This window comes from Oncorhynchus tshawytscha, linkage group LG22 (genome assembly GCF_018296145.1).
Source record: "Oncorhynchus tshawytscha isolate Ot180627B linkage group LG22, Otsh_v2.0, whole genome shotgun sequence".
Taxonomy (NCBI): Eukaryota; Metazoa; Chordata; class Actinopteri; order Salmoniformes; family Salmonidae; genus Oncorhynchus; species Oncorhynchus tshawytscha.
In genome coordinates this window covers 13,776,079-14,032,820 of record NC_056450.1, presented here as the reverse complement: position 1 = coordinate 14,032,820, position 256,742 = coordinate 13,776,079, and the positions used below count along the sequence as shown (strand labels likewise).

The following is a 256,742-nucleotide window of genomic DNA, read 5'->3' as shown; positions in this document are numbered from 1 at the left end:
ACATTGTGTTGTTTAAGTGTTCCCTTTATTTTTTTGAGCAGTGTGTATATATACACACAGTCATTCATAATGTCACATGTACCATATAGTTAATGTGCAGGAGAGGCAGTCGAAGAGGATGTGGTGACCTAAAACTTGTAATGGAGAGGCAAATGTTTTATTTATTTATTTAACCTTTATTTAACTAGTCAAGTCAGTTAAGAACAAATTCTTATTTACAATGACCGCCTACCCCGGCCAAACCCAGACTACGCTGGGCCAATTGTGTGCAGCCCTATGAGACTCCCAATCACGACCGGATGTGATGCAGCCTCCATGCAGGCAGATGTTATGTATATAGTATCTCAGTGTCAGTCTGGGGCCTAGTCCGAAAATTATGAACATACTTTAGTCTCGGTGATGGGCTCAAATCACACAATCCAGGCAGGCTGTTACTATCTCCTTTCCACGCCTGGAGTTCGAATTTCCTCATGTAGGGGAGTGGGGTAAATTGAGACATTTTTTACATTCAGCATCACTCCGTCCTGGGAAATATAGTATTCTTTCAAACAAAGATATCTACATATATTTCAGGATGTTGTGTATCCCTGGAAATAATCATCCCCGGGCGGCGATGACGTGGACGTCGATTAAGGCAGCCCCCTGCACATCTCTGATTCAGAGGGGTTGGGTTAAATACAGAAGACATTTTGGTTGAATGCATTCACTTGTGCAATTGACTAGGTATGCCCTTTTCCTTTCATTCTAGGTTCAGAACCTCGCATCGAAGCTTATAGAGACCCCAACTGATGTATAGAACAATCTTAAAATTATCTACTTTGGTTTAGATACAAGCATCATGAAACCTCTTAACACAATACGTTCATTTGACTTGGTGAAAATCATTTTTTGGGACGTAACTTGGTTACCACTTTTTCCATGTGGTTTCTTAATTTCATGAAGTCTGTGAAGGATGACCTCTTCCTAAATATTTGGTAAAATGATTCATTTTGTGTATGGCTTCCTAGAAACAAGGGGTGGCTCAACTAACCCTTTGGCTCAATTTACCCCACTCTTCCCTACAGTTTAGCTTCCTGCCACATCCTGCACTGCACACTCATATTGTGCTGGTTGCCTGTGAATAGCATCCATAACTCCATGACCCCTCTGGAGTACTCAAAACTATTCATCTGTAAATGAGCTGCGTGTAGTGGGACACACAAACAAATCAGTTGCTTATTCAATCGGCATTGAGCCATCAAAACAACACATAATTAGCCTGACAAGCTGAAGACCTGGTCTCTAGCCTAGGCGGCAAATTGTAGCTCCATTATTTACAGACTGACTAGCCTAATTATGAAATGAACTCTCAAACAGATAACCAATGGGAACTAATGCAATGGTAGGGGTAGCATATGGGCTACCTAAAACCCTGACACGTGACACATTCCTGTCTAAATATCAAGGCCATTACTCTGAAGGAAGCCAGACCCAGTCTCACTGAGGAGACCCATGCTGCCTGCATGTGATGACCGCACCAGGCTTTATTCCAGTTAGGCCTTACTGTGTTCTGATTCTTCCTCTGTAGTTAAATGTGCCAAGAGAAAAAAAGAGACCAGTTACTTGTCTGACAGAACAACAGGGTATTGTCTCCAGTGACATAGGCTATACTTGGTATATGGTAACATCAGTGGAATCCCTGTTTGTAATATCACCTTTGGTCTGGGAGGGTTGAGGGAAGAATGCAAAAGTGCCTCCTGACTTTTTGTCTTACGACATCTGTTAAATGAATATTAACACAGCAGAGATCACAACCAGGAAAAGGTACAGAAATAACTTTGCTTCCAAGAATCCTTGTCGTCATTCATATGGCATGAATAAACGCTTTTGTGAGAGGACACAAGCATGCTTTCTAGAACTCCTGCATTCGTCACCAATGTCCTTATCAGGTTCCACTATCTGTTACTCAAATGAAAAAAAAGAATCACAAGTAAATACATGAAGCGTTTTAAATTTAGACAACTGAAATGATTTTACAACCTATGATCCTTCACAGCTGAGCACTAGCCGCCCCCCTGTTGAACTCAATTCCCTCGTTACCGTCTGCAGACCCCGTGCCCCCGCCATGTATGCATGAACCCGGGTGAGCCCTTGAGACAAACCTGGACATTTACCAAGATTTCATCACAACTCCACCGCTTAATTCTAAGGCCATCACACTACGTACCAGGAGGAGACTTGCCCATAAAAGAACAACAGCAGTAGGCCTAGACATTTAACCATCAAATCTTTTGAGCACAAGCCAATTTTCACTCATTTGTAATGCGACCAATGTCATGCACCAAATGTAATAATAATTTCATTCACACTTCAATGGGTCCACTGGACAATATCTCTATAATGATGCCCACACACACTAAAGCACTTTGCATCTAGCTGTGGATAATATGTAGGCTATCTTTGTCTACAGATGAATCAATGACACAAAGGCTTAATTTAATGCATATGATTTGACATGACCTTATGACTTGATCATTCTAATTTCGCTAGCTAGTTGAGTTGTGTGATTTGTATTAACTAGTTGGCTATTTGGGAATGGGCTGTTGAAATGACTAAATTAAAAGTGCAATAACATATAAGCCTTGTTAGATCTTCATCTGTAGCCTTTCATGTCCAAGCTCAGTAGATGCCAACTCAACCCCATTAGAAACGAATGGGCTGTAGAAGTCATCTGCCCCTCCAGTTCAGCAGAGAACAGTAGTATCACTTCAAGGCTTTCCCGTTATGCTGAGGCTAGTACCAAAGATGTTTATAGCTAAACCAAGATAGACCACTGCATGTCGTTTGCAATGGGAACTAATGAGTCATTGTGGGCTAAACAAGCAAGGAGGTGGGCAGAGTCAAGCACCAGCTATAGAGATCTTATAGGCGTGTTCTAGCATGCGTCTGCATATTTCCACTAGGGCGCGCCTCCTCTGTGAAGAGCGCAATAACTCAATTCGCCTTTGCACTCCAAAACAACGCGATTTATTTATTTTTTGCTAAGGGTAAGGTCTACAAAACTTTGTCCACTATGTTCATAACATATTCTAGTTCTGGGAACAGGAAACGGTATTGAGATTAAATGTTCCATCGAATGTCGCACGTTCCACCTTCCAAATGGGCTTCCTACCACTACCATATTTGGTAGTGAGTGGAAACGCCAAGCGGGTACCTCACATTTATACATCCGGTGAAATATATGTCTCATTGTTCCATCTGTGCTAGCACCACAGCAGTACTGGTATATACTATACATGCTCCATCTGGTGGTGCAATATGGGACTGATAATGATGACTATAATATGGGAGCGATATGGGTTGATATGTGCAGCCCTACATTACATTTTGGTACACCAGAAGTACATTAATTTCCAAAGGAACGCTGTGTTTGCCGTACAGCATTGCGTTACAGAGCGTTCAGTGTGGTGCATACGTTGGATTTATCGAGCGTATGCATCAAACTATGTGTACACGGCTGGACAGAAATGGCATCAGAAGGCGAATGTTTAACTTTTGTTGCACACATATCCATATGATGCTCGGTACCAGTTTGCACAAAATCCTTGTCGGTGTGATCGAGGCGTGCGTGTACAAAACCTTCCTACTATTGAGCTGCACCCCCTTTTGACATCAGAACAGCCTGCATTCGTCGGGACATGGACTCTACAAGGTGTCGAAAGCGTTCCACAGGGATGCTGGCCCATGTTGACTACAAAATGCTTCCAACAGTTGTGCCATGTTGGCTGGACACACGGGTAACTGTTGATCGTGGAAAACCCAGCAGCGTTGCAGTTCTTGACATACTCAAACCGGTGCACCTGGCACCTACTACCATTATCTGTTCAAAGGCACTTAAATCTTTTGTCTTGCCTAGTCACCCTTTGAATGGCACACATACAAAAATCTAAATTATTTCTTTAACCTGTCTCCTCCCCTTCATCTACACTGAATAATGTGAATTTAACAGGTGACAACAATAAGGGAGCATATTGCTTTCACCTGGATTCACCTGGTTAGTCTATGTCATGGAAAGAGAATATTTTGTACACACAGTGTAGTTCTCAATTACCATCTGGAAGTAAAGTGATATTATTGGAAGCCTACAATACTATATTTATTATACTGTTATATGCATGTAGGCTAGGAGATTAAAAAATATATATATAATTTTCAACTTATTTTAGAAGAAATAGGGAATTATTTAAGAAAAATGTGCCAATATATTTGGCCCGAACTGAAATATACACTGTACAAAAATATAAACACAGCATGTAAAGTGTTGATCCCATGTTTGATGAGCTGAAATAAAAGATCCCAGAAATGTTCCATATGCATAAAAAGCTTATTTCTCTCAAATGTTGCAAACAAATTTGTTTACATCCCTGTTAGTGAGCATTTCTCCTTTGCCAAGATAATCCATCCACCTGACAGGTGTGGCATTTCAAGAAGCTGATTCAACAGCATGATCATTATACAGGTGCACCTTGTGCTGGAGACAGTAAAAGGCCACTCTAAAACGGGCAGTTTTGTCACACAACACAATGCCACAGATGTCTCAAGTTTGAGGGAGATTGCAATTGGCATGCTGACTGCAGGAATGTCCACCAGAGCTGTTGCCAGAGAATGTAATGTTAATTTCTCTACCTACCATAAGCCGCCTCCAACGTCATTTTAGAGAATTTGGTGTAACAGTATAACTTTAGACCGTCCCCTCGCCCATACCCGGGCGCTAACCAGGGACCCTCTGCACACATCAATAACTGACACCCACGAAGCATTGTTACCCATCGCTCCACAAAAGCAGCGGCCTTTGCAGAGCAAGGGGAACCACTACTTCAAGGTCTCAGAGCAAGTGACGTCACCCATTGAAACGCTATTTAGTGCGCACCACCGCTAACTAGCTAGCCGTTTCACATCCGTTACATTGGCAGTATGTCCAACCGGCCTCATCAATGATGTCTGAAGCTTTATTTTATCACTTGCTTTTTCAAACTTCCTTTACAAAAAAGGATTGGAGTCAGTGTGCACTATATCTGCAGTACAAGTGTAGTTGGAGTGCAGTATAACTGCAGTATGTTGCAAATACTGCGTCCAATATAACTCGTTTTTTTACTGCAGTAAGTTTGCAGTGTAACTTCAGTTAGAGTGCCACTGATTTCGCATTGGTTCTGGTGCTTTCTTCGATTCCAAGCTACTTTCAAACAGAGACCTCTACTGGACACCATATTTACAAGCATAATTAGGATTTTGTACATAAAGTTTCACTTGACTGGTAGCTTAGCAGCTAGAGTAGTGAACTATGGCACATTCAGGACAGTGAATGTGTGAGGTCGACTCCTTTGAAGGCACACAATTTTGAAAATGGTTTTATGTGAAACCACACTTTCTGCACTGTTGTTCAAATCATTTGTTTTATTTAGTATTAGTATAAGCGTCTGTGTTAAGCGTCCTAAGTAATGCCACATATTCAGTTTTTTGAGAAATAGTCAACTTCAACGCAAACCTTGAATGCCAACTAATTATAGGCTACTAAAGCCAACGATTTACTGCTGAGCCACAGTTTTGATAAAGATAGACGTGTTCTCTCCACTATCTGATCATTACAAGCTGCTATTTATTTCTGACCAGCAGATGCCACTAATGTGCACTGGGAACAGACAATGAAGCTCTGAGTAATTAAACGTTTTTTGGCACAATTTGGTGAACGCGCTGAAACCTTCATAAAGCCTCTGTTTCCCATCACTACTTACACTTATTTTGTGTCCAAAACTAACAGTGAAATCCGACTCATCATCTATGGCTTAAAAACCTAAGTCGAAACTCTCGTCTGTAAAACTGGCTGCTACTGCGACCCGTAGAACGAGAAAGTAGCCAGGAACCACTAGAAAGAGTAGCATCAAGGAGCCAATTGAAAGACGGGGTTGGTTTTCCCCGGCAGTTTTTCCCTGCATGGCGCCATACCCCAGTGCCTGGCGCAGTCGGCCCATATTGTACAAAACAGCAGTTGAGTTAGATTGTGGCAGATTGTCCACATGGGGGCACAGTGAGCTCACTGCTTTGGCTGATCCACAATTCTGGGACATATTTTCAGGTTGACCATTCGACACAGCATTTTTGAGGCTTTCAGGAACTCAGCTGAACTCATCTACACCAGGCAAATGGTCAGACATGGCATGGCAAATAAAGAAGTAACAAATCGGTCATTTTGTTGGTATAGCCTATTTTCCAACAGTCGACGTGAGTTTATCACGGATGTAGGCTTAGAGTGTAGTTTATACAGGCTCAATCCTGTTGTTGTGTAGCCTATGCATAAGAATTGATCAAATTCTCTACTAATAATGTCCTAAAATGAAGTTAATTTGAACTGAATACTGTATCGGATTCATCATGGACATTTCTCTACATCATATTGAATAATGTGATCTCTCATGTAGTCTCTCTTCTGATTTGGCTTTTGTTGCACTTGGGTACAAAACATATTTTCTGTCATTGTATATTTAATAGGTTGTATGAGAATGACTCTATTGAGCTCCCCCCCCACTCCCAACATTCTTCCCCATCCACTACCCACACACCCACCGTGGGTCACACAACTTGGCTTATGGAGAAATGAGACTCACTGAGTGTTCCAATAGTGGTTTCCAGATCTATTGACGTCATTATTTTGATAGCTGGTTATTGGATAGAATACCAAATTCCAAAACTCAGCAAAATAACTTAGGACAATTCAATTTGTTCTCATGTTAGGATCTGCTTGAATTGGTGAAAGAAAATCAAAATCCCTATGTGTAACAGTATAACTTTAGACCGTCCCCTCGCCCGAACCAGGGACCCTCTGCACACATCAACAACAGTCACTCTCCGAAGCATCGTTACCCATCGCTCCACAAAAGCCGCGGCTCTAGCTGAGCAAGGGGAACTACTACTTCAAGGTCTCAGAGCAAGTGACGTCACTGATTGAAACGCTATTTAGCGCGCACCGCTAACTAAGCTAGCCGTTTCACATCCGTTACATATGCATAAATGTAACATTTTCACCATTCAGACGCATTAATCCATAAACTCAGCATACTGCATACGAAGAAATTGCCCATCACAGAGTCAACTCTGCGGGGGCAATAACCACAGGTAGCACAATCTAGAAAAGTGTAATGTGTATTACACTTATATACCATATCTCTCCACTCCAGCCACTGGCTTTGTGGTGTTCACTCATTACTGATAAGGCAGTCATGGCTACCTGCTGCTGCCTGCTATGTCTCAGTAGAGATGTGGGCCCAGGGTAGTGAGTATACATGGGCCATTTTCCGAGGGTCCCACGAAAGAGAGAGAAAGTATTACAAGAGGCCCAAACACAAGTCAGGCCGAGCCAGGAAAGGAAAGGTGAGGCAATGGAACCTCCAGCACCCCCTCAGCTCTCTGTCAGACCCTAGCTGCAGTGTGGTGTGGAGTGCCGGTGGGTCAGAGGCATGCTTTTGTTTTGATTTCTCTTCAAGGCTTGGGATAAAACCCATCACTCTGGATATTGGCTATCTTTCTTTCGCTAGCCCTTTTTTTCTTAGGTGAATTTCTTTTTGTAGCCGGTCCAGATAGAGCTCATAGATGAAATAGTGCTGTTATTGTCTCAACGTTTCCTGGACCTGCTCAAGGTCATTGCGCCATGAATATTTTAACCTGCCTGCCTCTTTGAGAGTGAATAGGGACTTTACAGAGTGTTCTTAATTTAATATTTTCTCCTAGGCCATTATCGATTTGAGCAACAGTGACGCAGGTAAAAACCCCCTAACACAAAGCTGTATTTGTTCTGATTTTTTCACGAATCTTTAAAAATAAAGTGGGATTAAAGTGAGTTTGGCCTGTGCCATCCCTACTCAGCCATGCAGGTTCTAACGTTTCATGCAAACAAGGTTGCACAACCCTGTTGGGAATCTCTATTCAAAACATATTTCATTCCAACTCACAACATGTGAGCACAGTACTGTTACCATAGCCGTGGGAAGTAGGGGTGCTGCAGCATCCCTTAAAAAATAATTTAAACATGTATTAATTTAAAAAAAAAAAACATTATATATTTTTTCTCACAAAAGTATTGCTCTGGGCCTTTACTAGTCCTGTTAAAGCGGACTGACATAGGTGGCTTCCCATGGCTATGACTGTTACCATCTGTTTTGGTGTTATGTCCATGATCCATCTTGAAAACTATTGCCTCATACACTGTAGAGGGAAATATATGGAGACCAGAAGAAGGAAAAACACTGCCTTGGCTAGTTCCTACACTGAGTGTACAAAACATTATGAACACCTGCCCTTTCCATGACATAGACCCTGGTCCTCAAGTACCCCCAACAGATACACCTCATTCGACTCATTGAAGGCTTGATGATTAGTTGACAAGTTGAATCAGGTGTGCTTGTCCAAGGTTACAATACAAATGTGTACTGTTGGGTGAACTTGAGAGCTAAGGTTGGGAAAAACCAGTGGTCGAAAAAGTACCCAATTGTCATACTTGAGTAAAAGTAAAGATAACTTAATAGAAAATGACATAAATAAAAGTAAAAATCACCCAGTAAAATCCTAATCTAAATGTATTTGGTTTTAAATAGATTTGAGTATCAAAAGTAAATGTAATTGCTAAATATATACTTAAGTATCAAAAGTATTAAGCAAACCAGGCGGCACCATTTTCTAGTTTTAAAAAAATGTACCGATAGCCAGGGTTACACTCAGACATCATTTACAGACAAAGTTTGTGTTTAGTGAGTCCGCTAGATCAGAGGCAGTAGAGATGACCAGGGATGTGTGTGAATTAGTGTGTGAATTAGACCATTTCTCTGTCCTGCTAAGCTTTCAAAAGTATTTTTGGGTGTCAGGGAAAATGTATGAAAAAAGTACAAAATTGTCTTTAAGAATGTAGTGAAGTAAAAGTTGTCAAAAGTATAAAGACCCCCAAAAACTACTTAATTAGTACTTTCAAGTATTTTTACTTAAAACTTTACAGGGTATTTCAAAACCACTGCTTCAGTGAGAGTGATATGTGATGTACTACATCCCTGGCATTTAACCACAGAGACACAACGTGAAAGTGTTGTATTTAATTATGTGGGCATGAATATGTCACGCTCAGAGATCACCACCATTTGAAACTCAAACGGAAAAAAAAGTACACCGTACAGAAATCACACGCCAGCCACCCTCACTTCCCCTATTCCACTGTGACAACTTTTACAAACAATGCACAAATGCAAATGCTGTCACTAATGTCATCTGGTTGCTTTGTTTTGAGTCTTCCACTTTCACTGTCGTCACAGATCCCCTTGGGATCGGTGATTCTCTTGAAATATCACATCACAGTTGACTTAGTGAGTGATATCCTCATTCTGGCATTATGTTATGGCCTCTCTCTCTCTGGTGGAGGGTGTGTGGGACAGTGAGTGTAGCTCTTGAGAGCTTATAGCCTATTAGTGAAGCACAATGCAACAGCAAGTGTTGTACCAGTGTTGACTTGGAGTCTCTCCATTTGACATTTTTGAGGAGATGACATGTAATCTGTGACGAGAACAGCTGCAGTGTCCTAGCACCGATGATCTGCACGGAACACATTATTTAAACATTGTATTTTGATGGCTCCTTAGGCCAATGAATCAGTTTAAAAATCAACAATCTGTCTACGTATGAGATTTCTGTATATGCATCGTCACTCGTTATTAAAATGCTGTTGCGAATCAAGTTGTACTTTCAGAACTGGTTTACTGTCAATCTTAGATAAAGATTGGCATCATTACCGGAAATTAATGGAACAATGTGTTGTCTGTTTCACATTTAAAACAATGTACACATACAGCCATGCCTGGCCTGTGGACAAAGAGCTGCGTATTGTGCTTGGGACTCTGTGTACACAATTCTTCGGAATTACAAACACAATAAACATCTGGGAACACAGTACAGTATCTTTGAGTTCCATCCTCTCCCTCCTTTCCGGGAGCTGGCTCTTGGAAAACCCTGGTGAGTCAACATCCTCTCCCTTCATGGACAAACACTGGACTGACACATTCAGGGCTGTTCTGACACACAGCGAAGTGCAGTGGTGGCTGTTTTCACAGTCTGTACATCCATTTCCGAGTCTCTGCTTGTTTGGTTGATTTACATTTTTTTTTACCTTTATTTTACTAGGCAAGTCAGTTAAGAGCAAATTCTTATTTTCAATGACGGGCTAGGAACAGTGGGTTAACTGCCTGTTCAGGGGCAGAACAACAGATTTGTACCTTGTCAGCTCGGGGATTTGAACTTGCAACCTTTCGGTTACTAGTCCAATGCTCTAACCACTAGGCTACCCTGCTTGAAATGGTAGAAGATTAGACTTCTAACACTGGAATGTACAGTACCAGTAAAAAGTTTGGACAGACCTACTTATTCAAGGGTTTTTCTTTACTTTACTATTTTCTACATTGTAGAAAAATAGTGAAGACATCAACACTATGAAATAACACATATAGAATAATGTAGTAACCAAAAAAGTGTGAAACAATTCCAAATATATTTTAGATTTTAGATTCTTCACAGTAGCCACCTTTTGCCTTGATGGCAGCTTTGCACGCTCTTGGCATTCTCTCAACCAGCTTCACCTGGAATGCTTTTCCAACAGTCTTGAATGAGTTCCCACATATGCTGAGCACTTGCTGGCTGCTTTTCCTTCACTCTGTGGTCCAACTCATCCCAAACCATCTCAATTGGGTTGAGGTCGGGTGATTGTGGAGGCCAGGTCATCTGATGCAGCACTCCATCACTCTCCTTTTTGGTCAAATAGCCCTTATACAGCCTGGAGGTGTCCTGTTGAAAAACAAATGATAGTCCCACTAAGCGCAAACCAGATGGGATGGCATATTGCTGCAGAATGCTGTGGTAGCCATGCTGGTTAAGTGTGCCTTGAATTCTAAATAAATCACTCACAGTGTCACCAGCAAAGCACCCCCACACCATCACACCTTTTCCTCCGTGCTTCACGGGGGGAACTACATATGCAGAGATCATCTGTTCACCTACCCTGCATCTCACAAAGACACAGAGGTTGGAACCAAAAATCTCAAATTTGGACTCATCAGACCAAAGGACAGATTTCCACCGGTCTAATGTCCATTGCTTGTGTTTCTTGGCCCAAGTAAGTCTCTTCTTCTCATTGGTGTCCTTTTAGTAGTGGTTTCTTAGCAGCAATTCCACCATGAAGGCCTGATTCATGCAGTCTCCTCTGAACAGTTGATGTTGAGATGTGTCTGTTACTTGAACTCTGAAGCATTTATTTGGGTTGCAATTTCTGAGGCTGGTAACTCTAAGGAATTTATCCACTGCAGGTAACTCTGGGTCTTCCTTTCCTGTGGCGGTCCTCATGAGAGCCAGTTTATCATAGTGCTTGATGCTTTTTGAAACTGCACTTGAAGAAGCTTTCAAAGTTCTTGACATTTTCCGGATTGGTTGACCTTCGTGTCTTTAGGTAATGATGGACTGTGGTTTCTCTTTGCTTATTTGAGCTGTTCTTGACATAATATTGACTTGGTCTTTTACCAAATAAGGCTATCTTCTGTATACCACCCCTACCTTGTCACAACACAACTGATTGGCTCAAACGCATTAAGAAGGAAATAAATTCTACAAATGAACTTTTAACAAGGCACACCCACCTGTTAATTAAAATGCATTCCAGGTTACTACTTCATGAAGCTGGTTGAGAGAATGCCAAGAGTGTGCAAAGCTGTCAAGGCAAAGGGTGGCTACTTTGAAGAATCTCACATGTAAAATATATTTTGAATTGTTTAACACTTTTTTGGTTACTACATGATTCTATGTGTTATTTAATCGTTTTGATGTCTTCACTATTATTCTACAATGTAGAAAATAGTCAAAATAAAGAAAAACCCTTGAATGAGTAGGTGGGTTCAAACCTTTGACTGGTACACTGTGTGCTGTACTGTACAGTATGAATGTGACTGTTTTTCTTCAACATCCCAGAACGCTCTGGGTTCCAGAACAGTCTGAACCCGACTACTTCCCCTCTCTCTAGAGACAGGAAACGGTTACTGTCGCCGCTTCCCTTCTTGTGCTTCTAACCCAGCAAAGACGTCCTCTTTAAGAAGTGCTGAAGTACAGCCATGAAGGCGTCCCTCAGATCTCTGTAGGTGTCAGACCCCCCTTTGTCACTGGGTTGAGACATGCTAGGACAAACATAGTGGCGCAATAACTGCAATAACAATATGTCTTTATATTGTTGAATGTCCATTGTCTTTGGATTCCTATATTGGACTAATATCCAGTAATAAATATTACCAACAATATTGGTTATCTTGGATCTTTAAATTACATGGACATTTTGGACATTTCCAAACTTGTAGAGTGAGTCCAGCTCTGACGAAGATCATTCGCCTTGAGTCACTTCCTGCTATTGTGTGTGAGGAGGGCATTCTCAGAATGGGAGGGAGAGAAATGAATTTGAAATGTGTCCATTTTACATCAGACACTCTGTCCTCACAACTGTTGAAAAAGCATTATGTAATACATCTCCCTGGTTACTTATGGCCTAGGGGTTAGCTAAATATGTTCCTAAAACATTTTGACTGGTGCAAACTCAGAGGAGTACAGATTAAAACGAATAATGTTGTCAGTTGTCCATGTTTTCTACACTTTCAAAAAGTGGTTCTGAAATGAAACACTTCACACTAAACAGATTTTTTTTTAATAGAGTAGTCAGAAGCAGTCATTGCAAATTCCCATTTGTATTCTGTATAGAATTATATTTTTGGCATGGTGATTCACACCCCTTTAATGAGAGTTAGAGCAGAGAGCGATTAGAGAAAGAGCGAACATTGGCAGAATCCATAACGGTTTCTGTGAGCAAACATTGTAAACCTATTAGAAAGAGGAACCCGCATTAACAAACCGATAACTAGATCTGAAACCCATCACTCACCAGCTGCACCTCCACTACAACATCTAAAACAGATTACACTTCCGGTTGTAAGGAATCTTAGATGTACTGGTAAATCAAAGTAAAACATTTACTCTGACCCCATCATATGAGGTTAAAGCTTGCCACATAGAACAGATGCATTCTCTCCCTCCATAAAGAGTGGACTCCGAGGGGTGAGCTTGCAGCTGTTGTAGTTTCTCTAGAAGTTAATCTGAGAGACCAGCAGAACACTGCATTGCATCCTGTTAAACCGTTCAGCAGTAGTATAGGGAGTTAAAGGCATATTTATAATGAGACACATTCACACGTCGCTCACTTGTGTGGGAAAATGGCGTGTCTATTTGTGTATCTGTGTGAACTCTGTGAACTACGATTGTCGCAGTTCCACTTTTATTAGAAGGACATTTTGTCGTCAAGAATTTTCACCGGTGCTTTTCTTCTCTTTTTTGTGGAATTTGCAGGCAATTTACAGAAGTAGATAAGGATAGGCTTTCAGATTACTTGCTGTTTATCACTGCACACAAAAAGTGTTAATATCCACCATTAGTGTTCTTTTTCCAATGAAGGTCAATATTTTGGTGCGTCTTTGGTACAACGAGAATGCCACCTCTCCACACAAGGTGAACTTTGTTTCAGGGAGCAGTCTAATAAACTGTGAGCGTTGATGCCATCCTGTCAGTGTGTAAACTAGGAAAAGCAGGTCCTACAGGGGTCTGTAGGAGCAGGCACGTCGAGCCTCTGCAGGGTGACACAATAGGCTATGCAGTATCAGTTCCTCTGGAAAACAAGATGTTGTCAAAACACTATTTACCACATATTAGACCTCAGCATGACATGGCACTATATCGGGCTGTACGACTGAGTGGGAAGATATTCATATAGCGGAGAATACAGATCAACATTGCCACACACGAGAAGAATACTGGGTGGGTCTACACTACAGGTACTGGCCTCGTTTGATGTTGTGTGACTTGTCCCAAACACTCAAACAATAGTATAATGGATGGCAGTATAGACAATGGACAACATAAAGGCAATTCTCAAGACAACAACTGAAGCTACCCATTGGGCACAAACTGGTTTAATCAACGTTGTTTCAGCGTAATGTGTCAACGTATTGTGATGTGGATAATACACTGGATTTGAAAAAAGTATTCTAAGTAAACTGATGGTGAAATTTCAACCATAGGATTGTCATCATGGTAATCAAATGTCAACATAGACAAACATTATAAAATATGTTGAATTTGTATCTTTAAAGCAATGTCAGATCTTCAAAGTTATATCCACTATCATTACTGGAGAATTGCTCTATATACAGCTACCCTTTGGTGTCCTATCTTGGGTTTTAACCAAGCCACGCTTAGCTATGTTATTTATCACGGACTATTATCAATGTGCTATCATGAGAATGATTGTTGAGAGATCTCCACTTAAAAATGAAATAGATTCACTGTTGCTATCGAAGTCATTCCAAAGGGTAGGTTGAACAGAGCAAATTAAATGAGACCATACTTGATCACTCGTATATCATCAATGACACCATCTAGGCCTATATAGCCTCAGCAATGTCATCAACAGCTATTGTTTCTATTCAAACCAGAATTAAATAGAGTACAGACAATAAAATAGGCCTAGGATTTCAAGCTCTGGTTGATTTCAAATGTAATGATATTTAGTGACGTTGAATTGTGTTTGGTTTTCAACTCAACCAAATATCAACATTTATTTCCCCCCCTTGGATTTTCTCTATTTTTTAAAACTGAATGTTATCAGAGCTTCAATCAAAACCTAATATTAGATACAGGCAAACTGAGGGAACAAATAACACAATATTTTAATACTTATTTAATAAACAAAATTATGCAACACTCAATTCCCCTGTGTAAAAAAGTAATTGCCCCCTTACACTCAATAACTGGTTGTGCCACCTGTAGCTGCAATGACTGCAACCAAACGCTTTCTTTAGTCATTGAAATAAAAATGTGTATGTACATGAATGTATAGTTAAAGTGACTTTGCATATATGATAAACAGAGAGTAGCAGCAGCGTAAAAGAGGGGTGGGGACACACACAATGCAAATAGTCTGGGTAGCCATTTGATTACCTGTTCAGGAGTCTTATGGCTTGGGGGTAAAAACTGTTGAGGAGCCTTTTTGTCCTAGACTTGGCACTCCGGTACCGCTTTCCATGCGATAGTAGAGAGAACAGTCTATGACTTGGGTGGGTGGGGTCTTTGACCATTTTTAGGGCCTTCCTCTGACACCGCCTGGTGTAGAGTTCCTGGATGGCAGGCAGCTTAGCCCAAGTGATGTACTGGGCCGTACGCACTAGCCTTGCGGTCGGAGGCCGAGCAATTGCCGTACCAGGCAGTGATGCAACCAGTCAGGATGCTCTCGATGTTGCAGCTGTAGAACCTTTTGAGGATCTCCGGACCCATACCAAATCTTTTTTGCTTCCTGAGGGACAATAGGCTTCCTTGTGCCCTCTTCACGACTGTCTTGATGGGTTTGGACCATTCTAGTTTGTTGATGATGTGGACACCAAGGACCTTGAAGCTCTCAACCTGCTCCACTAGAGCCACGTCGATGAGAATGGGGGTGTATCCGGTCCTCCTTTTCCTGTAGTCCATAATCATCTCCTTAGTCTTGGATAGGTTGAGGGATAGGTTGTTATTCTGGCACCACGCGGCCAGGTCTCTGACCTCCTCCTTATAGGCTGTCTCGTCGTTGTCGGTGATCAGGCCTAGCACTGTTGTGTTGTATGCAAAGTTAATGATGGTGTTGGAGTCGTGCCTGGCCATGCAGTCGTGGGTGAACAGGGAGTACAGGAGGGGACTGATCCCGCACCCCTGGGGGGCTCCAGTGTTGAGGATCAGCGTGGCAGTTGTGTTGCTACCTACCCTCACCAGCTGGGGGCGGCCCGCCAGGAAGTCCAGGATCCAGTTGCAGAGGGAGGTGTTTAGTCCCAGTATCCTTTTCTTAGTGATGAGCTTTGAGGGTACTAGGGTGTTGAACGCTGAGTTGTAATCAATGAATAGCATTCTCACATAGGTGTTCCTTTTGTCCAGGTGGGAAAGGGCAGTGTGGAGTGTAATAGAGATTGCATCATCTGTGGATCTGTTTGGGCGGTATGCAAATTGGAGTGGGTCTAGTGTTTCTGGGACAATGGTGTTGATGTGAGCCATTTACCAGCCTTTCACTTCATGGCTACTGAGGTGAGTGCTACAGGTCTGTAGTCATTTAGGCAGGTTGCCTTTGTGTTCTTTGTCACAGGGACGATGGTGGTCTGCTTGAAACATGTTGGTATTACAGACTCAATCAGGGACATGTTGAAAAGATCAATTGCACCATGTACTTTTAATCTAATCTCAACTGCAATCCAGGTCACTTGGTTCTGCTATTAGATGAAGCACAGTGATAACACAATCTGTTGTATAAATAAACAAAATATCTTACATTGTATTCCCATTTGAATTTTGCTGTACTTTAAAATGGTTGAAAGCATAGTGATGGACATTTGGGTGACAACTAAACCAAAAATCAGACATTGTTTTTCCATGGGAATTTGGTAGTGCTTGTAGATGGTTAAAAGCATAGTGATAACACGTTGAAAATTCAACTAACTTTGGCTGTCTTTTTGACTGGGTGAATATACAGTAGGTTATCTCATTAATCTACATCTCAACCAAATATGACCCAATTATTCTCATTGAAATGAGATGGTGTGCCCAGTGGTCTGGCCATTTGAGTTAAGTAGGGAAATCAACAGTTCTAGTTCCTCCCCCGATTCCTCTCTTTGTATACCCCACTTGTCGAGTTGTTAGGGAGAAGCACAAGTGTCCCATCAAGCCATGCACTTGTCGTCTGTTTTGTATTCCTATCCTACCCCCTGTTCCACCCACCCCTGACACACACACACCAACCAAAAAACGAGGGGAATCCAGTAAGTCCACCAGTATGGAGAGAGATATGAGCAAAACTCTTTTTCACAATCGTCACCCACATCCTGCATGCGTAGACTGCCTACCCAACAGATCTCTTAACGCTTCCTCCAGAGACAACCAACACCATAGAGCTCCAACATGCCAGACACCTACACTAACCACAGTGTCGTTACTGTGTCATAGACCAGCTCTCACTTCCTCGTCTGAGCATTCTATTTTTATCAGGGAAAAGGTTCACGGCGACGACCCCCAGCCACCATAACCCCACCTCTGTCTGCATTGATGGGTCCCAAAAGCGGAAATATTCAGGCATGTTTCAAGACTCAACAACAGTAACAATTGGCACAGCATGACCCCAGCACACCATGTGGGCTTTGATGCTTCTAACCTTTGCTCTCTCTAGTCAAGGCTTGTTCAGTATGGATGCAGTACAGACACTAAACAGCTTCACAGTAATAATCCACATTTGACTGGATAAGAATTTATACACCAGGTGACAAAATGACCTCTGTTGTTCCAAGACACCCTAGTACGATTATGGAATGGAAACTTGAATCGTCAGACGTCAGCGAAAAAGTGAGTCAGCTGTTTTTGGAGAGGTATATATGGGTGGAAAGAGATCTCCGCTCCTGGTGAACTGGTCTAAAGACTTCATATGAAAAAACAGAGGGTTACTTCAAATAAAAAGATGATTGATTACACTCTCTCATAGGCTTACTCTTTCAGCAAACTCATCCATGGAAGATTGTTTTGTGGGTATATATTTTTTGAAGACCTGTTATTGTGACACTGCGACAATGGTATTGGTACACATATGGTACACATATGACACCCATCCCTCAAACTGGTGGGGTCATAGCTAGCCTGAAAGGTATTTTAACTCACAGCTCCGAATCAGCAGACATGTCCACTTCTCATGGTTCATGTCCTAACAGTACACCCTGGACATCCATCCCCTTTTACACACACAACAAATACAGCACTCTGGCTTAAATAAACAGCAGTGTATTAACAGTGGGGGGGCAGAGCAGCCCCGCAGTCTCACCGCCCACTGTGTTAATTGCCCAGCACCAACTGCATGCTCTTTGTTTTGGCACCTTTTTGTTAATGCCCCATTCACACATTCATTCTGTTTGGGTCGTCATCGCCCTGTCTAATTCCCTGCTCGTTATGCAGTCAGACTGTAGTGAAAGAAAGGGCCCATTCGTTCTCTAACATTTTTAGGGCCACAAGCCACAAGCTTGCATAATAATCCCTCTCACATCAGCTTTCCATTCATTCACCCCTTCCTCCTCCTCCGCTTAAAACAACAAAAGGGCCAGGGACTTAAGTGGTCCTGGCTCTGAATGTCTGAAACATGTCTAAATGCCATCAGTGTTCACAGCCCCTCTTCATGCAATTGTAAATGACTGAGCAGAGGACAAAGGGATTAGGGTGCAAAAGGAGAGCGGGACCATCGTAACCTCTTAGGTCAACTGTGACCCCCCTTTAACCCCCTCGGCCTGACCATCTGAGCATTCAACAAACCATGGGAATGTAGTGAGCATGGAACCAAGAGCGCTCACCATTTGTCTGCAAGAATTGAAAAGGAGGGCAGCCGGGTTTTGGAATGTTGGGCCATTCTTTTCTCAGCACATTCCCGCAGCGTTCTCCCGACAACTAAATGACTGTCAGACCAAATACAAAACGGCCTCCTTTCTGGATTATGCCTCTCCGACAATCACAGCTTGAGAATCGGAAGAATGTTCAACCACCAAAACCCTCCTCCGCCCATCCCTCATCCCCACCCTTGAGGCCATAACATTTTTTTAAAGGGCCAAAAGGGTTATGAAAGCACATGAAGGGGATAGATATTACAAGTATCTCAGAATAATATATCTTTTCACTGTTATTATGTGACTGCTTCACAGTCTAGAGTGAAACATCTGGTGTTTTTGCTTATAAATGGTGTATTATGTTAACGTGCTGGGTCAGCTACAACTTCTTAGACCAGCTGTGGAATAGACAGTCAATGTACTCCAGGAAACAAAGTCTTCATACATACTAGATTAAAAAAAAATAAAAAAACAAGCCAGGCTAATCAAAATGACACATTTATTTTTAGATATTTTTGGCAAAGAACACAGGATCAATCTGGTACAAAGGCAGTAAACAAATGTGCCTCTTATAAAAAGTCTCATGTAATGAGGCATTTGTTTTCAACTGTCATGATGACAAAACAAATCTAATAAAAATAATTTTAAAAAGCACAAAAAAAAAAAAAAAAAATTCTGTACATAGGTCTTACAAGTCAAAAATAAATAAATAACTTATGAAATATAAAACCAGTAAGCAAGGTACAGTATGTACAGATGTCAAATCCTCTCCTGAAAATTGAGTGTGCTTCAAAACTCGAAGAAACATTGGTTCTACTGGACCAAATGTAACATTAACAAGTACAAAAGTATGACTGGATAGATTTGGCACTATTTGAAATCTTTGGTTGTTGGTTGTTAGTTTTAGAGAGTCAGAGGCAATGTTAAGTCTTTGGGTCAGAAAGAGTCTCCAGTTCTTTGGGTGTTTAGTCTGTTTAGTCCTCAGAGCTTGCTCTCCTCCTCCTCCATGGCTCTGTTCAGTCCAGGGATGAACTTGAGGAGGCGTCGGCGGAAGCTCTTCTGTTTGGGTTTCCTCTGTAGCGAGCTGAACCCTCCCGATTGCACTTTTTCCCCTGGTGCTGACGAAGAGTTGTTGGAGCCCCTCAGGTAGCTGCGTGTACTGGCGCTGCGGGTCAGGTGGGCCTTGGCCGAGGTGAAGAGCTCGCTGGCGGGACGGATCATTCTCTGCTTACCCTGGGGTGGCTTCTCCTGTTCCTGTTGGTCTTTCTCTGTGCTGCTGGTGGTTCTGGTGAGGTCACCGTTGGCGTCGTTGAGGTGGTCGCCCTGCCCCTGGTAAAGACAGGTCTGGTAGAGTGGGTCCTCCTCTGTGGTGACACTCAGGTGGCTGGCGCTGCTGCTGGTGCTGCCGGTGCAGCGGAGGGCACGCAGGGCGGCCGGGCTCGGTGCGCCCAGACTACCGTACACCCCCGCAGACTCTAGGGACTCATAGATAGCAGCATCACTCATCACTATGCCTAGAGGACACAGGGAAAGAGTGTTACACATCTTGAATTGACTTCAAATTAAATTTACCTGAGATCATATAGATCAACATAAACGAATAACTTACCATGAACAAGCCTCTGCTCTTGCATCATCAAAGATCTGTATTCATCCCATTTCTCATGTAGGGTTTGCTGATAAAAGAAAATACAGCAATATTAGAAAGCAGTCAAAAAGGTAACATTTTGTGTGATTTCCAACTGTGAGCCTGATGGATGAGCTTGAGGACAGCAGCCGTCATCTTGAGAAAAGCCACTTGTTTTCAGATACTAAAAAGGTCCTTTCTACCAGCCAAGTGTAACGTAAGCTTGTAAAACTACATGTCTACTTTCATTCAATGTGCTCTCACAGCCTTCTGTAAGCATGCTGGAGAGCATTGCTGCCGCTAGTCATGAGACAGGTGGGAGCAGAGGGAAAAACAGGTGGGAAAGGGGTTGGTCTAAATCTAGCGTGCTGCATGGTGAGAGAGCTGCTTTTTCGGGCTACTGGCTATAGGCTTTTCACTACACTGTCAGACTGATCCCAGTCACACACGTCGGTCCCAGATCTGTTTGTGCTCTATAGTCAACTCCTATTGTCATTGTCACACACCACACTGGATACTCAATTTCTGTTGAAATGTAGAAGCAAGCAGAACCAGAGGTTTGCTAACAAGGGGAAGAGGAGGGGGGGGGAGATTCACCTTTAGATACTGAAGCCTTGCCTCAAGTTCTGCTTTTCGAATGGAGTCGCTGTACACTGTTTCCAGCCTATAGTAAAGACAGTAATGTTAATGTTAATTCAGACACAGGAAGGCCAGAGAGCCACAAAGAAAAGTAAGGATTCAAAGCATACTCTGGGCCCAATTAAGAATAGAGAGGAACTTCAGAAGTAGCCATGTAAAGGCCCTTATATAGGAGACCCTAACATGCTAGAGTCTCGGCTCAACAGTTTACAAGTAGGGGGGGAGCTTCAGGATGGTATCACGTTTCAAGACACCCACTAGACTGCAGCAACAGGTGCACATCTGAGGGAGTTTGTTGTTTTTACTGGGCTGATACAAGCTCTCTGTTAATGGTTCAGTAGGCCTATATGTTTACTAGAGGCGAGAATAATTTGATGAAGTCTATAGTTAGACCAGAGGCATGAGCTGGGCCTCTCATGTGGTTAACTCCACTGCTTAATCAGTTGCCTTCTGAGTTTATAAAAATGGGTCTCGATTCTAATAGGCCTTTTATCTTTTACAAGCAGACAAAGAGAGTGAGAGTGTGGTTCCAATGTAACACGGAGCAAGTTCATTCTGCATATTAACAACCGTATATGGCTTGCTTCTAGGCAACTTTGGTGTGCAAACATGAACAGAACGGTTTAGAGTACATCCATGTCACATTCATTGTATGGTAATCACTTGAAAGATATTACCTTTCTCCAGAATATCTTTCAGGGGCCACTAGACTAGATTTACAGAGTCAGCCATGAATGAATATTCCCATTCTCAGTCAACAGCCAGACTACATTACCGATTCTGTGTGATTTTTGTACTGCTACACTGCGCAAGAAAAAAAAGACTCAAGATCTATCCATATGAAAACGACAGCGTCGACAAACTCTTTATAAAGAACCGATTTGACTAGGGCCTATACAAAGTGGAGCATTGAAGTTTTGTTACCATCCACAACCAGCCCCCAATCCCCGTGCCAGTTCCCTTTACCAATGAGATCTGATCTGCTTACTTAATGGAGTTCCCAGAGGCCCTGATTAGCTGAACAATCTCCTTGTGCTGAAATCCGTCCACAGTGGTCTCGTTCACGCTAGTGATGGTGTCCCCTGTGCACAAAACAACACGCATGTTAACAAAACGGCAACGGACCCAGTTCATTCCAGTGTGGCTTTATCACGGCTGTGGTTCTGCTGAGACTAGTTTGATCCCACTAGCATCTGTGGTTTGTAGAGCAATAAGAAGCACTTGGTTGGCTGGTGCTCCTGCAGCCATGTGTGATACAGGCACTCTAGTCTAAACCCTGGCTGTGTGGTCATGGCAGGCGACTTGGCACATGTGCCGTGGTTACCCACTTTTCCTGATAAGACAGCCTGAAAAATATTGATCAAGGATTTGTGTTACTCCATCTGTTACTGTCAAACTATGGCAAGTCTATTCAATTTAAAAAAAAAAATTGATTTCAGATGGTTCTGACCCGACCTGGTTGGAGTTGCAGGCTGAAACACAATGCCTTTTCCCCTCTGGTGAACCACACCCTTTTCTCCCCAGTGAGATCTTTTTTCAAATGTAAATCTTTATTTATCCAGGCAAGTCAGTTAAGAACAAATTCTTATTTACAATGATGGCCTACCAAAAGGCAAAAGGCCTCCTGCAGGGACGGGGATTAAAAATAAATGCAATATAAATATAGGACAAAACACACCATCACAACAAGAGAGACAACACAACACTACATAAAGAGACCGAAGACAACAACATAGCAAGGCAGCAACACATGACAGCAGAGCAGGGTAGCAACAAATCAAATCAAAAACATGGTAGCAATATGGTAGCAATACAACATGGTAGCAATACAACATGATAGCAGCACAAAACATGGCACAAACATTATTGGGCACCGATAACAGCACGTCACACAAAGCAGCCACAACTGATAAAGTCCTAATGGTTCAGTTTAGAGAAAAACAGAGGGAGGGAACAATAAACAAGTCATGTATGGAATGTAGGAAGTGAAACTGACACTTGCATGTCTGATGTGATGTGTAGTGTGAAGGGGAGGATGTAGCCCTTCCTCTAGAGCGCCTTCTCTCTGAGATTAACAGACACGTGTACTGTAGTATAAGGTTTAGAGAAATGAAATGTGAGAATATACAATTTCTTCGTTCACTTCCCCTATTGTTTCTGATCAACTGGATGGTAATGATGATTCAGACTAGAAAGAAAATAGAGCATGTCTATTCAAGAATGCTATTTTTGAAATACACACAAAAAAACATGATTGAAATAGACATGGCCGAGTTACTGTATGTGTTTGACAGAGGTATTGTATCTGGCAAGGCGGCAACGGAGACGAGGGAGTTGACTCATATGGTGTTTGTTAAATTAATCTCTCCCTTTAGTGTTTGTTGACTGGAAAATGAGTCGGCACACTAATATTTGTACTTCCCTAACGCATTTGTGCTTAAGTTTACTTAGAGACTACTAGCTTCCTGGCTGGCAAACAAGAAAGGGGCGGGCTCCTATCAAAAACACCTGTCCTCCCTTCTTCGCCTGAGGTCTATATTCAGTAAAGGCAGGTCATGTACTGTATGTGTCGAATGCTGTTCAACACTAATTAAAAAAAAAAAAATCCCTATTGAACAGGGTTTTTCAGTTTCACTTACCGACTTTGAGTCCGGCTTGTTGAGCGGGGCTGTCGTCATGAACCTTGCACACAAATGTGCACATCTCCACAGAGTTCTGGTCCTGGTGGTGCAGCCCATATGTCTGGAAGAAGGTGGAATAATGACTTAGAATTAGAATTTTTGGTTGACAGCTTTTCATTCAAATAAATGTATTCTTAGGAACAATTAGATGCAGGGCATGGATATGTTCTTTCGTCATGTTCAAAGTCATTGGTAATTTCCCTTCACAAATGCCAAAAGGTCTATACCTAAAGCTCTAGGCTTTGCTGTGTAACAGACAGAAAGGCATTTGAAACTTTGAAGACAGTTCATGGTACAGGGGAGCCTAGCACCTCTCCAACAGTATTGTTGAATATTTGTGATATTAAACTATGTGCTTCTGAGATTGTAGTCTGCATCTGAAGGCCTGACTCTGGCGAAGACCGTCAGACAAACCCTGTGCTACACAGCAGATTAGATAACATTGGCTGACGAAACTGCAAGACAGACAACTTCGAAACAGATAGGCAGAAGGAAGACAGATATCAATTTTGATGCAAAAAAATAAGCTTACATTTCCCTTGTGTGGTTAGTCGAAACTAATACAGCTCTCTATCAACATCTGTCATAAAAAAGGATATGAAAAGCAGTCTCTTCATGAGCCAGGACCTTTATCAACACATTTGGTTAGAACAATCAGACATATTTCCTTATGATTTACCAGTGACATTAAAAAAACATTCTATTCTGTGTCATCATACTGCAGAAAAATAAAAGGTAAACCAACAGTGTACTTGACACGCAAACATTTTCCACACATCTTGTTGACGACCTTCCTTCCTTGATTCACACATGACAGTTTCTATCTCGAAGGCAAATGTGACAACCACAGCCAGACTTCCCCTAAGTTGTCTTGTCAAAAGAATCGCGTAATTCAACTGCCGTCCGACAGCGTTATCCTGAGGTGACGTTTGAACTCAGGTTTTCCCTTGACATGCTTGTCTGTTGAGACACTAAGTGACAGACAAAATAATGGGCAATTCCATAGTCAGTAAATCATGTCAAATGCCACCTACTCAGGTGTAAAACCAGCTATCCACTGTGCATTCGGGAAGTATTCAGACCCCTTGACTTTTTCCCACATTTTGTTACGTTACAGCCTTATTCTAAAATGGATTTAATAAAGACATTCTCATCAAATCTACACACAATACCCCATAATGACAAAGCAAAAACAGTTTTTTAGATAAAAAAAAAAAACAGAAATCTTATTTACACAATATTCAGACCCTTTGCTTTGAGACTCAAAATTGAGCTCAGGTGCATCCTGTTTCCATTGATCATCCTTGATGTTTAAACAACTTGATTAGAGTTCACCTGTGGTACATTCAATTGATTGGACATTATTTGGAAAGGCACACAGCTGTCTATATAAGGTCCCACAGTTGAGAGTGCATGTCAGAGCAAAAACCAAGCCATGATGTCGAAGGAATTGTCCATAGAGTTCAGAGACATGATTGTGTCGAGGCACAGATCTGGGGAAGGGTACTTCCTGCAGCATTGAAGGTCCCCAAGAACACAGTGGCCTCCATAATTATTAAATAGAAGAAGTTTGGAACCAGCAAGACTCTTCCTAGAGCTGGCCACCTGGGCAATCAAAGGAGATGAACAAGAACCCGATGGTCACTGACAGAGCTCTAGAGTTCTTCTGTGGAGATGGGAGAACCTTCCAGTAGGACATCAATCTCTGCAGCACTCGGGCCTTTTTTGGTAGAGTGGCCAGGCGGAAGCCACTCCTCAGTAAAAAGGCACATGACAGCCCGCTTGGAGTTTGCCAAAAGGCACCTAAAGGACTCTCAGACCATGAGAAACAAGATTCTCTGGTCTGATGAAACCAAGATGGAACACTGAATGCCAAGTGTCACGTCTGGAGGAAATCTGGAACCAATCCCTATGGTGAAGCATGGCGGTGCCAGAATCAAGCTGTGGGGATGTTTTTCAGCAGCAGGGACTGGGAGATTAATTGAGCGAAGTAGAGAGAGATCCTTGATGAAAACATGCTCCAGAGTGCTCAGGACCTCAGACTGAGGCGAAGGTTCACCTTTCAACAGGAAAACAACCCTAAGCACACAGCCAAGACAACTCAGGAGTAGCTTTGCGACAAGTCTCTGAATGTCCTTGTGTCTCCCAGCCAGAGCCCGGACTTGAACCTGATTGAACATCTCTGGAGAGACCTAAAAATAACTGTGCAGCGACGCTCCCCATCCAACCTGACAGAGCTTGAGAAGAAACAGAGAAGAATGGGAGAAACTCCTCAAATACAGGTGTGCCAAGCTTGTAGCGTCATACCTAAGACTCAAATCTCTAATCGCTGCAAAACAAAGTACTGAGTAAAGGTTCTGAATAGTTATGGAAATGTGATATCCGTTTTTTTTTTGTGCTAACATTTCTAAAAAAATGTTTTTTTGCTTCGTCATTATGGGGTATTGAGCGTAGATTGATGGGGGGGGTTACTTTATCCATTTTAGAATAAAGCTATAACGTAACAAAATTTGGAAAAGGTCAAGCTTTCTGAATTCTTCCCGAAGGCATTGTACAAACAGAAAGGAAAACTAGACAAACTCAAGTGTCATGCTCATCTACGTGAAATAATCTGTGAGCATTCTCCCTTGTTTTGACATGTCTGTGCAGTTGACTTCTCCATATCTCTCAACGCAGGCTTCCTTCCTTCCCAGACCCAGAGGCCTTCCACAGAAACAGAACATGCAAATTCCAAACCAACTATGCATTTACAGTACATAGTTTGATACTGACATTATCCTCTTATCACACTTAGAACTGGTAAAGTCCAGCGACATGATGGAAAAAGCACAGGATCCTAATGCCATCCATCTCTACCGTCTCTGGGCTTTGACCTCACTTCCTAAAGAACAGGGCTTGGCAGGAAAGGAGGGACCTTCATCTGAACCCTAAATTTAACCATCTATCTGGAATAACTATAAGCAAAACAAGGCAGTGTTGTGAACCTAGAGCAGTACTTTGGTAATGATGATTTTCACGGCCCTTACATTAGCCGGATTTTCACGGCCCTTAAATTGGCCGGCATCTCCTCTTAGAGGTGAGGCTGACAACAAGTGGTGCATTGAAATGAATCGCTGCAGGGACAGAGAGGAGGGAGCTCTGAAAGATAAAGGGGGCCTATGTGCAGAAGTCGGAGTGTTTACAGTGCTCGAGGGATTGGAATATAGTAGGTCTGACACGACACGCAGGAGTGTGAGAGAAGATTTTTACAAAACCATGCCGCTTTGAAAATAGACCCGAGAGAAAACAACTACAAAACCGCCTCCTTGTCTCCAGTCATGGGATGGGATACATCAGACCCTTATATTGAGAAAGAATGAGGTTCAGGGATACATTTCTTAAAAGTACAATACATACACATTAAAGTATGTGGACACCCCTTGAAATTAATTGATTTCGGCTATTTCAGCCACACCCATTGCTGACAGGTGTATAAAATCAAGCACACAGCCATGCAATCTCCATAGACAAACATCAGAAGTAGAATGGCCCGTACTGAAGAGCTCAGTGACGTTCAAAATGGCACCATCATAAGATTGCAACCTTTCCAATAAGTCAGTTCGTCAAATTTCTGCCCTGGTCAACTATAAGTGATGCTATTGGGAAGTGAAAATGTCTAGAAGCAACAACGGCTCAGTCACGGAGTGGTAGGCCACACAAGCGCATAGAATGGGACCGCCAAATGCTGAAGCGGGTAAAAATCGTCTACCTTCGGCTGCAACACTCACTAGCAAGTTCCAAACTGCCCCTGGAAGCAACGTCAGCACATGGAATGGGTTTCCATGGCCGAGCAGGCGCACACGAGCCTAAGATCACCATGCGCAATGCCAAGCGTCGGCTGGAGTGGTGTAAAGCTCACCGCCATTTGACCCTGGAGCAGTAGAAATGCGTTCTCTGGAGTGATGAATCACACTTCACCATCTGGCAGTCCAACTGACACATCTGGGTTTGGCGGATGCCAGGAGAACAATACCTGCCGAATGTATAGTGCCAACTGTAAAGTTTGGTGGAGAATAATGGTATGGGGCTGTTTTTCATGGTTTGGGCTAGGGCCCTTAGTTCCAGTTAAGGGAAATCTTAACACTACAGCATACAATGACATTCTAGACGATTCTGTTCTTCTGACTTGGTGGCAAAAGTTTGGGGAAGGCCCTTTCCTGTTTCAGCATGACAATGCCCCCGTGCACAAAGCGAAGTCTATACAGAAATGGTTTGTCGAGATCGGTGAGGAATAACTTGACTGGCCTGCACAATGCCCTGATCTCAACCCCACCCAACACCTTTGGGATGAATTGGAACACCGACTGCGAGCCAGGCCTAATCAGCCCACATCAGTGCCCGACCTCTCTAATGCCCTTGTGGCTGAGTGGAAGCACTTCCCGTTGAACGTGGAACGAGCTCGGTTGTTGGTTGTTGTGGGAAAGTTTGTTGTTTTGAAAGTGTATTGGAAAGTTTCTTAGTAGCTAGTTAACTTTTTAGTTTGGATGCAGTTGGCATCAGTTGCTGTCTAGCTAGCTGCTAGCTAGCTGCCTATCAAGCTAACAGGGTTTCTTGAGGGCTTGAACGCATCCTGCGACATGGTTAGCCATTGTGGCTGGGACTGCAGATTGTCGCGGGTTTGTGGCTGTCTAGATCCCTGCTGTTTATGGTTTCAAATCTTCCCTGTGACCTGCCGTCTGGATCTGCTAGGAGTAACAGCGTAACCTATGTTGCTAGCTACCATAACAAAGACCAAAGCCAGCGGGAGTACAGTTGAGGACAGTGGTGTCTATCACAGGTGAAGGATCTTTGAAACAAACAAAAAGAGTTCTACAAGCAGTTGTTACAACAACAAGAAAATAACTTCAAGTGTGTTGTCCAAATACTGATTGATTCAATTAATAAAAGAATGGATGACCTGACCAGAGAGGTTCAGGACATGAACAGCTTGCAGTTATCCCAGGGTCAGCTCAATGAGTTGAAACAGGAGAATGGAAAGATGACAGCAATCTGTAAGTCATTGAGAGAGGACATTAGTTCTGTGTGTGAATCCATGATAACAATGACGGATAAATCTGATTATCTTGAGGGACGATCAAGGCGGAATAACATGGTTGTGGATGGAATTGCAGAATCTCCACACGAGACCTGGACGGAGTCTGAGGACAAAGTCAAGGAAATGATCTCTGAGAAATTGGAGATGGACCACAGGAAGATTGAGGTGGAGTGCGCCCACAGGACTGGAAAACCCACCACCGGCCCAATGACAGGCCCAGGTGCTAACAGGCCCAGGTGCCACCTATTGAAGAGAGAAATTATTATGGGGGAGGTGTTGCTGTATATATATATATGTATATATATATAACCCATATATATTCAGAGCCATATCCATGTAATGCTTCGAGAATATCTTATGTCAAATGTTAATGAAGTGTTGTGGTTGCAAGTTAACTTTGTCCAAGTGCTAACAGTCAGTATATAAATAATGTGTGTGAAATGCTAGATCGTGTATGTGATGTAAACAGAAAGGACTACTTTCTTGGGGACCTGAATATTGACTGGTTTTCATCATGCTGCTTGCTCAAGAGGAAGCTTCTCACTGTAACCAGTGCCTGTAATCTGGTTCAGATTATTAACAAACACTACAGGAACAAGATCATCCACATGTATTGATCACATTTTTACTAATACTGTAGAACTTTGTTCTAAAGCTGTATCCATACCCATTGGATGCTATATCCAGGAAAGCCAAAGTTCCAAAAACTGGGCCTAAAATAGTATAGGAGATCATACAAAATATGTTGTGACTTGTAAAATGTAAAAACAAAAATGTTGGTCTGATTGGATAAGGAGCATCCAGACGCTGCACTTGAATAATATATGAATTTGCTTCTTCAAATTATTGCTAAAAACATGCACCTGTTAAGAAACTGACTATTAGAACTGTTAAGGCTCCATGGATTGATGAGGAATTGAAAAACTGTATGGTTGAAATAGTTCGGGCAAAAGGAGCAGCTAATAAGTCTGGCTGAACATCTGACTAGCTGGCTTACTGCAAATTGAGAAATTATGTGACTAAACTCAACAAGAAGAAACTGCATTATGAAACCAAGCTCAATGATATGAAGAATGATGGAAAAACACGGAGTACTTTAAATTAAATTATGGGCAGAAAGAAATTCAACTCCATCTTTAATCGAATCAGATGGCTTATTCATCACAAAACCATTTGATGTTGCCAATTATTTTATTGATTACATCATTGGCAAAGTGGGCAAACTTGATAATGCCAACAATGAACAGCGAGCCATCGTATTCATGCATTAAAAAAAACAAATAATGAAAGAAAAGCATTGCAAGTTCGAATTTTGTAAAAGATGTGGATTTTTTATTGTTATTGATCAATAATGACAAACCTCCGGGCATTGGCAACTTAGATGCAAAGCTACTGAGGATGGTAGCTGAATCTATAGCCACTCCTATCTGTCATATTTTGGATGGAAGAAATTGACAATAAGAAGATTGTGGGAGCTGTACTGTTAGATTTCAGTGCAACCTTTGATATTATTTTGACCATAACCATAAAATGTATGTTTTATGGCTTTTCAACCTTGCCATATTGTGAATTCAGAGCTATCTATCTAATAGAACTCAACATGTTTTCTTTAATGGAAGCTTCTCTAATGGCAAACATGTAAAGTGTGGTGTACCGCAGGCTAGCTCTCTAGGCCCTCTACTCTTTTCTATTTTTACCGATGACCTGACACGGGCATTAAACAAAGCATGTGTGTCCATGTATGCTGATGATTCAACCATATACGCGTCAGCAATCACAGCTAATGAAGTCCCTGAAATCCTTAAAGAGTTGCAGTCTGTTTTGGAATGGGTGGCCAGCAATAAACTGGTCCTAAACATCTATAAAACTAAGAGCATTGTATTTGGTACAAATCATTCCCTGAGTTCTAGACATCAGCTGAATCTGGTAATGGTATGGCTATTGAACAAGTTGAGAAGACTAAATTACATGGCGTTACCTTAGATTGTAAACTTCCATGGTCAAAACATATAATTTAGATTCAATGGTTGGTAAGATGGGGAGAGGTCTGTCTGTAATAAAGAGATGCGCTGCTTTTTTGACACCGCACTCCAAAAAGCAGATCTAGTTTTGTCTTATCTTGATTACTGTCCAGTCGTGTGGTCGAGAGCTGCATGGAAAGACCTAGTTAAGCTGCAGCTGGCACAGAACAGAGCGGCACTTCTTTCTCTTCATTATAGTTAGAGGGCTGATATAAATACTATGCATGCCAGTCTCTCTTGGTTAAGAGTTGAGAAGAGACACGGCATCACTTCTTTTAATAAGAAACTGTTGAAAATCCCAAATTGTTTGCATAGTCAACTTACACACACACACACACCCCACCAGACATCTTTTCACAGTCCCCAAATCCAGAACAAATTCAAGAAAGTGTACAGTATTATATAGAGACATTATTGCATGGAACTCTGTTTCAAAAAACAGATAAAGCAACACCTCATGGCACAACAACTCTCCCTTGTTTGACCTACATAGTTTGTGTGTATGTATTGATATGTAGGCTACGTGTGCCTTCTGTAAAATAAATAAATAAAAACATTATTTATGTAGTTCTGTCCTTGAGCTGTTGTCGATTAATGTTCTGTATTATGTCATATGTTTCATGTTCTGTGTGGACCCAGGAAGAGTAGCTGCAATGTACCAACATCTAGTGGTAAGCCTTCCCAGAAAAGTGGAGGCTGTTGTAGCAGGGGGGGCAACTCCATATTAATGCCCATGATTTTGGAATGAGATGTTTGATGAGCAGGCGTCCACATACTTTTGGTCATGTAGTGTATCTGATCGATATGCTGCTGACCGTTCAACACATTTAGATTGGAGTGTTTATCTCATGGGATTTATCGGAAAATCAACCACATGGTTGGAGGAATCAATCATCTCATCTGAGTTAATGTGAACGTGAGGGAGAAGGACACTCATAAATCAACAAATAACACCCACCCCCCACGATTCCACGTCTATAATCTGCTTACCTGGATCTCAAAGCCAAAGGTCTCCTCCTCCTTCTTCACCAGGACAACAACTTTCCTAAAATGAAAAATGTGGATATGATTAGTTGATATACAGTATTGAATATATGGGGATATGATTACTTGATATACAGTATTGAATATATAGGGATTGATTACTTGATATACAGTATTGAATATATAGGGATTGATTACTTGATATCCAGTATTGAATATTTTTGGGATATGACTGCTTGATACACAGTATTGAGCCATGACCCAATTGTGACTGGTGAGTGATATCACCACCTGGTGCATAAAACACATGGGTTCCTCATCCTCACTGAAAATGCTTAATAATGAAATAGCCAGAGTGCAATGGAGTGCTTTCCAACGATCTCTCCATAGATATTCACTCCAGATAATATCTTATCTGCTGTAATGGGACATTTAAAAGGAATAAAATGAACTATCAGTTCAATGATTAACACAATGTATTATAGTGTTCCTTTCTGTAATACACATGATTTTATTTGTGCAAGGTTGATGGTCACTAGACTTGAATGTTATGGACTGCTGATAGTGTTTGCGCCAGTCTAAAGGCGCCAGTTCCAAGGACACTGGTTATTATTATGTTCTGGGAGGCTGTCTGATTCACTACCCTGTGTAATGCGTTTACAGAACACATGTAGTTAGGATACAAGGGCCTGCTCAGAGAAGGCTTGGGAGACATGCGCTCTGCTTATGCGTTGGAGGTGTTTCCCTGTTGCAACTTGTATTAAAACAGAGATTTTTTATTGACTTTATCAACCACGCTCTCCTTTTTGTTTCACGTGGAATTCCCTTGACATACGCTCTTGGATTTTTTTCTCTGCATAAAATACATGGACATCATGATAGCTAGCTGTGTAATACACTCATGGTTAAACAGAACTCTAAAATGGCAAAAAAAACGAATTAAATAGTGAAAAGGTTGTTTCTTTTAGGAAGTGATGATAAAAAAAATATTTTAAAAAATATATATATATATGTATATATACACACACACACACACACACACGACATGCCTCAGGAGGACTTGATGGACTAGACGACAAGTCTGTTGAAGAGTTAATCAAATGGCTATTTGCATTGAACCTTGCACACTCACTGGACTCCCACTACCCACACACACTCACACATACTACACTGACACTCCAACACACACTGACGCCACACACACTTTCACATATTCTGCTACTACTCTGTTTATTATATATATCTTGATTTCCTTGGCATTTTTACCCCTACCTACATGCACATATTGCCTCAATTACCCGAACTACCTCGTACCTCTGCACATTGACTCAGTACTGGTACTCCTTGTATACAGCCTAGTCATTGTTTTTATAGTGTTACTATTTCCTTTTTTACATACTTACTTGTCAATTCTGCATTGTTGGGAAAGGGCTCGTAAGTAAACATTTCACGGTAAAGTTTACACCGGTTGTTTTCAACGCACGTGACAAAGAAAACTTGATCTTACAGAATTAACAATTTAAAAATTGCATTATAAATCATCCACAAAGTACACTACTAAGATAATAACTACAGTACAGCTACAGTAAAATATCAAATAAAACTCTTACATGTTCTTATCTAAATTGCATGACAAGATATTGCTGTTGCCAAAACATGACAAGCACTCTTTTGTTTCCAAAGGGCTCTTTGCGTCATACCAAAAGTAAAAATGTCCAAAGGTCTAGCTGGGCAGTGTGTACTGCAATGTCCACTTAACATCATAACAGCATCCATAGATTAGATAGAAATGAATAATACATTAGAATGTTAAATAGTAATAAGCAAAAACACAAAAAGGTTACTGTACTACTGCCTTTCTGTAACTCACCACATTCAAATTTCCCAATAATCAAACCCAGAGGCCTCTGAAATACTCTAAATACTCTGAAAGCAGCCTACTGAAGTTTAGTTAACACATCATTTGGGCCTGTTGTGAATGAAAGGGTTTAGAGTAAGGCGGATTGGGGCTGTTCTGACAGTCTGTGTATGACGCGCTTCTTTCACAGTAAGAGTGAAAAAGTGACAGATACACCAATGTGTCCTGAAACTGACGGAAGGGTGTGAGATGACTGTTGGGCTTACCTCTGTGGCTCTGGTGTTTGAGTGAGAGGCTTCCACTTCTGCAGCCCGCCACTCTGTGAATTGAAAACATAACAGACATGAAATATGACAACCAAAAACTGTTTTTTTTGGGGGGGGTTTAGAACAGAAACCACACATGGGGATTTCCCAACTAAGTACGTAGGCCAGGTTCAGTACACACCTCAATCTTCTCACCCATCAGGTCCTCCTGAGGCATGTTGTGTGTAGTGTGTGTGTTTTTAAGCTACTGAGCCAAAACACGGGTAAGAAACAATTACAGATAGAACCAGAAATGCGTGTCTGTCTGATCCCGGTTTAGTCTATATTTAGCTCTACTCTACGCTGTCCACTGTCTTGTGATGCCCAGACTGCTGATACGCCAAACTGTGTGTGTTTGTTTTTGTTTTTTCAATAACGATCTAAAATATCTCCCTATTTGTACAGGTTATACTCAGACTGTAGACAAACCAGATGTGTGTGTGTGTGGACTTGAGTCTTTGGTCCTCTTGCCACAATCACTGCATTGAGGGAAAACCCAAGCCAAATTGGGACCCAACCTCCACTTTACTTAGTGTAAACTACAAGTCTCTCATACTACATAACGTACTGTATTTAGCCTACAATCAATTCACCTCTGTTCTACCTCAATGATCCTAAGTGTTGACCCAATGAAAGGGTATTTTTATGTCTCTACCTCTTTGGGCATAAAAAAAAATGTTGCTTCCTTTATTTTCCAACACTCCCAGAATTGTCCCGGGCCCCTCTCAATGACTTCATTTATTCCCAGAGAGAGAGGGAGAGAGAGAGCGAGAGACTCCTGGGGGTGGTGGGTGCAGAGCAGGGTGCCCTGCACATTCCCCTGTTGTGGCCCCAGGCTCCAGATGATGGTGAGAGACATAGGAAGGAGGCCTGTGTATAACTCTGGCTGGCCTCCTAATACAGTACATCTATAGAACAAGGACAGCCAATGCTGTTGTGTCAAACAAAACTGCTTCAGCTTTCCCCCAAAAAATCTATTTTGCCAATCTACATCACAGTAAATTCCCAGATTATGATGCTGGGCCATGTGGAAAGCGTTGGTACGTGACAAGTGAACACCATTTATGTTGTTGCTTGAGCGTGCCAACTCTTGTACAAAGCTTATATCAAAACAGGAAACAATGCTTGGTGCGTAAAACAGCAACAGACCACCCATATTGGGCTCAGACAGTAAAGGGTCTTACAAATATTCACACTGCTGTTTCTAAATCAAATCAAATTTTATTTGTCACATACACATGGTTAGCAGATGTTAATGCGAGTGTAGCAAAGTGCTTCTAGTTCCGACCATGCAGTAATACCTAACAAGTAATCTAACCTAACAATTTCACAACAACTACCTTATACACACAAGTGTAAAGGAATGAATAAGAATATGTACATAAAAATATATGAATGAGTGATGGCCTAACGGCATAAGCAAGATGCAGTAGATGGTATAGAGGACAGTATATACATATGAGATGAGTAATGTAGGGTATGTAAACATTATATAAAGTGGCTAGTGATACATTTATTACATCAATTTTCCCATTATTAAAGTGGCTGGAGTTGAGTCAGTATATTAGCAGCAGCCACCACTTGAGATAGAAGCTGTTTTTCAGTCTCTCTAACACAATGAATGCCGTCAGACTCATAATTAACGCCAGACATCATTTTATATTCGCAATATATGTGCTAGTGAGAAGCCATGAGAAATGAACAAACTTTACATCAAACTTCAAATATTGAGCATATCCAAGATGGGCTCTGTTACTGAAAGTGACACTGCCATGTGCTTTCATTCAGGGCATCATTCCAGGTGGCTGGGTGGTGAATTTAGCTTCTTTTTAAAAACAACACATGAAACAGCTTTTTCCTGCAATCTAGAGCCATAATCATTATGCTTACTTAATTATATGTAAAACAAAATATGGTTTACTGACTGGTGGTTCTTCTTTTTTTTAAAGAAACTAAATATGCTTCTCTTCATCTCTGCAAAATTCTGTGTAAAGATTGAAAGGAATGAGAGTCTTACTCAGTACATTTAGTAATTGCTTGCTTTTCTAAAGTCTGCCAGCCTTGCCAGCTAAGACAGTTAGACAAGCTAGCGACTAACTGGATTGATAGCCTGACATGGCTTCTTAGTTCACTCTTACAAAAATGGGTTCCATAAGGGTTCTTCGGCTGTCCCCATAAGAGAACCCTTTTGGGTTCCATTAAGAACCTTCTGTGAAAAGGGTTCTACATGGAAACAAAAACATATTCAAGTTCTAAATAGCACTGTTTTCTCCCTAAGAGTGTACCTAGTTGAGGTTGGGAAGCTTTCTGGGCTAGCAAAAGCCAACTTCATGAAAATTGCTAGCTGCCAGGCTAGTAGTATTACAGAGAAACAACAAAGAATATTTTTTAAAACAGGACAAGTCAAAGTGGGCACGTGCCACCTATAGGCATGACGCTTCTGCTTTCATTGATATCTTTAGTCGAATACTTCTGCCACCTTCCTGCGCAAATCGGAACTAGTACATTTTTTAACTAACTAGTTGTAGATAATCACGTGCCACGTTCAACGCATTATCAAGTCAGAAATGACCGAGTTTCCTAGTTCTGAATATTAAAGGAGCAAGTGCAAGTTACAATGTATCCATCACTGTAACACAGGATACATACCTTTCTGTAGTTCCTTGGCAACGTTCCACCAGAGTAAGCCAAAGTCTTGTAATTATACACCTCCGATGAATTAGTTGGTAAATCCATAGTTTTACAACTGTCTGACTTTGAGGACGGAAAGTAAATTTCGTCCTGGCTCGAAAGTCCACTAGCTGGATCACAGGAGTTTACTTTTTTAAGCCTTCGAAGTGTCATATTCTTCATATTATGTGCGCTGTGATCAACAACAAAAAGCAAAGAAACAATAAAATGTCCACAATATCAATATCCCTCCCACTCCTCTATCGCAGCCAACACACTGATGCTTCTGTCCAGGCAGCATACACATTGTACAACTTCAAATTGGGAAGGCTGCGAGTACACAGAAGGCGGTCCCTACTGTGACGACACAATTGGATGGTTGTGTTTTCTTTTGTTTGGCGATCTTTGTGCACGTTTGCAAAAACCAATGGGTCAAGAAATTAGCAATTTGTGCAGTGTGCAAAAGTCTCACATGCCTGAAAAAATACATTGCCTATATAGCCGGCATTCTCTTAAATCTAAACAAGAAGGCCTGCGTTTCTAAAAATGAAAACAGTATCGGTTTAAGATGGGCTACAGCTGTTTAAATTATAAAGTTATCAGATTAGTTGGGAACAAACTTGGTCAAAGGCTGGGCTGTAATTACCTAGGCTTACATAAGTAGTAATTACTATTGTGTTCTAATGCAAGACGGATAGCATTACAGTTTTTGACAATTGCTTACACATCATTTCTGAAACTGTGGCTCCTTTTCACTAGACTACACACAAAACCCCCAAACACACACTTGCAAAACATCACGCATCTCTTGCAAAACCAAAAACTTAATTCAAAACTATTTTAACTCTTCTCAAAATTGTGTTTTTGCATCAAAACTCTACACACACACACACACACACACACACCATCAAATGATTAGCTCTTATACACGCCAACTACACAAGGATGTGACAAATGTAAAACACTACTATCTTGTGTCTTTTGCATGTTCAGTGGAGTCCACGGCAGTTTGTCATAGCACTCACACGTACATGTATATGCACAAATATATACAGTATGTATGCATACTCAGTATATATTTACACTACAAACAGAAATGCAAGGGGGGGGAAATGTATTGAGAAATAAAGACATTTTATTTACATCCAGATTTCGGGATGAACAGTAACAGACAAAACAAATACAGTAGAATATAAAAACAAATAGGCTTGTCACTATAAAGAAATAAACAATTAGGGTGCACCCTGTCTCCTATTTGGGCCTGGCCACAGCCCCTCATCAACATCACAAGCAATGTTCTCTCTGGCTAAACAGCGGGGGAAGTAGCGTCTGGAGTGGCGTATCCAGCCCTGGCATGCCTCCTCCTTGTCCTTGTCCCCCTCTTACGTGCACTCCTCTAACTCTCTCTCCAAAATTGGCCTCCATTGTTGTCCAAACCAAGAACGCCAACCTGAAGTCTATTTACAGTGCTCAAGCTCCGGTTTCTAAGTGAAGAAATTAGCTCTAAGTGTTTTCACACGTAAGCACTGGGAGTAGATAAAGGGTTGTGGCATTTTGGATAGCAGTGTTTTCCAAACAAAACACCTGTTAGTCTTGAATGATGTGTCTAATGTAGAGAACTGTGTTTAGTGTTTTGCAATTGTAAACTGACTGTAAAGCTGATAATGCACTTGCAGTTTTGCAGACTTGGTCTTAAGATTAGGTATATGAGTTAATGGTTTCACTGAGTATGCCTCAAGTACCACTTTTAGTGTGTAAACGATTGTAAAAAAACTGCAAACAATAATACATGAGGTCATGTGCTACACATTTGTTTTATCATGGCTGTGATGTGGCATAGCCATGAGGCAAAGCAGATTGGTTAACCACCACAGCCATGGCACAAACACATGTACTCGAGTGTATTGTTGCTTTTGTACAAAGGGTCACCAGCATTATAACGCAAGATTATTTCCCAAACCATACATTTTTCAACAAAACGTGATGCTAAAAAACTGTCTGTCAAGAGCAATTTTAGGCGTTCTCTGATCGTTAGTTCTATTCGTAGTGACATGTACAGCAAAACTACCTCACACCTGTTTGATAGCTCCATAACTTCACAGGTTTCATTGGCAAACAAGTGGCTGCTATGGAGGCCCTTCTCCCTTGCTAGCTATCCAACTATACAGCTAACACAATTAATTGATTTGATTTGATTTGAACACAATTAATTCAGGCTGCAGCTGGAAAGTCCGCAAACTAGCTGCATTTCGTTTCGTTTGGCTTGCTTTCGTGGTTTCGACTGTCTCGTCCCGACTCGTTCATTATTATGGGCCACAGTGGAGAACGAATTGTAATATTGCTACAATGTTGCAAATATCGGAGATAACGTCTAGATACTTTTTACAGTGGAGGTCAAGTTTATAAATGGCATGACTGTGCAGATGAGACAGACAGTGGATCTGTAAAAGTTGTAGTAGTGCGTTGCTAGGTAACCACTTAACCGATGGCACCTTTTATGAGTGTACTGGCCATGTGTATGCTGTCTAGTATATCATGGGCAGATAGAGTCGAACAATGGGAAATCCAAACGACCCATTGTATAAATTGCTTTAATAATCCATCTGTGAATGTAGCCTATCAACGTAGGTATAAAGTCATAGGACCCAAGCCAATGAGGCCCACACAGAACCGACCGCTGAAACGGAGCAGGTGGCGCCCCCCTGTGATCATGCATATGTTTGGTAACCTAAACAGAGTTCGTGAGACCACAATACAATACCTTGATATTTATTAGGTCTAACTAATAAAGAAACGAATAATCAAATGGTTACCTATTCATTCAATAATAACCACACCAAATCATGTCTTGATGGTTTATTGAAATATATACAGCATCATTTGAAATATTTTTTAACATTCTCAGGATTTATGATGTGGCTAACCTCCAATTAGATATATTCAATAAGATAAACGGATGCCTTGCATTGAGAGAGAAGTAAACAATTCGTTTTCAATCCAAACGGTCACTCAATATATTACAACTAAAAGCTTATTTAAAAGGACATTTAAGGTCTGCTTTTAAAACAATTCAATGTGGTTTGGTCTTAGGACATTGGGGCAAAGGGTTTCCTGCTTACATACAGAAGCACTAATGAGTGCATAATCATTTCAAATACAATCTGCATTAATTATGACTTGTGGGTGTATTACCACAAGCTTTATGCATTGCAATTCAAAATATTTCATAGCTTAATAACATCCTAGAAAAATCTAGACTTTCAATGACCATATTTACACACACACACACACACTTAGCAAGAAAAGAAAAGTCCTTTCACTGTCAACTGCATTTATTTTCAGCAAACTTAACATGTGTAAATATTTGTATGAACATAAGATTCAACAACTGAGCCAAACGGAACAAGTCCCACAGACATGTGACTAACAGAAATGGAATAATGTGTCCCTGAACAAAGGGGGGGGGGGTCAAAATCAAAAGTAACAGTCAGTATCTTGTGTGGCCACCAGCTGCATTAAGTACTGCAGTGCATCTCCTCCTCATGGACTGAACCAGATTTGCCAGTTCTTGCTGTGAGATGTTACCCCACTCTTCCACCAAGGCACCTGCAAGTTCCCGGACATTTCTGGAGGGAATGGTCCTAGCCCTCACCCTCCGATCCAACAGGTCCTAGACGTGCTCGATGGGATTGAGATTTGGGCTCTTCGGTGGCCATGGCAGAACACAGCAGGACATCACACACAGAACGAACAGTATGGCTGGTGGCATTGTCATGCTGGAGGGTCATGTGAGGATGAGCCTGCAGGAAGGGTACCACATGAGGGAGGAGGACATCTTCACTGTAACGCACAGCGTTGAGATTGCCTGCAATGACAACAAGCTCAGTCCGATGATACTGTGACACACCGCCACAGACCATGACGGACGCTCCACCTCCAAATCGATCTCGCTCCATAGTACAGGCCTCGCTCATTCCTTCGACAATAAACGCGAATCTGACCATCACCCCTGGTGAGACAAAACCGCGACTCGTCAGTCAAGAGTACTTTTTGCCAGTCCTGTCTGGTCCAGCGACGGTGGGTTTGTGCCCATAGGCAATGTTGTTGATGTCTGGTGAGGACCTGCCTTGCAACAGGCCTACAAGCTCTCAGTCCAGCCTCTCTCAGCCTATTGTGGACAGTCTGAGCACTGATGGAGGGATTGTGCGTTCCTGGTGTAACTCGGGCAGTTGTTGTTGCCATCCTGTACCTGTCCTGCAGGTGTGATGTTCAGATGTACCGATCCTGTGCAGGTGTTGTTACATGTTGTCTGCCACTGCGAGGATCAGCTGTCCGTCCTATCTCCCTGTAGCACTGTCAAAGGCGTCTCACAGTACGGACATGGCAATTTATTGCCCTGGCCACATCTGCAGTCCGTATGCCTCCTTGCCTCATGCAAGTACACGCAGATGAGCAGGGATCATGGGCATTTTCTTTTGGTGTTTTTCAGAGTCAGTAGAAAGGCCTCTTTAGTGTCCTAAGTTTTCATAACTGTGACTTTAATTGCCTACCGTCTGTAAGCTGTTAGTGTCTTAACAACCGTTCCACAGGTGCATGTCCATTAATTGATTATGGGTCATTGAAAAATGCATGGGAAACAGTTTAAACCCTTTCCAATGAAGATCTGTGAAGTTATTTGGAGTTTATGAATTATCTTTGAAAGACAGGGTCCTGAAAAAGGGACGTTTCTTTTTTTGCTCAGTTCTCACACACACACACACACATGTCAAAAGTTTGGACACACCTACTCATTCAAGGGTTTCTTTATTTTTACTATTTTCTACATTGTCAAATAATAGTGAAGAATAATAGTGAAAACAATTAAATACTACATAACACATGTGGAATTAACCAAAAAGTGTTAAACAAATCAAAATATATTTTAGATTCTTCAAAGTAGCCACCCTTTGCCTTGACAGTTTTGCACATGCTTGGCATTCTCTCTACAAGCCCTTAACCAACAATGCAGTTAAGAGCAGCAGTAAAATAACAGTAAAAATATGTGTTATTTCATTGTTTTGATGTCTTCATTATTATTATTGTACAATGTAGAAAATAGTAAAAATAAAAGAAAAACCCTTGAATGAGACACACGCAAACTGTCCAAACTTTTGACTGGTACTGTACATACACACATTTAAAATGATCCTACTAAAATAGAATAACAAATTAGAAAATGCAGTTACAATAAAAACCTTGCTAAATAAACATTTCACTCAAAGTTTTCAAGCAGAATCATAGCACAGTTTTTCACTCCTTGATAAACGCATTAGATGAATTTGGCTAAATTATGACAAAAGGCACACTAAGTTCTTAGCTTAAATATATAACTGTGGACATCAAGTTAATCTACAGCTGTAGTTTGTAAGGCTTTCATAATATAGACTTGCATTGTGGCAGAACAAAAACATACCTACTGAACTTTCTGAAAATGTTGGTCAACATCTCTCTAAAACATGCACATACCAACTGTTTGACAAACCATGTTGCTTCAGTCATTTAAAAAGGTCCAATGTAACCGTTTTTACCTCAATATCAAATCATTTCTACGTAGCAATTAAATACCTTACGGTGGCTGTTTTCATTTAAAATGGTCAAAAATAAATTCTAAGCAAAGGGCAATTCCTCAAGCAAGAATTTTGCTAGGACTGTCTGGGAGTGGTCTGAGTGGGGAGGGGAAAACTGACAATGAGCTGTTATAGATGCGATAAAGAGGTCAACGGAATGCAGACCACGGGGGATAGGAGGATGCCGGATTGGTGGACAACCAACAAATCTGATCTAACAAAGTAGATATTCGTCAAATCCGTCACGATTGATGCATTTTAACAGGCCCACAATTTGGGCTGGGTGATATATCGAATTATTATGTTTTATTATGTTGGAACATTGCTGTGGGTACTTGCTTCCATTCAGCCACAAGAGCATTAGAGAGGTTGGGTGATTAAGCCTGGCTCGCAGTCGACATTCCAATTCATTCCAAAGGTGTTCGTTGGGGTTGAGGTAAGGCCTCTCTGTGCAGGCCAGTGAAGTTCTTCCACACCGATCTCAACAAACCATTTGTGTATGGACCTCGCTTTGTGCACGGAGGCATTGTCATGCTGAAACAGGAAAAGGCTTTTCCCAAACTGTTGCCACAAAGTTTGAAGCACAGAGTCGTCTAGAATGTTGTATGCTGTAGTATTAAGATTTCCCTTCACTGGAACTAAGGGGCCTAGCACGAACTATGAAAAACAGCCCCAGACCATTATTCCTCGTCCACCAAACTTTACAGTTAGCACTATGCATTCGGCAGCTAGAGTTCTCCTGGCATCTGCCAAACCCAGATTAGTCCGTCGGACTGCCAGATGGTGAAGTGTGATTCATCACTTCAGAGAATGCATTTCCACTGCTCCAATGGTGGCGAGCTTTACACCACTCCGGCCGACGCTTGGCTTTGCGCATTTTGATCTTAGGCTGCTCGCCCATGGAAACCCATTTCATGAACCTCCCAATGAAACAGTTCTTCTGCTGACGTTGCTTCCAGAGGAAGCATGGAACTCGCCCAGCCCGACCCACAACTGAAGTTACTGAAGTCTGATTTGGATATGTTTGGCTGTTTTAGCTGCATAACATCAATAAGTTGTCCCTTTTCAGGTTTAGAAGAAGTGACTGCTAAATGCTAACTCCGGTTGGTATAAGCTGGAAGCACACAGAAATCAGTGGTGGTAATCAAAGCTGTTTTCAACTATATTGAAGTTGATTGAGGACTTGATTGGTGAAGATGATTTGATTTCACATGTATTGGGGTTGACATCCATACAAGCATTATACTCCTATTTCTACCTCAACATAGTGTGAAATACACAAACAATAGCATAAATGCAAATGTAGGCAAATTTTTCAGGATCTCCACCCCACTCCACCCCATTTCCATGGCATTTTCCTTGTTTTGGTCAACTTCCATTGACCTCTTTACCACATCTGTTGACACTGACAGAGAGGTTTGGAACTATTTCTTATCAGTCTATTCGCTAACTTACTACCATGGCCAAAACTCCTTCACAGCAAAACAGGCAGAAATGTTAGGCAGTCTCTTCAAACAGCTCTTGCACTAAAAGGACATTATAATAATTTGCACAATATTACTCTAACCTCAGAGAGGAAATATATATAAAACACAGGAAAATCACATTTGACTGTACTGGGCCTTTAACAAAATGTACAATAATAAGCAAGTGTATACAGGCCAGCCATGTTACAGCTTGAAGCCAGGAGAGCAGGCTACTACTTTGAGCTGAAGAAGCTGGACCGGCCCTGGGGAGCCATCAGCATACTGGCCTGGTTCTTGTGTGTGATGTGAATCTAAAGAAGGAATATGAGCAAAAAGGTTGCTTTACTCAAATTACCATGTTTAACACCACGTTACCATGTTATATTAACAACGTATTATTAGCATCAAGTCCCATGGTCTCTAGCAACTGAACCTGCTTTCAACTCTGCTTGCCAAGCTGGCTTCCTAGCACTCACCGTACAGGGTGGCTGCATCCAGGGCTCTCCGTCTATCTGCATCGGTAAAGGTTTCTTCGTCCTGAGAGATGGACAGAGATAAGCAAGATAAGTAGTGGGGATAGAATGTTTTTGTATATCTCAGCCAGTCTGTACACATCTCACAAACACTCACCTGATTGTGATCTGGGAGGTTTTTGCTAGTCGTATAGCGCTCTTAAGTCCTGTATATATCTGTCCCATCTCCATGGCCCCTTCGAGGCCAACCACCTCCAAACGCCGGTCACTGACGTCTGGTACGGAAGATGGAAACACTGAACATGCAATTCACACAGAGGCAGTCTTTTTCAGCCTGAGACCAGCTGTTAAGATTCAAACATACTTCAACCCATTCAGGGTCAAGGGCTTCTTCCAATGAAAATAACATTTATCTTTTAACAGCTGTGGCATGAGAACTAACATCTCACATGATATCCTAACAATATCATTTACCAGACCCATCCTTTAACATTTGGAAATCTTGAGCCCTTGGTTAAAGGCAAAGGATATCGCCGTACCTTGTCCACTGACTTTCAAGACTTCAGGGTCAACAATAACCACAGGCATTTCCTGAGGATTCATCAAGCACTTGCATTCACTCTTCTTGGCTTCTCCCCACAGGTTGGATCCACCGTGCATGCTGGGAATGTTGAGGACAGCGATCCCCTCCATAGAACGGCCACTCAGGTCTAATGGGGTGCCGCAGCACTGAGGGACGTACAACATCAGACAGAGCAACTTAATGAGATGCCATGATGAGATAAACATAAGGCATATATCGCAGAACTATCAGGTCGCCTGTGTTAACCACAACCTTTATGTAATTCTGCATGCTGAAAATACGTGCTTGTTTGCAGACTGTTGAGGTACAGTGGGGAGAACAAGTATTTGATACACTGCCGATTTAGCAGGTTTTCCTACTTACAAAGCATGTAGAGGTACACTTCAACTGTGAGAGACGGAATTTAAAACAAAAATCTAGAAAATCACATTGTATGATTTTTAAGTAATTAATTCGCATTTTATTGCATGACATAATTATTTGATACATCAGAAAAGCAGAACTTAATATTTGGTACAGAAACCTTTGATTGCAATTACAGAGATAATACGTTTCCTGTAGTTCTTGACCAGGTTTGCACACACTGCAGCAGGGATTTTGGCCCACTCCTCCATACAGACCTTCTCCAGATCCTTCAGGTTTCGGGGCTGTCGCTGGGCAATACAGAATTTCAGCTTCCTCCAAGGATTATCTATTGGGTTCAGGTCTGGAGACTGGCTAGGCCACTCCAGGACCTTGAGATGCTTCTTACGGAGCCACTCCTTAGTTGCCCTGGCTGTGTGTTTCGGGTCGTTGTCATGCTGGAAGACCCAGGCACGACCCATCTTCAATGCTCTTACTGAGGGAAGGAGGTTGTTGGCCAAGATCTCGCGATACATGGCCCCATCCATCCTCCCCTCAATACGGTGCAGTCGTCCGTCCCCTTTGCAGAAAAGCATCCTCAAAGAATGATGTTTCCACCTCCATGCTTCACGGTTGGGATGGTGTTCTTGGGGTTGTACTCATCCTTCTTCTTCCTCCAAACACAGCGAGTGGAGTTTAGACCAAAAAGCTCTATTTTTGTCTCATCAGACCACATGACCTTCTCCCATTCCTCTTCTGGATCATCCAGATGGTCATTGGCAAACTTCAGACGGGCCTGGGCATGCTCTGGCTTGAGCAGGGGGACCTTGCGTGCGCTGCAGGATTTTAATCCATGACGGCGTAGTGTTACTAATGGTTTTCTTTGAGACTGTGGTTCCAGCTCTCTTCAGGTCATTGACCAGGTCCTGCCGTGTAGTTCTGGGCTGATCCCTCACCTTACTCATGAACATTGATGCCCAACGAGGTGAGATCATGCATGGAGCCCCAGACCGAGGGTGATTGACCGTCATCTTGAACTTCTTACATTTTCTAATAATTGCGCCAACAGTTGTTGCCTTCTCACCAAGCTGCTTGCCTATTGTCCTGTAGCCCATCCCAGCCTTGTGCAGGTCTACAATTTTATCCCCGATGTCCTTACACAGCTCTCTGGTCTTGGCCATTGTGGAGAGGTTGGAGTCTGTTTGATTGAGTGTGTGGACAGGTGTTGTTTATACAGGTAACGAGTGGAGAACAGGAGGGCTTCTTAAAGAAAAACTAACAGGTCTGTGAGAGCCGGAATTCTTACTGGTCAAATACTTATGTCATGCAATAAAATGCAAATGAATTACTTAAAAATCATACAATGTGATTTTCTGGATTTTTGTTTTAGACTCCGTCTCTCACAGTTGAAGTGTACCTATTATATAAATTACAGACCTCTACGTGCTTTGTAAGTAGGAAAACCTGCAAAATCGGCAGTGTATCAAATACTTGTTCTCCCCACTGTATGTGTTAAGGTACAGCAACTCGCCCAAGCCTTCCCCATTTCTCCTTCTCCCAAATCCAGTCAGCTGATGTTCTGAAAGAGCTGCAAAATCTGGACCCCTACAAATCAGCCGGGCTAGACAATCTGGACCCTTTCTTTCTAAAATGATCTGCCGAAATTGTTGTCACCCCTATTACTAGCCTGTTCAACCTCTCTTTCGTGTCGTCTGAGATTCCCAAAGATTGGAAAGCAGCTGCGGTCATCCCCCTCTTCAAAGGGCAGGACAATCTTGACCCAAACTGCTACAGACCTATATCTATCCTACCCTGCCTTTCTAAGGTCTTCGAACGCCAAGTCAACAAACAGATTACCGACCATTTCGAATCTCACCATACCTTCTCTGCTATGCAATCTGGTTTCAGAGCTGGTCATGGGTGCATCGCAGCCACGCTCAAGGTCCTTAACGATATCTTAACCGCCATCGATAAGAAACATTACTGTGCAGCCGTATTCATTGATTTGGCCAAGGCTTTCGACTCTGTCAATCACCACATCCTCATCGGCATTGGTTTCTCAAATGATTGCCTCGCCTGGTTCACCAACTACTTCTCTGATAGAGTTCAGTGTGTCAAATCGGAGGGTCTGCTGTCCGGACCTCTGGCAGTCTCTATGGGGGTGCCACAGGGTTCAATTCTTGGACCGACTCTCTTCTCTGTATACATCAATGATGTCGCTCTTGCTGCTGGTGAGTCTCTGATCCACCTCTACGCAGACGACACCATTCTGTATACTTCTGGCCCTTCCTTGGACACTGTGTTAACAACCCTCCAGGCAAGCTTCAATGCCATACAACTCTCCTTCCGTGGCCTCCAATTGCTCTTAAATACAAGTAAAACTAAATGCATGCTCTTCAACCGATCGCTGCCTGCACCTGCCCGCCTGTCCAACATCACTACTCTGGACGGCTATGACTTAGAATACGTGGACAACTACAAATACCTAGGTGTCTGGTTAGACTGTAAACTCTCCTTCCAGACCCACATCAAACATCTCCAATCCAAAGTTAAATCTAGAATTGGCTTCCTATTTCGCAACAAAGCATCCTTCACTCATGCTGCCAAACATACCCTTGTAAAACTGACCATCCTACCAATCCTCGACTTCGGCGATGTCATTTACAAAATAGCCTCCAATACCCTACTCAACAAATTGGATGCAGTCTATCACAGTGCAATCCGTTTTGTCACCAAAGCCCCATATACTACCCACCATTGCGACCTGTACGCTCTCGTTGGCTGGCCCTCGCTTCATACTCGTCGCCAAACCCACTGGCTCCATGTCATCTACAAGACCCTGCTAGGTAAAGTCCCCCTTATCTCAGCTCGCTGGTCACCATAGCATCTCCCACCTGTAGCACACGCTCCAGCAGGTATATCTCTCTAGTCACCCCCAAAACCAATTCTTTCTTTGGCCGCCTCTCCTTCCAGTTCTCTGCTTCCAATGACTGGAACGAACTACAAAAATCTCTGAAACTGGAAACACTTATCTCCCTCACTAGCTTTAAGCACCAACTGTCAGAGCAGCTCACAGATTACTGCACCTGTACATAGTCCACCTATAATTTAGCCCAAACAACTACCTCTTTCCCTACTGTATTTATTTTATTTATTTTGCTCCTTTGCACCCCATTATTTGTATTTCTACTTTGCATATTCTTCCACTGCAAATCTACCATTCCAGTGTTTTACTTGCTATATTGTATTTACTTTGCCACCATGGCCTTTTTTGCCTTTACCTCCCTTATCTCACCTCATTTGCTCACATCGTATATAGACTTGTCTATACTGTATTATTGACTGTATGTTTGTTTTACTCCATGTGTAACTCTGTGTTGTTGTATGTGTCGAACTGCTTTGCTTTATCTTGGCCAGGTCGCAACTGTAAATGAGAACTTGTTCTCAACTTGCCTACCTGTTTAAATAAAGGTGAAATAAAATAAAGATTTATGAGCTGATGCAAAGCTGTGCGTTTGCCATCCTCACCTCAATTGTAAGACATTCATTCAGTTTCTTGCACGAAGCAGAGATGGTCTCTGAGGTGGCAAACTCAAAGTACCACAACTTGTTCTTCATTCTGAAATATTGAACAACATTCTTGGATTCACGTAGAGTCATTTACACCATGCACAAGGTGACTACCCCTAAAAGGTTAGTCCCCACATGTACTATAGGACTCTGTGCTGGTTATTCAAATGTGTTTACCTGCTGTTGAATTTCTGGGGGTGTTTCTCTCTCATCGTATGAAAACGGTGGGCAATAGAGGCGTCCTGTCAACATACAACAAGTTCTGAAAAGTTCTGGTGTGTGCCGTAAGTACGTAGCCTGGTCACACATTTGTTGCCGTCTTCAACGTGAAAATGGCCATAGGAGTTGTCAAGACAGCACAAACAGATCTGGGACCAGGCTACAAGTTCATTCCCCTTGTTCCTAACTCACCACGCCGATGGAGAAGTAGTTGTTGATGATCTCATAAGGCACAGGGTCTCCTGTCTCCTGGGGGTCCTCTAGGATCACCTCTACATTCCAGCGGTCCATCAGCACCGGGGTGCTGACCTCAATCTCCTTCAGGATACGACACAGATCTGTCCCATCATAACCTACACAGACCACAGAGGTACACTATAAGGGATCATTCTGTGCTACCAACGGTACCACACACAAGTACAAAAACATACAAGAAACTAAGATGAAACACCCAGAGACAGTGATTCTTTCATCACATACAGTAGAACTATGGACAGCAAATACTGGATATATGATCCGTGAACACACAACGGGTATAATGAAAAAAGGTCAACCCTGTGCCCACCTCCTCCCCATCTAAGACAACGTGCGAGGTCATTTCCTGTGCCCAGGGGTAACACAGCCACTGGTGGCCGCACTTGAAGATTGGCTTTGTCTGATTGAACCAGAAGGGGAGAAAGACAGATCAATATCACCATTTCTGTGACATGTTTGAGTCTTTGGTTAGGAAATTCATAGTTTGTACACATACACTGAAGTTAGGAAATTCATAGTTTGTACACACAGACAAATCAACTTCAGTGTATCGGCATGTGTACCACATGGTTTAACAAAATAGTGTACTTGACCCCACCTATGGCATCAAGTATCCAGCCCACAGTGCCGTCCCCTCCGCAAACCAAGATCCTGTAATCCTTCAGAGATCTGAAGAAGCACAGCCTGAAACACAGACGTAATATTATGTTGTGGGTGCAGGACAGGACCTAAATGTTGATGGCATCTCAGACAGATATAAGCCATTCAAGTCAACAAAGAGAGGAATTGTATTTTTTATTTTTGGGGTGATTTCTAAACATCTCTACTAAAACAAAAGATAGGTAAATAAATCTGACAGAAAATGCTTAACGAAGTCATCAAAACAATTGAGATAACCCATGACTAACATCACGGTTATATGTGCAAAACACCAAGTTTATATTAGACACCAAGATCACAGAAGATGAAAAAATTTGAGGTAGAATAACTCAATGAACAAAAACATCTATCATAGCACCATTTTGGGAAGATCAGTGATCTTTGTAGTTTTGTTCAATTTGGGACCTGGATATCTTTCTCAGTTTATTATTGAGATTAGTGCCTAGACCATATGCCTTCAACAGCACATCACATTTTAAGACATCAAAATAGTGCTGTTTAAACTTTAGTTTCCAGTGAATTTACTGTACAGAGAATGACCTCCGTTTTCCCAGTTTACTCTAATTGTTGAAGTCCGCAACAAAGACAGATGTGCCTTATTTTTCAGGAGACTGCAGTGGTTTCATTTATGTTGAGAGGTAGGAGGGAGACCAGCATTTCTCATCTCTACAGCTGTTGCCATTCTCTCCAGGACACTCATCCTATTCTGATTGTGTTCAACCTACCGCTGCATCATGTCATTAACGGTCAAGGCCATGTCACTGACTGTACTGAGCAGGCTGGAGCTGCTGGCCAGCCCTTGGCACATTGGCTGTGGTGTTGTCAGCTTCCCAGAAGGAGGGAGTGGATCATGATACTTTGTGTTTTCATTGTGTACGGTTGCATTCTGATAGAGGCAATTATTCTTCAAGTTGAGGGGAAACATTGTACTAATGCTGGGGCCCAAAGGTGGTCTGACTGAAGCACCATACAGAGGTAGTGTCAATAGGACTGGAGTTAAAGGAGCAACCAAATAACCTCCAAGAGATGGAAGAGGCCCCTCTGAAAGTGAAGATGAATCATCAAGTTAACTAAATGCAAAATCCCATATCTAATGTAATTAAGCTAAAGTAATGTTAACACAACTCACTCTCCGATTTCACAACTGCGACTGATGTTTCTTACGAAGGTGCATTCCTCTTCCTCGGTCTTCAGTGATTGACTGTTGCTGCTCAACCTCAATCTGTGATCGTATCTGACCCTTCAAAACGTCTATAACTGCAGGCCTTACGGCAGTACAGCATTATTCAATAATCCTTTATTCTTTCTAGCTCTGAGCCTGTCATCTCGCTCCCTATGCTTCACGTCGCTTACTGTTCGCCTCACGCCCCACACTGCATTGATTTCCCATGTAATACTGTCCCAAATTCGATTCCATTCACCACTCCATTTCCCACGAGTAAGATATTTCCGTGGCGCATTACCTGCCTGCTCAACACTTGTATCTCTCTTTCACTGAAATTATTTTTTTGTCTGTTTGTCTGCTTTCTTTTGAACACGCAGAGCTGCCTTGCATAGTTTATAGCCTGTGACTGAGCCTAATTTGATCCAAATCCATCGAATTGGTTGAGGAATGTATTTATTTGCACAATGTTGAACTTTGAATGAGATAGCAAGTTGCTAGCTAGGCCAATCCTCTGTAGCGCCCCAAAGTTTCAAAATAAAAGTATTCACCTAAAAACTTAAAAAAAAAACATTTAATTGTATAACATTTGATAGAATATTCTAATGGCCAACACAGTAATAAGTTGACATTTATATAAACTTATTTATATAAACTTATATAAACAGTTTACTATACTTTTCGTGGTTTGAATACTTAAAGGACATCTACTGTCAAAGGTATTGAAGAACGTGTGAAAGAATCCACTAGACTACCATACTTTAAAAAGTTATCAGAGTTCTATCATTCTGATGCATGCTTTCACTTTTAGAACTTCTCAAAACCGTTGCACTCAAACAATAAGATAACGTTCATGTTTCTGGTAATGAAATTATATTAAGGCTCACACACAATCACACTCCCAAAAAAGTAAACATTTTAAATGTTTTTTGATTCAAAGTAGCTAAATATACCTTAGTTGTCCAATTAATGATTAGTGATTAGTCGTTTTTCATTTAATTCTCATACTGGTCTCTACCATATGCCGTTATCCATATGGGAAACCTTACCCCGGTCCAGGTCCACCATTGGAGAGGTTGTACACCTGCCGTGGATTCAGCAAATACTGAAATTTGCGCAGAACTCTGAAATAAAATATAACTTGTCATTGTAAAATACGAAGATTGACATGGTTTTGTAGTGAACTATAAAATGCCCATTTGTGTAGGAGTGCTCACGAGTAGCCTCACCTTTCTCCCTGCTTGCCTCCACTTTTAGGGTTCACAAACACTAGAAGAGGATGAGTGTCTGGTACCGGATTAATCTGTTCAGGGATAAATAGTTACAGGTCACAGCAGTTTCACAAATGGAGACACAATGTCTACATTGTCAGTGTATTCAGATGGAATATGGCTGTGAGGAACTTCCCAGCGACAAACTCTAAACAAGGTAAAAAATAGTTAGACACTGCTGTTCATGTGCTCATGTAACAGTATAGCTTCCGTCCCTCTCCTCGCCCCAACCTGGGCTCGAACCAGGGACCCTCTGCACACATCAACCACAGTCACTCACGAAGCATCGCTACCCAGCGCGCCACAAAAGCCTCAGCCCTTGCAGAGCAAGGGGAACAACTACTTCTAGGCCTCAGAGCGAGTGACGTCACCGACTGAAACACTATTAGCGCGCACCACCGCTAACTAGCTAGCTATTTCATATCGGCCACACTCACACCAAGTACTATCCAGCGGTCTTGTGACAGGGTACTAGTATGTACCTGAAGCACCTGTCCATCAGGAGTGGTGTTGTGGTCACTGTCGTCGGCTGAGCTTGAGGAGCCGTTCTTTATGCTGTTTGACCTCTCCTAATGGGGCAAATGGAGAAATGGACAGGCAATTAATGTCATCTTTAATTATTTGTTACTTTTATTTCAAACTTTTTTAAATTTGTAGGTATTTTCTTAAAACTGCATTGTTGGTTAAAGGCTTGTAAAGTAAGCATTTCACTGTAAGGTGAAACACCTGTTGTATTCGGTGCATGTGACAAATAACACTTCATTTGAATTGCGCAAAGACCAAGAGCGGTGATTCATCACGAAAGTAGAACAAAAAACAACAACATTTAATACATATAAGGGTACTTTGGAGGAAGGATTGTTGACATACACTGAGTGTACAAAACATAAGGAGCACCTTCCTAATATTGAGTTGGACCCCTTTTTGCCTTCAGAACAGCCTGAATTCATCAGGGTAAGGTGTCAAAAGTGTTCCACAGGAATGCTGGCCCATGTAGACTCCAATGCTTCCCAGAGCTGTATCAAGTTGACTGGATGGCCTTTGGGTGGTGGACCATTCTTGATACACACACGACACTGTTGAGCATGAAAAAAATCCAGCTGCGTTGCCGTTCTTGACACACTCAAACCAGTGCGGCTGACACCTACTGCCATACACCGTTCAAAGGCACCTACTGCCATACCCCGTTCAAAGGCACCTACTGCCATACCCCGTTCAAAGGCACCTACTGCCATACCCCGTTCAAAGGCACCTACTGCCATACCCCGTTCAAAGGCACCTACTGCCATACCCCGTTCAAAGGCACCTACTGCCATACACCGTTCAAAGGCACCTACTGCCATACCCCGTTCAAAGGCACCTACTGCCATACCCCGTTCAAAGGCACCTACTGCCATACCCCGTTCAAAGGCACCTACTGCCATACCCCGTTCAAAGGCATGCACGGTGGATCCAACCTGTGGGGAGTCTTGGCCATTAACTCTCTGAATGGCACACATTCACAATCCATGTCTCAATTGTCTCAAGGCTTGCTCTGTAATATATGAGTAGTAGTATTAATATAATTTTATTTTGTTTGTATTTTTACCCCACTTTTCCTCCCCAATTTCGTGATATTCAATTACGATCTTGTCTCATCGCTGCAGCTCCCCAAATGGCTCGGGAGAGGCGAAGGTCGAGTCATGCGTCCTCCGAAACATGACCCGCTTCTTAACACCTGCCCGCTTAACCAAGAAGCCAGCTGCACCAATGTGCAGAAGGAAACACCGAAATCAGCCTGCAGGAGCCCGGCCCGCCACAAGGGGTCGCTAGAGCACGATGAGCCAAGTAAAGCCCCCCTGGCCAAACCCTCCCCTAACCCAGACGACGTTGGGCCAATTGTCACGGCTGGTAGTGACACAGCCTGAGAACGAACACGGGTCTGTAATGACGCCTCAAGCACTGCGATGCAATGCCTTAGACCACTGTGCCACTCGGGAGGCCTATGAGTAGTATTTTGTTTTCAATAATAATTTTCTTATATTAATTTATGAATATTGAAAATATCTCATTTTTGATTTGGCAAAATGTTCAATATCTTGTTAAACATGATGATACTCCACGTCTACAGGACAGGAGGTTGGTGGCACCTTAATTGGTCGGACGGGCTTGTCGTAATGGCTGGAGCGTAATCAGTGGAATGGTATAAAATATATCAAACACATGGTTTCCACGTGTTTGATACCATTCCATTGACTCCATTCCAGCCGTTATTATGAGCCGTCCTCCCCTCAGCAGCCCCCACTGATCTACGGGCATATCACAGTTCCAGAATTGTATCTATGCTACTTTTAGAGTTATGATCCAATTTGTATGCATTACCAACAGAGTGAATGTGAAAATCGATTCAAAATGGTTGACCTCTGCTGGTAATTTGCAGAATGTGCAACAATACAAGTAAAAGGAGGAGTGTGATTGGTTACCATGCCAATTTATCTGTTTAAAGCTGCACTATACAGAAATCCCTCCGCCATTTCAGTTTGTGACAAAACAAGCATATTTCACAAAAAACTGTTGTGAAATATTTTCCATAACAAAAAATATTGTATTTTCATATGTTTGAAGCTGGTGTACAAAACCAAAAGTAAAAGACCCAAAAATAAAATGTACGAACTGGAAGCCTAGAAATAGCACACATAGAACATATATACCACTTCTTAGACTTGCTTTCAATGAGATTGACAGATCTATAACTCACATTTCTATGTGCATTTGGTCAGGTCGCCCAAAAAGTTACATATTGTAGCTTTAAAATGGGTCATAACTTTGATATTCCTGTAGAATATTATGTTCAATGATATATTGAAACATTTGCCTAATCTAAAATGGCATATTTTCAATATGTATGTTTATTTATTTCAATATTCATAAATTAATGTAAGAAAATTGTCATTGACATCAAAATACTATTCATATTACAAACACCAATTTTTGCTTTGTAGCACTTACAGATTAAACATTATGGAGTCAAAGGAGGCCTGGGTATTGCAAAAATGTCACAAATGTTCCAATTTGAATGAATTACTTCTCAACTATGCTTTAAAGGGGAAATCAGTAGTTGCTACATCTACATCATGAGCTTAGTTCAACTGCTGTTACTCATCAGAACTCCAAATATGAGATTTCTTTCTCCAATGTTTGTAAACAAAAAATGTAAACAAACACGACAAAACTATACTTTTGATATCATGGACGGTCAATCCTTACATTCATAGCTATGTCTATGAATTTGAGATTGATTCAATTTCTCCACCCCCATCCCTCAGCTTTTTACTGAACCATGGGTGCGAGGCCACTTTGTTATTGTTCCTACTGCTGATTGCCACTTTAAGATACAAATGTCAAATATATTTCAACAATCCTTTCTTCCAAATGACCCTTCGATTAATTAAATATAGTGAAAATCCCAAATCAGGGTATTTTTTGTTCAGGATCACCCAGAGGCACAAAATAAAACAAGAAGCAATGACAATATGATAACCAAATGTATCGTTTCTCAAGCTGGACATTTTAGATATCCTACTATTACCATTGCATGTGAGTGAATGTTGTTTTTAAGATAAGAAAAAAGTTATTTCGCATAGTTAAGGTTCCTAGACATATATATTTGTGAGCTTTATACAGTATATTCCATTTTATAGTGTTGGACAACTGTAACGGGGCAGTAGATGATCCAGTACCTTTATAACAGGGTAGATAGCCCAGGGGGGGAGGATATGGTCTCTGAGAGGTCCACAGTTACAGTCGGAGGGCTCCTGGGAGGCACAGTCATCATGGCGCTGGAACACAGTAGCAGCCAGAGATATAGCAAGCTCTTATCAAATTCTTAATGAATAAAGCCAATAACATTTTATTTCTAAAACCCTTTCTACATCAACAGTAGTCACAAAGTGCTTATATTATATGTATACACATATATATATATTTTTTTTTTGCAGTTGAGTATTTTATTTTTATTTAAAAAAATTAAAAACACCACCCCAGTGCTTTATTGTTAAAATATGTAGTTCCAGACGTAGCTCTTGCAAAACCACTCCATTAACAGATTTCACAACAGATTGTGATGTAAATCCTCTGTGTGGAAGAAAACATCTGGCCTAATAATTCCAAGGGCCTGACTCTCACGACCACAGATCTACTCAGGAGCCCTCCCTCCTCACCATGGAGTGACACCAGACACAGTGTTTTCCCGTCAGCCCGTGATAACTCTTGATCTTCTTCTGACACTTGTCACACTTCCCAGAGTCACAGTTCCCACTGACCCAGTCATGGGTTGGAACCTGAGGCAAGAGACACAGGCCCAGTAAGATGCAAGACAGACACTGTACATAAACAGGGACAAAGAGAATGGCTCAGACATTCAAATTACAACATACACTAAGAATGAAGAGGCATTGGAAATATTAACATTTTACAATGAAATTTGCAGTTGTTTGGAGAAAAAAAACACTCATACCCCTGTGTCTTTCTTAGATTTGACATAGGTCCTGGTACAGGGAGCTGGGTTTATGTTGGCACACCGTCCATGGACCGTGTATTTACAGCCTTGAAAACAAGGACAAGTAAACAATGCATTACGTGTCTCCATTGTTGAACTATTATTGTCATTATCTCTCATTTATTGATTTAATTAATCATGTTAGTCAAGACTAGAAAGAAACGAGGTTGACGATTAAGTAGTCAATAAACATTGCCACTACATTGTTTTTCTATGAAAATTATTTGGAAATATACTGCAATGCATTGGGTGTCATAAGTCATTATGACATATCTTAGCATACATTTTAGCATAATCCGATTATGAGTATGAGATTTCATTAACTTGCTTTCAATTACATGATCAGGATAGATGTCTTTCTGCTCAAAAATGAGCATTGGGTGGATTGAGAATGTTAAGTTGTATTGCCCTCTAGTGGTGAGACTAGATAGTGTCACTCACAGGTGCAGCAAAGCCCCTGTTTCCTTAGTCCTAGCAGCATGCTCTGACAAACGTTGCAGTAGACAGGCTTGTTGAAATGCTTCATCCTCCATAGGTGCTGCCCATCCTTCTGAGTCATCTGGGGGTGGAGGGGGAGAAAATACATATTATGTTACCATCAATGAAATATATAAAGTATGTGCTTTGAATCTTTTTTTTATGTAGTTTGCTGACAATTTTTGCACACTTCTAGAACAAACTCTGAATCTCAGGGTAAATGTCTATACTCCGCATAATCTAATCTCATATTTGGAAAGCACTATGTAAACAATGCAAGCTTTGATACACATCTCATTCTAATATTGGCTCATGGTTGGAAATGGGGGTGTCATCTGCCATTAGTGATTCTATTCGCAGCAAAAATCATCAACACCAATCCTAACCCAGCTAGCACATTTCCCATTGGGCACAGATGTCAATTCCACGTCTCTTCCACATTGGTTCAACGTAATTTCGTTGAAATTACATTAAAACAACATTGATTCAACCAGTGTGTGCCCAGTTCCTTGGAAGTTGTGGGAATGTGTGTAGGGAGTTTTTAGTTTTCAGATTGTTGCGGGAACTACCTTTTCTGACAGTTAGAATGTTTAAAAAATGTTCAGTTTAAGAACAAAAGTTAACATTCCAGACAGTTCTGGAAACATTTGTTTTTAGGTTGTATGGAGGTTCTGAGAACCTTTACTCGAGTTCCTTGTATGTTTTCCTGGGAGGTTTTAGTAACGCTCGGAGAACGGAAATTACAGGTTATTTGAAGCTAATTAAATAACATTCTGAGAGCATTCTCTAAATGTTCTGAATGCTTTCTCATGGTTATTAATTAAAGTTTTCTTACACTAAGAACAAAATGTAAAGGTTATTCAGATGTTTTTAAAATAACTTCCTTAAAACCTTTAGTGAATGTTTCAATAAGACGTTTAATGACACTGCAAGTACAGATAGAAATTAATTTGCGTGGAACACATTTTATTTTCTATTGTGACGCAGCATCAGTGAAATTCAAACCTATGATCTTCTATTCTCTATCTGTATCTGGGGTATAAGACCATTTCTAGAGTGTTCAAAGTGTCCTAGAGCACAGAGGTCTCCATTGGGAAACTACTACCCAGAGTCTGCCTAGAGCTGGCCATCTGACATAACTGAGCAAGAAGCGCACCTGGAGTTTGCAAAAAGGCAGGTGAAAGACAGAGCATAAGGCAAAATATTCTGTGGTCTGATGAGACAAAGATGTAACTCTTTGGCCTGAATGGAAAGCGCTATGTCTGAAAAAAAAACAGGCACAGCTCATCACCTGTCTAACATCATCCCTACTGTGAAGCATGGTGGTGGCAGCATCATGCTATGGGGATGCTTTTCAGTGGCAGGGACTCCAAGACTGGTAAGGATAGAGGGAACAATGAATGGAGCCAAATACAGGCAAATCTTTGATGAGAACCTGCTTCAGAGTGCAAACAACCTTAGAATGCGGCGAAGATTTACGTTCCAACAGGACAATGACCCCAAGCATACAGCCAAATCAAGATTTACAACGATGATGAATGGCTTCAGAATACGTTCTGTATTTAATTTTCAATAAATGAAAGTTGTGTATGTTTTTAAATAACATTCTTAGGTTTTCTGAACATTACTAAAGTTATTGTGGTTTTTAATGGAAAGTTATCATTTTCTGAGAACGGAGTGAATGTTTTTAAATAACACAGTAACAAGGTCACAGATTGTATACGCCCTTATCTAGATTAGACAGAAATCGACAGTAACAAATGCTTTTACAAACATTGGTTAAAATGACTCATGGTGCCTCAGCTCAAAGCCAGACTTCCAGTCAGTGTATGTGTATGAAGCATAGCCCCTGAACTCAGCAAAGTGAGAGAGCTCCGACTCTCATTGGTGGCCTGAAATAGCCGGAGGGGAAGTCCCTGGCATTGTTGTAGGGGCGCGAGAGAGACCAGTTTACAGTTCAGACCTTCAGTCAGTTAGCCAGACAGTCCACTTTGCCGGGCAGTCAACTAACAGACCCAGAAGCAAACAGCATTATCAATAAGTAGGCCTACCCACTATACCAAGATATTTTCTCAGATGCTAGTATTTCCAAAACCACAGTCTATCAGCACTTAGGAGATCAGAGTGCTGTGGCACCCCAATTAGTGACAATCAATATCTATGTCCTTCCTTTCCGTTGTAGTTACTACTAATTGATGAAGATGGTGATGTTAGATGGAAAAGTAACAGCTAAAGTGGAAAAAGCTTAACTCACTCTGCTGGTGGTGCATAGATGCTGTATATATGAAAGATGTGACATTAGCAGGCCCGCAGCACTGAGTCAGCAGAAGGGTGTTGCAGAAGGCGAGAGAGAGAGAGTGTGTGCGCTCTCTCACTCTCTCACTCAGAGAGAGAGAGAGAGAGAGAGAGAGAGAGAGAGAGAGAGAGATAACACACCTCCCCTTTTAACCCTTTGTTAAACCTGTCGGTCAAATAATGTTGAGTTAGAAGAGTTAGTCTGGAGAGAGAGAGAGAGAGAGAGAGAGAGATGAAAAATAAACTCCAGAGACTGGTGGAGGCTGTGACATACTGCTAAAGCTGGTAGAAAAGCAGTACATTAGCAGCGTAAACATGCACCAGGAAATAAGATCAAGAGGACGCATCATGTGTACTCCTCCCAGCCCAGGCTCCACAAAAAACCCACTGACGCAATAAAGAGGAATGAGTGATGGATGGTCCAACTCCTACCTTCAGCCCTAGTAACACCAGGGTTCTATTCATTAACACACACCGTAGCAAAATGTTTTGCAATGGAAAAAAACAAGCCTTTCTTATTATTGGACAAGTTCAGGTAGTTCCTCCCTGTTTCAGTTAGTTTTCTTCCATTTTGTCCCTAATGAACACGAACCAGCAGGTGAACATGGTTCACCCACCTTCAGACCCAGTAACACCAGCAGGGGGACGTTGTTCATTCCTCCCTCCACCCACTCATCCAGAGAGACCGTGCCACTGCTGTCTGCGTCGATGGCCGTCATCATGTCCTTTAGCACCTGAACAAAGGAAAGAGCCTTATAACTTAGTGTCTAAATAAGCATTCTTGAGTGATTGTTTGGGCAGCAGATATTTGCACAAGACTTGAGGTATTTTCCCCTCTATTGAAATGATAGTCAGTTATTGTTAGAAATCCCAAATTTGACCACACTTACTGGTCTCAGCTCAGACACATCCCAACCAAGGTAATCTGCAGCGTGCATCATCTGAGCAATGATCCGGTCCACCTCCTGGGTTCATACAGGCAGGAGAGCATAAGTTATTGTGAGTTGAAGAACTGATATATACCTTGTGGAAATTAAAGGGTATAAGGGGACATCTCCTTCAACAGCCAGTCATTACATGTTATTACATTGTTATTACACTGAAATGAAATGGGTAATCTGGTACAATACCCATTACCCATTTCTATGTAGATCATGAAAAAAATATGACTAATTGCCTTACGGAGCTGTCAAGGACGCCATTGCCATCTCTGTCGTACAGTTTGAAAGCAACTGAAAGAGGGAGAAATTGGCATATAAAAATCTTGGACAAAGCCATCAAATTAAATAACTATAAAAAAAGAGACTGCAGTATGGAGCTGCGACATGGTGGAGAAAACAGGATCAAGACTCACACTCCAGCTTGTCTCTGGGCTGGCCATCCTCCAACAGGGAGAAGTAACATGAAACGTCCTTCAAAAATACCTCTTCTATGAGAGAGAGAGGTTTAAAGGAGGAGGGGGAAGTTAACACATAGAGCACACCTAATCACGTGCAGCCTGTGGACTTTGACAAATGAACTAGCGCCGAGAATCGTGAAACTGCTGACTATAGTCAGACAATAATATGAGTCTACGCCGAGGGACAAATAAACATACTAGCATTGTCCTGCCCGTCAGGTTCAGTTCCGCTCTGGAAGGATCGAAAGAGGCGCTGGCAGAGATCCTTAGGGAAGTCCTCCACCTCCAGATAGGTCTTCAGGAAGAGACGGAAGCCCTCCTCATTGATACACTGCAGCAGAGGATGGGATATCAATCAATCAATCAATAATTCAAATTATCAATCAATCAAATGGGAAGATGACAGAGATCTCATGATTCTTATCAAAACATTCTGATTTAGGACAGAGTGATTTGGGTGCAAATAATCATAATTCCTAGACGTTACAATGAGGGGATTTGTTCAAGACATTTTTTATTTATTAAAAAAAACAAAAAACATTTTAGTCATCTAGCAGACCCTCTTATCCAGAGCGACTTACAGGGGGCAATTGGGGTTAAGAGTACACAGTACATAACCATAATGATCAATGCTTTTAGTCAGATTTTCCACTTAATGACTCTCCCTCGAGAGTCGCTGCTTCTTTCTCATCATCCTCACTGAGAAATACCTGTCTTTCTGTTCTGTAACCCATCGTTTCCCCATAAAGTCCGTAAGTCCTAGTTGCTACATGTTGTTTTTATCCATCTTATGAGAGAAGATTGGATTTAGCCTAATTATTTGGCAAATCCAACTGCTGATATCGGCAATATTGGAAAACCTGTCCCGTTAAATCACCTAATGGCTTACTCTGCATGATGCCAGCACAACGTCAGTCAGAGAACTTGCAGAATTGGCACGATTTGAAGAGGTAATTTCCATTAGTAACTTCAGCGGTTTGCAAAAATCCATCAACCCCTGAAGACAATTCTCTCCTAATTGATTTGATTTATATACAGCACTCTTAGGTAGTCATGTCATATTCATCAACATGATTCATGTTTAAATTTTAATAGATTTTCTAAAAAGAAAACCAATGGGTATCACATGAGCATAACAATCACTCTCAAATGTCACAGCAAACTGTGTATTAATGTAGTAATGTACCACAGACATTTATCAAGAGGGACTGAGAGCAGACATGAGTTGTGGTTGGGTCGATATCAACCTGGCCATGGTTTCCTCTCACCTCTCCATGTCTGTGCTGGGCCAGCCTGCCATCTGCATCAAATTCCCTCAGCACATCTTTAACCTTCAGCGTGCAGTCTGGGAGGAGAAGAGACACACAGGACACACAGGACACACACACTCTTATTTTAGAGTACTACAATCATGAATGTCTAAGTAATGATTGTTACAGAGAATGAGTATAGAATCAGAAACTATAAGTGTTACTATAAGATAGCATGCATACCCCTTGATTTATTACACATTTTGTTGTGTTACAGCCTGAATTAAATATGTATTCATTTTTTCCCCCTCTCCCATCTACACACAATATCCCATAATGACCAAGTGAAAACTTGTTTATAGAATGTGTGCAAATGTATTGAAAATGAAAGTACTCACACCCCTTTGCTATGACAGTCCAAATTGAGCTCAGGTGCATCCAATTTCTTTTGATCATCCTTGAGATGTCACTACAACTTGATTGGAGTCCACCTGTGGCCAATTCAATTGTTTGGACTTGAAGTCCAAGGAACCATCCGCCGAGATAGAATTATGATGTCTATATCTGACATAACTACAGAGTTCCTTGGCTGAGATGGGAGAATATGCCAGAAGGAAAACAGTCTCTACAGTACTTCACCAATCTGGGCTTTATGGGAGAGTGGCCAGATGGAAGCCACTCCTGAGAAAAAGTCACGACAGCACGCCTGGAGTTTGCAAAAAGGCAGGTGAAATACAGAGCATAAGGCAAAAGATTGTCGTCTGATGAGACAAAAATGTTACTATTTGCCATGAATGCAAAGCGCTGTGTCTGGAAAAAAAAACAGGCACAGCTCATCACCTGTCTAACATCATCCCTACCGTGAAGCATGGTGGTGGCAGCATCATGCTATGTGGATGCTTTTCAGCGGCAGGGACTCCGAGACTGGTAAGGATAGAGGGAACAATAAATGGACCCAAATACAGGCAAATCCTTGATGAGAACCTTCTTCAGAGTGCAAACAACAAAATGGGGAAAAGATTTACGTTCCAACAGGACAATGACCCCAAGCATACAGCCAAAGCAACGATGGAATGGCTTCAGAACAAGAATGTGAAAGTCCTTGCGTGGCCCAGCCAAAGCCCAGACTTGAATCCCTTTGAAATCTGGAGAGGCTTGAAGATTGCTGTTCACCGCCGCTCCCCATCTAATTTAATAAAAGCTTGAGAAAATCTACAAGGAAGAATGGGAGAAAATCCCCAAATCTAGATGTGCAAAGCTGATACAGACACACCCAAGACAACGCAAAGCTATAATCGCCACCAAAGGTGCTTCTACACAGTATTGACTCAGGGATATATTAATTAGATATTTAATTTTCAATAAAATATGCAAACATTTCTAAAAACATGTTTTCACTTTTGTCATTTTTTTTGTCACGGGGTATTATTGTGTGTTGATGGGTGAGGATGAAAAAAATCTACTTTGAATTCAGGCTGTAATAATAAAATGTGGATTAAGTCAAGGGGTATGAACACTTTCTGTCGGCAGAAACTACAAATATATCATATTCTACATAGCAACATGAAATGTGTATCACATGACAGATGTATTACGGCATTCAAATGGATAACAGACACTAGGATAAGAAATCCAGTTTTCTATTCCTTCATTTTCCTTCAAATTGAGGTTCACAAAATGTCTGAATCCAGAGGTCTACCAAGAAAAATTGTGGGCCCAATGCGGCAACGTTTTGCAGATACTTAGTAAGAGACAGTCATCACCACTTCCACATATGAGAGCGTGTGGGTGTAAGGGGAAGGCGATGCAGGGCTGAGGAGGCTTCCTGCCTGCATGTACTCACAGTCAATGTACTGCTGTAGCTGGATGAAGTCGACTGGGTTCAGCTCCTTCACCTCTGGGTCTGTGGGGGCGGACATGCTGCCTGCGTCTGCACATACCGCCGGTGCAGAAAAGGGGCGAGAGGAGAGGAGAACGAGTTACATCAGTCTTCTGCTGCGTGAATGTGAAATGGAGGCGGCTCAGACATCAAACCAGAATTGTAAGCTGAACATAACAGTGCTAGGTAGTAACTCACAAGGCAAGGGCTTTGTTTAGAAAAGGCGCTTCAGATCATCACACCATGCAAACAGGTCAGCAACGGCCTGTTAAAACCCACAAAATTTACATCTGCAAATTGGCATGAACCACATGAACCACATCGGTGTGCTTTAGTCATCTCCAGTCATGATGTTAATAGTGTTCAGAGCAAATGTTTCAAAAACACCTGTCTTTCCACTCCCATGTTTCAAATGACATTGTTGATGTAACAACGAGCAAACGAATGCACAGTAGCCCAGTCCTAAGCTGACAAGCATAAGCAGCTTCAAGGAGCATTTTGTACTTCAGAATGCCCCGTGGGCCCAGTACAAGCTCTGCATAAGCAGTATCAGGCCACAGATACACCAGAGACATTATACGTCTCAAGAGTTTTAGTCTCCCCAAAGCTTTTTTCAGAGTCTTGTCTGACCCAGTTTTCTATTCATTCATCAATTTGCATGCGTTGCTCTGTAAAATCTAACACCTATTCCTGAAATAGTCTGGCAAGTGTCAACCTTTTCATCTTTGTAGCTCTCCATCCACAATTTCTCTCTTCATATCATCCAAAAAACAGCCATTTTTGGATCAAATCATAAAAGAATGTAATAAATCATCTCCATTTTAAAATGGGTTATTGTCCCAGTACCTAACAGCACTACGGGAGTATAGGTCAGACAGTCAGTGTTATATCTACAGCAATCAAAAGTCTGTCAGTCATGGAGTAATGCTGAGAAAAGCAAAATAATAAACTCCTAAATGCCCACGTTCAATGTGACGTGGAACCACAATCTCTCTGTGCTAACAAAGGGTCACGTTGTCCCTTCTTAATTCCCCTCAAAAAGGTTAGCAGCGTTGCCTAGCAGTTTTGTTTAGGCAGCCAATCAGTTGAGAGGAGAGAATTGACAGGAAAGTGCCATTTGTTGTTATGGCAGGCTTTTAAAAAGAACTACAAGGACTTATTTTATACTGCACATCATGCAACGTTTTGGATACCAGTTAGGGCCTTACTATACAGTTCAAATAATCTATCAAATAAAATTTGAATTGCTAATTTCTGCTAATTTGAAAGCAGACAATCAAAACATCTCAAAGAGCATACTAAAGTAGTGCTTCTAAACAACACATGGAAAATCCAGTTTTAGGCTACTTCCCTTGCCTTGCCTGTGGAAACAAGGCAGATGGCAGTTCTGCATGCCCTTCAAAGCAATACGCTGACATATGCATGTCTCTATTCCCTCATGTCGGACAGACGATGTACCACCCTTGTCTGACATAATTTAGGCCAGGGCAACCTGGGTCAAATCTGATTCACTACTTCCTAATCAGATATTATATTTGCATGCAGGATTTTTACATGCAGACTGGAAATCACTAACAAACAGAACAACATGTGATATATATATATATATATATATGCAAAAGCACTAAGTCGAAATTGGCCCCCATCATGAGCCACCCCATCCTAACCTTACCTCACCCCTACAGGTCAGGATTGTGCTGATTGTGATGAACATGGGAGTAGATTGGTAGAGCTGAAAGGGGGAGATCCAGGCAACCATCTATCAAGGCACAACAGAAACCTCCGCAGGTTCTTATCTGCCCGTGGAGTCATTCCACCTCAAAAAGCACAAAAAAGAGGATTTCGACACCTACCATCTCAGATTGTGCTGAAATGGTTTCTGTAGTTGGAAACAGATAAGATGGGCATGCCTGAAACATTATTTTGCTGAACATTTTTTAACTCTGAGAAATTAAGCTAATTGTACACAAAATTGGCAATTTCAATTTATAGGATTCATATAATATTCAATAAATATGGTACCCAACATCTGATTTGTACAAAACCTCTTCTTAACAATGTCATGAGGAATCTAAATAAATGGTCAAAATCCATCCATGGAACCCCCCAAACTTCACATGGAGCCCACTCCAATGGCCAGTACACAGTATCAGTTCTCTATGTTGGTCAAGTAGTATCTAAGCTGTAGCTTGGAGTATTGTTTAATCATACAATTCTCATTCTCAGGTCAAAAAAATGAAAGAATTGCATAAAAATTTGCCATTGAAGTAGCTGGCATTTTCCCCATAAATTAGTGTGAACGTACCCGGTTTTTCCCACCAGATGCCACTGTTCCTGCTACCCTACTATCCATTTTGCTGTTCTCGTGTTTATTAAATCGATTACATTTTTACTTGTGATTAAAATAAATTAGGTCATAACAAGTCAAGCCAGTCCTCCATGAAAGAAATACAGTTTGTCCTTCTCTTACCAACTAATACTCCATCATTGAATAGTTCAAAGAAATAGGGATAGACCTCTCAAAGAGCTTCTATGTTGCAATTCTCACATGAAGACTCTTCCAACTAAGCCCAAACGTGTTATGGAGAAAATGCCTAGTGACTGTTGTGACAACCCTAATAATATAATACAATTATAAACCATTGCATGGCAGTCTTATGTTTTTAAATACAATTATTAGAAAACATTTTTAGATGTTGTGTGTTTAGTGACAATTACCATTAAATCTAACCCAATACCATTACCACTGCAAAACACCACATAGTGTGTGTTTGTGAATTTTACCATTGAAGACCCTTAGTTGCAGACCATAAGCACTGCTGTAGCCTAATGGTTTGCTTGTTCTAATCCAGACTTTTTTAAAGGCAATAAACAACACCTACAGGGTTGTTTCCTGGACACAGATTAAGTATAAGAGAAGTACCAACTGAATTGTTTCAAGGAGGTTTTGCTCAAATTGTGAGCACAACATTTTGTATTTTACCTTTATTTAACTAGGCAAGTCAGTTAAGAACAAATTCTTATTTTCAATGACAGCCTAGGAACAGGGGGTTAACTGCCTTGTTCAGGGGCAGAATGGCAGATTTTTACCTTGTCAGCACGGGGATTCGATCTTAAGACCTTTCGGTTACTAGTCCAACGCTCTAACCACTAGGCTACTTGCCACCCCATTTATTTTTATTTTTTTACTTCAAGTTTCAATAAAAAGGTTGTTATCATTTAGTAGATACAAGAGACCAGCAAAAATGTATAAAAGGGTGTGGCAGAAGCAGGAAAAACAGTATCTATTGGGCAAAACCTGGTACTTTCACATTAATTTATGGGGAAAAATACAAGCTACTTCAATGGCTAATTTCTCTGAATAGGGGGGAGAAAACTTCACAATATTCACTGAGAATACATTATAGTATGAATAAACTATACTCCAAACCGCAGCTTCATACTACTTTTCAAACAGAGAACAGATACTGTATTCTGGACATTGGGTGGGGCTTTGTGGGGTTTGGGGGTGTCTGTGGGTGGCTTTGAACAATTCTTATTGGACTCCTCACATCTTAATCATTGTTAAGAAGAGGTTTGGTCCAAATCGAATGTTGGGTACTATATTTGTTGAATATTATATGAATCCTATCAATTGAAATGGCCAATTTGGGTGCAATCAATTAGTTCAAATTGTCTTTCAACAAAATAATGTTGCAGGAATGCTTATCTGTTTTTAACGACAGAAACCATTTCAGAATGATCTGAGCTGGTGGGTGTCATGGCTTGCTGAAATAAAATGGAATGACCCTGTGTTCTTTATACTCCTGTGTATACAAGCAGCCACCTGTCCCTTCCTGGGCTAGGCAATTATTTGGTACAATTTCCAGCAATCATTTCAACATTACTGATTATTCATCTGTACTTGGAAATATACATTGAATTTTGTGATGCAAGCAGATGAAGTCATAAGGGTGTTCAGGAGAGGATCTGTGTACATTTAGTTTTTCTCTGCGCAGGTATAGATTATAAAACTACATATATTTTGTTTACCATATTGCAGTGCAGTAGGTATCCTAATCATCCTTCATATATTCAGTGTATATAACCTATAGTTTACATATAGGCAGTCCATCCTTACAAGGTTAGTTTCAAGGTATAGCTGTGGGGATGAACTTTTTCCATGCATGCAAGCTGTCGAGACGCCCACACCCTTTGTCAAGGAAATCTACTGTTTTGTAACAGTTAGGCTAGAGAGCAACAACCAATCTTAAACTTTTGTTCAAATTTTGTGGTTGAAAAACAGTGGTTTGCTTTGCACCGTGTCAGCATGCCTCATACTTGTCATAGCTAGTTGTTTTTCAATAGAAACATAAATATTTTCGGCACCAACCTAGATGATCTATAGAGATTACATCAGGTAGGTTAACAGAGGGAAGGAAGGGCATGCTTGGTTGCTATGGAAAGTGTTTCCCTAAGTCAGCTGCGGTCCGTCAGCGCATTTTCACGGGTGACTGACAGGAGGGGACCAGGGAGGGCGGGGGGAGCCCTCAGCCCAGCCAGCCAGCCGCTATGAGTGTTCCCCTGCGCCCACACCTCTCCTCCCACGCTACTCAGCTCTACCCCTCTAAACTAAAAGGCCACACAGACTAGATTGCATTCCACATGCAGATGCTTGTACTGTGACTCATGCTGTGAGCGGGGAATACTCCCTCACTCTAAAAATGGACCCTTTACTCATGAGGTCACTTCTCAGGTTTCATACAAAATAAAAAATATATATTTGTTGAGTGTTGACAACAGAGCTGGAGTGAAAATTCTTGATAAGAAGTTTGCGTTCCTGGAACTTCAACCTTTACTTGTTTAGTCTTCCTATTGCACCGACAGTATCTTTCTTGTACATTATCTGAATTGAGCGCAATTTCTAATGTCAGATCAGATTACTAATCAAGTTATTACATTTACAGAAATGTAATTATATTCGAGACAACAAATGTCAGATGTCAGGCAGGGTTTGTCTGAGTGGAAAAACATACTATGAATCACACATTTCTGTCAAATGTGGGCGAGACACAGCTTGTTGCCTTTTAATTTTTTATTTCTACCAAACAATGAGTGTATGGCCCATCACTCTTTTGACATCCATAAAAAAACGTACGCACCAGGCTGTGGGTGGAGGCAGTCCCGTGGAACACTGTGGTGCTTTGAATACAGACGAAACACAAACCCGGCCTGGACTTGTGAGCGTGCCCTCTTCCCTTCTGTAACCACGCCACTTTCACTCTCTGAGCGTTGCTACGTGTTTGGAGGACATTTTCTCCTCTGTTACTGTACGCCTGCCTTCATAAAACCATTTAACTGTACAATCTGTGCACAGGGAGCAAATTACATGTATTTTTATTGTTTCCTAATCACGCTGTCAATTGGAAAAACACAAACACAGGGATAACTAATATTTATCAATCGACATTTCATTCATTTGACTATCCCGCCATTTAATATTATAGTTAAACAATGTGCAATCAAGTATTGTTTTTAAAATGTAGCTGACTAAGATCAAGTAATGTTCATGAGAAGCGAATAACAATGCAAGTATCGAATATAATTGTAGGATGAAGGAGTTCCATAATACAAGGCGAAACCATGAGTTACAAGGCATTACTGGCAAAAGCATAATTCTAAGCATGTAGATCTTAAAAGATGCAAGACAAAGCATGAACTAAACACACCTGCTCAGGCCAAACAGTCTATAAGAAGAGTATTTTCAATCTTTTCTGGAGGGAAGGGGTGTCAAACTCATTCCATGGAGGGCCTAGTGTCTGCTGGTTTTTGGTTTTGTCCTTTCAATTAAGACCTAGACAACAAGGTGAGGGGAGTTCCTTACTAATCAGTTACCTTCATTTATCAATCAAATCCAAGGGAGGAGAGGAAACACGCACACTCGGCCCACCGTGGAATGAGTTTGACACGTGCAATAGGGTGATAGTAGGGCAAGAGAGAACAAAAGCCCTTCATTCCATTTATACTAGATCAGACTTGTTTATATTCAAAATCAATTGTTGACCAACCATAGACCAAACCAAAAGTAAAACAACTAAGATATCCAATCAGATAGAACCAGCCAACATCCTCTTGAAAGGGGATGACAACTATGTGTGATAACCTAAGGAGGTGGGCTGAGTACAACAGAGATGTTTACTCTGAGCAGAGTGAAAATTACCACAAAGATACAGTACCAGTCAAAGGTTTGGACACACCTACTCATTCAAGGGTTTTTCTTTATTTTTTTTACTATTTTCTACATTGTAGAATAATAGTGAAGACATCAAAACTATGAAATAACACGTACAGAATCATGTAGTAACCAAGTGTTAATTAAACAAATCAAAATATGTTTTATGAGATTTTTCAAAGTAGCCACACTTTGCTTTGATGACAGCTTTGCACACTCTTGGCATTCTCTCAACCAGCTTCACGAGGTAGTCACCAATCAGTTTTGTTGTCAAAGGTAGGGATGGTATACAAAAGATAGTCCTATTTGGTAAAAGACCAAGCCCATATTATGACAAGAACAGCTCAAAAAAGCAGAGAAAGACAGTCCATCATTACTTTAAGACACGAAGGTCAGTCAATGCGGAGAATTTCAAGAACTTTGAACGTTTCTTCAAGTGCAGTCGCAAAAACCATCAAGCGCTATGATGAAACTGACTCTCATGAGGACCACCACAGGAAGGGAAGACCCAGAGTTACCTCTGTTGGAGAGGATAAGTTCCTTAGAGTTACCAGCCTCAGAAATTGCAGCCCAAATAAATGCTTCACAAAGTTCAAGTAACAGACACATCTCAACATCAACTCTTCAGAGGAGACTACGTGAATCAGGCTTTCATGGTCAAATTGCTGCAAAGAAACTACTACTAAAAGGACACCAATGAGTCCAAATGAGCTATTTTTGGTTCCAACTGCCATGTCTTTGTGAGACACAGAGAAGGTGAATGGATGATTTCCGCATGTGTGGTTCCCACCATGAAGCATGGAGGAGGAGGCGTGATGGTGCGGGGGTGCTTTGCTGGTGACACTGTCTGTGATTTATTTAGAATTCAAGGCACACTTAACCAGCATGGCTACCACAGCATTCTGCTGCGATATGCCATCCCATCTCGTTTGCGCTTAGTGGAACTATCATTTGTTTTTCAACAGGACAATGACCCAACACATCTCCAGGTTGTGTAAGGGCTATTTGACCAAGAAAGAGAGTGATGGAGTGCTGTATCAGATGACCTGTCCTCCACAATCATCTGACCTCAACCCAACTGAGATTGTTTGGGATGAGTTGGACCGCAGATTGAAGAAAAAGCAGTCAACAAGTGCTCAGCATATGTGGGAACTCCTTCAAGACTGTTGGAAATGCCTTCCAGGTGAAACTGGTAGAAAGAATCCCAAGAGTGTGCAAAGCTGTCAAAGGCAAAAGGTGGCGACTTTGAAGAATATAAAGTATATTTTGATTTGTTTAAAACTTTTTTGGTTACTACATGATTCCATATGTGTTATTTCATAGGTGATGTCTTCACTATTATTCTACAATGTAGAAAATAGTTTAAAAAAATAAGTACAACCCTTGAATGAGTAGGTGTCCAAACTTTTGACTAGTACTGTATATTAAACATCATTACATTCATTTAGATGGCACCAAAGTTATCTTTAGATATCAACTTTCAGATAGAATAACACTATAGCATCCATGTTTGGTATCTAACACCTATTTCAAGTCAGTCCTTTGTGTAACCGATGTGAAAAGGCTAGCTAGTTAGCGGGGTGCGCGCTAATAGCGTTTCAATTGATGACTTCACTCGCTCTGAGACCTTGAAGTGGTTGTTCCCCTTGCTCTGCAAGGGCCGCGGCTATTGTGGCGCGATGGGTAATGATGCTTCGAGGGTGGCTGTCGTCGATGTGTGCAGAGGGTCCCTGGGGCGAGGAGAGGGACGGAAGCTAAACTGTTACATTTGGATACTGTAGACTACTTGTCAATTAATTCCATGGAGGGCTGAGTGTCTAAGGGTTTCACTCCTCCCTTGTACTTGATTGATGATTTAAGGTCACTAATTTGTAAAGAACTCCCCTCACCTGGTTGTCTAGGTCTTTACTGAAACCAAAAACCTGCAGGCTCTAGGCCCTCCATGGATTGATTTTGACACCCCTGGTGTAAAAAGAGCAACATTTTGGCCCCTCCATGGGGAGGGCTGACTGGCCCTTGAGTTGTGTTCTTGTGTTCATGGGCCATTTGCCATACAGCCCCAGGTGACAGATAGACAATAAGTTGGGGGCAGGGCCTACACACACACACACTCTATCTCTAGCTCTATTGAACCCGGTTAGATTAATTTCATTTCTCTGCAACAACAGACAGAGAAGATCTTTTCCCAGTGTGACCCACTTCCTGATGCGTCTGTAATCTGTAGAAATTGTCTTTTTGCTTATCAACCAATAGATTGACCTGACCAGGAATGCCTCTCTCGATGTTTTCCTGTGATTATTTACATGTGCAGCATGATCTGATAAGTATGACTTGAATAGGAGTCTAGCCAGTATTTCCAGAATGTTTTTTTGTCTTCCTCCCCTTCAGTGTAGAGGGAAACCAGGAAATGGTCATTTTAACAAGAACTGATGACCTCACTTAGCTTGAATGAAAATGCTGACACTACACTGAAATACAAAGTACAGTAAAGTCTTTCTTTTTAATCAACCTCATTGTTATTTTAGCTAAATTCCATATTCATACATGTAAATGTATCAGTCAAAAAACTCTGTTTATAATTTTTGAGAATTAAATTGAACAATAAACACAATATCTTCTCACAACAGAAAAGCTATTAAAACGTTGAATGTTTGTAATTTGCATTAGGTTTTTATAGAATGTATTTATTCCCCAGACTGGTTTGTATAGTCTGTTTGTTTTTCTATATTATATTTTGAATTGCTTTACAATAAATAAATAAAAACTATTAAAACATTTGAATAAAAACTACAATAAAAAATGTTTTTTCCATTGAGATGGCAATAGGATTATGTCTAGACAAAAATACATACACAAATTACAAAATTGAAAGTTAACTGTTTGTGGTTTCATTACCCATAAAGATGTTCATCAGGTTTCCTATACCATATTACATATATCAGAAGGTACAAGCAGCAGTAGTCATAATTCTAAATGATGCAAGTGTGATTATGTTGTGTGCTGAGCAATGTGTTGGTTTGTCAGTTGTTTTAGGTGACAACTAGGCTTGTTCTTCTCATAACAAGAACATAAATTGAAGAGACAAATTGTATTTTTTCCACCAATTATCCTGCATTGATAAATATTTGCAAGGATGTCAACATATTCCACCCATACAAGGCTCCTTGCATCAGGAATCACATAGAGGGATAACATTATCTACAGACAGGTGGAAAAAGTAAGCGGTCTGGTCTACAATATTGAGCCATAATATAGAGATGACAGTTTAACACCGCTATATCATCGTAGTAGGTTAGCCTATCCTAGGCTATACCACATTGCCTGTGCAACCTCCAGGCTAGCAAGCATGTCTAAAGGTTAAGTTATAGGTTAAGGGGAGAAACTTACCACTGGGACCATCAAGCTGTAGATGTAACCTAGTATCAGAGTAGGCTGCCACTCAAAAAGTAGCCTAGGTTTTGCCCACCGAGGGAACCAACTGAGATCATTTGGGCGAGGCGAGGGATAGTGTAATCTCTCTCTTGAAATATGTATCTTACCCACATTTATAAGCGGCGCAACGAATCATTCACAGGCAATATGTACGCAAAGTTGTAAACGGACATACACGATGAATTGAACTTCAGCCAGGGTGACTGAATGAGGGATGTTTTGAGCGTCAATTACCTATATTTCGCGATGATGAGCGTTGTCCGGCCGTCGTTCTTCTTCGAGCGGGTTGGAGTGCTCCTCGGCGAGGGGGCACAATTCAAAGTTTTAGACGCAGCAAGATGCCCGAGACAGTCTGTGATGGACGCTGCAATAAAGTGGTCTAGTTGTCAGCTTTCATTTATCCAGATAGAATAGGAAAGATTGCCTGACTCCCACGCCCGACTCAGTAATGTCCCCCTCCCGAGCAATAAAGCATAGCCTGAAAGCACCGCCTCGAACTGTCATCTGCGCGCACTTTGACCGACGCGGTGATGATGTACATTGGGCTTGCCCTGTTTACTCCAGTCTAGTGAATGGGTGTGGGTTCTTCTTTTATCATTTATGTGGGCTCGGCAATAGAGCAGCGATGGACAAATTCAGTTGCAGTCGATGACTTCCCTTTAGCCAATATTTTATTTTCAAAGCGCTGTGCGCACTACATCTTCGGCCAAGCGGTCTGGAACAGTTTGGCACAGGTGGATGAGCTCTGTAACAACAGCATGGTTGTTGGTAGGCTTACCGAGCTCCCAACTGCCTTGTTACAGTAGCCTATAATGCAACATAATTTATATGTCAGTGTGGCAGAAATCAGTCCCATAACAGGGTGTTGTTGAGGCAATGATGGATTGACAGTAGCCTAAATATTGATTATGCCTAACTATTGTCCTTTTGATGGCTTGCATTTATGAGGTTAAAGCACTGAACAAACAGATGTCCATTGTGACATCTGGTCCAACAATACAATTGTACTGGCATACAGGTAGAAGCTGTCTCAATCCATTAGATCAGTGGTAGGGGGGGAGGGGGTTCTAACTTACTTTCAACTTACTCTTGAAAGTTGTAATAGTTGAAATTGGGTAGTGCATAATCCGTTTTCCTCTTGTCTAGTCAGTCATTACATACCTTAGAGAGCTTTTTATAACCTGTCAGAAATGTCCAGATCAACTAGCCCATGTCAGTAAGGTTTTGTAGCCCATAGATTTTGTTGTAATGCTTGAGCCACTTAAATAGCACATGAACACACATTAGACATGGCAAAATGTATAGAATTGAAAGAAAATTAGCTTTAAAATGGCAAAATGTTCTCTACCCCATGACAAAATGTGTGGAATTGCAGGAAATAAGCTTTAAACCTGTGGAAGATGTTCCCCAATGCTGGAAGAGGGGCCTGAGATAAACAATTTGGGAACCCCTGCATTAGATACATTTTATTTTATTTTGATTTAACCTTTATTTAACTAGGCAAGTCAGTTAAGAATAAATTCTTATTTACAACGACGGCCTACCCCGCCAAACCCGGACGACGCTTGGCCAATTGTGTGCCGCCCTATGGGACTCCCAATCACAGCCGGATGTGATTCAGCCTGGATCATTGAACACCAAATAATGAATCAGAGGATTTTCAGGCACAATAACAAAAACATGCCATTTGGCAAAGCACATGGCATTCCATCCATTCACAACAAAGGGAAGGATTTAAAAGGAAAGTCCTCAAAAGAGAGTATGGGCTGCTGGCCAGAGCTCAGCGGACACTGCTGCTGTAGACATACTGTACACAATGACTGTACTGACCATGTGGGTGTTTGTGTGGGTAGACAGACAGACTGCTGCTTAGACCCCTAATGATCAGAAACCATGACGTATGGAGGAGGCCCTGCTTGTAAATAGGGGTGACTTGATACTGTAAGAAAATAGCCATACAACAGTACCATGAGTATCATCACAATTGCAATTTTATTTATTTTTGTCTCTACACCCAACCGCACAAAAGAGAAAATGACACAAAACAGAAAAAAATGACAGAATGACAGGAACAAAAGAAAGAATACAGAACAAAAGATTCACAATCCAAATTGATCTTCATTTAATTGACGTGTTTGTACATTATGGTTACACAAAGTAACATTAAACAGTTAATTTCCAAATGTTTGTCAGTGGTGTAAAGTAACGAAGTAAAATACTTGGAAGTACTACTCAAGTTATTTTTTGGTGTGTATGTACTTAACTATTTATATTTTGGACAACTTTTACTCCACTACATTTCTGAAGAAAATATGTACTTTATACTCTCATACATTTTCCCTGACACCCAAAAGTACACTCTACATTTCAAATGCTGAGGCAGGACATAAATATGGTGTAATTAATACACCTATCAATATAACGCGCTGTCATTCCTACTACTTCTGATCTGGCGGACTCACCAAACACAAATACTGCGTATGTAAATTATGTATGAGTGTTGGTGTGCACCTGGCTGTCTGAATAATAATTTTAAAAAAGGAAATTGTGCCATCTGGTTTGCATAATACAAGGAATTTGATGTATAGCATTTACATTTACTCAAGTATGAAAATTGAGTACTTTTCCCACCATTGATGTTTTTTTTCTACTCCATGTCTTTAGATCAAGTCCCTTTTTGTTTGTTACTTTAGTTTCATTCAGTTATTAAAAGCCTTTAGAGAAAAGTTTGGTAAAATATTTTTTTTGTAAACACAAAAAAAAAAAACACAAAAAAGCTTCAATCTTGATTGAAATAAAACAGATTAGGCTACACAATGTTACACCCCAAATGTTTAATGTCAGTTGGACCCAACTTAATGTTGACTATGTACAACAGAAGCAAAAGGACAATTATAAGCTTAATTGTATTTACATAACACGAAAACATCTTCAAGCATATTCTTCCAAATAAATAAATAAAATGCATGGCACAAAAAAATGCTAAACATCATGACATATTCACAAAAAAACAATGCTGGAGTGGGCAAAACATGTCCAAAGGTAGCATCCTGAAACACATGGCCAATGTTTACACAGATAGCCCAATTCGGATCTTTTTTCACAAATTTGACCAATCAGATCAGCTCTGAAAATGATCTGATGTGAAAAGATCTGATTGGCCAAAAGACCAATTAGTGGGAAAATAAATCAGAATTGTGCTTCCTGTGTGAACGCAGATGGAAACCAACAGACAAAAATTACATTGTCTAATTATTGTATAAGAAGAATAGCTAGAGTGTATATTTTTTCAATATAATATTTGTATTTACATAATTTTTTATACTCATTTATTTACACAACAGAAGGCGTAGGATGGGGGAATCTAGAGAAACTTAGATCAGACAAAGCTTTTAATAGCACATTATGTGACTCTTGTAAACATTCCATCTTAGAATATCCTGGTTATTATCAGTTGTTCTTTTAAGAGGTGTATTTTTGGAAATGTCCTTTTAAGGCAAAGATATTAAGCTCATATGTAAGTAATACTCTTTTCTGGTCATTTTAGGATCCTTTCAGATCTTCCATTCTGCTTAACCTCCACCCCTTTCATGTTCATCTTTCAAGAGACAAACAATTACATAACCACTGTGAAATTGAAGAAGGAAAAAAAAAAGATGTCTGCCACTCTGGTATGCTCCCATGATGATTTAGTCAGACGCAAAAAAAGACAACGTTTCGATCTGAGTTGGATCTTCGTGTATCAAAACATTGTCTTTCTTTAGGGTCTGATTACATCACCATGAGAGCATACCATTTCTTTTTTCTTTGATACGTTCGTCTGTCCTGCACCTGATAAATATGTATTTTTATATTTTTTCCATCGAGAAATAGACCCATAATTTGTATGTTTTTAGAGAGGAGTATTTTTAATATTTTTTTAAGAGGAATAAATCCCTGACATAAATGTCTGCACTCCTCTCTGCCAAACTATACGAGACATTCTCCTAATGTTGGCTAGTTTCTTATAAAATCTCCTCCACCCCATGGGCAAAGATCATGACCAGGCCAGGCTCTAGGATCATGTCCTCTCCCATGTGTTGATTCTCACAGGCCATCAACACCACCGCCTGTTTCCCAGGGATCCGCTTGGCAACGTAGTTCTCGTAGTAACGCCGGTTCATCTGCCGCGTCTCCAGCGTGGCCAGGCCCTGCGGCCAGTTGCGCTCGTGGGCATTCTCAATCAGGTCATTAACGATGGACAGAGGACAGCCGCTGTCGATAAGTGAACGCTTGATGACCGCCTGGAGAACTGCATCTGGCGTGGAGATCATCCCACCCCAGCGTGTCACCCGCGCAGGTTGGAGGGAATTTACCCATCTGTTGGGCAGGAAAGGAACAAGTGAGATGGGGAAATAGGGAATTGTTTTTATAGCTCGAAAGAACTTTGTGACAATACTGCTGATGTAAAAAAGGGATTTATTCAATTTGATGAAGTTCAGGGTGATTTAAGTGGTTGTACACATTGATAATTTAAACAAACAATATCCAAAACCCAGTAAATAGATGACGCTTGCTGAAATAAAATGCTGAAACTATGTAAAAATATCCTAAAAGGACAGGGCCAGGGTAACAGGAGAGTAAACTCACTCCAGGATCTCGTTGTACTCAATGCTCTCCTCCAGGTTCTGCATGTTGGGGTTGGCGCTGCGTATTGCTCTCATGTAGGCTTTTAGCAGCTGGATGTCCCGTTTCTAACAGAGAAAGACACAGACACATTATATTCCTGACCTTTGAGGAACAGAGCACTAATGGATTTTTATGAATTACGCATTTGCATATGTTTGTACGCTGTGTGTGTGTGTGTGTGTGTCTGTTTACTTGTTCCCCCAGCTGATGCTTGTGCTCTACAGCATTCTTCTCCAGTTCAGAGATCTTGGTCTGCTGCTGCTGTACCACGCCACGTAAGTGCTTGATGCAGTTGTGGTTGCACATCTCATCTTTTGGCATCTCTAACCTGTAGAGAAATTGTGACATTATGAAATTAAAGCCACTAGATCACTCAATTTGTATTTTATTTAACCTTTATTTAACTAGGCAAGTTAGTTAAGAACAAATTCTTATTTACAATGATGGCCTACCCCGAACAAACCCTAACCTGGATGACGCTTGGCCAATTGTGAGCTGCCCTATGGGACTCCCAATCACGGCCGGTTGTGATACAGCCTGGAATCGAACCAGGGTCTGTAGTGACGCCTCTAGCACTGAGATGCAGTGCCTAAGACCGCTGTGCCACTCGGGAGCCCCCACTCTAGAGACCACTACAAGACTAGATACGGTCACATTCTGCAGTGGTGGTGCGGCATGCCCAGGAACTCAAAAGTCATAGCCATGTTTTTCATTCTGGCCGGTCTGTTCTACTCTGCTGTGTAATGTGCTCTAAGATGACTCACCCACAGCCCTCCTCACAGTTGATGGGCCTTTTGGGGTTGTGCTCACAGTCCTTCAGGTGAGACTGAAGTTGATCTAGCCGCAGTGTGGCTGTGCAGCCGAATCCAGCATTGTCACAAGCAATCTGGAGTTTGGAGAGCATGTTGCGCATGATGCGGGGCACGGGCCGAAGGTGAGCCAGTGTCACCACCGTACGGTCCACAGGACAGATCTGCTGTTGATTGAACCACTGGGTGATGCAGGCGTTGCAGAAGGCATGCTCACAGTGTGGGGCCTACATGTGAGAGAAAATAATGAGAGGAGATGGAGAAGGGTAAAGAGGTAGGGGGAAATAAGTATGTTTTGTAATAAAAATAAGAATTAAATCAGTAGGTCTTTATCCCAGAAATAGGTGACTAGCTGAGAGGAAAGTTCAATTTTTTTGTAATAAAAATAATAATTCAATTGATAAAAGGAATGAACAATTCCTTGCACGGCCTGGCTGAGAAGGGAAGAGGGAAATGTAGGGCACTAACCTGCACTGGCTCCTCCAGTACCATGCTGCAGATGGGACACAGCAAGTCTTCATCCACCTCCCCTTGGAACCTGGTGACGTCATACCCCATGGCACATCACTGAGACACACACGTTTCTGCAGAATACAAGCCGGGTAGGTGAGTCACTGCCTGGAGAAAATCCATTTCACAATGTAAACCTGTCTAGAGGACTGTTTATGGCATATCTGCAAAAGCAATGCAGCAAAACGAACATACCCCATCCTGTGCAATGAACATAACTTCAAGCCTTGTTTTGTTGTTACCGTATTTTTAGCATCGTAAACAACCTCAGCTATATCCTCATGCTAAACAATGTCGAGTGGCTCAAACCAGTAGCTTAAGAGAACTAGTGAGAAAACAGAAAAGCAGTGCCATCACTCACAAATGGCCCTCATTTCTCCCATTCAGCAGGACTGTCAAAGGTCACATGGAGTGGCTTTGATGAGACATTGTATTGGGAGACATACACAATCAGACACATAAGCCTAACTTTCTAGGCATTTAAATAGAAATGATATCATGGTAATGACACAGAACTTAAACCAAAGACAGTACAGTATGGTTTGAAACTCCGCAATTACTATCCTTGGGGCTGCAGCCAGGGTGGGAAATTAATTTTATGGTCCACCAGCCACTGTGGCAGGTAGATATATTTTTTTTTAAAACAGCCACTCAGATTTTATTTTACCTGTCAAAACATTGTTTTCACTATAATTACACCAAAAATCACCACAGAAAAAAATGGATGAGCATGCTTTCTATCGTTTCTAAAACAAGAAATGTATTACTAATAAGAAATAATGGGATACATTTCTTAAATTTCATTACATTTGTGACCTGTGTTTTAACCGATGTACGTTAAAATAAACAATTTAGTATTACAATCTAAATGTACCTTTAATCCATCTGTCTGCATGTCTGCATATGAGTGTGCAGTGAGACATGGGTTGAATGATACTTTTGTCAATTATCTTGAAAAAACATGCACTTAAAAAAATGGAAATCAACCAGTCCTCCATCTTTAATACAATGGAAATGTCAAATGCTTATTATCTAAATGTTGAAAGTGCGTGGGTAATAGAGAGAAAAAACAAAATGGTGCGGTTTGAGGCCATATGGCGGAGAATGATGCAGGCGCTGGATATGAGGGTGTGAGCATGGGGATCTGGGCAGGAGTTATGTTGTGGATGTTTGTGTGCGTCTGTCTGTGGAGATATTTTTTTTATTTTTTAAATCTCTAACAGTTCTTCAAATGAACATCAAGAATCAACAAAGTGCCTGCTCTGCCACAACCAGCTGAGTGATACAACTTATTCATTATGATTGTTCAGGGCTCTATGCTGACTTTTTTTTTTTAACAAGTACATGATGTGCTCCTATGTAAACATATAGAAGAAGCACACAAATAAATCAAAGTATTTGAGCGTTTTAATGACTAAACGTCCATGTATAACAGTTTTTTGGGAGTTATCCATGCTCAATCATTAGGTGAGATTTGCTCCAGGGTGGCGCAGTGGTCTAATAAGGCCCTGCATCTCAATGCAAGAGGAGCCACTACAGTCCCTGGTTCGACTCCAGGCTGTATCACATCCAGCCCGTGATTGGGAGTTCCATAGGGCTGCGCACAATTGGCCAAGCGTCATCCAGGTTAGGGTTTGTTCGGGGTAGGCCATCATTGTAAATGAGAATTTGTTCTTAACTAACTTGCCTAGTTAAATAAAGTTAAATAAAGGTTAAATAAAATACAAAATTGAGCGTTGCCCGGATTTTGCCGTCATTGTCAATAAGAATTTCTTCTCAACTGACTTGCCTAGTTAAATAAAAGGTTTTAAAAGACAAAACATTTTAGCTAACGGACCGTTACCGTGGTAACTTCAGCACTCTCTTGTCTGTGACGGAAAAAAAATCACCAACTGCGACGTCTTCCTGGCAGCAAACTCAAAGTAACATTGAAAAACAACCTAACGTGAACAAAACGATGTAACTGGCCAAGAAACACGAGGAGTGTCACACTTTAGTACTATTTCTTGTCAAAACGACCCATTTCTCCATGTGGGTTTTGGATTAAAAACACTTCCCAAATGCTCAGTGTGACGTGGCCGGTGAAATAGACATTCTTACCCCGCGATTGACTAAATCTGGCCCCATTTGGCGGGTGTTAACTTCCAACCTTGGTTGCAGCTGCTGCTTTGGCATACAGAGGATGAAGAGACGGGGCATTAAATGGTTTGATCTGACTAGGGCCTGTTTTCTGGGTGGTGACTAAGAGCCTGCTGATTAACACAATAGTGTAATCACAACTAGCTACCATAGATGATAGACTGTAGCCTAAACAATCAAATGGAGAACATCTCTGCTTTAAACCCTTGCTGCCTAGCCTCCCATATTTGTTGTCCCACTCACAGCTGACTTGTGACACATTTTCAATATGGCAGGCAGCAACACTACACAGAAGACTGGGAGGGATGGTTAAATAAGATATCTTATATCTAGCTGAAATTATAGGACATTTTACAGACTGTGGCTTTAATGAAATGCGATAGCTAGCTAGCGGTCCAACAGACCTGCAGCTTATAAATGTGCGTTATACTAACGTTCGTTAGCAAGCTGCCATCAAAGAGAGTCAACGTTAGTTTAGAAAATAAGTAAAGCCAACTAGCTAGATAGGTTGATCTAGTGATGGCTAGCCTAGCTAGCACTACAGCTGACTAGCTTGCTAGGCCAACTGTTGGCTATATCAACACGCTCTTGTTGACTTGCTAATGTTATCTTACTGTAACCCGTTTTCAAATAAAATATTCTGCTATCGGCATAAACACTTACGTCCTTGAAGAGCAAGCAAAATGATTGCGACAATTTCCGTAATTTCAGACCTCTGCTGACAGCTAGCTAGCCTCCAGCCGCATCAGCTAGCCTAAGTAGGTTGTTGCTGGTTTGGCAAGCAAGCCACTCCGCCTCTTCAACCCAACAGGGGGGCGTCGGAGATGATTGAAATCAAATTATATTTAAAAAAATGTAAGAAAAATAATTGTATACAAAAAAATTCTGTAGGTATTATTGAAAATAAAAACAAGGCAACAGTGAACATGTCGTCCCCCACGAATGATGCAGCGCCCCCCCTTGAGCCAAGTGAAATATCGCGTGTGACTAACACATTTCAGTTAATTACTATATAGCTCCGGACTTGGGCCAATCATTTTAATTTTGTATATTGGGGATTGCAATGGCAAGACGCATCACTCATCCATGTGTCTTCCGAATCAGGCCAGTGCTGTCTTAAATATCGCGTGTGACCAACACACAAACGAATGGGGGTGGAGAAAGATCCACAGTCTCCGATTTCATCGTGGGGACCATTATCACTAAATCTGGTTTGTAATTCACCGTGGGTCATTGGATGTGGGTGGAAGTGGCTGACTCCTAAGGTCCCTTGCAAGACTACCTATTTGGGGCACTGTCGTCTGTGTTCTCTTTTTTTTGTGGGAAGGTGACTGTGCCTCTTGTCAGGCCCGGGTCTAGACTACCATCATATTTTGGCTCCCATGGGCCGTAGCAAAGACGGTGTGCTGGCTCTGGGGTTCAAGACAGAATTCTTTGGACTTTTCTGACTATCATCGTCCGACTCATAATCTATTATCCCATTAGGCCTACTCATTCCTGTCTTTCATGAAGAGATTTTACTATTTACCTGTAATGTATTCTTCAATATTTTAAGTGATAACGACTTGCATACAGTAGGCCTATCACCAGAAAGGTTGAGAGAATTACACTATTCTTTTTGTGAAAATTCAATCAACTCAACACTTGTCAAATCAAATCCCATTTTACTTGTCACATGCGTGGTAAACAACAGACATGGACTAACAGTGAAATGCTTACTTACAGGCCCATCCCAAACAATGCAGAGAGAAATAAAAAAGAGAAATAATAGAAAAGTAAAACACATAAAAGTAATGATAAATACACAATGAGTAACGATGACTTGGCTATATACAAGGGGTACCAGTACTGAGTCTATGTGCAAGGGTACAAGTTAATTGAAGTAGATATGTACATATAACTAGGAATAAAGTGACAGATATTTAAATAGTGACATACGCTGCTGCTACTGTTTACTAACTATTTAGCAGTTGTATGGCTTGGGGGTAAAAGTTGTCCAGGGTCCTGTTGGTTCCAGACTTGGTGCATCGGTACCGCTTGCCCTGCGGTAGCAGAGAGAACAGTATATGAAAGGAGGACCAAGGCACTCTTCATATAATTAATTAAAATGCCTTTATTAGTATGGCATGTTCAATAGAAACAGTTTTTTTCTTTTACCGACGCGTTTCGGCTGCATGGCCTTCGTCAGGAAGTTAAAGAAATAATCATTTAAAAAAGGAATACAAAGAGGACATTGTATTCCTTTTTTTTGTACTCCCTGACGAAGGCCATGCAGCCGAAACGCGTTGGTTTAAAAAAAACTTTGTTTCTATTGAACATGCCATACTAATAAAGGCATTTTAATTAATTATATGAAGAGTGCCTTGGTCCTCCTTTCTTTTTGATGACCAATTTACCCCTTTTACCAAAGAGCACCTTCTATCTACCAAAATGTACTATTGTGTACCTTAGTAGCGCTTCCCTTCCTCCTCTTTCTACTAGAACAGTATATGACTTGGGTGGCTGGAGTCTTTGTCAATTTTTAGAGTCTTCATCCGATACTGCCTGGTATAGATGTCCTGGATGGCCTGGAGCTCAGCCCCAGTGATGTACTAGGCCGTCTGCACTACCCTCTGTAGTGCCTTGCAGTCGGATGCCAAGGAGTTGCCATACCAAGCGGTGATGCAGCCAGTCAAGATGCTCTCAATGGTGCAACTGTAGAACTTTTTGAGGATTTAAGGGTCCATGTTAAATATTTTCAGCCTCCTAAGGGGGTAGCGGTGTTGTCTAGCCCTCTTCACAACTTTGTTGGTGTGTTTGGGCCATGATAGATCCTTAGTGATGTGGACACTGAGGAACTTAAAGCTCTCAACCGATATGAATGGGGGCGTGCTCGGGCCCTCCGTTTCCTGTAGTCCACGATCAGCTCCTTTGTTTTGCTGACGTTGAGGAAGAGGTTGTTGTCTTGGCACCACACTGCCAGGTCTCTGACCTCCTCCCTATAGGCTGTCTCATCGTCGTTGGTGATCAGGCCTACCACCGTCTGGCCCTCTGGGACATGTCCAACCTCTTGAAGCACTTCATGACGACAGCCCCATCACACTTACACCGTTCATCATGAAGGTCTTTGAGATTCTGGTCATGACCCACATAAAGGCCAGCATAAGAGCACACTGGACCCACTCAAATTTGCCTACCACTCCAATAGATCCACGTAAGATGCCATTTCCATCGCTATTCACATGGCCGTAACACTTCTGGACAAGAGGAACACCTATGTGATAATGGTGTTCATTGACTACAGTTCAGCATTCAACACTATTGTTCCCTACAAGCTCAGAGCCCTGCGTCTGTATACCTCCCTCTGCAACTGGATCCAACAACACCACCTCCATACCGACTCTTAACACAGGGGCCCCCCAGGGGTGTGTCCTCAGTCCTCTGATGTACTCCCTGTTCACCCATGACTGCGTGGCGTTGCACAACACCATCATCAAGTTAGCTGACAATACCATGGTTGTAGGCCTGATATTCAACAATGACAAGTCAACCTATAGGGAGGAGGTAAAGGTAAGTGAACTGGCTGAACAACCAAGAGTATAACTTGTTTCTGTTTTTTGTTTTATTTTCTACCTCTGGATCATTGGTCTTAATTCTAAGGTAATGGTTAGGCATAAGGTTAGCAGTGTGGTTAAGGTCTGAGGTTAACATGCACAGGAGATCTTATACGTTTTGTTCTCAGATAATCAGTCAATTAACATGACCTTTATGAATTATGAAGCCTTTATGTTCCTGTTTTGAGTACATAAATACTTCAACATTGACAAAAAGTGACGGCTGATGAAGATTATCTCATAGAACAAAACGTATATGAGCTCCTAAACCTGCGTTGAACAGACCGTCGGCGTTTATAAAACATCCATATGCTTTGGACAACGAGACATGGCAGTTAGCCTCCGTTAGTGGCTATAAAAAGACGCCGTTCTCTTTAACGCCACTCCGTTCTAGCCAGGACATGGATATACTGAGGTTATGAACATTTCTCACGAGCCTTGGGCAATTCATCCTGCTTCATTGGAGAAGGTAGGTCAATTGCTGTTATCAATGCTTTGCGGCCTTATCTGTTTCATGACTCGGCTGTAAATGAACGAGTCGTTATAATATTAACTCCAAAAAAAAAATAAGACTCACCCCCCCCACAACCAGACTCTTCAATCCTCTAAGCAGCAGGACAAGAGAATATGTATTTCGAGACTGGTGAAAGCAACAACGAACAACCCACGTGAGTTGCCTGTAAGGCCCCCCAAGAAATTTCAGGTTTTGTAGGTTCGCTGACCTGTAAAATGTTTTGGCATTCAGGCAACTGTACCAGTTTCTATTTTGCGGACTAAATGAGGAACAAACTGACAACGTTCATTAAGGAGTTATTGAGACATTTCGCGGTACCTGATTGTAATGAACTTGCCTCTTCATATTCCTTTTTGCAGTTAATCTATAGGATGTCACCTCTACTGACGCTCGCCGTGGGACTATTTTTCTGTCTGCCTCTGCTGGAGTTTGGGGCAGGGGTGCGACTTTCTCTCAGTGACACAATGAAAACACCATGGAATATGACAGACAGGATATCAAATGGTAGCCGACAAGAGGGATCGACATCTGAACATTTAGATGAGGCTTTTGAAGAGCAGGTGAGACTATTGTGGAAGACAGGCTATACCAGTTTGTATTGTCTCCAGGCCTCTGAAATATCTGAATTTGGCCTCAATAGATCAGTACTACGTAATTTAGAGTTGATATGGTCACAAGTTAACCTTTGAGACACTGCTGTCAACAACACTAAATCTATTTTGTGCGTTGTTAAAAATGGCCTACTCTAATAGTTTAACAATGCCAGTATTTTACCACGGATGATTATTGCTCTTTCTGATCCGTTCAGCTGTCCATTTACTCTTGTAAAATACCTGTCTTTTTTTCCAGGTCTTCTACTTGCAGCGTCTGTTCCATCAGTATGGAGACAATGGGACCCTGACCTATAAGGGCCTGCAGAAGTTACTGGGCAGCCTGGGATTAGGGCAGGTCAGTGTGTTGGAGATCAGCCACCGAGGGTCGAGGCACAACCATAACACTCTGACACAACCTCACCCTCCTCAAACACAATCTCATGACCATGACGATCAGGAAACCGACACCCCCAGTCCCAGTAGGCCTATTCAACCACCCCCCTCTGCAAACGCAGCCAGGTGAGAAACTGATATTACAACTGATTTGATCCCATGATTGTTTAGAGATATCGAGCCACTTTTGAAGTACGGAAGTTTAGCATTTGTGCTCATCCAGTAATGAGTAGTTAGTTACGCAATGACACCTGAATAAACTGTGCTGCTTCTTCTCAACCCCCTCTGAAAGAACCCCACAGCCTGGGATATCGGGGTCTGCTGGATCTAGGTATAAAGAGGGCACCACATTATCCTCTGATCATGGGATTAAGGAAAAGGTCCTTCCGTGGTCATCCCCTATTGCACACTCTATTCCTGTCCAAGGAATGTTTAACTCCCTCGTGTCAAATCACCCCACTCAGAGGCATCTTCATGGGAACGTGAGTAGTCAATAAAAGACAATTGATCTGGTTAATGTTTTGTGCCAAACGCACAAAGTTCACAACTAAATTCTGCTTACTGTTCTTGGCTAAATGTTATCCTCCTCAGGTTTTTATTTGACATGGTTATTTAAAGGGAGTTAATGAGAAAATCTGCTATCAAAACAATCCCCTTACATAAACAGTTTCTGTGGACATTGAATACTTTTAACCCTTTCCTTTTCAGTGTCTGAACGTTACTCAGCTCTTGTGGAATTTCGGTCTGGGAAAGGCACCCCACATCACTCCTGCCCACTTCACCCTCCTGTGCCCAGCCCTGCTGTACCAGATTGAAAGTGGTGTTTGTCTACGCCACCCAGAGACTGATGGGGCGGAGTCAGAAAGGAGTGTGACTTTCCTCAAAGGTGCATTTATGAAACTAGATACCAACTATGAGAGACTGATTTATTGATATAGGATGTTTTAAAAAGTAATGTAGCCTTTTACAACTTGGAGCATAACTTAAAAGTTAGGATACACTAAGACTTAACATAACCCTGGAAACTACAATACCCTATTGTTTAATTAAGCAGAATGAATACAACATCAAAATGAATATAATATTTATTTTTTTCTTCGCAGCTTTGGGATGGAGCTCCTTAGCTCTGGCTGTGATCAGCCTGCCGTCTCTGCTGTCTTTGAGCCTGGTTCCCCTTCTGCCCCCTGCCCGCTTACGCTCCTTCCTCTGTCCAATGACAGCCTTGGCTGTGGGGACGCTGTGTGGCGATGCCCTGCTGCATCTCCTGCCTCACGTAAACACCCTACCAAACTGTCAAACACTACATTACATACCAGTGCTACTGTCTCTGTTTAGTCATGGAGGGTTAAGTTGTCAAATCTAGTAGTAAATATAAGTTTAAAATGAAATGCGTTGAATGAAAACCATGTCTTGTTTTATCTGTGTCCTGCAGACTAAGACTGGGCCACTCTCAAGCCACTCTGAAGAACAGGACTCCATACTGAAGGGCCTTTGTGTGCTGGGAGGGTGCTACCTCCTCTTCATCTTCGAGAGCCTTCTAGGACTGAGAACCCATTATAAGGTTAGCTGGATTTAGAGAATAACGGGAAGAGATTGAAGTTGTGCCACTGTTTTATGATACACTGTGCATAGTAGTCATTGGGAGATTCTCAATTGCGTCCTCCTTGCCTCCTCACAATCCATTGGATGAGAAAGCCAGAGGTCCCGCCCCTCTGACCATCTCCTCCAATGGATTTTGAGGCTGCGAGGAGAGAGGAAGCGAGGTGTATGCAATTGAGATTTCACATGGAATGTTTAAATTGTTTGTTTTGTCATCAGAAAGTTAAGAGGAAGCGGAAGCAGCAGAACACCACTCTAAATCCTGACCCAGAGAGGGAGCTTACTGCTCTGCAGAGTGAGTTGGAATGTAATACTTATGTAACTTGAGAGCATTTATGTCCGTATTGGCAGAGTTGAACCGTTGCATTGTAAAACATCATCTTTCTCATCCCTCCCGTTCTTCAGGCCCCACTGTTCTTGAGCAGACACATTCCACTGAGCAGCATAGTCATGGTCATTCACACAGCCCGCCTGGCCAGGAGCAGGTTGGGATGGGAAGCTTGGTGTGGATGGTGGTTATGGGAGATGGGGTACACAACCTTACTGATGGACTGGCCATTGGTGCTGCATTCTCTCAGGGTCTGGCTGGAGGTCTCAGCACCACCATAGCTGTGTTCTGCCATGAGCTTCCTCACGAGCTAGGTAGGTAAACACGAACATCTCACCTTTTTGTGAGGTGCATGTAAAAACAGAGATGGGTGCAACACATACAAGCATTGCACATCGACATGCCCTTCAAAAGTTTAAGCCTGGTACTATAACGTTTCAGGTAGACCTTTGTAATGAGTATGAGACTATCAAATTGATACATTGTGTTTATCTTTGCAGGTGACCTGGCAGTGCTGATGGGAGCAGGGTGGCCTGTTCGTAGACTGGTTATCTTCAGTGCTGTATCAGCCCTACTGGGTTTTGTAGGCTTGCTAATTGGCTCTGTCCTGGGCCACCAGTCAGCCCACATTTCCCCCTGGATCCTCACCCTCACCGCTGGGGTCTTCCTCTATGTGGCCCTCGCTGACATGGTGAGTCACTACGGTGGAAGGAGTTCCACACCTGTTCCACATTATCGGGGCAACATGAACCGCACTGTGCTGGGTCGGATATTTCCTTTTCACATCGTCCTTTCCAGCATGGTTCCAGCAACTATAGTGGCTGCGTAACCAGGCCAGCACAGCTCGGCTTAGTGTGAAAAGGCATTTTACAGACAACTGTGTGTATTAATGTGGTCAGTTTAATAATGCTGCATTTGTCATATTTTATCCTCTTGCTCAATAGTTGCCTGAGATGCTTCATGGTGATCCTGGCCCGATGGGTCCCTGGACTCGCTTCCTGCTACAGAACTTAGGCTTGTTGGCAGGGGGCGCAATCATGTTGTGTATCGCTCTGTTTGAGGACCATATTGCCTTCAACCTGGGTGACGTCTAATTCAATAAAGGATATGAGTGGATCAGATTCTAAACCACTGGATTGGTTACTCTTTCAACTGAAGTGCAATTGGCCAATACCAAATTACTTCTTATCAGAGTAGACTTTGGTCCAGGAGGTAATTAGCATTACTAAAGGCCTGAAAAACATGATTTTAAGATGACATCAAGTACCAGCTTCGCTTTAAAGCACTCTGGATGCGTTTACACCGGCAGCCCAATTCTGATCTTTTGCCCAATTATTGGGGAAAACGCATTTTACATTTAGCAGACGCTCTTATCTAGAGTGACTTACAGTATTGAGTGGATACATTTCTTGTCCCAAGTGAGAATCGAACTCACAACCCTGGCATTGCAAGCGCCATACTCTATCAACTGAACCACACAGGATGACACAGTTTGATGGTTAGTGTGAACACGTGGAAATCAGCCTTGCCGGACCAGATGACCAAGAGAATGACCCTACACTGATTTTGCTTGCTTAAATGTTTTATGAACCTGAGGATTTTTTTTCCTTCCTAAAATGTACTGTGCAACTTGTTTTCTACATGAACATTGATTCATTTCAATGCGAGTCTTAATCCTATTTCAGAATGATTTGCAGTGGTTGAACCACACAGGCCGGAATAGAAGAATGTGAAGTTTCAATATCCAATTAAATCTTTTTAATCTTGAATACTGTATAACCATGTCAGCAATTCAATAAAAAGGTGGCCCTTTTATATTTGGCATTCAATCCAGAGCACTTCTCTTTCCACATCTAGGATTCAAATCAGAAACACACATTGCATTGAATATTCAGCAATAGCACTTTATTTAAAACACACAACCAACCCTAAGCCACAATACTGAATGACAAGACCAACTCGCTGCAGCAAACATTGTATAAAATAGATTTAGGTTCAAATGTTTAATAAATCCTTTAAAATCATTTTAGCGTCAAAGACAGATTCTTCCAAAATTGTGAATTCTTTTACATTTCTATAACAAATTACCATTTACATATTGTCCACACAATGGAATAACAAGGCAAAGTGCTTTCAGGATCGATTGCATTGTCAAATAAAGAAATGGCTTGAGGTTTTTGGAGGGGTAGTGGGGTGAATGGGAATGTGGGGGCAGGGCAAGGGTCTGTCTGGTCAGATACCGGACCTCTCCCTGGTCCCCTGTTCACATGGAATTAAAGCAGCTATACAGAGATTATGGTGGGGAGGCAAACACCTACCAACAGTTTGGTTTGGAGTGGATTAGTGTTTTTGAAGGCATACGGCTTGAGGGGAACAAAACTCACCCACGTACAGAATATAATAATGTGCATATAACCTGACTCCCCCATGACAACCTGTGAAAAATATATATTATGATAGTACCAAACCAGCTGTACGCAATAACTAACCCAACAAAACATTCACATTCCAGGAAGCTGTAAACTCTAACAGATGTAGAGCACATGAAAACATTTGTACATCGATTCAAGACAAAGACGAACAGAAAATGCCAATGTACTCATTCATGTAATTCATCCCAAAAACAAGGGGTTTTGCTATGCAAAGAGCACATCAGTCAAAATGTATGTCTAGCGTGGGTAGAAGACATGAGTCATAACACAGTCTGGCTTCACATCCCAGTGCTATTTTCTAATATGTTTTTCATAAATAATTTCATGTTGAACACACAATTATACATACAATCAAGCACACTTCATGTTGAATTATAATTGTTCATGGTAAACTAAGGTTCTCATAGGCTACTGTGTATTTGTTTGTCAAAACAGGTGGAGATGAACTCAAAGCTGCAATTTAGAGGTAGGAAAAATGCTTCTACTGAAAAATGCAAACAAGTTTATTTCCATGAATACCATTATATGTACCAACCTTATAGAATTTGTAGTAAGTGAGAGGCGTGTTTATATTCCTTGACTGGCTATGTTTGAATTCATTAATTTGGAAATGGAGCTACATCATTGGTCCTGGTGTCATTGCCATCACAGGTCTATAGCACATGCTGGTGATGGCATTTTCTTCTTACAGTAGAATAGTATTTGAAGGTTTGTAAATGAGGTAATCAAGAGTTAAAATAGGGAATGGTTCCTTCCGCTGGGGGGAAAAAAATACAGAAACCTGTAGGTCGGTCATTCACCAGCAGAGAAGTTTAAAACTTCCCAACAGCAAAGCTTGCAGAAACTATTGGAAAGTTTGGCAGACAAACCAAATCTCTTTTTAAAAAGGTGCATTGAGAAACCATTCGATTACAACTAATCATGTGCCCTAATTCAGACTCCTCCCCCTCTCCTGACATGGGGTTCACTCCATAGTATTTACAACAGATAAGCCACTGAGTAAAAACAGGCAACTAACCCTTAGGTCGGTCTTTATCAATTCACATTCAGTTAGGGTGCTGCAGAACAAATAAAGAAACAGCAGAAGGACCAACAAATATCACAGGATATACCCAATGAATACATCCTTTCCCCATGTATTGCTCAGGGAGCACATAGGCCATAGAGTACCTCCAACTGATAGTGTCCTAAATCACTGTGCTCTCGGAGAATCCCCATTATGGAGATATACTCCAGAGGTAATCTGGCCACAGACTTCATCGTGGGTGAAGTATAACCTGCTTGTACAGCAAATTACTCTGCTGTAATGGCTAAAGTGGTTTTCGAATATTTCCTACCTCTGCTGATTTAAAAAGGGGAATTTCAAGGGGAACAAGCAATATCGTACGGGCTCCCAGCATAGTACATGTCAAAAGGGTGTGTCAAAGGGTCTCCAACATGTCAAAAAGGTGTATACAGTAGGTATACACGTCCTACCCTAGGCACTGAGCTGATCTTACGATACTGGTACACTTTATTCGCTACCTTTTCATTTCCATTGTCGTCGATATGTCCGATTTAGACAGGCCTGCCTACTTACATTAAGGGAGACCTGCCATTCACCACCTCAACATTATACTTGTGCAGTTCAGGAAATTGTCTCAACTTTCTTAAGCTGTTCTGATCTTCACTGTACAAGTTCATCACACACACTGAGCAAGTAGTAAGATTGTGAAAGACGCACACCCCCATTTAGTGAGGGTGAGATGAATTAGGGGGGAGTCTCTCAATGTTTTTCTGAAAACAAGATATTTCAGGATTTCTTTAAACCACTTAAATTTACTCCCCCCCCCAAAAAACATTTAATTTGATACGGAGTACGACGCATACGTACACACCTACACACGCAAGCAAAACATTTCAGATTCAAGGAGATTCCCTCCATAAAACACCATCCAACTGCAAGAACAAAAAACACACACGGTTGATCAACAGGTCAAATCATCTTGTACATGGTCTCCCTTACGAGCAAGCAGCTTTGATACTTGAATATCAAAATCACACAGTCCTAAGAATGCAATTCCATATTCTAGACTCTAACAAGTGCCACTTCTCTGGACGCAAAGCAGCGGGGGAAAGGTTCCAATCCTACTGCCAGCCACAGAATGTCTATTCTGTTTTTGGCCTTGAAAACGCAGGACATGTTCTTTAACTTGAGGAAGGAAATGATAAATAAGGTTTATTGCACTCGTCTTTTTCAACAACAAAAAAAACAAAAAAAAGAGGCAAGCTTAAAGAGGACGATCTACCTCGCCCTCATGCTAATATCTGACAACGCATGTTATATATTACAGCACAGTCACACTATCAACGCTACTAAGAAACCCCTACTTTCAATCAATCAGTCTAATACAAAAACACTCCAAACAGTTACAACCAACACATTATCATTACTACTGTACCCCAATAGGATTTTCACAACTTGATCTATTCTCTACAGCTAGCGAGTTTAATTAAATACATACAACTGAAACAATCTGAATTGATATGCTCAGACTTCAGGAGAAACTACATTTACAGTACTAGTACCGACCATCCAATCTCATGCTTTCCTCGTCTCCATGACCACCTTTCTTGGCTCTAACCGCCACAGCATTGAGAGCCATCCTTGAGATGACATTAAAGAATAGAAATGGTTCCATCTTTGGATTTGTGCTTTCAAAAAGTTACTTCAATATTGGTGCATTCAACATCAGGTAGGATATTGTTCAGATAGTTCACTCCATATGACTCAAGTTCGGAGACCCATAGCATGCACACAGAATCGGCCAAGAAAGTAAAACACGAGTTGCTTATTATAGCTCACATCACATACTGTAGGTTGAGAATGTTCTTTTCAGAGAGATGCGCTCTTCTATGCTTTTACATGTCATTCATAAGGCTTCCGGGAGGTAGAAATGGAAGACCATGCGGTAGAGAGAGCATTCATTTAAAAACACATTAAAAAAAAAGGCACCAACCACCTCTGAGCTGGTTATCACACAGGTTCAAATGATGGAAGAATTGTGATGAGACCACAAGCAGGGGGAAAGCTAGCATGAGTGATACTCTACAAAACCTCCCACATTAACTTGAGGGGGTAAATAATTACGGCATAGCAGTCCCCCCACTATAGAATGTGTTTTCACACTACTTTTTCTCATGACCTCCATTGAATTACAGATTCTTCTGCCCTTCACATACTAGAACTCTCTAAATTTGGTCCTTAGAAATCACACTGACAACAAGGTAGATGTCTGTTCTTCCTTTTTCTCCTCTCCAACCGGTATGGAGGTACTTAATTAACAGCGTTATTTGGTTTTGGAGGTGACAGTCGAGCTGCCAAGACCGGTAATAAGTGAAATCCCAATTTTTCACTTACAAATATGGCAAAATCCCCCAAACAATCACAAGGCAACCTTGAGCAGTGTGCCACCAACATGGATGCATGTGCTTCTACACCAAAAGGATCTCTGTGTGCGACCGAAATGACACCCCATTCCCTTTAGAGTGCACTACTTTTGACCAGAGCCCCCCCCCCATAGGGCTTTGGTCAAAAGTAGTGCACCATGTAGGGCATAGGGTGCCATTCAGGACACATCCCATAATAGCAAAACCAGCAGAGATTTTAGCAGTCCCACTGGGAAACATAACTAACAAGATGTTAGGTGTTATAACTTAGTAGGTACTGCAAGAAATGTGTTCCTTTGCCTTTAAAAGGCTCTGCTGTGAATTAAAGTTTTACATTTGTATTCGATGAAAGATACTTCAAGTAAGAATAGGGACATCCATCGAGGACGAGGTAAATCTATTCCCTGTTAACCATACATCTGCAAACATCAAAAACGGCCCTATAATAATTACAAACCACAGGCAAAGAAAACACCATTCATTATTATTATCCATTTTTGCCAACACAAAGTCTGTCCAATTATAAATATTTGAAATCTTCCATCCATTCTTTTCTCCAGACTACCACCAACTCTATTATATGATTGCTTTCCACTTCCTACGATCAGTACTAAGTGGTTCAAACCATTAGTCACCACTGACATCATGACCTGTATCTGTGCCAGCAATGCTTCAAATCAGATCTTAATAATCATTCAACAAAAAAAATATATATATAATAATAAATGTTCATTCTAACCATGGCTACCACAGTAAATGAGTCCAAACAAACACATTTTCTACTGACCAAGTACAGTATGACTATTATGCTTAAAGGCAAATAAAGGTTTCTATGGCACTAAATGGATGTAGCTAGCTAGGTGCATTTTCCTTTTCAAAAACTGGCTACCAATTAATGTAAAAAAAATGAAAGCATCTACAGCGTAGTTAAATGTCCTGTTGGTGTTCGAGATGAATGTTCACCCCCTCCAACCTCCTGTCTCCAGTGTCAATACGTGGTTATGACATACACATAGGGGCCTCGGTATAGCTGAAACACATTTAAGAAAGACCCATAACAGGAAGACTAATATGACAATTATTTCTTTCTGCTACTTTATCATTTCATGAATGCCAGAGGAATGCAGTGTAATAGTTCAAAAGTCAGGAGATGGCAAATAGTCTTGTTCCAATTTGACCTTAGAGTCACATGTCAGTCAATTCATGGCTCAGATTTATATTCAGTATGTACATTGCTCGAATGCATGCATATTTCTCAAACCCATTGCTATTCTTTTTCAAATATATATTTTTTATTATCCAATGTACTTTGGCAAATAAGGCCCTAACTGTGACCTAAGATTCCCATGTGACGACTACTCCGCAAATCTTCAATTGGCATCTATGAAATGCTTTGTTGGATTGGCCTAAACACAATCGAAGAGCAATAGATGTGCTGCGCACGTCTTTCACAGTCATTAATGCTACAAATAATCCTTTCATTGCTTCCTAATATTAAACCCTAGGGAAATATATTTGACTTGTTTCTTTAAAGTCAGAATTATGATCTCAAGCTCCTTTACAATGAGTTCTCAGTCTATCAATGGAACACAGATATGGGGTAGTCCCAGATGGGATATATACTGAAGAACTGGCGCCATCAGCTGGACAAGGGGATTGAAAAATAAAATCTATATACATATATACACACACACACACACACACACACATATATATATATATATATATATCTGGCTCGTGTTCCTCTGCTCAGACGTCGCTGGCACATGCCAGATATGTAAAATACCTATCAGGTAAGCACATCACTATGTTATTGCAATCAGGTGCCTGACGGCACGCAGTCGATGACGTGGCACGCAACCGTCGGCTGATGCATGCAGTGTCTGAACTGGGGAACGTGAACCTGACCTGCTAGCCAGACACACCTGCGGTTGGATGATTGAGGTAATCAGTGTCTCTATTGTACAACACGCATCCCTCAGTGTGGAGTTAGGCGAGGAGCCTGAGGAGGATACAAGCACGGCGAAAGCAAGCCTACCTAAAATCACTGGACTAGCCACAAGGACTAGTTCGTGGACCCTGGGATGGCATCAAATCAAACCGCACCGTGATGACTGGATTTTGGACCATGAGATCTTTTTAGCTTTAGAGTTTTGAAGTTAAATCTCCGTCAATGAAGCAGCGTATACAATCCTTGCAATCTGCTCCTGTTTTTTGCACTTTAGCTACAACCCATATGTAAATATACATATGCATGTATTCAGACTGCACACAGATATGCTAAATGTGTTAAAGTGCTTAACTATCTCAAGTGCCTTGGATCAGGGCTAAAAATGGAACTGTATTGTAGTGCGCATACAACTAAAATAATGCCAATATGATTTTCCTGTTGTTCGTCAATCAATCCATGTCATATGGTTCCTGGTTCCACACAGTCCGAGACTATTCTCTCCCCCGGACAACACTGACTATAGGGCACAAGATGATATGCTACTCTGGCATCATAGTAGGTCCTCATGTTTCTCATCCAGAACTAATGCATGTCATTTAGCATTCATCAAGAGAGTAGGTTGTGGCGAAGCAATGAAATGAAAAATGAGTCCCAGTGAGTCACTGAAATCTATTGATCCTCTGATGATGTCATGGAAAAGATGGTGTAAAAATATTTCAATTAAGTCAGGCAAAGAGCTCCAGTGGTCCGACACCACAAATCTACAACGTATGTAGAGCCACAAGACAGGATACATACCAAAAAAGGAATTTCACACTTATCGGCTTTACTAAAAACACAAGTATTACTACCGGCCATATGAGAGTGTAACAGTCTCCTCTCAGTTCCTTGCTACAGTAAGTAACCCTACATACCTACTAGGCTTTCAAGTCTCTCTAGTCAGTCATGAATTCTGTCCGGAGACATGAACAAATCAAGCTCAACCAAGGAATCATATCCTCAACAGATTTAACAAGTCTGAATAGGATCCAACGCTTCTCTGCTACCCAGTGGGTGAGACCCCAGGGTTCATCATATCATGCTATCCTGCATCCGTACTGCCATGGAGGCAATCAATTGCATTTTTTTGGGGGGTTCTAGGCACAGAGAGAAAAATGCCTTGGACACAGACTTTAGCCATTAGTCTAGAATAGATCATTTCCATGTTGCTAGTATCGGTACTCAAACAAATAAGGTGAACATCAAACAAGATTTCCAAGGAAACAAAAGCCCTTGAGACTATGATTGTCTTTTTGATAATGTTCAAAATGCCAGAAATTAAATATTGCTTAAATTATACAACAAAAACAAAGAAAAGGGAAGAACACAGCGTTTCAATCTCACACCAGAACTGACCATCATACATACAAGATACAAGCTTTTTGATAGAGTAACAGTGGTATTTCTACAGCTCCAAAACGGCTGAAGTAACATTTCAGATTGACCAAAGACAACATTTTGGGAAATAATACAAATAGGATTCCTCTCCGAAGGTGATTCGAATTCAATGTACCAAAATGTTTTGGGAATGATTAAAGAAAATAAAAAATGGGAAATCAATTGAAATGGCTTGTAAGATTATCACTGAGCAGTAATCTTAGAATTCAAGATAATGTGCTCAGAAAACAAGAGGCTTTGCTGAAGGTCAATGGGGCGAGTCTGCTCCTAAAGACTTCAAATAAATAACCAAGGATTCATTGCTACTACTTTCCCTGTCTAGCCGTTCAGCAGCTGCAAAATGACTTAAAGAGGTCTCTCAACATCGATCTTTCTCTGTAAATATTTCTCAAATAAATATTTTGTCAGTCATAGCAGTGATATTCACCTTTGGTCATAATGTATATGCTTTAAACCAAATTCTCACTTAGTAAACACAAAATTGTGTTCTAGACAATACTTCAGCATTGAGAGCAAATGTATGCTGAAATGCCAACCTGAGCATTGTTCTCCTTTGTAAGGAGACATGCTTACATATTCATCTTTCAAACTTTAGCAGCCCTATGAAATTCTCCTCTATGAAAATTCCCCACAAAAAAAAAAAAAACAAGGGCAAAAGTTGAAATATTAGGTTACCACAGAAGGTACATATTATAATAGTTTTTTTGTTAAAGTCAGAATCTTTATATTTAAGCATTGCACTTTTGGGTAAGACTTTGTATGGTTCATTCATAAAGTCCTTCACTATAACCCGTTGGATCATTCTCCTTTTAGGAAGGCTGTGCATTTCTCTACGAGGCCAGCACGTCATAGGATGTTAAATACTGAATGATATGAAGAGAAAAAAAGGGACTCAACAAAAGACTAAAAAGAAGGGGAAAAAAGAAAAAAACAGTGCTTTTAGCTGTCAGTCATATTTCTGTGCTGACGAGTACCTATTTGCGGGACATTATTTAAAGGGATTTTGTGGGTGGTTATTAGTAACCATTTTTGGACAAAGCAGTATTCCAGTGACCTTATAGAAAGAGAGATCGGTCTCAGTGTTAAGCACTAACTTATACAGAGCTGGGATAGATAGATGCTGTGGGCTCCATTTGCATATAGGTTTGACTGCACTTCAGGAGAAAATCACTCACACACACACACACATACATATACACAGGCTACCCTGTGGTGGTGGTAGTGCTGTCAGACAGTAGATGTAGGATGACCTCACTCAGAAAGGCATCCATCCAGGCTGACAGCGGCATGGCGGTCTTTGACATAGCCGTTGTGATGGTGGAGGCCTCCGTTGGGCAGCGGCGTGCAGGCAGCAGTGATGCCGCAATGCTTCAGTAGGTTGAGACTGGGGGAGACGGAGGAAGAGGAGCAGGGGCAGGAGGAAGGGTCCAGAGGAGGGAAAGGTTTCATGGTGGAGAGGATCAGAGCCAGGCAGTCAGCTACGTCCTTGTTGGGGGCGCAGGCCAGGGCTGGAGTGTGTCCTTGTCGACAACAAAGCACAATCAGACCGCATACACTCGAAAGCTGTGGTCTATGGCCTATGCTCAAGAAAAACTGAAATACCTAAAACAAGTACCGTAAAACGTCAATTATATAATGAGTCTCAAATAGCCGCCCGCCTCTTGATAGCCAGGCAACGGCACACATTTCAGAAAATAAATGGCTGTTTCAAATACAAGTAGGGGCTAAATTAAATGTTTACGAGGTTTAATGTTTGATTGGTTACATTAAATAATTAAGTAATGACTCGAATAAATGATCGCGATCACGCGTTTTTAAATCGGCAGGAAGAAACTGTTAGCAATCGGCTGGTAACATCTGAGAACCGCTAGCTAACTGACAGAAACTGTCAACTTCGGGAGTACAGACCTCTAGAAAAAAAAAAATATATATATATATATATATATATTTTTTTTTAAACATCCGTGGCCCTCTAGTGACAAAGGTATGAACTACAAAAAATGCAGAGTCCAAGGAGAATCATTATTCTGTCAAGGAAAATATATTTTTCTATTTTAATAAAGGCATTCTAAGACAAATTAAACAGGACAGTGTGTAAATTATAGCACAGAAAATGAAGAATTTGATTAAAATCCTGGAAGGGAATGCTGGAAGTAAACAATTAACTACGCAAATGGGAAAAAAGGAAAGATGCCTGGCTCAAATAGAAGCTCAATGAAAGTTTTACGGTAAGTCACAAAAAATCTCAAAAGTCAATTAGAAATCATTTCGAGCCCAAGCCCATAACATAAGACTACATGGCATAGGACTTTCTGATGTTTAAAATGAAGATGTTTGGGCAAAGGATAAAGTGGAATAGTGTCTCTTACCCTCCTCATCCACTGCCAGCACTGTGGCTCCTCGACTCAGCAGTGCCTGGACCACTGTGGCCAGACCGTTGCGTGCTGCTAGATGCAGCGGCATTTGCAGTGCAGCGTTGGTTGCATTGATGAGGGTAGGGTTATGGATCTCCCCCAGAATCAGCAGGGCACACATCTCATGAGCCTGTGAGACAAATAGACAAAAAACATGCTTACGTCAACCATGATCATCAATACATGTTCCATCATCTCAGGTCATGAGAGAGGTGCTGCATAGTCAAGGATTTCTGAGCTCGGATGATATTTTAGGTGGTGCTTACTTTGCTGCAGGCCAGATGCAGGGCAGTGTTTCCATTGTCGTCCAGCAGTGTCAGGTCAGCCTTGGCTCGGTGCAAGAGGATGGCTGGAAATTACACAGGATTCACCCCAACAGATAACGCATTCACTCTCATCAAGCGTTACCTCACAGGACTCGCTGAACTCTATCCTTTCGCAAAACATCAACGGAAGAGGTGCTCTGTAGACTTACCCACGGTGCCACTCTGTCCGTTGTCGGCGGCGACCATGAGAGCAGAGCGTCCGGTGTGGTCCACGGCATTGATCTCAGCTCCGTGGCGTAGGACCAGCTGCAGCCCCGCCACATCCTCAGCACATGCTGCGGCATGAAGAGGGGTCCTACAGGCACAGAGAGAAAGAGAGACAGCCCAACATTGGTGAGCTCAGTATCGCATGAAACTGGAGTTAAAACTGGATGAAACTGGAGTCCACATTAAGTACAGAGGTACGTACATCTTTAAAAAGGTATACAAATGACAGGAGACACCCAAATAAACATCTAGTAAGATAACGGCACCTTGTTCTCAATAGGCCTTACCTTTCTTTAGTATCCCTGGTGTTAACCATCTGTACGCCAGCAGATTCCAACAGCATCTCTGCAGCTCCACTATGGCCATTCATTCTGCAATATCGCATAAATCAAAGATGACCAAACATGACTAAATTAGTGCTAAAACATCAAACCCATTATCCTTTCCCAAACATTGTTTTACAGACATTGTCCTAATAATGTACAGGTAACTGCCAAAATAAAGGAAACACCAACTCAACGTCTTAATAGGGCGTTGGGCCACCATGAGTTAGAAAAGCTTCAATGCAGCTTGGCATAGATTCTACAATCGGTCTTCCACCAGAAATTCCATCATTTAGTATTTTGTTGATGGTGTTGGAAAACGCTGTCTTAGGCGCCGTTCCAGAATCTGCCATTAGTGTGTAATTGGGTTGAGATCTGGTGACTGAGACGGCCATGGCATATGGTTTATGTCATTTTCATGCTCATCAATCCATTCAGTGACCACTCGTGCCCTGTGGATGGGGGTCAGTGTCACCCGGGTGACGCATAGCCATGGTAGACAAAATAATGAGTCATGGGTAACTGCATATGTAAAGTCTGTCTGACAGTGGGCGTTGCGAGACAAGTGGGAGGATCAACACAAGTGGGTGTATGGAAACCTAACAGCTAATTGGGAAGATTGGTTGCCACTCATACAGTTTTGTGCGGCTACTTTCTGCTTCCTTGTAGCACTTTAGCTAAGCCTAACCCTTTCCCTCCAAACCTGCCACGTCAGTGATCCTAACCTGCTGAGCTAAAATGCTACAAGGAAGCAGCCACGCAAAACAATCGTGAGGGGCAACCAATCTACCCAATTAGCTGTTAGGTTGACACACCCACTGCTGTTTATCTTCCCACTTGTTATTTTGCAATGGCCACTTCTAGACACTCCACGTATGTAGTTACCCATACTTGAAAATAATATGCCTGCTAAGCATTGTTATACAGGGCACTAAGCATGATGGGATGTAACTTGCTTCATCAACTCAGGAACTACACCTGTGTGTGGAAGCACATGTTTTCAATATACTTTTATCCCTCATTTACTCAGGTTTTTCCATTTTGGCAGTTACCTGTATAATCATGTTTAAAACATTGACTAGAGAATACTCACAGAGCACAGTGCAATGGGGTAAAGGAGTTTCCGTCCTGGATACTACAAGTTTTGTGTTCAAGTAAAACCTCCAAACAGTCTTCTTGCCCTGAGAAAGAAGACGAAAAGTGTGTTTCAAATTTGCATACAGCTAGCGATTTCATTTGAATAACGAACGGTCACGCTACAAAAACGGATATAGGTTCTCCCCTCACATTCGATTTATACATACATTTCATATACAGTACCTTCAGAAAGCATTAACACCCTTTTGACTTCTCCCACATTTTGTTTTGTTACAGTCTGAATTTAAAATGTGATTGTGTGTCACACACACACACACACACACACACCCATAATGTCAAAGTGTAATTATGTTTTTAGAAATGTTTACAAATGAATTAAAAACAGAAAACAGAAATGTCTTGAGTCAATAAGTATTCAACCCCTTTGTTATGGCAAGCCTAAATAAGTTCAGGAGTAAACATTCGCTTGACAAGGCACATACTAAGTTGCATGGAGAGGAAGGAAACCGCTCAGAGATTTCACCATGAGGCCAATGGCGACTTTAAAAACAGTTACAGAGTTGAATGACTGATCAGAGAAAGCTGAGGATGGATCAACAACATTGCAGTTACTCCACAATAGTAACCTAAATTCCAGAGTGAAAAGAAGGAAGCCTGTATAGAATAAAAATATTCCAAAACATGCTTCCTGTTTGCAATAAGAGACTAAAGAACAACTGCTAAAAAAGTGGCAAAGAAATGAACTTTTTGTCCTGAATACAAATCACTACGTTTGAGGCAAATCTAACAACACATCATTGAGAACCACTCCTCATATTTTCAAGCATGGTGCTGGTTATGGTTATGGGTATGCTTGTCATTGGCAAAGACTAGGGGGTTTCGGAGGATAAAAATAAGTGGAATAGAGCTAACAGACAAAATCCTAGAGGAAAACCTGGTTCAGTCTGCTTTCCACCAGACACTGGGAAATGAATTCACCTTTCAGCAGGACAATAACCTAAAACACAAGGCCAAATCTACACTGGAGTTGCTTACCAAGAAGACATTGAATGTTCCTGAGTGGCCAAATTACAGTTTTGACTTGAAAATGGCTGTCCAGCAATGATCAACTACCAACTTGACATAGCTTGAAGAATTTTTAAAAAGAATAACACGCAAAAAAAGTATTACAATCCAGGTGTGCAAAGCTCTTAGAGACTTACCCAGAAAGACTCACAGCTGTAATCGCTGCCAAAGGTGATTCTAACATGAATTGACTCAGGGATGTAAATACGTATGTAAATGAGATATTTCTGTATTTCATTCAATAAATTTGCTAAAATTCCAAAAGTATGTTTTCACTGTCATTATGGGTTATTTTGTGCAGATGGGTGAGAAAAATACCAATTGAATCCATTTTGAATTCAAACTGTTTCACAAAATGTGGAATAAGTCAAGGGGTAGGAATACTTTCTGAAGGCCCTGTATACACTTATTGAACGCTGACCTTGGTAAGCAGCCCAGTGTGATGGCGTGTACTCTTCATGGTCCAATAGGGAGTCAAGAGGGTCGGAGCGTGTGGCCACACGCAGCAGACTGGCGAGGATGTCAGTGTGGCCGCGGGAGGCAGCGTAGTGCAGTGGGGTACGACCCTGGCCATCCCGACACAGTGCAGAGGCCTTGTGGTCCAGCATGGCTGTGACACATTCGTCACGGCCCAACGCAGCCTACGGGACAGGGACACACAGGGAGCGGCGAGGGACGGAGATGGAGTTATTTCCTCTCTGCTCCAACCTAAGAGTTACACAGCTAGATTTCCTCAAATTCTACTGTGCTTTAATAATTATTTCAAACTAAAGCTGTTCCTTTAATAAACTCATGTTAGTGTTCCTCTCTATCACATAACTGAACCAGCCAGGCTGTACAACATTAACTTTTTCACAGGACTCAGTTACAGTAAGTGTAGTGGATGTGTAACCAGCCCAGTAAGTAAGCTCATTAGTGTGACTCACCCCTCTGTGCAGGGCAGTGCTGCCCCTCTTGTCTTTGGTGTCAGGCCAGGCCCCCTTCTCCAACAGCAGGTGGACACAGTCTGTATGGCCACCCAGGACGGCCAGCATCAGAGGAGTCCTGAGGATGAGGGGGACCACACAGTCATTTACATTACAACACAACAATAAAGCCTCCTAGCAGGCGGAATGTGCGATTCTGCAAATCTTCAGTAAACAGCTTAAACGGTATTCCTGACTCTGGATCTATACTAAAAATAAACAGAATAATTGACGTCCCAACCAAAGACAACGTCAGCAAAGCTTCCTGGCAGGCAGTGAGAAACGGAGAGAGCACTCACTGTTCCTGCGTGTCTGTGATGTTGGTAAGGTCTGCCTCCTCCCCACTGTCCACCAGCATGTGCAGACATTCAGTGTGGCCGTTGGCAGCTGATATGAAATGACAAATATCATTTCATTACACACTCAACCCTGACTGCTAGTTTCTAAGCTATTACATACTACCTAAGACAGACAATATGGAACAATACGCAGGGACACCCACTTGCAAGTAAGATAGTCAATGTATTCATTACACCTGGCACAAACTAACTTGATTAGCATCATTTGCAAAAATACATTCCACATCCAATTCTAGGAAGGGCGGGGGGGGGAATTGAGAAGCATGGCGTGATCCGTACCTGCGACATGTAGAGGGGTCCACATATGTCTGTTCTCGTTGAGGAGGCAGGAGGCCCCCTGGGCTAGCAGGACCTCGACACAGCGGGCGTAACCTCTCTGGGAGGCCAGGTAGAGCACAGAGCGGCCCGAGGCATCCTGCACGTCCACGTACGCAGCAGTCTCCGTCAGCACACGCAGCGCCTGCCAGTGGCCATTATCAGCCTGAAGGGGGAGAGGAGATGGTGCACGACAGGAAACAGTCATGTTTTTGGCTGCTCTATATGAACATGGCATCTTCTCCACACAGTCTCAAGCGGGGATGTATCAGAGAGGGCTTTAGGAATGAAAGGCACACTTACAGCTAAATGCAATGGACTCACTGGAATACTGCTCTCAATGTCTCCCAATGCGTTAAACGACATTTCCAGGAGCTGAAGGAACATGGTTATGCTGCATTACCGCCCACACAGCAAGGTCACGGTGAAAAACAATTCACCGGTTTAGCTTCGGAAGGTATTGAACATAAACAGAAGGACTTACCAGCTCCAGGTTCTGCTTGTTGCCATGGGAAGCAGCATAATGAACAGCACTGTAACCTTTAGAGTTGACCAGGGACGGGTCGGCACCGTTGTCCAACAGATGCTCCAAACAACTACTTACAAAGACAGACAAAATTAACAGTCAAGTGGATGTCACGAAATAAACTAAATCGCGAGTCCTTTAAGCAGATCTTTAATTAGTGTTACATACTCTGGACTGTGACCGCTATACAAAACAATGGTTGCAGACAGTAAACTCACAAATAGGACTCCTTTGCTCCATCCTCCTCCCTCTGAAGAGTCCCGGGGAAATGTCGGTCCATTCTGGAAGTGCAGAATTAAACACATTTAAGGACAAATTCCACACACAGCCATGTTTCCTGAAAGCGCGTTGTCATGCGTCAGTGTGCAAGTCCCTACCTGCAGAAGGCCTGGGAGGCAGCGGAGTAGTGCAGGGGAGTACAGCCTGTACGGTCAGGCTCGTTGACCTCAGCGCCAGCGCTCACTAGGGTCACGGTGCACTGGTACCTCCCATTAGCAGCTGCATAATGCAAAGGAGTCCTGAGCGAGAGAAGGCCCACAGAATCACGATCAGTCCATTCATCAAATGCATTCACAAAGCACTTCTTACAGCAGACAGTAACCCGACAATACCCACACCAGCATACGAGTACAAACAGAAAAGCAAACAATCAACGAACAAAAAAAAACCTCACCTTCCCGACTTGTCCCTTTGATTCAAGTCGGTACCACTGCTTAACAGCATGTTCAGACATTCAACGTTTCTGTCAGAAGAGAAGTGAGGAACACAATGACGACAACGGCTGATTCGTTAGACGGCATTAACCAATACAGTGGCTCAGAGTCGGTCCCGTTTTGGAGTGCGGTTCTGACCCTTACCCTCCAGAGGCAGCAGCGTGTAGACACGTCCTCCCAAAGTTGTCTGGGATGTTGATGTCAAACCCGGCTGATAGAACGTGCTCCTTACTCATAGAAGAAACAATACTGTACAGCTGACCTGAGGGGACAGGAAGAGGCAACTAGAAATAACATCCAACACGTGACACTACAGTCAGACACAGCCCCTCCAGTGTATAGAATCCAACAGATGTATGTGAATGAATGATATATATATATATATATATATATATATATATATATGTATGTGAATGAATGATATATATATAGATATAGATATAGATATAGATATAGATATAGATATAGATATATATATATAAGGTACCAACCTGAGGAGAGTAGCTTGCGACAACAGTCTGAAAACCCATAGAGCACAGCCAGGTGCAGAGGGAACATCCCATGAATCCCTTGTCTGGCTGTATCTGCACCGTTGGTCATCAGAGTGCTGATCAGCAGCTCATGGCCGTACTTAGCAGCAACATGGAGGGGGGTATTGCCATATTTATCCACACTGTCAATCTCTCCACCTGGGGGGGAAAACAAAGCAACAGGAAGAGACGAATGAGTAGAGAACCAGTGGGACAAGAGTCATTTAAAGCAGCCTCACAGGTCAGTCAGAGGGGTTGTCATGGTTACCGTTTTGGATGAGGATCTGAGAGCGGGTGAAGCGTCCGTGTATAGCTGCCATGTGCAGGGGGCTCTTCCCTTCTTTACTCTGGAGATGGAAAAAAACACATGTTTTACTTGTCTTGCAGATAAATCATTGTTTAATCTCCACATAAAACAAAATGTCAGGGTGAAAATGGTGGTAGGGAGATCTGAGGGGATCTGAGATCAGCCATCGTACTCTGAGACCATTTTTTAATACATTGGGGCCTCAAACCTGCTGGTTGACGTCAGCCCCATTGTTGACCAGCAGCTCCAGGCAGAGGGCCCCGTTGGTGGATACAGCAGCCAGGTGCAGTGGGGTGTAGCCACTCCTGTTGGGCTGGTTGACGTTAGCTCCGTGGTTCACCAGTTCATTGGCCACAGCCTCCTGGCCTGTGTAGCAGGCCACATGCAGTGCAGTGTTCCCAAAGGCATTGGGCTCATCCAGCTAAAAGAGCACCAACACACAAGACATGAGCAATTAGCTAAGTAACAAAAGGTTTAAAAAAATAAAAAATAAAAGATTAAACAATTGAATTGTAATCAGAGATAATCCTCTGCCTCTTCTGAACATAGCCATAGTAAATAATACTTATTACCAACTGTGGTCTGGCCATCTTGAGAGTCCGTTTACACATTTGAACTCCACACTCACCTCTGCCCCAAGCCTCAGAAGGTACTTGACGATGTCAATGTGTCCGCTGGCAGCTGCAGCGTGGAGAGGGGTGTAACCCTGCTTGTCCTGGCAGCCTTTGTCTGCACTCCGAGACACTAGCAGCTTCACCACCTCCAGATGCCCTATAAGACACAGGGGAGAGGCCGGGGGGGCCCGGGGTGTGAGGATGTGAGGAGAGGCGAGGCGAGAGGCCGGGGTGTGAGGAGAGGCCGGGGTGTGAGGGGCGGGAAGAGGCAGTGTGTCCTGTTTTTAATGGCACCCTCTTGTGAAGAGTACATCCACTGTTCATCAGAGCAGGGTGAACTGTAGTTTTAACTATGCTTTCTGGAAAGTAACTAGCTTTCCAGGGGAACAAATAGTTACTTTGGAGGTGACTGCAACTATTTGAATACAGATCCTCGAAAATGACAATTTTTCTTAAACTATTGGATTGGCTGCCTTCAATTGATGGCAGGGCTGCATGTGGAACTGCATGTTGAAGATAGAATGAAATGAAGAGAGCACACATAATATCCTATACTATTCCAATCTGTCTGACGGTCATATCTAATCTACAAAATACATCAAGGTTATTAAAGCAAACTAAAACTAATCATGAAAAAATGAGTAAACTGAAATAAAATTAACAAACATGTTTGAAAAACTAAAACTATTATCTTTGACTCCTATACCAAATAAAATGAAAACCCCATTTGATTGTAAGCTTTTTATTTTATTGGGTTCACACTGAAATGGACTTTATCATTTAAAAAGGTAGACTCAGCGAGATGACTGCAGATATTGGCCGTGTCTCACTGTTTAGGTTAAAGCAACTGACTGTAGACGAAAGTCGAGGAGTGAAGTTGGGGGAGGTGCATCGGCGACAGCAAAAGTCGGACACTAATGTGGTTTTCCAACAAAAAGGCTCAGTACAACATGGCAGTGCTGCCATTGTTTCAGACCTGGGTTCAAATACCATTTTAAAATATCTCAATTACTTTTAAAAAAAATGTTCTTGTTTAAAACCACACAAGGGATAGTTCACTCAGAATACAAACTAACATGATTGTCCACCTACCAGGCTGTAGTTGATTCAAGGCAGTTCTGGGATATAAAATGTCCTTTCTAAACATAATAGCCATATTTGTTTACTCTTATCATTCTCAGTGCCTGTGTAATAAAACTGGGATTACTTTTGGAGCAACGTTTTATTAGCACATTTGCATTTTAAATGCATAGCCATGACCCAAGAGTTTTTGTAACCACTGTACACAAGAGGAATAGTGACTGTTCTTTATTCCACTTATGCATTTGTAAAGCAATTTCCAAAGTCCTATGTAACAACAATGTTGCTATGGTAATATTCAATTACTACACAGGTATAAGAACTTGATGTCAAGTGTTACTGTATCACTTGGTCTCACTCATTCTGAAAATATATTTGTTAGTAATTTTGAAGTTGTGAAAGTGGTTTACTGTATTGTTGAGGTGATTCCATGTCCCTCGTGTATTTCATTCTAGGCTATAGGCAAATAAATAATATTTGAATATATGCCAGTTGTTTTTCTGAGACCTGATTTGAATATCAAAAGAAAATAGTTGCTTTTAGTTGAAATTCTATATAAACTATATTTGACTACTTTGAGTATCTGAAAAGTTTGTATTTTCAAATAAACAATGTTCTGCCCAGGTCTGCTGTTCATTCGACTTAAAACAGGACTTTAGGAGAAACAACAGCCATTTTTCATCACCTGACATTCTTGCCAAGTTGAGGAAATTCATGATTTTTCACCCATTTTTTGTTGTTGAAGCAATCAGCAGTTAAAACAATAAAGTGCTCTTCGAGCCACTGTTTCGGTCAAAGGCTGATGGATGGGGCTGGATAAATGTAACCTTTCAAACTTATAGAGTGCATTGGATGCAAGGAATGACCATCCATTTTATAAAAATTATAGTTTTAACCCTGTTTTGAGGCTATACAGTGTTGTTTAAATCTACTTGATTACAAACGGAGTAAAACTAGTTCATATTTTGGGTTCTGATGGGGTACGACAGTTGAACGAAGCTCATGAGGCATTTATAAGTTACATTCTTCAAGAATCAATGGGTACATATCATTCATTTATCAGTCCAATGGTGGATGTAGCAACTGCAGATTGTCCTTTTAAGAGTTTCCCAATGCAGATAACAGCTCACCCAAGTACGCTGCCCAGTGGATAGGCTGTCTCTCTCTCTTATCATTGGCACTCAAGTTGGCTCCTTTATTCAGCAGCAACTTCACCATCTAAGGACAGACAAAGTTAATATAAATATATTATATACATAGAATTTTCATCATTCATACACCTGCTAACCTGGGTCCGTATTCGCAAAATCATCTCAGAGTAGGCATGCTGATGCATAATCAGTTGTTCTTTATTGTAACTCATAACGAATAAAATGAGTGACCTGATCCTAGATCAACACCCCTACTCTGAAATGGTTTGTGAAAATGGCGCTGTTCTAAGTATAAACAATATTTAGAGCCCTCCCCTCTCACCTCCATGTATCCGCTCTGAGCAGCATGGTGCAAAGCGGTTCTGCCAGTGCGGTCTGCCATGTTCAGGTTGCTCAGCTGGGGGAGCAGGGCCTCTGCACAGCGTGTGGCTCTATTGGCAGCTGCAACATGCAGTGGTGTCTGCCAGAACTTGTCCCGTGCATTGGCCTCAGCTCCCTGCCGCAGAAGTAGTCCCACTGCCCTCTGGAGAGAGAAGGAATAAAACAGGGCTTGAGAAAACACTTCTTGACCAAACCCAAACATTGTCCATGTTTGAAACAATTTGGTACTAAGTGCTATATAAATCTTAACATGAGAGAGATGATCAACATTCCTTACTTCATTCCGGGAGGCAGCTGCCCTGTGCAATGGAGTTAACCACACATGGTCCTTAGCATTTACATTTGCACCTATGAGAGTGTACAAGACAAGGAGCATTATTAGAGGGCCATGACAAGTACAGTAGAGTCATACTAATGAACAGACACTACACAGTGCTACTACAACTGCAAGTAGACCAAAACCACATTTTTCATTGCACACACATCAGAAGGTCAGGCGGGGGCATTCTGTTTAGCGAATAGAAGTACCAGTGATTGGTCCATTTTGGTCACAATTACCTGCATTGATGAGGAAGTCCATGATATGAACATCTCCCAAACAGGCAGCAGCATGTAGCGGCGTGCGGCGCTCTTGGTCCTGTGGGGAAAAGACACAAAAAAAGTATTTGTTTTGAGATGCAAAATCTATCTCCCTCTTACCCCATCAGCCACCAATAAGCACATTTGTGAAATATTGCTGAAATATTTACATTTAGGTCTTCTGTTGACTTTGTACTGTTATTGCATATACACACTACCGTTCAAAAGTTTGAGGTCGCTTAGAATTGTCCTTTTTGAAAGAAAAGCACAAACAAATCTGTCCATTAAAAATAAAAATTGGTTGAGAAATACAGTGTAGACATAGTTAATGTTGTAAATGACTATTGTAGCTGGAAACGGCTGATTTTTTTAATGGAATATGTACTTGTCCGATTGCTCAGTTGTGCACCGGGGCCTCCCACTTCTCTTTCTGGTTAGAGACAGTTTGTGCTGTTCTGTGAACGGAGTAAGTGGTACACAGCGTTGTACGAGCTCTTTAGTTTCTTGGCAATTTCTCACATGGAATAGCCTTCATTTCTCAGAACAAGAATAGACTAACAAGTTTCAGAAGAAAGTGCTTTGTTTCTGGACATTTTGAGCCTGTAATCGAAGTCACAAATGCTGATGCTCCAGATACCCAACTAGTCTAAAGGCCAGTTTTATTGCTTCTTTAAATCAGGACAACAGTTTTCAGCTGTGCTAACATAATTGAAAAAGGGTTTTATAATGATCAATTAGCCTTTTAAAATTATATACTTGGATTAGCTAACACAACGTGCCATTGGAACACAGGAGTGATGGTTGCTGATAATGGGCCTCATGCACACGCACCGAAACTAAAAACGTAGGTCTATAAATATAAAATAACTAGAGATTTCACACTAGTGACCTCAGTAAATGTTTTCCTGCCTATTAAGATTTAAATAACTTGAACCTATATTTTTTTGGTAATATTTTTCCCAATATTGTTTTCCTTTTTCCACCTTTTTAAAAATCTCCCCACGTACCTTCTGGGGACTGCCTTCTTAACCAGATGGGTAGACGTACCCCTTTTTTTGGAAACACTGCTCTTGGACAAAGTTACTTTTATCAACATATCTGCCTGTATTCACACTCCAGTGTAGTAGCCCACCCGGCACAGCCAGAAGAGGACTGGACACCCCTCAGAGCCTGGTTCCTCTCTAGATTTCTTCCAAGGTTTTGTCCTTTCTAGGGAGCTTATCCCTAGCCACCGTGCTTCTACATCTGCATTGCTTGCTGTTTTAGGCTGGGTTTCTGTATAGCACTTTGCGACATCTTCAGATTTATTGTACACCTATGTAGATATTCCTTTTTTAAAGCAGATTCTTGCTACAATAGTCATTTACCAAATTAACAATCTACACTATTTCAGATCAACTTGATGATATTTTAATGGACAAAAAAATGCATTTATTTCAAAAACAATGACATTTCTAATTGACCCAACTTTTGAACGGTAGTGTATATAGTAACGAGGTTTCTGGGAAATACAAAATAAATAATCTCATCACATGAACTGGGTAAAGGACCCACACGGCACCCATCTACTTGCAATAACTGGAGATATGTTGAGATACAGTCCAATATCAATGCCATAAAACCGAGCCAGTGCTGCAGCACTGTGCCACCACAAGCATACCAGTGCATTGACATCCTCTTTCTTGTTGTGCAATAGTTGTTGAATTTCATCGGCATTCCGATTGAAAACCGCTTGGACCAGTGGAGGCTGGGGAGAAGAACAGGATAATGTCACGCTGTGCTTAGCAAGGAATTGTAGCTAGTTAAGTGAACAGTTTACATACATCAATCAGCGATACTTGGGCCGCGCCGAGGTTTAGCTAACGTTAGCCATCTAACTAGCAATCCTACGACATTTCTTTCAGACAGATCCTTGCGTCAAACGTTATTGAACTATTCGACTTTTAGGAAAATGCTATCATAACACGGGATTAGCTAGCAAACCGACAGTCTATCAGCTAGACAGCCAAATAGCCAGACTGGCTTTTCAACTAGCATGCTAGCTACTTGCTAGCTCACCTGGTCTGTAATGTTGAGTACTCCCATCTCCCAAAATCAGCCAGGACGGAGCTCCTTCATTAGGGTGGAACTGCAGTGTATATTAAACGACTGTTTTGATTTTCATTTTTGAAAGTTAACTCGTGTAGCTAGCGATCTGCATAGATAGCGCTTGATCTGTGTTGCTGTCCGTCTCTGCTTGATGTTTGTTTGTTGCTTCGGCTTTCTGCTATCCTGCACATGCGCAGTTTCACGCTCGTTCTTATTTAACCTCAGTGGTCTTGCTCTCCCAGACAATGCGAGGGCCTCTGTTTTCAAGGGGAACGACAAGTATATACTACTAAATGCAATTCAAAATATTCTCGTACTTTTGAAAATTGCACTAGATTAACATATAAGGAATCATGGTTTACTCCCAAAAATGGTATTCGAAAGCAGGACCGCTGATATTGTAGGCTACCTCCGACACAGTTGGTGGCAGCAACGCATTGGTGGGTCCGCTGTTCTGTTTAATATTAGTTTGTCCAAAAACAGCACTGGTGTAAAGTATTTAAGTAAAACATACTTTAAAGTACTACGTAAGTTGTTTAGGGGGTATCTGTACTTTACTATTTTTTTTGACAACTTTTACATCACTACATTCCTAAAGAAAATGCAGTTTTTATGCCATACATATTCAATGACACCCAAAAGTACTCGTTACATTTTGAATGCTTAGTAGGACAGAAAAGGTCCAATTCACGCACTTATCAAGAGAACATCCCTGATCATCTCTACTACCTCTGATCTGGCAACTCACTAAACACAAATGCTTTGTGTTTCTGAGTGTTGGAGTGTGCCCCTGGCTATCCGCAAATTAAAAAACAATTATTCCACCTGGTGTGCTTAATATAAGACATTTTAAATAATTTATACTTTTACTTTTGATACTTAAGTATATTTAAAACCAAATTATTTTATACTTTAACTCAAATAGTATTATACTGGGTGAGTCACTGTTACTTGAATCATTTCATAACGAGGTCTTTACTTTTACTCAAGTATGACAATTGGGTACTTTTTCCACCACTGAAAAACAGTACGGTCAAATATCATCTATTGACAAGATAGTCGAGTGACCGCTCTTAACAATGGAAATAAATGTCATCAAAGATGGAAGGAGGCGAGATTAGTTTGGACCATTCTATCCAACGAAAAGGCAGATAAGCATGTGAACAAGCATATTTTTTATTTTTATTTAACTAAGCATGTCAGTTAAGAACAAATTCTAATTTACAACGACGGCCTTCCCGTCATATATCCAATATAAAGTATTTGGGGGGGCAAAATGCCACGTGTGTTCACATATCAGTGCATTCGTAACAATTGAACCATTATGAAACGTATATTCGATCAAATAAGTCTTGACTTCCCTACAAAAATTATTCACTTCGTGGTCTTATTTTCGTGGACAGATTTTGGGCAGAGTAAACCATCTCGTTTCGTCTCGTCCTCTCTGGTAAGGTTTGTCCCTGGCCTGACCGACACCGGTTTTTGTTTACTTTACTGAGCACAGTAAACGACGATATTTTAAGGGGCTGTCGTCGTATGGGAAAACCCGAAAGCGCAATTTATGCACCCTCAGCGACCCAGGACATCGAGTTTAGAATAAATTGATTACTTTATGAACATTTTTATAATATAGACTAAACGCGGCCTTTTTTGTTGCGTCTAGGCCTATTTGGATAAGTGAATTGCTTCGAATAGCCAATCCGAAGTGGGCGAAGATCAGTGTTTTCAGCAGTAACCTACAGATTCAATGATCCGTTCTCCAACTTGAGGTTGTAGTAAAATAACCCACATAAAATATAATGGCAGCCTCAACAACTGCCCGGAGAATGCCGATGGGTGTGCGGACATTCAGTGAATTTCTGGAGATTGCTGTTGGCTCAGGTCGCTCACCTTGTCACACCGCGGGGTCAAGAGAACATATGAGACAAACCATCAGGTGAGATTAATAAATGTATCATTTCGAGTGACAGCGTCAACCAATCAGTGCTGTACGTGCGCATTTAGCATCTATTTCAATCCCCCATGGGGCAGGTTCTTGTTACAACCAAGCACTGGTTGAAATAATGAAGGTCCACTCTGAAGAACATTACGTGCTTTCTGTATAATTAGCATTTAGGACTAAAACGTTCCCTTTTCAATCACATGTCATAGGCTATGCATATTGTGTTATACTTCATATTTGTTTCACTATGTAAGTAGTTGCTTTATTCCTTGTAATTCTTATATTTCTGACGAATTCTATTTCCATGACTGTCACAGTTATTTGTAGTGAGCACCTGGGATGTATTCATTACTCCGATTCTGTTGCAAACGTTTCTTCTGTTGCAAAATGTTTTTAAACCGAAACTGTTTACTCCAAACAGAAGACGTTTTGGAACGAAAATTTGAGTTTCTATTGGACAACTTCAGGTAGGTCTCTCCCCGTTTAGTTCCGTTTGCTCTGTTTGCGTCCATTTGGTTCTTAAACAGTAAACTGTTTCCTTTACAATACTTAATGAATACACCCCAGGGGTGTATGACCAGGACTCCCAGAGTGCTTTGCCAACAGCAGGATTGGGACATGATGACATCAGTTCCCTACAGCAGAACTTTCATGGGGTTCACCCCTGGGGGGTGTTCATTAGCTGAGTTCCGTTGGAAAACATTTGGTCTGTTGCAATTTTTTTTGCAATGGAAACCGTTTACTCTGGGAACCAAACGGAAGCAAACGGGTTGGGACCTACCTTCATTTGTCCAATATAAACTCAAACTTGGCTAATGAATAGGCTGAGTGGGTCGCATTACATATAGTTCCATTCATGTGTTTACTCAGAATATAGCCTGATAGCTTGTCCGAAAGATTGAAGGATAGGATACTACTGAGAATTCTTCCCCCTTTTGGCAATATATTATTTCTGCCCTGACTCTAATGGCAGGAAGCCTGCCTGGAAAAGGGTGTTTGTTAGAGATGTTGTGGTATTTTGAACATTTCCTCTCTTCGTCTCCCTTCCCCATCAGACACTTGTCGTCATGTGGTATTGTAATGACCAGGACTCCCAGAGTGCTTTGCCACCAGCAGGACTGGGACATGATGACATCAGTTCACCACAGCAGAACCTTCATGGGGTTCACCAATAAGAGAAAGGAGTACTCGGAGCGGAGGATACTGGGGTAAGATGGTACCACCCATGAAAGAAAATATATTGTAAGACTATATTTCCATATGTACATGGTAAACCAGAGCTTGAATGCATAAATAGAAAGAAGTCATGGCTAGATTTCATGTTAAAGTTTTTAAAAATAGGGCCTTTTCTATTTGAAACACAACGTGGAAGTGGAAGGTGTTTATTAAGTTATGTAATGTTGTTGTTTTCAAACTCCTCTTACTATGCTGCTTCAGGTACTCTATGCTGGAGATGTATGATGTGGTAGCCAACGTGGATGACTACAAACTCTTTGTCCCCTGGTGTAAGAAGTCCCAGACCATCATGAAGAGGGCAGGCCACTCCAAAGCTCAGCTGGAGGTGGGGTTCCCACCCATTGTAGAGCGATACACATCCATGATCAGTGTGGTGCGACCCCACATGGTCAAAGTAAGTTCATTCCACTTAATTTGGGATAAAAAATTCCAGTATATAACTTTCCTAAAATTCCCAGGTTTTCCAGAGATCTTGGTTGGAGTATTGTAGAGTTCCTGCTTATTCCCTCCTGATTTCAGGAATCTTCCAACCAGGATTTCTGGAACACAGTTTTGCAACCCTACTTATCCCTCTTAATTTTGGTTTCATGAATTATGATGATAATTGTTTGTTTTGTGATAGGCGGTGTGCACAGACGGAACACTTTTCAACCACCTGGAGACGATATGGCGCTTCAGTCCTGGCATCCCTGGTTATCCCCGCACCTGCACTGTGGACGTTTCGGTGAATATGACAGCCCCAGCTTGTGGCCCTTGTCTTTATCTTATGCTGCCCACCTCTCTTCTAATCTTGCTCTCTATTTGTGCATACACCCTTTGCATGTGAGCAGTCTGACAAAATTACACTACAGTGCATTCGGAAAGTATTCAGACCCCTTGACTTTTTTCACAATTTGTTACGTTACAGCCTTGTTCTTTTTCCTCCTCAATCTACACAATACCCAATAATGACAAAGTGAAAACAGTTTTTTTTTTAATTTTTGCAAATGTATAATTTTTTTTTTTTAAAGATACCTTATTTACATAAGTATTCACACCCTTTGCTATGAGACTCTAAATTGTGCTCAGGTGCATCCTGTTTCAATTGATCATCCTTGAGATGTTTCTACAACTTGATTGGAGTCAACCTGTGTTAAATTGATTGGACATGATTTGGAAAGGCACACACCTGTCTACGGTGTATATAACGTTCCACAATTGACAGTGCATGTCAGAGCAAAAACCAAGTCATGAGTTCGACGGAATTGTCCGTAGAGCTCCGAGACAGGATCGTGCTGAGGAAGCATTGAAGGTCCCCAAGAGCACAGTGGCCTCCATCAAATGGAAAATGTTTGGAACCACCAAGACTCTTCCTAGAGCCGGCCGGCCGAACTGAGCATTCGTGGGAGAAGGGCCTTGGTCAGGGAGCTAACCAAGAACCCGATGGTCACTCTGACAGAGCTCCAGAGTTCCTCTATGGAGATGGGAGAGCCTTTCAGAAGGACAACCAACTCTGCAGCACTCAGCCACACTCAGCCAATCAGGCCTTTATGGTAGAGTAGCCAGACGGAAGCCACTCCTCAGTATAAGGCACATGACTGCCCACTTGGAGTTTACCAGATGGAACCTAAAGGACTCTCTGACCATGACAAACAAGATTCTCTGGTCTGATGAAACCAAGATTGAACTATTTGGCCTGAATGCCATGCGTCACATCTCGAGGAAACCTGGCACCATCCCTACGGTGAAGCATAGTGGTGGCAGCATCATTCTGTGGGGATGTTTTTCAGCAGCAGGGACTGGGAGACCAGTCAGGATTGAGTGAAATAAGAACGGAGTAAAGTACAGAGATCCTTGATGAAAACTCAAGACCTCAGACTGGCAGGACAATGACCCTAAGCACACAGCCAATACAATGCAGTATTGGCTTTGGGACAAGTCTTTGAATGTCCTTGAGTGGCCCAGCCAGAGACCAGACTTTAACTTGATCGAACATCTCTGGAGAGACTTGAAAATAACTGTGCAGCGACGCTCCTTATACAACCTGACAGAGCTTGAGAGGATCTGCAGAGAAGAATGGGAGAAACTCTCCAAATACAGGTGTGCCAAGCTTGTAGTGTCATAGCCAAGAAGACTCGAGGCTGTAATCGCTGCCAAAGGTGCTTCAACAAAGTACTGAGTAAAGGGTCTGAATACTTAGCTTTGAAGTCGGACGTTTACATACACCTTAGCTAAATACATTTAAACCCAGTTTTTCACAATTCCTGACATTTAATCCCAGTAAATGTTCCCTGTTATAGGTCAGTAGGTTAGGTTAGGATCACCACTTTTATTTTAAGAATGTGAAATGTAAGAATAATAGTAGAGTGATTTATTTCAGCTTTTATTTCTTTTATCACATTCCCAGTGGGTCAGAAGTTAACATACACTCAATTAGTATTTAGTAGCATTGCCTTTAAATTGTTTAACTTGGGTGAAATGTTTTGGGTAGCCTTCCACAAGCTTCCCACAATAAGTTGGGAGAATTTTGGCCCATTCCTTCTGACAGAGCTGGTGTAACTGAGTCAGGTTTGTAGGCCTCCTTGCTCGCACACACTTTTTCAGTTCTGCCCACAAATATTCTATAGGACTTTGTGATGGCCACTCCAACACCTTGACTTTGTTGTCTGTAAGCCCTTTTCCACAACTTTGGAAGTATGCTTGGGGTCTTTGTCCATTTGGAAGACCCGTTTGCGAACAAGCTTTAACTTCCTGACTGACGTCTTGATGTTGCTTCAATATATCCACATAATTTTCCTCCCTCGTGATGCCATCTATTTTGTGAAGTGCACCAGTCCCTCCTGCAGCAAAGCACCCCCACAACATGATGCTGCCACCAACGTGCTTCTCGGTAGGGATGGTGTTCTTCGGCTTGCAAGCCTCCCCCTTTTTCCTGCAAACATAACGATGGTCATTATGGCCAAACAGTTATATTTTTGTTTCATCGGACCAGAGGACATTTCTCAAAAGTACAATCTTTGTCCCCATGTGCAGTTGCAAACCGTAGTCTGGCTTTTTTATGGCGGTTTTGGAGCAGTGGCTTCTTCCTTGCTGTGCGGCTTTTCAGGTTATGTCGATATAGGACTCGTTTTACTGTGGATATAGATACTTTTTGTACCCGTTTCCTCCAGCATCTTCACACGGTCCTTTGCTGTTGTTCTGGGATTGATTTGCACTTTTCGCACCAAAGTACGTTCATCTCTGAGACAGAATGCATCTCCTTCCTGAGCGGTATGACGGCTGCGTGGTCCCATGGTGTTTATACTTGTGTACTATTGTTTGTACAGATGAACGTGGTACCTTCAGGCATTTGGAAATTGCTCCCAAGAATGAACCAGACTTGTAGAGGTCTACAATTATTTTTCTGAGGTCTTGGCTGATTCCTTTTGATTTTCCCATGATGTCAAGCAAAGAGGCACTGAGTTTGAAGGTAGGCCTTGAAATACATCCACAGGTATACCTCCAATTTACTCAAATGTCAATTAGCCTATCAGAAGCTTCTAAAGCCATGACATTTTCTGGAATTTTCCAAGCTGTTTAAAGACATTCAACTCCGTGTATGTGAACTTCTGACCCACTAGAATTGTGATACAGTGACATAATCTGTCTGTAAACAATTGCTGGAAAAATGACTTGTCATGCACAAAGTATATGTCCTTACCGACTTGCCAAAACTATATTTTGTTAACAAGAAAGTGGTTGAAAACGAGTTTTAATGACTCCAACCTAAGTGTGGTATTTAAGTTTTTAATTTTGTATATATTTGCAAAATTTTTGAAAAACCTGTTTTTACTTCGCCATTATGGGGTACTGTGTGTATATTGACGTGGAAAAACGAGGCTTTAACGTAACAAAATATGGAAAAGGTCAAGGTGTCTGAATCCTTTCCCGAATGCACTATATATATATATATATGCACACAAAAGAATGTGGACAGCCCTTCAAATTAGTGGATTTGGCTATTTCATCTATACCTGTTGCTGACAGGTGTATAAAATCTAGCACACAGCCATGCAATCTCCATAGACAAACATTGGCAGTAGAATGGCCTTACTGAAGAGCTCCGTAACTTTTGAACTGGAAACCTCTAGGCGCAACCGGCTCAGCCGTAACATGGTAGGCCACACAAGCTCACAGAACGGGAACGCAGAGTGCTGAAGCGCCTAGCTCGTAAAAATCGCCTGTCTTTAGTTGCAACACTCACTACCAAGTTCTAAACTTCCTTTGGAAGTAACGTCAGCCCAAGAACTATTCGTCGGAAGCTTCATGAAATGGGTTTTCATGAGCAGCTGCACATAAGCCTAAGATCACCATGCGCAATGCCTAGCATCGGCTGGAGTGGTTTAACGATCACTGCCATTTGACTTTGGAGCAGTGGAAACGCGTTCTCTGGAGTGATGACTCACGCTTAACATCTGGCAGTCTGACGAATGAATCTGGGTTTGGCGGATGCCAGGAGAACACTACCTGCCCCAATGCATAGTGCCAACTGTAAAGTTTGGTGGAGGAGGAATAATGTTCTGTGGCTGTTTTTCATGGTTCGGGCTAGTTCCTTAGTTCGAATTAAGGGCGATCTTAACAGTACAGCATACAATTACATTCTAGACTAATCTAATCTTCCAACTTTGTAGCAACAGTTTGGGGAAGGCCTTTTCCTGTTTCAGCATGACAATGCCCCCGTGCACAAACCGAGATCCATATGGTTTGTTGAGATTGGTGTGGAAGAACTTGACTGGCCTGCACAGATCCCTGACCTCAACCCCATCAAACAACTTTGGGATGAATTGGAATTCTGACTGCGAGTCAGGACTAATTGCCCAACATCAGTGCCCGACCTCACTAATGTTCTTGTGGCTGAATGGAAGCAAGTCCCCACAGCCATGTTCCAACATCTAGTGGAAAGCCTTCCCAGAAGAGTGGATAGTTATAGCAGCAAAGGGTGGACCAACTCAATATTAATGCCCATGAGATGTTCCTATGATCAAGTGGCCACATACATTTGGTTATGTAGTGTATTTTCTCTTTCTACTCTGTTTTTCCTTTTTCTCTTTTGTTTGTCTTCTCTGATTTGATATTCTACCCTCTCCCTCCTTCCTGCCATACAGATCTCGTTTGAGTTCCGTTCCTTGCTCCACTCCCAGTTAGCAACTGTGTTTTTTGACGAGGTGGTAAAAAAGAATGTGTCTGCCTTCGAGCGCCGGGCCGGCACGCTCTACGGCCCACAGACTTGCGTCCCACGGGAATTAATGTTCCATGAGGTACACCAAACGTGAGGTCCATCTGGTATTGTGTGACCTTGCCCCAAACCAGCCTGCACCTTCACCCTGGCAGTCCCCTGTATCACCTAGCTGGAGCAGCAGGACACTACACGACCCAGCCCCCATCAACCGCCTTCAGTCTCCATTACCACCAAGGCCCAGATACCAATAGCCTGGTCCCAGGTCTGTTTGTGCTGTCTTGCCAACTCCTATGGTCACATTGGCATGACAAATCAGCTCTTCTGAGATCTTGGACCATCTGTGACAGCAGATCTGTGACCAGGCTAAGCTGCCACTAGTGCATCCTCCTCACATTATAGAGTAAGGACCAAGCAATCAGTGTGGGCATCAGCCTGGCTTATCACCCTACACAACTATAGTTGACTTGGAAGTCCCATATCCTAGCCTGGATCATTTTCGTGTAAAAAGCTGCCATCTACCTCCTCACAAGGGTACACTCTTCAGCACAGACCCCTTGTTGCATTGACGTGTGTGTGCAATTTTAAAATAATAATCCTTCTAAGTCTAATTGTAAAACAAAAGACCACTACGCGAATCAGAATAGATGGAATTTATTGCTGTGTAATCATGAGTGAGCAGGACACTATTGAGTGAACGAATGACATGGACCATTTTGAGTATGTCATAGTATATGACTGCTTTAGACACTGTAGATTGCTGAAGAGTGGGTGCAGGTGCACTCCACTGACCTGCTAGGTTCTAGTCATCCAATCCTGTAAAATGAATATATCTTAAAGGGGCAATCCATAGTTGAAACAATAACAATTTAAGCATGCTCCCCAACCACTGTTTCGGTAAAAAGATGAGGGATTGGGTTGGATAAATGTAACTACTCTCAAATTCATAGACAGATCTATGGATACCTGGACTGACTATCCATGATATCAAAATTATAGTTTTAACCATGACGATGTTAAAATATATGTTGAGGCTATACAGTTGTTTGTATTTTTTACATTTGCTTTGTTTGCTTGTTTACAAACATTGGTAATAAAACAAGTTTATATTTTGGTTTCTGATGGGGTAAGCTCGTGAGGCATTTAAGTTATTTGTCAAGAATCAGATGAATTCTATGTCCAAAAATGGATTCAGCAACTGCAGATTGCCCCCTTTTTATATATATATATATATATATTTTTTTTTTTTTAAATGTATTGTTTATACCAAGAAGTGCTTTTAAAAATTATTTATTATATATATTTTTTTAAATAGCAAGCCAACTGCTTCCTTTGTGTGTAGCGAGAATGTTGTTAGTGCTTCATTTTTCATAGATTAAAACAATCATTGGTAATTTGCACCGTACACACATTAAGCACATTAAATTGTCTTCAATGTTTAGCTTTATGTAAATATGGAGAACAGGAGCTGTGAAAATTCTATACAGTGTCAACACAAGCTGCCTAGCGAGTTCATAAATGAAACAAGACAAAGTATTGCAATTATTTATGCATGCACGATATGGCTACTTGTGTAGGATATTTTCTTTGGAATTGCATTTCTGTTTGTTTTGCCTTTGTTTTAATGGGAATACATTTGCATTTCATTTTAGTTCATGTGTAATAACAAAGGGCTCAGTCAAACTGATTTGTTTAATATACCGGTATGTATTTGCCCTCTGCTATGATGGTGACATTTACTCTCAGGTGTCATGAAAGGTGAACATAGGAAGCAAGTGTACGTCTTTTAAGATTTAAGACTATTCGTTTGTTATTCAAGCAAGAATCCCGGACTCATAAGAAACGTCTCTACTTCAAAGCAACTTCCTGTCTTTATCCAGTCTCCGGCATCAAACACAGGTAGTAGTACTGCTTTTGAATCTAATTGCACTTGACAAGTAGAAGCAATGTAGTACAAGCCACAAAGCTATGTGTTGATGCCATATTGCATTCATTTACCCAGTCCTTATCAGTGCGCTATAAGAGACTGGATATGGAAAAAGAAACTATTAAGTGTGTGTGAATGTAAGGCAATTGCATTTGTGTATGTTGTGTGTATTGTAAATGGAGGAGGTGGAATGAATCATCCTACTGTATTCATAATTAGGCCTACCTTTATTTATTATTTCAATTAGTTCTAAGTGAGCAATAATGCACAGATGGGTGTTGAGACCCAGAGTGTATGAGCATAGTATGTTTGAGTTTTGCATGCTGATCAAAGTTGTTTTGCCTGTTAATCATACTTTAGTGTGTATGCATTTCCACCTGTAGCCATGGTATCAGTTGTACAGCAAACACTATAGTGTACTGTGCTCTCCTTTTCTTTTCCATTAGAAATTCTGGTTTTGACCATGAGCAACTGGACACTGCTCAATACAAAATGAGTTATCAATGGAATATTGGGAATATGTGTGCATGCAATGTAGTTATAGAGCCAAAGATATTTCCACCATTCATAAATGAGTTGTTTAAAAAAAAAAAAATGGGATTGTTCCCGACGATATACTTTTTGAGAATCATGGGAGTGTAATGTAATCTAGCCATAAATCACTGCTTTCAGAAGTTGTGGCATGTAGCAAGCTGTTCAGGTCACCTTTGGGAGTTTCTCAAGTTAGAAAACTTTGGCAGGTGGTGTAGAGCTGTGGGGACTCTTGTTAAGAATGCCTTGGTTTGTCGCTATGTAGCAAGGGACGTGCAGGGGTGGGTGTGATGCGGCCTTTTCAAAAGGAAACCAAAGCGCAAGCAACGAGAGCAGGGTGTTGGTATCTGGGCCAGTTATTAATAACGACACAGAGAGGAGATAGTTAAAATACCTATTTTCCTATTATTACTAGGTTTACAAATCTCCCGTAAACCACCATATCCATGACACTCAAATCACAAAATAAGAAAAACAATTACTTGCATATTGCATGATACTTCACCTAACCAGAACGATATCAATTGTGGAGGACATGAAATGAAGTTCACTAAAAGCCCCACTTCCTTGTTAATAATTCAGCTATCTAGCCTTGTAAACAGAGCCTCATGACTACAGTTGGGCCTTATGCAACAGCGGTTGACACTAATTGGTTGTTTCAGTGTGTGTAACATTATCCTCTGGCTGCTCTCATGACTGCAGTTCTTCACAGAGGCAGATTTGACACTGTCCTTATGGTAAACCGGCTGGTTGTGTGTGCTTCTACATGCACAGTATATTCCTTAATTTCAACACCTAGAAATCCCAGACTATCAAAATCCTGTCATCCAGGAATGGATTACCAGTGACTTTGGAATTTTCCATCTGTTATTGAATAAAGCTAGTCAGTTTCCAACCTCTTTACACACTAGTAAAAACATGACACCAAGTGTTATTAAAATCATTTATTGGTTTTCCATTTTTGTTGTCCTCGGCTCCTTTCTCCCATTTGACATATCCAGCCCCATCCCGCTATAGTTTCCCAAATGCATCCAACTTCAATGGCTCTTCCCTGGTTTCAGTCTCCTACACCTGCTTTGATCAGAAACAACCAGATGTTCCACAAGACAAACTAAGAAAATAAAAAAACTGAAATGTGAAACCCAAGAGACAAAAGGCATATAAAATTGAAGTAAAAGTCAAACATGGATTATTTTGTTTTTCAAGTGAGCAGGGTCCCACTGATGCGACACAAGATGGAGTGTTGATAATCCTATATTGAAGCAGGCAAGGAAAGCTGCTATGGACCGACTGCTGCTATGGGCCTGAGAGCCAGCTTGAATCAGTCAAAGCAAACATCCACTTAGCAGCAGAAGAAGCCCATACAAATGGGCAAGAGATTTATTTACAAGACAGCCAGAGTACGTACATCTACTTCATTGTAAGAGTAACTTTCAAAACATGTAAAACTGAAATATGGTGATGAGTGAGGTTGGTTGGAAGTCACACAGCTGTATGACTGAGCAATATGGTTGCGTAGGAGCTCATACATTCAAGCTATACATATTTATAACTATATACACAAAGTATAAATAAAACTACAAATGATGTACCCACTATAGGATTATCCTCTCTATACATTACATGGTTATTCAGTCAACACCCAAAACCTCTAAAAAAGGACTAAATCAAAATAGGGGTTTTCCTATAGCACTCTTCTGGGGCATAATTAACATACATTATACTCCAAAATTAGACAGGACCACAACAGATAAAAAGCTCTTCTTGGCTGCATACTTATGTTCAAGCACATACTAAAAGCAGAACGCCATGTCCTTCTCTCAATCCTTCCAATATATAAGTCTATGCCATTACTATCAGGCTTTTGGGTACTCCAGGCTACAACCAAAGGTCTTCGATCATATGCTCCTACCTACACATATCAATCCTACATTTCAAAAGATCCCCAGACAGAAAATGAAAGGAAAGAATGTAAAACAAGTTGAATGACAACTAAAAAAAGGTTATTTTGATCAGAGGTGTGTTCAAGGTTAAATCCATTGAAGTCAGGGAATCTGGTGAGACAAAAAGATTTAAAGGGGCAGTACTTTTTTTAATATATTTTTTTTTTACTGATTTGCATTCTTCCTTGGATATATTGAACATCTTCAAAAGAAGTTAGATACTTTTACAAGGTTGAACCTTTTTCCTTTACTGGAGTGTAGCTACTGCTAGAGTATAGTCAGGGAGAAATTGCATAGAGAAACGTGGTGAGGGTTTCAGGCAACAACAAAAATATATTTCCCTGTTGGTTCAGATTAGGCAAGACTTTCCAGACAATATTGACGCTTCAGCAAACATCAGCAGAAAAATGTGACTCAAATTAAAAGTTACTTGCATCCTTACTAAGTTAGCAAAAATGTTTGATGTCAAACTACCACTCAAGTTAAATATAGATGTAAGACATACTCAAGTGAAATCTCAATTGATGACAATTTGATTTCTCTAATTCCCCACATAAAATTACATTTTTTATGTAGCCTGGAAATCAAACTGCTCAGAGTGAAACAATGGTAAAACAGAGCCATCAGGTTGGATTGCATAAGACTTAAGCCCCTTGACATCTTCAATCAGTTGGTGCAGCCCAGTCCTCACAGGCACATGGGGATGAGATGCCAGCAGACTGCATTGGCCTACTGTACTGTAAGTGGCTTGAGTCTGAGGAACAGAGGTAGGTGGAAACTAATACCGAGGTGGGGCAGTCCAGGCCACATTACCAGAAGCATGGGGTTAGAGAACACTGGAAATAAATTATATTTGTAGGTGAAGTGTATACATGATTACCTACCTAACACAGTCTCGCACAGATCTTTCAGGGGGCAAGTGCCCCCCCACCAAAAAAACAACTCATAATTCACATTTTAAAATTCTGAACATGCCAACTGCCTCTGTAGTGAACATTTTACCAAATCTGAGCATAGACATTAATTTTTGCAAAACACTCATCACATATTGTAAGGAAGCTAGTTACAGTGCCTCCTGATTGACATGGGGGAAAGAGGGTGAGCTGTCAGCAGATCATTGATTGACCTGCTAGTTAGCTAGCTCCATTGTTTTTTAATGATTGTGATTTATCTTCAATGCTCTTAAATAATAACAATATTAATTATCTTCTAACTCAAGATATATGGCTGGCTAGTGGCTTTTGTGGATATTTTTGTATATGGTGTGATCACTAGCGTCTAGACTGCCTGTGTTGCTGCCGACTGAGGAAGGGATGGAGTTGGGTCGGAGCGAGGGTCGTTGATGCAACCGCTCCTCTCCGTCTTTTTGCCTCTCTCCGCTGCACGTATCAGCCAACCAGACCGAATATTGATGATGTTAATCAAAATGTTATGCTGCTGCGGTAGTACTGTTGACATTTACACACACTCGACCGGTGGCCACATCTCAAGCCATACATGTTTGGAGACCAGCATACACAATCTCAGTACAGGGCAGTCTGGGATAAAGGTGCAACCTGGCATGCGCAAGCTCTATACAGGGCAGACTATCAGGGGCAACCAACGGACGGGGTGGGTGAACTTGACAACGTCACACCAACTTGCGGGCAATGGGTTCAGAACAAAACTTTATACAAAAAAATAAAATTATACCACAACCCAAAAGGGCACTTGGCGAGTGGGAGGGCTAAGTGACAGGAGCTGGGCATAGGTTGACTTCTATCTGTGCACGTGCCTGCGCTAAATCATGTAAATATTAAAAAGCCCTTTTTGGATTAATTTAAAAATTAAAATTGTACTCTCTCTTTGAATCTCTTCCATGGGGATGGGGGCAAGGTCAGCTTTAATTTGAAATACGCCATGCAAGTGACGCGACAAGTAGCCTTGTAGTTTAAAAAAAACTTTTCTAGGCTTTTTGAATGGTCTTCAAATGAGCAAAAATGTAGCGCAATGGTCGTTTTAATGAATTTGATGATATGATCTTGAAGCCCATTCAAAAGACCAGGGACATGAACACGGAAGTATGATGTAGGAACGCGTCACTTGCACACGGTATTTCCTCCCCCTCATCTTCTTCAGCCGGACTTATTGGCCCCCACCAGGGTCATGAGTCCGTCTGTGCTCATGGACTTGGGGCGCTCCAGAGGGAAGCCCAGGGCTCGGCTCCAGATAAGTTGGGCCAGCACACCCAGAGCTCGGGACACACCAAACAGCACAGTGTAGTAGTTCATCTCTGTCATCCCATAGTACTGTAGCGGAGAAGGAGATAGATCAGGGAGAGGTCAAATGTTTGTTGCAGAGGTCAGTGATGATTGAAAGGCTGAACTCACAGGTGCTAATATGTGCTGTGATGCTTTTGATTAAAACACATCTGACTAACACTGACCAGTCAAACAGCCCACTTACAAATTCAAGGTGGTCCAAAAAAACATCTGTATTACATGACAATATATGCAATACAATAGGACATTGTTAAGGAGAACACCTAATCTCTCTCACCTGCAGCAGCACTCCACTGTGGGCGTCGACATTGGGCCAGGGGTTCTTGGCCTTGCCCTGCTCCAGCAGTACTGGGGGCACAATCTTGTAGAGCTGGTGCACCAGTTTGAACATGGGGTCGTTGGGCAGGTGCTTGAAGGCAAACTCCTGCTGGCATTGGTACCTGGGGTCAGTCTTCCTCAGGACAGCATGCCCATAGCCTGGCACCACCTATGGGGGTGTGAAGGGTGATTAGCAAGGTTTACCCTTCTCTCTGGGTTAACTGGTTCTTAACGCAAGGGATGTTTGAAACCGAGAAGCACAACATGGGATTACTTCTTGCAAATACTTTATGGAACTGAAAACTACGCTAGTGATGCCATATGGCCTCATAAGGCTGTTATGGTCACTGGTGGGTAAGGCAATATGTGTCATAGTAGTGAAGCCAAATGTTTTGAGCCATCTCTTACCCTGCCAGACTTGAGTGTGTTCCAGATGTAATCCCTCATCTTCTCATCAGACACCTCCCCTCCCATCTCCTTCTGCAGGGCCGTCAGCCACACCAGCACCTCCTACAGGGCACACAGAGAAACACATGAGAAACACTAATAACCTCAGCAAGGCTAAAACAGAAATACTATTATAATGCCCCTCAATGACTGCTTATGATGTTTATAAGGATCATGTCTATCCATCTATCCACTCATGACTCCAAGAGAGAGCAGGTCAGTGAGTCAAGAGTATGTAAATTCTAGAGGAGCAGAGGACAGGATTGACAGACCTGGTTGGCCAGCCCATGCAGAGGTCCAGCCAGCCCGTTCAGAGCAGCACTGAAGGAGAGGTAAGGGTCAGAGAGAGCACTGCCCACCAGGTGACTGGTGTGGGCACTGACGTTACCTCCCTCGTGGTCACTAAAACAGGAACCCCAGAGACAGTTGGTTACTATGTTATTCATCACAAAATTGGAATTGACAGTAAATTATTACTAACGTTTTTACAGACCTATATTCAAATACAGATTTATCCAAGACCATTTTTAATTGTGTCCAACAAAGAATTGTTGTCCTGTCAAGTGCAATATATGAACACTAGAGGGCAGAGAACATACATTTGAGGGTTTCACAATTCTCTATCCTTCAATGTCATAATTTAATAGACAAAATGGCTGCCCCCCCAAAAGTCAAATAAATCAATGACATAATGGTTCATTCTAATATGAATACATGGGTTTTGTATAGCGCGTTTCAATGACCAGGGCCTGAAACTAACTTTTTCTTTCACCAACCACTGTGGCAGGTTTTTGTTGACAAAAATGAGCATGCTTAGTAATGTTTCTAAAATAATCAAATGTATTACTAGTAAGAAGTGACCAGAGCCTTTTAACCAAAATATATAAATACATTTAAAAATTAAAAGCTCTGACTTCTCCCCCCTACTAGCACTGACCTTGCTGAAAGATACTTTATTGTGGAAAAATTTACTTACTATGACTCAGATATGTGGTTGTCCCACCTAGCTTTCTTAAGATGATTGCACTAACTGTACATCGCTCTGGATAAGAGTGTCTGCTAAAATGACTAAAATATACATTTAATAAGACATAAATGTTCAGCTGCCCCTTTAAGGGCGGGGGTTACCGTGGCATTTGGAGCCACTTGAAGCTCCATCATAGTCCCAACACATGTATGCCTATGCACAGCAATGTTCTCGAATATTGGACCGTTGGCATTCATACCTTTCAAAATTCTCAGCACAGCTCAAGTCATTTCTCCAACCGTCACATTCAAATTCATTTTTTATTGTTATGTTTGTTGTGTAGTAAATATATCCGTTTTGATTTTCATTCTTGAATTATATTTGTTTTTCCTGTGAAGCACATTGTCTAGCATTCCTTGTCTGAAATGTGCTGTATGAATAAAGCTTGATTTGATTTGAATTGAATAGAGGACGCGTACCGGAGACGCGCTGGTTGGGAATTGTGGGGAGGTAAGCATTCGGGGCTGTGTCCCCCCACTGATGGTGGTCTCAGAGCCACGTATCTACAGCACGTCACAATGGGGTGCTGGATTATCGCATCCTAGTGTCTGTGGAGTAAGATTTAAACTCTAGTCGTCAGTCACAGCGTGCCTGTGAGATCATCGGACTAGTAGCCGATGCGTCTTCGCTAGCAGTTGAAGCAAACTCAAATATTGAAAAACAACCTCGCTATTGAACAAAACAATGTAAATAGCCGAGAAACACTCCCTTTAGTAGACTTTAGTAAATTAGACCAACTTTCATGAGAAGCTCTTCTAAAAATTAATCTTCAGTGCGCACAGCTTCCCAACCAGGCAGTGTTGCTGCGTGAAGTGGGATATACATTATAGGATTCGTAGTTTTTTGTGTGATTAGCTGCCAGCCATGAAACAAAAGGCCAAACGCTTTGAAAACAGCTAAATGAGCTCATATTTAACTTCTAACTCTATTTTACGTGAAACGCTTCACTGTGGAACCCTGAGCACACCACCCTCCAACATGGCTGGTGAAATAGACATCTTTACCCGCCAATGCCAAAATCTACCCGCATTTGGCGTGCGTTCATTTTTGGCTCCGTCAATGGCCCAAATACACCTAGATGGTAATAATGGTTGAAATGTACATCCTTAAGACTGGTTTCCCAGACAATTTCAACCTAGTCCTGAAAAAAATAACCTACTTAAAATGGAAATTCTTCAGCTTAATCTGAAACTGGCCCATAGTACCATACCTGTGGATGGTAAGGTAGAGCCTCATTAGTTCAGTGAACTCAGCAGAGTCGCTGTAGCCCAGCATGTTGGCGAAGTTAGCGGACCAGTCCAGGTTGGAGTCGATGGCGCCAATGCTGCTGCCCTCACGGTACAGGTTACGGTAGATCTTAGCAGCAACACACGGCAACTTGGCAATCAAGTCCATGGAGTCCTCATAGATGAACTGGAAACGAGTAGGGTAGGTAGTTTAATCAACAGTCAGTAGACTATCTCCCACAGGATCTAACTGAACGACATGATAAATCACACAATTACTTCTGCAAGTGTAGTTATTTTCTGTTGACGTTTCGGTCTGTGAGCTTTTTCTAGACTGTCTGTCGAATTCTGGGGATGTAATTCCTTGCACCCCGCAAGAAACGGTGTTGATTTATTTTAGCCTCTTATTCTAACCAGGAAGTTGAGGAAAATATATGCTCTTTTTCAAGGGAGACCTGGTGTGCATGTTAACATTTGCCATTAAAGAATGAACAGACACTTGAAAAGCACTTTAGTGAGGATGACTCATCCATCCAGCATCACCCTCTGCTTTAATGCATTTACCCACAACTGACTGTACTGCATTGTAGTGTAATGTAATGAATGCAAACCTGGGTTTTAAAATGGTATTTTACATTTTTGAAGTACTTTGATCGTCAGCTTTAGCCCGCCTAGAGGGCCAGATGTGCGAAGTTTACACCTTCGGGACCATTGTTATTCATTTTGCCAGGCAAGCTCAATCAAGACACAGCCAAAGTATTTGAAAGATTTCAAATACTAGGTCTGTGAAGATTCTGTGTGTGTGACTCACCTCCCAGTACTTGGCCTTGTTGACGCCCTCAGAGTAGGCCCGGGCAAAGCTGCTCTCGCTGTTCAGAGCTGTGATGGCAGCACTGAACTGGGACATGGGGTGCAAGTTGGTGGGGAAGTTATCTAGCATGGTGACCACGTGGGAGGGGAGTGCTGCCCGCTTAGCCCATTCTTTGGACAACCAGCTCACCTGAAAAGATGGGATGCAAATAGGATTGGCGGGTTCAAATAGGGACAATAAAAATGCCACAAGTCAGAACGGAAATGTTCTTTAATCCCAAACACTATAAATCCCCGCCACATGGCTACGGTTGTAGAACTTCAATGTGAATCATCAGGAACAAAAAGTAAAACTCGATTGTTGCCAAGCCTTCCTCCTAAACCATAAAATAACTTGCTTGTAGTATGTAATAACATAGGAAATTCCTCTAGCTGAGACATATGAAGGTCAAATTAGACCTCTTAAGGTGGCTTCAAGACAGTGCTGCAGCAAACACTACTTCTGGTAGTTTTTCTGAATAATTCTCTGTTTCACTACAAGGAAGCACATTTTAAAAAGTTGATTGGTCATCTTTGTGTATATATATATATATATATATATATATATATATATATATATATATATATATATATATATATATATATATATATATATATATATAATAATACATTTTTTAATTTGAGCAAACAATCCTCCCATTCTAACCCATCCAGTGTTAGCCCCTTCACACCTGTTCCTCTGTGGGGACCTGTCCTGTGACCAGCAGCCAAAAGAGGCCCTCAGGCAGTGGCTCCTGACCTCCTGGAGCCTTGGGCAACAGCTGCTGACACTCCGGAATGCTGTAGCCCCGGAAACGGATTCCCTAATGAAAGGAACAGGACGTACAAGGAGTCATGCTTAATATAGTCATCATATATGGCAAATGAGCGTAGTCTAAAATGATGGCACAACAAACCACAACAAAGGGGCAGTAGTTACTGCAAATGCAGCTTTATCAACATAATTATTTGGAATATCTTAACATTCTAGGACTCTTAACTGCCACCAGCTGAGGTTACTGGAGGACCAGTGAGATAACACTTCCATTGACACCAATTTATTTTACAATTCAATGCATGTAATCAGAAGCAATTTAGATAAGTGCCTATATGGCTTACACACAAAGGTTAATGGTGCTCAGCGTCAACACTTCAATTATTCTGTGGGTGTTACTGTTTAATGGAGTGTGTGTGTTGTGAGGACAGGAAACACACCTCATCAGGATCCAGCACTGAGGTCTCGTACACCAGACCCTTCATGCCCCTCATCCCACCATAGACCTGTAAAACAACACACAAACACAAATTACATTCGGTACAGAAAGCTCAATTAAGGCTAGACTGATTTGCTCTTTGACCAGTCCAGAAATAGCATGGAATCAGATGAACCATGACCCTAATCCTTCTGCATTCTTCAAAGGCATAATAAGGGTGAAGAGGTCATGTGAATGATAAACATGCGTGGATGACACAGGCAAAGCGGAGGTGTGTGTGACCCTGGAGTGAGCCTGCAGTGATAAATGGTGTGTGAGGCAAGAGCTGTGACTCAGCTATGACTGTGCTCAGCTGGCAGGGAACTGGCTTAGACATGTGACATCACATGACCTCTAGTATGCTAAAAGGGAGATGGCTGAGGGGCAACATCAGACCCAATCTGGTGGAATTTAGAAAACGGTTATACCATGGTTTCTCTGATCTGTATGTGGTTTATTTCTACATCAAAAGCCTTTCTGATTCTCTTGTATGGTTTTACCAACAACAGGTTCTGAGTTACTGAATATGGGTCAGTTACTTACCATATCAACAGTGATCGATCCAATGTTGGTTTTTCCATACTGCTGTTTGAAGCTTTTGATCCTACTTTGTTCTTTTGGAATAAGGTCTGTTAGAACATCCTTTAGATTCTGCAAAAACACAGACATGTCTCACTAAAAGCTCAGTCAAAAATTACATCAATTCAAAAACAGCCTATATAAAAAGACAACTACAGAGAGCCTAGTGAACTTTTGTGTTAGTCAAACAAACATTAGATCCAAAACATTCACTTGAAAGACACTGGCTTATAAAGTTCTCCGCATGGTACATAATGACAGAGAGAACAGAGAGGGAAACCATCTCTTTTAGTCAACCCCTATTAAAACAGATTAACATCATGCTTTATTAACAATGATGATAATAAAGGGCAAATTGATGAGTTCTCTTGAAGAGGTAGTCTGATAGTGCTTACTGTTGAGGAGCTGGCATGTCTGGACGCCACAAGGATGCAGGTGACATTCTGCAGAGGAAAACGCAAGTATCAGGAAACATCAGCCTGAGTATATATGGTCAAAAACCAGAGTTGTCTGCTTTCCCATTTCCAAACTGTAATACCTGCATCTACTAAAACTAGGCCTAATTGAATCATTGAGCTGACAGTATCATGAAATCCTGATTGCTTGCTGCTCCTCAGTTAGCCTATATCCCGAGTGGCGCAGCGGTCTAAGGCACTGCATTGCAGTGCTACAGGCGTCACTACAAACAACCTGGTTCGAATCCAGGCTGTATCACAACCGGCCGTGATTGGGAGTCCCATAGTGTGGCGCACAATTGGCCCAGTGTTGTCCGGATTTGGCCGTCATTGTAAAATAATTTGTTCTTAACGGACTTGCCTCGTTATATACAAAATAAGGGTTCTCCTGTTGTCCCACGGGCAGAATTTGGGCCACAAGTGATTTTATTCCCCCCCCAAGTTCATATTTTTATTGTTGGACATTAAGACTGTAAAAACACCTGCAAAACATCCCCAAGCAATTTTAATTAGGGAAATCTGTTACAAAGTATTCCCACGCATAATAGAGAGATATGTAATTATGTTCCGGCCCCCTGACCATCCGCTCGAGAACAAAAAATAATAAATTGGCCCGCCACTGAATGTAGTTGATGAGCCCTGGCCTAGATATCTAACTCCAGAGCAGTGCCATTCCTGGATTATAGATAGGGCAATCAACATCCTTACTGATTTAACATCACCTGTGGCTTTACGCAAAAACCTCAGCTACAATCCAACATCAACCATAGAAAAATCTAAAAGAGGCCTGTGTGGAGTATCTGAGAAGGACTGCTCTGTATGCAAGCCATCTGACCCACTGTCTGTGCTGAAGGAAACAAGCAGGACCTGCCTTTTTAAATAGTAGCACAATCATGGATGACAGTCAGGAGGACAAGGAATCCTTGGCAGAGAACGCACAAAAAAGAGATTGGAGAAGGGATAAGAGGACCATCTGGCAGAACTGAAATAGACAAGGTATTGAACAGGCTAGCCAACAAACCTTTACAAGACAACGCTGACAAAGGAACTAGGAAGAAATGCAACCAAGTTTCTGAATGGGCAAGCACCGTCTTAAATCACTATGCATATGTCTACTTACAACATGTAACATTTGAAGTGGTCTGCTTTAATGGATAATATATTCCCTTGGATAGGCCTACTGGGAGTCATACTGAAATATCCTACAAATTCCCTCAAATGACAGTCCCTGAACATCAAATTCTAGCTGATATAATGACATAGGTTCTGGTAAATCAAAGACATTTCAAAGATTCCTAACTGCAATGCTCAGATAATTGACAAGGAATTTCCACTCTGTACGAAGTTCAGAGAAACAAAATCCTGAGGCAACATCTCTGTCGGAGGAGTTGAAGGTGCACAGTCCAAAGAAGGTGGCACAAAGAAGGGGATTATTGTGATGTGTCAGCTGTCTTGGAAATAGAAATATCTGGGCAGGAGGCTAATTGATTAAGCAGTACTGTAGGTTACAATCTGACGCCTAACCAGGAAGGTAGCAGTGGCACCCAGGAATCAATACGGACCTCTATGAAACAAACACAAGACAGAATTCTAATCAATGTGTGTTTTTAAGCGTGACACAGGCATAGACTTATTAGATAGCTAAATTAAAGGGACACTTAGGGATTTTGGCCATGAGGCCCTTTATCTACTTCCCCTGAGTCGGATGAACTCGTGGAAACCATTTTTTACCATTCTTGCTACATTGCTAGCAAGATGGAGAGACGTAGCAATAATACAACACCTGGAAATGAACAAACCTAGAAAGTTGCTGTTGTGTTGGCTAATAGCTATGAATGGACATGTTAGGGCTGAAGGTCAAATGAAGGGAATAAGAAGATGTGGATGAGCATGTTGACTAGCCAGCCAATTAACTGTTAACTGTTGGCAGTAATAGTAGCTAGCTATAAGAAATAGTAAAGATGTTGGATTATTCAAGCGTGCAGTTCAACTTAATTCCATGTGAGAGGATAGACACAGCCTGAGGAGGGTCATGTTTGACAGTTATCTAATCGTAGCTAACTAGCATGTGCCATCTCCTGTGTCAACTGACTAGCTCGCAGATAACCTTAACAAACTGACGAAACGCGCCAGTGCCAACACAAAAATCGTTTACAAGAAATAGGACCATCGTTGCCAAGCACCAAAACTGTGTGGCAATGTGTAGCCACTACTAGCGTACATGAATGTGCTTGAAAATAACAACCAACATATTCCCTGGCGAAAATATAACTGTTAGCTAGCTAACGTTAGTTGAAATGCAAGCAAACTACTATAGTTACAGCTAACACTGACGCGTCCACCCTACTTGGGATATGTTCTTTGCCTCGACTTACCTTTGAATTAAGGAGTCTTGGCGCTAACCTGCTGATACCTGTAGTCAGAAAGGACATGGTGTCTGTGGAGAAAATATAATTTATTGTATTTCGAAAGTCAATGGTTGAAGGTGGCCCGACAGAAAAAGCACTACTGAAGGTTGAAGATGGATTGGGGCCCGCATGTAGGCGTATCGTTGATTGGATGGTGGTTGTAACGAAATGTAACCTGATTGGTCAGTTGAGACTCGTGTGTGTCTCTATCAATCGAAACGATTGGCTAAGGCAGACGGAAAACTGGGGTATGTATGAGAACACGTTTCCGTTTCAGTCTGTCACACAATTTAAATGAATTGAGTCAGAGTAAAACCAAAGATGGTAGAGAAACTCCGTGGTAAAACTGTTATTCAAGTATGGTCAGGGGATGTTTCTGGACAGGACCATATAAACTCCAGGTGTAGATCTGAATGAATTGGATACATATAAGCAATATGGGGAAAATGCACAGCCATATTCTTGCCAAATCTATGGGTTACAGCTGTTGGGGTTTAGGGAGGGTAGGGTAAAAGCACCTGGCACCAACGAGACAGTTGCAAGAAATTCTGCGTGACACAACAGACAGTTCACTATTTCAAACCTGGTACTTTGGCTGAGGCTCCACTTGTCCTCTCCAAAGCCGTCAGTGGATGGGGAGCTTTTCCAGGAAACTCACGAAACAATATTGCAAACAATGACTTGATTCTTTATTGTAAGGGTTTAGTCAAACAAACAAAAAGGAAACATTTCAAGTCGGGCATTCAATTGCAAACAGACTACATGCAGTGCACCATGGATGTTCCATGGCTTTGATTGGGAGGTGTTGCAGTACACAATACAATGAACAACAAAGTATACATGACTATCAAATTAAATAAAGAAAAACATAACTAACTTCTGAAATAGATGTCCAAGAAATGTGCTTTTATATTTTGTTGGGTTTGCTCATTCTGATTGTATCCATCCAAAGTTACCAAATACAACTGTTGAAAAGAATCGTGCAAAAAGCATGGGAAATACAAAGTCTATAACATCTGCAAGATTGGATACATCTCAGAGTTTGCATGGTGAATGAATAGGCTTGTAAACATATAATGTATTTGGCACATTTTGAGTGACAGTAGGCCCCTTCTGTATATGCATTACATAACAGCAACACAGGCTGATTTGAACCAAATTAGGATCTGCAGGATAACAAAACATAAATGAATAGTAAACCACTTTACTTCATGCAGCCATTACGACATGCATGTTTAGACTATTTTGTAAACATTATGAAGAATCAACATTAAGACCTGGCCACGGTCACTTCTTTGATAATGGATCAACACAATGTAAACAATCAGCGCAGACTCAATTCAAACAGCACAGACAAAATAAATGCTATATTCCCAAAGTTACTCATAAGTGGTACAGTAGGCTCAGCTGTGATCTGATATTCTTGTTCCATCTCCACTCCGGTGTTCTTGCTGTGTGAAGAGACTAGTGTCTAGTAGTAGTCTGACCTGGGGTAATGCATAGGAGAGTAGTCCTCACTTCTCAGTATGTCTCTTCAGTACCAGAGTACTTAGTAGTCCTCCTCATCCTCATCTGGCTCCTCTATGGAGGCCAGGAGGGTGTTATGTCTCAGGCAGGTCTGGAGGTAGTGCACCAGGGTCTGTTGAAAATGCTGGATGCTACGCTGCTCTCTCAGGGTGTGGCCCTCGTCTGGGTACAGCTGCAAGGAGTAGTTGGCCTCTACCTTCACCAGACGGCTCAGGAGCTCCGCACTGTGCTGGAAGTGAACCCGTGCTGCATGCCCAAAGCCAAACAAACACACGAGACACAATAACACAAATGGTCAAGTAAGCAGGTCAGGTATTCATCAGTAGAATTTAATATTTCTGAAAAAACATGGACAAATGTAGATGTTAAAAGCAAAGCAAAGTCTCACCGTCTGCAGTCCCATGTAGTAAGAGGAAGTTCTCATCTTTAAGCTTGTGAACATCTTCCAATACAGAGGCCGTCTGAGGGGTCACAACAGAGACAGGAAGGACATTATAACATTACTCTGGACCCTGATCTCTCTTTTGACAAACATATCAAGACTGTTTCAAGGATAGCTTTTATCCTTCTACGTAAACATTGCAAAAATCTGAAACTTTATGTCCAAAAATGATGCAGAAAAATGTATCCATGATTTTGTCACTTCTAGATTAGACTATTGCAATGCTCTACTTTCCGGCTACCCGGATAAAACACTAAATAAACTTCAGTTAGTACTAAACACGGCTGCTAGAATCTGTGACTAGAACCAAAGAATGTGATCATATTACTCCAGTGCTAGCCTCTCTACACTGGCTTCCTGTTAAGGCTAGGGCTGATTTCAAGGTTTTACTGCTAACCTACAAAGCATTACATGGGCTTGCTCCTACCCATCTCTCCGATTTGGTCCTGCCATACATACCTACATGTACGCTACGGTCCCAAGATGCAGGCATCCTTATTGTCCCTAGAATTTCTAAGCAAACAGTTGGAGGCAGGGCTTTCTCCTATAGAGCTTCATTTTTATGGAATCGTCTGCCTATCCATGTGAGAGACGCATACTCGGTCTCAACCTTTAAGTCTTTATTGAAGACTCATCTCTTCAGTAGGTCCTATGATTGAGTGTAGTCTGGCCTAGGGGTGTGAAGGTGAACGGAAAGGCACTGGAGCGACAAACCGCCCTTGCTGTCTCTGCTGTCTTATCCGGTTTCCTGTGTGAATTTAAGTATGCTCCCTCTAACTCTCTCTCTCTTTTCTCTCGAAGGACCTGAGCCCTAGGACCATGCCTCAGGACTACCTGGCCTGATGACTCCTTGCTGTCCCCAGTCCACCTGCTGTCCCGGGTCCACCTGCTGCTGCTCCAGTTTCAACTGTTCTGCCTGTGGCTATGGAACCCTGACCTGTTCACCGGGCGTGCTACCTTGTCCCGGACCTGCTGTTTTCAGCTCTCTCTCTCTACCGCACCTGCTGTCTCAACTCTGAATGATCGGCTATGAAAAGCCAACTGACATTTACTCCTGAGGTGCTGACCTGTTGCACCCTCGACAACCACTGTGATTATTATTATTTGACCCTGCTGGTCATCTGTGAACGTTTGAACATCTTGGCCATGTACAGTTATAATCTTTACCCTTGCACAGCCAGAAGAGGACTGGCCACCCCTCCGGGCCTGGTTCCTCTCTAGGTTTCTTCCTTTCTTCCAAAATTGGCCTAGCGCTGTCCAGGTTTGGCCGGGGTAGGCCGTCATTGTAAATAAGAATTTGTTCTGTACTGACTTGCCGAGTTAAATACAGGTAAAATGTTATTTAATAAAAAGTAAGCATATTGGTGTTTGTGGGTAAAGATGATCCTCACCAAGTATGTGTGCTCCTCCTTAGCTGGGGGACCTAGATACCTCTCTGAAAAGGCAGCATCTATAAATGGTAGAACAAGTGTGCGAAGAATTAATGGCTGTTCTGTGCTAGTAGGTTTGACACTATTGTAATGATGATATGGTCTTCACGCACTGTAGAGTTTGAAGTCTGTTATGGGAGCAACAGCGACTGCACATTTAAACAGCTGGTCAGATGCAGCTAGCATCTTGAGGGATAAATAACCACCAAATGCCTGTAGAGAATAACATGAGCAACATAAAACAAAAATACTTATGATTTATGCTTTTGCAACATTATGTACATTATATGGAACCGATGTGTGCACTTGGTCAGATGACCAGATAACATTGTTTCAATGTTTTCTTAGTAAACAAAGTAACCTTGCCATACAGGGCAATCCGCCGATCATCAATGTAAGGCAATTGCATCAACCACCTGTGGGGGGCCAAACAAACAACATCATAGTTAATATGTACATTATGTAACCATTTTTAGTATATATAATCAAGGCCCATAACATTGTAGGTTGGTAACTAACTCCACGACTCCTAGTTGATCTTTGACTCTGAGGGAGCTGAGCTTGCGGGGATCCACACTGCTGATCTTCTGCCCCCAGCCGACGCCACTCCTTCCATCCACCCAGGCTAAGGCCACGTCATGAGTACTAGCAAGCACCTCAGGCCATCCCATAGCAAACTCCTCCGTCACCGACTGACTGCCTGGAACTCCATCCCTGCGTGACAACAAGAGGAACAGGGTGAGCTAGTTTGGACAAAAATGTCAATTTGGAAGGACTGAGCAAAGGGCAAGGGTTAGAGATTGTAAATGGGATGTGGAAGCCAAACAAGTCAATTGGTGGTTTAGCCTGTTGGTCAACAATGGGGAAATCAATGTCTGTTCAAATTTACGTAATAGGCCGCAAAACTGTACAAGTGAATCCTTGATATTGGCTCATGTTATGAGGCTTAATACAATTCCATTAGCATGTTATAACACCATTGATGAGCTTAATTTATAATGCATACTAACTTACACAATGATGAGGAGAGGGAGCAGCTTGGCCTCATACCTCTGGGGCATAGACAGCTTCAGGTGCAGATCTAAATGAAAACAAACAAAGGTGGGCCCACACTCAGTCTCAGCTGAGATATACAATATATACATACGCTACCGTTCAACAGCTTGGGGTCACTTAGAAATGTCCTTGTTTTTGAAAGAAAATCACATTTTTCCCCCATTAAAATAACATCAAGTTGATCAGAAATACAGTGTAGACAATGTTCATGTTGTAAATGACTATTGTAGCTGGAAACTATCTACCAAGGCAATCAGAGGCCATTATCAGAAACCATCACTCCTGTGTTCTAATGGCATGTTGTGTTAGCCAATCCAAGTTTATCATTTTAAAAGGCTAATTGATCATCAGAAAACCCTTTTGCAATTATGTTAGCACAGCTGAAAACTGTTGTCCTGATTTAAAGAAGCAATAAACCTGGCCTGCTTTAGACTAGTTGAGTATCTGTATCATCAGCATTTGTGGGTTCAATTACAGGCTCAAAATGGCCAGAAACAAAGCACTTTCTTCTGAAACTCGTCAGTCTATTCTTGTTCTGAGAAATGAAGGCTATTCCATGCGAGAAATTGCCAAGAAACTGAAGATGTCGTACAATGCTATGTACTACTCCCTTCACAGAACAGCGCAAACTGGCGCTGTAAATATTGTAGAACAGAAAGAGGAGTGGGAGGCCCCGATGCACAACTGAGCATGAGGACAAGTGTCTAATTTGAGAAACAGAAACCTCACAAGTCCTCAACTGGCAGCTTCCTGAAATAGTACCCTGAATAGTCTGGGTAGCCAGTTTGACTAGATGTTCAGGAGTCTTATGGCTTGGGGGTAGAAGGTGTTTAGAAGCCTCTTGGACCTAGACTTGGCGCTCCAGTTCCACTTGCCGTGTGGTAGCAGAGACGACAGTCTATGACTAGGGTGGCTGGAGTCTTTGACAATTTTCAGGGCCTTCCTCTGACACCGCCTGGTATAGAGGTCCTGGATAGCAGGAAGCTTGGCCCCAGTGATGTACTGGGCTGTTCGCACTGCCCTCTGTAGTGCCTTGCGGTTGGAGGCCGAGCAGTTGCCATACCAGGCAGTGATGCAACCAGTCAGGATGCTCTCGATGGTGCAGCTGTAGAACCTTATGTGGATCTGAGGACCCATGCCAAATATTTTCAGTCTCATGAGGGGGAATAGGTTTTGTCGTGCCCGCTTCACGACTGTCATGGTGTGCTTGGACCATGTTAGTTTGTTGGTGATGTGGACACCAAGGAACTTGAAGCTCTCAACCTGCTCCACTGCAGCCCCATCGATGAGAATGGGGGCATGCTTGGTCCTCTTTTTTCTGTAGTCCACACTCATCTCCTTTGTCTTGATCACGTTGAGGGGTAGGTTGTTATCCTGGCACCACACGGCCAGGTCTCTGACCTCCTCCCTATAGGCTGTCTCATGTTGTCGGTGATCAGGCCAACAACTGTTGTGTCATCGGCAAATTCAGGAAGTCCAGAATCCAGTTGCAGAGGGAGGTGTTAAGCCCCAGGGTCCTTAGCTTATTGATGAGCTTTGAGGCCACTATGGTGTTGAATGCTGAGCTGTAGTCAATGAATAGCATTCTCACTGTCACGGGCGTCGTCGTGGAAATGACCGGACCAAGATGCAGCGGGGTGAGCATACATTTTCCTTTATTTATGTAAATGTCGCCCACAAAACAAGAAACAAAGAAACGACCGTGAAGCTTACTAGGGCTATAGTGCCACTAACAAAGATAACTACCCACAAAATACTACGGGAAAAAGGCTGCCTAAGTATGATTCCCAATCAGAGACATCGATAGACAGCTGCCCCTGATTGAGAACCATACCCGACCAAAACATAGAAACAGAAAAAATAGAAATAAAGAAACTAGAATGCCCACCCTAGTCACACCCAGGCCTACCCAAAATAGAGAATAAAAGCCTCTCTATGGCCAGGGCGTGAGGCCGCAAAACCTGACTTTAAAGGTGGAGTGTCCTGGTGGGCATCTCCATTCCCGCGGTGGCTCTGGTGCAGGACGTAGACCCCTTCCGCCTCTGGCTCCCACCACTTTGGTGGCACCTCTGGTGCGAGGACCCTAGTTGCTGACCCCGGACTGGGGACCCTCATTGCGTTGTAATTGTAATCCATGGTTTCTGTTTGGGGTATGTACTGTATGTACGGTCACTGTGGGGACGACGTCATCGATGCATTTATTGATGAAGTCAATGACAGATGTGGTGTACTCCTCAATGCCATTGGAGGAATCCCGGAACATATTCCAGTCTGTGCTAGCAAAACAGTCCTGTAGCTTAGCATCTGCTTCATCTGACCACTTCTTTATTGATCCCGTCACCGGTGCTTCCTGCTTTAATTTTTGCTTGTAAACCGGAATTAGGAGAATAGATTTATGGTCAGATTTGCCAAATGGAGGACGAGGGAGAGCTTTGTATGCGTCTCTGTGTGTGGAGTATAGGTTGTCCAGAGTTCTTTTCCCTCTGGTTGGACATTTAACATGTGGTGGTATGGAAACAGCTACAAAGAATATAGATGAAAACTCTCTCGGTAGGTAATGTCGTCTGCAGCTTATCCTGAGAAACTCTACCTCAGGCGAGCAATGGCTCAAGACTTCCTTAGATATCGTGCACCAGCTGTTGTTTACAAAAATACATAGACTGGTCTTACCAGACGACGCTGTTCTATCCTGCCTGTACATCATATAATCAGCCAGCTGTATGAGTCACGCTTCCCCATCTGGCAGTCCGACGAACTAATCTGGGTTTGGCGAGTGCCAGGAGAACGCTATCTGCCCCAATACTTAGTGCCAAATGTAAAACTGGGTGGAGGAGGAATAACGGTCTGTGGTTGTTTTTCATGGTTCGGGCTAGGCCCCTTAGTTTCAGTGAAGGGAAATCTTAATGCTACAGCATTCAATGAGATTCTAGACAAATCTGTGTTTCCAACTTTGTGGCAACAGTTTGGGGAAGCCCTTTCCTGTTTCAGCATGACAATGTCCCTGTGCACAAAGAGCGGTCCATACAGAAATGGTTTGTCGAGATCAGTGTGGAAAAACTTGACTGGCATGCACAAAGCCCTGACTTCAGCCTCATTGAACATCTTTGGGATGAAACGGAATGCCGACTGCGAGCCAGGCCTAATCGCCCAACATCCGTACCCAAACTCACTAATGCTCTTGGTGGCTGAATGGAAGCAAGTCCCCGCAGCAATGTTCCAACATCTAGTAAAAGCCTTCCCAGATGAGTGGAGGCTGTTATAGCAGCAAAGGGGGGATCAACTCAATATTAATGCCCATGATTTTGGAATGAGATGTTTGACGAATAGGTCAAGGTGTTTGACTTTTGGTCAAGTAGTGTATAGAGAAATATATGTTCAAACTTCATCTAATAGCCAGGGTGTTTATTTGCTTCAATCACTGAACACAACTGGTGCTTTTTAGAGACAGGCTTCTATTTGAGCCAGGCGTCTGTTTCCTTAATGCACAAATCCTTTGCTCAGTAAAAGGTTGAAAAGACTACCGCACTGTTTACTGTGACCAGTGTGACCAGTATAAACATCAGAACAAACCCATAGCAGTCGCTATTCACCCCCGATTTCATGTTTCCGCACCACACTTTCACTTGTTGCACCTTGTCGTGCCTTGTACCTCGTGTAGTTGCAGCAAGATCACAGCAGATAGACTTCAGAATTCAATGCTTGTCCTGGTCCCCAGGATGTCAGGAGATGCCTTCAATACCATCCACTAGGGGCACGTGAGTACGTATTACTTTATTTTTAACCATCAAATAATTTTCTGTTTTGACAACATTAACCCTTACCTACTTTCACTTCACCCATAGACATTTATTCCCACACTGCTGTTTCATCCATGGCAATGATGTTCCTCTCCTTTATCTTCTTTTGTAAAAATGTTTATGGTGCTCGTCAACAATTCATTTAGACGCAGCGTTTATTTGCTGAAATGCGTGCTGATGCCCGACAATCAAAAGGGACAGGCTGCTATTCAAGACTCAAGAGTTTAATTGAAGTTTTACGGTACACTGTAGCAGAGCTCATCAGTATTCTCCCCCTGAAATCTGTGTGCGCTACACTAAAGCACTAGTAAATGAACTCCCCCGAGTCATGTGCGTCATTGTAACAATGAGTTAGTTCATTGAGTATGTGTACAGTGCACACACAAACACACACACAAAAAGCACACACACACACGCAACCGCACACACACACACACACACACACACACACACACACACACACACACACACACACACACACACACACAGTCCTCCCCAGAGAGCATGAATCAGGCACTCGCTCCCATGGAGCCCTAATCAGCTAATTAAAGAACGTATTTTCTTGATGGGCATGCTTCTATATTTGGCTTGTTATTTAGAGGCCTGATATAACTGGAACTAGTCTGTTCTGTGACCATTTGAACCCAAAACAGTCTCTGTTTTGTTATGTCAGTTAATATGAATGATCATTTTAGACTCTGTGACTATGGGCCCAGAGTGATATCACACGCTTACCGTGGTTGTCTGATGTGAGGGTCTTGAAGACAGTCTCTGGGAGTCTCTTCCCATATAGGGCCTCAGAGAGAGGTGTGTTGTCCTCCAGAATTATGTATGCTAAAGGAGATCATACAAACATATATTGACATTTATACAGCCTATTCACAGCTACTCCCCCTACCCAGTTTCTGAAACTGCTTTAAATTGTTCACTACCGGTTATGTTTGTTTGTACATACTGCTCTCTACTGGCCACTGTCAAAAGTGTCTGATGGTAGAAAAAGTGGAGCAGGCTAGTCAGAGAAACCAGACTGTATAACTCACTGGAGGGGTCCTTAGTGCTGTGAACTGTCACCTTGGGGACTCCGGGGCCTGGAGAAACAATGATCAAAGACAATGAAAAGGAAAACGTACATATTTGATTATCCTTGATTCAAGCAGGAGGATGTGGTTGTGTGTGTGGGGCACCTACCAAGACAATAAAGTGTGAAATATGTCTGATTGGGGCTGAACTCTGCTTTGAAAAAGCTGCAACCATCTAGAAGGTAGCAGGTCAGACACTGGCGTTGAAAGATCCCTTCGAGGTCCACACTGAGAGAGAGGATGACAACAGAGTGACCAAATACCTTAAAGAACTAATGGATCTGAAACGATTCAGCTGTCCCAATCAATATCTTACTAAGGTTGTAAATTACACCTTAATTAAACAATAATACATTGATAGAAATGCTAAAATGAATTACTGAGTCGACTTCTCAAGCGAGAATACGACTGACTTCTCAAACAAGAATACGACTGACTTCTCAAACAAGAATTACAACTCTTCCAAGGTTGAAAATAAGGGTACAAGGGTACAAAAAAAGAATGCATACACCTTCCCCAGAAAACCCACTTTAAACCACACCTTTCTCTCCCTCTGCTCTATCCTCTAGCGAGGCCCAAAGCAGAGTAATAAAAAAACTATATATAACATATAAGGTGAATGAACCTGGGGAGCTGAGCACATTAATCACAGGTTGTGGATCAGTCTTTATGCCTGCGTCCCAAATGGCACCCTATTCCCGATACAGCGCACTACTTTTGACCAAGGCCCATTAGGACTCTGGTCCAAAGTAGTGCACTATATTGGTGATAAGGAGCCATTTGGGACGCATTCTCTACCACAGCACTGAGTTGGCTTGGTCCCCTCTCTGATAAATGTGTTAGGTGGGCAGTCTGCCTAAAGCGCACTGGAGAGGAATGGCTTCAGCTGCTGCGCTATATAACCCTTCAGCTCACACCTCACTTCTCTGACCATCCACCTTCTCATGAAACCCAAAAGCTGTTGAGCTACCATTGCTTTGACTTGAATTTCATGTAACTAGTTTTGTTTCGTTGGCTGCCAAACTAATATCTTTGTCTTAAAAATCGGAAATTACATTCCGTAAAACAAGGGTATGTTTTAATAACTAAAAAGTCTCGTTTTGGGATATAAAGCCAATTTGACTTCATCAGTCAAAGCCAGCTCGCCTTCAAAGGAGGAAATTCGGGATCAAATCGTTTTTGACAGGAGGTGGCCTCACCTGTACAGATGTCTGCTCTGTCTGGATTCTTCTGTGCTGAGGAAGTAGCTGCAAACGGAGAAGACATAGTGATGCAGTCAATAGGAAACAGTCAATCAACTCCCATCTTCCAGGACCGCTGGATGTGGAGATACTGTATGTTAGTCCATCTGGTATTTATGATTTACACGCTTCACTCAACAAATTCATGGTATCAGTTGATTCGCAGACACTCTCAATAAGGGTGAATTACAGAACATGTCCAGTGATTTGAGTCTCACTTTGACTCCATTGTCTATACAGCGGAATGTACAGTATATGAATGCTGTGCAGTATGAGTGTCTTGCTTGGAGGCAAACAGCCATGCCAGCCACCACATGGGCAATTCCCAGCTAGCACATTTGGTTCCTTGGAAGTTGTGGGAAGGTATGTTTTTGGTTTCACATTGGTTGTGGGAACGAAGCCATGAGTTTCCTGACTGGTAAAACTGAACGTTTTGTAAACGTTTTGAAAACAGAAGTGATCATTTCTCCTGTTCTGGGAACATATATTTTTAGGTTGCAGGGAGGTTCTAAGAACATTTTACTCTGGTTCCCTTAAAGTTTTCCTATATGTTATTTGGTGGCTTCCAAAATACTTCCGTAAAACTTTCACTGAATATTTCAATAAGACTTTTAATAACACTTCTACCTTATTTTGAATACAATTTTCTGAATCCGCAAGCACACATAATTTCTTTCTTTCTTTCTCTCTCTCGGAGGACCTGAGCCCTAGGACCATGCCTCAGCACTACCTGGCCTGATGACTCCTTGCTGTCCCCAGTCCACCTGGTCGTGCTGCTGCTCCAGTTGAAACTATTCTGCCTGCGGCTATGGAACCCTAACCTGTTCACCGGACGTGCTACCTGTCCCAGACCTGCTGTTTTCAACTCCCTAGAGACAGCAGGAGCGGAAGAGATACTCTGAATGATCGGCTATGAAAAGCCAACTGACATTTACTCATGAGGTGCTGACCTGTTGCACCCTCGACCACCACTGTGATTATTATTTGACCCTGCTGGTCATCTATGAACATTTGAACATCTTGGCAATGCTCTGTTATAATCTCCACCCAGCACAGCCAGAAGAGCACTGACATAGCCTGGTTCCTCTCTAGGTTTCTTTCTAGGTTCTGGCCTTTCTAGGGAGATTTTGCTAGCCACGGTGCTTCTACACCTGCATTGCTTGCTGTTTGGGGTTTTAGTCTGGGTTTCTGTACAGCACTTTGTGACATCAGCTGATGTAAGAAGGGCTTTATAAATAAATTTGATTGATTGACATAGAAATACATTTCCTTAGGCATTAATCATGCAAATACATGTATTTTTTTATTGTGACATGGCGTTTGTGAAATTTGAACCTATGCTCTTCTGTTCTCTATCCATGGAATTAGTCCACTGTGTTACCAGAATGGAGCTAGGGTGCATGTTTTTTACACATACAAAGCTGTTAATTTTAGTCTATTCAAACAAACCCCATTTCAGAGGAAACAAGCACTCATTAAGATCAGGTGTGGCCAATTAGTGGGCGTGGCCAACACACTTAACAAGATAGACTTTTGTTGATGCTGAGAATGGAATGTATGTTTTTAAATAACATTCTTAGAACGTTGTTACTCTGAATGTTACTAAAGTATTCTTGTGTTTTTTTTATGGAAAGTTTTCTTCATGTTATAAGAATGGGATTTTTTGTTAATAAATGTGAATGAATATATATATGTATATATATATTTTTTTTTTTAACATTCCCAGAATGTATAACGTTCTCGGAACAATTTGAGAACATGACTTTAACAGAACCATTAGGAAATCTGTAGGAAACGTTATGCTGAAATACTGAAATTCCCACCGAAGAACATTGTTTCTTAACATTCTCTGAACAATTTGAGAACATGACTTTAGTAGAACCATGAGGAAACCTGTAGGAAACGTTATGCTGAAATACTGAAATTCCCGCAGAAGAATGTTGTTTCTTAACGTTCCATTAACTATTTGAGAACATTCCCAATGTTAAACCAGTTGGAGAACGTTCGTAGAACATTACCAAAATTGAAATTAAATGTAATCATGTTTGAACTTTTAAGAAACATTCTGTTAAAGTAAATGAAATACCAAAATCTCAAGTTCATTAAATGTGCAGAAAATGTTCTATAGCCAAGCAACTATTCTGCACCATTCCCAGAAAGTTGTGGGAAGGTTGTATGCTAAACAACCATAGGACAACCACGCTCTCACCTAGCTCAAAGAAACAAATGGTTCTCAGAACGTTATGTGCTAGCTGGGTTGGGACTTTGTGCAACCATCTGGCTACACCTTCCGGTTCCCATCATGCTCAATGAGGATGATACTAGCACACACACACGCACACACACTACACCTCAATTTGTCTAAGCATGAAGGACTTGTGCCCCGAGCCTGGTACTGACAGAATAAAACAGTGGACTCAGTCGAATACCATCTAATCCTGTCTTGTTCAGTTTCAGCTGACTTGATCTGAGCGAAAACAAAGCCAGATCTGTTTTAAGTGAATACTACATGTTCTCTTTAACTTAGATCCATTAACTTTTAGGGATCATGGGCTAGTTCTTTAAAATTGCAATAATACCCGTATGTGTTTTTCTGTCCTAATCATCGTTCTTCAATTGTAGCCTACTTGCAGGTTTGGGTAAGTTACTTTCTAAATATAATCTATTACAGTCACTAGTTAGTTACCTGAACAACATTTTTATCAGTGATGTAACTTTTGGATTACCAAAAATCAGAAACGTAATCTGATTACTTTCAGTTACTTTGGATTATTTTCCCCTTAAGAGGCATTAGAAGAAGACAAAAAGGATCTATCAAACACATTTGGTGTATTATAGACTTGCTGACCACAAAGCTGAATTGAATGTCTTTGAGAAAACAGAAAAGTGTCATAACGTATTTTTTTTAGCAAACATCCTTTCTAAATGTATCTAAAGTAATCATCTAGTTTTTCAAAAGCATATGTAATCTCATAAAAATATGTTTGCTTGTAATGTAACTGACAAGTTACATAAAAAATAAGAAGATTACATGTAACTAACAACATGTAATCAGTTCCTCCCCAACCCTGCCTACTTCTCACTTCTAATCATGCAAAGCAAATAAATATAAGCCCATATCGTTTTAATGATAATTTCTCAGAATGGAACACTTTGCTCCAGCATTTAACTATGCCTGTATAAAATGTTAAATAGATGTGGGTTGATTCTAGCATCAAATTGCAGAGGCTCTCACATACAGCTGAAGTCGGAAGTTTACATACACTTAGGTTGGAGTCATTAAAACTCGTTTTTCAACCACTCCACAAATGTCTTGTTAACAAACTATAGTTTTGGCCAATCGGTTAGGACATCTACTTTGTGCATGACACAATACATTTTTCTAACAATTGTTTACAGACAGATTATTTCACTAGTAATTCACTGTGTCACAATTGCAGTGGGTCAGAAGTTTACATACACTAAGTTGACTGTGGCTTGGAAAATTCCAGAAAATGATGTCATGGCTTTTGAAGCTTCTATTAGGCTAATTGACATCATTTGAGTCATTTGGAGGTGTACCTGTGGATGTATTTCAAGGCCTACCTTCAAACTCAATGCCTCTTTGTTTAACATCATAGGAAAATAAAAATAAATCAGCCAAGACCTTAGAAAAATAATTGTAGACCTCCACAAGTTTGTTTCATCCTTGGGAGCAATTTCCAAACGCCTGAAGGTACCACGTTCATCTGTACAAACAATTGTACGCAAGTATAAACACCATGGGACCACGCAGCCATCATACCGCTCAGGAAGGAGCCGCGTTCTGTCTCCTAGAGATGAATGTACTTTGGAGCGAAAAGTGCAAATCAATCCCAGATCAACAGCAAAGGACCCTGTGAAGATGCTGGAGGAAACAGGTACAAAAGTATCTATATCCACAGTAAAACGAGTCCTATGTAGACTTAATCTGAAAGGCCGCTCAGCAAGGAAGAAGCCACTGCTCCAAAACTGCCATAAAAAAAGCCAGACTACAGTTTGCAACTGCACATGGAGACTAAGATTGTACTCTTTGAGAAATGTTTTGAAACAAAAAAATTATGTTTTGGCAATAATGACCATCGTTATTTTTGGCGGGAAAAGGGGGAGGCTTGCAACCAGAAGAACACCATCCCAACCGTGAAGCATGGGGGGAGGAAGCATCATGTTGTGGGGGTGCTTTGCTGCAGGAGGGACTGGTGCACTTCACAAAATAGATGGCATCATGAGGGAGTAAAATTATGTTTATATATTGAAGCAACATCTCAAGACGTCAGTCAGGAAGTTAAAGCTTGGTCACAAATAGGTCTTGCAAATGGACAATGACCCCAGGCATACTTACAAAGTTGTGGCAAAATGGCTTAAGGACAACAAAGTCAAGGTGTTGGAGTGGCCATCACAAAGTCCTGACCTCAATCCCAAAGAACATTTGTGGGCAGAACTGAAAAAGCGTGTGCGAGCAAGGATGTCTACAAACCTGACTCGGTTACACCAGCTCTGTCGGGAGGAATGGGCCAAAATTCACCCAACTAATTGTGGGAAGCTTGTGGAAGGCTACCCGAAACGTTTGACCCAAGTTAATTTAAAGGCAATGCTACCAAATACTAATTGAGTGTATGTAAACTTCTGACCCACTGGGAACATGATGAAAGAAATAGAAGCTGAAATAAATAATTCTCTCTACTATTATTCTGACATTTCACATTCTTAAAATGAAGTGGTGATCCTAACTGACCTAAGACAAGGAATTTTTACTCGGATTAAATGCCAGGAATTGTGGAAAAACCGAGTTACATTTTTTTGCGCTAAGGTGTATGTAAACTTCTGACTGTACATGTTATGCTATGTAGCATCACACACAGGGGCTCTCACATACATTTTCCCGTTGTCCTCGTCCAGGGCACACAGCACAGTGACATCCCAGTTCCCGGACGTCAGAAAGCGAGGAGGGACAGAGGGGATGGCAGGCTGTGTCACATTGGAGGAGAGAGAAAGAGAGGGGGATGAATACAGAAACAGACAGACTGCCAGTGGAGAGGAGATGCCGAGAATAACATTGTCAGCGGAATGTAGAGTCATTCAGACACACGCAATTCAGATACACAGTCACATATACCTAAAATAATCACTGCCTAGACAAGACTTCAGTTCTCTGCTATTAAAATCTGTATAATCACATACTGTTGTATGTCACCCGTTGAGTATGTCACCCTGTTGAAGGCTTAACAAGCAGTCTGACGTTAAACCATTGGAGGATGACACAGAGGTGTTAAACTTTATTGCCCTCACACTGACCTGCGCAGGGAGACTGGCAATGTGGCGGAACTCCCCTCGGGCACCCTGCTTGGCTGGCAGTGTCAAATAAAACCAAGAGCCATCGGAGGAAAACAATGGCACCTCCTGTTGGACAAATGAGTCAGGCATGGTCAACAATAACAATCCAGGAAATGTCACAAATGGGTCGATTGAGACTGTATCAGCGTACCAGTTTCAATGAGTAGCAGATTTTGGGAAATGAGTGACGTCTACCTGTCGTTGGTTTTGCATTAAGTCCATGACCATAGTGTGTTTCTGTGGAATTAAAACAGAGATACAAAATAAAGAAAATGTATCAACATAATTAAGCAGCCAATGTTAATATTGTAATCAATCCATAAGGACTGGTTGGAGAGAGATGGCAGAGAAATGCTGCAGCGTGTCATTGGAAATTCATCGCAGGAAGTATAATTGACCTAATTTAAGCTGGAAGGAAGAGATATGGTGGCTTAAGAAAATCAATCCAAACCCCCCAGTGTGTAAAGGAGAGATGAAAATGCTATAAATGTAATGCATGGCAGCAGAGCGAGGAGACCCTATTGAATTACTGTGAAATAACCTTTGACCTCTCACCTCTGAACATGCCCCTGTGGTAGCCTCACACACACAGAGCTCTGATTGGTTCTGGGCCCGGTTCAACCAACGCACCACCAGACGAGTGCTGCTGATCCACTTCACCATGGAGATGTAGCTGTCTCTAGGGAGACATTTGAAGAAAAAAAATACAAGAAAATAACGTTTCTTGGACAGTAAAATAAAATATAGACGTTAACAACATTAGTCCTTAGTTGAGCTACAGTATGAAGTTATATTTTGGAGATGGTACCTGGCCCTGAGAGAGTCTGGAGGGATCATCTCTAGAGTGTGAGCTGGACCATAGAGATTCACCACAAACAGGCTGACTGTGGGGATAGTGGAGCCAGCCTGTTCACACAGACACACAGGTTCAGACTATTACATTAGTATAACATTAGTTTGATGACATGACAGTCTTGGAGCTTTTACACATTGCATAATTGGTTAATTATATATTTTAAAATCAGTGTTTACCTTAGGGTAAGGAAAGAAAACATTGGAGGGATAGACTCCACCCAGGAAGTAAGGTATCTCCATTAAGGGTGTGGCAGAGTTGTTGATGGTGAAGTATGCCAAGCGAGCGCCATCTTTGGACCACCAGTGGGCAGAGTAAGTCAAGAGCACTTCCTCTGTAAACATTTTACAAGAGAACAAAGCAATCCGTTTCAATACACATTTGTTACTCATGGAAGTCCAAATGTTACACATTGCCAATAGTGCAAACAATGTATCAAAGTCATATATTATCTGCAATACCATACATCTCAGGGAACAGCTTTCAAAACGACAAACCTCATTTTGCAAACAGTTGGCAACAGTTGGCAATCAATGGCTATGATAGAGATAGGTTAAAGGAAAACTCCACCCAAAAACAATATTTTGGTCTTTGTTTCATTACTCCATTGTTGACATAGTCCCAAAATGTTTTGCTTGTCAGCACTCAAGTTTTCAAGATATGCGACTTTCAAAACACAGAAATCATGCAAAACGCAGCATCATATGATGCAAAATGCATCATACAGGGATGATTTCTGTATTTTGAAAGTTACTTATCTTAAAAACTTGAGTGCTGACAAGCAAAACCATGGACTACTTAAGCAAATCGAGTTGTTTTCCTTTAAGGTGTTAGTGGATGTGGCTGCAGTATCTCTTACCCTCATACATCCAGTCGGATAGACCATTGACCACCAGCCCCTCTCTGCCTGTGGATGTGAGGCGTAGGGGCTTACTGGTCATGGCTGGCTGGTAGTAGATATCTCCTTCAAACACATAGGCCTGGCAGCAACAGAGAGACAGTACTAATCCATTATCAAAGCAAGCAGATAGAGAGCTCAGTGTTGGCTGGCTGAATCAAACGTCCTGTTGACTCCAAGTGGGAATGCATCAGCCAGCCAAGTTAGAGGCCAATACATCTCAGCTTGCCACTGACTGAATGTGTTGAAGTGCCATTGGAACACAAACATTGCACTGAAAACACTTTACATTCATAACACAAAATCATCCAATATTAATCTGCAACAAACACTGACATGTTGTTTTTTAATCATTATAACTCCAATATTAAACACAGATAAATAGAGGTGTTGTAGATTTGTTGTGGTGTTAAACGCATTTCTAGTCCACCAGACACTGTTGAGGTGGGATGCAGAATGAGTGAGAGCTGCTGCCTTACCAGCTGGTTCCCTTGCGGTCCCCAGGCTGCGTACTGTATCCCTGCCTTCTCCCCCGCTGGAGAGTTAAGCTCCAGCAGATCCCTGGGACAAACACAGAATCCCTCGATTAGGAACGAATGGCCTCTCTAAAGCCACTAGTGGATAACGGAGTAGAACGTAGATCCGTCCATGCCTGTTCATAAGCATTTGATAGGTAAAAAAGACAAGATGCAAATGCAAAACCATACAGAGATTGAGGTCGGTTCATGCAATGGATCACTACCTCTTTCAATGCATTGGAACAGCACTATGTTCCTCCTAAAAACAGGCAGGCATCTTGTAACAAGACATAACCAGGCATTTCATTTTTTGTAAAACGAGCAGATCCTTCTGAATTTCTTTGAGAGGCATTGATGCTCCTCACAAGGCCCAGGCTTTCATCCACAGATACAGGGGAGCTCTTCTTTACTGGTGAGCCAGCAGGTAGGAGGAATCTCTGGCTGTCAATTTCCCAGCTTACTCTGATAGTTTACAGTCAGCGAGGACAATGTTAAGAGTAATGGATATGTCTGACATAACAGATGACGTTCAGATGAAAAGAGACACACTTGGAGGTGCTTGGTCAGTCGAGGCCAGGGCCTGCTTGCGTTGGCAATACACATGCCCAGTGCAGCCCATGCATTAGCATTCACGGATCTACAGTACCTACCCATTAGCCACATTGTAGATGGCATAGGATGCTGTAAAGGACTGAGAGAAAACCTGTTGGAGGTAGAGGACATGATGGGCACAGTGGTCCAGAGTTACTCAAGAACACACTCAATCTCAAGCACAGATACACACATTACAGTTAGACCATAGGACAATCCAATTAAGTGAATGAACGGCCAACAATTCCATCAATCACATTGCATTGTCGCAAACATCCGTTCTAACTACCCAGTCAAACAGCGCAAACAATGATAACTCAGTCTCTCCTGACAGAGAATAGGAGACATTAGAGGAATGATGTCATGTGAGGATGTGAAAGATAGGGAGTATGTCTTTCTCTAACCCCTAAGTAACATAAATACAGCCAATATCCCTCAGATTGAAAAAGATCCAGAGTGGTAACTCATCTTGACAAGTGAGCAGCTCGGCAGGCTGAAGAGGACACTCCATTTCTAAAACAAAGACTTGAAGTGTGTTGTTTGCCCACTAGCTTCTGAAAGAAGCCAAAGGAAAAGCCTGGGAAAGCGTGTCCCTAATGTAATTGAATGTCACGTCTCCAGTAGCATACTTAACACTGCAATTGGATTACTTCCCATATTGTTGGTCCTCTAAACCGAGAAACACAGAGAGGCAAAGGAGCATGACTGTAAAAAGAAGGGCTATGTTTCACACCAGAATATGTCACCCTGAGAGAGAAAGGTCCCTTTCATTGCTTTTGAGGAAGAGGCCACTGCACCCAAAACAAAACACAATGACAACAGAAAACAGTTAGATCTGAAGAAAACTGAAGCACCGAGGTAAAGGATGAGGGTCTGAGCCAGAGGAGTTCACGGCTATTTAACAGGTCACAGAGCGAGCAGTGTGGTGGCAGTGTAACGAGACGAGTCCCTCCCGCTGGGTGGAGGGGTGTCGCCTTATCATTCCGCACTCTGGTTAATTAGCGCTTTAGGAACTGTCAACAAAATAGACAAAGGTGTGGCTCATCATTTATCATTAGGGGAGGGAAGAAGGATACTGAGTGCGAGGAGGGGACTGTGTGCGTACGTGTGTGGGTGTGTTTGTGTGTGGCCGTGGGTGGGCGTGCATGTGTGCGTGCGTCTGTCTCAGTGTGTGTGTGTAGGTGCATGTCTGAGAGCGTGCGTGTGTGTTACAGTTCCTGTGTGTGTTCGTGGGCATGGGCCTTTGCGTATATGTGTCTGTGCTCACCCTTGTATGTGTGTCTAAGAGAAAGGGAATGAATTGTAAGGTGGCCGTTAAGTAGGTAAGTCATAAATCTTTCCCCATTGTTCCGCCAGATTGTTCTTCTGGCGGATTGTCCCCCCACCCCCATGACTTTACCCCAAATGGAGGAGCCACACTGTAAACAGATGAGACCAGCATGTGTGGGCTCACTTGGGACCTGGCGACAATGGGACAGTAATGAGATTACAATGGTCCTTGTATGAGGCGAGATATTGGTAGGTATTGTTGCGCTGCAGTAGGGTCATTCCATCAATTAGGTACCTTTTGAGAAGTGTAACTTGATTTATTAATTTTTTAGTTTAGTTAGATTGTACAAAATTATAACATTATGTCATAGAGAGCACATGTTGAACTTCATGAAAAACCCTTTCCCCTCTAAAGAGGTTAGCTCCATTGGAATCAGGCATCCCACAGCAAAACAAGCTGAAATTCACTCATTTCATTAATCTGCTTGGACTGTCCTCATATTTAGCCTCGCAATGAAGTATTGGACATTTTCTTTTCAGGACAACCTGGGCTGCAAGTAGAACACAAATGAATTTGACATAAACAGTTGCATGCATGATTTTTATTGATAAACGTCAATAAAAACAAATTGGTCTGCCAAAGCAAAAACCTGATTTAAAAAAAAAAGTATTTATATGAATGAATGCTGTAAGAAGAAACATGGTTTGCTCAGTGGGAAATTAATATCCAACTAGTCAGTGACAACTGCGTGGAGTTTGACGTTTGAGACAGCAACTATGTGAGCTTATTACAGTATTATAGACACTATGTCCTGGGATTTCCTATGATCTTCTGTGTAGAAGAACCCCTTAACCTTCAAGCGACACTTGTGTGGCTTGGGAGTGTCATAGAGCAAAATATCTGCGTGTTCGCAAGAGTCTCTGCTTTTCATAGATAGGTCACAGTAGTTTGGAACTAAAACTGTTCTTACTTTACAGATGTTTTTGTGAGAAGGAAATGTGTTTGGGATCCGCCCTTGTCTTATAAACATCACTCTAACTCAGTTAATCACACCAAGTAATAAAATAAAATGACATGCAATTGGTCGCATACATGTATTTATCAGATGTGATTGTGGGTGGAGCACAATGTATCAGAGCATGCAACTGATGTCGACGGATCCAGGAGGTGAGAAGTCCAAAACGTGCCGGCATTACCGTGGGACCAACACATTACTATGGTAAGTGCCTATTAAGCCCGTGACAGGGTTGACCGTTACGGGGTTGACAATTTCATCTTAAATCAACCATAAATCCACTTGTTGTTCAAACATTTCTAGCCTGTCTATCTATGGGGTAACAGGGTTGATGCGATTTGTTCGACTCGCTCAGTTTTCCACCAGGAAACACCAGACAATGGCCATAAAGAGCAGAACCAGCTCACCTGCTTTTACATTATGATTTGATTATTAGATGTTCAATGTTCCAATTGGATTATTTTTAGAGTGTGCAAAGGGTGGCTATTTTGAAGAATCTCAAATATAAGATATATTTTGATTTTGTTGAACACTTTTTTGGTAACTACATGAATCTATATGTGTTATTTCATAGTTTTGATGTCTTCACTATTACTCTACAATGTAGAAAATAGTAAAAAAATCCTTGTCTGAGTAGGTGTTCTAAAACTTTTGACCGGTAGTGTATATGAATCACTAATCACATGAAATAAATAATAATCTTCAGAAATGACGTTCTCAAAACAGCATAATAACGAGGGCTTAACAATGAAGGTGAAAAATTTGAGAAATCATGGGGTTAAGCGGGTTAAAATCTTCCTAGAATTCACAGAGGGTTCACTGAGGGTCATGTCAAAATGCTGCATTTTGTCACTGTAGTAATAAGTCTTTACTCATAAACAAATCTGATTTATTGAATTCTCTATGTGGTCTAGATTAAGGGGACTTAATTTAATATAACAGGCTTTTAAAATGCAATATTGGTGCACAATTTCTACTTTAAATATCAAAGGGAAGCTAAAGGGACTCATTTTGTGGAATGACCCAGTACACACAATACAGGGATAATAGATTTCTTCCCCCAGCCCATTGTTAGTACTAAACCTGCATTTCTCTCTGGTAGTGCCTCAATATGCTGTCTTTGATACAAGCACTTCATTGTCTGTAACTGCAGAGCAGACCCAACCCTCCAGTTGTATTTCCTTTCTTTCTAAATTGCACAGTCTTGGCAGTTTCCACCTGTCTGGCTCTGGCTGCATTTCCTCATCCCTTCCACTCTATCTCCATCCATCCTCTCCTTCCCCTCTTTTTGTGTCAAACAAAGGGAACAACTCTCACAAGCACTGACGCAAACACACGCATGCATCAACGCACCCACGCAGACACGCAAACACACACATTTGTCAGACTATTGGCCATTTTGAGGAGAGATTGAAACCTCTGCTACACAGGAGGTTTGAATTTGTTCTCTCCCTTATGCCCCCCTCCCCCGCCACCCGTACTTCTAACTATACCACCTCTCTCAAAATCTATTTCTTTTTCGCCCACTAGGCACAAACCTCCCCAAAGCCTCACAGCTAATATGAAATCCAGGGGAGAAGCCTTTCAACTTAACACACAGCCCACTCATCCATTTCCCACCACTGCAGCCCTCTCCTCTAAGCATCCATCCCACTCATTCTTTTACACCCCTTCTGATTGATTTCGATTGGACAGGGTGATCTAGGAGCGAATGGTGCGTATCAAATATTTGTTCTCCCCCTATTGCTACTGCGTCTCTCTCTCTCTCTTCTCTCCCTCTCTTCTCTCTCTCCCTCCCTCCCACCCTGCCTCTCTCTATCTCTCTGTCTCACTCTGCCATTCTCAGCGGCACACCGCTCCTCTCCCCAACAAGAAAGCCTGTGCTTGCGGGCAAACGGCTATTGTCAGCAGAAATCCCCTAGAGATAGAGAGAGAAAAAAGCGAGGAGGAGATAGATAGAAAGAGTGAGGGAGTGAGAGACAGGCAAAGCAAAAAGAGAGGGAAAGACGGATCTTGTCGCAACCTGATCTGTTTCACCTGTCTTGTGCTTGTCTCCACCCTCCACCAGGTGTCTCCCATTTTTCCCGTTATCTCCTGTGGATTTATACCTGCGTTTTCTGTTTGTCTGTTGCCTGTTCGTCTTGTTTTGTCAGGTCTTACCAGCGTGTTTCCCGGTTCTCCTGTTCTCAAGTTTTTGTTTTCTAGTCTTCCTGGTTCAGACCTTTCTGCCTGTCCTGAGCCTGCCTGCCATCCTGTACCTGCCTGACTCTGACCTGCTTTAACAACCTCTGCCTGCCCTCGACCTGCCTTTTGCCTGCCCCTTTCGAATACTAAATATTCTGAGAATCAAACTGCCTCCTGTGTCTGCATCTGGGTCTCATCCTCGTGATAGATCTGACTCCATTTAATATTATAGTAAAACCAGGTGCAACCAAGTATTATTATTAACTAAGATCAAGAAATGGTCATGAGAAGCGAACGCAAAACGCAAGTATTATTTAAGAACTTTGTAAAAATGAATGATACCATTATACAAGGCAATAATGCTTAAGCTACAAAGCATTATGAGAGAGAGAGAAGAGAAGTCATAGCCTGAAAGGCCATGTCCCAAGAGTCCATGGGGTGGAGAGAGTATGTCACCAGCGCAGGTCAGGAACAAAGAAGAAAAAGGCAATGAATCTGATGCCCCTTTATAACATCTGAGCTGTTGACCAATGGCATTACTGTAAAGTTAACCTCCAATCAGATATCAGACCTACAGGATGTAAAGACAACAGAACATCTGCTTCTCAAAGGTGACACAAGAGGAGAGCAACACAGAGAAGGCTGAATTACTAAGACAACACAAAGGAAATCCTTGCATACAGTGTAGAGTCACTTTGAGAGCTGGGCCGCCCTACAAAAGGTATATGGTGTGATCGTAAACTACTAATTAAGAAAACTTAGGAGAGCAGATCCTAGAACAGAGTGAAAGAGAGAGGGAGAGAGAGAGCGAGAGAGAGAGAGAAAGAAAGAAAGGGAGGAAGAGGGAGAGGGGGAGAATGAGGATGAGGGAGAGAGAGAGCAGATCCTATACACTCAGAACAGCAATATACAGTATCTGTTCTGGGCTCTTTAATAAGGTGTAAATTGTGCTGAAGGCACCCCCCCCCCATTACCCGTATATTACACCTCTTGCTCCCTCCTTTGGGGAAACGGGAAGCTATTTATTAAGCGACTGGATATTTACAGAAGGAAAGGGTCGGCGGGGGAAACAGGGAAAGCTATTACAAGGGAAAGAGAGATGAGAAAATGCATGTGTTATTAGAGTTGTTTGTTATGCTGGGGTTTGCCTCAAACCACCTGCAATTGTGCATTATACATTAGACTCTAGTATAAGCTCCTCATTAACATTCCCCACCAAACCAGCAGGGCGATTTCATTACTGCATGCAGCTCCAACTTTAACACCCCATCTCCCTCATCACATCTCTGCCTCCCCCTCGCCGCACACTGCTATCTACATCAAACTGATCCCTCTCTCTCAGCCATCTAATTCCCTCCATTCTTCTACACCAATTCCCCCATAATTACCTAGTCTGAATATTCCCCATACATTTTGCCCGTGATTTGACTATTGGCTGTGTCTGAATAGCATGTAAAACATGTAAAACAACAGAATGACAAATCTGTCGTTCTGCCCCTGAACAGGCAGTTAACCCACTGTTCCTAGGCCGTCGTTGAAAATAAGAATTTGTTCTTAACTGACTTGCCTAGTTAAATAAAGGTAAACATTTTTTTTAAAGACTGCTGCAGTACTGTAGTAGCATCACTAGTTCTCTATTTTAAAAAGCGCATTCACACATAGGAGGACCCTGAACCGGGAAGAATCTACTTTCACCCTTCTCTCTCTCTCTCTCTCTCTCTCTCTCTCTCTCTCTCTCTCTCTCTGTCTCTCTCTCTCTCTCTCTCTGTCGCTCTCTCTCTGTCTCTCTCTGTCTCTCTCTCTCTCTCTCTCTCTCTCTGTCTCTCTCTGTCTCTCTCTCTCTCTCTCTCTCTCTCTGTCTCTCTCTGTCTCTCTCTCTCTCTGTCTCTCTCTCTCTCTCTCTCTGTCGCTCTCTCTCTGTCTCTCTCTGTCTCTCTCTCTCTCTCTCTCTCTCTCTGTCTCTCTCTCTCTCTCTCTCTCTCTCTGTCTCTCTCTGTCTCTCTCTCTCTGTCTCTCTCTCTCTCTCTCTCTTTCAGACTTTCCTCCCCCTAGTTCATTCCACTGACTGTAAAGGCTGGATTAGAATGCATGTCATTAATGTACGACAACCACCATGCTGTGCGGAAACAGACGTGTCGTTAGTCGCAACAGAAACAGATTTGACTCAACTGATTTTCTCTGATGGTCTGGAATAAGCTTGTGGCGCTGCTGTGCAGAACGGTGTGCGAGTGAGTAGAAAACCACATGGCATGCAAGTCATCTTTGGTGTCATTGGGTATTACTACGGCTGTGAGTATGATAATTGATCCGAATGATTGACACTGTAAAAAATACGGAAAGAGCAAGCTATGAGCATGTTATTTGGTCAAAACAAGCATCACTCACTGGCTGAATGTTGTATGCCAACAGGACAAACCTCTTGTCTGCAGACACATGGAACTTTGTGGTCGTCAGGTCCTGGAAACACGGAATGAACAATATATCAACAACATGCATACCTCCTAAAATGAAATGATACACGTGTCAGTAACTTACTTGGATCTCATATTAGCCTTAACCTTCAAGAACAACATCGCCTCGGGGCTCATATGGATAATGTCAGGGATTGCACTTGGAAAGCCATGGCCCTAGGTGCAGTATCCCTGCCTATATCATCCACTGAACGCTAAATACTTTTGTAGGATAGCAACAGAGATGATAAACTGGTGAGAGCCAGAGAGGAGACTTCTCCCCATCTTGACAACAGAACCCCGCGTAGCTCCTAGGCAATGACCCAGATAGGTTTTTCAGCATCGCTTTGCCAAACCAGGCACTCTTCAAAATGAGGCCCTTGCAAGAAAAATCTCTTTGAAGCCATATGTTGAGGGCTTCAACTGAACAGTGAGGGAACCAAATAGACCTCCTCTACATAGCTATATTAGAGTGAAAGTTACTACTGCTCTTTATTTTTTCTAAAACTACAAAAGTTTGAACAGTCATTCTGTATCCTCTCTCCATCTGGGAGGCCCTGTCAGTCTATTGAACGGTCCCATTTGTCTGGCTGTCTCTGTAAATGAGCCAATCAATAGTGGAATAAGTCTCCTCTATTGTAGGGCCCCAGGGCCGTAACGGGCCGTTACTCACCAGGGAGCTGTTGTCCAGCAGGGTAGCTGTGAGGTTGGAGTGGAGGCTGTAGGACAGGATATGGCCCTCTCTGGTTCTGAGAGCAACCTCATTCTCTGGAAGGGACAACACAGGTCCAAGGGAAATGTGAACCTTTTAGTTGGTTCACTCGATTACAACATGAATGGAAGTTTGCATAGGCTTCCCTACACATGTTGTATCTTGTTCCCCTCCTTCGGGGGGTATCAAGGTTTATCAAATCAAATTTTATTGGTCACATACACGTGTTTAGCAAATGTTATTGCGAGTGTATTGAAATTATTGTGCTTCTAGTTCCGACAGTGCAGCAATATCTAACATGTAATATCTAACAATTTCACAACAAAAACCTAATACACACAAATCTAAGTAAAAGAATGGATAAAAATATATAAATATATGGAATAGCAATTTCAGAGCGGCATAGACTAAGACGCAATAGATAGTATAGAATAGAATGCAGTATATACAAATGAGATGAGTAATGCAAGATACGTAAATATGATTCAAGTGACATTAAAGTTATTAAAGTATCTGGCACATAACTGTTGGTTATTTGTTCTTAAGTTTGACAGTAATATCTCACTAAATCTCCTGATACTGACATGAGTCAGCTGAGCTTTCAGATATCAAACAGGGGCAACGGGATAATCTGGGTTAGCTCAGATAGAGCTAGAAGCTCTTACCATTCAGCCAGGTCACACAGGGGTCGTGAACGGTATACTTCTCGTTCGCCAGATCCTCCATGGTGAAACGGGATTGCAGTAATAGATGAGACTCATCTTCCAGAAAGAGAGAGAGAGAGAGATAATATGACATTTGAAGTGTCTCTATTCCTGTGGAACTTTTGTGAGTGTAATGTTTATTGTTCACTTTTGTTTGTTATCTATTTAATTTGCTTTTGCAATGTAATCATATGTTTCCCATGGCAATAAAGCCCTTTGAATTGAATGTTGAGAGAGAGAGAGAAGGAATGAAAGGAATGTTTGTGTACACCATATCCACCCAGGAATGAACATGAAGCTTGCTCTATTTCACACAGTCCAATGCACAGCTGTTCCTGGACAATAGCCTCTTCTTAGCATAGCACTGGAGTCTCTGCTTTTGTCTGAGTGTCTTTTCAATGCAGAGGAACTTTGTGTTTATCTTCGTTGGCTTGTTTTGCCCTATAGGTAATGGTATTGTTGATATGTTTGTCTGATGGAAAGCCTTGTGAGTCCGTTCCCACTCCTCCTCCCACTGCATCCTCTCACCTCCTCTCTCTCTCCCTCCTTCCTCTATTCTTCCACTCTCCCCCTTCACTCCATCCCTTGCCTTTATTCCCTTCTGCTCACCCTCCTGCATTCAGATTCTCTCTTTCTTTTTTTTTTTAACCTTTCCTTCCCTCCCTATTCCTTCTCTTCTCTCTCTCACTCTGTGTGTCCTCTTACCAGGTGTGAGCATGATGACTGAGAGGATGACCAGCGATAGGACACCCACAATCACCACCATGGCGATCGCGATGCCCTTCCAATTCCGTGGTGGACCAGTAGAAGCATGCATGTCCTGCCAAGAGAAACACACACACATAGAAACACATGCACATACACAGTGATGAGCGTTGTGACACACACACACACACACACAGCTGAGGGAGAGAACATTAGTGCTGCTTCATTTCCGTAGTCTCACAGCGGGGTTTCTCTGTCAGACAAGCGGATCTGCTGTGCAGGCTACAGGGAGACTCTGGGGGAATAAAAGCTGCTCGAAGCCCTTCACTATGACAGCAATCTGTGTGATTTAGAGTGATTCTCCTTAAAGCAGAGTGAGAAAGTTTGCCAGTGAAAAGCTTGAAATTAATTGCAGACTATATTTTCTGTCATGGCGTAATTTCTCGATACTGACGCCTCATTTCACCTGTTACAGCTTTAATGGGGCATATGGTAGGGGTTGGGAGGAGGGGAGGGAGGGAGGGAGGGAGGGAGGGAGGGAGGGAGGGAGGGAGGGAGGGAGGGAGGGAGGGAGGGAGGGAGGGAGGGAGGGAGGGAGGGGGAGGGAGGGAGGGAGGGGGGGCGCACTTTCCATGAAAACTAGAAGACCAGGAGACAGTCTGCAAGAAAAGCATTTGTTGGAAACATCTGTATAGAAGTGTGTGGTGCAACATGATAAATCAAACAGACTTGACGGGAATTTAACAGAACGTTTAAGAACACAAGGTGAAACATAAATAAGATTGAGCATTACAGTACAAGAAACAGCTGCAATAGGAATATTATGTCTGTATATTTTCATCAGATGCTCCTTCGAGTTCTGCTAGAAAGAGAGAGCCATGGTATCAGCAATTAAAGATAACGGCAGACGAGCTACTCTATGATCCCTCAGAGTGTCTGCCTGTCTGAGACCGGACGCTGGAGCCCAATGCTCACTGATGTGTGAGAGCTCGATCACAGAGCAGCCATAAAGCTCGGCTTTCATTATGGCCGCCTGCCTCTGTAGCCTGGCCTTGTCCTTGGAGCCACAGAGCCACGGGCGGGCTGCTGTCCCCCATCACCATCACCTTCCTCCAGGCCTTGATGTGGCCTGGAAACAGCCATGCGGATCGCTAGTTGACAGATTGCTGATCCTCCATCCAGCCCTGTGTTACACCAACTGTCTCTGAACCGTCACTATACAGCAACTTTAGCACTCACACACACACTAATTTCTCCTTATGCAATGTACAATCCCCAATCTTGGTCACACATACTCAGAACCTGCCTGCATACCTGAAACATGTGTGGAATGTCTCACAATGGGAAAATGGGGAGATAACGAGGGGACAACTCCTATACCTTGACTGGTTGCCAGTATAGATTTGATTTTATTAGGATGCCCATTAGCCGATGCCAATGGCATCAGGTAGTCTTACTGGGGTCTGACACATACCAAAACACATCAACATGTAGTGTGCATCTATCAGTTACACATACAGTACATGTCAGTACTTACACACAACAAGTAGGTCACATGGGGGAGTGGTGTTGTGCCGTGAGTTGTTTCTTCATTTGGTTTGCTATTCACTTGCGCTACATGAGATGGAAGGGAGTTTCGTGCAATCATGGCTCTGTATAATATTGTACATTACCATGAATTTGTTCTGGACCTGGTGACTGTGAAAAGACCCCTGGTAGCATGTCTGGTGGGGTAAGTGTGTGTGTCAGGGCTGTGTGTAAATTAGACTATGCAAACCATTTGGAATTTCCAACACATTAATGTTTCTTATAAAAACAAGAAGTGATGCAGTCAATCTTTTCTCAATTCTTAACCAAGAGAGACTGGAATGCATAGTATTGATATCAGCCCTATAAAGAGCAAAATGTGCCCCTCTGTTCTGTGCCAGCTGCAGCTTAACTAGGTATTTCTTTGCAGCGCTTGACCATATAACTGGAAAATAATCAAGATAAGATAAAACTAGAGCCTGCAGGACTTGCTTAGTGGAGTGTGGTGTCAAAAAAGCAGAGCATCTCTTTACCGCAGACAGACCTCTCCTCATCTTTACAAGCATTGAGTCAACATGGTTTGACCATGGCAGTTTGCAATCTAAGGTAAGACAAAGTCATTTTGTCTCCTCAACTTGCTCAATAGCCACACCATTCATTGCCAGATTCAGATGAGGCCTGGGAATTGGGAAATGATTTGTACTAAATACAATGCTCTTAGTTTGACAGATGTTCAGGACCAGTTTATTACTGTTTATTACTTGCCACCGAGTCTAAAACCGACTGCAGCTCTTTGTTTAGGGTTGGACTGACTTCACTACAGTAGCTGTGGTTGCTGACACGTATAGGGTTGAATCGTCAGCATACATGGACACACAGCCAATGTCTTATCTTTATTAGATCATCCTGGCTCCGGTTTCATAACACATCCATATTAAAACCACTACTTGCTGGGCCAGTAGGGACAACCCCCACCACGGTCCAGAGAGATACCAAACCAATCCAGGCTGTAACACAACCGGCTGTGATTGGGAGTCCGATAGGGCGGCACACATTTGGCCCAGCGTTGTCCGGGTTTGGCCGGTGTAGGCCGCCATTGTAAATAAGAATTTGTTCTTAACTGACTTGCCTAGTTAAATAAAGGTTAATCATAATAAACTGATGTGCAGGCAAAGTCCTCCCAACCTCATCGACTGTGCTTGACTTGCTTCTTCTGGGAAGTATAAGAGTATCATGGCAAATACTGTCAGACTGGCCAATAGCTTCCACCCCCAGACCATCAGGCTGCTGAATAGCCACAAGTCAGCTAACTGCTCCCTCTGTCCCCTCTCTTGCCCCCTGGACTACCTCCCCCTCCCCCCATTGCTGCTCCCCCCATGGGTATTCTACATTTACCCTGTCCCCACCTCCCAAATGGACATTTATCTTTGCTACAGTTGTAAATGTGTATATATTATTATTACTATTACTATCTCATTCCCTTCTGTTTTTTTTACCTGCACTTTTGGAGCTTGGAGCATAAGAATTTCACTGTACCTTGCGATTACATCTGTGACCCTGTGCATGCGACTAAAAAACGAATCTAATCTAATCTAAAGCAGAAACGCACACACACACACACATACGCACACGCACGCACACACACACACACAAACACATGTCTCTAGCAGAGAATCTACTATAGACAGTGTTTTGATTTCAAAGTCCTTCCCTAATGTCTGCATACAACACTCTGCTAAAACATCCGCCCTAATGGGATGCACCGCGACGGGAGGCGTGGTGCATTAGACTACACTTCCAATTAAGGCTGCATGCACCGTTGTAAGAAGATAGAGAGGGAGAACCCTGTGCATGCTGGCTGGGGGAAGATGGAGTTTTGTCAAAGTTGTTGCAAAAGAGACACAGATAGAGGAGACAGGAAGAGAATCCCAAGTGTGGATACACACAGCCAACACAGTCTGGGTGGATTTCAGTGATGGTGATGCTAAATCTGAGGAATTGATGATCCAACACAGCACTGGCTGCCAGAAGAGGTGGACAGATGAGGGATTAGGTCCTGTCAGTGAGCAACCTGCTCAGGCTTGATGTTAATATCAACAGCAGGCACACTTTCTGCTGACCCAGAAAAGATCCTCATGAAATGAAAATAAATGAATCCTGTTTAACACACTCCTCAGTGAGCCATCCATCCGAAAGAGAGTCGAGAGGAGCCTCCAGATAAAGCTTTGATGAAGCTGTCAGTCAAACCGACACACGGGGAATCTACTGCTATGCAAAATATAGATTTGTAAGGGCAACCGACCATGGATCTCTTGGGGAGAGCACCTTGCGAGAGTCCTCCACAAACATTTCCAGTGCTGACTAAGTTCATTGCATCAGTGAGAGGTAACAAAGCTCCACTCCCAACATGGCAAACAGACAGAACAGATCAAGGGAATTACCCTCAACAAAATGAGATGATTGATACCGTGTGCAGCTGAACAAGGTCCAGTGGGAAACAATTAATAGAAAGAAAGCAACCCGTAAAAGGGACTTTTAGATGGACGGACCACTGCAGAGCGTCCCTCCCCGCAAAATATAACAACTTGTGGAATCACGGGACATATACCCCAACCCCTTCACTGAGAAACACAACTAACGATTACAGGTAACAGCCTCTTCTTTAAATGAAACACATGCTGTATGTACATTGTAATAAATTCATTGTATTGATTGGCTACAGACTCAATAAAAGAAACCACACAAAATACAATGACTTACTAAATTTGCTCCCAATGCACCAGAGCTAGTTGGTGGGAGATTCCATATGGCTGTTAAAAATTCATGAATTAGACTCTGGGGGGGATCTCCTTAACTCCTTGTCGGTCTTTCATTGGAACAGGTGGTGAACATACCATAATAAATCATCTGAAGCAGAATCACACAACTTGTGAAGCTACTATTGACATGTTTTTTTTTTTTACCTTTATTTAACTAGGCAAGTCAGTTAATGGCAAATCAGTCAATGACGGCCTTGGAAAAGTGGGTTAACTGCCTTGTTCAGGGGCAGAACGACAGCTCGGGGATTCGATCTTACAACCTTTCGGTTACTAATCCAACGCTCTTAACCCCTAGGCTACGCTGCCGCTGACTCTCATCTACATATGGTCATTTCCATGTAAAAGTTCATAGGACTGTATCAAATTTTGCGTCAAATGAAAGCTAAGACTGTATATTTTGGGGAGATTAAGGCATAGATTCCCTTTTTCAACCATTTTCCATCCCCCCAAAAAATTGTCATAGGTAAAGGCTTTGGTATCTGGATAAACAGGTGGAAAAGGGGTCTTAGAAAACATCTACCGAGAAAAGTCTTAAAAGGTATAAGAAATACATCAAAACAAAATGATATTGACGTAAAGACGTTTATATTTAGTTTCTGAGAAATTGTTGACCTTCTGTAAATTGAAGAAATATTTCCTTGTGCTTTGTAATTCTGTTACCAAAAACACACACCTCTTTATGATGTTTTCAAATGTCTCTCCCTCATGAGGAGGGAGGATAGTGAAAGTTCACAGAAGTAACAAGTAAAGGTAGACCTATCAATTAGTTATAGGGATTTTACTGATATACATTTTCTTTATGAATTAGTAAATTATTTAAACTCCTAATTCCATTACCAAATTGGTAATGGAATTACCAAAATATCATTAACGAAATTACTGCAACTGAATTGGCTACAATGGGAAATCATAATAGTCACAAACCACAGTTGGGTCACCTGCTACTGTCCTCCCTTCCACTGGCATTCTGTTAAGTTCAGCTCAGAATTGTTTTCTTTGTCTTTCTGTTATCTGGTGGTCAAACCAAGAGTGTTAAAACAGTCTGGAAAACCCCTCCCTCTCCCTCTCCAGTTAATATCAACTTTCCCAGCTCTTACTGGGAGAGTTGAAATTTGGTCATTCCACCCTGGCCTTGATGTTAATGTCCATAAATGGACCGAACTGGACCAAATCTGAACCTAGCATAGTTTGAATAGCACAGTACAGGGCAGTCCAGTACAGTACAGTGAGTAGAGTACAGTAGAACACAGTAGAATACAGTACATTACAGTATAGTGAGTAGAGCACAGTAAAGTACAGTACAATACAGTACAGTGAGCAGAGGGTGGGGACAGATCTTTTTCCCATCATATTTTGGTGGGTCATAGAGAAAAAAATCACTGTTTTATAGCTCATCTCATGCTATTGTTCACATTTTGCCATGAGGCTTAGACAAAATGTTGCTGTCTTAAAGCTAATTTCCTGCTGCTCTACACAACTTTCACGAGGCTGAGAGAAAATTATGCCGTTTTAAAGCGTATTTCTTGCAATTCTACACATTTTGCTATCATATGCTGCTTTCTGGGGGCAATCAATATTTACTTTCTTGCTTGCCTCACATCCTAAAGGGTTGTAGGTGGTGGGCTATGGATGTGGGGTTGAGGAGGCTGACAAATTTGCCCGTTGGGATAATACCACATAATGCAGCACTTGCCTCATTCACATGGAACAGACACACTGCTTTAGCCTCCTCTGCTGCGAGGCATTCTCCTTTCCCTTTCATGCATCCCACCAAGCATTATAAAATGACTGTACAAAAGGGCTCTGGGTGGGTACTGTATGACTGCTGCCCCCCCGACTACTCCTCCTCATTGTCGTGTCTGCCTTGGGGAGAATGGGGTGTGATGTCACTGTAAAGCATGGGCGAGAGGAGAGATGAGATATGAGAGAGATGTGCGTGTCCTTTCAGATCCTGATGCAGGCACACACGACTGATAAATACAGCCTGAATGTTCTGTTTCCCCAAACCCATCACAGATAAGAGCTCCCTATCTGTCTACAGAAGTGTGAAATCTGTGAAGACAGAAGCAAGCACTGAGGTGCAGGAGCTACATGAATTGCTTTGCTGTGTAAAATAAAAGGCATTGATTGGGACTGGGCCATAGCACAGAGAGACATTAGCCTGGGAAACGATAAGGGATATGGATACGCTGACTAGTGTTTGTGGCTTCCTTGTTTAAGCTACAAAATTGAAGGGATTTATTCTAAATTGAGGGGATATGTAAAAAAAAATCCAAACTGGCTACTTCAGACAGAAAATACATATAATGTATATTCACTTATTTACATGTCACACACTATGAAACATACCAATACAACCTAATACAGCACTGATTAAAAACATTTTTGTTCACAGTCTGACACATGATTGGTCAGCCATATGCATTAGTGCAGCTCTGAACTGAAATGCTGCCATGGTTCAATTGCTGCTGTCACTGAGAAGGTGATGGGTGATGTATATTATTAGTTAGACAATTTGTCAAGGCTATAAAGTATTGCTGTACTCGAGATGAAAAGCATACAGAAACAGACTAACTAATCTCCAGGGGCATTGTAATTCTCAGAGAATTAATTAAAAAAAATGTTTGAAGCGATCAGCAACTGTCCACAAAGATGCAACCGACTACCGTCACATGTTGTGACTGACATTTCTTGGTGTCAGCAATTCTGCGACCTATTGACAGCCTGCAAGTAGGGCTTCATAGCATGCAAAAACTGTTGCAACTTCTTACTTCTCTGTTTGGATAGGCTCACAGAACTGCTGAATGGGTATGTAGTGGACAATTCATTACAAAAGGGCAAAGAAATATGACATTAAAATCAGTGGCAAAAAAAGTATGAAATGTAAAATGCAGAAAAACATAGGGTCTGGCGATAAATAATAGGCTACTTTGATATTCAGATTTTACATCAATTTAATTGAGTGGGTAGATTGCTTATACACGTTATACAATTAGGCTACAGAATAAAATTGATTGTCCATCCATCCCCTACTCATTCACACTCTGTGATTGCAGAGCTCTCTTTATCAGCATGCAGTATAAATATATAATAACGTAAGATCCTCCCCTTTGGCATTGGTAATTCGGTCATGATTTCACTTCAGATTACGCTACAACTGAACAGGCATGTTAGATCTATTCACAAAACAAACATAAATATATCAATCGCGATAACCGCAACGGGAATGTATGAGGTGTATTCAAATCTACATAATTTAACTGTGTCAGCTTAACAAAAAAGTCACCACATTAAATCAGTTTGCGATAGAAGAGACGAATGCTGATATGTTTTGGGCTACAATGCACGACCACTGCAGTCAGAGCAGTCAGAGCACAGAAGCTTGTTCAGGAAATGGCAGTATGAATTACATATTTAAAGTATGAATGAAAGATTAAAACGCAAAAACAGATACTTATCGATAATCAACTCATGTTGATTTAAATGAAAGACGCGGACTGGTCACAACAGAGAAATACTAACAGGCGCATTTACAACAGTAGCTAAAAACACATACGCGCACAATCACGCACACGCGCAACTTCAACGTTTATGCATGCTTATCAGAGAGCTGCATCAATGATATTTACACAGATACAGCTCAATGATATTTGACAACAAACATAAATCGTGGAAGCAACTTAAAAATAATGAAACTATTCAGTAAGCCATTTACCAGGTCCGTGGTCATGTTCTGTTGAGTAGTGGCAATCATCTTTGCTGTCTTCAACAAGCGTCTTCCTAGAATTAAATCGTGCTCCTTTAGCGTTTGGTCTGCATGCATGCGTTGTTCGCACGTTGTCCAAGTGAAAACATTGATCTCTCTCTCTCGATCTCTCTCTCTCTCTCTCTCTCTCTCTCTCTATCTCTCTCTCTCTGAGGGAGGAAGAGTTTTGTGTGTGTGTGTGTGTGTGTGTGTTGTCCTGTATATGGTCATTTGAAAATTACTCACTGATTTTCCACCCATACCACTGATTAGCTCAGAAATTAATCAAGACACGGTCAAAACCTCTGTCTCAGCAACATTTCATGGTCATACCCACTTGCCCAGTGGGTAAGTATAACATGCCAATAATTATCATAATAATCATCATCATTAAAACGTAATATTGATTATTGTGGATTTTCCCAAATTTTCATTCATATTTGCCACATTTTATTTAGGCTACTGTTGCTTGCAGGACTGTCTGATCCAGGATCAGAGCTAAGAGGTAACCGTTTTATGGGGCTGCTGGCCCCTATACGCGTTGACGTACAGCTACGTGAAGAACGTCAGTTGATATTCATTGGCTAGTGGGTACATTTGAAATTAAACGTGCCTATTTTATTTGAATACACACTTCCAGGAGCTGAGCTTGAGATGATCCGAACAAAAGAATAACACACTTGCTTATCCAGTGCCAAAAGAGAGGTCAAAACATTTGGCTGTTTTGTCTGCCTTATTTCATTACTCAGAGTGGTGGACTCAGCAAGCGGTATGTAATTGTAACGTTAGTTATTCTATTAACGTTAGCATGCTAGCTAGCTGTAGTTTTTTGAATCATAGTTACATCACTAACAATGTTGGCTAGCCTAGCTAAATCTACTGTTGCTTGCTAAATTAGCTAAATGTTTTGTATGTGCGAGTAAACTTTTTTAAAAATGACAATCAACATGTTTACTCAAATCTTCAACGTTAGTTCGGTTACTATGATGAATAGAGGAATAGTAATGGCGTCTTTTTAGGCACTAACGCCGTCATGGTTCGTTGGACAAAAATGTGTGCGTTTTGAATAAATGCCGAAAATAAGGTATGTGGCTAACACAGGCTTAGGAGATCTTACACGTTTTTGTTCTATGAGATAATCTTCTAACCTCCCCTTTTTGTGAAATGTGATTATTTTATATAATCAACAAAAAAAAGCACAGGCTCAATAATTCATAACGGTAATTTTAACTGACTGATGTAATCTCATAAAACGCAACGTAAAATCTTCTAAGGCTGTGTTAACCTCGGACCTTGTATTCGGAGTTTAGCCAAAACCGTATTCTAGTTAATTAAAACAAGATTCTTTCCTCATAGAAATGGCTGACCGAACCAGAGGTAAATCCTTTTCGGTTTATAGGACTAACGTTACAAGCTCTGATTAGGGTTCACCAGCAGACAATTGTGCTGAAACAATTAGCTTGGGGATGATGTTATTCAATATTGACATTTTATATTTGAGCCTCATAGAAGTTCATGATCAGTATTGGTTTCTATGTGCCTTTTATTTTTCCTAGAAGATGGACACTGCTGTGATGAACCTACACAGCTTGTTTGGCAATCTGAGGTCTCATGTAGACATACTCAATGAGAGCATTGAGCCCCGTAAGTAATTCTGTTTAATTTGATTTGACAAGGAGATTAATAATATAGACAATGGATAAGATGTATTTAAAGCTAACACACATTATTGTACAACTTCCCTTATCAGAGTTCATCCAGATGGCCCTCAACTTTGAGGACTGCCGTCGTAGATGGCTCAGGCTTGAACGGGACCTGGGGTCCTGCAAGGAAGTGCTTTCCAAGGCAGAAACTGAGAGGGGAGCCCTGGAAGTCAAACTCAAGCATGCTCGAAATCAAGTCGACGTGGAGATCCGCCGCCGCCAGAAGGCAGAAGCTGACTGTGATAAGTTGGTGTGTATGCACAGACAAAGTCTATCTTCATATTCTCACACTCTTCTACACTCTTCTCCCAATAAACTGTCAAATGGCTTCATACGACTCCTCTCACCTCCGCTCTCCCTGTGTTACAGGACCGCCAGATCCAGCTGATTCGTGAGCTTCTGATCACCGAGGGCTCCAGCAATAGCATCCAGCTGAATGAAGAGCAGCGTTCTGCTCTGGCCTTCCTTAACGCTCGTTCTCAGGCGGCACCAGCCAACCTTAACACCAGCCGAAGGTAAGGACCCACTTCTCGTGCCTTGCTCCTGTTCATGAGTTGGAAAGCTTACCAATGCATTTTCTATTAACATATCAACATCTGAAAAGTTACACTATTTAATTTGGTTGTTTTCCATAGATTGAAGACCATAGATGAGTCTGCCTCCATTTCATCAGACATCAGCTATGATAAAACGGATGACTCTCTGGTAAGTTTATATATTTGTCTTGTCTAAATGCTTACGCCTCTGAATCAAGTATATTACTCATCCAAACCTTTAGCTTGGAGAATGGCTAAAGCAATTCATAATATAATTGAGATGATAAGTTGGCATATTTTGCAATAATGAACCTGGTCTGTTTGTTTGATAAACCATTCCAGGACTGGGACTCATCCATCGTGAGAACTGTGCGATTGAAGAAACGTGAAAAGAGGGTAAGCAGTTCATTGGAATTATTTATTGAATGTGTAAATGAAGGGTGCGGTGGTGTATTTGTTATTAACATGTTTGACATCTTCATTACAGCGTTCTGCCTCAAGAAATTTCATTGATGGTCCCCCATGTGCTTCCAAAAGGTCTCGATCAACAGGCAGAACTTCTGAAAAGGTAAAGGTTTCATTTCTGTAAATATGCCCATTGTCCAAAAACATCTGAAACCCTTTAAAGGGTATCTTAAAAAGACAGATGTCACACACTTTATTTTTTAATGCAAATATATATTTTTTTACTAGCATTGACTTTGCTGATAACTATTTTTATTTAAGAAATTACTTACTACGACTGTTGTGCTTGTTTCACTTAGCTATCTTATTGTGAAATTTCATTTTCAACTTCATATTAATAATCTCTAGCACTACTTGAACATCAACATATGAAAATGGTGCGTTTTGTAGTTAAAAAGACAAGTGTTTCCAATGCACTTCAACCAATTAGTAGGAAATGCTTACTCATTGGTTAAAATCACATGATGTACACAGATTTCATTAGAAACGCTTATCTTCCTGTCTTTCTTTTTTTTACTACCAAACATAAGAATGCACCATTTTCACACATGTTGCTGTTGGGGTGGTGCTATGATGAAATTTCTCTTTTAAGATGAATGTGCTAACTGCAAGTCTGGATACGAGCATCTGCTAAATGAATCAAATGTAGGTAACTGAGAGCGGTTACTCATTATACGGTTGAGTTTTAAAGTGATTTGACTGATCTGTTTAATGGCTGTAGGGAAATGAGTCTCTTGTGGCCAAGACTACAGTGACCGTGCCTGCTAACGGAGGTCCCATCGAAGCCGTCTCTACTATTGAGTCAGTTCCCTACTGGACTCGGAGCAGGAGAAAGACTGGTGACAGCTCTTAATCATTTACTGTTTATTTGGTCAACTTTAAAATGGAAGATGGTATTTTTATGTCGACGCATGATATATTTATTTGGGAAGCAGCACGCAGCGGGACTGTATTAGTTTATCCTTGACAATGTGACATGTTCATAACTGCTTTGTCAGAGCAGTATTTGACCTCTCTCGCTCCTACTTGTTCAGCTACACAGGAGTGGGACTCTGAGTCAGTAAAGTCTGAGGATGTCATGTTCAAACAGCCCAGCAGGCCTCAGGAACCAAGCACGCCCCAGGGCAACGGGGGTGTCCGTTTGCACGAGTTTGTCTCCAAAACGGTAGGAATGTCATTTTGTTTTCAGTCAGAGAGCGTTATCACATGGGTGAATTTAGAAAGGCTATTTTATTGAATTAGCTTTTGTAATAAAAATGTGTTGCTTTGGTTCTTATTTTCAGGTTAAAATGACAAGTTATGGTTTGTGCAAACTTGTACCACGCTTTGTTTTACCTCACGCACAGGTTATCAAGCCAGAGTCATGTGTACCTTGTGGCAAGAGGATCAAGTTCGGAAAGATCTCCTTGAAGTGTCGTGACTGCAGAGTGGTCACCCACCCAGAGTGTCGTGAACGCTGTCCCCTGCCATGTATCCCCAGCCTGAGTGGCACTCCTGTCAAAATCGGACAGGTACAGGATTGTTTCTTGTGAATTCTCAGCTTGTATTCATATACTCAAACAATACGTTCATTCTGATACATGCAACTTGTCTGTCTTCAAATATCTCGTGATTTCAGTGTAGTCTAATGGGATAACCATTCCCTCTTAAATGTATTACCGATCCCAGGGTACGCTTACAGACTACGTCTCCCATGTCCAATCTCCCATGATTCCCTCTTTGGTGGTGCACTGCGTCAATGAGATTGAGCAGAGGGGCCTACATGAGGTGAGTTGTCATCTCCAGTCTGTTTAAAAAATATTTTAAAAATAGAGCCTCACACCGAGCTGTATAATTGTTTTTGTTTTTTTAAGCTTGGTTTATACAGTAGTAATATAGTGTGAAACACAGTAAATAGTTTGAAGCTATCTATGATTGAGCCCAGTTTCACCATGCTCTTTTCTCTCCCAGACCGGCCTCTATCGGCTGTCCGGTTCAGACCGCACGGTCAAGGAACTGAAGGAGAAGTTCCTGCGTGGGAAGACTGTCCCGCTGCTCAGCAAGGTGGATGATATCCACTGCGTCACTGGGCTCCTCAAGGACTTCCTCAGGAACCTCAAAGAGCCCCTCCTCACCTTCCGCCTCAACCACACCTTCATGGAGGCTGCAGGTTGGTGTTGGCCCTTAAGCGATAAAACAATAACTTTATCACTCTGTGGTTGGTTTGGCCAGTGGTAGACTGGATAAAGGTGTCTTTTAGTTGCTTTGCATAGCCATTTTGTCCTTGGGCACACTAAATGTTTTGGTTAGTAATACAGTTAAGTGTTCCTTTGTGATGTTCTTGGTCACCAATAAATGTAGTTACTAAGTCCCTGCAATGTTAACTTCTTCATCTGGACTAAAACCAATAATAATCCATGTCTACAACTCAACTTCTGTGCTCTCTACTGACGTTTCACTTTGTCCTCAGAGCTGGCGGATGAGGATAACAGCATTGCCCTGATGTACCAGACAATCAGTGACCTGCCACAGGCTAACAGGGACACCCTGGCCTTCTTGGCCATTCATCTTCAGAGGTTAGCATCTGCTGTGCAGCTCTCCTTACTCATTTTAAATGTAATTGTTGCTCCCTATCATTGACCCTTTGAGCTTTGTTGCTTGTTTTCCCCCTTGATAAATGGGCTCCTATTGCCCAACATTCATTCTCTTTCAGGGTTGCACAAAGCCTGGACACTAAGATGGACATCACCAACCTGGCTCGGGTGTTTGGGCCAACTATTGTTGGCCATGCAGTGCCTGACCCAGAGCCTGTGACAATCCTGCAGGACACCAAACGCCAGCCCAAGGTAACTCATTACAGCAACAGTCTTGGTTTAATTAACTTGCAGTAAAAATACCATGGTTACATTTTAACGTCTAATTATTTTAAGTCTTGCAAGTTGTTTGATCTGTTTTGCTCCTTGAAAGAGGATGTGGCAATATGCTGTAATTCTTCAGGAAAAAACAGAAGCTAATGCTTTTCTATTATTACCCAGGTTATTGAGCGTCTGCTGGGCCTGCCGGTGGAGTACTGGAGCCAGTTCATGATGGTGGACCATGACCAGCCGCACCCTGATCACATGATTATCGAGAACAATAACTGTTATACCCCTGACCACAAAGGTGAGCCTAGTCAAGCATTATCTCAGCAACCCCGTACCAAATCCCACGCGAGTGCCTGCCTCTGGCCAGGTCCTCCATTTAGGTTCATGTGTTATTATATTGACAATTTATGAAAATATGTTATATTTAAAAATAAATGCAAATCAGTTGGTTACCAACTGGGGTAATGTGACTCATGTTGACTGTGTGTATTGATATTGTTCCAGTGAGCATGCTGGGTCCTCTCACCACCCCAGAGCACCACCAAATGAACAAAACCCCGTCCTCCAGCTCTCTGGGTCAACGCATGAGGTCCACCCTGAGCAAGACTACACCCAAGTAAGCGCTCTGTCCTGTCATGCATTTTACTTATTAATTTTACTTATACACTGCAATGTGTATGTAGTTCCTGGCTGAAGGACTTGGGTTTTCACTAGTCTCAATGCAAATGCCATTTTTCAACAAAACAGACAGCCTTAAGTTAATGTAGATGACCTCTGAATAAGTTCTTTCACCAAGTTCATAATTGGTTCCCTTTTAACGTTGGCTTCATTTGACTAATGCTAATACTACTTTTTTTTTGTGTAACTTTCAGGTTTGGGAGTAAGAGCAAGTCTGTCGTGGGAGTGGGAATCACCAGTCGCCAAGGAAACTTTTTTGCATCTCCGCTCCTCAAGTAATCCAAAGCCGCTGCAGAGCAGCTCTGTTCAATACCTAGCAGTAGATAGGTTTTATTTTACACGATTGAGACAGTAATGGTTCCACAGATGTTTTATATTTTTAAATGGTAGGATTTGTCTTTTTTACGTGTGCAAAAAAATATATATTTTTCCAATCAAAAGGGAGGGTCTCTTTGGAGCTCAGTTTTTTTAAAAGTTGGCTCTGAATCAAGATGCTTTCTGTTGATTTCACATCACCTCTGGCAATGACATGTACTAGGTTTGTAGATACAATTTAAGGTTTTTCTTCAGTATCCTGTGATTTATTTACAAAGAAACATTTGAACATTGGTTGCGAATGTGCGTGTCTGAATTTAGGCTGTTGGAAAAAGGGCTGTTCTTATATGAATATCTAACATGCAATTTGCGGATCACCAGTTAGAAAACAACTTTGCATAGAGCTTTTTATGACGGGCTTGAATGGAGTTGGCACTGCGGGTGGCATTATATTTCTGTTTTTTCCCCCCCTGTATTTGTATAATCACTTTTGAAAGGTCTACATGCTTTAGCAGTTTGATCGTACATGTTTAACTCCATTTGTCTTTTACATACTCAAGACTAGCCACAGTATGGCAATACTAATATGATGCAGTGTTCTTTAGCTATAATTATCTAACAGAGGTAACCAAGTAGCTGTATGCTTGGTGAGTCCAAGTACATTTTGCCATTTATTCATACAACTTGATTATACGTTTTACTTCTTAACTTAATTTTTTAAATTTTTAAGTGTTACCTTTTAACTAGGTAAGTCAGTTAAGAACAAATTCTTATTTACAATGACGGCCAAACCCGGACGACGCTGGGCCAATTGTGCGCCGGCCTATTGGACTCCTAATCACGGCCGGTTCTGATACAACTTAACTTAGGTTTAACATTTCACCGTTTCACTTTTCGGAGCGTTCTATAATATAGCTTATACTACACACTCATGACCATCTTTGTTTGCACAATGGAAGGTTGGTTCTGGCTATAATGTTCTGTGCCCCTAGTGGCCTAGAACGCTGCATTGCGTAACTGAGAATCTGTGTGTAGAAATGGGGGCATTTCAACAAGAATGTAACATTTCCTTTGATCAAAGCTTTTTCTGGTCAATTTGTTTTGTTCAAGTACATGCTGTATGATCTGTGATTTGTAAAAACAGTATACAGTACATTTAAACTGGTCTCTCGTTACCTTTCATTGTTGCTGCACTAACTTAAAAAAATACAGGAAATGCTTGAGGGCTACAAAGTATTGAAAGCAGGTGCGGTTCCTGAGTTAAAGAAGCAATTAACATCCCATGTATGAAAATGCTGATCAGGCTGTTATTTTGGCTACCATGGCTATGCCCCTATAGGATGACGATGCCACCATCCACAGGGCACGAATAGTCACTGAATGGTTTGATGAGCATGAAAACAATGTATGCCATATCAACCACCAGACCTCTACCCAATTGAACACTTATGGGAGATTCTGGAGCAGAGCCTGAGACTGCACTTTCCACCACCATCAATGAATCACCAAATTATGGAATTTGTGGAAGAATAGTGTTGCCTCCAAGTTTCAGACAGTGATAAAATCTATACCAGGGTGCATTGAAGCTGTTCTTGCCTAACACCCTATTAAGACACTTGGTGTTTCCTTAATTTTGTCAGTTACATGTAGAAGAATGTAGATAATTCAGAATATTGTTGTAGTCAGGTCATTACTCAAGTTGTGTTCTCACTTCCTCTAAACAGTTTATTTTTGCTCAGAAGTGCAAGGAATAACAGTCCTTGCTTATCTTCCAAAGCAGACTAGACTGAGTAGCACTGATACAAGCAGGTTTACTACATCAACTGACTGTTGCAGTGGTGGAAAAAGTACCCAATTGTCAATATTTTCTATTGAGGTGACTCAAGTCACCCAGTAAAATACTTTTTAAAAATAAGTATAAATCATTTCACATTCCTAATTGAGCAAACCAGACCGCATGATTTTTCTAGTTTTATTTACGGATGGGCAGGGGCACACCAACATTTACAAACAAATCATGTGTTTAGTGAGTATGGCAGTAGGGATGACCAGGGATGTTCTCTTGATAAGTGTGTGAATTGGACCATTTTCCTGTCCTGCTAAGCATTCAAAATGTAACGAGTACTTTTGGGTGTCAGGGAAAATGTATGGAGTAAAAAGTACATTCTTTAGGAATTTAGTGAAATTTTCAAAAAAAGAAATGGTAAAGTACAGATAACCCCAAAAAACTACTTAAGTAGTACATTCAAGTATTTTTACACCACTGGACTTTAGACAACTGAAAAGTGGTATAGTTAAAATTGTGGATTTTAAGTAAACCTGTTTATCAAAAACATTTGTGCAAGATACAATCTGAAGTTTCTGCGTGTGTATATGTGTGCTTCGATATGAGAATATCAAAGACAACCAGCACATTGGATGATTACAAATGGTCCTGTTCAGTAAGTTCCCCTTGTGCCAGAACACCCTATTAGAAAGTATGTAACACATCAGAACTTGGGAATTGGCCAAAGGAGAGGCGTGTTCTTAACGTAGTTTTGGAAGGCAGGGTCTGAGCCCCACTTCTTCATGGCCTGCTTCTCCAGGATGGGAATGCCACTGACGTGACGCAGCAGGAACCAGACAAACAGAGGAGATAGCACACTGGCATACTGGGGACCCTTCATCACTGATGAGGCGGAGAGGAAGAGTCCAGACCACTGGAGTATCTCCCCGAGGTAGTTGGGGTGCCTGCTGTAGCCCCACAGCCCGCTCTGGATGAACTTTCCCTGGAGAGAATGGAAAGGCTGAATTGAGGCTATTCTCTGGGTAAATAAATATTCTATAAATTAACATACAAATACAGGAAGTTTATTTTCAAAGGTTTGAGAGTGGTTGGGTTTTCATATGACAGCATGTTGTAGTGAGAATACTTTGCAACTCCCCCACTGCATCCATGATAATTATAAAAAGTCAACGTCCTGAAGAAAGAAAAAAAACAGCCCACCAAGCTGACTCACAGCATTATCTGGGTCTCCTTTGAAGAGCCACTTCTGCTGGTCAGCAATGGCTTCCGTGGCAAAGCCAAGGCCCCATATCCCCCAGCCCAGGTAGTCCCTCAGGCCCAATGGCTCATCTCGCTGCTCACTGTTCAGGATGAGAGTAGGTAGGAGGGTCATGAACACCCAAACAGCTGAAAGAAAGAGGAATAAATTATGTACTGAACCAATGGTAGATTAGTCCACAGAAATGGTCTATCCTACCAATCTATAAATAATAATTGCATACATGTCAAGATAATGCTCCTACTCTCAATTAGAAATTCACCTGGGTCCGAAATATAAAACATTTTCAAAAGAGTACTGTACTGTCAGTGTCCAATGGTAAACCTAATTTATGTTCTCCCATTTGGGTAAAATGCACAATACCCTGATATCAGTGGCTATTCTAATCTGGTTTCATACATTTATGAAGAGCAAAACGGCTGAGCAGTGAGTTAAAATTGATTGCTTGAGGACGAAGTAAAATAACTGCTGTGGTGGCTGAGTGAGAATAAGAAAAGCCAGCGACCATAATGATTCAAAGTACCTTGAACATTCCAGTACACAAAGAATGTCCCTGGGCTGTCTCTGACATTGTTAAACCTGCGATCCTGGCCGTCCTTTAAGATCCGCATGAAGAGGAATGTTCCAAGCCTGCAGAGGTTAGAACATAGGCATTAGTTTGACATTAACCCCGCCATTATTCATTAACTCAACTTTAATGAGTCCCATCCTTAGAGGGTTCTGCAATTGGGCCGGGCCAAACCTCAGCCTTGGGTAAGACTACTAAACTGATACAACACTTTGTTGATTGAAAAGTAAATGATCAGAGAACACTAAAGCTCTGCAGGTGTTTATAGCTTTTTTTTGTTCTTTTCCATTGTTAGGATGGGAATTCATTGATGGGCATAGCAGGTGACATTAGATTGGAGACCCTGCTGTCACCCTGTCAAGCTTACCTTACTCCCCATGCTGTCACCAATCCGGTCTGCACATTTTGCCTCAAATGACGAGTCCCTCCCCAATAGCGACTCAGGTGGGCGAGTAATATAAATGTGCCAGACCCTAAAAAAATACAACCAAGGTTCATCAGCACAAGACATGTGTCCCTTTGGGCATGGTACATGGCTCTGCCCACTCCTATCACACAGAAGTTGCACAGTAAGGCGTGTTCAATGAATATTTTACCCAGGAGCCTACTGACAGAGTGACAATTGGCTCCAAAGTACAAGGGCAAAACTTTCCAAGAGCACAGACGGCTCAGAGGAGTGGCACAAGAATTTTGTCAAGGAATGCCCATTCATCAGTGTCTACAGGTAAGTTGCAGTCTTTTACATAACTAACGGTGAAGTAAATTATGTTATTCTTGAATGGCACATACTGTCACAACAGTTTTTACTTGCCCATTGAACTTTCACAGATCATATATAGATGTCGACAATATTATACTGTAACAATGAAAAATCCTACAACAATTGCCTCACTCAATCCATCAAATTCAAGGGCCTACATAACTTCTGTTTTCATTTAGTTTACCATGCTATTGTTGGATGATCGACAAAAGACGGGCTACAATAAAACTACTGCTGTAGTTACTCGATGACCGGAGTTGGGACTTACAGCACCAATTGCATTTGCGCGAACTACAACGTAACAATGTGTGACAAACATCTCGCGATAGGTCAAAACATTTAACACCAATCTCGCGCTACAATGTAAACATTTGTTTAAAATCATCCGGATGCGCTATCGAAGCTAGTTAATAGATGGATGTTGCAGCATTATCTGGCTAATTTTAACGTTTGAGTGGAGGCTTGTAAAATTGGTAGTCAGTTGGCCGTAATGTTGAACTAAGCTGATTTTCGGAAGATCCTTAAGCTTATCTGAATGAGGGAGGAGTCCTTGAGTTGTTTTACAACGAAGCGGTTTAGATAACAGTGGTTTTGTAACATTGATATTCATCAGATACAACATGCTATACTTGAATGAAAAACACAATGCCTGATTCCAATGCGTACGTTTAGTTTGACTGAACGAATGTTTATATTTTATGACAAAACCATATACACTGGGTGATTTATTCAACCAACCACAATATGAAATCATAGCGATTCACAAAACAAACAAAACGCTTCGGTGAGAATTGACATACCGGTCGGCTTAAATCAAGTGTTATTACCTGCTAAGTCATAGAACTTCTCGGTTTTGAGAGCTGCTGCAATGGCCCATCCAGCCCACTGGATTCCCAGGTCTGTAGCTGCACATTTCACTATCGTACTGCCCATTATCATGTCCAGTAAGTTATGAAACAACAACTGGTATTCCAACATCGGACCACCCCCACTTTCTTCAAATAACACTCCAGTATAAAGTTCACTTCTTCCATAACATTTAGCTTCTTATTCTTGGGTGGGGTTTACCGGCGGTTGGCATCCAACGGTACGGTGCATTACCGCCACCTACTGTACTGTAGTGTGGGTCAGCGACAGGGATAAACTAAATCCTACCTGCCATCACCTTTCTCTTAAAGATAACAACATATTTGAGACTATATCTAACGACGTTCTAATCAATATACTATTTAAACAAATGTGCTGATATTCCCTTCTCACATCATACTAGATCTCAGCCTCTCTCTTTCCCTCTCATACTGCCCACACTGTATCAATACATACTCCACTGTCTCTGTTTCCTGGCAATAATCACACTTTCCTGTTGGATGATTTCCTATCAGATTGGATGTCTTATTCAACTGGCCGTGTCCAACCTTTAATCTTGTAAAAGAAATAGCTCCCTCTCTTCTGTCTCTTCCTGCCGTCCTCCCCTCCCCGACTTTCCTTGTACTTGAAATAAATGCCTGCCCTTAGTATCTCTATTCCACTGGTCCTGCCATCTCTGCACCATCACTGTCAATATCAGGCTTTTTCCCTCTGACTTGCTCATTGAAACCATAACATCAATAGCCCCACTACTAAGTGCTTGTTTAGCCAGTACATCAACTGCCTCGTTCCCCTCCAACCCCACATGGGCTGGGACCCAAGTACACCTTATCTGTATACCCATCGCTCTAATCCTGCCATGGCTTTGTATTACCTCATAAAGGTCTTGTATGCTACATGAGCTAAATGACAGGAGACTCATCAACACTGCACATGAATCAGAGCAAATACTGTAACTACTCTGTCTGGCTTGATGTCCTCCACCCACTGCAAGGCCAACAGTATGGCCATCAGCTCCGCCGTATATACAGCCAGATGATCTGTAATACGTTCGCCTGCGTATTATCCACCCACCCAAAGCTTGTGTTCCGTCTTCGCTCATGTTCCCAGCATGCCTGTAAAATCCCTTTCGAAGGATGAGACACCCCATGGCCTTGTAGGTTGACACAATAATTAGTTGCCAGCTGCTGTCTCCTAATCTGCAATGGCATATCCCCCCATATCCACCTGTAGTGCAGCCACTGGGGACGTCAGAAACGCCCTACTACATATTCTAAGTCCTTGCCTCTGTATGACATCTAGACTTTCCAATAAAGTCCAAGCTGCCAAACCATACACTGCTATAGTCTATTATAGATCAGATTAATACAACATACATGGTCCTCAATGAGGAACGGCCAGCCCCCCACTCCTTCCCCGTCAGACCGGATCAATGCAACATACATGGTCCTCGATGAAGAACGGCCAGCCCCCACTCCTTCCCCGTCAGACCGGATCAATGCAACATACATGGTCCTCAATGAGGAATGCCCAGCCCCCACTCCTTCCCCTCAGACAGTGCATCACATTTAGCACCTTCTTACACTTTCCCAACACTCTCTCAATGTGTTCTGCCTAGGTCAGCCTAGTGTCAAAGTACACCCCAAGGAACCTGAAGACACCCACCCTCTCCAAATTTCTCCCATATAACCTCAAGCGTACCTCATCTCCCACCTTTCTCCTGGTAAAGAACACTGTCTGAGTTCTCTACAGAGAACCTGAATCCCCACAATAATGCCCACTGCCCTACCTCATCAATTGCTTCCTGTACCTTCCTGACTATGTAATTCCATAATAGTATGTAGGAGTGGCTTGACTTGGAAAGAGATGACAGGCCCGCTAAGAAGATGGAATTGTAGTCATAAAACTGCCCTATATAGCTACACATTAGCATGCCGCCAACTTTTTATATATACATACAGTGGGTAGAACAAGTATTTGATAACCTGCAAAATCTGCAGTGTTTCCTACTTACAAAGCATGTAGAGGTCTGTAATTTGTATCATAGGTACACTTCAACTGTGAGAGACAGAATCTAAAACAAAAATCCAGAAAATCACATTGTATGATTTTTAAGTAATTAATTTGCATTTTATTGCATGACATAAGTATTTGATACATCAGAAAAGCAGAACTTAATATTTGGTACAGAAACCTTTGTTTGCAATTACAGAGATCATACGTTTCCTGTAGTTCTTGACCAGGTTTGCACACACTGCAGCAGGGATTTTGGCCCACTCTTCCATACAGACCTTCTCCAGATCCTTCAGGTTTCGGGGCTGTCACTGGGCAATACGGACTTACAGAGCCACTCCTTAGTTGCCCTGGCTGTGTGTTTCGGGTCGTTGTCATGCTGGAAGACCCAGCCAAATCAAATCAAATCAAATCAAAGCCACGACCCATCTTCAATGCTCTTTCTAAGGGAAGGAGGTTGTTGGCCAAGATCTCGCACTATATGGCCCCATCCATCCTCCCCTCAATACGGTTTAGTCGTCCTGTCCCCTTTGCAGAAAAGCATCCCCAAAGAATGATGTTTCCACCTCCATGACTGACGGTTGGGATGGTGTTCTTGGGGTTGTACTCATCCTTCTTTTACCTCCAAACACGGCGAGTGGAGTTTAGACCAAAAAGCTCTATTTTTGTCTCATCAGACCACATGACCTTCTCCCATTCCTCCTCTGGATCATCCAGATGGTCACTGGCAAACTTCAGACGGGCCTGGACATGCACTGGCTTGAGCAGGGGGACCTTGCGTGCGCTGCATGATTTTAATCCATGACGGCGTAGTGTGTTACTAATGGTTTTCTTTGAGACTGTTGTCCCAGCTCTCTTCAGGTCACTGACCAGGTCCTGCCGTGTAGTTCTGGGCTGATCCCTCACCTTCCTCATGATCATTGATGCCCCACGAGGTGAGATCTTGCATGATGCCCCAGACCGAGGGTGATTGACCGTCATCTTGAACTTCTTCCATTTTCTAATAATTGCGCCAACAGTTGTTGCCTTCTCACCAAGCTGCTTGCCTATTGTCCTGTAGCCCATCCCAGCCTTGTGCAGGCGTACATTTTATCCCTGATGTCCTTACACAGCTCTCTGGTCTTGGCCATTGTGGAGAGGTTGGAGTCTGTTTGATTGAGTGTGTGGACAGGTGTCTTTTATACAGGTAACGAGTTCAAACAGGTGCAGTTAATACAGGTAATGAGTGGAGAACAGGTGGGCTTCTTAAAGATAAACTAACAGGTCTGTGAGAGCCGGAATTCTTACTGGTTGGTAGGTGATCAAACACTTATGTCATGCAATAAAATGCAAATGAATTACTTAAAAATCATACAATGTGATTTTCTGGATTTTTGTTTTAGATTCCGTCTCTCACAGTTGAAGTGTACCTATGATTTTAAAAAATACAGACCTCTACATGCTTTGTAAGTAGGAAAACCTGCAAAATCGGCAGTGTATCAAATACTTGTTCTCCCCACTGTATATCTGATAGGTATTGCCGTCAACAAATGCTTTGTTCAAAACAACTGGGAACTCGGAAATCTCGGACTTCAGTGTGTTCAAAACAACTGGGAACTCGGAAAAAAACGAGCTCCTACTAGAAAAAACTATTTTTTAACGGTCATCAATTAGGAATTCGAACTCGGGGACTCGGGCCTCTTTCTAGAACTTCGGCCTAACGATCACTGACGTCATGATTTGACTTCGTATTTTCCCGAGTTACAAGTTGGTAAACCATGCAGATTTGCATTATTTAGAATATCTAGAGATATTCCACAACCACAATGAATAAAAATGCCAAAATTGGGCATCCCTGTCATACACTTCTGTTAGTGAATCTTTTGGATGTATTAAGGTTTAGTAACACAGAACTATTTATATAAGTGTATATCTTCCCTCTAATTTTAAAGAGATCAACAATACCTTTCTTGACTTAATCTGGAAAAAGAAGTCTCACAAACTAAACAAGTCAGTCCTCTCTAATAAAAGAGCTGAAGGAGGTCTGGAAGTGTTGGATTTTGTTGACATAAATAACACTTTCAAGATCAACTGGTTGAAAAGATGTTTGATCAATACTGAATCAATATGGTATTTCATACCAAATAATGTGTTTTAATAAGTTGGGAGGTCTTACATTTTTACTGAAATGTAATTATATTCCTGAAAGATTACCCGCTAAATTGGCTAGGTTTCACCAACAAGCTTTAATGGCCTGGAAAATATGTTTCCTGCACAATTTTTCCCCACAAAGCTCTTTTGTGGAATAATTCAGACATATCTGTAAGGAATAAGTCATTGTTCTACACCAGCTGGCATTATTGACTTTGTTCTTGATGTTTTTGACAACAGGGGTAATAATCTTACATATGAATAATTTATAACATTGAATGACTTTCTAATACCTTTCAGAGAGTGTATTTCGGTCATCAAAGCCAGTCCCAGTGGTCCAACTACACTAATGAAAACTCATCTTAGCTTTGGTGATCATCACAAAGCTTATCCAGAACTCAGTTTGGAAGGCGTGGGCTTACTTGAGAATTCTTGTTGTAATAAATATATATAACAAATTCTTCATTCACGGAACCAACTTACACATAGAGGAATATTTTTCTGGAACATGCTTATTCCTGACACTGTCTGGAATATTGTATATTAATATTGTATACCATACAAATGTAAGGAAGTGCACTTTAAAATTCTACATATGGTATATCCATGTAATTCTATGTTGTTCAAATGTGTGGCTATTGATGATATCTGCGTTTTCTGTGAAAAAGAAGGTGAGAATCTGACTCGTTCTTTGAATGTAAATTTGTCCGAGTTTTGGGAAAACCTTGCAAAATACTTATTTACCATTATGAACACTACCCATGTTTTTGACATGAAGGATATGTTACTATTGCAATGATAACAAGACCATTGAAATGATTGTGCATTTTTTTAAATTCTTGTTGACAAATACTTTATACACAAACAATAATTCCAGGATTCTATACCAAAATTACACATATTTTTGATTGAATTTAATTATCCTGTTAAGACATTATCCCTCGTGAATAACAACAAGAATAACTTTTTTTCAGAGTGAATACAATTGCACTATAATTTTTTATTTTTTATTATTTTTATTATTTTTATTTATATATTTTTGTATGTTTTGGTATTTTCTTGCTAATACCTGTGTTTTGTTTTGTTAGACATGTTTGATGTAGCAATGTAAGTTGGTGATTTTTGTATTATGAATAAAATAAAATAAATATATATATTTAAAAAATAAATAATTGCCAGTTGTTTTGAACGCGGCAAAAGCCTGTACTTTTATTTCGGCCAACCACGTCATTGGTCATGACTCACGATTGCGGTAATGTTTAAAAGTCCTGCTAACCCCTCAGACAGTATACCTTATCATCTTACTGGCTTGGCACGCATCAACAACCTATTATTGTTGTCCTACGTTTAAAAAATGTGTAATTGTCATTGATATGGAAAAGTATAAACAAAACGGTAGTCTGCATGCAACCAGCAGTCTGGTCGGGCAAATAGCAACATTACCTGCTCAATTCTTTGCACCGAAAAAAAAACATTCGTTTAAAAATGTGGCTATTTAGGATATGTAAATTGGCTATTTACGATATGTAAATCTAACAAGCCAGGCAACTAAAAGCTACTTTCTAGCCAATTAAGTGTTGGTTTGCTAAACTAGCTCATTTAAATAGCTGTACGAGCCAGCTCATTACTACCAGAACATATCTGACAGCGTTTAGAATTGAACTGTAGCCAACTTTTTATTCACCATAACAGAAAAATTAACATATTACATGGTAATTATTTACAAATGATTTACAACTATGGCCGAGCTGCTAATTTACTGTTTTGTGAATGTGAAGAAATGAAAGCATTGCATTGCAATCCGTCAATCTGGAGGAATTTAAAATGCATCGTGTTACCATGACAACGGTTGTAACGACAAAGGTCAACGTTGAATGTCTCTTGCTCAGTTGCCATTAAAGAAATAGAGCCCGCACACTCATAAACTCCGCCACGTACCTTTATTTTTACAAACAAAGTTTCTATCTGACCTGCAAGAATCTTCGTCAGGTTATTCCTCGTTATTTCTTATTTTTACTCCGTTGCCGCCTTAATAATGGCTATTTAAAAGGTGAATGCCGACGAGGTGTAAAGATAGTGCTGTATAAAGGAGATATACATTGCCCAATTGTTTTTACAGGCAACATACCGTGAATCCTATGTGAAATAATGAATACACTAGTGATTATGCACTTTTGACATGATGCACGTAAATGACTGCATACTTGACGATATATCTGTCCCACCAATATTCTAATCAACTACTTTTAGGTTGCCAAATGAGAACTCTCCATTCTATACAGACAGATTCATCTTTGTAATCTGTTCTTTCCCCTATCTCTACATTCCCAAAGATAAAAAAAAAACTCAACAGGGAAAAGCAAGAAAGGAAAAGGGGAAAGTATGTCAGAAGGTCACAGTCCAAAAAGAGGTGCTGGGGTCTTTGCCACAAGAGTCCAAAGGCAACTGAGCAGGGGCAAGGAGAAGGTATGCTTTACATTTCTCAGTATAATGCACAGCATGATCTCCAAATGCCTCTCAATCTAACTTTAGAAGAAAAGCATAAAGGTTCAAGCCATTAGAGGTAGCTTGACATGTACATGTATTTTGTTCCTGACTTTTTAGGTCTTGCAGAAGTTTGGAAAGACAGTGGAGACCAAAGATGAAAGATTTGAGCAATGCCTCTTAAATCTCACTGACCAACAGGTAGTCTTCATTGGCAGTCAATCTCCATGCATGAACCAATAATATATATTCACCGATATTTTATGATATAGCAAAGGCATGTCAATCTGCCCATGTAAATGCCAAAAATGAATGTATAGCCTACAAATTACTCGATAACCTCTGTTTGCAGATTGATGGGAACCGGTTATACAAAGACCTAAAGCATTACCTTAGTTCTGTCAAAGGTAAACATTTGTTCTGTCTGTCTATGTTGTAAATGATTGTGATCTGTATTTGATTTTTGATTTGATTTATTGGGATCCCCATTAGCCGACGCCAATGGCGAAAGCTAGTGTTACTGGAGTCCAACACATAAACACATAACGAAGAAAAAAAACATTTACAGACAAAATACTTCACAACTTACATACATTTAAAAACATGATGCATGATGATGTAACATGTATGACGTTGTCCCTAAATGGCGTGGTTTTCTATAGCTTTACCATCAGCGGTGTCCAAGGCCTGATAAAATGTGATCCATGTTATCCACTTTTTCACAGAAATGCGGGAAGCTTCAAAACGGCTTTCCCAGTCTCTGTATGATGTCTATGAGCCGGACTGGGATGGAGAAGAGGACCTGGGGGCCATTGTTGAGGTCAGTCATCGTACTGCTGTATTATTAAGGATGACGTGCATGACTTCTTCGTTGGTTGTTATAACGCACATTTCTGTAAAAAAACAAATATATATATATATAAATATATCCTATGCCAACAGGGTGAAGACCTCCTGTGGAATGATTATGAGGCAAAGCTGTTAGATCAGGCGCTTCGTACCATGGAGTCTTATATGAGCCAGTTCCCAGATGTCAGGGTAAGGCTGGAAAATGTGCGGTGGCGCACACACACACACACACACACACACACACACACACACACACACACACACACACACACACACACACACACACACACACACACACACTTCCTAAATACAGTATGTTATCTTTCAAGTGCATCCTTCCTCTCCTCCAAATCCCCAGGAGAAGGTGGCCAAACGAGGCAGGAAGCTGGTTGACTACGATTCATCCCGTCACCACTTGGAGGCGATGCAGAATGCTAAAAAGAAAGATGATGTCAAAATAGCCAAGGTCAGACAGACAAAAACCCCTGTCTACTTACTTTGCACAGCAATGATCATTTAAGCTAAGCTACAAAACTCGATCTTATCATGGTGGTTTTCTCTGTACAGGCAGCTGATGAAGTGAACATAGCCCAGAGTGTCTTTGAGGGCATCAACAGAGAGCTGAGGGATGAGCTCCCTGCACTCTATGACAGGTAAGGAGTCAGAAGTCAGCACAGAGCCAGATAGCAGAATGACATACCATTCAAATAAATACATCATCATGTCAAGTGTCTAATAACCTATTCAAATTAATAATGTTTTTTTCTTTAATTTTGTTCCTAAAGCCGAATTGGATGCTATGTGTCAGTCTTCACAGCCATCTCAAATTTGCGGGACACCTTCTTCAAGGAAATGACTACTGTATGTGCAGTTCATATTATTCACAATAACTTGGGTGGGAATACACATCCAACAATAGCAGTCATGTGGGGCTTTGCTTTGGTTTATACAAATGAACCAAACTGTTTTGTCTGCATTTAGGTAACAAAAGTCCTAGCTCTTTCGATTTATATCTTTTCTTGATCTGGTGTAACTTCCTCTCTTTCAGTTCAACAGTGATTTGCAGAATGTGATGAAGGATCTGAAGGATCAGCATCCAGACAAGGTATTTGTCATCAAGGGGTTGAATCGGTAAGTTGGTAAGGATTTTACATCTCTCACCGGCACTAAAAAAATAATAATTCTTAATTGACTTTCCTCCCATTTGAGTCTATCAATGGGTTGTGGTCTGGGATGAACTCAACACAGATTGTATTATAAAGCATAATAGTAGTCAAAGCAAAAGTAAGTGTATCAACATGTAGTCATATCCCCCCTCTCACATATCTTTCAGGACTGGCTCTCTGATGAGGCGATCTCTCATGTCCCCCAAGTCATGGAAGGCCAGCTTCTCTGACTTCCATCAGAGTTCTAGTCCAGGCAAGTCAAGCACCCTCACTAGAGACAAGTCCAGCTTCAGATCTCCTAGTAGTCCTCGCTATGATGAGTCACTCACCAGCACACCTGCAGTCTCCTCATGGCCCCTACCTATTGAGGAGCCCTCCTCAGGGGCCAGAGACCTGGATGCAAACTCCACCCGTAGTGAGGATCCTTCTACAGAGAAGAAACCAGGGTCTAAAAGCAGGGATGACACCACCACCACAGAAGGGGCCTCCGGCAGTGGTCAAAAGTCAGAGGAAGAGAAACTGGCCGAGGAAGAAAAGGGTGTTAAAAGGGGAAAGTCTGAGCCTTCTTCAAAACAGCACCCTGCTGCATTAACTGAGAGTACCTCCGAAGTGCCAAACTCCCATGACATGGAGAGTGTTGAGCTCCAGCTCTCGGCCATAGACACCCCCCAACTGACCATAGAGAGCTCTGTGGCCCCTGAGGACGCTGGGGTTCATGGTGTGCAGAACGGAGCGGCTACAGATGGCTCTGATTCTGACATAGAGGCCACTGGGCTTGTCCAAGAGGTGAGTTGTCAGGATGAGATCTCACTGTAAAAACACAGACGCAACCTTTTATGGGCTCTCGTATGTGGTACGTTTGATTTACATGCCGGCCTACTGTAATCAAGACAGGCAGCATAATAATGGGATGCCATCGACAGCTGCTAAACCTTTTTGATCTACTGGTCTATAACTTGTCACTTTGGTCTTTTACTTTTAGGCAGAAAAATTGCATATCCAGGAGCCAGAGGATGTGAAAAACACTGTGGTGTAATGAAGGATCTCTGAGGAAAATGTTGGTTCCTGTCTGAAGTAACTATAATTACGGATAAGGCTGCTTTTCTTCTTTGTTAACTGGCAAAATGTTTTGTGTTTGTTCACAGAACTAGTTATAGTAATAAGGGAGAGGGGCTGAATACTGCACGAGGGACATAGGATAAAAATGAAGAGCCTTCTCAATATTACAGGCAGGATATAAGAATATCTGCTGTTTCCTCCAGCTGCCTAAGATCTGAAAGCTCTTGCTTGTGGACAATATATTTTCAATAGAGCTGTTTTGTTTTTATTAATAAAATGAGTGGTATGCCTGTTTGTGCTTTGCATAGGTTTCTGCCAATAATCCAATACTGCGTCACCCAATTGTCTTTTAATTTAATTGTAGAGAAACAGCAAGTTCACTAAACTGTGATTGACTTTGCAAAATTGAATAGAAAATCAAATAGAAATCCATAGAAAACAATGATTTATTATCTGTGTGTGCTAAATTGTACATGAAGAACTTTATTATTGATTAAACAAATGTATTTTCTTTTATAATGGCTTGTTGAGTGATACTCCTGTAATTGAAAAACTCAAATGACTGAATGTAAAATCAAAGGAAACCTAGAGGTGTCTTTTGATGAATTATGTATTTATAAACAATTTATCATTAAAGTGATAACATCTCTGCCCCTTGTGTCTTGATTTGTCAGTACTGTAAATATTCTAGTTCTGCAACAATATTGGTGCAACATGAAACCTCCCAAGAGCCATTGTAGCAATCTCACGGGAGCTAGCACACATGCGCAAGGCAAGAAAGTTTAAGTGGTGAGCACAGCTGTCTTTTTTTATGTGTTTTCTTTTTCGTTGCTGGATTACTAAAGCTAGCTCGCTTAAAATACTGTATTTCGTAACTTTTTTTTGTTTTAAAGAAAGCAGCAAGCAAGCAAATATCGCTCAGCAGATATCTCTACTTCCTCAGCTAAAGTACCTGGGGAAACCTCAGCTCCTTTCTCTTATATCGCCGCGGTGTTGAGATGACTGGTCGCGCGATATGCTAGCAACATTGTGTCATTATCAGTCGATTCTTGTAAAAATGTCAATTCTGAAAACACTTTCCTGTGCCTATGTGTGTCCTGTACAACAGCGGTCCCTTCCACGGGGTGCTGAAATTCATACTTTTAATAAAAAATAATAGCTAATAAAACCAGCGACTTTTTTTGCTCGTACTATGTAAACATATTCAATTGGGTCCATGCTATCATTTGGGATGTCTCTACCCCTTTGAAGTTGACATGATAAATGAGTTAGGTAAGGTTTAGGGTATTCCGGATAACACGGACCTAATTTAATGTTTACGTACACAGCTGCATGATGAACAATGGCACCATTTAAAGTGTGATCTACCCAACTAGCCAGTAAACATGCTGTTCCAGGCGACCGTTTGAATAAATACCTAAACGGTTGATATGCAGAAATTATACCAATATTCTACCCTTTATTGTATTTTTTATTTCCCGGCTATGGCAGTAGCTAAGTCATTTTACCCTAGAGACAGTTCTTTGTCTGCATCGACCACATCACGACAATGACTCATTTCAGTATTTGCATCTGTTATTCTTATATGTCCTGATAAAAATAAAAATAAACTTATTTCACCTTTATTTAACCAGGTAGGCCAGTTGAGAACAAGTTCTCATTTACAACTGCAACCTGGCAAAGATAAAGCAAAGCAGTACGACAAAAAACAACACAGTTACACATAGGATAAACAAAAGTACAGTCAATAACACAATAGAAAATATGTATATACAGTGTGCAAATGGAGTAAGATTAGGGAGGTAAGGCAATAAATAGGCCATAGTAGCGAAGTAATTACAATTTAGCAAATTAACACTGAAGTGATAGATGTGCAGATGATGATGTGCAAGTAGAAATACTGGTGTGCAAAAAAGTAAATAAAAACAATATGGGGATGAGGTAGGTAGTTGGGTGGGCTATTTACAAATGGGCTATGTACAGCTGCAGCGATCGGTAAGCTGCTCAGATAGCTGATACTTAAAGTTAGCGAGGGAGATATAAAGTCTCCAACTTAAGCGATTTTTGCAATTCGTTCCAGTCATTGGTGGCAGAGAACTGGAAGGAAGGGCGGCCAACGTGGGTGTTAGCTTTGGGGATGACCAGTGAGATATACCTGCTGGAGCGCGTGCTACGGGAGGGTGTTGTTATGGTGACCAGTGATCTGAGATAAGGCGGGGCTTTACCTATCAAAGACTTATAGATGACCTGGAGCCAGTGGGTCTGGTGACGAACATGTAGCGAGGGCCAGCCGACGAGAGCATACATGTCGCAGTGATGTGTGGTACATGGGGCTTTGGTTACAAAACGGATGGCACTGTGATAAACTGCATCCAGTTGGCTGAGTAGAGTGTTGGAGGCTATTTTGTAATTGACATCGCCGAGGTCGAGGATCGGCAGGATGGACTGTTTTACGAGGGTATGTTTGGCAGCGTGAGTGAAGGAGGCTTTGTTGCGAAATAGGAAGCCGATTTTAGATTTTATTTTGGATTGGAGATGCTTAATGTGAGTCTGGAAGGAGAGTTTACAGTCTAACCAGACACCTATGTATTTGTAGTTGTCCACATATTCTAAGTCAGAACCGTCCAGAGTAGTGATGCTAGTCAGGCGGGCAAGTGCGGGCAGCGATCGGTTGAAGAGCATGCATTTAGTTTTACTAGCGTTTAAGAGCAGTTGGAGGCCACGGAAGGAGTGTTGTATGGCATTGAAGCTTGTCTGGAGGTTTGTTAACACAGTATCCAAAGAAGGGCCAGATGTATACAGAATGGTGTCGTCTGCGTAGAGGTGGATCAAGGAATCACCAGCAGCAAGAGCGACATCATTGATATATATAGAGAAAAGAGTCAGCCCGAGAATTTAACCATGTGATACCCCCATAGAGACTAGCAGATAACCCATGATAATTGAATGAGATTCTATTCTTTGCAATAAACTTTGGTTTTATATTTTGCTAAATTACATAATTAAAGACAAATAGGTTTCAGTGAAGCCTGTTATTATGAGGAAGTGAGTGGATGTGAGTAGATATTTAATGAGACTGGTTTCCAGGCTTGCCAGGTCTAGGCATATTGCTAGCCGATGCCCATACAAGCCCTGAACTAGTCCTAACAGTTTTCACAGGAAGAGAGGTGTTTGCCACATTTATCCAATAGGTGTCTCCATAATGATAATCTAAATAAAACTGGTAAAATTGCTTTACCTTGTTCTCAGCATTTCTCCCTTTATTGGTTCATTACACCAAATGATTTAATCTGAACTATAGAAGTGGTTGATAGTGAATGTGTGGCAAGTAGTTTAGTGGTTACAGCGTTGGACTAGTAACTGACAGGTTGAAAGATCGAATCCCTGAGCTGACAAGGTAAAAATCTGTCGTTCTGCCCCTGAACAGGCAGTTAACCCACTGTTCCTAGGCCGTCATTGAAAATAAGAATTTGTTCTTAACTGAATTGCCTAGTTAAATAAAAGTTAAATTAAATGCTGTTAACACAATTTTTTAAATTGTGAAATAGTGTTAATAGAAGTCACATTTCTCTAAAATAATCGAATTTTCAACGAGTATAAAAATTGAAAAGCCCCCAAAGTTTTTGGCTTATTTTATTCCACAAAATTTTTAATTTGTGTGGCTGCAGCCTGATGTCCCAGTAATACATCCCTCTGGAGCAAGATGGAAAGGAAAGAGGAGTCCATCATGAGTCCAGTACATTAAGAGTTTATTTTTTTTTAAATGTAACCTTTATTTAACTAGGCAAGTCAGTTAAGAACAAATTCTTATTTACAATGACTGCCTACACCAGCCAAACCCAGACGACGCTGGGACAATTGTGCGCCGCCCTATGGGACTCCCAATCACAGCCGGATGTGATGCAGCCTACAATCAAACCAGGGACTATAGTGACGCCTCTTGCACTGTGATGCAGTGCCTTAGACCACTGCGCCACTCGGGAGCCCGAGATTTAATGGCTAGTTTTATTCTACTATTAATCAATCGCTACTATTATAATTTGATAGTCAGTAATGGAGTTAATCGGTTCCTCTCTGTGCCGCTGCGCGCCACTCCTCTGACTTCAGCTTTCTGGCCAATGTTCGCTAGCTTGCTGCATACAGGGCTTGAGACTTAACTTGTTTCATCACCGTCTCAGAATCATCCCGAAGTGAAGATGAACAGTCCCAAATTTAAAAAATAATATTTTTTATGTTTTGATATGCCAACGTGGGTCTACTCATAGGACCTAGGTCATTCACAGTGATTTATTAAAAGTCTAATAAGAGTAGCCTACTACTGAAATAGATAAATGGGGCTGTCAACTGAGCCAGAAATTCACATAAAACATTTCTTGCCTCTAAAAAAAAATTCAACATTGGAATAATATTTAAAGTGACAATATGTCACTTTTTGGGCAACCTGATAAATTCACATAGAAATGTGAGTTATAGATATCATTCTCATTGAAAGCAAATGTTAAAAGCGGTAGATCTGTTCTGTGCTCTATTTCTATGCTTCCCATTCTTAAGGGAGAACTCCACCCAAAACTACATTTTGATCTTTTTTTCATTAGTCCAAAAATGTTTTACTTGTCAGCACTCAAGTTTTGAAGATATATAACTTTCAAAAAACAGAAATGATCCGGTATGATGGATTTTGCATCAAAGGGGTTGATTTCTGTGTTTTGAAAGTTACATATCTTGAAAACCTGAGTAGTGTGTAGCTAGTTAGTACTACTTAATTAGTTAATTGTTCTCACATCACATGTCATGGCTGCCTGCTACCTGTTATGTTACCTGAATTTAGTACTGTTGGTTTGGAATACAGGGCTTTTTACTTACGAGTTTGTGTGTTGTGTAAACAATGACTTGTGAATCTGACATCAATCACCATGACTTCTATTCCACCCATGACATGTGGGACATTTTATGTGGCACTTATTTCACAAAGACAAAATACATTTGGTGATATTTGAAGTCAGCGTGTCAATAAAATACTGTAGCCATACTTTCCTTCAGAGTTGATGATGCCCAACCCTTTTCGTGACGGCTCTGTTGTTTACCTCTGATTAATAAGACATTGCGTAATGTCATATAGATTCAGTAATTAAACTTCGGCATTACTTGAGGTTCTGGCATGTTTCAGTGTAGCCAAACTTCAGTCCCTATTCTAAAAGCAGTTGCCTCTCTCTCTCCAGTGGTCATCGTAGGTGTGCTGCTGATGCTAGCTGGCCTGGGTTTCCTTCTGCATCGGTCCTTGTGCCACAAGGGTGCCTACAGAACCACAGAAGAACCTTCCCCGGTGGAAGACCCTGATCAGGCCCACGGTGAGATTGTAACTGACGAAAAGGAGTACTCCATTTGAACTTGATGGAAGGATGAAAAGGAGGAATGCGAGGAGAACTGTTTGTGGGTGTTAAAATATGTGCCAAATTGAGAGGAAACAGGAAAATGACAACCATCTTTGAAGGCCATCTACAGTATTTCTGCGGTCTTGAGGAAAACCTACATAGATTATACCCAAGAAAACACTCACTTATAGGCACAGAAGCTGGGCAGGAGATGAGATGCATTAGTTAAAGAGGTCTGTGTGCGCACACTGATGGACTTGTGTGCACATAAGAGATCGTTGTGGAACACTGGTGGATGGAAGACTTCATGAGATTATTGCAGGTAAATGTATTAAGATGGCATCATAAACATGCCTCCATTTCAGTGTCATCACAATTCAGTTATACATCTGCTCCCCATGTCACCTCTGAAGGCTTTTCATTTTATGTTTTAATTTTTTTACTTTTTCTGTATTTAATGAGTATCTCGGGGTGCTAAATGGGGAATTGTATTTGGTGATCAGTAGAAGGCACTGATGAAATTGTATTATTCTTATGCCATTATCCATACTTTACCAGTTGGTCAAAACTGTAAGGATTTGACTATTGTCTTTCTGGGCAGCAAAATGGGAAATGTTGTATTGAATCTGTTACTATTACCAGCTAGAGATTGTATGATCTTATTGAAGTATCTGCCAAAGGTAGTGACATGACAGACCTCAAGACTGCAGGTCAGATGTGGCAATAAAGCTTTTTCCTTTTTTCACTCATTGTTGAATGTCGTTACAGCTATAAGTGATAGGTGGATAGAACATTGAAGTGTCAATCTCACACCCCGCAATATGTATTTCAAACAAGGCTAGAGTTCATTTTCATCACAGGGAAGGTATTTATGCACTGTAAACATTTCTTCAACTCTTACAATTCATACAGGGCCACTTGAGCTGCTTGAGTCCTGATGCTTGTCAAAAAAAAATCTAAATGACGGAGAAGAACTCAGAACAGGTAGCATTAAACCTTACTGTCCAAAATATTTTTCTAAATGTCATATTTTACTCTAAAAAAACATGAAGTGCACCAAAGTTCCTTTGCAAAGAGTTCTTTCTTCCAGACACATGTTTTAGCAAGCCAAAGTGACATCTCCTTAATCTTAAAAGAAAGTGTACCATAGACCATCAAATCACTTTAATACATATCCATATTATAAAAATGTTAAGAGAATCCCTGAACTATAAATGTCCGTATATCCTTTGTTTACTCCACACTGGCTGTGGTTGGCATGGCATCTACTGGTAAGCATTAGTACATCATATTGCTGGGTCTAAGCCACCATTATGTTGCTACATTAAACAATAGCCAGGTCTTGGACAAAGAAAACAAAAAAATGTAACATTTGAAGGAATATATTTTTGTTTACATTTTGAAAGCCGTGACAGTTTTTAAATGGTATGAAGCATCAGCATGCATTTGGGAATGGGATACACATTTACAGCTGTGCAAAATATGAGTGACATGATAACCATGTTTGGAATGGTGGCTGGTCATGTGATCAGTGTTACCAAGAACAGATTCAGTCTGATAATACATGTGCAAACAGGTCGCATGCTTGGCTAGCAGTTTACCAGACAGCTGGTCAACTGACCTGGAATTCACATTTCAGTGAAGACTACTTCTATTTCCATGAGGGCTACAACTATCAAATCTAGGCTATTATGTCAGATACCCAGTGACATGAATTTCTATCCGAACAGGAGGAAAAATAAAGACCTCAAGGAATCATGTTTCAACCAAAATATCAAATTCTTGTATGCAGACATGGTCTCACAAACTAGATCAAACCTAGTGTTAGATATTTATTAAAGTTTATACAGTAGTTTAATTAGCAGCACAAGTGTATTGGAAAATAAACTGTGTCAACAGTTGTAAGCTCCACTGATGCAATGCATATTTTTTATTTATAAGAAAATGTTCAGAAATAATGTGGCTTAACACTATATTAAACTAATTGGGAACAATAAGCAGGTGATTTTCTGCAGTCCTAAAACATTTAGGAACACCCCCATTTTGGAGTGAAAGTACATTTAAATGAATTCTAAAAAAGTTGGACAGGAAAGAGTAACATGCATAGCACTGTATTTGCAGGTTATTAGCATTTGTACTAAAAACAAGTAGCAAAATCTATTTCCAGCAGTGCACATAAATTAATGCTTGTGGTATTTCTATAAAAATTAGCAATGATACATCTTTACAAAAATCAAAATTGTACAGCGCAAAAGTGCAAAAAAGCATGCAGAACCACCTAGTCACATTTACATTAAACATTTAAGCACCCCATTAAAAAATACAACAGCAATGCCAGATCGAAGGTCTTAAGTACCATCAAAATCATCACTGCATCCTTAAATCTGATGTTTGCTTTTCAAAATGTGCCATATTTCAATTACTATAATTATAAGTCACAACCAAACATTTACTAGTGCAGTCTAGACCATTTCTTTGGTACAACCAGCTAATTGGTTATACTAACATTAACTAATAATTCAAACAAATCACTAAGATGTGCCCGAAAGTGATAAATATTTAAAGTAAACAAACCGGTTACATTGTAATTGAACCCTCACAGTCCTTATAATGAAGGATTAAAGTAAAGTGTTTAACTCTTAATAACCCCCTGATCTTAGATGATTCTCGTTTACATGACAGTGCTTTTAAGTGTTTAAGAACAGGTGGGTGCCATTTTTTTCTACTTAAGGAAACCAAACACTGGGATGATGTACAAGTCTGGGTATCCGATTTAGAGGGGAAAAACTAAAACGGCAAAAATGTAAAGCCAACCAACCCTTTCGATGATCCAAATCTCAACTTCATTCTAAGTATTTTAAGTTAATTTGCTTTTATTTAAGTGACGGTGCTCTTTGGGACGCCGATTATGTTCATCTACGGTTGCCCAAGAAGGTACAGTAAACCACCATGGCATGTTATCTGGTAATCATTTTGTCATTCATTCTTGTTTGGGTTCTTGTTGTTTAACATACCAGTATTCTACTATACTACAGCAAGCGTCTATTTGATCCGATTGAAATGAATCCAGTGGTCGCAGAAACTGATTTTAGATAGGCCAACTGGGTCTATTCAACATGCCATGCAACAGTGAAAACTAAAGTATATATGATGCTCTACTTGGATCAGTAGCACTCTTTGTAAGGAAGACATTAGCCCAAGTCCAACAAGTATTTATAAACATGAACATTAGTTATCAAGTACAAAATGGGGACAGTGCTAAGAGAGTAGATTGATGTCATGCATTAAAGAAAATATAACATGTGAAATGTGTTCTGACCTAAGACAGCAGCACTATCCTTGTAAGGTCAGGGAACAAGTTCAGCAGCCCAAATTATGAATCAGTAATTAGGACAGTTTTGCTTACGAAGTGGAGTACTGTACCTTTTATCAGGGCTCTAAAATATTACATTCCGTTAGGTGATATCAGTATCCCCGAAAGGGGTTGGCGGATGGGACAGGAGAGGGCGTCATCATTTTGAATGAGGGAGAGGTTGCGGAAAATGCTGGCTGTTACCAGATGGTGTACCCGCCATTGGAGCCACCCACAAAGAAGTTGTTCTTGCGCTGTGTCATCATGACGTTGGCACCCTGCATGGCGGCCAGCTGAGCTGCATTAGGCATGTGGCCGGGAGGTGGGGGCTGTGATGCATTTAGGTGATGGGGAAGAAATAGTCACATACATGAGTAACTTTACCAATATCTGTTAATCAATTACACAGGATATATATTTGGCTCCAGCACAATATGAACATTGATTTATGATATAACCACATGACATTGTGTAACATAGGTCTGGGGTGTCAAACTCAATTCTTGGAAGGCTGTGTTGGCAGGTTTTCACCCCTCCCTTGTACGTATTAAGGTAATTGATTACTTCCCCTCATCAGGTTGTCTAGGTCTTAATTGGACACTTATTAAAAGGGAATAACAAAAACCAGCAAAATCACTGTCATCCAGGAATTGATTTTGACACCCCAGATATAGCCTAGGCGTTTTGAGGATACTCACTGGGATGGAAGCACTGTTGCTTTGACCAAAGCGAGCACCAGTATCATATCCTCCCTCCACTAGCACAGTGGAGCCAGGGGGATACATGGCTCCCATGGGGTAGTACGCCATGGGGACATTGTGGCCCATTGGTCCAACAGCCATGGACTGGGGCAGTTGCATGTACATCTGAGTGCCAGGGTACTGAGACATTTGCTGTAGCTGGCCAGCCTGAGATGGGTGCACATACCTGGGCTGATAGATCTTTGGCGTAATGGAGAACATATGAAAAGGGGAGAGTTAGAGACAGTCGGTCAGTGCGTTTGTATTGATATGATTGGGAATACTATTCACAAAAGTAGTTAACATGTCTATTCCAAGTATAAATGGCTACCTCAGAGTATGCAGGTGGGGCGTCTGAATAAGGTGGTGCCTGGGGAGACACTTGCATAGCAGGTGGGTAGATGGGTGCACTACTCTGCTGAGGGTACACAGCTTGCTGGGGATAGGAACCTGTGATACGCAAAACAATATTCTACTATTATCATATGCACACTTGCTTTGTTTTACTCAATCACCACACAATAGCAAAACATTATTGAGGGCTAACATAGTTTGTTAATCTACTACCGACCGGTCTAATTAAATAAACGTATAGGTAGCTAACATAACATAGAGAAAATACTTCATTCATCAATGGTGATTACAGTTAGCTCGCTAAGTTAATAATGTCACAACAAAACACTTACCCAACTGACAAAATAGTGACTATGACAAGTCCTAGAGCTAATTGCAAAAGCTAACTGGATAGTGGTATTGAGGTCAGAGTACGCGGCTACAAGCTAAATAGCATGTAGTAACTACAGCAAGCTTTCTAACGTTACGTATTGGGTAACATTAGCTAGCCGGCTACTTACATGTCGACTCCATCACGATTTAGACAGCAGTATCTACCTTAGTGATTGGGCTATTTTATAATGAAAATGAAAATACGTCGGTCAAGTAAACATTTTAGTCTCGCTTGTTAGCTGGCTAACTAACCCTTGGCCGCTGTTGTTAGAGAGCTAGCATATGTGAGCTAATACAAAGGTTGTGGACGTTAGCTAAATTACCTTTGTTGTTCATTGTCCTGAAATGGTGTGTAGTTTAATGCGTCGAATACAATTATTCTGAAGTTAAAAGTATTTTATAGAAGGACCGTTTGAATACTAAAAATTGAGATTACAGTTCAGAGTTACGTGACCGTTCACTTCCTTGTTTTTCTCTAGATTTTTGTTGTGATGGTTGATGCAATTACGTCATATGTACTTAGCCACTCCCATTCTAGGGGTGAAAGTGCGTGCGCTGTTTAAGTTGTTTTACATTACCTAACTGGTTCAATTTACGTTGTAGTTTTCTTTATATTTAAAAAATGTTCCATGGCATTGGATACGTGGGCACTGAAGGTACTCAACCAAATCTAGATATAAACTGTTGAATAACATTCAAGATAATTAAAATTAATATATTTGCTTTACGTTTTCGGCTGTTTATTCTGCTAGTCTTCAAATACTTCCTAGTCTAATAACCTATTTGACGTTCATCATTATAAAAAATAATTAGTTGCTTTTCTGATCCATAAGAAAACAATTGGGGGTACCTCACCACATCATCACTAATGCGCACCAGGGGGATGATATGTAGGATGCTATAGCAATTTGATTCAAAATCATTTTATACACTATTCTGATCATTAAGTGACAGTTAGTAAATTCTTGGCAGGAATATTTCAGCTTCGATGATAGATCACATTGTGATTGAACAGACAGTAGAGAGCACTTGCCATGGGGCTAATTAAAGATTCAAAAAGCTCAGCTCTCCCTTTGAGCTCCATGGCAATACACTACAAATGCATGCAAATGCCAGTGTCTGCCAGCTGGCAAGAAAAATAGAGTGAAAACACACCAAGGTCTATTCCTCTAAGAGAAATGCAGTGAAATATGGTGCTCAGCATAGTAGGTCATATATAATCGATCAAAACTCTATACCAATGGTACATGTGATATGTGACAACAGCTTACTATTATCTAGTGAAAACAGAAAGCCTTAGTATTTAGGGAAACAATTTATGCTCATGGGTGTGTCCCATCTGTTCAATGAAGTAATTACTTCTGGACAGTATTTCTAGACCAGTGGACCCTTTTTGACCTCCTGGGGGAAAAGTTCCACGTAGTCTCTTTGCTGCTACATTATATTCTGTACCACAGATTTAAAAAATATTATTAAAAAAGCCAACGTGCTAAAAAACTATACTTTTAAATATGCACTTTCCCTTTAAGGCAGCCATGGCTCCTCTCAAGTCGAAGCAGACATTTTTCCATGCAAGATATCCCTTGCATAAATTATGTTCATGACGTAGGGCAAAAGGCCAGATTTGTTGTAATATTGGTGGTATTTTCCATTGGTCTTTACAGCAGAAGTCGATTTTAGATGGTATCTTGAGGAATATAGGTCATCTGAATTGTAGTACCGAAGGGACCGTCATTAAATATTAAGAAAGAAAGGATCTTCACGTTGCCAACCCTCCTTATCAATGCAAATGCCTCTTTTGTGTGCAGCCATAGCGCCTATCTGGAGCGGTGAGATGAATTTTTTATTATATGTGACTAAAACAAACTGTGGCAAAGATTTTTAAAAGAGGAGAACCTCAGAAAATAAGACACATTTACGGTAAGTTGCTTTGCTTTGCTTTCAGTTTAAGACTTCCATCCGCTATAGCGCGACGAAATGGCGAGAGGAAATTCGTTTTTTTGTTAATATGCAATGCTCTTAATTAGCATAATTTATATATTTATGATAAAGAGAGGGAAATACATAAAATGCAGACCCCAGGCATGGAATAGCGGGTGATTTTTGTCGCGGCATATTTTATGGTTAACATCGTGTCCTCAAATAAGTACACGGCGATACTTTTATTGCGGCTAGATTGTGGGTGGTGCACGGGGATCAACACCTGCTGAAGTTGACAGATATATAATTTCTGTGTTGGAGTGTCCTGCGCTGCACTGATCTTTTTGATGTTACGTTAAAATATTTGATAATCGAATAGTCATTTTTCAGCTGTCATCATTCTAGAAAGCTAGATGTTTTGGGCGGACATACTGTAGGAGGGCCTATCTTCTAGGGCTAGGCCACCTATTATCAAGAAGCTGCCTGTTCTTGGTGCATTATTCATATGTTTAATTTGACACAGACTTTGCCTTCATGAAAAATCAAGTCATAAAGTATATTATTACTGTGTGTGTGCACCCCTGTAGCCCCCAGTACAAGTAGGCCTACACTGTGTCCAGACTAAATCTCCTAGTTCTATTTCTAGTGCTGTCACTCTTGAGGCGTCATATGGTTAGTTGTTTTTATACTCTTTAACTTACGAATGGGCAACTTTGATTTGGGTGGGGAACACAAAAAAATCGGAACCATACACATGCCGTCAGGGCCTTTTTGGGGCCCGAAGCGAAATATTCTAACTCAACAGAAAGTCGAGACCCCGACTGTCTCCCCACCCCCAACCCAAAATAAATATACATACAGTACCAGTCAATAGTTTGGACACACCTACTCATTCAAGTGTTTTTCTTTATTTTTACTATTTCATACATTGTAGAATAATAGTGAAGACATCAAAACTATGAAATAACACATATGGATTTATGTAGTTACCAAAAAAGTGTTAAACAAATCAAAATACATTTTATATTTGAGATTCCTCAAAGTAGCCACCCTTTGATTTGATGACAGCTTTGCACACTCTTGGCACTCTCTCAACCAGCTTCACAAGGAATGCTTTTCCAACAGTCTTGAAGGAGTTCCCACATTTGCTGAGCACTTGTTGGCTGTTGTTCCTTCACTCTGCAGTCCAACTCAACCCAAACCATCTCAATTGGGTTGAGGTCAGGTGATTGTGGAGACCAGGTCATCTGATGGAGCGCTCCATCACTCTCCTTCTTGGTCAAATAGCCCTTACACAGCCTAGAGGTGTGTTGGGTCATTGTACTGTTGAAAACAAATGATAGTCCCACTAAGTGCAAAAATCTGGAACCAAAAATCTCATATTTGGACCAAAGGACAAATTTCCACCGGTCTAATGTCCATTGCTCGTGTTTCTTGGCCCAAGCAAGACTCTTCTTCTTATTGGTGTCCTTTAGTAGTGGTTTCTTTGCAGCAATTCGACCATGAAGGCCTGATTCTTGCAGTCTCCTCTGAACAGTTGATGTTGATATTTATCTGTTACTTGAACATTTATTTGGACTGCAATCTGAGGTGCAGTTAAATCTAATGAACTTATCCTCTGCAGCAGAGGTAACTCTGGGTCTTCCTTTCCTGTGGCGGTCCTCATGAGAGCCAGTTTCATCATAGCGCTTGATGGTTTTTGCGACTGCATTTGAAGAAACTTTCAAAGTTCTTGACATTTTCCGTATTGACTGACCTTCATGACTCAAAGTAATGATGGACTGTCGTTTCTCTTTGCTTATTTGAGCTGTTCTTGTCCTAATATGGACTTGGTCTTTTACCAAATAGGGCTGTCTTCTGTATACCACCCCTACCTTGTCACAACACAACTGATTGGCTCAAACGCATTAAGGAGGAAATTCATTATTTTAACAAGTGACAACTGTTAATTGAAATGCATTCCAGCTTACTACTTCATGAAGCTGGTTGAGAGAATGCCAAGAGTGTGCAAAGCTGTCATCAAGTCAAAGAGTGGCTACTTTGAAGAATCTCAAATATATTTAGATTTTTGTAACACTTTTTTGTTTACTACATGATTCCATATGTGTTATTTCATCGTTTTGATGTCTTCACTATTATTCTACAATGTAGAACATAATAAAAAATAAACCTTGAATGAGTAGGTGTGTCCAAACGTTTGACTGGTACTGTAGATGGAAAACACAATTCACATAGGCTAACCTGGTAGTTTTGATGGTACAGTATTCTTTCTACTCTCTTAGAATGTCAAGACAGTGACTGCTTGGTGGTGAGAGCACTGAACCATGGACCTTCAGGATCTCCCTGCTGCTGACACACCCCTCACTGTCAATGAACAGGTACCACTAACCTCAATGTCAACACTACCTGATATCACGTTAGTAACACACCCCTGCCCAACTTTAAAAGTCTGTGTTGCCTCTCCTTCATAGTCCTCTGTCATAAGCTGTTGCCACCTCCATGTCACCATATATTTGGAGTGATTAACCCCACACGGTCATCTTGAGGTTGATATACTGTATGTTCACTCCGGCTGTGTCCTTTACACTCATAGTCAGCAAACTATAAAGCAATTTATAATGTTTTGTTGCGAGGGGAGCTCTCAGAAAGCATTGCTTGAGATGCTTGTTGGCTGATGCTCTTTGTTGTAGTTTTGTTATACCAATGTTTTTTTCCCATTTGTGTGCTTTTGTTTTGGTTCATTGTGTCCTAACGTGTGTGTGCTTGGCCTCTCTGTTGTTCTCCTTAGCCATTCACTGTCTGACTGCAGACATTTTTTCAGCCATTAGGTTCCTGCCCATTGAAATTCCTTACCAAAAACAACCAGGTATGCTTTCAGTCTCTCTGTCTGCACCTTGCCCTCCAGCTCAGGTTTTCTGTGCCTCTCCTTCACATCTTTCATGGCTGCATCCACGCATGCATCATGTCTTTGCTTAGTTATATTTACTAATAATATACACATTGGATTATTTGTATAAGGAAATGGAGAGGGAGTAGCTGACCACCATTGTTGACAAAACACGATGACAGGTTATGCTCCTGTGGCATGGTTTTGCACGTGTAAACTCATGTTCTGTTCTACAAGTAACCAATAGACATTGTCCTTTACCTGGGTTGTCTCAGTAGATAGAGACCGACTGGTATGGCAACATCTGATAATTTGAATGGAGGTACACTGAGCCTAGCCTGGATGTATATGCCTTATAATTACATTATTACTACATAATGAAATATATTCCTGGTCATGGCTCAGAGCAAAAACATTTACGCTGCTGAGAATAGGTGATGAGTCATTTATTGTGTAGTTGCGTGACCTGTGCTTGTATTCCAATTAAGCTTATCTCAGCAGGAGTGCTGATCTACGACCAGGTCTCTCATTTCCATGTAGTCTTATTCATATGATCTAAAAGGCGAAACTGATCCTAGATCAGCACCCCTACTCTGAGACACTTTTTAAAATATGAGCCCCGGTCTTGTGTTCTGCTGCACAGGTGATCGTGATGTCTGGTCATGAGACGATCCGTGTCCTGGAAGTGGAGGTAGATCAAGCCTCTCTTCCATCCTTAATGCCTGATGGGAGGACTGATTTGGGGGGTGAGGATGTGAGTAATCAGGCTAAGCAGCCTGAGGCAGGAACACAGGACAGCCCGCCAGCACCCCACAACACTGGGGGAGTAGGTGAGCCCTTTGTAGGATACCGATACGGTAGGTTAGACTCCATGCAATACAGGTTAAACTGCATCTTGTTTAATGCTGCAGTGTAAAAATGCTTTAAGAGTGATGTGTGGTGTGTGCTGATGGTAGACAAACACAGTGTGTTCTCTCTCTGTGCTGTCAGTGCTGGGGGACCAGGTGGTGGCTGTCGATTCTGCAGCCTCTGCGGTCCAGACTCTTGCTCAGACTGCAGTTCCCATCAGTGTCTCCCTGTCGCAGCCACAGGCCACCATGCCCATCACTGTGCAGAGCTTGCAGGGCTGTCAACAGGTGAGAACAATTAAACAAACAAGAAAAATGTGTCATGTGTGGTTCCTTCATCTGCCAATAATTTGGATCTTATTTATTTCTAATAAACCCCATCCTCCTTCCCTGTAGGTCCTGACCCAGGATGGTCTGGCCACTCTGATGACAGGGATGATGGCCCAGACAGGCTCCCTGGGCCAGCCCCTGCTCATCCCCCTCAGCATGGCAGGGTCCATGGGGGGCCAGGGCCTGGCTGTCCTCACCTTCCCCACCAGCAACGTAGCCACACTCCCTGGCCTTTCAGCTGCCAGCCAGTCCGGAGGCCTCCTCAAACTACCCTTTGCCGGCTTGCAAGGCTTACAAGGCTTGCAAAGTGAGACGGCAGACATACACACTTCACAGAATGTGAATCTCTGCATTCATCCACATTGAATCAACAGTCAATAGTTTTTTGGCTACCACATGGGGGACAGTGATGCTTTATCAGTATGTGTTTGGGTTCTTCTTTCCCAGCAGCCACGGTGCTAAACCCTGTCCAGACCCAGCAGGCGGTTTTCCAGTCTCAGACAGCATCACTACAGCAGGTCCAGGCAGCTATGCAGCAGGCTCAGCAGAACACGCAGGTGGCTGCAGCACAACTGACCCAGGCCATGCCGTCCGTCTCTCAGCCCAGTGTGTCTGTGTCAACACTCCAGTCTGCAGGCCTCTCCATCAACCCTGCCATTGTAAGAATGTGTTTCTGTATTATCGTGTATGTGAGTTAACCCTTTACACTCGTGGAAATTGGCCTACAGCATATGGATGGGGCTAAATTGAAATATTTCTTAGAGAATAAATATGGAGATTAAATTATTAGACCAAAGTTGAGGACACAACAGTTCACCTGACACAAGACTTAATTCAAACATTACACCGGTTATTTTATGTGTATTTCCTATGTAATTTCAATGCACTTTCAGGACTCTAAGAATAATCTTCAACAATAAGTTTTACTTTTTTTTTTTTATCTCTCCTAGCTGTGGCTTTGAGGAACTAGAGCAAGCACACTTGTTATGTTTGGAACACAACACTGCATCCCCGCCATTACCGTAGTTGTTTACACAATCCAAAGACAGCCCATTATAAATCGCAGTCTGGGTCAGGTGGGCATCATTTGAAAGCTTGTTCTATTCTAAGTTATAAAGTACGATCTTACAGTGTAAGGCTTTCACAGGGCAATTCAGAGAAGTGGATCGTAATTTTGGTGCGCATAGAAAGGAGTCTTGTATGCATTCAGGTGTGTGTTCTGCAGCGGATTTTCTTCACAATAGACAAACAAGATCATTCTATTCAGAACAACCCAGGGTATGACACCATGTCATCTTGTAACTGTACATCAAACATAACAGTTGTCACTGTATATGACATGAGTTTTACACTCTTAGAAGAAAAGGTGCTATATGACATTTTAAAGGGTTATTCAGCTGTCCCCCTAGGAGAACCCTTTGAAGAACCCTTTTTGGTTGTTGGTGGAACCTATATTGTAGATCCCTTTCTACAGAGGGTTCTACATGGAACCCAAAATGTAATTTATAGCATGTTACTGTACAGCTACTGCATTATAATTTAGCCGCTTGTCAGTGCCCAAATCTGCCATTTCCAACCTGTATACAGGTACGCGTGTACACTTTAAAGTTTGTATAACTTGAGCAGATGGTTTAATATTTCCTTGTTGTTCATCCACACTGTTGAATATATTGTACCTTGTATTCAAAATGATGACATTATCGATAGTAGAACAATATGTTCTGGATGCCTCCGTTCCTCTCCTCTCAGATCAGTGCTGCGTCTCTAGGGGCTCAGCCTCAGTTCATCAGCTCCCTCACTTCCACTCCCATCATCACCAGTGCCATGTCTGGAATCACCAGCCAGATCATCACCAACGCACAGGGACAGGTGGGTTATAGTGCAAACATAACCACCAAGCAAACATGTTCACTATTTTTCAAGGATCAAAATAACAATCACACAATTTCAACTAATGTGTTATGACTGTTATTATAGATTTATAAACTTGTATTTATTTTAAAGTTTATAGTATTATGATAATCAGTTAATGAAGAACTTATAAAATATTTATCAATTATTTTGTATAGTGTTACTAATAAATAAATACAATTCTCTAAATATGGCATCCAGGTGATTGGAACCATCCCCCTGATGCTGAACCCTGCCTCACTGACAGGAGGGGCTGCTACTCAGGCTCTGAATCTCCAGGGCTTTCAAGGCCTGCAGGTCCAGACAGTCCAGCCACAGCTGGTTCTGAACAACCAGGGCCAGATCATTGCCACCATAGGAAATGGACCTGCTACAGTCCCCACTTCTGCTGCTATTATTCCCAAGCATAATGTTCCTGTGACATTCTCAAAGCCCAGCACCCAGGTACCCCTCTCCACCAATTTTGTCCTTATGAGTGCTCCATCAGAATTTCAGAAAAATTGGAAATGCTGTTTTTATGTGCTGTTGGTTGAAATTGGTTTAATGTGAGAATGGTGAGTATTTTTTGCCTTTTGGATGTTACCATTAATCCATTGCTGACAGACATTTCCCCTCAGGCTCAGGTAACAACTGTTACGCAATCACCTGTGATCATCGCCCCACAACCGTTTGCAATGAAGACAGTCACTCCAATCTCCTCCTCAGTCCATATCACCTGTGGAGACACACCCACCGTGGGACAGCTTGTCAGCAGTACGTGGTTCACATTTAAAAAAAAAAACTAATTATGAATTAAATCCTATATTTAACCAGGGAAGTCACATTGACATTTACATATTTTTCAAGTGAACCCGGCCAAGGAAAAGCAGCAGCTTCTCTCGAAACATAGATATTTTTTACAAGTAGGTAGGTCGATATTTCTATCTGCTATGTCTATTCGCATTTTTAGAGCCACAGCAAGGGTGCACGGATGAGGAGGGCATTAATCTGGAAGAGATTCGAGAGTTTGCCAAGAACTTCAAGATCCGCCGGCTGTCCCTGGGGCTGACGCAGACACAAGTGGGACAGGCCCTCACGGCTACAGAGGGCCCGGCCTACAGCCAGTCTGCCATCTGCAGGTAAACTCCTCTGGTCTACTGGGTGGGGTGGTTGCAGGCATCACAGTAGGAGGTTTCTGAAATCCATTCTATCACATATGATAAATAGGGTACGTTGGTGTGCTATGGACATTGTATTTCAAGGGTTATATTTTGAAAGTCTTGATACTATAGTAGGAATGTTACAGGATAGTAGCTCTGACACTTAAATAAAGATGAACTGGGGTTCAGGTATTTTTTGAAAGAGTAGATGTGTGGTTCAATCTGGTTGATCAGAGGCTACTGTGTTATTAGTTTCTAAGTTGTTGCTTCTTGCAGGTTTGAGAAGCTGGACATTACACCCAAGAGTGCTCAGAAACTGAAGCCCGTGCTGGAGCGGTGGCTGGCCGAAGCAGAGCTATGGAACCAAAAGGGTCAGCAGAATTTGATGGAATTTGTGGGTGGTGAGCCGTCCAAGAAACGCAAGCGTCGCACCAGCTTCACCCCGCAGGCCATCGAAGTGCTCAACACCTACTTTGAGAAGAATGCCCTGCCAACGGGCCAGGAGATTACGGAAATCGCTAAGGAGCTCAACTATGACCGTGAGGTTGTCCGTGTATGGTTCTGCAACAGGCGGCAGACACTGAAAAACACCAGCAAGATCAATGTGTTTCAAGTTCAGCCTTAATCCTGTGCAGTAAGCGGCCGTTGACTAGTAGGAAAGTTGGAAGGACAGCATAATCAGCTCAAGAAAAACGTTTTGTAAAGACCGTAACACAGTCAAGCTTAGTAAGTAAAAAATTATATGGACTTTGGGAAGGATAAGGACACTGAATGACACTTGAACCGAGTCTTACTATATGGACATAGAAAACTCAGTTATCTCTTTTTGTTTTGACGTGTGTGTGTGGGGGGGGGAGTGAAAGAAAGACATTGCATGTGAAACGTGATTGGGTTAATGTTCACAGACCCTCTTGTCAGTTTGACAACCTCTTGTTTCATTTATTGATATATTATGCCATTTGTAAAGCAATGGCTAGAATTTTGATACACCTGGTTTTATACACTTACCATACTGTTTTGTAAGTGGCTGTCTATGAATTTTATAGCAATGGCCTTTAAAGATATTTGCTTACAGTTGTACAACATCCAATCAATCTGTTCTGATATTATGCGGGTGCCACCAAAAATATAGGTTTGGAACTGGTACGCACAATATTTGTGCGTCTAACTTTCTCACTCATCATTATTCACAATTCATTCAGGATTATCCGTAATCATGGTAGAAGTGTTTAGAAACATATTATTTTCTTATTTACAATAACAGTTACTCCAAAATGAAACAATCCATTACTTACCATTCATTTCTATTTGGCATAAAATAATCTGAAACACAACCAAAACATAAACAGCAAATGCATCCAAAAGCAATGCCCCTTTGTTTACCATAGTGAAGGTTCTCATTTTGGATTAGTTCACCTATAAAGACACACATACATTATTTCAAATAGTTAACAGATGTCAGCCCAGCATGGTCCATCAGCAGACGTCACACAGTGAAGAGTTTAAAACATTGCCTGTCTCAAATGAGTCAGGTGTCCGTGTGGTTGAATGTGTACTGTATATTGAGAATACTTACATGACAAAAATAATTATCTAATTAAATCAAATTGATTGAATAATAGAACATGACTATGTGAATTAATTGATTCATATGTTGTAGTTTTTGATGATTATTATTCATGTATATGAAATATGGATTCTTAGCTAAAAGGAATGGTATTTTAGGGACAAACAAAAATTGAAGGAACTAATGGCTTCCCTGCCCTTTTCTATAACCTCGTAATTGTTTGCACTTTAGAGATAACTTATCTCAAACAAGATAACTAATGAAAAGCCTTGATTGCAGGTGAGTGCAGTCGACTGCAATGGAAGGATACAGCTTTGTAGGCAAAAGCTAAATAAAGTGTATTACATTTGGAAATCTATAATGTTTATTGTTCTAGAAAATGTTGAATCTTCATTGGTTTTTATGTCTGGTCTATCCAACATATTTGAAAATGTAGCAAATGGCAACTGGTTACCCAGCATATTTAAGTGGTTGATAATGTTTTGCTTGACATACATATGCTAACAATTTTTAATGGTCAAACTTCTATGCGTAAATGAGCATCAATTTTGTAAGGTTATCTTAAGCCTTTATGGTACATGACCGAATGAGAATAAACTACAATATTTAGTCCTTTGTGGTCCCAAATGAATATAATTCATATTCTGATGTTTGTCTATGTCTGTGATATGCCATGCTGAACCGTGTAATTCATTTGTTCCCCATAATTGCCTTTTAAGATTGATATTATGTTTTCAGAGAGGAAGAAAATAACTGCTATATGAATCATGTGTTATGTTACACAACTGCCATTTCCGAGGTAGCTATAACCTAAAATGTTTTTTTAGTATTCTCCCCAGTGAATTGTCTTTTGTCTGAAAAATGTTGAGATGACAGAATGCAAATGCAAATCCAATGTCAACACAGTTTAATAGTGTAGTTTTCAGATTTTAACTATATCACACATTTTGTTGATGTTGGGCATAACACATATTATTTACACTTGTTGTATAAGGTGTGCAGTATAGAACCAGCAATACATTTTAATAGATGAGGTCATGAGAGTGACTATTATGTGATTTCTGATCTGGGCATTCTATGCCAAATAAAGGCTTACTGAACACTGTCTGGGTCTTTTATTGTCTTGACTTGTGACTTAAAAAATAGGTCTATCTCACACAAGAACAATCCTTTGTCCTTTCTCTAGACCTTAACCTCTAGTAAAAATGATTTGTGGCTCTAGCCTTTCAAAGGGATTATGTCATATTTCACACATATATAGTCTCTTCAGAGCCACAAATACCATAGAGAATGATAGAGGACTCTTCTTTGTATATGTCCAATTATGGCATCTTTGAGCACCAATGATGTGTATATAAACCAATGATCCACTCAACAAAAATATAAATGCAACATGTAAAGTGTTGGTCCTGTGTTTGATGAGCTGAAATAAAAGATCCCAGAAATGTTCCATATGCACAAAAAGCTTATTTCTCTCAAGTTTTTGCACAAATTTGTTTACATCCCTGTGAGTGAGCGTTTCTCCTTTGCCAAGGTAATCCATCCACCTGACAGATGTGGCATATCAAGAAGTTGATTAAAAAGCATGATAATTACACAGGTGCACCTTGTGCTGGGGACAATAAAAGGCCACTAAAATGTGAAGTTTTGTCACACAACACTGCCACAGATGTCTCGTGTTGAAGGAGTGTGCAAATAGCATGCAGAGCAGTTGGCAGATAATTTAACGTTCATGTCACTACCATAAGCTGCCACCCACGTCGTTTTGTAGAATTTGGCTGTACCTCCAACCGGCCTCACAACCGCAGACCACGAGTAACCACGCCAGCCCAGGACCTCCATATCCGGCTTCCTCACCTGCGGGATGGTCTCAGACCAGCCACACCAACAGCTGATAAAACTGAAGAGTATTTCTGTCTGTAATAAAGCCCTTTTCAGGGGAAAAACTCACTGACTGGCTGGGCCTGGCTCCCAAGTGGGTGAGCCTATGCCCTTCCAGGCCCATCCAGGGCCTAATGAATTTATTTAAATTGACTGGTTTCCTCATAAGAACTGTAACTCAGTAAAATCATTGAAATTGTCGCATGTTGCGTTTATAATTTTGTTCAGTATAGATTAAGTTTAAGGGGTTGAGGGGCTTGGAAGGGATTTTATTTATTATTTAAAAAATGGGGGGGTAGAAGTTAGTCGGGATTCATTATTATTATATTTTGTATTATTTATTTATTATTATTTTTTAAATCTTTGTAATATAGAATTAGTCAGACCAGCACAGTAGGTGGCGGCATGCACCTTAAACGGTTGTTTGCGGATCGCCATGATATCATAGAAGAAGAATAAGCTTTCTAGCCGAGTAGATAAACAAACTTTTTATTAGGTTTGTAGAGCGATTAATTCAGATTTAATTAACTACCATATACAACTCAATTAGTTCTCGTTATATTCAAATAATCAGTGTTCACATCGCTGTTTCCCTGAAGAGTAGTAGCGCATGTTGGAGATAGTTAGCTAACGTTGGTTATCTCAATATGGAGAGAACGAGGGGGAAACATGGCATGCAATGGTCGCAGGGTTAGCTAGTCAACTTACTTGGTTTCAAAGGTAAGTTCGATAGCTATTTACTTACTAGCTAGAAGTGCGATCATAATTTAACTTCATATTAACACGACAAGCCACGTTGAGTTGTAACGTTAGCAAGGTAACGGTAAAACATTCATCCACAATCATTCAAGTTCGCCAGGTAACGTTAGTTACGTTACTGAGTTAGCAAGTAGTTAACGTTAGCATAGTAACATTATGCCATATAGCAAAGCGTTTCATTTTGTACATTGGCTAGTTACTACACACAGCATTTAACTTACCAGTCATTCTAGCTTAAATATCTTTAATGTGCGATACTGCTAAACCTGCCAGCTGTGTGATGACATTTTGTGGTCCATACAATCTGGAATGTCTTGTCAATTCGTTTGCTAGGCCTATATTAAACCAATAGTCTTTACACTGGTACTGAACTGTGTATGTTTCATGGTATTTCTCTTCCAGTTTGGTAGCAAAAGACATCTACCGGGCTGTAAGAAATTTGCAGTTTGGAATTTTGTGGCCAGGGATCGAGAATTTGAGACAAGTTCGACTGCAATCAGATCCACGCGTCGTCATGGCTTGGGCTCTGAAGCTGCCACTCACTGATGAGGTGATTGAATCAGGTCTGGTCCAAGACTTTGATGCCAGTCTCTCTGGCATTGGACAAGAGCTTGGAGCTGGGGCGTACAGTATGAGGTATGAATCATAATTGGAAGTCTATTGAAATGTTAATATGTCAAGACATAGTACTTTGTACTTTTACATAGAAAATCAGTATCGGTCAGTGAAAAAAAAGATACTAGAAATACTTACCTATTCAAGAGTGGGCCCTATCATCTGTATCAGTTAGCCCATAATGAGTCAGTGGCTGTCGCTCTCTAGTAATTTGTCCTTTTGCATGGTGTCGGGTGGTGCTGCTTTAAATGTTAGGAGTGTGTGTTTTCAGTTCAGAGAGAGAGTTAGCCAAAGAACCTATGAATAGTGAAGCCGTAAAGTAGTTTGTTGTGGAACGCATACCTCAAGTGGAAACGGCCTTCTAGATCTGGCTACTGTTTACTTTCAGTATATTCCATTCTAGAATGGAATGCATTTAGAATGTATCCTATTCTCAATGTTGCTAAATTGTCTCTCCCAAACTATAGTTTACTGTTTGCTTACTATTTGTGTTGGTGGATAGGACAGCTTCTCAAAATATTTAAGTCTTCGGTGGTGTGTGTGTCAAATGTAGTTTTTTTGTTAAACACATCACACACCCATTTTATAGTGATTTTACAGAAAAATGTTTTTTTTTGCCAGTAATTCACAAGTTAGCCCATTCATAGATGCTACCTACATAGTATCTTCTGGCTGGGGCAGTTTTATTAAGAGCTCCAACGCTTGCTCTAAACGGTAACACGCATTGCTTGCGGGACTGTTTTGGAAACATAAGGAATGTATTTTTCATATCAGGGAGAAATGAGAATAATAATAAATAAAACACACCTTTGTGTAAACAGAAAATGGACACCACGAACATGTTGTCACTGGAACATACTGTCGGTAACGGTGTTTAAACTGGTTAAAACAGTGTACAGTAAGTGTAAATTATTTTGATGTGTTATGAAATTAAAGGGCTTCATGTTGCACTCCCGAGTGGCACAGCGCTCTAAGGCACTGCTTATCAGTGCAAGAGGCGTCACTACAGTCCCTGGTTCAAATCCAGGCTGTATCACATCTGGCCGTGATTGGGAGTCCCACAGGGCGTTGCACAATTGGCCCAAGTGTTGTCCAGGTTTGGCCGGGGTAGGTTGTCATTGTAAATACGAATTTATTCTTAACTGACTTACCTAGTTAAATATATATTTTTATGTGTTTCTAGAACCGTACTGCACTTGAGCTTCGATTCAAGTTTATATGGAGCATTTGGCTGCCAGAGTGAATTTGCCTCTAAACAGAACATGTAAGGTCCTTGGACTATAAGGTGTAAGGTTAGGCTCCTTTAGTCCATTATTGGGCTAGCATAGGCCTAACCTTCCATCAGTACTCTCTTGAGGATTGTTCTTATGCCAGAAAAGAGGAGGCCTTAATCTGTCAGAATTGGGATTTTTACTGTGTCAGGAACAGTTTGTGTGTAAGGGATACATCCCTCTCTTTCAGACTGCTCTTTTGTTAGTATTTTAAGTGTTCTGTTACATGATACTAAAGTGCCTCATTGTCAGTATAATTCTTATGTTGAGAGGGAGGATGAGATACCCAGGCTGCATACCAAGGTAGTTGATTGCACAAGTTTTTACTATCGTAACTAATGAACTGTGAAGAAAGTGTGTTATAAATCACTTGTTCTTTTCCAGTGGCTTCTAGTGATATTCATTTAATTTACATTTATTGGGTGGGTAACAGAATTTCCTGACGTTTTTAATTTGGAAAACTTTTTTAAGAGTTGAGTTGAGCTTACCTTTTCAGTCTGCCTCGTTTTCTGGAGGTACAAGTTCTGTTGAGTTGTTGTTTCAGACAGTTCTTGATACTATGCCAATGTCATGTGCTTGTAAAAGACCTTGGCTTGCCAGTTCATTGACCATGTTGTCTTGCGGTTCTTTCTCCAGCGACGTGCTGGCCCTCCCCATCTTTAAGCAGGAGGAGTCTAACCTGCCGCCTGACAGTGAGAACAAGATTCTTCCTTTCCAGTATGTTCTGTGTGCAGCTACCTCGCCTGCTATCAAACTGCACGATGAAACACTTACCTACCTCAACCAAGGTTAGCATCTGTCTGTTTTACATTACATGCTTTTCTTTTGAATTTGATGCCAATTTAAAAGAAATAGACAGATTTTGTGTGTGTGTGTGTGTCTGCATACATACACAGTGCATTTGTAAAGTACTCAGACCCCTTGACTTTTTCCACATTTTGTTACTTTACAGCCTAATTTTAAAATGGATTTAAATTGTTTTCTTTCCGCATCAATCTACATACAGTACCCCACAATGAAAAAGCAAAAACAGGTTTTTATAAGTTTTTGCAAATGTATGAAAAAAACTACTGATATATCACATTTACATAAGTATTCAGACCCTTTACTCAGTACTTTGTTGAAGCACCTTTGGCAGTGATTACAGCCCCGAGTCTTCTTGGGTGTGATGCTACAAGCTTGGCACATCTGTATTTGGAGAGTTTCTCCCATTCTTCTCTGCAGATCCTCTCAAGTTCTGTCAGGTTGGATACAGAGCGTCTCTGCACAGCTATTTTCAGGTCTCACCAGAGATGACCGGTCGGGTTCAAGTCCGGGCTCTGGCAGGGCCACTCAGACTTTTAAAATTGTATTCATTTATTTATTGCCACTTTCTCTCCACAATTCCGTGTTATCCAATTGGTAGTTTCAGTCATGCCCCTTCGCTGCAACTCCCGTATGGACTCGGGAGAGGCGAAGGTCGAGTTCCGTGCGTCCTCCGAAACAAGTCAGCCAAGCCGCACTGCTTCTTGTACACAATGTCTGCTTCACCTGGAAGCCAGCCGCACCAATGTGTTGGAGGAAACACCGTACACCTGGCGACTGTGTCAGCGCGCACTGCGCCCGGTCCGCCCCAGGAGTTGCTAAAGTGCGATGGGACAAGGACATCCATGCCGGCCAAACCCTCCCCTAACCTGGGTGACACTGGGCCAAGTGTGCACCGCCCCATGGGTCTCCCGGCTGCGACATAGCCTGGACTCGAACCAGGATCTCTAGTGGCACAGCTAGCACTGCGAGGTAGTGTCTAGACCACTGCGCCACTTGGGAGGCCGACATTCAGAGACTTGCCCCGATGCTGCCACCACCATGCTTCACCATAAGGATGGTGCCAGGTTTCTTCCGGAAGTGTCGCTTGGCATTCAGGCCTAATAGTTCAATCTTGGTTTCATCAGACCAGAGAATCTTGTATCTCATGGTCTGAGAGTCTTTAAATGTCTTTTGGCAAACTCCAAGAAGGCTGTCATATGCCTTTTACTGAAGAGTGGTTTCTGTGTAGCCACTCTACCATAAAGGCTTGATTGGTGGAGTGCTGCAGAGATGGTTGTCCTTCAGGAAGGTACTCCCATCTCCACAGATGAACTCTAGAGCTCTGTCAGTGACCATTGGGTTCTTGACCAAGGCAAAAGGCCCTTCTCCCCCGATTGCTCAGTTTGGCCCGGGCGTGCAGCTCTAGGAAGAGTCTTGGTGGTTCCATACCCCTTACATTTAAGAATGAGGGAGGCCGCTGCTTTCTTGGGGACCTTCAATGCTGCAGGAATTTGTTGGTACCCTTCCCCAAATCTGTGCCTCGACACAATCTTGTCTCGGTGCTCTACAGACAATTCCTTTTGACCTCATGGCTTGGTTTTTGCTCTGACGTGCATTGTCAACTGAGGAACTTTATATAGACAGGTGTGCCTTTCCAAATCATGTCCAATCAGTTGAATTTACTACAGACTCTAAGTTGTAGAAACATCTCAAGGATGATCAATTGAAACGGGATGTACCTGAACTCCATTTCAAGTCTCATAGGAAAGAGCCGGAATGCTTATGTAAATAAGGTATTTCTGTTGTACATTTAACACATTTGCAAACATTTCTAAAATCCTGTTTTCATTTGGTCATTATGGGGTAGATTGATGAGGATTTTTCTTTTTGTAATCCATTTTAGAATATAGCTGTAACTTAACAAAATGTGGAAAAGGTCAAGGGGTCTGAATACTTTCTGAATGCACTATATATACAGTACCAGTCAAAAGTTTGGACACCTACTCATTCAATGGTTTTTCTTTATTTTTACTATTTTCTACAAAAAAGGTTAAACAAATCAAAATATATTTGAGATTCTTCGAAGTATCCACCCTTTGCCTTGATGACAGCTTTGCACACTCTTGGCATTATCTCAACTAGCTCCATGAGGTTGTCACCTGCAATGCATTTCAATTAACAGGTGTGCCTTGTTAATTTGTGACATTTCTTTCCTTCTTAATGCCTTTGGGCTAATCAGTTGTCTTGTGACAAGGTAGGGAGGGTATTCAGAAGATAGCCCTACTTGGTAAGAGACCAAGTCCATATTATGGCAAGAACAGCTCAAATGAGCAAAGAGAAATGCCATTCCATCATTCCTTTAAGACATGGTCAGTCTGTGTAAAATTTCATGAATTTTCTTCAAGTGAAGTTGCAAGAACCATCAAGCGCTATGATGAAACTGGCTCTCATTAGGGCCTCCACAGGAAAGGAAGTGCCAGAATTACCACTGATGCATAGGACAAGTTCATTAGAGTTACCAGGCTCGGAAATTGCAGCCTAAATAAATAATAATATGGACTTTGTGTTTTTAAATAAATATCTCTTTCTTACACTCAGTGCCCTCAGTTTTCATATCCCTTGACTTATTCTACATTTTGTTGTAACAGCCTGAATAAAAAATGTATTGAATGTATTTTTTTTCTCACCCATCTACACACACACACAATACCCCATAATGCCAAAGTGAATACATGTTTTTAGAAATGTTAGCAAATTTATTGAAATTTGTTATAATCTCCACCCGGCACAGCCAGAAGAGAACTGGCCACCCCTCATAGCCTGGTTCCTCTCTAGGTTTCTTCCTAGGTTTTGGCCTTTCTAGGGAGTTTTTCCTAGCCACCGTGCTTCTACACCTGCATTGCTTCCTGTTTGGGGTTTTAGGCTGGGTTTCTGTACAGCACTTTGAGATATCAGCTGATGTACGAAGGGCTATATAAATACATTTGATTTGATATATACAGAAATATCACATTTACATAAGTGTTCACACCCCTTAAGTCAATACATGTTATAATCACCGATGGCAGCGATTACAGCTGGTAGTCTTTGTGGGTAAGTCGCTTAGAGCTTTGCACACCTGCATTGTACAATATTTGCACATTTTATTCTTTTAAAAATTCTTCTCTGTGAAGTTGGTTGTTAATCATTGCTTGACAGCCATTTTCAAGTCTTGCCATTTAGATTTTCAAGCCAATTTAAGTCAAAACTGTAACTAGGCTACTCAGGAATATTCAATATTGTCTCGTAAGAAACCCATGTATATTTAGCCATGTGTTTTAGGTTATTGTCCTGCTGAAAGGTGAATTTGTCTCCCAGTGTGTTGGAAAGCAGTCAGCTAGGTTTTCCTCTAGGATTTTCCCTGTGCTTAGCTCTATTTAGTTTATTTTTATCCTAAAAAAAAGTCCCTAGTCCTTGCTGATGACAAGCATACCCGTAACATGATGTAGCCACATGCTTGAAAATATAAAGAGTGGTACTCAGTGATATGTTGGATTCTCAGGACATAAAGTTAATTTTGACATGGTTTGCCGTTTTACTTTTGGGCCTTTTTGCAAATATGTTTTTATTCTGTACAGTCTAATTTTCACTCTGTCATTTGATTAGTATTGTTGAGTAACTACAATGTTGATCCATCCTCAGTTTTCTCCTATCACAGCCATTAAAACGCTGTAACTGCTCCAAAGGCCTCATTGGTCTCATGGTGAAATCCCTGCACGGTTTCCTTCCTCTCTGGGACCGAAGTTAGGAAGGACGCCTGTGTCCTTGTAGTTACTGGGTATGTCGATACACTTTGGATGGTGTAACTTCACCATGCTCAAAGGGATATTCAATGTCTGCTTTTTTCCTTTTTTTTTTACCAATAGGTGCCCTTTGCGAGGCATTGGAAAATCTCCCTGGTCTTTGTAGTTGAATCTGTGTTTGAAATTCACTGAGACCGTACAATTATCTGTATGTATGGGTTACAGAGATGAGGTAGTCATGAAAAAAATCCTGGTAAACACTTATTGCACACAGAGTGAGTCAATGCAACTTATGTGACTTGTTAGGCACATTTTTACTCCGGAACTTATTTAGGCTTGCCATAACAAAGGGGCCGAATACTTATTGACTCAGGACATTTCAGATTTTCACTTGAATTAATTTGTAAAAATGTCTAAACATAATTCTACTTTGACATTGATGTGACAAAAAAAATCTCAATTGAATCCATTTTAAGCTGTAATACAACAGAATGTGGGATTTCAAGGGGTGTGAATACTTTCTGAAGGCACTGTGTGTGTTACATCTATCTAAAGATTCTGTTTCGATTTCAGGACAGTCTTATGAAACTCGAATGCTTGACAATCGGAAATTGGGTGAACTCCCAGAAATCACTGGCAAAATGGTGAAGGTATGATGAACAAGAACCCTGAGTTGTGAGTAAGTGATTGCATGGGTCTGTTCCAATGAGAATGTCCCATGTGGTCTATCAGTCACGTAGGTACTTCCTAGTTCCTCAGTGATGTTTTCTGTGTGCCCCCAGAGCATCATCCGCGTGGTCTTCCATGACCGGCGTCTTCAGTACACAGAGCACCAGCAGCTGGAGGGCTGGCGCTGGAACAGGCCTGGAGACCGCATCCTCGACTTGGGTAAACTGTTTGTCCGTCATGGGTGGTGGCCTACTCTGGGTGAAGAAGGATAGGAGGGTGCTGCTTTTAAGACTTTAGCTGCTGTGGCACTGACATGGTTTCAGATAGGAAGGTTGTTGTTTCCGAGATGTTTCTTCAGTGAAATAAATTATGGTTGACAACAGGCTGCATAACATAAAGACTGAGTGCTCACACAATCCTTCTGATAACTTGTCTCATGTTGCTCCATTGTAGATATCCCCATGTCAGTTGGCATGGTCGACCCCAGGGCTAACCCTACTCAACTTAACACTGTGGAGTTCCTGTGGGACCCTTCAAAAAGAACCTCGGTTTTTATCCAGGTAGCAGGATATACACAACCACATGGTTGTTTTCATAATGCTGGTCGTAGCTTATCTTCTAACGCCAGTCCAAGGCTATCTGAATGGAGTGGAAACAGATGGGTTTTCAAGCCAAATAGAGCTCTCACCATGTTTGTACTGAATAAAACTAATAGTTTTGTCCTAATATGACAACTTTAGCAAAATCCTTCAGTTTTCAAATAGGCATGCCGATTCCTTGTTTTAGGTTCACTGCATCAGCACAGAGTTCACTATGCGGAAGCACGGGGGAGAGAAGGGCGTGCCTTTCCGCATCCAGATCGACACTTTCAAAGAGAATGATGGCGAAGACTATACAGAGCACTTGCATTCTGCCAGCTGTCAGGTCAAAGTCTTCAAGGTGAGAAGAAAGTCTGACCAAAGACATTTACTGTTGCCATAAAACGTCATTTGATCCTGATCACGGTACTGTCCATTATAAACATCTTTACCTCACCTGTGGCAGCCTAAAGGTGCAGACAGGAAGCAGAAGACCGACAGAGAGAAGATGGAAAAGAGGGCTCCTCAGGAGAAGGAGAAATACCAGCCCTCGTATGAAACCACCATCCTAACAGAGGTTAGAGTCAGTGTGTTGAGTAAATGGGATGGAGGAAAATGTTGGATATGAGAGGATATGGAGAGGAAGATGTGGTAGCAGTCAGAATGAAGAAACATGAGCAAAACGATGCATCCTTTTAATGACTTGTCTCAGTAATATCATAATGCATAGAAATTCTGTACACAGGATTTCTTCATGAAGTAATAACTTGCATCTGGAATGCTGGATTATGTAAAGAGCCTAGGTCCCTCCCTACTAGAATAATAGAAATGTTCTCTTGCAGTGCTCTCCCTGGCCAGAGGTCACCTATGTAAATAACTCTCCATCGCCTGGCTTCAACAGCTCACACAACAGTTTTCCAGTGGCAGAGGGGTAGGCATCAGGACATAAACATGCAGCCTGTACTGAACCACACTGCTTGTGTTACAAATGGTTTATTTTGTTTTATATGTACATTTATAAAAGACTATATGGGGATGCAATGTAATGTCCAATGCCTCTGTTCTTTGGGGATGTCTGTCTATTTTCTTTCTATTCCCAGAATGTCCATCTCAACCTTTTCATGTTCCTTTTCTCTGTCCCTCCAGAAATGGATCCCCCAGTCACCAGCCAGAGCTAGTTGTTCAGGTAGCAGATGTAAGTACCTGTGTCCCTTCCCTTTGTTATGTCCAAAACCCACCTATGGGTCAGTCTCCTGCACCATCCCTTCCCATGTCACCAACCCCCACATCTACAGTGGGGAAAAAAGTATTTAGTCAGCCACCAATTGTGCAAGTTCTCCCACTTAAAAAGATGAGAGGCCTGTAATTTTCATCACAGGTACACTTCAACTATGACAGACAAAATTTGATTTTTTTTTCTCCAGAAAATCACATTGTAGGATTTTTAATGAATTTATTTGCAAATTATGGTGGAAAATAAGTATTTGGTCACCTACAAACAAGCAAGATTTCTGGCTCTCACAGACCTGTAACTTCTTCTTTAAGAGGCTCCTCTGTCCTCCACTCGTTACCTGTATTAATGGCACCTGTTTGAACTTGTTATCAGTATAAAAGACACCTGTCCACAACCTCAAACAGTCACACTCCAAAATCCACTATGGCCAAGACCAAAGAGCTGTCAAAGGACACCAGAAACAAAATTGTAGACCTGCACCAGGCCTGGAAGACTGAATCTGCAATAGGTAAGCAGCTTGGTTTGAAGAAATCAACTGTGGGAGCAATTATTAGGAAATGGAAGAAACATACAAGACCACTGATAATCTCCCTCGATCTGGGGTTCCACGCAAGATCTCACCCCGTGGGGTCAAAATGATCACAAGAACAGTGAGCAAAAATCCCAGAACCACATGGTGGGACCTAGTGATGACCTGCAGAGAGCTGGGACCAAAGTAACAATGCCTACCATCAGTAACACACTACGCCGCCATGGACTCAAATCCTGCAGTGCCAGACGTGTCCCCCTGCTTAAGCCAGTACATGTCCAGGCCCGTCTGAAGTTTGCTAGAGAGCATTTGGATGATCCAGAAGAAGATTGGGAGAATGTCATATGGTCAGATGAAACCAAAATATAACTTTTTGGTAAAAACTCAACTTGTCGTGTTTGGAGGACAAAGAATGCTGAGTTGCATCCAAAGAACACCATACCTACTGTGAAGCATGGGGGTGGAAACATCATGCTTTGGGGCTGTTTTTCTGCAAAGGGACCAGGACGACTGATCCGTGCAAAGGAAACAATGAATGGGGCCATGTATCGTGAGATTTTGAGTGAATACCTCCTTCCATCAGCAAGGGCATTGAAGATGAAACGTGGCTGGGTCTTTCAGCATGACAATGATCCCAAACACACCGCCTGGGCAACGAAGGAGTGGCTTCGTAAGAAGCATTTCAAGGTCCTGGAGTGGCCTAGCCAGTCTCCAGTTCTCAACCCCATAGAAAATCTTTGGAGGGAGTTGAAAGTCCGTGTTGCCCAGCAACAGCCCCAAAACATCACTGCTCTAGAGGAGATCTGCATGGAGGAATGGGCCAAAATACCAGCAACAGTGTGTGAAAACCTTGTGAAGACTTACAGAAAACGTTTGACCTCTGTCATTGCCAACAAAGGGTATATAACAAAGTATTGAGAAACTTTTGTTATTGACCAAATACTTATTTTCCACCATAATTTGCAAATACATTTATTAAAAATCCTGCAATGTGATTTTCTGGATTTTTTTTTTCTCATTTTGTTTGTCATAGTTGAAGTGTACCTATGATGAAAATTACAGGCCTCATCTTTTTAAGTGGGAGAACTTGCACAATTGGTGGCTGACTAAATACTTTTTTGCCCCACTGTACATGTTTAAAGGCCAGCTTTTTTCACATAACTGAAGTTGGCACATTGTGGTCATGCTTTAAGTTCACATTTTGCCTTTTGCTTTTGGCAGCAGCACTAGTGAAATATTGTAGGAAATTGTAGGTAGTGGGCTATTTAAACTGAAGTGTAAGAATAACGGCTGAGGAGACTGGCTATGTAACTTTGCAATCAGTACGTTATTTTATTTTCAAAGCAGCACGACTTTACATCTTGTTTTCACATGATAGATGTCAGTTTTTTTTTTACCCGATCTCCATTGATCACATTTGCATGTAGTCGAACATATTTACCAAAATAATGAATATGACAAAACTGTTTTGTACTTTGCTGAAATGGTTTTCTGTCTGGAAATGATTTGCAACAGTTGGGAAAAGCAAAGGCTATGCATTGATAAATCTCAGATTTGGTTTAGAATACCTGACTAATTTTATAAGAACCTGCAGAATGAGAAATGGAATGGAAAAAAATAAAATAAACATGGATACGTCCCTTTGCTTTCAACACTTTTATTAATTTCTGCGAACATTGAATTAGTGCAGTGCTTATATTGAATTTTTCTTCTCTTGTGACTCCCTCTGTTTTCCCATTAATGCATACATAGAACCAAGTCAGTTATTAATATATGGGTAGAACATGCCCTTTGTTTTTGGGTCCATCAAAGCAACCGTTTAACTACTGTAGTAGACTGTCCTCCATAAAGAATCTGTTGTATCACGTGCATCCCCAATGATTTAATGTGGTTGATGGATGGAAACAGACCTTGAAATGAGCCTAGATAGCCATGTCCGTGCACCTGTCAGTTCAGTTTTATAAAGGGTGTGTACACCTTTTCTCCCTTCTTTCTCCTGCATTATTATCCAATATAGATTGAAAGCTGTCTGACTGATACAATTGTAAGTTTCCAACATTTTCTAAATGTCTGACTCTGCATCTTAAATCAGACTTCACGGTTTAGACCGACTCCCAACAGAATGTGCAATATTCACTGATGATATATCTTTAAACGATTGATTGCACTTATTAACCCTATTACTTGCCGTCTGATAATGATAAGTATGTATCCAGTTGTTTTGGGTAGTTTGTAGTCATTTGTAGGCAGCAACATCTGCCTTAACTCTCCCTAAGGCCTGCTTGAATTTTTTACATGAAGAAAAATAAGTGCAGTTTGTGTCTTACGCCTGAGTGCCAGTCTGTTTGTGCCATCATGTAACCTCCTTGTCACTCATTGTCATGCCAATCATTGGCAATAGAGTTGGCCAGAGCACAAACAGATCTGGAACCAGCCTGCTGTAATACTCCCAATACTTGTTCCAGCATTTATTACAATGCTTCTACATGATGTATGTAATAGTCATGTAACCATTGCATTTCAAACTAGTTTTGAAATAAATGCTGCGCCGAGTGTGTATATAGCAGTAGGATGTAAAGTGCATTTGGAATGTATTCAGACCCCTTCACTTTTTCCACATTTTGTTACGTTACAGCCTTGTTAAAATACAAAAAAATCCCTCAACAATCTACACACTATGTGGGAACTCCTTCAAGACTGTTGGTAAAGCATTCCAGGTGAAGCTGGTTGAGAGAATGCCAAGAGTGTGCAAAGCTGTCAAGGCAAAGGGTGGCTACTTTGAAGAATCTGATTTGTTTTACACTTTGTTTTTGGTTACTACATGATTCCATATATGTTATAGTAACCCTAACCCTATTCATTATTCTATAATATAGAAAATAGTACAAATAAAGAAACCCTGGAATGAGGTGTGTCAAATTTTGACTGGTAGTCTGTGTAAATAAGGTATTTCAGTTTTGCAAACATTTGCAAACATTTCTAAAAACCAGTTTTTCGCTTTGTTGTTATGGGGTATTATGTATGAATTTTCTTTTTAGAGTAAAGCTGTAACATAAAAGTTAAGGGGTCTGAATACTTTCTGAATACACTCTATTTTGACAACATTGCTGTTTTCACTGTCAAAATATCACTTGTGTTTCCCCCCCATTTTTAGACAGAAATACATGAGCAAAGTTTTTGGGGGATTAGGGAGGTTTTGAAATATGACGATAATTTTAAAATTGAGACATTCTGCTTTACAGTTGCCATCCCATCTACTTACAAGAGACGGGGAAAGCATCCATCAGGTATATATTAATTTATTTGATGGTTTCTAGTTCGAATGTCGTTTTTTTGGCTTTCAAAGCAAAAGTGAGATACAGGTAACTGTCAAAATGAAGGAAATGCGAGCATAGTGTCTGAATAGGCTGTTAAGCCACCACAAGCCAGAACAGCTTCAATGCAGTTTGGCATAGTTTCTACAAGTGTCTGGAACTCTATTGGAGGGAAATTTCATCATGTGGTGTTTCGTTGATGGTGGTGGAAAACGCTGTCTCGGGCGCCGCTCCTGAATCTCTCATAAGTGTTCAATTGGGTTGAGATCTGGTGAATGAGATGCGCACACACACCCTTTAAACCCCTTATGTTCCTTTGCGACCCCTCTTTCAAAGTGAGATCTCTTCTTCTAGACATGGTAGCCAAAATAATGGACATCTGGGCATTTTTTTGTACATCACCCTAAGCATGATGGGATGTTAATTGCATAATTAACTCAGGAACCACACCTATGTGGAAGCATCTGCTTTCAATATACTTTCTATCCCTCATTTACTCACGTTTCCTGTATTTTGGCAGTTACTTGTACATTGCATGTCTTCTCTGACCAGGCTTCCAGCATAAATGTTTGCGTGTGTGTGTAGAACAACCAAGACCAAAACAATTTATTTATGTGTACAGATGTGGATGACTGCTACCATGGTCTACGGTAATTTTTGTGTGTACTGTAAACCTCTTAGAACACAATTTGAATCTCTAAATTTGTAATGGGTCTGTATTCCTCCATGTAGCATGTTCTGGGATGGGCTAGCGCAGATAAACTGCTCATACCTGGCTGTATACATCTGACCTTACAGTGTAATTGATTGTTTTTAAAGGTGTAGAATCCAGAAGTGAATTAACATTTGGATTGCGTTTGCTCCACCTGTGCCTCTCTTTTGGAACAAACAGAACCTGTTACCCGCGGCAACACCACAGGATGCACAGCAGTGGCTCCATAGAAACCGCTTTTCACCGTTCTGTCGGCTCTTCACTAATTTCTCAGGTAAGATGGTCTATATAATTTATTGATTTATTGCAGTGAATTTATATTCTCAACATTGTCATGTTGTGGAAGTCAGTCTAAAAGTAGGCTGATTTGTTCCAGGAGCTGATCTGTTGAAGCTGACCAGGGAAGATGTCATTCAAATATGTGGGCCAGCAGATGGTATTAGGCTCTTCAACGCATTGAAGGGACGGTTAGTCTTCTTTCTTCTCACTACTTCCATATTGCAGCATTCAAATGCCTATTGAATTTTATCACCTTTTTTTTTTTTTTTAAGTGAGAAGTTTGTCAGCTTATTTTGGTCTATGTGCAGGGTGGTACGTCCCAGGCTGACGGTGTATGTGTGCCAGGAATCCCAGCAGGCTCGGGAACAGCAGCAGAAACACGAGAACGGAGACGCAGCTAGCAGTACTTTTTTCGGTATGGGTGTGTCTGTGTGTGTGTTCAACTCTGAGTATACCAAATATTAAAAACACCTTAATATTTGAGTTGCACCCCCCCTTTGCCTTTAGAACAGCCTCAATTCTTTGGGGCATAGACTCCACAAGGTGTCAAAAGTGATCCACAGGGATGCTGGCCCATGTTGACTCCAATGCTTCCCACAGTTGTCAAGTTGGCTGGATGTCCTTTGGGGGGGGGGGTAGACCTTACTTGATACACACATGGGAAACTGAGTGTGAAAAACCCTGCAGTGTTGCAGTTCTTGACACAAACTGGTGTGCCTGGCACCTACCATACCCTGTTCAAAGGCACTTAAATCTTTTATCTTGCCCATTCACCCTCTGAATGGTACACATACAACATCCATGTCTCAAGGCTTAAAAATCCTTCTTTAACCTGTCTTCTCCCCTTCATCTACACTGATTTTTGAAGTGTACATCGATAAGGGATCATAGCTTTCGCCTGGATTCACCTGGTTAGTCTGTAATGGAAAGAGCAGGTGTTCTTAATGTTTTGTATACTCAGTGTATAAAGCATTCATAACTCATGCTTACCTACTTGCTGATGGCGGTGCAATGCATCATGTGGCATAATGATAGCTCTGTTTGTTACGGCATACCACACTGTTTCATGTTGTATTAGTGGTATGTACAGGATACACATGGTAAACACCGTCCAATGAAATGCTTACTTGCAGGTTCCTTCTCGACAATGCAACAACAATAAGAAATAATATAAGAATAGGAACATAAAGTAAATGGCAGTAGAATAGAATAAACATTTTAGTGTAAGTTTTAATACAGGAAGGCACTATTTATAGTCCAATATTTACACATGGATTGGGGGTAAAGGTGCTAAGACAATGATTGATGTTTTCCTGTCTGTTGTCTTCTGCAGTGTACCATGCCATCTACTTGGAGGACTTGACAGCAGTTGAGCTGACAGAGAAGATCGCTCAGCTCTTCAACATCTCACCCAGACAGATCAGTCAGATCTTTAAACAGGGACCCACTGGTATACATGTCCTGGTCAGTGATGAGGTAAGGCTGTCTTTAGTCTACCTTTTTGTGTTGTCCCGAAAAGGCACCCTATTCCCAAAAGGGGTGCGCTACACAATAGGGTCTGATTTTAGACGCAGCCTTCGTCTCTGGCTCAGTCTGCCTTAAGGCTGTCCTAATGTATACGACGTTATTGGCCTCTAAGACGGAATCTCTCGTTTCTCACAGATGATTCAAAACTTCCAGGATGAAGTATGTTTTGTTTTGGATACAATGAAAGGTGAGTGTCATCCAGTTGTTTTCTTTTACCACAAATCTTGGAGGGTGGAGAAGTGTCTGTGGTAGTTATGCTTGTAAAATCACCCTTCATGATATAGGCGCTGTTTTTTTTATTATCCTCAGCTGAGACGAACGATGGCTACCACATCATCCTGAAATGAAAACTGTCTGGGGGATTGTCTAGCCCCCAGTCTCTCCTGACACCCAACCCTGCCAGCCCCTCTACAGCCTTAACCCCTGATGTACCTGGACCATGCTGAAGATGACCCGATCGTTTCGCTCAACCAACCATTCTCTAGAGGCTGCTCGCTACGGGGAACATTCTGACTGAAGCACCTTGCCCATCCTCGATACCTTATTGTCTTATTTGAAAGGAGTGACACTATTTGAGCTGCCATATCGATGCAACTCTCCAGTCTCCTCCCATGCTAAAAACACTTTTTAAATGGTTGCATTTTCCTGCTTTGTTGCTCATGTGTTTGAAAAAGAGAATGGAAGACACCCTGTCACTGCTTCAGAATCAACGACTTTGTTGTCTTGTCTTTAGAATCCAGTCTTGCATGGAAAGGGATCCACAACAAGAGATGCAGAGTGCGTATGGTCTCCGGTCTCCATCTCCTCCTACTAGGCTGCTGGACATCAAGGAGTCGTTTTGTGAGCACCGTGGTCATGGTTAAGTAGCTACGACAACAAAGCTTGCACAGGATATAAAATCTTCACTAGGTTAAAGATACAAAAGGGTTCTAATATCCCATAATTCTTTGCATAAATGCGGAAGCATTCTAGACCACGGAACCAGCAATGTGAACGAAAATGACTGGAAGCAGTACAAAAAGTGTAAAAATAAAAACAATTGTAGAGAATTTATTCAGCAAGCACATAGCATAACTGTTTTTCAAATTATCTACAGCCATTTTATTACTTGGATTTCCTGACCGCTGGTCATGTTGTCGATGCTAATCCTGTGGAATCCAACAGCGGCGCTGGTCCCATGAATTTGGAATTATCCAGGTTAGGACAATGTAATATCTTCAACCTAAAATTTTGACCGGAAGTGATGTCATAATGGGAAATGAAAGGGACACCTGCAGCATATATGAGATCCCCTCTGTTCTCCCAGTGAGCGCTGTGCTCCTGAAAGCCCACATCTGTCAAGTTGTATTTGTGTCTTCCATCTGTGCAACTTTTCTAGGTCTTTAATCACTGTCAAGACCGTGTCAGTATACTGTTCTGTTCATCTGTCTTGCCCGCTCTCCCTATATACCATTATACTGTATCACTTTACAGTGTCATTAAGATGGTTTTGGACTTTTTAACTTTTTTTTGTAGTAGATGGTTGTTTTTAAAAGTGTGAATTTTGAATCATGTTTTAATTTGACTGTTTTTATAAATGTGTAAACAGACTTGTTCTACCTTGTTTAAAGAGAAGCAGTCTACATTGTTTTGGGATATTACCACTATCAAGTATTAATATATTGTAGTGGGTTGTTTAGGGTATACCAAAGCTGCATTTGGAAAGCTAGAGTTGGTTCCCATTCAATAAGGTTCTACTGAACGCTAGATGTTGCCCACCTTTGCCCCTCATCCAAGTCATCAGAACGATTAAACTACTTACCCATACATTGCCTGTTTTGTATTTTTCTCTGCCTCGTTTTGGATGGGCACCATTGAGAAAATGTTTTAGCCTCCCCGCCACTGATTTGGTCATCTTGGTTAACCCAGAACTTAAATCTCGCATAATTTGGTCAGATGCTCGATTTACATAATGTTACGACAATAAATGACGGAGTTGGTAAACAGCTGAGGGATGGGGCTGGAGAAATGTAACCACTCTCAAGGTCATGGACTGTGCTTTGCATACAGGGACTGACCATCCATGATATAATGATCTACAGTGTTTAACATTCACTTTATTTACAAATGTGTTAAACAGCTTATTTTTGGTTCTGATGGAGAAAGACAGTTAAGCTAAGCTCATGAGGCATCTAGAAGTTACCAGTAGCCTATATTCATCAATAAACAATGGGTAAATATTAAACGAAGTCTAAAAATGGAGGGCAAGATTCAAAGGCAGATTCATATTGGCCAAATATATACATATATATATATATATATATACTAAATGAGTTTGGACTCCTTGTTGGACACAATAGCTGGTTAAGTATAACCCCATGTCAGAAATACTCGTATTCATTGTATTTTCTACATTTGATAAAATAGTTTGCTATGGCAATTTTGCCTTTTTGATATGAGGGAACACCGTGAGAGGAAGGTGTGAAGTATAAGGCATATATTTCAAACTATGATTTAAAAATCAAGTCATTCGTGTTGTCCGTGATATTGTGTATTGCTTATTACAAAATTGGAATTCTGGAATGAATGGACAAAGAGCTTATTATGACTACACTTCCCAGCATACGTGGCGCATAGTACGTTTGTGATGTCACAATGAGTATACGGTTACACTGTAGCATTCCTTACTCTATTGTTACTTTGTAACAAACCGGGGCAGAGGCGAGGAAAAGGAGGACGTCAATCTGGCAAAAATTCCGTAACATTTTGACATTACTGTACCAAACAAGGCGAAGAACATAACCGTCATTATACTTGAAGAAAAACTGCATCGATCCGATTGAAACCACCATTGCAAAGAAAGGATAAACGAAACAGATGTCAGCGGATTGCTCTTCCAATGCAAGCATTGAAAGGCTCAAACCAGGAAGATAAGTCATCCGGCAGTTATCTCAAATTGTAACGTCTTAAACGAAACGGATAATGTCAGTAGCCTAATAAATTTCAACCAAACTGTTTGACGTCCTTCTTTCCCACCGCCTGCCCCGGCTTTAGGATTGCTACGTCAAAGTTAAATGGAACATGCACTCCTGGAAGCGACCATAAAATAAATGTCCTTTATGTAGTCAGTTAGTTCGTTACACTATTTCTGCATTAGTAGGCTGACTATCACATAAATAAGTATTCCTACTGAATAAAGTAACTATTCGTTTTACTGTAGAAAGCTTTAGCCTACAACTAGAGAGAAGCTAAAACTGTCTGGGGAAAAATCTAAATAGGGCGTTTCAAGATCCAAGAACAATCCTCGGTGAATAAAAGGAACGTTCAGCGTTTTGATCGGGAGAAGAGGGTCCTTTTCTGCCGAAGGTAAGGGGCACTTGGGGGTTTATTAACGTTTTACATAGCAGTTTGCCATTGCCAAGGAGGGCTGACATGGTATGCTGGAGAGACGGGACCAGTCGAGGCTCCTCTCTCTGGCAGTTAGATTTACATTATTTCCTACTGCACCCAGTCATTCGATCGTCCTTTCACGAAATCTAGTTTGTTGTCGTTTGCGGCCGTTTGAGGCACTCGGTCGTTGAACGGTTTATTATCAGCAAATATCCTACACTGTGCGTAGTTTTAGGACTGTCGGAGCTCCTCTGATTGTCATACAGTATTGTCCTCCTTTATTGTAAATGTACACTATTGAGTCTAGCCTATGTAAAGTATTGCAATTCTAATAACGTAGTATAGGATACTGGCTTCTCTAATTTGTTTAAACTAAATTAGGTCATCGTCATGGAATGTGTTTCATTGAGTTCTTCTGATAGCCATTTGTAATGTCTAATGCTTTGCTGGAGAATATAGAAATGTAACAGATTTTGTATTCTACAAAGCCTACCAGCTCACAGAATGAGAACCAAGGCCTGATACATTATCCTTTGTATGTAATAGTCTAATCATTAACTGATTTTGGCTGTCTGGGCCTCTTGGTTGTGGACAGTATCACATGATGAACCTGCATACTTGTAATCATATCAGTCGACATTGTGACATTTAGGAACTTTCTGCGATAACCACTATGTTTTGTGTAGGGGATTGTTGCTGCCTCCTGGAAGGTCATTCTGTAATAAGGATCATACATAACGTGCATTATACTTTTCCTCTGTAAAAGAAAACAATGGAGACACATTTACTTGCAATGCAATCTCTATAGTAATAATCAATAGGCTATATTCTAGTGAAACTTCAACAGAGAAGCAATAAGTTGCAGTCCCTCATTTTCCATAGGGCTATACGATCACATTTGAATTCTGAGGGTTGGTTTCACTTCATGGGAGGGAAAGGGAAAGGGAGATACCTAGTCAATTGTACAACTGAGTGCTTTTAACTGAAATGTGTCTTCTGCATTTAACCCAACCCCTCTGAATCAGAGACGTGCAGAGGGCTGGGGAGGCTATTTATGTGGATGTGAAGATCATGGAAACCATGAAGGGGCACACATATGGCTTACAGTAGGCCTACACAGGGGTATAGAGAGCGAGTCTATTCAAAAGTCTCAGCATGGCCCTTATTTGACCCTCTGGTGTTGCCGGATTGACCTGTCTCTGGCATCCAAATTCCGTGCTATTGAAAGGTCCTGCGCTTTGTTTTTAAAGGAAAAGCTAAAGGGACATAAGGCTATCTATCTACAGAACAGTTTTTTTTCTAAGCCATTCATATAAACCCCTGGCTGCTTTCCTAGTTGCCATGGTGACGTTTCCCAGACTCGATGATTTTGGAGCAGGATTTTCATGCGAGACAGAAAGAGAGGGAGTGATGGGTTAGGAATACAGATGAAAGGAGAGTGAGGCTATAGCAAAAAGCTGATGTCACCTCGGTGTGGTATTGGGAATTGATCCAGATTGGATTTAATTAATAGATGTTTATAAACAGTTACAGTTGAATTATATACTATTTTGTTATTCAGATGGGCCCATAGGATAAATGTGTTATTGCTATGTCTGCTGTGTCTTATTCTCATGCCTTGGCTTGATGAAAGTTCATTTTGGTGTAAAATGTCTAGATATGCCTCCATGGCCTTCAATATTGTTTTCATTCATTCATTCCAATTGTGTACCTACGCATATGTGCAAGGCTGATACTCTATCTCTGTCTGTGAGGGCCGCCTACCATCTATCTGTCTGTCTCTGAACATAATTTGTCTGTTTCTCCACCTTCAGACATCAAGTTTCCATGGAGGCAGTTTCGTCTCTCAGCCTCAAGCGAAGATTTGAGGAGGTGGACAGTGGCTCTCCCTACTCTACACCAAAGGACTCTGACGATGAAATCTCCAGCAGTGACAGTGCTGACAGCTGTGATAGCCTCAACCCTCCCTCCAGCACTGCACTCACACGTAAGGGCTATGCTACACTGAAAAATGGTTCTCAAATGGTTCTTCCTCAGCTCTTCAGGTTCCTTGGAGAACTCTTGCCCGATAAAGAACCTTTGAGTTATTCAAGAACCTTCGGAATTCTAAAAGGCTCTTGAAGTGTTTGGAAGCCTGCAGATGTGTCCCTTTCCATAGCACACAGCAACTTGTCCATTGTTAACTAGTGTTGATATTTAATTGTAACATTTCTAGCGTTGAGTCAAGAGTTAAATTAACACTTGGTGGTGTAAAATAACTCCAGTGTTGGTGTTAATAACCAGAGTTGAACCAAAACCACACACTTTAGTATCATATTTCTCAGCATGCTCTAATGCAAGTTGTTTTTTTTAGAATTGTTTATGTTTAATTGATTAATTAAGCTTATGCTACTCAAATATAGATAACATACATTTCCTAAACTATTCCAATCTGTTACTTGGACTTATTGCTACCGATACTGAAATGGTTGTTCCAGTTTAGATGTTGAAGTTAGTCTCATATTGTATCTTATGCTGTGTTTAGATGGTACGAGGTAGACGCTAGACGGCAAGCCGGATGTCATTGTTTTCAATGAGATCACAACGGTAAAATGCTTGAGGCTGGCGGTGAATGACATCAGCGGCCAAGGTAGACGGGACTTTCTGCCAGAGTTAAACTATTTCACCTTTGCCATCTACGGAATGTTGATTTGCACTGTTTGTTTACTGAAATCACCATAGCAACACATGCAGTCGTGCTGGCTTGCTTTTGCCGTAACAGTATTGCTTGTCCTGATATGCTGACTTGTTTGACAGTTTTTGCCTCCCTCGTCTAAATGCAGCATTAGTCTTCCCAACCGTGGCAGTGGTTCTGAATGCAGGTTGAGGATGAATTCAAATTCCAAATGTTGGATATCCCCACTCTGGCTGGATTCCAATAGGAATTACACATCACTTTGAAAGCCAGCATAATGTAACGTGCAGGCCTGATGTGGCCTGTAAACTACAAGTTTCAGGACACTATATTAGCTTATAACTAGGCCCTCAAAAGAAGGCCTTGTGAAATATTTATTGTATTGTCGTAAAAAAATTATGCCAACATACTTAGATCCCATGGGATCTCAATTGGTAAAGGCCACACAACTGAAAATGAATGAATGCAATAAGAATGTCTCTGTCACTAGCAAACATGGTCATGGGTGCTACTGGTAACTCTAAAATTATCTCGAAAGGAACCCTGGGAAATATGCAAATAAGGCTTAAAAGGGCTTTTCAATTCTTGTGCTGGAGGGCCGAAACATTTCTGGTTTGGGATTTTTGTATGGTTCTTCAAAGAACCGTACCATTTTGGTTCTTCAGATCACTCTCAAGAACCTTATTTGGTTCCAACTTGCACCCTTATTTTTAAGTATGTACGGTACAACCAGCATTACTTGTCGGCTAAGTTTCTTACCAATTAGACTGATGCATGACTACTCTAGGCAGATCGTTCGTGAAGTAAAATGATCATTTCAAGTCTGTCTAAAAATAGGCTTGGCATTAAAGTGTATGATGGATTGTTACTCTGTAATAACCCTTATACTATCTGTGGTAATAACCAGTCTATGGAAACTGTTCACCCATTCTTACCCCTCTTTTCTCCACCTCCCTCCGCCCTCTCCAGCAACCTCCATCCTAAGACGGCACAAGCCCTCTCCAGGCCGGAAGCGGGTGCGGTTCGATGTGGTGACGGTGTACTACTTCCCCAGGCGGCAGGGCTTTACCAGCGTGCCCAGCCAGGGGGGCAGCTCCCTAGGCATGGCACGCCACCACTGCTCCATCCGTCGATACACACTGGGAGAGTTCGTCCGCGAGCAGGAGACCAGTCACCGCCACGCCCTGCGCCAACACCTCCGCCAGGAGAAGCTCAACGCTCGCAAGATAAAGGTGAGGTCAAGCACTGGTCGTTCTGAGAGAGCTGAAAGTGTTATGGTTTTAATTTCAGGACCTCCCGAGGTTTAAATACATATATGTATAATTTCCACCCCATCTCTAGCTGACGCGTAACGGTACGGTGCAGTGTGCCCAGGCTGACCTGCTGACCCTGGAGGACGTGTCAGACGACGACTTGGATGTAGAGGGTGTGGAGGTGGACGACTGCTTCTTCCTGCAGCCGCTTCCCACAAAGCGGCGTCGGGCACTGCTCAGGGCCTCCGGTATCGCCCGTATAGATGCCCGGGAGAAGGCTGAGCTACGGACCATCAGGCTGTCCAGGGAGGAGTGTGGCTGTGACTGCCGTTTCTACTGTGACCCCCGTCACTGTGGCTGCAGCCAGGCTGGCATCAAGTGCCAGGTGTGTTAAGTCAAATGAAATACGTGCTCACAAGTCCTTCCCAACGATGCAGAGTTTAATAAATGAAACAGTAACACATGAAGAATAAAATCAAATATGGAACTATATACATATGGAACTATATACAAATGAAGTCAGAAGTTTACATACACCTTAGCCAAATAGAATTTAACTCAGTTTTTCACAATTCCTGACATTTAATCATAGTAAAAATTCCCTGTCTTAGGTCAGTTAAGATCGCCACTTTATTTTAAGAATGTGAAATGTCAGAATAATAGTAGAGAGAATGATTTTTTTCAGCTTTTATTTCTGTCATCACATCACACGTTTACACCTTTATTAGTATTTGGTAACATTGCCTTTCAATTGTTTAACTTGGGTCAAACGTTCCGGGCAGCATTCCACAAGCTTCCCACAATAAGTTGGGTGATTTTTGGCTCATTCCTCCTGACAGAGCTGGTGTAACTGAGTCAGGTTTGTAGGCCTCTTTGCTCTCACACGCTTTTTCAGTTCTGCCCACAAATTCTCTATGGGATTGAGGTCAGGGCTTTGTCATGGCCACTCCAATACCTTGACTTTGTTGTCCTTAAGCCATTTTGCCACAACTTGGAAGTATGCTTGGGGTCATTGTCCATTTGGAAGATCCATTTGCGACCGAGCTTTAACTTCCTGACTGATGTCTTGAGATGTTTCTTCAATATATCCACATACTTTTCCCTCCTCGTGATGCCATCTATTTTGTGAAGTGCACCAGTCCCTCCTGCAGCAAAGCACCCCCACAACATGATGCTGCCACCGCCGTGCTTCACGGTTGGGATGGTGTTCTTCGACTTGCAAGCGGCCCCCTTTTTCCTCCTAACATAACAATGGTAATTATGGCCAAACAGTTCTATTTTTGTTTCATCAGACCAGAGAACATTTCTCCAAAAAGTAAGATCTTTGTCCCCAGGTGTAGTTGCAAACCGTAGTCTGGCTTTTTTTATTGCGGTTTTGGAGCAGTGGCTTTTTCCTTGCTGACCGGCCTTTCAGGTTATGTCGATATAGGACTCGTTTTACTGTGGATATAGATACTTTTGTACCTGTTTCCTCCAGCATCTTCACAGGGTCCTTTGTTGTTGTTCTGGGATTGATTTGCACTTTTTGCACCAAAGTACGTTCATCTCTAGGAGACAGAACGTGTCCACTTCCTGAGTGGGATGATGGCTGCGTGATCCCGTGGTGTTTATACTTGCATACTATTGTTTGTACAGATGAATGTGGTACCTTCAGGCATTTGGAAATTGCTCCCAAGGATGAACCAGATTTGTGGAGGTCTACAATTTTATTCATGAGGTCTCGGCTGATTTCTTTTGATTTTCCCATGATGTCAAGCAAAGAAGCACTGAGTTTGAAGATAGAACTTGAAATACATCCACAGGTACACCTCCAATTGAATCAAATTATGTCAATTAGCCTATCAGAAGCTTCTAAAGCCATGACATCATTTTCTGGAATTTTCCAAGTTGTTTAAAGGCACAGTCAACTTAGTGTTTGTAAACTTCTGACCAACTGGAATTGTGAAGCAGTGAATTATAAGTTAAATAATTTGTATGGAATCAATTGTTGGAGAAAAAAAAGTATATGTCCTAACCGACTTGCCAAAACTCTAGTTTGTTAACAGGAAATTTGTGGAGTGGTTGAAAAACGAGTTTTAATGACTCCTGCATGAGTCTATGTAAACTTCCAACTTCAACTGTACATGAAGTGACTAGGCATCAGGATAGATAATAATAAGGTATTTGAGGTAGATATGTACATGAAGGCAGGGTAAAGTGACTAGGCATCAGGATAGATAATAATAAGGTATTTGAGGTAGATATGTACATGAAGGCAGGGTAAAGTGACTAGGCATCAGGATAGATAATAATAAGGTATTTGAGGTAGATATGTACATGATGGCAGGGTAAAGTGACTAAGCATCAGGATAGATAATAATAAGGTATTTGATGTAGATATGTACATGATGGCAGGGTAAAGTGACTAAGCATCAGGATAGATAATAATAAGAGTCAAATAAAGAACAGAGTAGCAGCAGCAAATGATGAGTATAAAAGTGTGTGTGTGTGTGTGTAATATGTATGTGTTTGTGTTGCGTCTGTGTGTGTGCATGAGAATGTGTGTGGGTTTTATGTGGGAGTCTGCCCCAGCAGGGTCATTGTCCATTGGTGTGTGTTTGTGCGTGATAAGGAGTTTATAACAGAAGGCTATGGAGTTGAGAGGTACTGTATCTGTTCAGCACTCAGTACATATTAGGGCTGTGATGATACCAGTATCACAATATTTTTACCAATGCAAAAATGAAAACACGAAGAAGACCAAAATCTTTGGCCCTTTAAAAACCTGCTGTATGTACAATATTGTGTGCTATAGCTTGGAAACCACTTTGGATATTTCCAACATTAGGGCTGTTTTCCTAAAGAGGTTACATCCGCTTCATGTTTTGTTTCCTTGCCACGATACTAATGAGTATTGCGATACTGGTATCGTCCCGGCCCTAGTACATTTGGCAGAATTAGTATAAAGATGAACAGCAAATAAATGTCCTACAGACAAACTGTCTTTGCTGAATATTTTATGACTGTATATATTCTCTCAAATGTTGTTCTCTTTCCAGGTGGACAGGATGTCTTTTCCCTGTGGCTGCTCTCGTGATGGCTGTGGGAACTCGGCAGGCCGCATCGAGTTCAACCCTCTCCGCGTGCGAACACACTACATGCACACCATCATGAAGCTGGACCTGGAGAAGAGGAGGCTGCTGGGGCAGAAGGCAGGGGTCGGGGGGGAACAGTATGCAGAGTCTGACCTGCTTGCCTCCCCTTCCTCCACCAGGCCTCCCTCCCCAGACCCTGACCTGTCCACAGGGGCCAATGGCCTGGACTCTGAGTTAGAGACAGAGGAGAGAGAGGTCCAGATGGTCCTAGAGGCTCAGGATCTCCTGACTGACCAGGCCTGCCTCGAGCATGAGAACGAGACCGCTGTGCTCCACCTGCAAAGTGCAGAGGAGCAGGAGAGGATGAGGGAGGAAGAGGAGGAGGAGGAGGCACAGCGGGGCAGGGGGGGAGCAGGGGGCCTGGGGGAGCAGGCTTTGTGCCTTCTGCCTGGGGCCCTGCAGGGGGAGATGCTTGGGGACACAGGGGTTGGGGTGGAGGGGGTCCCTATCTCCCTCCTCCAGGGCCCGTTCCCCACTGGGGCTACCCTGCTCTGCATCACAGAGAACCAGGAGGGAGATGGGGAGGGGGAGAACCCCTGTGGTGGCCTGAAAGACCCGGCCTCCTCCCTGCTCTACTACCAGATAGGTCCCATGGAGAACGAGACGTTTCACAAGTCTCTGCCTGGGCAGGAGGAGGCGTGTGTAGAGCGAGAACCAGGGGGAGGAGAGCAGCGAGGGAGGGATGAGCATGGAGGTAATACCTGCGGGCAGGGTGAGGGCGAGCTTTCGCCCCCGGTGGCTCTGTGCTCAGAGAATGGCGTGGGTGCTAAGGAGTTACCATTCAGCCCCCAGCAAAGCTCCTTAGAAGGGCAGTGTCAGGAGGAGGCCTGCCTGGCCACAGAAGGAGAGTTGTACCCACCACTGCCCCCTGAGGTTTAGTACTAGCACCTCTGTCAATGTTTTGCACAATAGCTTCATTTTGAGCTGAATAAAGCCTACACTACATGGATAGACAATGACTATGATGTTACAGGTTAGAATTCATATTAGTAACCGTCATTACTAGAAAAATCTATTTGGAAGAAATGAGCTTGACCATTAAAATAAAGTGAAGGAGGGAAAATCATCCTGAAAGCACACCCAGATCTTTCCCCTGCAGTAGTACTGTCAGTTCAGTTGCCAATGAAATGCTCTCATTCTAACAGGGCTGGAGATCATGGGACCTGTCCCAAATGGGACGCTAATCCCTATATAGTGCACTACTTTTGTCCAGGGCCCATAGGACTCTGGTCAAAAGTAGTGCACTATGTAGGGAATACGGTGCCATTTGGAATGTTACCTGGTTGGCATTAACGAAAGAAAGGACTGTAACTCAGTAACTGAGAACTAAGTAGTGTTGTTTTTAGTTCCCGGCACCACTAAGAGACGGTGTGGTGGTGTGAGGGTTAACATTTGCTCTTGGAGACGTTGGTCAAGGGAGCATTTCAGAATAATTCATAGGATTCCAGTGGCTTGATTAAAACAAGAAGGTGGGGTCAGGAAGAACATGTGCTCTGTTGTATACTCAGTGATACAATAAACACCAGTTGTGTTGAAAAAGTTTGACTAATTGGCTAGCATTGTAAATGTCACACTGGTCTGGTACACTTTGTCCAGCTGTTTAGCTGTAAGCTTTGAAGCCAAATTAGGGCCACTGGCAGTATCTACCTACCCCCCTCCCCCCTTCCTGACTGAGAATAGACCTAACAAACAATCCTGGAAATACTTGTTTTTGGTGTACTGTATAAGTGTTTGAAATGGGAAAGGCAGAGCTGAAAGAGCTGCTTGTTTGATCTTCATGTTGTGGTCTGTCTAGGAACTGGGTGGTATGTGTTGCATTGAGGCAAAATGGTGAAACATTTGTAAAGATCAGAAGGTTTGCACCGGTTCCTCTTTCTAAATAGCGTCTCTCCGGGTCTACCTACCTTAGACCTCTCATGCAAACACAGTTTATTTATTAAAAGACAAGTTTACCCTATAATAGTGACCATTACACTCTTCTGATGTTATGACACTTCTTTTTAACGACGTGTCTTTGTAAAATTGGGATGCTGTTGATATTGAGCAACAACGGAGGTCTCTGTGGTCTCTGTTTAATCAATGAATGAAAGGAACCGGTCTTTGTTTTTTTAGTTCGCACGTCAGATGATCGTACAGGTGGTCAGAGTCCATGTGAAGTGGATCATGTAATGCTGAAGGGACAAAATAGACCTGCTTTGTCCGTCACGTCCTCACGTCACAAGTCTATAGGGGGATTCTCTGTGAAACACAGCTATTTTAAGTCATTAGGGCATCATTTAAAAAAGATACATATAATTTGAAGACTTAAAAGAAACTGAAAGCCTAAAGCTGTTTGAAGTAGCAATACAGAACTACAGAATAATGATGTGATGTTGCTAAATTATGTAAAGAGGATATGACAAAACCTTAATTGCATTAGTTCTTGTTGAGTGTGTATGGATGTGTGTGCACGTTGTTTGATTGTCTTTGTGTGTGTTTGAGATTGTTGTTGGGGGGGTGCGTGGATACAATTAGTCATTTTTCCTAAAAGGTGCTGTGATAGGTTAAAACATGTGTAACTTTTTCTGAAGTTACGAGAAATGAATCATTTCAACGACTACATGTATCTTGATGGACTTTGAATCACGGACATTTCTGATTGAAAGTTTGATCAGAAATCCACGGAAATGGCATTGAAACCAACCATTTCTGTGGCGAAGGGAAGCGTTACATTAAGCCCTCTGGACACAGGGATGCAATGGCTGTGGCACACTGTCTGCAAATTATGATACTTGCTTTGAATGACATACTGTATAGGTTGTCAGTATATGTAAATGCAATCCTATAACATATTTTGGTCTTTTAAATGTATTTTTTGTGCTGTGTCTGTTCTTACTGGCCTATGTATGTGAGTGTGCCGACCCATCATGCACCACAGTCTTCATCCTCGCTTGACTGATCTATTTTAAAGCTTGCTGCCATCTTGCCCAGTGTATCATGTACTGTATTATGGGCCTAACTAACACAGGATGAGATGCTGTGCATGAGGTTTCTGATATGTCTTTTTGCCTTCATGTGTTGTGTTAGCAATATGATAATGCTTAAGAGTTGCACCAAAGCAGTGGTTTCGAACCTGACTCCTTGCTGTCATCATGCACCCGCTTCTAGAAGATTCAATAGGAGTCTCCAGCTCTGATTCATTCTGAAGACTTGTGGTGATCTTCTCAATCAAATAGATGTATTTGACACCATTGCTTACCTTGACACAGTTCCAGCTTCTAAGTAATTGGTGAGTGAAACTGAAAAGCTGCCTATTGTTGAGTCCTCGTCTTTGGCTTCCCTATGAGTAGATTTAGGTTTGGGACCACTGCACTAAATGAGCTCCAACCCACTATGTGATTCTTATGTTTGTATGTGTCTGTGTGTAAGAGCAGAGGTGTGTGAGTGTGACTGAAAAGATGGACTGAGGTTTTGGTTGGACTTCATCTCAAAGCTGTGATAATTACTCTTATGCTAACTGTTGCCTAAAGTGGACAAAAATGTTTTATACAAAAAAAAACATGTAAATGAAAAGATACATTAAAAAAAATAAAACACAAACTCTGGTTTTGATTCTATGATGTCCTACTTTTTTCCCCTTGACTATTTGTTGTGTGTTATATTGCTGACTCCTTGTCTCTCCCAGGTGGCATACATGAGCTGTAAAAAGGACAGAATGTCGTCAGCAACTTCAGAAGCCATTCGTACGGAACGGTCACTAGAGACTTCTATCTGTAACCTGGACAAGATCCAGGGTGAAGACTTTCTGCAGGGGCTGGCCAGCACCAGATTGGCGAGTTAAAATTCACTGCCGCATATAAACTGAAATGTAGATGATACTTTTGGAAAAAGTGAGTTTCATCTCTTGATGATCTCCCCAGTGCCAAAGGGACACAGCTGAATTTGGATAAAGTTAAGTACAATCAATTCTTTCAAAAAAGGAGTAGGTCTACTCTATGCCATTTCAGCACTAAACTGACCCCTATGTGAGAAGAGAGTTCTACCACTTGTAAAACTCTAATCATGGGTTACCGTGTTAAATTATATGACCACTAGAGTGCAGCATTGATTCAGTTTTAAAGTGTTGCTCTGCAGTGTGGACTACCCCTTATTGCCCATGTTAAAAGGCTGTCTATATTTTGGGTTGAACACAATCTTTTGTTTTGAGCTGACAATGTATACATTTTATGTTTTTGTTTCTACAAGTCTCTCCTCTTACCCTTATCTTCCTTTGGACCCAGAGATAAATCTGCACTGGCAGCAGATTTCCGAAATCCCGACATTTCTCTGTTTATCAGAAGAATGTGCTGTGAAGCCATGTCTCTTCCAAAGGTCTCCATCGCAATTTGATGGAGTACCAAAAAGACAAGGCATATTGACAGTCTACTGCAGCTGGGCCTCAGAGTGATCCCTATAGTTTACTTACACATTAGACACACACTGGGAGAAGAACACTCAGCTACCATCAGACCAAAGCCCTGGCTGATAACACACCCACTCTGTGTCGTGTTCTCCTGCTGCTAGCCATTCATTAATAAACTCAAAAGGCAATTAACTATGTCAACTTCAACTCTTCTTATTTCTATCCCTGGACAATAAATACTCTTACTTTTTCACATTTCTAAGAACAATGCAACAGAAGTTCTACCCGTCAGTAATGCTAAATGCTTAGGCTAAATGCTTTAGCTTGGGAAACTCATATTTTCCCCTTTTGCTTCAATGGCAGGAAGCTGCTTGCTGGGAAAAGTCACACAATGTCTCTCTTCTATTTCCCATGAGTGCCGCTGGGTAGAAATGACTTCCTGTCAGTTGACGCTTGCTGCCAATGCAGGCAAATAACAGACATTGGCGTTCTCAGCTTGCTATGAGGTCCAGGATCAGGATGCACACAGAAGCCTTGTTTACACTATCCGCTAACATGTGAGATTTGTGATCCAATCACTATCTGAACAAGGTTCGTTGCGTCTACACATTCTATTAAAATGTGTCTTATCCATCCACTGTGTACACACTGTGACCAGATTAGCTGGCGCCTCTCTGTATGCAAATTAAAATAATATTTATTTATTTCAAAGACAATTACTGATGCCATAAATCAATGGTGCAACTTGTCAAGGATTTTAGAGGCTGGTATATTGACTTAAATGGTTTGACCATCCAGATCTGTTTACAATTGATTGATATCCAGACACAATGAGTGCCTGACTACCTTCAAAGGTGGTCAGGAAGGTTTGATCACAGTCAGTAATGTACTGTTAAACCAAAGTTTTTCTGGAATTTACAGTAGCGTACTGTACTTTGTTTTTACAGTAACTTACTGGCAGCCATTTTTTTTTTTTTACAGTGCCTTCAGAAAGTATTCATACCCCTTGACTTAATTCCACATTTACAGCATTTACAGCCTGAAGTCAAAATCTCACCCATCTACACACAATACCCCATAATAACAAAGTGAAAACATTCTTGAAAATTAAATACAGAAATATCTAATTTACATAAGTACAGTATTCACATCCCTGATTCAATTCTTGTTAGAATCACCTTCGGCAGCGATTACAACAGAGAGTCTTTCTAGGTATGTTTCTAAGAACTTCGCACACCTGGATTGTACAATATTTGCACATAACTATTTAGAAAATTCTTCAAGCTCTGTCAAGTTGGTTTTTGATCATTGCTAAACAGACAGGTTTGAAAGCAAACTGAACCAACTTGTCCTCTGGGATTTTGCCTGTGCTTAGCTCTATTCTGTTTCTTTTTATCCCCCAAAAATTCCTAGTCCTTGCCAATGACAATCATAGCTGTAACATGATGCAGCCACTACCATATGAAGAGTGGTACTCAGTGATGTGTTGTGTTGGATTTGACCCCTAACATAACCCTTTTGTATTGAGGACATAAAGTTAATTTACTTTTGCAATTGTACTTTAGTGCTTTATTGCAAACAGGAAGCATGTTTTGTAATATTTTTATTATTATTATTAAAACAAGTTATTTATAAGTTATTTTGTACATAACGTTTCTGCCACAATCTCTGACCAAAAATAGATTCTGGATATCAGGACAGCGATTACTCACCTCGTACTGGACAAAGATTTTTTCTTTAAATAGTCAGACAAGAAGAATTTACTTCAGGCACCCGACAAGGCCAACATCACCGTCATTCACAGGAGAAGGAGACGGAGATATCGGAGACGTAGGTCGGGGTGCATTGTAAGGATCCGACGGTGAGTGGGTAATCTGACTCTACCATCAGTCCTATTAGCCAACGTACAATCATTGGATAACAAAGTAGACGAGCTATGATTATGAATATCCTACCGACAGGACATTTAAAAACTGCAATATCTTATGTTTCAGAGTCGTGGCTGAAGGACTACATGGATAAAATACAGCTGGCGGGTTTTACGCTGCATCGGCAAGGTAGAACAGCTGCCTCCGGTAAGACAAGGGGTAGCAGTCTGTGTATATTTGTTAACAGCAGCTGGCACACAAAACGTTATATTAAGGAAGTCTCAAGGTTTTACTAGCCTGAGGTAGAGTATCTCATGATAAGCTGCAGACCACACTATTTACCAAGAGAACTTTCATATATATTTTTCGTAGCTGTCTATTTACCACCAAAAACCGATGCTGGCACTAAGTCCGCACTCAATGAGCTGTATAAGTACATAAGCAAACAGGAAAACGTTCATTCAGAGGCGGTGCTCCTAGTGGCCGGGGACTTTAATGCAGGGAAACTTAAATCCTTTTTTCCTAATTTCTACCAGCATGTTAAATGTGCAACCAGAGGGGAAAAAAACTCTAGACCATCTTTACTCCACAAACAGAGACACATACAAAACTCTCCCTTGCCCTCCATTTGGCAAATCTGACCATAGTTATATCCTCCTAATTCCTGCTTACAAGAAAAAATAAAGCAGGAAGTACCAGTGACTTGGTCAATAAAGAAGTGGTCAGATGACACAGATGACTGTTTTGCTAGCAAGACTGAAATATGTTCTGGGATTCTTCCAACGGCGTTGAGGATTACACCACATCAGTCACTGGCTTCATCAATAAGTGCATCAATGACGTCGTCCCCACAGTGACCGTACGTACATACACCAACCAGAAGCCATAGATTACAGGCAACATCCACACTGAGCTAAAGGGTAGAGCTGTCACTTTCAAGGAGTGGGACTCGTACTACACCAGCTCCAATGCTTGTTGGATGTGACACGGCGTGCAAGCTATTACAGACTACAAAGGGAAGCACAGCTGCCCAGTGACACGAGCATACCAGACGAGCTAAATTACTTCTATGCTCGGTTTGAGGTAAGCAACACTGAATCATGCATGAGAGCTGTTCCGGACGAGTGTGTGATCACGCTCTCCGTAGCCGATATGAGTAAGACCTTTAAACAAGTCAACATTCACTAGGCCGCGGGGCCAGATGGATTACCAGGATGTGTCAGCAAGCGCTGACCAACTGGCAAGTGTCTTCACTGACATTTTCAACCTCTCCCTGTCCGGGTCTGTAATACCAACATGTCTCAAGCAGACCACCATAGTCCCTTGTGCCCAAGAATACAAAGGTAACCTGCCTAAATTACTACCGACCCGTAGCACTCATGTCTATAGCCATGAAGTGCTTTGAAAGGCTGGTCATGGCTCACATCAACACCATTATCCCAGAAACCCTAGACCCACTCCAATTTGCATACCGCCCCAACAGATCCACAGATGACGCAATCTCTATTGCACTTCACACTGCACTCCCACCTGGACAAAAGGAACACCTAAGGGTGAATGCTATTCATTGGCTACAGCTCAGCGTTCAACACCATAGTGCCCTCAAAGCTCATCAATAAGCTAAGGACCCAAGGACAAACACCTCCCTCTGCAACTGGATCCTGTACTTCCTGATGGCTGCCCCCAGATGGTAAGGGTAGGTAACAACACATCTGCCACGCTGATCCTCAACACTGGGGCCCCTCAGGGGTGCGTGCTCAATCCCCTCCTGTACTCCCTGTTCACCCATGAAAGCATGGCCAGGCATGACTCCAACACCATCATTAAGTTTGCCGACGACACAACAATGGTAGGCCTGATCGCTGACAACGATGAGACAATCATTTGTGCCAGGTGTGATATCCCTCCTAAATAGCTCGGGCGAATGTTCCCATTGACTCCGTAAGGCCAGCAGGCGACTGTTCCCATTGACTCCGTAAGGCCAGCAGGTGAATGTTCCCATTGACTCCGTAAGGCCGGCAGGCGACTGTTCCCATTGACTCCGTAAGGCCAGCAGACGACTGTTCCCATTGACTCCATAAGGCCAGCAGGCGACTGTTCCCATTGACTCCGTAAGGCCAGCAGGAGAATGTTCCCATTGACTCCGTAAGGCCAGCAGGCGACTGTTCCCATTGACTCCATAAGGCCAGCAGGCGACTGTTCCCATTGACTCCATAAGGCCAGCAGGCGACTGTTCCCATTGACTCCGTAAGGCCAGCAGGCGACTGTTCCCATTGACTCCGTAAGGCCAGCAGGCGACTGTTCCCATTGACTCCATAAGGCCAGCAGGCGACTGTTCCCATTGACTCCATAAGGCCAGCAGGCGACTGTTCCCATTGACTCCGTAAGGCCAGCAGGCGAATGTTCCCATTGACTCCGTAAGGCCAGCAGGCGACTGTTCCCATTGACTCCGTAAGGCCAGCAGGCGACTGTTCCCATTGACTCCGTAAGGCCAGCAGGCGACTGTTCCCATTGACTCCGTAAGGCCAGCAGACGACTGTTCCCATTGACTCCGTAAGGCCAGCAGGTGACTGTTCCCATTGACTCCGTAAGGCCAGCAGGCGACTGTTCCCATTGACTCCGTAAGGCCAGCAGGCGACTGTTCCCATTGACTCCGTAAGGCCAGCAGGCGACTGTTCCCATTGACTCCGTAAGGCCAGCAGGCGACTGTTCCCATTGACTCCGTAAGGCCAGCAGGCGACTGTTCCCATTGACTCCGTAAGGCCAGCAGGCGACTGTTCCCATTGACTCCGTAAGGCCAGCAGGCGACTGTTCCCATTGACTCCGTAAGGCCAGCAGGCGACTGTTCCCATTGACTCCGTAAGGCCAGCAGGCGACTGTTCCCATTGACTCCGTAAGGCCAGCAGGCGACTGTTCCCATTGACTCCGTAAGGCCAGCAGGCCAGTCTTTTCTTCTTTTTTATTTCATGTTTTATTTCTTATTTCTTATTATTATTATTTTTATTGGTGCGTAACTGTTATGAAAGTTGCATTGTCAATTTTGTTTTGTATTTAAACGGCACTTTAAATGTGTACATGACACTGCAACAAAATTTCCCCATGGGGACAATGAAGTCAGTAATTAAGTAAGTAAGTAAGTGAGACAGCCTATAGGGAGGAGGTCAGAGACTTGGTCCTGTGGCGCCAGGACAACAACCTCTCCCTCAACGTGATCAAGACAAAATAGATTATTGTGGACTACAGGGAAAGGAGGACCGAGCACACCCCCATTCTCATCAACGGGGCTGTAGTGGAGCAGGTTCAGAGCTTCAAGTTCCTTGGTGTACACATCACCAACAAACTATCATGGTCCAAACACACCAAGACAGTCGTGAAGAGAGCACGACAAAGCCTATTCCCCTTCAGGAGACTGAAAAGATTTGGTATGGGTCCTGTTGGGTGGTCCTTTGCATGGGGTGATGTAAGTTTCCAGCCTGAGAACTAAAGCATTACATCCCCATTACCCAGTATTTTTCCATCATTGGCATTACAAGCATACAAAGGTTATCACATATATACAGTAATCATGGCATTGGTCTTATCAAGTTGTAGAAACATCTCAAGGATGATCAATGAAAGCGGGATGCACCTGAGCTTAATTTCGAGCCTCATAGCAAAGTGTCTGAATACTTATGTAAATAAGGTATTTCTGTTTTTGAATTTTATAAATTTGCAAAAATTGAAAAAAAATGTTTTCACATCGTTATGGGGTATTGTGTGTAGATTTCAGAGAAAAAACAATATGTAATCCATTTTAGAATAAGGCTGTAACGTAACAAAATGTGGAAAAAGTCAAGGGATCTGAATGCTTTCCAAATGCACTGTGTAATTGTATGTGTGGGGTACAGATATGAGGTAGTCATTCCAAAATATTTTTAAACCCCGAATGAGTCCATGCATCTTATTATGTGACTTGTTAAACACATTTTTATTCCTCAAATTATTTAGGCTTCCCATAACAAAGTGGTTGAATATTTATTGACTCAGGATATTTTAGCTTACATTTTATAATGAATTTGTAAACATTTCTAAAAACATAATTCCACTTTGACATTATGGATTATTGTGAGTAGGCCAGTGACACAAAATCTCCATTTAATCCATTCTAAATTCAGGCTGTAACACAACAAAATGTGGAAAAGGCACTGGTAATGGTCAGAGAACTAGAGAGAACTGAGTGGAGGGGTGCCACACCACACAGCTCCAGTCCACCAATCTGCAAACTGTGCTTCAGGGCCTGGAAAGAATGTGCTCCCTCTGTGAGTGACGTCAGTGCTATACCATCATTAGGGTTTCATTGAGCTCAATCTCTCTTAAATGGTACTATTTATAAATAGTTGCCCATGGCTATTTCCCTCCTCACTCACATGCTAGTGGAACTGAGAGTTATAGAAGAATATCCAGACCCCTCCGCCATTGAGTTAAGACTCTGGTAGTTCAGTTGACAGCAGCAGACTCAGATGCCTCCCAAAAGGCCTCGAAGAAAGAAAGACAATGAGGCAATGTGGTGCTGAAAATGTGGTGACGATATCTGACGTGGAGAATCTGATTAGTGTGTAAACCACTACCTAGGGAATAAAGAGTCTTTAGTCACTTTAAAAGGTTAAAAGTAATTGGTTTTCATATCACACTCACTCATCTGCCAGTCATACCCAGAACAATTGGGGAAGGCGGGGGCTCATGAGTTTGGGGTCCCCCAGGAGGTCGGTCCCCCCAGATAGCGTATGAAGACGTCATAAACCATGAAAGAAATGTTTAGAATTGCAGGAAATTTGCTTTAAAACGGCACCATTTTCTCTCAGCCTCATGGCAAAATGTGTAGAATAGCAGGAAATTAGTTCAGAGATTCTTGAAAGTCGGGACAATCCTTGTCCAGCAGGAAATCATTATTTTTGTAGTAAAAAAATATATACCATTTTGCTCCATTATTTGAGCTTAAAATGTACATTTAGGGGAATTTCATATGTGAAAATATTTGTTTTTGGAATTTTCAAAATGCTTTTGCTTGGACCGTGAAACTGCAGTACGCCACGGCCTTCTACAGCAACCGAAAAAACCAAATCACTTCAGAGAAAACATGCTGTATGTTTCTCTGTGTGTGTGTTAATATTGGACATCATTCTATTTGTATGACAGCTGCTATTCCCCCTATGCCAAAAGTGAGTGAGCCAAAAGCCATAGAAGTACCATTCAAGTACCTCAACCATACTCAAAAAGTCCATGAGCTTTTTTTCTGACTGGGCCCTACATTTCACAATACAGTCCCCTTTCAGTGATACACAGAGTCAGACTGCCATAAGCGCAGTATCTTGGGGACCAGTTTAATAGTACACACTTAACTTCAACCGAGGATAACTCATTTTCCATTGCTCACAAGCTCTGTTGAGCTATAGCATTAAACTATATTGCCCTACAAAGGCAAAACGCTGTAACTACGCCAACAGTGAAACTGAGAAAAATGGCTTTGAAGTATTTTATGCTATCCAGCCAAATATGTTGTAGGTAGATACAAGTAAGTGATAACCTACTGATGTATCATCTAATTATGAAGTAATGTTTTATGCATATCAACCATGACCACTGATTTGACCTATGATCCCTAAAATGCAGATACTGCCGCCTGCCTTTGTATGACCTTCAACAGCTATATGGGTAATGCAAAGGCAAAGTGCAGTATCTCCAATCTTAATGTGTTGATACAAATGTCTTGTTGATTCCTGTTTAACTTTGTATGGTCGTTTATTTGACTTTTAGGGATCATAGGTCAAATCAGTGGTCATGGTTGATATGCATAAAACATTACTTCATAATAAGATGATACATCAGTACATTATAATTGATCTACCTACGACATATTTGGCTGGACAGCAAATAAACTTTAAAGGCATTTTTCTCAGTTTCACTGCTGGCGTAGTCACTTCTCTTTGCCTATGTATGGCAGAGCGGGTACCTGCAGTCATCACACGGTGTAACAAAGCCAAAGTGCAGTGGCTTCAGTTACATTTTGACCAAAAGTGTAGTTAGTGTGTTTTGCCTTTTTAGGCCAGTATAATGACCTTGGGATCCCGCCCTACCCCTCTCAACCCACCCACACCCACAATCACCCGCCCACCCTTCCACCCTCCCACTGTTACATGATTCGATCTATAACCCTTCTGAGAGTTATGGACTGCTATTTGGGCACGGCTGGGCCGAAACCAGATGATTTTGATAATGTCATTGACTCAAGGGGTAAGGGACGAAGATGCCAAAACTAGTGAAAAGAGGGGAAATAAACAAAGGCAAAAACATGACGGTATTGTCGAGCTGTGCCCTGGGGAGCAGGAAAAACAGCTGTGTGTTGGATGAAAAACGGTTCCTATGGAGAACTTCGTCAACTCTAACATCCAACCTTCCCGACGGGCTGCAGTCGGTTTCTGGGACATAAGCAACATAGAAAAACAGTTTGGACAGAAATTTCCCTGTAGTTTTTCCTGTTTTTTAATCAAACAAATTGTTATTACTCAGTTATTGATTTTTAATCATACAAATTCTCACGACTCAGTTCATGTTTCTAGCAATAGTGTCTGCTTCTGTAATATAACCATCCAGACCATTAGCTAAGCAGTTGGCTCTATGCCAAGTTTCCCCTAAGGTGTTTGAATGTCTATAGGTTTGCATAGTTTCTTTACGACAATCAGGGATCACCTCATTTGAATACTTTCTATCGCAAACAAACATTAATACCACAGATGTCTGGGGAAAGTCGATGTTGGGGCATGTGGCAATGTAGGACTGTTTGATCTAAAGCCATTTTATGATGATGCATTTGCTGAGTGTGAACAAGTAAGAGTTCACTTCTGACTTTACTTTAACTAAACTGATCTTTGCTGTAAAATAGCCTTTTCTTGGTTTTGGGATATTCCCATGTCCCCTTTTACTTTGCTGTGATTGGACACTGCGGATACAGACACAGGGCTCTTCAGTATCAAATGTCATGCCTGGGATTACTTATACCAGATAATGGTAATGCAATGGGGGCTGGTGATGCAGATGGCAGGTAAAATCATCACCCTCATATTGTAGCAATATGCCGTTGCATTATAAAGACAGAGTTACTGAAGTCATAATAATGACCTCGATCTTAAAACTCGCATCCAGCATTCGAGCAGGAAATAAAGACCCCACAGCGACTTTGAGATGTTGACATGAAATGTTGACATGAAAAGCACAGTATTACTACTGTAATACTGTTATCTACCAATTCCACAGAGGATTCCGACACAGTACGCGAGTGTATTCAAGGTATGACTGAGACTGATTCTGTATCTGGACCTTTTTGAAGGGTGTGAATCCGTGACGAGAAACAGACTCAAAAACCAAAGAAGAAACCATTCACATTTTTGCAACCTGGTCTCTCATGTCA

General features: G+C 41.6%; 15 protein-coding genes across 36 annotated transcripts; 7 read left to right on the top strand and 8 right to left on the bottom strand.

The window, feature by feature from the left end:
* Window positions 1-19,000: 19,000 nt before the first annotated feature.
* Window positions 19,001-36,701, bottom strand: LOC112221849 (general receptor for phosphoinositides 1-associated scaffold protein). The gene is made up of 8 exons (XM_024384235.2): window positions 36,357-36,701; window positions 33,669-33,721; window positions 31,551-31,605; window positions 23,424-23,526; window positions 21,773-21,866; window positions 20,743-20,809; window positions 20,128-20,194; window positions 19,001-20,032 (listed from the first exon to the last, which is right to left on the bottom strand). The coding sequence occupies exons 1-8, from the start codon at window positions 36,558-36,560 to the stop codon at window positions 19,500-19,502; spliced, it is 1,176 nt and encodes a 391-aa protein (XP_024240003.1). The 5' UTR covers window positions 36,561-36,701; the 3' UTR covers window positions 19,001-19,499.
* A 4,744-nt stretch (window positions 36,702-41,445) lies between these two features.
* Window positions 41,446-73,972, bottom strand: LOC112221848 (diacylglycerol kinase alpha). 4 transcript variants are annotated; one of them, XM_024384232.2, is made up of 25 exons: window positions 73,699-73,972; window positions 64,020-64,086; window positions 63,786-63,872; window positions 61,961-62,037; window positions 60,891-61,023; window positions 60,648-60,722; window positions 60,476-60,525; window positions 60,184-60,258; window positions 59,911-60,027; window positions 56,963-57,080; window positions 56,480-56,568; window positions 56,184-56,303; window positions 55,704-55,802; window positions 52,467-52,553; window positions 51,943-52,016; window positions 51,763-51,837; window positions 49,490-49,575; window positions 49,202-49,291; window positions 48,829-48,989; window positions 48,595-48,659; window positions 48,376-48,466; window positions 44,462-44,651; window positions 44,080-44,197; window positions 43,926-43,986; window positions 41,446-43,760 (listed from the first exon to the last, which is right to left on the bottom strand). In XM_024384232.2, exons 3-25 carry the CDS (start codon window positions 63,859-63,861, stop codon window positions 43,683-43,685), a joined length of 2,205 nt encoding a protein of 734 aa, XP_024240000.1. In that variant the 5' UTR covers window positions 63,862-63,872; window positions 64,020-64,086; window positions 73,699-73,972; the 3' UTR covers window positions 41,446-43,682. The 4 variants fall into 4 exon arrangements, with proteins under 4 accessions (XP_024240000.1, XP_024239998.1, XP_024240002.1 ...); XM_024384230.2 differs by lacking the exon at window positions 64,020-64,086 and having other exon boundaries at window positions 73,699-73,971; XM_024384234.2 differs by lacking the exons at window positions 64,020-64,086; window positions 73,699-73,972 and adding an exon at window positions 73,420-73,646.
* A 1,465-nt stretch (window positions 73,973-75,437) lies between these two features.
* LOC112221847 (E3 ubiquitin-protein ligase NRDP1) lies at window positions 75,438-82,496 on the bottom strand. Its single transcript, XM_024384229.2, has 6 exons — window positions 82,254-82,496; window positions 79,410-79,525; window positions 78,897-79,168; window positions 78,325-78,460; window positions 78,094-78,197; window positions 75,438-77,823 (listed from the first exon to the last, which is right to left on the bottom strand). Exons 2-6 carry the CDS (start codon window positions 79,497-79,499, stop codon window positions 77,469-77,471), a joined length of 957 nt encoding a protein of 318 aa, XP_024239997.1. The 5' UTR covers window positions 79,500-79,525; window positions 82,254-82,496; the 3' UTR covers window positions 75,438-77,468.
* A 128-nt stretch (window positions 82,497-82,624) lies between these two features.
* Window positions 82,625-90,429, top strand: LOC112221844 (zinc transporter ZIP5-like). Of its 6 annotated transcripts, none has more exons than XM_024384223.2 (12): window positions 85,305-85,652; window positions 85,755-85,862; window positions 86,057-86,257; window positions 86,547-86,809; window positions 86,976-87,165; window positions 87,392-87,569; window positions 87,787-87,956; window positions 88,116-88,244; window positions 88,502-88,577; window positions 88,688-88,924; window positions 89,111-89,301; window positions 89,555-90,429. In XM_024384223.2, the coding sequence occupies exons 1-12, from the start codon at window positions 85,602-85,604 to the stop codon at window positions 89,702-89,704; spliced, it is 1,944 nt and encodes a 647-aa protein (XP_024239991.1). In that variant the 5' UTR covers window positions 85,305-85,601; the 3' UTR covers window positions 89,705-90,429. The 6 variants fall into 6 exon arrangements, with proteins under 6 accessions (XP_024239995.1, XP_024239991.1, XP_024239994.1 ...); XM_024384226.2 differs by having other exon boundaries at window positions 85,306-85,652; window positions 85,797-85,862; XM_024384225.2 differs by having other exon boundaries at window positions 85,306-85,652; window positions 85,794-85,862.
* A 64-nt stretch (window positions 90,430-90,493) lies between these two features.
* On the bottom strand, window positions 90,494-113,191 carry LOC112221843 (serine/threonine-protein phosphatase 6 regulatory ankyrin repeat subunit C-like). Of its 2 annotated transcripts, none has more exons than XM_024384222.2 (26): window positions 112,871-113,191; window positions 112,473-112,559; window positions 110,792-110,870; window positions 110,511-110,581; window positions 110,175-110,375; window positions 109,832-109,919; window positions 107,636-107,778; window positions 107,216-107,428; window positions 106,969-107,047; window positions 106,662-106,859; window positions 106,315-106,432; window positions 106,131-106,199; window positions 105,835-105,975; window positions 105,676-105,738; window positions 105,416-105,530; window positions 105,235-105,306; window positions 104,896-105,097; window positions 104,557-104,644; window positions 104,219-104,336; window positions 103,714-103,933; window positions 102,223-102,310; window positions 101,094-101,177; window positions 100,749-100,894; window positions 100,540-100,622; window positions 100,229-100,403; window positions 90,494-99,379 (listed from the first exon to the last, which is right to left on the bottom strand). In XM_024384222.2, the coding sequence occupies exons 1-26, from the start codon at window positions 112,895-112,897 to the stop codon at window positions 99,111-99,113; spliced, it is 3,237 nt and encodes a 1,078-aa protein (XP_024239990.2). In that variant the 5' UTR covers window positions 112,898-113,191; the 3' UTR covers window positions 90,494-99,110. The 2 variants fall into 2 exon arrangements, with proteins under 2 accessions (XP_024239990.2, XP_042159739.1); XM_042303805.1 differs by having other exon boundaries at window positions 105,416-105,527.
* Window positions 113,192-114,313: 1,122 nt separating this feature from the next.
* Window positions 114,314-123,814, top strand: coq10a (coenzyme Q10A). 4 transcript variants are annotated; one of them, XM_024384220.2, is made up of 6 exons: window positions 114,317-114,836; window positions 115,264-115,309; window positions 115,898-116,050; window positions 116,280-116,472; window positions 116,701-116,802; window positions 121,202-123,814. In XM_024384220.2, exons 3-6 carry the CDS (start codon window positions 115,923-115,925, stop codon window positions 121,367-121,369), a joined length of 591 nt encoding a protein of 196 aa, XP_024239988.1. In that variant the 5' UTR covers window positions 114,317-114,836; window positions 115,264-115,309; window positions 115,898-115,922; the 3' UTR covers window positions 121,370-123,814. The 4 variants fall into 4 exon arrangements, with proteins under 4 accessions (XP_024239985.1, XP_024239988.1, XP_024239986.1 ...); XM_024384218.2 differs by lacking the exon at window positions 114,317-114,836 and adding an exon at window positions 114,953-115,091; XM_024384217.2 differs by lacking the exon at window positions 115,264-115,309 and having other exon boundaries at window positions 114,314-114,836.
* Window positions 123,815-124,659: 845 nt separating this feature from the next.
* Window positions 124,660-136,636, bottom strand: LOC112221841 (citrate synthase, mitochondrial). Its single transcript, XM_024384216.2, has 11 exons — window positions 136,464-136,636; window positions 134,029-134,076; window positions 133,598-133,705; window positions 133,017-133,082; window positions 132,494-132,625; window positions 131,764-131,952; window positions 130,937-131,139; window positions 128,972-129,101; window positions 128,661-128,762; window positions 128,212-128,421; window positions 124,660-127,961 (listed from the first exon to the last, which is right to left on the bottom strand). The coding sequence occupies exons 1-11, from the start codon at window positions 136,518-136,520 to the stop codon at window positions 127,788-127,790; spliced, it is 1,419 nt and encodes a 472-aa protein (XP_024239984.1). The 5' UTR covers window positions 136,521-136,636; the 3' UTR covers window positions 124,660-127,787.
* Window positions 136,637-137,163: 527 nt separating this feature from the next.
* On the bottom strand, window positions 137,164-172,679 carry LOC112221839 (inactive dipeptidyl peptidase 10). The gene is made up of 25 exons (XM_024384215.2): window positions 172,382-172,679; window positions 164,321-164,435; window positions 163,577-163,672; window positions 162,873-162,967; window positions 162,135-162,206; window positions 155,340-155,392; window positions 154,651-154,732; window positions 154,133-154,253; window positions 153,453-153,607; window positions 153,229-153,326; window positions 152,976-153,099; window positions 152,616-152,657; window positions 152,382-152,486; window positions 151,963-152,054; window positions 147,027-147,074; window positions 145,937-146,055; window positions 145,789-145,836; window positions 145,484-145,582; window positions 140,910-140,976; window positions 140,415-140,609; window positions 140,257-140,311; window positions 140,009-140,108; window positions 139,857-139,915; window positions 138,412-138,484; window positions 137,164-138,269 (listed from the first exon to the last, which is right to left on the bottom strand). Exons 1-25 carry the CDS (start codon window positions 172,487-172,489, stop codon window positions 138,046-138,048), a joined length of 2,445 nt encoding a protein of 814 aa, XP_024239983.1. The 5' UTR covers window positions 172,490-172,679; the 3' UTR covers window positions 137,164-138,045.
* Window positions 172,680-172,999: 320 nt separating this feature from the next.
* On the top strand, window positions 173,000-180,115 carry racgap1 (Rac GTPase activating protein 1). Of its 2 annotated transcripts, XM_024384211.2 has the most exons (18): window positions 173,000-173,180; window positions 173,768-173,788; window positions 173,968-174,055; window positions 174,162-174,364; window positions 174,484-174,629; window positions 174,750-174,819; window positions 174,993-175,046; window positions 175,138-175,218; window positions 175,837-175,954; window positions 176,150-176,280; window positions 176,462-176,626; window positions 176,784-176,882; window positions 177,066-177,264; window positions 177,565-177,670; window positions 177,808-177,940; window positions 178,130-178,256; window positions 178,463-178,574; window positions 178,831-180,115. In XM_024384211.2, exons 3-18 carry the CDS (start codon window positions 173,971-173,973, stop codon window positions 178,913-178,915), a joined length of 1,914 nt encoding a protein of 637 aa, XP_024239979.1. In that variant the 5' UTR covers window positions 173,000-173,180; window positions 173,768-173,788; window positions 173,968-173,970; the 3' UTR covers window positions 178,916-180,115. The 2 variants fall into 2 exon arrangements, with proteins under 2 accessions (XP_024239979.1, XP_024239978.1); XM_024384210.2 differs by lacking the exon at window positions 173,768-173,788.
* A 794-nt stretch (window positions 180,116-180,909) lies between these two features.
* On the bottom strand, window positions 180,910-184,378 carry si:ch211-210c8.6. The gene is made up of 5 exons (XM_024384213.2): window positions 184,151-184,378; window positions 182,931-183,036; window positions 182,519-182,625; window positions 181,951-182,123; window positions 180,910-181,719 (listed from the first exon to the last, which is right to left on the bottom strand). Exons 1-5 carry the CDS (start codon window positions 184,299-184,301, stop codon window positions 181,441-181,443), a joined length of 816 nt encoding a protein of 271 aa, XP_024239981.1. The 5' UTR covers window positions 184,302-184,378; the 3' UTR covers window positions 180,910-181,440.
* On the top strand, window positions 183,141-194,542 carry bin2a (bridging integrator 2a). The gene is made up of 12 exons (XM_024384212.2): window positions 183,141-183,287; window positions 190,667-190,799; window positions 190,938-191,018; window positions 191,170-191,224; window positions 191,543-191,637; window positions 191,760-191,855; window positions 192,025-192,132; window positions 192,234-192,319; window positions 192,452-192,527; window positions 192,715-192,797; window positions 193,000-193,618; window positions 193,815-194,542. The coding sequence occupies exons 2-12, from the start codon at window positions 190,716-190,718 to the stop codon at window positions 193,866-193,868; spliced, it is 1,437 nt and encodes a 478-aa protein (XP_024239980.2). The 5' UTR covers window positions 183,141-183,287; window positions 190,667-190,715; the 3' UTR covers window positions 193,869-194,542.
* Window positions 194,543-201,082: 6,540 nt separating this feature from the next.
* Window positions 201,083-204,579, bottom strand: LOC112221838 (DAZ-associated protein 2). The gene is made up of 4 exons (XM_024384214.2): window positions 204,405-204,579; window positions 203,687-203,805; window positions 203,314-203,556; window positions 201,083-202,944 (listed from the first exon to the last, which is right to left on the bottom strand). Exons 1-4 carry the CDS (start codon window positions 204,415-204,417, stop codon window positions 202,816-202,818), a joined length of 504 nt encoding a protein of 167 aa, XP_024239982.1. The 5' UTR covers window positions 204,418-204,579; the 3' UTR covers window positions 201,083-202,815.
* Window positions 204,580-205,630: 1,051 nt separating this feature from the next.
* On the top strand, window positions 205,631-215,788 carry LOC112221834 (POU domain, class 6, transcription factor 1). 8 transcript variants are annotated; one of them, XM_024384203.2, is made up of 12 exons: window positions 205,631-205,910; window positions 208,284-208,379; window positions 208,823-208,867; window positions 209,532-209,745; window positions 209,879-210,024; window positions 210,133-210,373; window positions 210,514-210,725; window positions 211,777-211,935; window positions 212,179-212,421; window positions 212,595-212,730; window positions 212,927-213,095; window positions 213,393-215,788. In XM_024384203.2, exons 2-12 carry the CDS (start codon window positions 208,326-208,328, stop codon window positions 213,739-213,741), a joined length of 1,968 nt encoding a protein of 655 aa, XP_024239971.1. In that variant the 5' UTR covers window positions 205,631-205,910; window positions 208,284-208,325; the 3' UTR covers window positions 213,742-215,788. The 8 variants fall into 8 exon arrangements, with proteins under 8 accessions (XP_024239971.1, XP_024239973.1, XP_024239972.1 ...); XM_024384205.2 differs by having other exon boundaries at window positions 205,631-206,001; window positions 209,532-209,718; XM_024384204.2 differs by having other exon boundaries at window positions 205,631-206,001; window positions 210,517-210,725.
* A 1,192-nt stretch (window positions 215,789-216,980) lies between these two features.
* Window positions 216,981-234,425, top strand: LOC112221832 (transcription factor CP2). Of its 2 annotated transcripts, XM_024384200.1 has the most exons (18): window positions 216,981-217,284; window positions 217,726-217,959; window positions 219,846-219,997; window positions 224,351-224,427; window positions 224,560-224,665; window positions 224,900-225,006; window positions 225,233-225,385; window positions 225,491-225,601; window positions 225,867-225,955; window positions 226,171-226,219; window positions 228,805-228,831; window positions 230,030-230,074; window positions 230,994-231,087; window positions 231,190-231,280; window positions 231,401-231,507; window positions 232,426-232,568; window positions 232,755-232,806; window positions 232,929-234,425. In XM_024384200.1, exons 1-18 carry the CDS (start codon window positions 217,244-217,246, stop codon window positions 232,964-232,966), a joined length of 1,716 nt encoding a protein of 571 aa, XP_024239968.1. In that variant the 5' UTR covers window positions 216,981-217,243; the 3' UTR covers window positions 232,967-234,425. The 2 variants fall into 2 exon arrangements, with proteins under 2 accessions (XP_024239968.1, XP_024239969.1); XM_024384201.1 differs by lacking the exon at window positions 228,805-228,831.
* An 852-nt stretch (window positions 234,426-235,277) lies between these two features.
* Window positions 235,278-243,928, top strand: csrnp2 (cysteine-serine-rich nuclear protein 2). The gene is made up of 5 exons (XM_024383652.2): window positions 235,278-235,964; window positions 237,803-237,975; window positions 239,632-239,894; window positions 240,004-240,300; window positions 242,954-243,928. The coding sequence occupies exons 2-5, from the start codon at window positions 237,816-237,818 to the stop codon at window positions 243,926-243,928; spliced, it is 1,695 nt and encodes a 564-aa protein (XP_024239420.1). The 5' UTR covers window positions 235,278-235,964; window positions 237,803-237,815.
* Window positions 243,929-256,742: the final 12,814 nt, after the last annotated feature.

Bases quoted from the DNA above. Each gene is read 5' to 3' on its own strand.
- LOC112221849 (XM_024384235.2), bottom strand. From the start codon at position 36,560: ATGAAGAATATGACACTTCGAAGGCTTAAAAAAGTAAACTCCTGTGAT. The intron at 21,867-23,423 runs GTAAGTGAAACT...TTTTGTGCACAG, and splicing joins ACAAGCCGGACTCAAAGTCG to GGGACACCATCACTAGCGTG. The intron at 20,033-20,127 runs GTAAGTTATTCG...TGTGTCCTCTAG, and splicing joins AGAGCAGAGGCTTGTTCATG to GCATAGTGATGAGTGATGCT.
- LOC112221848 (XM_024384232.2), bottom strand. From the start codon at position 63,861: ATGTCCGCCCCCACAGACCCAGAGGTGAAGGAGCTGAACCCAGTCGAC. The intron at 48,990-49,201 runs GTGGGCACAGGG...TGGTCTGTGTAG, and splicing joins TTGTCTTAGATGGGGAGGAG to GTTATGATGGGACAGATCTG. The intron at 48,467-48,594 runs GTAAACACATTT...TCAATATTTCAG, and splicing joins CCCCAGAAATTCAACAGCAG to AATGAAGAACAAGTTGTGGT.
- LOC112221847 (XM_024384229.2), bottom strand. From the start codon at position 79,499: ATGGGGTATGACGTCACCAGGTTCCAAGGGGAGGTGGATGAAGACTTG. The intron at 79,169-79,409 runs GTTAGTGCCCTA...TCTCACATGTAG, and splicing joins TACTGGAGGAGCCAGTGCAG to GCCCCACACTGTGAGCATGC. The intron at 78,198-78,324 runs GTAAACAGACAC...TTTCTCTGTTAG, and splicing joins AGCATCAGCTGGGGGAACAA to AAACGGGACATCCAGCTGCT.
- LOC112221844 (XM_024384223.2), top strand. From the start codon at position 85,602: ATGAACATTTCTCACGAGCCTTGGGCAATTCATCCTGCTTCATTGGAG. The intron at 85,653-85,754 runs GTAGGTCAATTG...AAAAAAAATAAG, and splicing joins ATCCTGCTTCATTGGAGAAG to ACTCACCCCCCCCACAACCA. The intron at 88,925-89,110 runs GTAGGTAAACAC...TTATCTTTGCAG, and splicing joins TGAGCTTCCTCACGAGCTAG to GTGACCTGGCAGTGCTGATG.
- LOC112221843 (XM_024384222.2), bottom strand. From the start codon at position 112,897: ATGGGAGTACTCAACATTACAGACCAG. The intron at 106,433-106,661 runs GTTGGTACCTTA...CTGTCCCCTCAG, and splicing joins TCGCAAGCTACTCTCCTCAG to GTCAGCTGTACAGTATTGTT. The intron at 105,098-105,234 runs GTAAGTGTGCCT...CTCCCCCTTCAG, and splicing joins TGAGTCCATTGCATTTAGCT to GCTGATAATGGCCACTGGCA.
- coq10a (XM_024384217.2), top strand. From the start codon at position 114,700: ATGGCAGCCTCAACAACTGCCCGGAGAATGCCGATGGGTGTGCGGACA. The intron at 116,051-116,279 runs GTAAGATGGTAC...ATGCTGCTTCAG, and splicing joins TCGGAGCGGAGGATACTGGG to GTACTCTATGCTGGAGATGT. The intron at 116,803-121,201 runs GTGAATATGACA...CCTGCCATACAG, and splicing joins CCTGCACTGTGGACGTTTCG to ATCTCGTTTGAGTTCCGTTC.
- LOC112221841 (XM_024384216.2), bottom strand. From the start codon at position 136,520: ATGTCCTTTCTGACTACAGGTATCAGCAGGTTAGCGCCAAGACTCCTT. The intron at 134,077-136,463 runs GTAAGTCGAGGC...TTTCCTCTGCAG, and splicing joins CAAGACTCCTTAATTCAAAG to AATGTCACCTGCATCCTTGT. The intron at 133,083-133,597 runs GTAAGTAACTGA...GTTGTTTTACAG, and splicing joins GATCGATCACTGTTGATATG to GTCTATGGTGGGATGAGGGG.
- LOC112221839 (XM_024384215.2), bottom strand. From the start codon at position 172,489: ATGCATGCAGACCAAACGCTAAAGGAGCACGATTTAATTCTAGGAAGA. The intron at 140,977-145,483 runs GTAAGCGTGTGA...GTTTTCATTTAG, and splicing joins CCTCACATCAGACAACCACG to ATCTGCACCTGAAGCTGTCT. The intron at 139,916-140,008 runs GTGCGTGAAGAC...TACCATTTATAG, and splicing joins AACAGACTTCAAACTCTACA to ATGCTGCCTTTTCAGAGAGG.
- racgap1 (XM_024384210.2), top strand. From the start codon at position 173,971: ATGGACACTGCTGTGATGAACCTACACAGCTTGTTTGGCAATCTGAGG. The intron at 178,257-178,462 runs GTGAGCCTAGTC...ATATTGTTCCAG, and splicing joins TTATACCCCTGACCACAAAG to TGAGCATGCTGGGTCCTCTC. The intron at 178,575-178,830 runs GTAAGCGCTCTG...TGTAACTTTCAG, and splicing joins CTGAGCAAGACTACACCCAA to GTTTGGGAGTAAGAGCAAGT.
- si:ch211-210c8.6 (XM_024384213.2), bottom strand. From the start codon at position 184,301: ATGTTGGAATACCAGTTGTTGTTTCATAACTTACTGGACATGATAATG. The intron at 182,124-182,518 runs GTACTTTGAATC...TCTTTCTTTCAG, and splicing joins TGTGTACTGGAATGTTCAAG to CTGTTTGGGTGTTCATGACC. The intron at 181,720-181,950 runs GTGAGTCAGCTT...CATTCTCTCCAG, and splicing joins AAGGAGACCCAGATAATGCT to GGAAAGTTCATCCAGAGCGG.
- bin2a (XM_024384212.2), top strand. From the start codon at position 190,716: ATGTCAGAAGGTCACAGTCCAAAAAGAGGTGCTGGGGTCTTTGCCACA. The intron at 190,800-190,937 runs GTATGCTTTACA...CTGACTTTTTAG, and splicing joins TGAGCAGGGGCAAGGAGAAG to GTCTTGCAGAAGTTTGGAAA. The intron at 191,019-191,169 runs GTAGTCTTCATT...CTCTGTTTGCAG, and splicing joins TAAATCTCACTGACCAACAG to ATTGATGGGAACCGGTTATA.
- LOC112221838 (XM_024384214.2), bottom strand. The intron at 203,557-203,686 runs GTAGCCATTTAT...ATTACGCCAAAG, and splicing joins CCCCACCTGCATACTCTGAG to ATCTATCAGCCCAGGTATGT. The intron at 202,945-203,313 runs GTGAGTATCCTC...AATGCATCACAG, and splicing joins GCAACAGTGCTTCCATCCCA to CCCCCACCTCCCGGCCACAT.
- LOC112221834 (XM_024384203.2), top strand. From the start codon at position 208,326: ATGGACCTTCAGGATCTCCCTGCTGCTGACACACCCCTCACTGTCAAT. The intron at 210,025-210,132 runs GTGAGAACAATT...CCTTCCCTGTAG, and splicing joins GCTTGCAGGGCTGTCAACAG to GTCCTGACCCAGGATGGTCT. The intron at 213,096-213,392 runs GTAAACTCCTCT...TGCTTCTTGCAG, and splicing joins AGCCAGTCTGCCATCTGCAG to GTTTGAGAAGCTGGACATTA.
- LOC112221832 (XM_024384200.1), top strand. From the start codon at position 217,244: ATGGTCGCAGGGTTAGCTAGTCAACTTACTTGGTTTCAAAG. The intron at 217,960-219,845 runs GTATGAATCATA...TTCTTTCTCCAG, and splicing joins GCTGGGGCGTACAGTATGAG to CGACGTGCTGGCCCTCCCCA. The intron at 231,508-232,425 runs GTATGGGTGTGT...TGTCTTCTGCAG, and splicing joins AGCTAGCAGTACTTTTTTCG to TGTACCATGCCATCTACTTG.
- csrnp2 (XM_024383652.2), top strand. From the start codon at position 237,816: ATGGAGGCAGTTTCGTCTCTCAGCCTCAAGCGAAGATTTGAGGAGGTG. The intron at 237,976-239,631 runs GTAAGGGCTATG...CGCCCTCTCCAG, and splicing joins CTCCAGCACTGCACTCACAC to CAACCTCCATCCTAAGACGG. The intron at 239,895-240,003 runs GTGAGGTCAAGC...CCCCATCTCTAG, and splicing joins TCAACGCTCGCAAGATAAAG to CTGACGCGTAACGGTACGGT.